This window comes from Doryrhamphus excisus, linkage group LG21 (genome assembly GCF_037039965.1).
Source record: "Doryrhamphus excisus strain RoL-2023G ecotype Guam linkage group LG21, RoL_Dexc_Guam_v1.1, whole genome shotgun sequence".
Classification (NCBI taxonomy): Eukaryota; Metazoa; Chordata; class Actinopteri; order Syngnathiformes; family Syngnathidae; genus Doryrhamphus; species Doryrhamphus excisus.
Window position 1 is genome coordinate 4,202,751 of NC_136377.1, and position 269,705 is coordinate 4,472,455.

A 269,705-nucleotide genomic window follows, 5' to 3' on the forward strand; every position below is an offset into this window, starting at 1 on the left:
GTACTACTGGATGCTACTTAGTACGCCACAGGAGTGTGTATATACTATGTTATATATGCATCTGTGACCAGATGATGCATCTGTGACCTCCTTAAGGAGGTTAAAAACCCTACGGATGAAAATAGAGTACTACAGAATGATATCAAGGTTCCACAGGATGATATCAAGGTTCTACAGATGATATCAAGGTTCTACAGATGATATCAAGGTTCTACAGGATGATATCAAGGTACTACTGGATGCTACTTAGTACGCCGCAGGAGTGTGTATATACTATGTTATATATGCATCTGTGACCTGAGGATGACCTTAAGGAGGTTAAAAACCCTACGGATGAAAATAGAGTACTACAGAATGATATCAAGGTTCTACAGGATGATATCAAGGTTCTACAGGATGATATCAAGGTTCTACAGGATGATATCAAGGTTCTACAGGATGATATCAAGGATCTACGGGGTGATATCAAGGTTCTGCAGGATGATATCAAGGTTCTACAGATGATATCAAGGTTCTACAGGATGATATCAAGGTACTACTGGATGCTACTTAGTACGCCGCAGGAGTGTGTATATACTATGTTATATATGCATCTGTGACCTGAGGATGACCTTAAGGAGGTTAAAAACCCTACGGATGAAAATAGAGTACTACAGAATGATATCAAGGTTCTACAGGATGATATCAAGGTTCTACAGGATGATATCAAGGTTCTACAGGATGATATCAAGGTTCTACAGGATGATATCAAGGTTCTACGGGGTGATATCAAGGTTCTGCAGGATGATATCAAGGTTCTACAGGATGATATCAAGGTTCTACAGGGGGATATCAAGCTTCTACAGGATGATATCAAGCTTCTACAGGATATCAAGGTTCTACAGGATGATATCAAGGTACTACTGGATGCTACTTAGTACGCCACAGGAGTGTGTATATACTATGTTATATATGCATCTGTGACCTGATGATGACCTTAAGGAGGTTAAAAACCCTACGGATGAAAATAGAGTACTACAGAATGATATCAAGGTTCTACAGGATGATATCAAGGTTCTACAGAATGATATCAAGGTTCTACAGGATGATATCAAGGTTCTACAGGATGATACCAAGGTTCTACAGGATGATATTAAGGTACTACTGGATGCTACTTAGTACGCCACAGGAGTGTGTATATACTATGTTATATATGCATCTGTGACCTGATGATGACCTTAAGGAGGTTAAAAACCCTACGGATGAAAATAGAGTACTACAGAATGATATCAAGGTTCTACAGGATGATATCAAGGTTCTACAGGATAATATCAATGTCCTACAGGATGATATCAAGGTTCTACAGAAAGATATCAAGGTTCTACAGGATGATATCAAGGTACTACTGGATGCTACTTAGTACGTCACAGGAGTGTGTATATACTATGTTATAAATGCATCTGTGACCTGATGATGACCTTAAGGAGGTTAAAAACCCTACGGATGAAAATAGAGTACTACAGAATGATATCAAGGTTCTACAGGATGATATCAAGGTTCTACAGAATGATATCAAGGTTCTACAGGATGATATCAAGGTTCTACAGGATGATATCAAGGTTCTGCAGGATGATATCAAGGTTCTACAGGATGATATCAAGGTTCTACAGGGTGATATCAAGCTTCTACAGGATGATATCAAGCTTCTACAGGATATCAAGGTTCTACAGGATGATATCAAGGTACTACTGGATGCTACTTAGTACGCCACAGGAGTGTGTATATACTATGTTATATATGCATCTGTGACCTGATGATGACCTTAAGGAGGTTAAAAACCCTACGGATGAAAATAGAGTACTACAGAATGATATCAAGGTTCTACAGGATGATATCAAGGTTCTACAGAATGATATCAAGGTTCTACAGGATGATATCAAGGTTCTACAGGATGATATCAAGGTTCTACAGGATGATACCAAGGTTCTACAGGATGATATCAAGGTACTACTGGATGCTACTTAGTACGCCACAGGAGTGTGTATATACTATGTTATATATGCATCTGTGACCTGATGATGACCTTAAGGAGGTTAAAAACCCTACGGATGAAAATAGAGTACTACAGAATGATATCAAGGTTCTACAGGATGATATCAAGGTTCTACAGGATAATATCAATGTCCTACAGGATGATATCAAGGTTCTACAGAAAGATATCAAGGTTCTACAGGATGATATCAAGGTACTACTGGATGCTACTTAGTACGCCACAGGAGTGTGTATATACTATGTTATAAATGCATCTGTGACCTGATGATGACCTTAAGGAGGTTAAAAACCCTATGGATGAAAATAGAGTACTACAGAATGATATCAAGGTTCTACAGGATGATATCAAGGTTCTACAGAATGATATCAAGGTTCTACAGGATGATATCAAGGTTCTACAGGATGATGCCAAGGTTCTACAGGATGATATCAAGGTACTACTGGATGCTACTTAGTACGCCACAGGAGTGTGTATATACTATGTTATATATGCATCTGTGACCTGATGATGACCTTAAGGAGGTTAAAAACCCTACGGATGAAAATAGAGTACTACAGAATGATATCAAGGTTCTACAGGATGATATCAAGGTTCTACAGGATAATATCAATGTCCTACAGGATGATATCAAGGTTCTACAGGATGATATCAAGGTACTACTGGATGCTACGCCACAGGAGTGTGTGTATATACTATGTTATAGTATATGCATCTGTGGATTTATGCTATGCTGCTTTTTATACCAGTTCCTCTGAGGTTCCATTTGTTTTTAGAATTAGTTTCACATCCCTGCTTTATGGGACTATCACCTCCTTAGTCAAATCCATTAGGAATGATCACAGATGATGATATTTCAAGCTCATTTATCAGCAGGTGCTCGTCCTGATCACAATGTTCTCTAATAAGCTGCTTTCATACCAGGAAATTACCCTTACTGGGTAAGTGGGTCACCCTCCTCTATCACCCTAATAACACCACTTACATGACTTCCATTTGACCCAGTGAAAACAGCACCTCTCTTAACCCCGTTCCCACCTGCAGCCAACTCTCAAGAGGCTCGTAGGTCACTGTTGAAAGTAACTGAATACAAAGGCTTGGGTGTCCCATCACAGTCGGCATCCATGTTGGACTGTTAATGCTGTGTGTGTGTGTGTTATTACAACTAATTCAAAATAATAATATGGCTTTTCTTAAATAAGGCAAGCATCCTATGGCAGCCCACGCGGTTTGATATGTATGAAATTTCAGGTCACAGAGGGGGGGGTGTGACAGACGATCTCATCGCTAAGAACAATGGATGACCTCCCCTATGCGATGGAACACCAATGTGGTGTCTCTGGTTACTGTCGCCATAGTAACAAACATCAATGCTGCACGTCCTGGACCGTGATAACCGCCTGGTTAGTAGACAGGATAAGACAGTAACAAATATTTTGTCAAATATAGAAATGTGATACTAATATTTTTGCAAGACATTGTGCCACATTTCTAATGTGGTCACATGTAAAATGTATGCTAACAATGTTTACATATTAGCTCAGAGCGTGTTTTAGTTCAGCTCGCTGGTGGGGTGCACCGTGTGGCCCTGACAGGCACAGCTGCTGTTTATGATCTCCTGTTGTTATTCCTGCCCCACTGGGGAAAGCACGAGAGCAGCTGAGGGCAACAACAAAGGCATGCACGCACACACACACACACAATTATATCAACACTGCTCAATAAAGATGGATGGATGACAGTGTACAGTCACCGGCCAGAACATTAGGCACATACGTATGCACAATCATTACATGCTGTAGAACAGGGGTCTCAAACACGCCGAATGTGGCCCACAGGACACTAGTTTGATATGAAAGTTTAATGTTAGTGCGGCCCGCGCAAGTTTGATATGGATGCTGTATGGTATCATGTACCCAGAAAAAAATATTACGTTTGATTAATGTTCATGTTAAAGGTTAAATAACTGTTAATAGTTATCCTCCCTATCCGTGTGGAAGTGGTAAGTTTTTGGCTATTTAAGTTTAAAGGAAATAACTAACTCCAATTTCGTTGTACATCTTGTATAATGACAATAAAGGCCATTCCATTCCATTATTTGCCGTTTTATTATTATTATTATATTATGTTTATTTTATTTTTATTTATTTATTATATTTATTATTATATTTATTTATATTTAATGCATGAAAAAGTGGGGGAAAAACGTAGTAGCTCTCTTGGACATTTATTATCAAATATACTGCACAACAGACGAGTGGTTAGCGTGCAGGCCACACAGCTAGGAGACCGGAGTTCAATTCCACCCTCGGCCATCTCTGTGTGGAGTTTGCATGTTCTCCCCGTGCATGCGTGGGTTTTCTCCGGGTACTCCGGTTTCCTCCCACATTCCAAAAACATGCTAGGTTAATTAGCCACTCCAAATTGTTCATAGGTATGAACGTGAGTGTGAATGGTTGTTTGTCTATAAGTGCCCTGTGATTGGCTGGCGACCAGTCCAGTCCATATCTTAGCTTATCTAACACAGACAGCTGAGAGGGCGTAGCCAGTATTTCAAAGCGCATGTACAGGTAGATAAAGATGCTGGATGCGTGGAGGTTCCCTACAGCCACAGCTGTCAACGTCAGTGTGTTTTGAACCTGCGCTAATTAGAGATCCTAGAGGTTATTTGCTATATTTTGATACCTCTCTTGTGTACTGAATAAATATTCACATAAGTGTTGTGTTTCATTAGAAAGTAGACAACTACTATATATTTTCAAGAGTGGAGAACATTAGTGAAAAATATGAAAAACTATTAAATGTTTGGTATAATACGTATATATTTTGATTATTAAATATCTGCATGGTGGGCCGTTTCCGACCGGGCAGGATCATACATTCATCAACCACACCATGGAATTTTAGTGGCTTGATGCCTTCCTAATGATGCCCCTTTTTTCTTACTTTTTAAAATGAAAATAGGACACAGTGAGAGGATTGTTGTCAAGAGCGTGTATGTCAGACCTCAAGCAGCAGCACATGCTGAGCCCACGTGACCTTATCCATGTCTCTCACTCGCTCTCTGTGGGTCACATCTGCATTAACTTGGAAAGAGATAAGCACCACGGTGAATAGAACACAACACAATACAAATTGTGCCCAGAAATGAGAGAGATAAAGGGACATAACAGTCACACATAGTTGAACGTCTTCGTCCAGATGACCCATGGAGTGGAATCGGTTTCATCCTGCGCCGCGTTAAAAAAACAAGTACAAAAATACTAATAAAATGGCTGAGTGGGTTAACTACAAAATTACAAATGATAATGAGCGCAGTGTTGTCTTGGAAACAAAGCCGCATCTGCAGAGCTGATTGAATAAAGTCATTACTGAAAGCAACAGCAGCATCATGTGCGGTTCAATATCACGCCTGTAAAATTACAAAATACACAAATGCTGCTGTATGTCAAAAATATATTCTACATTATGCTCAAATATTTTATGTAATTCATTTTTTACAGCTGATCTTAAAAAAAAAAAAAATAAATCCCATTTATTGGCAACACTGTTGCTAAAGAACTCATTCAAGTAACAAAATGTGCGGCTTGTTTAAGATGCAGTTACTTTTCTCAAGCCAGATATTTAGTACTTTTTACATATTGGACTATTTCTATATATATTTATTCATATTTTATATTACTTTCATTTATTTTTGGAGATATTATTGCAGTGGAACCTCGGTTAGCATCAGCCTCGGTTTGTGTGTTTTTCAGATAACAGCACTCCCTGTTTCCCCCCCCCCCCCAGAAATTAATTAATTAATTAATTTTAAAAAGTTTTGTTGTTGACTATTAACTATTATTAGTCAAAACAAAACTGAAGGACAAGTTATGTATAGTAATCTAGGCATCAGAACATTAGATATTAGATTAGATTTCACTTTTCACACTGCAATTCTCCTCCATTTTGTGTGGAAGTGGTACATTTTTGGTTTCCGTCTTTGCCTCAAATGAAATGAGATAGAAACAGTGCCTGCGTTGACAATGTGCTTTAATTTTTAAAGGCTGTTAGGAGGAAGGAGAGGCTTTATTGGTCATCCGAGAACCTGAGGGTCTCCTTGTCCAGTGACCCCCTTCTTTCCCCACCCCCTGCTTGGGTGACTAAAGGGAAATGCACCAAGGGCCTGTCCTCTGCCCTGTGATGTACTATGTGTAGTGTAATGCGCCGCATATGCATGTAGATTAGCAGAAGTGGAGAGAGCAATGACTTGCTGTTGGGGGGAAGAAAAAGCGCCAAGGGAGAGGAGGCAAACGGAGTAAATGAAAGATGACAAAATCAAGGGGGTCGTAGGGAGATACAGTATAAAGGAAACAAGGCTTCAGTGATAATTGATAGAGACAGCTAACTTCCAGTAATTTAGCTGATGAAGCTTTTCAGGACTGCAGAGCAGAGAAGGCCAAGAAGGCCGGGTAGCGTGGGGTGGGGGGGGGTGTTTTGTTAACATTTCAGCCCATACACACACACATATACACACACACGTACATCGCCACTAACCTTCCAAACAAGTGAGAGGAGACAAAGTGCTGATAGTGCTGTTCCCATTGCAGGGCTGGCCAAGGCACACATGCATGCATGGCTGGCTGGAACCGTGACACTAACATGACATGCTAGCCGGTAGACAAGCCAACTGGTGATGCAGAGGAATGTTGTCTGACCCTGTTTGGACTATACTATATTTGTAGACCACCAGGCTACTTGGATTTGTAAGCCCCTTTAGCCAATACAAAGCCATCATCTTTCCAGATTGCTGTATGAATAGTACTGAAACGGAACGCAGGGAACCGAGTCAACCCAACTATTTTTTTTTCTGAATGGGTGTAAGGATCTTCCACAATGCCAGGACAGGAATGAGTGGTTTCACACCTGGCACTCACTTCATCTGCCATGTTGTGACGTCATCTAGTACAGATATGCAGCATGGGTACAACAATCCAACATTAGAACAAATAGCGGTTTGTATGTAAAAGTGAATTATCACAGTTTTACAAGGGCCCTCAGAGCTCTAGGTTGTGCAACCAAAGATTTCAGGGCAAAAATTAGGGCAAAAGGTTTACACCAGGGCAGGGGTCTCAAACTCAATTTACCTGGGGGCCACTGGAGCTAGGGTCTGGGCAAGGCTGGGCCGCATCAGGTTTTCTAAAAAAAAAAAAAACAAAAAAAACACATTTATTAAAAACAGAAAAATATACAAACTTTTGCAGTGCTTTGGTTCCGATTTTCTACAATAAAAGAAAACATAAATTTTTATTTTTCTGCACAAAATAAAATGAAAAATAAATAAACAAATCAAGAATAAAGAAAATCAATCAATCAAGTAATCATAAAAATAATAAAAACTTAAGAAACCACATATAGTTGGTGGGTAGACAAATTATTTTTTTAGATTAAAATGAACAAAGCATTATTAGAGCCCTGTAGACATGACAAAACACGACTATAGTCACATTTATACTCTTTTTATTTACAATATATTGCGCAACTGCAGGGTCTTGAGACACATGCTAACTCGCAAACTAGAGAGCTAGCGACCTAAACGGTAGCCTTCAAGTTATTTCCTTTAAACTTAAATAGCCAAAAACTTACCACTTCCACACGGATAGGGAGGATAACTATTAACAGTTATTTAACCTTTAACATGAACATTAATCAAACGTAATAATTTTTTCTGGGTACATGATACCATACAGCATCCATATCAAACTAGCGCGGGCCGCACTAACATTAAACTTTCATATCAAGGCAGGGGCCTCAAACTAGTGTCCTGCGGGCCACATTTGGCCCGCGGGCCGTGGGTTTGAGACCCCTGGTAAACCATGACTTGTGCATTCCTGGAATGGATTATTTCCATTTCCACTATTTCTTATGTAAAATATTAGCTTTCTAGTTTTCTCCTTCTGAGTGTATTTGGAACATGTTGACTGCCCATGTATTTATTTACCAAGCGTCACATTATTATTATATTATTTACGTCATAGGCATCTACAAACATGCTTTTTTCTACTTTGCCTACCTTTCAGATTCATCTTTTGAAAGCGATCCCTGTTAGCTAGCCCACCCTGCTATAGACACCCACCCCCCAGGCCCCCACCCTCAATTCCAGCGTCTTTCTCAGCCACACTGCTGCACGAGCCTGTGCGCCATAAATAGCTTAGCGAGGATGAGGCGAAATCTCTAGCCCAAGATTGCAGGAGTCTGCTGCAGCGTGCTGGCTTAATATGCTCTCGTCGTATGGACCAAGCAAGGAAAGGACAGAAGAAACGAGATTGTATGACAGAAGAGAAGGACAAAATCAGATTAGATGCTTATATATATATATATATATTGCAATTCTGGTGAGATTTCACCAAGTATCAAATAGCTGATATTACACCGATATTTCATCAACTCTACTACTGTAGTAGCTTCCTGCCCTTAAAGCCATTTTTATACTGGGGAAACCACACTGGATAAATGAATGAATGGGAAGAGGAGAAGTAATAGCAGTCACAGCACTGCATCATACAAGGTCGTTTCTGATTGAATCAAACCAAAAGTAAGAATTATTGATATACAGTACATTATTTCCTGGGCCGGACCTCATGGGATTATACAAGTGTACTTAAATGTTACGTGAGAATAATCACTCTTCAGTCTCTCGTTGTCCTATTTCCCTACTGAGATGTTAAATTAGCCGAAAACGGGGTTACAGTCGAGCAGTAAGCACAAAGGCTGGCTGATAATTACACATTCAAGGTGTTTGGTGCAGTGTTGACAGCCCCCGATACCACACACACACACACACACACACAGTTTTGTTCATGAAAATGCATTATTACATTAAAAAACACACAACTACTAGAAAATTCTAGTTCCTACAGAAAATAAAATAAAATGACCTCAGGAGTATGGTGCTGTATATCATATCATGATACAATGCATGATACTGTCAGACAGTAACTAAAGATGGTGCTGGAGCCTATCCCAGCTGTCTTCAAGCGAGAGGCGGGGTACACCCTGGACTGGTGGCCAGCCAATCACAGGGCACATATAGACAAACAACCATTCACACTCACATTCATACCTATGGACAATTTGGAGTCGCTAATTAACCTAGCATGTTTTTGGAATGTGGGAAAAAAACGGAGTACCCGGAGAAAACCCACGCATGCACAGGGAGCAAACTCCACACAGAGTTGGCCGAGGGTGGAATCGAACTCGGGTCTCCTAGCTGTGTGACCTGTGCGCTAACCACTTGTCCACCGTGCAGCCAATCTTAATTATCATTCATTCATTCATTTTCTACCGCTTTTTCCTCACGAGGGTCGCGGGGGTGCTGAAGCCTATCCCAGCTGTCTTTGGGCGAGAGGCGGGGTACACCCTGGACTGGTGGCCAGCCAATCACAGGGCACATATAGACAAACAACCATTCACACTCACATTCATACATATGGAGAATTTGGAGTCGCTAATTAACCTAGCATGTTTTTGGAATGTGGGAAAAAAACGGAGTAACCCGGAGAAAACCCACGCATGCACGGGGAGAACATGCAAACTCCACACAGAGATGGCCGAGGGTGGAATTGAACTCTGGTCTCCGAGCTGTGAGGCCTGCGTGCTAACCACTTGTCCACTGTGTAGCCAGCAAAATGAAACATTTTCTATTTAAATGTATAGCAATTAAAAAAGTAATGGTTGATACTTCCAAAATATGCTTTTATTATTAAAAGGTTTATAAAACTGGGTCGACAGGTGGGTGCTGTTAGTATCACGGTATTGACCCAAATATAAGACACTTTCTTTTTCCAAGACCTGTTTCTTTAAAAAATAAATGACACAAACGAGACTAAATGAAGTAGAATTTGCTTAAGTCATTTGTCGCCAGCAAAAGCTACTATTTGGGTAAATTGGTATGTTTCTGCAGCAAGATGGTTGGTGTGTCGTTTGTGAGCTGGAGAGGTAAGATGAGGTCACATGACAACACACACACACACACACTGGCATGCAAATACTTTCTTTGCTTGCTAGATTTACATATTCAAATTGTTACACTCCCCAGTTTATAAACACATGCTGCTTAATCCCACCTTCTGTGCAGCCAACCGCCTCTAACTCTCAAAATCTCTCAAAACAACGACAAGCAGATGAGTGTAACATTTAAATGCTCAAGACCGGATCATTAATCAAAACGCTACATACAATATTTGTATTTTATCATAAGTAACGCTTTGTAGACTTAAGGATTACGCATAAGTCCAACGCAGTCTAACTTGATCCAGACGCTCACAGGATGCAAAACTAGGAGACAGAAAGGCAGGCGACATATTGCTCCCGACTCATTACACTGTCACTATGAGCGGCCAATCTGGAACGAGTTGGCTTGAATACAGCCTGATCCCACCCCTGACGTTGTGTGTGTGTGCTAAACAAGAGTGAAACCAGGCCATGGTGAGATCTCCTCAGGGAGAAGAGAGCTTGGATTTATAGTAAAACACTGGATTATGCTAATAAAGCCACACAGTCGGTGCATGTTACTGATACTTCCATCTGTGTAAGTGTGTGTGTGTGTGGGGCCATGTATGCTTCATATACATGCATGGATGATTGCTCAAATGAGCATTGGTCCGTGCTGGTACAGTGTGCACAGTACTGTATCATTCTTGCTTGCACACGAGTGCACGACCTGGCCATAGTCTCCAAGCGCACTGGTGCATGTGTGTCGCAGCAGCGTCACACTGAGGGAGGCTGCCATTTGTTTGTGCTTTGGCCCAAAGAAAAACTACGGCTGCCAAGGACCCGCAACACCAAATGGGGGAGTTGGAAAGGGAATGGAAGAATGGTGGAGGAGGAGAGGAATTATTTCATATCATAAATCAGATAATATAGATAAAGAAATATGCTTTCAATTGCTTCTAGCCAAAAAATAAATACAGGATAAACATACAATAAATGCACTAACTATAAACAATGCATTCATTCATTCATTTTTTACTGCTTAGCTTATCCTCACAAGGGGGTGCTGGAGCCTATCACAGGTGTCTTCTGGCACCCTGGCCTGGTCGCCAGCCAATCACAGGGCACATACGTATAGACGAATGTGGGAGGAAACCAGAGTACCCGGAGAAAACCCACACATGCACGGGGGAATCGAACCAGCTGTGTGGCCTGCACGTGAAACACTCATCAGCCATGCAGCTTCCAACTGTACTTGTATGGTTGAATAGTTATAACACTGATTTGCTCAACTAAATAAAACTACAATAAAGTAAAATTGGTCAGCTTTTGAAACATAAATAAATCACATAGAACAGGGGTCTCAAACACGCGGCCCCGGGCCAAATGTGGCCCGCAGGACACTAGTTTGAGGCCCCCGCCTTGATATGAAAGTTTAATGTTAGTGCGGCCCGCGCAAGTTTGATATGGATTCTGTATGGTATCATGTACCCAGAAAAAATTATTACGTTTGATTAATGTTCATGTTAAAGGTTAAATAACTGTTAATAGTTATCCTCCCTATCCGTGTGGAAGTGGTACGTTTTTGGCTATTTAAGTTTAAAGGAAATAACTTGAAGGCTACCGTTTAGGTCGCTAGCTCTCTAGTTTGCAAGTTAGCATATGTCTCAAGACCCTGCAGTTACATGCTAACCACTCATCCACCGTGCCACCCGCCACCACACTAGCATCAGTGCTATTTTTATTTTTATTATTTTTGTCTTCAGTGTTTGCCACAGCGAATTAATCGCATTTGATTTGGCTAACCAAAAATAAAAAAAGCCCTCCCATTTATAAGGACTTGTACCACTACACCAGCAGAGGTAGCATCATTAGCATCTTCTTGGTAAAATTAACTTGCATAGGTAATTGATATAATTGATATAAAAATAATATAATATAATAAGTCATTGTATTGCTCATATTATTACTGTGCCATCACCACATGCCTTTCTATGTTGAAAGGGCCATTTCTGGTTCTGTGGTTATCATCACACTAGTCCTTCCTTTACTGTGATGTTATTATAAAAAGCAAAAGCAAAACACGCATCCTTTAGACGCTCAGTGAGATGACATCTGAAGAGATTTGTTAACATAAATTGTTTGATTTTTGAGTCATATTTTTCCAGAGAAACTTGGTTTCACTCCAAATTGTACCCCTTTGAGGGGGGGCGGGGGGTGGGGGGGGGGTCGACGCCCGCTTTCTTTTATTTTCTGGAGATGGAATAGTCACATGTCCAAACACATATGTGCATTTATTGCAGCTCGCTCTTTAATGTTTGGACTGGCAGGATAAATGCGCATGAAACACCTCATTATAACTCTTCATCTCGCTGGCTGGGTCTGACATTTTCATGGCTGCCATGTGTCCTCCCACCAGAGGAGGGAAACCCTGCATACACACCAACTGTACCGGGTTAGAAAAAAAAAAAGATGGCCTGCTTCTTGGTGCACATATGAGAGAAAGAGGTCGCGAGCGGGCGTTAGAAGATGACAAGAGAAAGACATAGAGAGAAAGGAAGGACAGAGGCAGGAAAAAGGAGGTGAGGTTCAGAGATGTTGCTGCCATGGTAACCAGTGGCACCTCAGAGAGGAACAGAACAGAACCGCTGTGGGGAAAGACCCAGTGCACAGACACACACACATATGTATAACTATAACACATTTACGTATCTAACATTGATGGAGCCCTATTTTAGGACAGATAGATAGAAAGATGCTCCACCCACTTTAATATTTAATTGATACATATGCATCTTCCGCACTTACTAATTCAGATGTTTTGATTCTGTTTAAACTCGTTTTTTTTTTTCGAGTGATATTTCTCGCTACGTGAATATGCACACAGCGTACATCCCCTGCTGCGTCTACGAGGAGGCATTGCCCCTCCCCCAGTATTTTCACATGCAATGCGAATCTGTTCTGCATACGCGTGAGAGATTTCTCCCATTTTGCTCCATCTACTTACTTTTTATGGTTGTCTGTCGAGCCTGTGAGATTCATCCCTATCATTAGATGATCTTAGGTATAAGAAATGTATCATGATATACATATATGTGATGATACCGTTAATGGGCTTATATTATTGGCTATTTATAGATTGCATCACCCTCGTTAACACAGCATTGTAATGTTTGAGCTTAACCAAACATGGAGGTGAAGACAGTGATGCTGCTGGACAGTATTAAAGGGGATCTATTATGCTCATTTTCCAACCCTTTGCACTTAGTTGTGGACTCCTATAGAGCAGATACACACAATAACCCGCACAGAAAACATTTTAGATCTTCCAGAATCTGCACCTATTCAGCTCTATTTCCTTTCATTTGTGCTTCCTGCCAAAACATTCATTCATTTTCTATCACTTTTCCTCACGAGGCTGGCGGGGGTGCTGGAGCCTATCCCAGCTGTCTTCAGGCGGGGATAGGTCCCTGCCAAAACAGTCTGCTTTAATTTATTACCACCCACGGCATGCCCACTCCACTGTGAATGGTCCCACGTCCAAAGTGCTTCCTAACTGTGACCATATAAGGAAGTCCGCCCCTCTGTGACATCACAAAGGGGCAGTTTAACCACGCCTTTTGAAACCGAGCCTTTTGAGCAATCCCAAACAGCTTTCAGAGCTCACTTTCAAATGAGTAAACCTCATTATCTGAAACGTTAGCATCGTTTAACACGATAATATGACATTGTAACTACATTTATAGGTCAGCAAAGTGGAAAAAAGCATAATATGTCCCCTTTAAACATACTAATGAGGAGTCTTTGGTGGTGAACGTCAATTGAGTGTGCTGTTGAGTCTTTCTCGACTAGCTGCCTAGATATCAGCTCGGAGTTGAACTACATTCATTCTGACCTTCTATTACAACTTTTATAAGATACGAGCATGGAAACAGTAGTGAATCAATATAACACTGCACCCCACTCTTCAGTAAACACCCAAAAAACTTTGGTCGTCTTATATTTGAGGATTTATAGCAATTTCTAGATACAACCCAGCAGGTGGCGCCAAATGACATTTCTTCTTGTCACCCACACACCCAGTGACATGTCTACAATGTGGCTTTTAAAGGGTTAAAAAATAAATGATTCACTTTTTCTCTTCTGACCATGCGTCAAGTCACATATAAATGGACAAGAATGAGGGGGAGGAGGTCAACAGAAGGAGAGGCAGATGCTTGTGGCTCAGATGTTTGAATAATTATTATCCTGATGAGATTTGAGGACGAGAGATATACCTCACGACTCAGCTAAGGGACAAAGACAGACAAAGGATGCCCACTTCCATCACGATACATTGTGTGGGTTAGGCATGTCGATGTGTGGGTCCCTCTTTCCTCGTCCTACGAGGCGTGAGAAAGTGGAGCCTCCCTCTCATCTTTAAAGATGCATGAAGCTGCAACCAGAGGGCAGGAGATAAAGAAAGAAATAGCCTCTGCATGTGTTCTTCATGCAACTGTCTCAACCGCTCAGCTAGCTCAGACACAAATGGAGGACATTGGACTTTGCGGTTTTCGTTTGTAGTGTCGCCGATGTTAAGATGATTTTATTCGTTAATGTTATTATTTCTGCCCTATTAAATGCTGCATTAGCAGGACACATCCAGGTTCAAGGAAGACGACAAGATAACCGCACTGTTCCATTTTTTTACACTCCCTTGTGACTGAAACGGCAATAAAAGAAACAAAAATGTATGCTTCTTTCTCGTTTTGCTTGTACTTCAAGGAGGATGACATAGGATGATGGGAGCGTACCATTTTTTTAAAATTCTGAATAGAGTTTCATTATGACTCTGCAAAAAAGAGGAACATACTTCCTGCATCATTCAAGGAGCAGCATACGTACGTTTGTTTGTCCGGCCATAAGTTGGTAGGCTACTCCTGGTTCCTATAGCATTTCTGTGACTGTTTGGGAATGGTTCCATCATTACTCAAACGTCAAAAACAGAAAATGACTTCCTCTAACAAAGTGAAAAAGCGAGGGAGTGCCATGTTTGTTTGTCAGTGTGTTAGCTAGCAGGCTACTTTCTGGTTCAGGGAGAATGTTATGATATAAGGCAGAGGGCTGTACCATTTTTCATTGTGGGAGTAGCAGGACTTCACTGAGACCTAAACAGCAAAAAGACAAATGTGGGAAAAAAATTGTGAAGCAATTATTTTGGTTGTTTAATAGTAACATGATAGGACTCTACCATTTTTTAATTCTTGGGGCAGCAGTAGTGGTTCCATCTTGACACAAATGCTAGTAGGCCATTCCCTGGTTTGTTGAAAATTATATCAGATGACAGGACTGTACCAGTTTTGATTTTGGGGCCAGGTTGAACGGCGTATTTGAGATTCAAACGGGCAAAAATCTCTCAGAAAATTGAAAGAGTTCACACAAAATAATATACACAAGACGACAGGACTCTACCACTTCACTGGGACACAAACAGTAAAAAAATAAATAAATAGGAATAGATCCCTTTTACCAAAAAAATCCTTTAAAACAAAATCATGAAATCATCGTTTTTATCGAGTTAGGAGACTACTTCCTGGTTCGCTTCATATTCATTTGGTCCATCTACGGCAGGGGTCCCCAACCTTTCTTGAACCACAGACCGGTGTGATTTGGGTCTTTTTTTCCACAGACCAGCAATGTGTGTCAGAAAAATACAGCAAATATAAAATAACACGGGGCTAAATTAAATGTTAAGTGCAGGGAAAATAGAACTCACCCGCTGAATCAATGGGAGGCCTGAGCTTGTTTCTTTGAGACGAGATGGTCCCATCTAGATGTGATGGGAGACAGTGAGTCATGAATAAATCCTTTATTATTCCTGTGCGGCCCGGTAGCAAATGCGACACGGACCGGTACTGGTCCCCGGCCCGGCGATTGGGGACCCCTGATCTACGGCCAAAATGGTTACTAAAACAACAAGTTTCAGATTAATCGACTAAGAAAATATCATGATTGCATTTGTGTGTATATATATTGATATATTATATATTATATATTTATATATTATTACTGAAGCTGTGTGACAAACATTTTGATTTTTTTTAAATATGTATTTTTTTATTTTTAACAGAATATTCAGGCAACCTGGTGTTTGTGCACTTATGTGCGCTGTCAGTTCAAATATTCTATTTCAGAATAAAGAGACTAAAGAGATTAATTTGTCATCAATTAATCATCAATTAATCATCAATTAATCATCAATTAATCATCAATTAATCATCAATTAATCATCAATTAATCATCCATTAATCATCCATTAATCATCCATTAATCATCCATTAATCATCAATTATCATCAATCAATCATCGATTAATCATCAATTATCATCGATTAATCATCAATTACTCCAAAAATGCTCGATTTACTAAAATAATCATTAGTTGGTTAGTGAGATGACGGGACTGCAAAAGCTTTGGTTATGGCGTCGGGGGAACAGTTTTATTGTGACCCAAGTGGCAAAAAGTGACAACAATGCCTCTAACAATGGTGAAAAAAATCAGGGAGTGGCAAATTTTTGCTTGTTTGTTATATGCAGGCTACTTTCAGGTTCACATAGACCAGCACAGTGCCTTTCTCCCTCGTATGAAATTTAGCTCTTTATAGTCACACAACCCTACAATGATTAGCGCCACAGAGAGCTGCTCACGCCGGGTGTAAATATATTTATTTTTCTTAACTTATAACACCAATTAACAAAATCAAAGTGTGATTTCTGTCAGTCAAGTGTCAGAAAAAAAACGCTCACCATGCTAGTGGTGATTATTTTCACACATGAAAAAAACACTCACACACTAACACACACACATGCCCCGCAACATATGCTGAATAAAAAATGCTATCTATCAGCGTTTCACAGTTTTCACTGGACCATCTTCCAACACAAAAAGCTGTGACAATTAACTGAGCGTTTGGAGGGTTGTTGTTTTTTTTTTTATATTAAAGAAATAAACTGGGAAATCTCCGGGCCTTTAAACGAATGCGTGGGTGTGAAATAATACAACAGATACATACAAGAAGGGAAAACAAGGGGGATAGAAATAGACAAGGGACGCTTCACATTGTGCCTCAGCAGGGATGACTTCAGAGTCGAAATAAATACAGTTGAATTTCACTGGTGCAAATAAGGCCTCTCACCGATGCAGCATATACTGTAAGTGTGGTTGTTTAGGTGTGAGGTTTAATCTTTCTCTCTTATGGTGCTTATATTCGTTAAGCTTGCATGTGTGTGTATTGTATTGTGTACTCGATTTCATATTCATAGAAGTCCACAAACCATTCTGCATCTATTTGCTTATTTGCTGCAGCTTTACATAAAACATGACAAGATACGCCCTTTCATTCCATGTAAATACTAACATCCACATGAATATCTGAGTACCAAGGCAGATTTGATATTTATTCAGCTGTGCAACAAACATCCAGTCGTGTTAAAAATCATCTTTTTGGATCCCATCTTTTTTAGTTGTTTACATTGTAATGTACAGCAGAGTATTACAGCCACATTGAAACAAAAAAAAGTTGTACATTTATGAGAATAAAGTCGTAATATTATATACGTGTCAGGGGGAAAATAGAGCATAGCTCTTCAGGTAATGTTATGATTTTTTTTCTTGTAAATTTATGACCTTATTCTGGTAATTTTACAACTTTTTTCACCTAAATGTGATTTCTTACTTTATAGGCAAAATCTCAAATGTCTTTTTTTACTGTACTCCACTGTACTATGTAAATATCATGTAAAACGCAGTACTTTGTAATATGTTTCAAAAGATAAGTTGGAATCTTTTATCATTCATTAATTAGTTAAATAAAAATACTCAAATGCAAAATTTGTGTTATCATATTTGTACTAATACATTTATACATTCACCTCATATTCCCTGTCTCTACACATATACCTTACTATGCCTTAGAAGATAATTAAAGTAATGCACTTTGATGGATGTTTCTTTTTACAGAATATATTTAAAGGCCCCAAAGATGGCGCCAGCGGCATACAATCGACTGTAAAGCATTTAGTAAGTTCATTTAACTGCACTGCTAACTTATTTAGTTACTTGAGAGCAATGTGTTCAACAGTGTTCCATCACAAACTATTACAACCACAGTAATACACAATGATTATCGAAAAATAAGACATACTTAGCGGATTTTGTAACAACTTAATCTGCAAACCCATTTCCGTGGTTGAGTAAGGTGCTCTTTGATTGGTCAAAAGGTATCAAATGTTAACACCACACCAATCAGGGAGCAATTTATTCCTTGGTGTATAATTTATGCGTCAATTGATTTGCTACATGAGAGGGACAAAGTTTTGGTAAATGTCAGTCAGCAACTTCGACACCACAGAAAACTAAAACACACAGCAATGGTGCACAATAAAAGTATTCGTATTGCGTATACACTCACCCGCCACAGCACGTATAAGAAGCGCTGAATTCATTTCCTGGTTAAGAGTAAGGTGCTCTCTAGTGGAGACGGCTTGTTACTGCTGAACCAATCAGAAGCTGTTTTAAACTTTGGTTCATAATTCGCTTCCGGTCACTTTTTGTTTTGAGTAAACTGGCGCCATCAGTTACAATTCGACCACATTGACGTCATTCACTGCTCTGTGGTGAGTGTTTATTTGTATATTTATTTATATATTTATATGAATTAGACGCCATGATTATGGGTAGTTGTTTTGTTTATGCTAGGAATGATTGTAAGAAATATAATAATAGCTAGCTAGCTAGTTGTTAGTTATTGACTTTATTTTAGCTTGGCTAGTTTACTAGCAAACAGGGGCATTTAATACCATAGAAATTATAGCTTGTGTTTAATTTTGTAATAGGTGGATAAAGGCATGATGAGTGAAGAAAAACGCAGTCCTACGAGAGGTGCTGCGAGCTTGAACCACAGCAAATGGAACCATAAACGTCCTCAGGTCCACTGGATGGATGACACTTTAAAGTATGGTGGTTTAGCATTCTGTTGCTACAATTGTTTATTCAGACATATTTTTAATATAGCTCGTTTCCATTAAAATGTGCGTATCAACAAAAATATTTGCTTTTGTTAATTTAACCCAAAATTTGTCTGTTTTCAGCGATGATAACAATGTGAGTGAAGAGGGTTGCAAACTGGCAACACAGAGGATGTCCACCCCAAAACATGCAGATGTGCTTGAGCCGAGTACATTCTTGGTTCAAGATGAGGTAAATAAACAATAGATAATGTGTGACATTCGAGACAAAATAGATACAGTTCATAAAACCTAAAATAAAGACTCTCCTGTAATGCTTCTTGAGGAAGAAGACACGAACGAACTGGCTTTCCTTTGTATGTCTGGCATGTCTCTCATTGAAAGCGTGTCGTCAGATGAAGAGAAGACCAAGGACTCTGAGATTGTCGTGGGTGCAGAGAGCGAAGGTGCAAACGTAGCTTTAAAGTTACCTATTTGGTTATTACCTTTGTTAATGTTCTCACTCTCTGTTTACAGCCTGTCCTGATAACCTTGTTAAGAGTTCCACTGAAACGTCAGCCGTACTGGAAACTTCATCTTCCCCTTTGCCGGATTCGAGTTCTGTTTAAAACATCACTATCATTACACCTGTACCTAATTTTGTCGCCATTGAGTTGTTCATTATAATGGACCTTGTCTTTTTAGTTTGGGATACAGACTTCCACAAAAAGCACATGGCGGCAATAAGCAGTGACAAGTTTGACAGCCTCCTGAAGATGTGTCCGAATCTTTACGACTCTAAGAGCCATATGGCAGCATTTGTAATTGTAAGATGTAAGTCAGTTGTCTCACTATGGTTATCTCCAAAGTCGTAAACTACCGTATTTTCCGGACTATAAGTTCATAGGTTGGCTGTTCCTGCGACTTATACTCCAGAGCGACTTATAAATGAAAAAAGTGTTTATGTTACATAAACACTGGACACCTTTTCTGTTCAGCCTGTTCTCTATTCTTTTATTGTTAGAACTTGCCTTGCCCAAGAGGATGTAAGGTCTGTTTTGGTCAAGTAGTTTGTCAAATAAATTACCCGTAAAAATGCGACTTATACTCCAGTGCGACTTATGTATGTTTTTTTTTTTCTACCTAAGTATGCATTTTTGGCATTGTGCGGCTTTTACTCCGGAGCGACTTATAGTCCAGAAAATACAGTAATCGACTGAAAAACAAATCGTAACCGTCCAAATACCGTATTTTCTGGACTATAAGTCGCTCCGGAGTATAAGTCGCACAAGGTCAAAAATGCATAATTCGGTATAAAAAAACATACATAAGTCGCACTGGAGTATAAGTTGCATTTTTTGCAGGTAATTTATACTTATAGTCCAGAAAATACGGTATTTGGACGGTAACGATTTGTTTTTCAGTCGATTACTGTATTTTCTGGACTATAAGTGGCACTTTTTTTCCTAGGTTGGCTGTTCCTGCGACTTATACTCCAGAGCGACTTATAAATGGAAAAAATGTTTATGTTACCAAAACCAAGAGGATGTAATGTCTGTTTTGGTCAAGTAGTTTGTCAAATAAATTACCTGAAACAAATGCAACTTATACTCCAGTGCGACTTATGTATGTTTTTTTTATACCGAATTATGCATTTTTGACCTTGTGCGACTTATACTCCGGAGTGACTTATAGTCCAGAAAATACGGTAGTCAGTGATGCTGGTTGACATCCAATTTCTTGTTGTAAATAATGTAAGGTTAATTAATTAATGTATTCCATGTTTGGACACAGTGGGTCAGACATGTGATCGTTACCAAGTGGTGGCGCTAGGAGCCGGCCGCTTGAGCTGCACAAATTGGCTTTGCTTCAACGGCAACATCGTACACGACTGTCACGCCGTCATCATTGCCAGGCGGGCACTGAGGAGGTACACAACGTGGTAATCATACCTGATACTTGTGTTTTGGAGTGATGACAGTTGTTGTTTTTTGTCTTCAGGTTCCTCTACAAGCAGCTTCTGCTCTTCTTCAGCACCGATCCTGGGGTCAAAGAGCATTGCATATTTGAGAGCAGCACAGACGGACCACAGCTTCAGCTTAAAGCGAAGACCAGTCTGCACCTCTACACCAATCAGTGTCTTGAAGGCGCTGCTAAAAACCTCCACTTGAGGTTTGTTGAGTTTGTTCCTGTGTGTGCAGACAATTTCCACCTTATTTGTATATTGATCAATGGGGTCTGCGTTAGGGGCCCTTACAACAACAACACATCGACCCCTCTGAAGCTGCAGTACCATGCCAAGAATCAGCTCATACCGGCCTCCTACCTTGAACCGAGCTACTTGGGCGCCAAAGTGTGCAGCATGTCGGGCAGTGACAAGCTGTGCATGTGGACCTTTGTGGGGGTACAAGGCGCTTTGCTGAGTCACTTCATCCGGCCAATCTACATCACCAGCATGGTGCTTGGTAACGTCACATAGTAAACATATTCCAATGACATATACTGAGGATTTAAGGTGGACACTGTTACCATGCAGGGGGCCAGAAGATGTACATACACAACATGGCAGAGATAACCAACGAACGTCTGGGCGAAGGCTGGGACAACATCCTGCCGTCATGGTACAAGAAGCAGAAAATCATCTTTCTGCACTGCGATGAGGTGAAAGCCAGAGAGGGGTGGCCGCAGCATGACGTCCTCAGCATCAACTGGTGTCTCGGGGACAAAGACATCGAGGTGTTGGACAGCAGCAAAGGCCTCATTGATGACAGGTAGCGTTCTCATCTGTGTCGAGCACCTGCAGAGACCTGTTTTGAGACAACTAAAACGATAGAAAGTTTTGGTGAGGTCTCAAACCAAAACATTGAAACCTCCCTGGTCACCTTCCAGTTCCCCTTCCATGAGCGGACCCGGCTTCTCCAGTAGGCTGTGCAAGCGAGCTCTTTTCAGTTATTTCTGCCAAGTGGCCCCGCTGGGGGGACATGGCCACTTGCTGCGTCTGCCCACTTACCACAGTGTCAAGGTGAATTTTTTTTTTTTTAAACCTGTGTGCCCAACTCAGCAGACTATCATGTGTACAGGCGGAGGCGTTGGTCTACCAGACGGCCAAAGAACTGGTCAAGCAATACTTCCTCGGCATCCATGCTGGTCCCTGGAACGCCAAGAAGCTGGTGAACTGCTTCAGTGCCTGAAGACACTCCTTGAGGTTTAGTTTGTGTTTAATCTCTTCAAGCTCCGTTGGTAAAAATGTTTGGTTATTTAAAGCTACATTTTAGTGCATTGTTGCCTTCTATTAGTTCGAAAGTATAAGTTTTGCACTGTTGATATTCTATATAAAGCCAGTTCTGCGAAACAGTGCAATTTACAGGTTTGTGTATTGATTCCTTTTATTATACATACGTATACATAGCTGTCAAATATGAATTTAAATTGTTACACAGTTAGCAACAAAGCCAAACATAAGCACAATGGACATATAGTATGTTATAAATGCAGTAAGTGTTATAAATAATATTCCAAAATGATCAGGTTCATCCTAAAAAAAAAGGATCATGAGTCTGACTTGCATCATGTTATGCGTTTTTGTGTGTCTCATAGTCACAATGTCTCCTCACCAGTTGCTTGGCAACAGGCTCCTCCTTGGTCCTGATGTAATGTTTTCATAATTGCATGATGCTTTGTGATAGTTAGCAGAAACAAAGAACAATAGTGTCTCATGATACAATTAGAGAGAATTAATGAAACTTTTCAGTGTCAATGCTGGGTGGAGGGGGTTGTTTTGTCACCCTTGTGGTGGGCTCACACGCAGTGCCACCACCTGAATGGCTCATCTGGGCACGTGGAAAAGTCAGGGGATTCATAAAATGACCTGGAGGATTGATTTAAATATCTCAATAATGGCTGTGTAAATCTCCAATGAGATGTACAGCAGTGGTGGTCCTCACCCAGGTCAGGTCTCTTGCAGGACCAGCCCCTCTGGCTGGACTCTGAGGAGGCCGAGGTGCTGTCGGTGGAACTGGATTTGATGGAGCGGACTGACGGTAACCTTTGTGCGGGTTTGGCAACGGACACAGAGTGGCTCCACTCTGGAAGACAGCAAGTCCAACGTTCACAAAGCCAACAATCTATTGTGGATTGACATTAGAGTGGGGAAAAAGTACCTGAGTGCTCTTCAAGTCGAAATTTCCCAAAACACAGATGGATCCTCCACTGTTTTCTGACATTTTCCTTCATCAGACAGTGGAAGACAAAGATGAACATCCCTAGAAAATGAATAACAGAAACAGAATGACAGCACTATCCTCCACCTAGCAGGTAAGAATGTTTTGTATTCTAAATTAATTTTATGTATAATTACAATCATTTTTAAAATATTCTTAAGTAAAAATCAACAGAAACCTAAAAGCCACCTAAACATAAACACCAAAGTACCTCACCACACTGTCACTGCTTTTTTACCTTGCGTGGTGTTAAGTACAGAGAACATATACAGCAGAACCAGTCGAGCCGGCCCCCATGTAAAAAAACCCACAGTCCATGTGAGTCCCAGTAGTAAGGTGAGAGTTGCGATCCCTTTTAGGTCGTGCATCAGTCCTCCACGTGTCCCAGATGGACCTTTGGTCCGCATGTGGCGAATCTGGATCAGGACCACCACAAAAACCTTGTATGATAGTTAGAGAAGTATATTATTATTATTATTGTAGTAGCAATTTTATAGTTATTATTCTTATTGGGTCAGTCCAATAAAATAATAGATGTAGTTATATTTTGCGTTATTATTTTTACCTATTTTATTACATTACCAGACCTTTACTACGGGGAGTTTGCATTAGAAAAAACATTTATGAATAATAGTAGTAGTAGTATAATAGTATAATAGTAGTATTGATTAATTTTCTACCGCTTATCCTCACTGGGGTCGCAGGGGCGCTGAAGCCTATCTCAGCTGTCTTCGGGCGACTGGACTGGTCGCCAGCCAATCACAGGGCACATATAGACAAACAACCATTCACACTCACACTCATACCTGGACAATTTGGAGTCGCTAATTAACCTAGCATGTTTTTGGAATGTGGGAGGAAACCCATGCATGCACGGGGAGAATATGCAAACTCCACACAGAGATGGCCGAGGATGGAATTGAACTCGGGTCTCCGAGCTGTGAGGCCTGCGTGCTAACCACTTTACACCGTGCAGCCTAAAATAGTAGTAGTGTGTTGCATTTTCAAGAATATGTTATATATCCATCAATGTTTTATGCCGCTTATCCTCACGAGGGTCATGGGTATGCTGGAGCCTATCCCAGCTGTCTTTGGGTGAGAGGCGGGGTACACCCTGGACTGCTCGCCAGCCAACCGCTGGTATTGAGTATGACTTACGGCAATATTAAAGAGGAACATCAACAAGGCGTAGGCGACCACAGACACGTAGAAGGTAACGTCGTCCTGAAGCCAACAGCTAGAGACATAATGGGGGTAAAATCACTTTAAAGGCAAATATGGTTTCTCTCCAAAAGTTGTATCTGTCGGTGCTTAAATGTCAACTTACAAGTTGTCGGAGTTGTCAAGTGACTCCGTTCTGGTAAGAGCATCGTTGTAGAGGTGGCTGCCGTAGGCATCTCTGTTCACCACGAGCACCAGAACACAAATGACCAAGGGGATACCTGGAAGCACCATGACAACCATGTCGAACTCTCCTCAGCATTCAAATGTTACAGCCTTTAACTCACCCCATCCCAGAGCACAAAACTTGAGCATGTAGGACGGCACGTAGACGTTGAAGACCTTGACGAGGGCGAAGTACATATTGACACCCTCCAGTCCCATCCAGGTAAATGATGCCAGTAGGAAGTAGTGGAGCGCTGCTGCGGCGGCCACGCAGAGGCCGTCTATTCCCCAGGAGGAGAGCCAGGAGTCGAGCAAGAATGCCAGGTTCAGACCCAGCAAGGCCAGCGAGAGGTTGATAAGGATCTTGGAGGGGTAGTCTCGACGGAGCTTGCTAAAGGAGAAGAAGAAAAGATTTGACATCTTAAACGGTCCAACCTTTTAATAAGATCTTGGTGTCTTACTGAAAAGCTGTGTACGTGAGGACCGTTATTCCCAAAAACAGTGAGGAGACTCCACATCCGCCGTACGTGATTATCGTCAACATATGCTCATTAGCTTTGTCCACTGGGGCCCTGGTGACATCCTGGACACACATACACAACAAATACACACAAGCTTGTTAATATCTCCAATATCTGGAGACTGGACATAACATTAGGTACACCTGCACAAACGCTCCAATACAAGAGCTGTATCAATAGAATATGCAAACATATGTATTCATAGACATATGTAAATCCTACTAAAACCTTGTGAGAACATTAATGTATACAAAATCTAAAAAAAAAATTAAAGTCTTACAGTGTCTTTCGATATTTTTGGACACCCTGGTACAACCTGGGTACACCCTGGACTGGTCGCCAGCCAATCACAGGGCACATATAGACAAACAATCATTCACACTCACATTCATTCACATTCAAGTCTCATTTTATACAAAATCCGACTAAATCTTTGTGAGAACACGATTAATTGTATACAAAGTGTTACAATTTCTACTGATGTTTTGGACAAAATTGTACTGAAGAATTTTGAAGATATCCACCCATTAATTATGTAAAATTTGGGAGAAAAACTATATTAAAAAAACCTGCTAAATTCTTATAAAACCATTTATCGACTGGAATTTGTTTGTAAAAAAATCCTACAAAAGTCTTATGCAAACATGTATTGATTTTGTACAAAATCCTACAAAAATCTGAGACAATCAGTCAATATATATATGTATGTATATGTGTGTGTGGGGACACATATCCGACTAAATCACATGACAGTTGTAAACACACAAACTATGATGCCTTGTAAGAGCCTTAATCTAATCTTTTGTCTGACATATATGTACTTCTTTTTGGGCAAAATCCTACAAAAGTTTCGTGCAAAATCCTACTAAAGTCTGATAGTCAATATATTTTCTAAAGACTTTCTAAGACCATTTCCTACTTTTACAAACACCTATTAAAGTCATGTGTAAACATCTATAAATACATTTTATACATACTTATACTAAAATCTTAGGAGAACATCTACTTTGTTCAATATTGTACTAGTCTTTGCATTAGATAATGCAGGTGTACCTAATGAAGTGTGCAGCATGTGTGTACTATATGTAATAAATAGAAAGCAGTACCAGAAGAACTCCAAAGTGTGTGAGATGATCACACAAACATGTTGTGAAGTCCAGGCTGCTGTTGTGTTTCCTGCAACCACGAGGGTCCCATCCTCCATGTCCGTCTGTGGGACAACACACACACACACACACACGTTACAAGGTGACAGCAAAGTGATTCTTTTTTTTTTTTTTTAATCAGCTCTTACTGTTTTCATTGAAGTTCCAATACACACACTGTGTGTCCATGTGTTGCTGAGATAGAGATATAAACGTATTAAAGGTGCCCAATAGTGACCTTTAGCGGCGTTCTTACATAAATGGGTTGGAGGTGGTGCAGTATGATTTTAATGTCAACTTCAAGGTCTTGAATTTGAGAGGTGGCGTTGCTCAGGCTGGCTGACACCACAAAGCTGTTCAGAATCTGCTTCTGGTGGTTGTCCTAGAAACAAAAACACTACATTTAGCCATCACTCATAGACGTTTATTGGGAGTTTCGGGTACCCTGAAGAGTTGCGACACGCCGTAGAACTGAAACTGGATCCTCTGCGCGCTCTGGTTGGGCGGGAAGCTGTGTTGCAGAATGGAGGGCAGCGCTATGAAAGCCACCGTGTCTTTAAGAGGAAGCCTGTTTAGAAAAATCTAAAACATAAACAGTAGTTAGACAATCACTAGGTAGTGGTTAGCATTCTGGACTCATCGGTTTTCATCGGCATCCGGGAATATAAAGGGTTCAATCCAAAAATCAGTATGTGGATCTAAAGGATCTGCTGTGGCGACTCCGAAATCCGACACTTTCTACGACAAAAGTCATCCCTCATTTATCACGGTTAATTGGTTCCAGAACCGACTGTGATAAGTAAATATCCACAAAGTAGGAATCCTCATTTATAAACCTGTTTTTTTACATAATTAGAGCCCTCTACACATGAACTAACACCCCTATAATCACCTTTACACTCATACAGAAAAAATAAGCCATGATGAGACATAAAGAAGACCCATACAGTAAATGTGTTCCATCATGTTCTCCCAGGCGTTGGTCCTACCTCAGGTTTGGAGCCCGTCCTGTCCGAAGACACTCCAAAAGTCAAACCAGCAAACTCTCTTGGAACCACGTCCACCATTGAGACCACCACGGCCGGAGCGACAAGATTTGACGAGTTTTCCATTCCCACCATGCGGTCACCTACTGCCTCTGTGATGTTCAGAATCCTGGATGGTACCACAGAGAAGGTAAAATCTCAGTTTCTTCCTCTATGTTAATAAAGTTGTTACATTACGTATTAGTGAAGGGTAAGAGGAAGCTGTGAGACTCCAGTATGTCCGAGACGGTGTTAATGACTGCCGTGCCCAGGACTGGCGTCACCATGCTGACATTCACCACGTCCTTCAGCTTGTTGAGCACAGTGTCCAGCTCCTGGTAGCTGAGGTTGGAGTGGTTCTTCAGTAAACTTTGCATTATCTCCATCACGTCCATGGCATTATCTGCACATCAATCATTTATAGTAATTTTTTAAACCATTCACAAATACATTATTTGACAATATTGAATTGAAAACCACCTGGAGTGACTTCCACTTGGTCAAGATCAAGGATGGTTTCCACCACTATAGGGCACTCTTGGAGGTTTGGGGCCATCCACTGGGTGCTGAAACTCAGTTTACTAGTAGAGGAGTACATTTACAAATGACATTGTTGTTGTCACTTATTTTTTTATTCTAAAAAAGATCTTCATACCATTCTAGTTAAAGGTCGAAAAAGATTGTGTGAATATATCTTGACAAAGCTTCTGATTAATGCTTTTACAGCATCGACTGAGTCAACACATAACACATGTAAATATATACCAGCGGATGTAATCAGAACTCAAATAGACAAATTTATTGAAGCGTTCATGTTGACACACGCTATAAAATGAGCTCCCTGCAGGTCACAGCGGTCTTAAGTACACACTCTGCAGTGTGTTCTCATGGGAAGAAAACAGGACGGAATACTGCAGTAAATAATAAATAGATAAATATGAGAAAGCTTAGCCAGAAATATACTATAAAATAACCATTCAGACTGCTTGTTTTCATTAAAGTTATCTATTGTTATTCATTTTGTAAAAGAAAAATTGTGGTGTGAAAAAGTCCTGATTGCATGTTGGTCAAACTAATTTAAATATTACTAAATATATATTATATTATAAAAAAAATCCATCTACCTGTTCTCAAATTATTTAAGTTATTTGTACAAATTACTGTTTACGCTGTACATTGTTGTTCATATTTGATGTCATCTATTTATTCTCCACTTTATTATTTATTCTCCACTTTATTATTTATTATTTATTATTTATTATTTATTATTTATTATTTATTATTTATTATTTATTATTTATTATTTATTATTTATTATTTATTATTTATTATTTATTATTTATTATTTATTATTATTATTATTATTCTCCACATTATTATTTATTATTATTAATTATTAATTATTATTACACGGGAGGCAGGCAACGACATTTCATTGGCAATTTCATTGCTGTGTTATTGTGCAATGACAATAAAGAATGTCTATGTCAATTAAGAAATCACTTCAATGGGACCTGCCTACAACGATGCAACAGTGGTGAACCATCCCAGGACCTTCCCGAAATTACCCAAAGAGTGCAGCGACGACTCATCCAAGAGGTCACAAAAGACCCCACAACAACAACCAAAGACCCACAGGCCTCACTTGCCTCAGTTAAGGTCAGTGTTCAAGAAAAACGCCGAAAACCAGATTTGTCTCGATTTTGCCAGAAAGCAAATCTTGATGATGTCCAAGAACTTTAGGAAAAATAAAGCCGCATTTCAGAAAAATAACATAATCAACAGTAAAATATGGTGGAGGTAGTGCGATGGTCTGGGGCTGTTTTGCTGCTTCAGGACCTGGAAGACTTTCTGTGTCTTGTCTTTGTATTATTTTTATACTAAATCCTACAGTCTTACTGTAGGATCTATAAAATGATAGTTGTACAAAATATTTCCCAAGAACCTCAATGTACTAATTTTCCTCAAAATACCAATAAGGATTTTAGATACATCAGTAAGTAATTAATCAATAATTAATTAATTAGTTAATCAATAATTTTTTGATTAAAATCCTACCAGGTCGAGTGGTTAGCGAGCAGACCTCACAGCTAGGAGACCAGGGTTCAATTCCACCCTCGGCCATCTCTGTGTGGAGTTTGCATGTTCTCCCCGTGCATGCGTGGGTTTTTTCCGGGTACTCCGGTTTCCTCCCACATTCCAAAAAATGTGGATACGCATTAATTGGTTAATTGGCGACTCCAAATTGTCCATAGGTATGAATGTGAGTGTGAATGGTTGTTTGCCTATATGTGCCCTGTAATTGGCTGGCGACCAGTCCAGGGTGTACCCCAGCTGGGATAGGCTCCAGCACCCCCGCGACCCTCGTGAGGAAAAAGCGGTAGAAAATGAATGAATGAATGAAAATCCTACCAAAGTCTTGTGAGAAAATATATTAATTTTGTAGTCGCCACGGTCTCACCAGTGTCTTGTTCCACTGCGTTGAGGGTTTTTCGGGCAAGGCTGAGAAGCATTTCTCCCTCCTGGAGTGACGGGCCACTCAAAGAGACCTCTTCTTGTTTGCTGACTCTCTGGCTGACAGGTCACGTTCACTGTAGAAGCAAGACACAAGACCAGGTCATGTGACCATCTTGAACAGTCATCCTTTCATCCCGGGCTTACAGATGCGGCATATTTCTATGTCTTCGGTCTCTATGGAGACGGAGCCTTGGTTGTAAGGCACCAGGAGCAGATCTCGTATCTGCTGTTGGACTTGCTGAGGGTCTGTAAGCCGCATCTTCACCTCAACCTGGAAGATGAAGCTCTCTCTGTGATGACGACATGTTTTATGTAAGGTCACTTCATGTTAGTTCAGTGGCATGTGTTGTATGGGACAATATACCTGGACACAGTGTTTGAAGACACCTAGAAAGAAAAAAATATACTGTATTATTTCCTCGTATTAGAGAGTACTGGGTGTGTAATGCAGTGTGTAAATGTATAAAATGAAACTTAATAATAGGAAATAGTGTATACAGTGGCAGGGGGCTCACCTGCAGAGAGCACCAGGTATTTACTGTATTATACTTTTTACAAATATTATTTATTCATTCATTTTCTACTGTTATGCTCACGAGGGTCGCGGGGATGCTGGAGCCTATCCCAGCTGTCTTCAAGAGAGAGGCAGGGTACACCCTGGACAGCCAATCACAGGGCACATATAGACAAACAACCATTCACACTCACATTCGTACCTATGGACAATTTGGAGTCGCCAATTAACCTAGCATCAATTCCACCCTCGGGTATCTCTGTGTGGAGTTTGCATGTTCTCCCCGTGCATGCGTGGGTTTTCTCCGGGTACTCCGGTTTCCTCCCACATTCCAAAAACATGCTAGGTTAATTAGCCACTCCAAATTGTCCATAGGTATGAATGTGAGTGTGAATGGTTGTTTGTCTATATGTGCCCTGTGATTGGCTGGCGACCAGTACAGGGTGTATCCCGCTTCTCGCCCAAAGACAGCTGGGATAGGCTCCAGCACCCCCCGCGACCCTCGTGAGGAAAAAGCGGTAAAAATGAATGAATGAATGACTCCAGTTTCCTCCCACATTCCAAAAAAACATGCTAGGTTAATTAGCGACTCCAAATTGTCCATAGGTATGAATGTGAGTGTGAATGGTTGTTTGTCTATATGTGCCCTGTGATTGGCTGGCGACCAGTCCAGGGTGTACCCCGCCTCTCGCCCAATGACAGCTGGGATAGGCTCCGGCACCCCCCGCAACCGTCATAAGGATAAGTGGTAGAAAATGAATGAATTAACCTAGCATGTTTTGGGAATGTGGGAAGAAACCGGAGTACCCGGAGAAAACCCAAACATTCACTGGGAGAACATGCAAACTCCACACGGAGATGGCCGAGGGTGCGATTGAACTCGGGTCTCCTAGCTGTGAGGCCTGCGTGCTAACCACTCGTCCACCGAATGTTTGTTGTTTGTTTTTTTATTGGACGATGCACGATGTTGGATGAGGCAAAGTGTCTGTTAAAATGGAGGCCATGTTTGAAGTTTTCTTACCCCATCAGAAACCGACAGGTCCCACACGCGGCTGAGTTTACGTCTGTGGGCGACATGACCAAATTGAGCTTAGGTAGAAAAAGTGAAAAACATGAACGTTACCGTTGATGTTTGGGAAGCAGCTGAAGGTCTAGCACCGTCATCATGTGATCAGTTAGCGTGTCGTTGAGCTGTGAAGATAAACAAAGACTCACTCGACCATGAGACTGAATGAGAAAGCGTATCCAAACGTTTGGTACTGTAGATTATATGATGGAGGGATGCTCACCCACGTGGCGAGAATATCCTCCGCTTCACACTCTCCTCTTATCGACACGTTGACCTTGACCTCAAAGTACAGATCACTTGAGAAATTTGAGGATGTCTCAGTGAAGGCGGAAGTAAGCACCGATGTCGTCATAGTGAAGTTTGTGACGGGTGGAGATCTTGTAGTCACGGGAGTGGGAACCGTGTCAGGGGAGAAACTAGCTGGCGGACCATAAGACTATTAGCATGTGTTGTCATGGTAACCCAAAGCATCCCCTTTGATGTTATGAGGAAATGTAGGCTTTCCCTACCAACAGGCGTGGTTTGTATGCTCGCTACGTCAGCCAGCACTTGGATCAGATCAGCGAAACCATGATAGGGGGTACCCAGGTTGGCGTGCATGGTGTCCTGCACCGCTGCCACGTCCACACAGGGTATGACGCTCACGTAGACCAAGCAATCAAACCTACAAAACACAACACAGACGTTAGTGCGGTTCATTTTTAGGCTAAAGTGGCTCATAAGACAAGGAAAATATCTCACCTGTTAATATTAGAGGAGGTCCAGCGTACCTGAGGGATAAAGGACACTCATTCATTCATTTTCTACCGCTTTTTCCTCACGAGGGTCACGGGGGTGCTGGAGCCTATCCCAGCTGTCTTCAGGCGAGAGGCGGGGTACACCCTGGACTGGTCGCCAGCCAATTAACCTAGCATGTTTTTGGAATGTGGGAGGAAACCGGAGTACCCACGGGGAGAACATGCAAACTCCACACAGAGATGGCTGAGGGTGGAATTGAACCCTGGTCTCCTCGCTGTGAGGTCTGCGCGCTAACCACTCGACCGCCGTGCCGCCTTCCAATATTTTCATAATTAGAGCATAGAAAACCTGTTTACAACCTTCTACATACAGCTGTTAGAGCCCTCCATACATACAATAACACCCCTATAGTCACATTTACATTCATATTACCCATTATAGTAGATACAATCAGATAAAATAAGCTATGTTTCAATAAATGTCTTCTGGGCGTGTGATCAGGAAGTGACATCAGGGATTCAGAGGTGCATGTTAAGTGACGTGCCGCCCATAAAGGACACTCATTCATCCATAATTTATACAGAATAAATACATGAAAAATAATATTAATGTATGCTCACCAGTTTGCCTTGACTCAATGTTGTCAGCATGTTTGAGTCTTTGCCGCTGAATCTGTTTAAAACAGAGTTTCGTTAAAGAACCATGAATAAGTATTGATGGTCCAATGAAGTGAGATACCTGACTGCTTGATAGACAGACACTCTGTGTAAATAAATGTTGGACGGGAGCACATCTCGGAGCTGAAAGAGTCAGAAACATGTCGAAAAGCGTCATTCAGCGGTCATATTTTGGTGATGTATTATTGTGTAAAACAGTACCCAGCGATGTGCAATGTCCCTGGCCGTGTAGAGCTCCGTGTTGTTGCCGTCATATCGAATGATGTTGAACTTCAGGTTGACCGTGTAAATGGACCACTCTTATTGCGGTGATGGGCGGATGAAAAACACAAAAGTAGGAACTGGTGGGTTAGAGTTTAGGGAAAACCACGTGGCTCGTTGGTCTAGGGCAGGGGTTTCAAACATGCGGCCCGCGGGCCAAATGTCGCCCGCAGGACACTAGTTTGATATGGATGCTGTATGGTATCATGTACCCGGAAAAAATTATTACGTTTGATTAATGTTCATGTTAAAGGTTAAATAACTGTTAATAGTTATCCTCCCTATCCGTGTGGAAGTGGTAAGTTTTTGGCTATTTAAGTTTAAAGGAAATAACTTGAAGGCCCCTAGGTAAATTGAGTTTGAGACCCCTGGTCTAGAGGTATGATTCTCGCTTCGGGTGTGAGAGGTCCCGGGTTCAAATCCCTGAACCCAAGCCCTGAGGGCTGATTTTGACAACATTGAACACATATATACAAGTCGTCCAATATGACACAGTACATAAAAGCCATGTGATTGATGCCTCGTGTGTACAGTAAACGCCATTGATTGGCAGCCATATTTGTTTAAGTGATCTGAAGACAGGTGGTCAATATTTAAAATGGGAGCTGACGGCATAAGGAAGAGCCACCATGGCGTCTGCTGCTAAAGTGGCTGTAAAAAAAAAAAAACAGAGGAATAAACACTGGAAGGCTGAGGAGCTGACGTAAATGCAGTGTTGCTGGTTGAGAAATAAGTGTTAAGAGAGACGTTTACTTCAATGCCATCATTTCAGTAGATGGTATCGATGTATCGCTGGATGGATGGAAGAAGGGTGGATGTTGAGAGAAAGATGGCTGGATGAATGGAAGGATGGATGGATGGAGGGATGGTAAATGGATGGATAAATATCTCTTACTGTATGATATGTTTCATGTCTAAGCTGTGTCCCAGTGTCCCAGGTATCATCATGTACTGACCACACTTGAGCGTAGGGTCAGGGATGGGGGCACACACCCGTGTGTCCCACAGGTGGCTGTCCCACTGCAGCAGGTCTCCCTCTGTGCACTTGAGTGACGTCACTTCCTGCCTGCTGCGCTCTTGCCCCCACAGTCGAAACAGGGACACGGTGCCCGTCAGGATGGTGGACGGAAGGATTTGGACTTTTCCGTTCACCAGCTCGTGGGCGGCACCCAGGGTGAGCGTACCATTTGGAGCCGGTTTGCAACAAGAGGGTGAAGAGTCTTGTACTACAGGAGAGAAGACGTTGAATAAAGACATTATGTGCATTTTTTACAACGGCCAGCAGGGGTGGCGCCACCTACCCGCCATGAGGTCCATCAGGGTCCCATTGACATAAAGCAGAGGCCTGTCTTTAGTATGAGACCATGTCATACATAGCGAATGCCACTCCTTTACCCCAAGGCTAATTGGGAGGGTGGTCCACTCTGTGCCAAACAACCAGACCACCAAACAATCCCTGCGACCCCCCACGCCGAGACCCACACACTGGGTGTCAGGATAGCGGTACATGAAGGCTGTCCACTGAGTTCCAGCTGGTGCCTGGAAAGATCCATAGATGGATAGATTAGATGGGCGAGAGGCGGGGTACACCCTGGTGGTGGCCAGCCAATCACAGGGCACATGTAGACAAACAACCATTCACACTCACATTCATACCTATGGACAATTTGGAGTCGCTAATTAACCTAGCATGTTTTTGGAATGTGGGAGAACAATTAATTGGCTCCAAATTAACCATCCATAGGTATGAATGTGAGTGTGAATGGTTGTTTGTCTATATGTGCCCTATATGTACCCCGCCCGAAGACAGCTGGGATAGGCTCCAGCACCCCCCGCGACCCTCGTGAGGAAAAGCGGTACAAAATGAATGAATTAATTAGAATGATGGATTATTTTCATAACTCTAAATGTTATTACGAATAAATAAAAATAAAATACACAAAATAAGTTTTTTTCTCTTGACAGGCACCTTAAACTTGAGGTCCAGGCACGCAGTGAGGTGGTTCAAGTTGGGGATGGAGACCCCATCCTCTAGTCTCCAGTGGCTGCAGCCTAAGTTGAACTCCGCCACTTTGCCCCAAAGGCTGAGAAGAGGCGCTGAAGGACGACAAAATCAGAACAACATCAGGTGGGACGTGTGAGAAATATATCATGTTTTTATTATTATTGAAGATAAACATTCTATGACGTGATGGCTAAAGTACACACATCCATTATTTTGACATGTAGCCTGGCTTTATATAAAGCGTGTGAATGGTGATTGAAGTCCTGCACACTGTTTGCTTTACATTGCAATCAAACTCATTTACAAATATGCATACACCCTAACACTCATCTTACAATTAGACATAAATAATAATAAAATAAAGGGTAAAGTAAAATAAGTAAAGTAAAAGTAAATTAAATAAAATATCCTACCTTGCATGCTGGTGGAGAAAGTGCTGCACAGCAGAGCGACAAACAATATTTGTAGATGAAAAACCATCACAAACCTAAACAAAAGGCGAGGATTTTCACCATTATAAAACGTTTATGATTCTAAGAAATTATTCATTCTCAACATGGTGGTTATTGTTAGGATTAAAAGTCATTAAAACTCAATTAGAACATTGCACTTACCTGGTTAAAGGGTCCTAACGTCAGAGTTTAACACCTCTTCCACTCTGACTATAGCGTGTGTGTGTGGGACACACATTTTTAGAGCAAGGCATCATTAAGCAGAAAGAGAGGGGGGGTGGCTTATCATACTTTTTTTTTTTTTTACAGCTGAAGACACACATTGTAAATGAAGTCACTCACCGCATACTACTACAAAATACACAACATTCATAAAAAAGAAAGAAATAAGTGATAAGTGAATTCCTTATTTATGCATGGAAAAGTGAAAAAAATTAAATTTTTAACAAGTTTTAACATTATTAGAGCCCTCCAGACATGAAATAGCACCCCTATACTCAACTTCACACTTGCATTACCCAACAAAGTAAACATAAAAGAAGACATATTGGACATAAATAATAAACCAAACTACATTGAGAGAGATCCATGTTGTTTTTTCCCGCACAGCATAATTCATTTGAAAAATGCTTCATTAAGGCCAGGGGTCTCAAACTCAATTTACCTGGGGGCCACTGGAGCTAGGGTCTGGGCAAGGCTGGGCCGCATCAGGTTTTCAAAAAAAAACAAAAAAACGCATTTATTAAAAACAGAAAAATATACAAACTTTTTCAGTGCTTTGGTTCTGATTTTCTACAATAAAAGCTCTGATAAAACATTCCACTGTTCTCAAATATCTTAATAAAATTTTTTCTGCACAAAATAAGATGAAAAATAAATAAACAAATCAAGAATAAAGAAAATCAATCAATCAGTAATAAATAAATATAATAACAATAATGAAACGGCAAATAATAAAAACTTAAACCACATATAGTTGGTGGGTAGACAAATTATTTTTTTCACATTAAAATGAACAAAGCATTATTAGAGCCCTGTAGACATGACAAAACACGACTATAGTCACATTTATACTCTTTTTATTTACAACATATTGCGCAACTGCAGGGTCTTGAGACACATGCTAACTCGCAAACTAGAGAGCTAGCGACCTAAACGGTAGCCTTCAAGTTATTTCCTTTCAACATAAATAGCCAAAAAATTACCACTTCCACACGGATAGGGAGGATAACTATTAACAGTTATTTAACCTTTAACATGAACATTAATCAAACGTAATAATTTTTTTCTGGGTACATGATACCATACAGCATCCATATCAAACTTGCGCGGGCCGCACTAACATTAAACTTTCATATCAAGGCGGGGGCCTCAAACTAGTGTCCTGCGGGCCAAGAATAGGCAATATTTCTTTAAATATGTATGTTTTTGACTAAAAATGGGCTGTAGTCAAGTCATTTTGAAGACATCTTTTCACATTTTGGAGGGTTTGTTTGCATGTTTTATCCCCCCCAACTACCATTACAGCTCACCTTTACATCAACGTAACAACTGACATAAAATTAGGTAAAAAAAAAAACAAAAAAAAAAACACACTCTGCAATAAAGATATGAGTCTTGAACATTTTTATAAACAAGTTTATTTTGGACTTAATAGCAGCATAACTGTTCAAATCAAAGCCTTACTTTTAGAACAATCCAAGCCGACCGTTTAGCTTTAATGCTAATAACACTTTAGCATCCGTTATGGAATGACACAATGATGTAGCATTAGCATGCGCCGTTAAGATAAGCAACTGTGGGCTAACTGTTTATCAGGTTTACATCATACAATGTAATATTAATCGTAGAAATTATTAAACTATTACATCCAAACCGGACTAGCAGTCTTAAAATATGGAATTTGACAAAAAAAAAAAAAAAAAGAAATGAAAATGTATTACTTTTGTCTTTGGTGGTAGTGGTGTGGATATGCGTGATATTTTTGACTCACATCACAGTACTACTATTATAACGTCTTTTTGCACTGATAAAACTGATAAAATGATAAAGGTTCAACCTTTACAAATTAATTTTTTTTGTTTAATGGGATTTCCCCAAGTTCATTTTTTTTCCATCGATAAAAATGGCCGCCTTGCTAGTTTAAGGCAGCATTGAAATAAAGACATCTTAACACCATCATGTAAGGAACTTTGCAGTTTTATGTTTTTTTTTTTTGTTGTTTTTTAAAACAAGCGAGTTTCTTTTCTAATTGCTGTCGCAGTCTGGACACAGGATGTCCCGCCCCTTGGTCACAAAGGGCTTGTTGGACAGACTGAGGGAGCATCGCTTACAGTTGAAGCAATATTCATGCCATGAGCCTCCCTCATAGGTCACCACGTTCACTCCTTTGCCGAAACCTGAGCGGGAAAAGGAGAGCGAGGTCAGGCAAACAGAACATATTGGAGTATGGACCGTATTGACACTAACGTAAGACGTTTCGCTGGATTATGCGGCCAGATAAACAAGTATAAACAAGTCATATTAAGAAAGCCACATTGTCACATTGAAAGCGATGTATTGTGGTGTTTTGAGTTGCTAAATGAGAGAATGACAGATAGTAATAATCATAGTGCACATTTTTTTCTTGTGCGTGTTTACTATTATGACTTTATTCCCGAAATATTTTTTACTTTATTCCTGCAACAGACATTTTTATTTGAATTTTTGTTTTATTTCTCATAACTTTTGAAAAAGAGTATATTGTTTCTTTAATAACTCAATGCTATGCCACTAAAATGACAATAATTTTATTTTTATTTTCATAAAATGATGACATTTTTCATTTAATATTTTGACTTTATCCTTGTAAAATTCCAGTTTCAACGTTCCTGAAAATTGCCTGTTTTAATTATGACATTCATTCATTCATTTTCTACTTTTCGCTTTTTCCTCACGAGGGTCGCGGGGGATGCTGGAGCCTATCCCAGCTGTCTTCGTGTGAGAGGCGGGGTACACCCTGGACTGGTGGCCGGCCAATCACAGGGCACATATAGACAAACAACCATTCACACTCACATTCATACCTATGGACAATTTGGAGTCGCTAATTAACCTAGCATGTTTTTGGAATGTGGAAGGAAACCGGAGTACCCGGAGAAAACCGAGGGTGGAATTGAACCCTGGTTTCCTAGCTGTGAGGTCTGCGCGCTAACCACTATACCGCAGTGCCGCCCTGAATAAAAAATATTAACTTTAATTAAATATTAACAGAAAAAAATCCAACTCCAACAAGAAAAAGCTGTATTTTTACAAGAATATATATAATATAATATAATAATATAATATTATTTTGGTAGCATACAGTTAAAATGTTAATTTTTAACAATCATCAACAAAACAATGAATAAATATGTAATTTGGGGGGAAATCAGGCTACAGCAAAAGTTGTAGCACTATTAGTATAAAGCCAAAATATTATGGGAATAATGTCATAATTAAGGGCGGCACGGTGGTCGAGTGGTTAGCGCGCAGACCTCACAGCTAGGAAACCAGGGTTCCAGGGTTTTCTCCGGGTACTCCGGTTTCCTCCCACATTCCAAAAACATGCTAGGTTAATTAGCAACTCCAAATTGTCCATAGGTATGAATGTGAGTGTGAATGGTTGTTTGCCTATATGTGCCCTGTGATTGGCTGAATGAATGAATGAATTTTTTATTCATGTTATGTGAGTGACAGGAAGAAAAGATGTAGACTTAAAAGAAACCTGTGATGGCCATTTGGCAGCCGTTGCATTTCTTCGCCACTGTGTTCTTGTAGCAGTCCACACAGAAGACGTGGTCCTGGTGGGTGGTGAAGCTGGACCCGGCCAGCGGTTTGGAGCAGGAGCTGCACACAAAACAATGTCCGTGCCAAGGCTGCTCCTGGTAGTTGACTCCTCCTGACATGATGGGCTAGGAAGCACAAGGCGGAGGAGTCAAACGCGGGAATATATTACTGTTTTGATCTCGTACCTTTTTGCAGGAAACGCAGATTTTAGCAAACTTGTTGTCATAGCAGGGGCTGCAGTAGACGTCGCTGCCTTTGGAGACGAAGCTCTGCGATCCCATTGGTCGTTTGCAGTGGCAACAGGTGAAGCACTCATCGTGAAAGGAGTTGCCTTTGTACTCCACACTCTCTGTGCCTGCAGAAAAGGACACATGGAGGCCATAATAGCCGGCTTTTTTCCACACTATTTTCTCGACACAATATGACATTTTTGGAGAACCTGTACCCCCCTGCAAGGGTGTTTTGCTTAATGCTAGTCAGGTTTTTCCAAGCAATCTTGCAGAAATTTTACACACATACGGTTGTCAGAGTCCGTAAGAATGTACCACTCTCATGAAAAGGTAGATTTAAGTGTATTTTTATCAACGTCCCCACTAAGTAGTGCTTTTATCTCCTGATGTTGCAACGATACAAGTTGATATTAACAATAGATTATTTCACAAAATATCAAAATGGCCTTTGCATCGTTTCATTTTTCCACTAAAATGTAGAGCACTTAATGTCTTAATGGTTCTTACCAGCCAGTATGGGTTTATAGCAGGCGTGGCAACGTGTAGCCTCCTCCCTGGAGCAGCACTTCCCACACAGGATGCGATCATCCTTGGTGGTGAAAGGCTCCCTCGCCAGAGGCTTATAACACTTTCCGCATCGGAAACAGTCCTCATGCCAGTATCGTCCCTTGTGACTCAGCTCCTAAAGCGAGGGGGGGGGGGGGGAGATATGAGACAGGTGTACCATACATAAACGCCACAGGTAACACCTCAATTCAACCGCTAAGTCGCTTAATGTACCTCTGCATGTGCTATAAAGGGATCCCAACAACGTTTACATGAGGTGATGATGCTAAAAATGTATTCTAAAATTACTAAATTACTAAAAATATACTAAAATTTATTCTCATAAAAGTAAGACATTTTTCATTTAATATTTTGACTTTATCCTTGTAAAATTCCAGTTTCAATTCCTGTTCTTGTAAATTTCCTGTTTTAATAGTTCATAGTTCAGTTGCAAATGTGAAAATAGTAAACGTTTATGGTGTTATATTTGTAAATAAATAGTTATTCTGATGTACAATAACCCATTTTTTAAATTATGTTGGCATCGTTTAGATATTTCAGCTGTCACAAAAGCAAAAAGTGTAAAAGTTGGTCTTCTCCCTTTTTTTTTTTTTTAGTCGGGAACAATTATTTTCCTAAAACCTGTGTTCTACTGACTAAATTTCATAAACAGCCTCTCTCCAACCTTTGATTCCACAGAGATGGGTCGATGGCATTCGGCGCAGTTGTTGGCACAGAACTTGGTGTGGCAACGCACACAAACCGGGCGACCCTCGTTGCGGACAAACTTCCTGCCCCCAAGGTCCTCCCGGCAATAGAAACAGTGCACGTTGGCGGCCATCTTTAACCTGAGGACAACAACAAAACAATAAAAAAAAAGTAATCACTACTGAAGTGAAAGGATGTCACGTGCATCACTATAAAGCAGGGGCCTCAAACACGCGGCCCGCAGGCCACATGTGGCCCGCAGGACACTAGTTTGAGGCCCCCGCCTTGATATGAAAGTTTAATGTTAGTGCGGCCCACGCAAGTTTGATATGGATGCTGTATGGTATCATGTACCCAGAAAAAATTATTACGTTTGATTAATGTTCATGTTAAAGGTTAAATAACTGTTAATAGTTATCCTCCCTATCCGTGTGGAAGTGGTAAGTTTTTGGCTATTCAAGTTTAAAGGAAATAACTTGAAGGCTACCGTTTAGGTCGCTAGCTCTCTAGTTTGCGAGTTAGCATGTGTCTCAAGACCCTGCAGTTGCGCAATATGTTGTAAATAAAAAGAGTATAAATGTGACTATAGTCGTGTTTTGTCATGTCTACGGGGCTCTAATAATGCTGATGATTGATTTTCTTTATACTTGATTTGTTTATTTATTTTTCATCTTATTTTGTGTAGAAAAATAAAAAGTAAGATATTTGAGAACAGTGGAATGTTTTACCAGAGCTTTTATTGTAGAAAATTGGGACCAAAGCAAAGTTTAAAAAAAAAAAAAAAAAAAGGTTTTTAATAAATGCGTTTTTTTTCTTTTTTTTGGAAAATCTGACCCGACCCTAGCTCCAGTGGCCCCCAAGTAAATTGAGTTTGAGACCCCTGCTATAAAGCAACAGAATCATGTGACTTCACAAAGGTGATTGTTATACATTACATTTCATTGATAAATTTAGCAATCCCGCAAATTACCACTAGAGGGCTCCAGAGATGTTTGTACAGAACACTAGGTGAGCTCCTGCCTTTGTGTGTGTGTGTGTGTGTGTGTGTGTTAAATACCCTGGATCAATACCGGTCATTGTGGCCCTCAATGTCCTCGTACTGCACTGACAAACGCATGTAATTCTGCTTTACCCCCCCCCCCCCCCCAAACGGCTGAAATCGATCATTACAGGTTACGCATTTTGATGTCGTAAATTAAAACTAAAAGAGTAACATGTACATTTCATTTGTGGCCCCTGTAAACCTCTAATGGCAAGTCCGCCCCGATCATCACTATAAAACGGGGGGGGGGGGGGGGGTGCAATTTGCAGAGTAGTACTTATTTTAAGTTTCTGGCATCCTGACCTGCAATTTACGCACCAAAAGTAAATGATATGTTTCTTATGCAATACCCTGTACAGTCAACAGGGGGCGGTAGAAACCACACCACACCATTAAAAACATTCATTCATTTTTTTACCGCTTATCCATACGAGGGTAATGGGCGTGCTGGAGCCTATCCCAGCTGTCTTCGGGCGAGAGGCGGGGTAACACCCTGGACTGGTGGCCAGCCAATCACAGGACACATATAGACAAACAACCATTCACACTCACATTCATACCTATGGACAAGTTGGAGTCGCTAATTAACCTAGCATGTTTTTGGAATGTGGGAGGAAACCGGAGTACCCATGCAAACTCCACACAGAGATGGCCGAGGGTGGAATTGAACCCGGGTCTCGTAGCTGTGAGGTCTGAGCGCTAACCACTCAACCATCATGCAACATACCACTAAAAACAGAGCCTGAATCTTAATGATAAATTCAGGTATAAAAACAAAAAAGCGGGTTTGATGTCCTGCATCGTTCTTGTACACGGTGTCCGAAAAGTCAGTCTGGGGAGGCAATTGTCCTAAAAATGGTGCCCTGAATCACCACATTTGTGCCCATAAGTCAGAGGAATGCAGCGAGAAAGATTTTTTTTTTTTTTTTTTTTAAGTGCACTCACATATTTGCCACATCAAGTTCCTGTTGGCTGATCGCGAGGAATTCTGTTTCTATCTTCTTAACATCTCACCTTTGCTCTTTGCTGTGAGGACATTTTTATGTCCGTGTGATATTCCGGAAAGAGCTCCTGTAAGTGTATTTCTGTGTGTATTGTAAGCCCACATACAGAATGACTAGTATGACTCATGTGGTCAACATCCAAAGTTAACACAAGGTCTCTCTCTCACACACACACACACACACACACACACACACAAAGGCCACTCCCAAGGAAACAAACATGAAAAACCACAAAATGAACCGTGTACATACCAGCACACTCAAGAAGTTCTACTTTCTAGCAGAATGGTAGCACACGAAAAAAATAATAATAAGCATGCTTTTAGAGCTAATTTAGCTTATACACTTTTAAAAATGCTGGGTTAAAAACAACCCAATATGGGTTTTCCCAACCCAGCGCTGGTTAAATATTGGACCAACCTCGCGTTAGGTTATTTTAACCCAACAAGTTGGGTTGGTTATCTTAACCCAACAATCGGGTTGTTCATATGACCCAACGCTGGGTTCATATTTACTACACTGCTGGGTTATTTCAACCCAGCAAATTGGGTTGCCAATATACCATATATATATTTTATTTTTATTTTTGTTTTATTTTTGTTTTATTTTTGTTTTATTTTGTTTTATTTTTGTTTTATTTTGTTTTATTTTTGTTTTATTTTTTTTCTTTATTTTTATTTGTTTTATGTTATGTTATTTTTTTATTTTATGTTATGTTATTTTTTTATTTTATGTTATGTTATTTTTTATTTTATGTTAATTTTAATTTTAATTTTAATTTTAATTTTAATTTTAATTTTAATTTTAATTTTAATTTTAATTTTAATTTTAATTTTAATTTTAATTTTAATTTTAATTTTAATTTTAATTTTAATTTTAATTTTAATTTTAATTTTTAACATAATGGAAATCCCAACCCAGCAGCAAATAACTTAGCACCCAACAGAGATAACCCAGCGAATTGGGTTCTCAGAATACCCAATTCAATAAAAATTACCCAATTAAATGACCCAACAGGCTCAACCCAGCGGTTGGGTCAAAAAAACAACCCAGCATTTTTAAGAGTGTAAGCTACTCTTGTACTGTATACAGTAAACACTGAAGAGAGTGCATTAAAAAAAAATATGTACAGCTCTTCTAGGGGACTGACAAGCACATTTGTGCAAGATTTAAGCAGGATTGGTGAAAAAAACATGGCCGCCATCAAACAAAATGTCTTTGTAGGACTTGTTGCCGATAGTCATTTAGAAAACAGTAAAAGCACTGAGCTTCTTTTTACACTTTTTTTTTTTTTTTTTTTTTTTTTTACTATGGCCACAGTTTGACCCCGGAACAGATTATTTCTATTATTACACCAGGACTTCTATTCATTCCATTGTAATTGGTGACCTATCACTGTAAAGAAAGCAGTCAAAGACAGCAAATATTTGGATTTGGTCAACAAAGACGCATTAAGATAAAGCATATAATGAGATGCTTATCTCACAGGAAGTACTCGCTGACAGGAAGTGAGATGGATTCTGTGCAGGTTGGAAGAAAATAAATCACATTTGACGTCATTCCTACAAGTCTGAACAGTTTTTTCTTCCTACCATAAAAGTTCTTGTTTTTTATTATCATGCATAAGTGGGAGGCTAGAGCTGTGGGGCGTTTTAAATTGTCCTTGAAATCATCATTAATTAGGATAAAAGGACATATTAAATCCATAAATCCATATTATTTCTGTGGGAAGACATCAGCAAGGAGTAACCATGCACGTATTTGTCACATTTGTGTGCACGTAGCTGACATTTGCGTGTTGTGTTGTGTTGTGTTGGCATGAGCTTATCGCTGAAGAATGTGCTGGAACACTGAAGAAACAGGAAGTCTCCATCAGAATGGTGTTGGCACAATCCAAACACACACACACACACACACACACACACACACACACACAGTATTTATACATCCAAGACAAGACTTTTAACATTACTTTAAAGAAAATGACAATGAAAAATTGTAATTACGCTCTTCTGCACTCTGTGTGTACATGCTAGCGGCCCCGCCTCCACCCACCGCAACTGTACGATTGACAAAAGGGCTCACTACATTCATGCCGTTGTTCTATGCAACACACACGGCAAGGTGCTGAGACCAATACAGGAGTGAACTCCTTTTCCTGAGGAAAACAGACACGCATGCACATGGCCATATACCGAAACCGGCAAAATTATCAAGTTCATTTTTCATTTATCAGATGATTAATAATTTTTTTGTTATTATGCCAGGCCCACAAGACTTTTTATTTTATGAGCAAGAAATCTTGTAACGTTTTAGTCTCACGAGAGCTTGTGACAACCTTAGGACTTGAATCTTTTTTTCCCTTACCTTTATTAACAACAATTAATTAAAAAAAATTTAGAAATACAAATTTTTTAAATTAAAAAAAAAAATTTGAAATACAATTTTTTTTTATTTTATTTAAAGTTTAGTAATTTACCCAAATGTGTTTATTTGTTTTTGTAATTTAAGTAAAATATATATTTAATTTTTTATAGTATATATATATATATATATATATACATAGGCGGCATGGCGGTTGAGTGGTTAGCGCGCAGACCTCACAGCTAGGAGACCAGGGTTCAATTCCACCCTCGGCCATCTCTGTGTGGAGTTTGCATGTTCTCCCCGTGCATGAGAGCAGGGCAAGTCCACACAATAACCAGCACACACAGCTTTCTGGTTCTTCCAGTATCTGCACCTATTCAGCTGCATTTCTTGGCATTTCGAGGTTCCCGCGAAAACTCTTAATGTATTATTATTATGTATTATAATGTACCACCCGTGCATGCATGGGTTTTCTCCGGGTACTCTGGTTTCCTCACACATTCCAAAAACATGCTAGGTTAATTAGCGACTCCAAATTGTCCATAGGTATGAATGTGAGTGTGAATGGTTGTTTGTCTATATGTGGATTGGCTGGCGACCAGTACAGGGTGTACCCCGCCTCTTGCCCGAAGACAGCTGGGGTGGGCTCCAGCACCCCCGCGACTCTTGTGAGGAAAAAGCGGTAGAAAATGAATGAATGAATGAATGTAGCCTAAAAATATAAACAAAATATTAGTTTTATGGAGAGTAATTATATAGTCTTGCAGGAAAATGCTAAATAATTATAAACACTGAATGAAATGGATTAAAAACACACAATTAATGTCCTGTGAAAGTATGGTTCAGATTTTCTTTAACACAGAAATCCTGATTTGTATCATAAAGAAGGAATAGTAAACACTATGTAGCAGATGCCCCAAGTACTACATGACTCTACTAGCTCCTCATACCATTACAACACCAATAAATACGACCATTACACAATATTTGAAACCGAGCCATATGTTTGGTTAAACATTTCTACTCCAGATAAGCTCTAAAAAAAAAAAAAGTTAATTTGTTTTATCTGGCACCACCGAGACACATTCCATTGAGTGGGATACTGTCGAGTCGGACAAAAGCATGATCTCACACACACACACACACACACACACACACACAAATGGCAAATACATGACGACTTTAACAGATGAATGACCAATTTCCTTCAACTATGGATGACATTGCATCACACTGAGAGGAAAACCTCAAAAACATAACAAAACGGTGATTCCATGTGACACAAAGTGTCGCCTTGAGGCGCCAAACTAACTCCTCCGGACGCCTTTTCGCCAAGGAAAACACTCCACATAGAAAAACAATTTTTTTTCAAGCGGTAGCAAATGATTTAGCGTCAGTTTAACGGTTAAAGCAGACGTCTGGATGAGCTTGCAGAGATGGGACACAAATCATAAAAGGAAAAAAAAAAAGGAGTATGGTTTTTTCATAGGATGTTACTCAAGTCTGCAAAACAACTTTAGTATTCCGAGGCATTTGTTTCTTCCTATTATAGTGACCAGGTGCTCAACTACAGAGAGTACCAGGTCAAAAGTGCCTCAGGTTTGAACCTCCTGACAGCTTTGAATTTTTAATACAATGGTTTTGATGCTAAAGCTACAGCTAAAAGATCTCCTAATGCTATGTTTACTGTTGCAAACAATGCCTGCTGTACGCCATTTAATAATAAATTGCTGTACAGGAATGTTAATTGACCTTTGTGTGCATTTTCCTGGCCTGGGTGAGCGAAGAGAGGAAATTCTGGAAGTTAACTGGAAACAGATTGGAAGACTTGAAGTCTCAGTCACTCTCACACACACTTGCAGATTACTTACAGAGACAACGCCCCATGCAACAACTTTTAAGGCTTATTTCCTCTTCAGATACCAAAAAAGCTGGTTTGGCAAGAGTGGATCTGTAAGGAATAAGAAGATGTGTTACATCATCATCAACATGGAGTACCAGCTAATGTACACATGGTGGAACCTTCTGTTTGATATCTAACAACACATAACGTATTAATTTATACAAGTACTGCATATTCCATTGCATGCAAAGAAGCACTAACATTTGTTTTCTGAAAGCACGTCATCAAATTACTAAATTTTTTTTTGTCCTCCATCTTACCGGTTAAAGGTCGAGTCTTGTGTCCGGTTAAGTGCGCCTCTCGCCGGGCATCAATCAGCAACGGTCGTAACTTTGACCCTCCGGCTTCATAAACACGTCTGGGATCGGGAGCGTCTGCTGGAATCAACCAACCAAAGCATAGACCGGAAGTGGCTTCAAAATAAAAGACACAGCGTTATCCCTTATTTAGGGATATCGCTGTGTCTTTTTATGGCGTTTCAAAAAGCTCAGACCGGAATCGACTTCAAAATAAAAGAGGCGAATTTCCATGAGCACGAGGAAGGAAACTTTCAAAATAAAAGTTAAGTGTAGCCAAAAAGACTCAGCAGTCGTTTGTATTTATTTTTGGTACACTTGCAAGAGGTCTGACAAGACAAAAAACAGGAGGGAATGAATCAGTAAAATGTGTTTCCAAAAAATGAAAATCACATACTGTGTAATGATTGTTTTCAGTTTGGTTTCTACAAATAGCTATCTTGTTTTAATAATATACATATTTAGTTCATGAAGCGTTCATTAAATGACATGACAAAAAGTACCATATCAATTATCTTCTTTGCACAATTCATACACACATGATTACAAATCCATACCATATTTCCTTATGGGCAAGCCATTTGTAGAAAAATCATTATTCCGATGAACAACACTACTAAGAAGTCATCAAGACTTACATTTCGAGGGATAAGTTAGTAGTCAGTGTTAAAAGAAAAAAAGACACTCTTCACGGGTTCGAGTCCACCAAACTAGAGAGATGCCTCAGTGCAATGCAAAGCTGGAAACACAGCAGAGGAGACAAAGTAGACCATGTCCTCCATACACCGGAACCACATTGTTATATTTACAAGTCAGTCAGTACACAGTGTCACATATTGGTAACGTTTTTGTCATTTCCACAACTGTAGTGTTCACATTCAACAGCAATCAAGAGTATTACTAAAAAAAAAATGGATGATGGATGACTCCACAAATCAAACTAAATTGTACAAATCTACACAGAGGATTTTCCATTTCCTGTAGGCACTTGAATTCACAACAGTGGAGCCAGCCCTCGTTCCAAACAGCTATGTGACAAGCCCCTTTCACATCGCCTGTAAAAGCTGGCTTTTTTCCCCCCTCCAGCTTTGCTGCTGTTCTGTGTGAATGACACGGACACAGAACAGGGTCCGGCAATTGTCCTGCTTCGCCGGAAGCAATGGTATTTATGCACCTGTGCTTTTTAGACAGAACCCAGAGAAGGTCATGTGACTTAAGACGCAGAGTGACGCCAGTTTATACAAGAATAATTGTGTGTTTTGTCAAATTGCTTGGCTACTAAGCACTACATAAGTACGCAGTCGACATAGTGTACTGAGTGTACAGATGGAAGTATTCCATTTGAGCCTGTCAATCAACCCCCTTCACACACAGATCTGCAAAAACACCTAAAGTTGCGTCTTTGCAGATGAAATGGAATCACTTTTCCGACAACAACAGGTCTTAAACTCCACACCCATGTCCTGTCACTGCGAGACATCATCCTTGCACACAGGCTACATCCCGCCTCTGTTATGGCTGAGAAGCTATTTTTGAGGCCTGGAAAATTGCCGGGACATCTTTGTCTTACTCATTCCATGTGGGTACCGTTTATATAGAAGAGTGACACGCAGCAAAGTGGCTTTTACAGGCTGTGTGAAAGGGGCTAGAGACCTGACACACATCTATTTGACACATTACACCAGATGCTCACATCACCTAATCATTTTGTGGGCGTGAAAACATCCGGTCTTTTCCGGGTTCTGTAAAAAGCCGAGGTGATCTCAGATTTTGCAGGAACTCTGTGTGAAAGAGGCTTTCATGTACGTTTACAAGCTTGTAAAGTATCTTGCTACATTACCCAAAGCATTTTTTTTTGTTTGTTTTTCCCTGCACGGACACAGACACACACACCGCAAAAACCCTACCCATTCGCACAGTGCGACCCTTCATACAGGATGAGTCGCCCGCGGTGCCTTCGAGAAAATAAAAAAGGTGCATAATCCATAAAAGAATAAATAAATACATAAATATGGAGGACGCCACTGTGGGAAGTAATTTAACGTTCAACCAAACCCGTTCGGTTGTCAGTAGAAGGTGCACTTGTTCGACAGTACCTGACCTTGCGTGTAGGGTCTTCACGTTCAAGCTTACAGTAACAAACCGTTCCCTCACCCAGCTGACAGCGAGACGATCCTGGGGACGTGAGATGTTAAGGGACGAGAACAGTGAAAGCAGCGGATTATTCCATTCATAAAATAAAAGAAAAATGGCTATAATTACGTGAGCATGATGTATTTTGCATACACGTTACTTCACTTGCCAAGAGAAGTGATGCTCTAGAGTGTTTATGGACCATAAAATACATTAAGCTCCCGTAAATATAGCCTGAACACGCCCCACCACTTTGAGACAGAAAACAAGAAGCTGTAATCTTACAGCCTGTGCCTACGAGGGTCCGAGCGAGGCGGGGACGGCGGCGGAGGCAGGGTCACGGTGGTCGGGGGATCGGCCTGGTCGTTCATGGGCAGGACCAAGCGGGTTCCCCGGATGGACACTTCATGCTCGGTCGTGGCCAGCTCGTGATCCAAACCCTCGTCAAACGGGCCGCCCGCCGTGCTGCCGGTGGATGAACGGTTACGCCTGACGGCGGCGGAGCCCGAGGCGTCCGTGCTGACAGTGACGTCGGCGTACATGGAGCTGACGCTGGCGTCGTTCAGGATGAAGTCGGAGTCGTCGTCGTGAAGCTGACCCTCATTCTGCCGTGAATTTGCACAAGAAACGTCTATATGTTCTGTACATAGCATTACTATGAGATATAGAATATGTACGCATTTACATAAGGTGGTGGTACAGTTAGCATCACATTGGACATGACAAATTCTGTACATTTCATTATATAATAACAATAAAGGATTCACTTTCCAATGTATTTTGCAAATACATTTCAGATTTGTGATGATTATGTATAATTGCTAAATGCAATATATTTTGATGCTGCATGTTCAAACCTCATAAGCTTGCGGGCTGGTAAGGCATCGCGCCAGAGGTCCACAACAGGCAGGCAGAGTAGCAGTGAGAGGGGGGCCGCTGTGGGTCAGGAGGGGTTTCAGGTAACTGCACAAAAGGGTGTCAAGGACCAGAACATAAAAAACACCTCAGGATATCCCACAGCATGGCTGCCCTTGTTCCATCATGAGGATAGTCTGTTGTTTGTGCTTTCTACTTGTATAGTGCGCCCTCTGGTGTTCAAATCTTGCATTGTTTCAAATGTGTGCCCTCAAAAGTAGGACATAGGAAGGATACTTGTGATCGAAGTTGTACCAAATCCTGAAGGGCCATGCGCTCTCATGCTTGGTGTTCCTCCTCTGCGACCCATCCAACATTCCAAAACTCTGTCAGGCACAAAATTCCAATGCTCTGCTCTTAATTTTACACAGGAAAAGCTAATACTGTTCTCAGTCTGTACTTACAGAGTGTTCCTGATCAGAGTCCACGCCCACGCTGCGGGATTAAAAAAAAAGGAAAGAGAAGGACAGGCTGGTGACTTTTAAGGAATTAAAAAATATCAAAAACAATCACAGAGGGCGGGATAAAGACTGGAACAGGCTTGCGGATGTGAAGCAGGCCCTTACGGAATGCTCATGAAGGACAGCATGGGCATGGTGCCGCCTCCACAGATCCACACGGTGAAAAAGACAATCAGCAAGGTGGTGGAGAACATCATCTGACGGGCGTAGGTGGCCGTGTCTCGGATCGAGAGGGCAAAGGTCATGGCCCCGCGCAGCCCTGGGGGAAAACACAACGGCAGAGAAAATGTCATGTGCCAATATTTTCGTCTATATAGTAGAGTCTGTATATATCACATTAAAAAAAGATTAAAAAATGCATTAAAAAAGGAATATACAGTATAATTACAAACTAAATTAAAAACAGTGAAAAATATAAATGAAAATAAAATTAAGATATATATGATGAATTAATTTTTGTGTTTTTTTAATGTTTATTTAACATTATTAGAGCCGTCAAGACATGAAACAGTCACCTTTAAACTCGTGTTGATTATCTGAGAAAATAAGCCATTTTCGACAGTTTAGCTTGTAAGGGAGAAGAATAAGGAACGACAGGAAGTGACGTAGAGCTGAGTTTTAGCACACTATGGCCGCAATTATTATAATTATTATGATTATTGTGTTGTAATGACTGTGCCTGTTGTGACATCATTTAATCTCATAATAAAAGCCGGTTGTTCAAGTCTGTTGCTTCGGTGGTGTTGTTTAACAATTACTGACACCTAACGACCGACATAGAAAATACTACATTTACAAATTGTGGTCTTAATTGCTTTTACTGTATTTCTATTTTAGTGCATTTAGCCATTTTATGCTTGAAAATACTAAAAAAATTTATACAACTTGCAACTGTATTTGTATACAACATATACAAATATGAATATATTTCGCTAATAATAATAATAATAATAGGTCATAGTCAATATAGTGAGAGTAAACTGCATATTTTCCAACATCCTCCATTTAAAAAAATCAATTCATCAATGTCATAATTCAACTCTGAAGGTGCTCAAAAGTGTGTGCTCGAGCTAACCAGTGCCCCCCCCCGTCATCCTCATCATTACCTGCAAACATCATCACATGCTGAAAGTTAGAGCCGATCTTATTCTTGCGGCCCAGGTTGAGCAGGAAAGACAAGGGGTAGATGTTCGCCGCCCTGCCAAGAAACACCGCCACCTATAGTCGCAATGATGTCAAGGGAAACGATGCACTTAGTGGGAACGTTACCGGCTCTAATAATCAATCCATTGAACATAAATAAGGTCCAATTCTTCTTCTCTCCTTCAGGAGTTAGTTCTTATTTTGGTGTCAATAAGGTGTTTTTGTGCAGTTGAGGGCACAACAATTCAGTCAAATTGAAGCCCACCTTAATTAATGGGAGTGAATCACATTGACTGGTTGGTGATGTAGCTGCTGTGTTAAAGGATACAAAAGCCCCGATGATGAACAAAGGGTTGAAGACATGCGACTGGAAGGAGAAAAGTGTCAAGCCCATGTAGGAGAAGATGAAGTTCTCCGCCAAAAAGTTGAGCAGCTCAAATAACTGTGACGTTGAGAAGGCAGACAATTCATTGAACACATTGGCAGCAAATTACAGCATCAAGTCTTTCTGAATACGATGACAAACGACTCACCTGTTTGGTTCGATCTTGAGAGTCCCGAGAGAGATTGTTGTAGGTGTAGTGAGCCTGGGTGATCCCGCAGAACAGCACGGCGACAACTCCTGGATTCAAACACATTAACCACATGATCAGAGTGTTTACATTGAATCGAAATCATTTATTGCAAATACGTCACCGGTAAAGCCGCACGCCTCGGCCAACAGGAAGGTGCTCCAGGACATGAGGACAAAGAGCGCCGTCTCCAGCAAAGGAAAGTCCCTCAGCTTGGTGAACTTGGTCACGTGATGGGAAGTTAAAGAGAAACACCTGAAGAATCTGTGATACTTTTTTTTCATGACAGAACACGGCTCAGGAAGTGGTGAACCTCTTCGTCTTTTTCTGCTCTTGAGCCAGTTAATAGAAGGCTCAAAGTTTGAGACAGCATTTCTTGGAAGCTCAATGCGGTGGGCCATTGGCCAATAAACTGATCTGCTGGGAAGAAATTCATTATTCTTAGCTAACTTTTTCAGTGTTAGTTGCTGCGTGATGATAGTCTTCCATCTAAGATGACACCGATCATGAGTTTTTCGCATAGCTTCAACAGATCTTTTTGGTTTGCATCTAATGAAATTTGTGCCATTATTTTATGAGTTAAAACCTTATTTCTGAAGTTATTGACTTCGAAGGACTGGTTTCATTTTGCACAGCGATACACAGCAACTGAGAAAACATTCACTGTGGTTCTTGTGCTCCTTGTAAGCTGGTGTTGACTTTAAATATAATCTACACGGTGCAGAAGGAGAGATTAGGCAGCCTGGAAGTGATGAGGCATGACCACCTCTTGCCATGGCATTGAACGCACGTAACGATTTAGAATATATACCTACTAGGGGTGCCAGTCACAAGATCTTGTGAGATTAATATCTCCTGTTTAGACAAGAGTTGTCTCAAGAGAACCACAGGCAGGAAAGTACACACAAACAGCAGCACAGCAATGAAAAAGGAACCTCTGTTGCAAAGATAATAAATTAACCAACAGTACAGTAACACTATCAGAGACCACTGCTCCACACAAGACTGTAGTGTATGATTGCTTACCGCTTCAGTGAAATAGCATAAAGGCTCATGGAGCCAAACTCTTTTCTCAAAAACAAGTCACAACAGCGATGCAGGTCCAAGGATATCAGTGCCGTAACCACTCCGGTGGCCACTCCGAGAGCAAACGAACCGCTGAAGACACCCAGGAAGATGCCAAAGGACTTGAGCAAGGCCATGGCTTCAAAGCTGTGGCTGTTGTCCCCGGCGGGCTGATACGCCACAATGGAGCTGAGGGCCGGACACACAGGATAAACATGCAAACATAATTATAAAAGATGGAAGTGGTCAAATAAAGCCAGCTCCTTTAATGGTGCCCTATTATTCAAATATACCCTATAAGTCACCACAACCAATCACACAGCCCAAACACCCACCGAGGAATTCCTGTTTGGTTCCTTCCTAGCCATGCTGCCTCGCCCTCGGTGGGCCGCACAATTCTAGCTCCCTGTCTACCCTGCTTGTCCAAGTGGAGGAGAACACTGCATACATACGTACGTATGAGTTGGTGATGGCAGATGGATGAATGGATGGCCAGCAATGGAATGACAGGGACTTGTGTTAGTATGATGAGTGAAAGATGAGTAGTAAGATATGTAGCGGTAGCCTGCATGTGTGCCAAATGAGGGGTGAGTGTGTCTGTGTGTGTGTGTATCGAGGAAAACTTACGACGAGAGAACGATAGCCACAGCATCGTTGAGAACGCTCTCACCAAAAAGTAAAGCATACAGGTCCACGTCTACTTTCAGCTCGTTGAAAATAGCCAAGACTGTCACTGCAAGACCAAAGACAAAAAAAGATTCAGAGGACAAGTCCACCATGCTTAAGGGCATTTACATGTGCTATGACTTTATAATACAATATGTCAATAAAGATCGCTGGGTTTTAATAGTAGTGTTGTACTGTACCTGGGTCCGTTGCCGACACGATGGCCCCAAAGAAGAGGCAGTCTGTGAAGTAAAACTCTCCGCTCAGCTGGCCCACCACTTCCATAAAGGACACAAATCCATACATGATGAGCCTGGGTATACAGACAGAAGGCATCAAATGAGGATTTTTACTGATATGACTAAATAAATAGACGCAAGGAAAAGCTAGAAGACCTTACGGTGTCATTTCAAAGAAGACTTACCCAATAATAAAGCAGGATATAACTGTACCCACGAATGCGTAGGCCAGGATAGAGCCGATGTTTCGGAAAAAATGTCTCTGAAACAGATAAGGGATAACGCTTTATTGAATAAGTAAACAAAAAGATCTAAAACAATGTTCATAAAGTCAAATTAAAACAGAAACAATATGTTTATCAAAGATCCTCAATATAAGATGAGTTCCCTGTTGCTTTCAAGCAAGGATATGATTTTTTTGTTTGTTTTTGGAAAGTGACATGCATGTGCATTCAATTTCCGCGCCGATACTGGGTAAATATTTCGGCTGGTATTTGTGATACCAATCTGATATGATGTGCTGCTTTGCTAACGCCTTTTAAAATGATTTTCAGACGTGAAAGGATCCCAGATATACAGTATATATAAACGTCACCTACAAATACTCATAATATAGCATCCATACAATTGTATTATTATTATTATTGTATTGATATTGTGTCTCTACCATGGGTAGGTAAGAGTTTATGAGCGTGTAGGTCTGCTTACCCGTTTTAGACTGTAACCAGCATGGAAGATGATGGGAGGCAGCAAGATGTTGAAAAAGACTTCTGGGTCAAAGGTTACCTGAGGACAACAAAATGGAGCAAATGATCAATGATGCGATATCTAATGTCTCAAGAAGATCTACTCTTCCACTTGCCTTTCTCAGCATCTCGTCATCCTGCACTTGGTGACCTTTGCCCCGGCTGACTTCACCTTTCAGGGTGTACTCGTAGAATCGCCCGCTGACATTGACCAGCAGTGTGGCGGGACTGGCATTCACCGCACAGCCCTGGACCACGTCGCTCATGCTTTGAGGTACATGGACGCCGAACCTCAGGATCACACCCACCAACAGGCCTTTAAGTGGTGAAGGACATTTGAGTACCAATGCAAAAAACATTTTCTTAGTTATCAAAATTGTAAATAATTGTATCTTTCTATTTTTTTGGACCTGAAGAGGAACAAAGCAATGTCAGTTATTTCTGAACATATGTAAACTACAACATATTCTTTGTGTTGTTATGAACGCCGCCCAGTATAAGCTGTCAAATTAGCTTAGTGCTTAGTATACATTAGGCGCTAACGGAGCTAACAAGTTAGCATGTAGCATTTGTGTCAAACGGTGCTCAGCTTGGACGAGCTAGCTTTCTTACCGTAGATCATTGCAAGTCCTGTTTCGTGCAGGAACCTAAAGCGTCTGTGTTTGAACAACCATATAGTGAGAATGGTGAGAGTCAGGAGCATGATGAATATGAGCAGGTTGGCACTGTCTTGTCGGTGGCTCTCTTCAGCCATCCTCTCTGTAGCGCCGTTGTCCATCGCGTTGCCCTCGCCTCTCCCGACGAGGACGAATGCCAAACACAAAAACGGCAGCGACCAATGCGCCTTCGAGACTTTATTGTCAGGAAAGCACCCCATTAGCGGAGATGCCATTGCGGTTATGGGCTAGCGTTTGCAGGTAACTGCGTTACCTGAGTGGCAAATCGGTGAAACCAAAACAAATGTCATCCCTTTCCGATGTGTTAAGAAAATAAAACTACAACTTCCGGTTCTTCGACATAAAAGTCTAAACGTGTGACAAGCACTGTACACATACAGTACTACTGGCTCTACCAGAGTTGCTAGCGTTTGTTTCCTCTCGTCTCTCTCCTTAAATTTACGTAGTTTGTGTATACGTTACATTTTCTGATTAAGTTAATAATTGTATTTTTGCAGCGCTGCTGGAATTTCTCTTGGAAATTAATAAAGCATCTATCTATTATTTCACAGCCATGTTGGTCTATGACTTCCGGACTATTATGGAAATAAATGTCTGGTTCTTCAAAATAAAAGTGTCAAGGGCCCATGCCCTCTGGTTTTAAAGCTAAATATAAATCAAAATACCAATTTCTTTCTCCATTTTGATCAATATTTGCGCCAGCTTGTATGTATTTGATATATTGATTTTTAAAAACTGTATTTGGAAAATATAATATGTGACAAAGCACCACACAATAAGCTTGAGCCTCGCCATTGTTTCACTTTGTTTACAAGCAAGATAAAACAGGAAGTGCATAAAACTGGTTAGACAAATGAAATTGATTAGTTCCTCCTGAAATTACTCTACTCTTTATTACTCATGTCTAAAAATATGAATTTAAATGCAGGTTGATATCATCCAATCCAATATCCTGAGATATTTGAGTTAATAGCTGTATGTTTTAAGCCATTTCCTCTGACAGGAAACAAAAGCCAAAAGAGCAGTCGCATGTGTAGAAAGTGTTATTATTCGTGTTCACCTGAACATTTTGTAATGTTTCAGTGCTAATCAAACAAATATGGAAATCTAAAGAAAGTCTAAACAGGAGGAGTAATGTATTGCAGCCCTGTAGACTTATGAACTATGTTCTATAAATGTTATATTGCAGTATAGCATCTGTTTACATGTCGACCTTTTGACAGTTTCCGCTGACAGGAAGCAAAAGACAATCCCCCCACCCCCACCAGATCATACATGTGACACATTCAGATGTAGATTTCAACCTGAAATGAAAAAAAGCGTCTGTTCTTCTGCTCCACGATGCTGAATACATTGGTTTTAATCATCTGTCTGGCAGGAGCTATTTTTGCCGAAGAAACTCCAGGTAAGAACTTAATTAAGTTAATTTGTTTGGATTTGTCTGAGAAGTTCTAGAATTTCCTTAAAGGTCAATTTAGTTTATGATGTTTCGTATTTTATGAAAAATTATGTTGAGGAAGTATCAAAAGAAGTTAACAATGGTGTTACAAAACTAAAAGACGCAAAACTGCAACCCTTTGAAGACAGATACGTACGTCATGGAGAGGGAAGGTGTGATCATGTTAGCTTGTGGCATTTTATAGGTACTACTGGGATGAATAAGTGCTGTGTAGTACAATCATCTCTCATTACATCACGGTTCGAATACCACGGTTGTTATAAAACAAATATGGTCTGTTATTTAGTGTGGAAGTGGTACTTATTTACCTGTTTATTTTGTCCTTCTTCCTTTAGATAAGTTACGAAAAATACATTGGGGCTAATTAGTTAGCTGGGTATACAGTATTGCTTTTCTGGGTCTATGATTATCATTACATCTGTCCAGATGTCGACTGTATTGTGTTGCATCTCGAGGCTGTTCACTGTTCCTGGAATACGACTGTCAATCACACCTTCAGAAGCTGGTAGGTGAAAAGATCATAATCGAAACTGACTCTACTATTTGTACGAATAACTACTTTCTTTTTTTTTTTAAATACAGGTTCCATTCCGGAAATATCACAGTATGTGAGCACTACCTGACACAGAAAGACAACAATGTAAACAACGGCTGTATTCAGCCATACGGGGACAAAGGAAACAGGTTCTTGACATTTTACACACAACTGGATCACAGTAATTCCGTGAAGGAGCACGATCTTATAAACAAAGGTAAGGCTGGGCTATTGTATAACGCTGCAGCAAATTAAGTGCTAATTAAAGGAATTCTAACGAAGGTGAGTACACCCCTCACATTCCACTAGGCATTTGTATTACTGTATATATTGTAAAGGACAATACTATAGAAATAGTATAGTATAATTATACAAATAGCACACCTGTATAATTATGTTATTGTCTAAATTGTAAATAATATTGTCTAAATAGCTTGCAACACAAATGAGTGGCAAGTCATTGCTCTGAGGCTGCACGAGTGCTGCTGGCAATGGGGGAGCTGTGGGTCATTGAGGGGAAACATGAATTCTAACATGTACAGTGACATTCTGAAGCAGGAACCATGTCAACTCATTTTCCGTTGATAGTAAATCTACTGCTATTAAATGCATAAATACTACTATTAAATACATACTTTTGGCCAGGAGAAGATGTCATCAGTTTGGGTTTAACTTACACAGGGCGCTTGAACCTTCAACCACAATGCTCTCCAGTTAGCGGGTCGGCAGTGGTAGCCAGTCAATGCCCGTCTCCTCAAATTAAATTAAATATAAATATAAAATAATACAAAAAATTTAACATAAGATATAATAAAATGTGGGCGGCACGGCGGATGAGTGATTAGCGCGCAGACCTCACAGCTGGGAGACCAGAGTTCAATTCCACCCTCGGCCATCTCTGTGTGGAGTTTGCATGTTCTCCCCGTGCATGCGTGGGTTTACTCCGGGTACTCCGGTTTCCTCCCACATTCCAAAAACATGCTAGGCTAATTGGCGACTCCAAATTGTCCATAGGTATGAATGTGAGTGTGAATGGTTGTTTGTCTATATGTGCCCTGTGATTGGCTGGCCACCAGTCCAGGGTGTACCGCGCCTCTCGCCCAAAGACAGCTGGGATAGGCTCCAGCGACCCTTGTGAGAAAAAAGCGGTAGAAATGAATGAATAATAAAATGTCTGCTGAAATAGGAGGGGTGTACTCACTTTAAAGCTTAAAAAATGCCCATCCGCCAAATAAAAATGCACTTATATAATATTTAACTGTATGTTACCTACGCAGTTAAGTTAAATCCACCAACCAACCTGACTGTTCAGAATGGAGCCGACACAAATCTGTGGTTTTACTGGAATCAGACTTCTGCATCTTGTGTGGAAAGTGAGGTTCGCTATAGAATCAATGACAAGAAGTGGGCTGTGAGTAACCTAACATATACAGTATATGCTCCTCAGCGTCTTGCTTTGTCATCTATAGATTATCTTTCAATTCATGCAGACTTACTCGGTCATTCCGGGGAAGCAAAATTACTGCATTAACTTGCCCTCCAGCCGCTCCCGGTATGAGCTTCAAGTGAGGAGCAGAATTGAAAAAACTTGTGGGAAGTCTGACTTCTGGAGCGAATGGAGCGAGCCTGTGGTGTGGGGATCCAACAAAGACACAGGTAAGGCTGAACAAAGACATTGAAATATTATCAGTATTTTACACCATTGCATTGTTGGGATCATGTCGTTAGACAGTATTTATTTATTGAACTTTTCCAACCCCTTTCCAACAGAAACCGATCAAGCACAGAGCTCCATGTTTGTGTGGATAATTGTGTACATTTTGCCTCCAGTCGCACTTGTCCTGATGGGCATACTTTTGCTGCAATACGAGCGGTGAGTTGTCATATTAGTGTAGTCGTTTATTAAATATGCATTAATCGATTATCATGCCAATGCTTCATCAAGACAAGCTTATGTGGTCTGGAAATGTACTGCATAAAAGTGGATGCCAATGAACTGTTGTTGACGTAATAAAAGATGAAAGATGGTCCCTTGCAGGTTTAGAATCCACTTCATTCATGTGGTACCCAAGCCACTCCTGATACTGCACGACATTGAGGTAAGTAGCATCCAGAAATACTAACCTTAATCATACGGAATACTGTACAAAGTACAGAAGGTCATGCCAAATTGCTCATATACGTGCATATTCACTTTTTTAAAGACTTGGCATCAATTCTCCAAAGGCTTTCAAGAAGGTTTAAAAACCGAATACCATGAACACGCCTGCCCTGTTCGCGAATGCTGCCAAGAGTCCCAGTTTGACAGCCAGAGCTCCGACGGTTCCACTTCCTCCTTCGACACTGAGCAAACTGACTACTCCTCTTCCAGCACCACTGTCCCCACCGCCTCCACTGAGGAGCATCTGATTTCTGATTAGAAGAAATATTAAAGTCTTGAGTTGAGTTTCGCATATGTTCTTGAGTTAGGATTAGGATTGTGGTGGTCTATCTTGGAAGTGCCTCAGCAGTTTCTATGCAAAACCAGGAAATTAAGGAAGTAAAACCACTGCTTCCCTGTGCTTGCTTCTCAGTTCTTGCACTTCTCCTGAATACAGTATATCACTTTTTAATAAACTCCCAACTGAAGTCACAAAATGCTCCAAATTTTTATCAAGAAGCCTTTTTAGATTCACTGACTCGAGTCAGCGGACTTGTCAGAAACACAGCAGACTCAGATGTAGCGTTTTTGGCAAGTCGGTTGTTAAAAAGAGCAGAGTGGTCCTGTCATATATAGGATCTTTGACTTCTGTTCTGTTCAGTAACATATTAAAACCGTGACATATAGAGGATCTTTGACGAGCGTCTCAAATTTTTGAGAATTGGTTTTGCAGCTTGTGTTTTCAGATATTTTTGTCCAAATTTATCTTGGTATACTGAAGTATGATTACCAGCATTTCATTCATGTCAAAGGTTTTTATTGACATCAGTGTCAATATTTGCAGTGTTGACCCTTCTTTTTCAATTCACTTCTGGGCCAAATCCTTACTTATGGCAGCCCATTCTTGCATAATCTTGGGAGTTTGTCCACATTATAGGTTTTTGTTTGCCCAAACACTTCAGGACGTTTTAAAGTATGTGCAAATTACCATAATAAAAACTGAGGCAGCAGACTTTGTGAAAATTAATATTTGTTTTTCTCAAAACTTTTGGTCAGCAGAGCGTCCAGGTTCTTGTGTTTTACGTTTTTATTTATGTCATTGGTGAAGTAAAAATATGGCGATATGACAAAGCTTTGCATTGACATTATAAACAAAATATGTAATTATGTCCTTAGTTTAGTGTTAAGGTGTGCCACACGGTACGGAGCAAGTATTTTCCTCCTTCGGGAAGGGTGGGGCGCAGGGCGGCTGGCCCCCGCTAGAGGAGAAACTCCAGTCGGCTAGTTCCTGAGCTGAACCCGTCAGCTACAGCAATTAATTAATGTCTTGTCGTGTGATATTTCCACATTGTCGGCTCACCTACTTCACTTTTACGCTTATTCGACTCTGGTAGTCTGAAAAAAAAATGCAGCCCGACAAAATGTCAGAGCCTGCGGTGGCCGACACTCGCCGGCTGAATTCCAAACCCCAGGACTTGACGGACGCTTACGGTCCACCCAGCAATTTTCTGGAGATAGACGTTTTTGATCCACAAGTCGTTGGAATCGGACGGCAACGATACACAATATATAAAGTTAGAATGCGGGTAAGTGTTCAACAAGAAACCTTTAGCCTGGCATGCTAATAGGGGTACAGTGTTTGCTAGCAACGAAGCTACTTTAGCCCCTGTGCTAAAGTGGCTGTGAGGTTGACTCGACCCGCCACATGCGCGTCAAGTCGGGTTGGCAACCGAACTCGAGGGCCGTGGATTGCTAGCGGCCTAGTTCAGCCGGATGTGCGTTGTTGTTGTTTGAACTGTGTGTTAAAGTTTTACACAACACTCTAGGAAACGACTCCACTTGTAACCATGCCACTGGCGTCGAGTATATGAAGGAGCAACTATTATTTTTTTAGATAATTTGAGTAATTACGACTGTAGGAAACACTGCTGTGCTAGGCTAACAGTAATTAATGCAGTTACACTGCGAATGAAAAACATAGCTATGTTATGTCTCGCTACACGAATTCTGAATTCAAATACAAGTTTGCGTTCTGAATTCAAAACATGTACTGCATTACTTTTGCAACACACTTTGTGCGATGTCAACTGTCCGCGGCAATGACTCCCAACAATTTCAGGTAGCTAACTAGCAGAAATTGTAAAAGTGTCAGCTGCTTGTAACGTTACACGTTACCATCATAGTGACGATTTACTAGGGTCACATGTTATCATTTGCTAACCTGCTGTGTCGGCTGTTCTTATCTTTATTCAGACGAACCTTCCTATTTTCAAGCAGAAGGAGTCCTCTGTGACCAGACGATACAGTGACTTTGAGTGGTTAAAGAAAGAGCTGGAAAGAGACAGCAAGGTGAGTACGGTGAGGTTCATGGCTGGTGAGGCACTGACTCATTTGTTAACAAAAAGAGAATAATTATCCACTATTGTTGGAAAAATGTTTTCAGACCCAACTGAAAAAACTTTAGCGGGCCTGACTAGGCATATATGCTGTTTTTCTGCAGGACATAACCACATAATTAGTATTTCAGTCAGCATAGGACAAACACAGGCAACCCAGGCAGACAAAATGCAATTGCGGTTTAAAAAACAAAAGTCCATGAACCAGAAGGTAAGCAGCTAACTGCCACCAGGGAGCATGAAAGCCAGGCAAAATGTGTAAACAACGATGACAGAAAAGTCAAACTACAATGAGATTGAAACGTGACCTGAGAAGTGATGATAGTGTTATTTTTTGTTCACAATTGGACAAATCTAAATATTCATGATTACATTAACGCGCAGTTTGGACTCTTAGGAAAAACAATCAGACTGCACTTCCCGAATAACAAACAAAAAACAGACTGTCTACATATATTTATACTGTTATTCTGTATATTTTGTATTTTTCATTCTTTTTTAATAGATGTGTCTGCACCTACTATACCAAAACAAATTCCTGGTATGTGTTTGATCATACATGGCAATAAACCTTTTCTGATTCTGATTTCTTTCAGATTGTAGTACCACCTCTCCCAGGTAAAGCCCTGAAGAGACAGTTGCCGTTCCGTAGCGATGAGGGGCTTTTTGAGGAGTCTTTCATTGAGGAGCGGCGGTTAGGCTTGGAGCAATTCATCAACAGGTAAAAAGAACTACACTCAACGGACGCAAAATAGATAAAAGATAGTGCCTTAAACTATACAAAATTGTAGCCCTATTTCATTTCATCTGCTAGCTTTATGGTTAAATTCTTGTCATTTTGTGCATCTGTTTCTATAGAATTGCCGGTCACCCTCTGGCTCAGAATGAACGCTGTCTCCACATGTTCCTGCAAGAAGCCGAGATTGACCGTAACTACATTCCTGGAAAAGTACGACACTAGCGGGGGGTAAATGGGTGGGAGGTGGTTGTTTAAGGGTAACATCTTCCGGGATGGATGTCACTCCGATTGTTGGAGTATCTGTCTGTGTATTCCGGTGGCTTCTCTCCTGCTTTTGTTTTATATACTGTACAAACCTTAATGTAGTTTGATTGTACAGTGAACTTCTTGGGGGGTTTTTTAATGCTAAATGCTACATTTTCCCTCCTGAGTGTCATAAATTCATGATTGCAATATAATGTGAATAAAGTAGAATAATGTGTAAATAAGTGCATTGGTGTGTGTATCATATGCATATTTCTGATCCTGTTTTGTTCTCTTTGTGTGTTTGTTTTAGGTATGAGTTGACGTAAGTGTGCTTTATTTTAATCCTTTCCTGGAAGTTGTTTAGTTGCATGGCATTTTTAGCTTTATAAATCGATAACTATTTTTAACCCTGACAAAAAACATTGCAAAGATGAGAGCATAGTCACGATGTGTGAACTATGAAGTAGTTTAAAAAAAAAAAAAAAAAAACAACAACCAACACATTTGCTTCCTAACCAATGCTGATACTTGAATCACAGTCAACTGCACGAATAATCGCCGCCTGCATGGCAAACTTGCACGCTTTTAGTTATAATTTTGCTGCAATTAACTGTTTGTTGTTGGCTAACTTTGATGTCCTTTGCGTATTTTCTGTTGCTATAACTTCCCTTGTGTTTCACTTGAAAACGAGCAACATCATCAGTTGATGTGATGGAAGTCACCGGATAGCATCAATAAATTAGCTTTCTACGATGCATGTCATTACTTTACATCATTAGTGTTCCCAAAAGTGAAAACACAAGTATTTGAGTATATCTTAAGCGACCATACTACTGAAATGAAACCCGGAATAACCTGTGTAGACCTTGTATAGGAGTATCGATTACTACTGGAAATAACTCGACACACAAACATTATTGTCGAAATAGCTGCAACACAAATGAGTGCACCTCACAGTGAATAAGTGTGACTCTTTAGTGTGAGCACAATTGTCAGCACTCATGCAGCCCAAGACCACAACACCATGACTGACTGTAGGCAAGATAAACTTGCTGCTCACTTGTGTTGCCAGCTATATAGAATTTTTTTTCCAGTTCCCAATAGTAAAACCACTTTCCAAGCTGTACACAGACCACTATGAAGTATGTTTCATTTCTATAGCATTGTCTGTTAAGATATACTGTAATAAAAATATGAGTGTATAAGATACTGTATTTATTTATGGTTAGCAAGCCTTGCAGCAGTAAACTGTCAACCACAGCTCTTTTATTCGTGACCTCCAAAATGTGTGTAACCACAAGAGTTGCGTAGTTTTCGAGTCATATATTGCAATCCCCCCTTTTTAGGGGGAGTAAAATACTGTGGAGTGAGTGCATTTGCATGTTCGACCCCCATCAATTATTTTTGCAACATGCAAAGGGACTTTTGTAAAGGATTGACATCTGTAGCAATACACCGTCTACTGACACACAAGCAATCTGCACATTGCAAAATCCTCCCGTTACAAAGACAATAAGGCTGGTCAGGAATGTTTAACATGGTGGTTGTTACAAGGTTAAAATACAACTAAACCTCTAAAGTCGAACACAAGCTGTGATGCTGATTGCTTTTGTAGTTCTCAAAACAGTTGCTATGTTCTATAGGAACGGATGTAAAGGACTAATGTCAAACTGGCCATCATACAACGTTTTAGTTAATATTTTTTGTAAGTAAATAAAACCAAAATACTGTAAAGTAAAATTGTAATGGAAAGAAGCAGCAGGACAGTCTTTTCAGAGCAATACTGTCACCTAGTGGCGTTGTGTAGCTATTGAACGGAGATATGAGATGATCTTGGCTAAATATAAACATAAATACAGTATGATGATGTAAAACCACATTATCTTTGATACAGGGCTTGTATTGGATCTTGTGTTGAAATGACTCCCACGTATTTATGGTGTCTTTTTCTTTTTCCCACTCTCCACACAGATGGCTGCACCTTCTCCGTGTACATTTATTTCTACACCTTTTCCTTTAAAGCTGGTGGAAAAGTGTCAACCGTGTAGGGAAAAAAAAAAACAACTATTGCTCTCATGTATAAGTTGTTGTGTCTTTCTCATCTTTCCTCTTGTGTACATCATACGAGCTTCTCTTTTGCTGCCGAGATGCAATTTTGATGACAACCTCCCCAAAGTGAAGCAGCATGTAGCATGGGGAAAAAGGGCGGTCACATCAGCGTCATTGCTTTCCGTTCAGTCTGTATGTGCTTTTTTAGACGGGATCCTTTGCCCAGTCGTCGCGCTAATGCAAACGATAAGTTCATCAAATCGATAGCACTGTGACAAGAACAGATTCATTTATGGAACACATAAGCATCAGGTTCACTGACCTTCCAGTCGGGATTTTTATGCTTATTTTTCTTTCTTTAAAACAATGATTGTGAAGTGTGTTAACACTGTACGTTATCATTCCAGTTACACTATCATGAGGAATTGTCTTGTTAATTCCGTCCCAACTATTAAATTTCCTGCTGCATGCTGTGTCATGTCTCACAAGTTCTTAAAGGGGGGGGGGGAGTCAGTAAACTCACCAAAGTTCCACGTTGAATGTGATATGGGAGAGGCCCCAGAATAGCAGATGGCCTATCAACAATGAAGGGGAACACAAGCTTGAAAAATTTACTCAACGTTTTTGGGTTAAATGGTTGACATTGCCAAATGTCTATATCTTATTTGTTAAATTATAGTATTTTATTTTAGCAATAGAAACTATCCATCCATCTAGTAGGCCTCTTAGGCTGGGATTAGGCTGGGACTGCCATATTTGATGGTAGTAGCCCTCTTCCTGGTTCATGTAAGGCAGGGGTCTCAAACTCAATTTACCTGGGGGCCACTGGAGCTAGGGTCTGGGTGAGACTGGGCCGCATCAGGTTTTAAAAAAAAAAAACAAAAAAAAACGCATTTATTAAAAACAGAAAAATGAATAAACTTTGCTTTGGTTCCGATTTTCTACAATAAAAGCTCTGATAAAACATTCCACTGTTCTCAAATATCTTAATTTTTATTTTTCTACACAAAATAAGATGAAAAATAAACAAATCAAGAATAATGAAAATCAATCAATCAGTAATACAGTGAAGAAAATAAGTATTTGAACACCCTGCTATTTTGCTATTTCTCCCACTTAGAAATCATGGAGGGGTCTGAAATTTTCATCGTAGGTGCATGTCCACTGTGAGAGAGATAAACTAAAAAGAAAAATCCAGAAATCACAATGCATGATTTTTTAACAATTTATTTGTGTGATACAGCTGCAAATAAGTATTTGAACACCTGTGTATCATCTAGAATTCTGACCCTGAAAGACCTGTTAGTCTGCCCATTAGAAGTCCACCTGCACTCCATGTATCATCCTGAATCAGATGCACCTGTTTGAGGTCGTTAGCTGCATAAAGACACCTGTCCACCCCATACAATCAGTAAGACTTTAACTTGTAACATGGCGAAGACCAAAGAGCTGTCCAAAGACACCAGAGACAAAATTGTACACCTCCACAAGGCTCGAAAGGGCTACGGAGCAATTACCAAGCAGCTTGGTGAAAAAAGGTCCACTGTTGGAGCTATCATTAGAAAATGGAAGAAGCTAAACATGACGGTCAATCTCAATCGGAGTGGAGCCCCATGCAAGATATCACCTCGTGGGGTCTCAATGATTCTAAGAAAGGTGAGGAATCAGCCCAGAACTACACGACAGGACTTGGTCAATGACCTGAAAAGAGCTGGGACCACCGTTTCCAAGGTTACTGTAGGTAATACACTAAGACGTCATGATGTGAAATCATGCATGGCACGAAAGGTTCCCCTGCTTAAACCAGCACATGTCAAGGCCCGTCTTAAGTTTGCATATGACCATTTGGATGATACAGAGGAGTCATGGGAGAAAGTTTTATGGTCAGATGAGACCAAAATAGAACTTTTTGGTCATAATTCCAATAAGCGTGTTTGGAGGAAGAAGAATGAAGAGTACAATCCGAAGAACACCATCCCTACTGTGAAGCATGGGGGTGGTAGCATCATGCTTTGGGGGTGTTTTTCTGCACATGGGACAGGACGAGTGCACTGCATTAAAGAGAGGATGACTGGGGCCGTGTATTGTGAGATTTTGGGGAACAACCTCCTTCCCTCTGTCAGAGCATTGAAGATGGGTCGTGGCTGGGTCTTCCAACACGACAACGACCCGAAGCACACAGCCAGGAAAACCAAGGAGTGGCTCCGTAAGAAGCATATCAAGGTTCTAGCATGGCCCAGCCAGTCTCCAGACCTGAACCCAATCGAAAATCTTTGGAGGGAGCTCAAACTCCGTGTTTCTCAGCGACAGCCCAGAAACCTGACTGATCTAGAGAAGATCTGTGTGGAGGAGTGGGCCAAGATCCCTCCTGCAGTGTGTGCAAACCTGGTGAAAAACTACAGGAAACGTTTGACCTCTGTAATAGCAAACAAAGGCTACTGTACCAAATATTAACATTCATTTTCTCAGGTGTTCAAATACTTATTTGCAGCTGTATCACACAAATAAATTGTTAAAAAATCATGCATTGTGATTTCTGGATTTTTCTTCTTAGTTTATCTCTCTCACAGTGGACATGCACCTACGATGAAAATTTCAGACCCCTCCATGATTTCTAAGTGGGAGAAATAGCAAAATAGCAGGGTGTTCAAATACTTATTTTCTTCACTGTAAATAAATGTAATAATAATAATAAAACGGCAAATAATAAAAACTCAAGAAACCACATGTAGTTGGTGGGTAGACAAATTATTTTTTTTCTGATTAAAATGAACAAAGCATTATTAGAGTCCTGTAGACATGACAAAACACGACTATAGTCACATTTATACTCTTTTTATTTACAACATATTGCGCAACTGCAGGGTCTTGACACACATGCTAACTCGCAAACTAGAGAGCTAGCGACCTAAACGGTAGCCTTCAAGTTATTTCCTTTAAACTTAAATAGCCAAAAAACTTACCACTTCCACACGGATAGGGAGGATAACTATTAACAGTTATTTAACCTTTAACATGAACATTAATCAAACGTAATAATTTTTTCTGGGTACATGATACCATACAGCATCCATATCAAACTTGTGTGGGCCGCACTAACAGTAACTAACTAGTGTCCTGCGGGCCGCGTGTTTGAGACCCCTGATGTAAGGTAATTTACGATGACACGGCGGTACCATTTGTGATTGGTGGTGGCAGAAACAGTTTCCTCTGTGTGTCAAACAGAAAAATTACAACATACATTATCTGGCAAAAGTGGTGAAAAAATACAGAAAAAGTGTGACAGGACCGGTTCATTTTAGATTATGGGAAGTTCTGTTGTGACCCAAAAAAAAAAAAAACAACTCATGGCGTGCCATATGAGTGTTTTTTTGTCAATATATTGGTGCATGAAGTGCATTTGTATCTAGATTTGGAAATCAGTCTCAGTTTATATAATAAGCTGGGGGGGTTACTTTACTTGGAACAGTGGGCCTTTTTGTTTCACTACAGCTCCTTCCTGTTGTTGCTTTCTCACAGTGGGGGATTAAGCAGGAAAAAAAGGGCATTCTGGCCACAGGTGGATTAACCTGAATAGGGATCTTGTGATGTTGAACGGCAGGTGATCCAAAGCAGACGTGACTATAATTGGACACAATTGTGTTCGGAATATATGACCAAATGTATTGAATAAATTATGTTATACCTTTAAATCCAGTCATGTTGGCAACAGAGGCCCAACCTTCCTCTTCGACTAGAAGGGAGACGGATCAAACAAACCAGCTTTGATGTGCTAGGGTCTTGTCCTGAGAAATGAAAGTCGACAAACATGATGGGCATAGCGGTCCAAGGCAGAGATTAGGTTGTGTTTGGTTAGCGGTTCAAGCGCTGGAGCCCTCCCAGGCTCTGCAATGACGTCCGTCTTTGTAGAAACACCTATTGGGGGTTAGCTTGATAAAGTGGAAATAAATCGAAAGAGCAGCAGCCTAAGCAGCGAGGCTGGGCAAGAACAAAAGGTGACATGACTGCCGCCCCCTTACCCAAAAAAAGGTAGGGTTTTCTATCATGGAATCCAATTTTGGTGTTAAGTTAGCGCGGTTAGAGTCCTGAAGGTCAATCAAGTTGCTGTGAAGAAAACAAGAACAAACAACGATTGCATATTCCAGAGTCTGGGTGTGTACATGTTTTGACTCATCATGCGTTGCCACACACTTTGCTTGTTGCACATTTTTCCTGTATCGTCAATGAAAACATCCATCTTTGATTGAACTGGAAGCAGACAATAACTGGAATTAATGCATTAATAGCGATAACAGCCTAGCGTTCCAGTTTCACACCAACAAGCCGAATAGCAACATTTTAAAGTTCACGCAGAGGTCGATGAAGGTCTTCAAGTGCAGTTGTGGAGTTAATTTTAAAAAGTACATCGGGAGGTTGCCTACGGCCACAGCTGTTCATGCCATCAATGACATTATAGCAATTTAAAGCAATTATTTATGACCAAACTCTTGACAGACTTAATATTATTTTAGAACATGTAGGCTGGCAACAATAACGTATATATTTATATAAGGCCTACCTAATACAGCAAAGTAGTACAGTACAGTAGTGTCTGTAAGCTTACACCAAAGATAGCTTCAAAGAAGGAGGGGCCTGACGGGCATTTCCTTATATGGGCATTACTACTATGGCGAAGCGCGTGCATATGCAGTTCATTTCCGTAACGCTTTTATAAAATACTGTACGTGTTTTCTTATTACTTTGTATCCATTCAACCATCGTCCACAAACATCGAAAGGAAACAAGACTCCAAGGCTTTCAACCATGAATGGAAAACCCCGCCCCCTATTGACGTCACTTTGTTTATACGCCCCTCTTTCAAGCGGATCAAAACCACATGCACTATCTACCCAGCGAGATATTTCATCAACTACACGACGCTCACTAAACCTTTCTTCCTGCATCTTCTGTGCGTTTTCGAGCCAAAAGACACTGAAGGTAACGCCATTCTCTGTTCACCGATGTATGCTGTAAAAAAAAAAAACACACAGCGAGAACCGTTTTGGCGGTAGACTGACGCAATCATTCTCCTTTTAAGAATTAGCATTAATTTTAGGAGAACGCGGAAATGTTGTGGTTGTTCTCAGCACGATTTTAACGAAAGGTGTTTTTTCCTCCGATTTTGTAACCGTAAGGACTGCTCAATTTGAGCGGCAATCAGCTGATGTAATAGGACCACTGCTACTTTGGGGGGGGGGGGGGGGGGGACGTCAGGAAAAAAAAAACACGAAACTTGTGAAACTAAATGGTTATACTTTATGGTGTACCCGCTAATTTTGTGTTCTTTTCATTCATTGTTTTGGTACACATCGTCACAGGGTTTATAGTAGTGTTGCTAGGCGTGGGGATTATTGTAGTGCTACTTTCGCAGACTACACAGAATGTGGGATTTTCTACAATCCGTACTAGTGATGCTTATTAACACACGCTTGAGTTTTTGTGTGTGCTTGTTCGAATAATTAAGAGACTTGCTAGCCACCATTACCCGAAGGGTGAATCACTCGCTGTAAGAACAAAGGGTCATCTGAAGCCAAATTATGTTTTGGATCGTTCGACATAAGAGTGACGTATTAACTCTCAATTAACATGAGTGACACTTCAGGTCATGGACCTATTTACCTAACATAGCCTTTATAATAATTAAAAGGGTTGAGTTGGTGCCTGATGTGGTATGTAATAATATATTAGTTATAACTCGTACAACGGCATTGCAAAATTCCTACGTTCTTTTAGTAAACAGTGAAAGCAACATTAGCACCACGCTGGAGCCGAGTGAGCCACGTAGCTAGATGCTATTTCTGTCGCTGACAGTCGCTTTACCAGCCTAATGGATAGCTAAATATCGTAAGTAAACTTAAATTTCACAATTCCAACAAATGTACATTTGTCTTCTTTTCTGGACAAGATAAATGCCATAGAAGTGAGTCATCCTCCGGTTAATGTTCCCCACTAGACTGCCAAGGGCTACCATGCGTGTGTTGCATCAGCCGGTGTTCAGCCATGCTAAAATATAAAATATATTAATTGTAGGATTAAAATGTTCTCAGTTGTTTTTTTATTGTGAATAAAACACTCTTGCCATTCAAATGTATCGATGTAGTAAAGCTTATGGGACTTCCCATGTTATGGTTTAAGCTAAACAATAGTTACTCTAAAGGACACACAACCTGGAATAAATCGGATTGTATTATGTAGTAGCATGGACGTTTTTTTTATTAGTTTTTGGTTACAATGTACATTGTGTACACGTTATTATCAATGCTCGGCAGCATGACCGATTCGGGGTGTTGCAAGGTGCAGGGTTTGTACAAGGTGTGTTTTGTATACAGTATTACAAGGGCTGTAGTTCTGCAATTTCCGTGCCCTCTTGAACCACTGTACACTGCAAATATCACTGCTTGTTTTATAGCAGGAGCAGTTCGTTCGTATAATGTATGTATAGCTTAAGTTTCAGTGATTAACTTTGTATTAACATTGAGGCATGTTTATACTTGGTTTATAAATGTGTGTGTAGATTAGGATTGATATTGAACTCTACAAGAGGAGATTTCAGAATCCGGGAAAATATTTGCCAGCAGCCATTTTACTTTTTAATTTGAACTGATCCATGTTAAAATGGCCATCCTTTGAGTATGTCTTCTCTGTTTTGAACAAACCACATTAATGGGGACGGGGCCCAGTATATCGCACTTTATAATTAGAGATGCCGTTGACTCTTCACACTGATCCGTTTGACTCTTGAGTTAATGGTTAGCGGGAGATGTTGTAGTTGACACAAAATGGTGTAGTATTTTTTCAGATAAGGTGACTTTGCCGCTCATTTGTGGTGCAGGTGAATAATCTTTTACTTTCAGTTGTAAAACTCTCGGTTGCAGTGGCAATGCTTCACTGTTTCCAAGAGCCAGCTATTTTAAGGACTGAATATTAGACCTGATATTGGGGGCTGAAAAAAAAAAGCAGATAACTGATATATCGACTCATATGAAATAAGGCATTGATGTTCATACTGCACATGAACATCGACCAATTCAGGGTGTAAGCTGGGATAGGCTCCAGCATACCCCATGTGACCCTAGTGAAGATAAGCGACATAGAAGATGGATGTCAAACATAAGGGCATGCCCTTATGTGATTGCCCATGTGATTCACTTTAAGGTGTTGCCACAAATTTGTAGTGCATTTTGCTTTGGCTAACTCTGCACTTGTTGAGTCTTTGTGATGTAGCTCCACACCTAACTCTGAATGCGAAATGAAAATATATACATTTAGTGCATTTTGGTAATTAACCTAAAATTTGAAACTATAGTTGACCATTTCAAAATCTAAACAAGTGGCTAAATTGGGCTGAAAGTGCGTTTTTTTGTTTTTAAACTGTTTTTAAACTGGATGATGACATGTTAATTCACAGCTTTGTTTATTGTAAAATTTGCTGATATTGGGGGGGCTGACTGTCTTTGTCCAACAGGTTCTACAAAATATCAATGACTGATTCAGATAATGGAATAATCCAGAATGAAATATAAAAACTTTTGGAATTTTGGTCATAGGAAGACAACACATGAAGCTATAAACATGTAACAAACACTATCAGAATGTATATAGCCAAGAAGATGGAATCTGGAGTGTGTTCCATCTTCAAAAGCAATGGAGCTAGATCCAGAAGAAAACTGCCATTACAGAAAATGCGAATAACTACTGAACTAATATTGGTATCATTATGACTCAACTTGCTTGTGTTTTCAATGAATCTTAACTATGAAATAAAAATATATGCAAGACTAATATTTATGGTATAACTCACAATATGAGGGGAACTAAGGAGGTCTGCATGCTTTCCGTTTCATTTGACTTTCATCTACGGGCGTCAACCGCGTTCATGGGAGAGTGAACGCATTTTTCGTCTGGTTGCATACCATTTCCCACTGAGCAGACATTTTTTTTTTTTGAGTTGGGGGGGCCGTGTTTGTATCCAACCCGGTGGCTTCAAGGGTCGCTCAGTGCAGGCAGGTCGGTGGTTGACCGGTCCGCACGTACTCTAGTTCAAACACTCTTGTGCAAACACGCAGAGCCTTCATGATAAGCTATAGCGGACGTTACACATACAAACATACATTGTGCCTCAAAGGGTAACATGTAAAGTGTGTGTGTGTGTGTGTGTGAGATGAATGTTCTGCATACTTCTGATCCACCTACCAGGGTTACGCAAGGTCACATTAGCCCTTTGCAGTGGATGTTTAGTCTTATGGGCGACTGAACATGATGTTCTTTCTGTTTGGATTAGACCAGTGTTGCTCAAACTCATTACATACAGTTTCCCTGACCATTTAAGGTCGAGTTAATGGTACTTTCTCTATAGCGCCAACAGAAATTGTTACTGTGTGCTTTTAGCAAACAAATAATTAATTTTCGCGTTGTGAAAATTGTCTCTGTCACCATTTGTCCCCCTAATGCTGTTGTCACCGAGTAGAAGTATTGTTACTGGTTTTCCAGAGTTGACAAATTCTACAATGTGGTTGATGGAGGAACAGTTCCAAGCTATAATTAGGTTTGTTGTGGCTTTTCAAGTTAATCCTCCTTCGGAGTCCGTAGCAGCTGTTCAGCATGGTGAAAAGCAGGACGATAGTTGTATTAGTTTAGTGTAATGCATTGGGTTGTTGAGCATGCAGTGTGCTAGCTCCAGATGCTACATTCCTAAAGCCACACCTCCGTACAACCTTACAACACTTACACAAGGTGAGCTGGGAAAGCCCACGTGAAAAGCACAGGGACAAGATTAGCTTCTTGTCAACCAGACGTCCGTGTCTAAAGGTGAGACTGGTTGTGACAAAGTGAGCTCATACAGAAATTTGTGCATTATCATTTTGAACTTATTGACGTTTAGATTTCCTTGTACAGTGTGGGAACATGTACCAGTTTCCCATCTAATGTTTATTGTCTTGTACCTCTGTTGTGCTTTTATTTCATTGTTTGACAGTAGCTACTAGGCAGGATATCGGCTTTGATACCCCGAACAGACTGGCCACGCTTTGATTTGTTGGGTATATTGTTTTAATGTTTTAAATAGCCATGACGACGTACGTCCGGGATGCTGTGTAAGAAAAGAGTGTACCAAAATTACACATTATTTGAAGTGGGATTATTGTTTGATCCTGTGTGACCTGAATCATTTGTCTATTCAAACATTGTGAGAGCTCTTGGAGACTTTTGCACCACGTGACAAGTACATTTGTATAACCAGCGACGAGGCAATTTTGCCATTTAGCCTCCGGTCAATGAAAAATTGTCTGTCTGTAAAATGTGTACTGGATTGACAACAGCTTGTCACATGCTAAGATAATTTATGCCAGCGCATGTGATCGTTCACGTTTGGACCGACTTTCTGGCCTCTTTGTTTACACATTTTGCCTGGCTCTCACTGTCTCTCTGGTGGCAGCTAGGCTAGCTCGTTTTTGTCCCATGGGTGAGCTACAAATGGCTACCATATTGGTTGCTTCACTAAGTATTTTAAGTGTTCTATTCAAACATGATGCCTGTATTTAATGAACAATGAGCACACGGAGTGGAGATGTGATTTTTAATAAAAGTGCAATTTAAATTTTGTCACATTTGTTCAAGACAAATGCCTTTTTGGACTAAATAGGTCAGGTAACAAAAGGAGGTTCGAGTAAGTTCTGCTGGTTATTCCAACTATTCATTTTCTATGCCGCTTATTCTCACTAGAGTCGTGGGAGTAGGCTGGAGCCTATCCCAGCTGTCTTTGGGCGAGTGGCGGCGCACACCCTGGACTGGTCGCCAGCCAATCACAGGGTACATATAGACAAACAACCATTCACACTCACATTCATACCTATGGACAATTTGGAGTCGCCAATTAACCTAGCATGTTTTTGGAATGTGGGAGGAAACCGGAGTACCTGGAGAAAACCCACGCAAGCACGGGTAGAACATGCAAACTCCACACAGAGATTCAAACCCAGATCTCCTGACTGTGTGGCCAACATGCTAACCACTTTGTCTTCCGTGCGGCCCTGCTGGTTGTTGAAAAATTGTGCTTCACAATCCTAGGAGAAACGCTGAATTGTATTCGCTTTGGTTAGAGTACATTCTGATTTGAGTCGGACCTTAAGGAACAACCTAATGACGCTAACCAAGGTCATATTTTTCCTATGCATTAAAATGTGTCCTCTGCGTCCAAAATGACCAGAGCATGACATTACCATGGTGTTGCTAGCCGGAATATACCGCAGGGGTCATTGACCTGCAGTCTAGTACATTTCACGCACTGTGGGTTGGGAGCTCACGTCTGTCCACGTCAAAGCTTGTGTTGACCAAGTCAGGTGATCGGGGGTGCTTACAAACACAAACACAAGGGCGCTGCAATGGGCACAGTCACATGTTGTGTTGTGAGCTGCTCTATTGGGTACACGCACGCATGTTTTTGTCCTCTGTCGTCCTTCACGCTATTCCCTGAGACACTTGATTGCTAAACATCATCCAAGGGCAGCGAATAAAGGTTGAACTGATTTCCAAAAAAGTCAGCAACCACCTCCTCTTGGGTTACACTGTGTTTACAATAGAGAAGGCACCTGTTGTATTACATGCACTTTATTTGTGTATTTATCCAGCTTCTCTGCAGGCTGCTGCCTTGGCTTATCGAACTGCTGTTTTCTTCTCCTCTGTTGATATTAGCTTGCAGATATTAAACCATGTGTTCCCAGCACTGCCTGTGGCGTTCCCAGGCCTCTCCCTGTGCATCTCTATCTACTGAGAAAACACAACTCTAGTAGTAAAAGGGGCCCCTTGACTGCACTGTAGCTGGAAGTCTTTTGGTCTTGTTTTCTGAACACGATATACACGATGCCAGGTTTATTTATTTATCAAAGCCCAATTCAACTTAACGGCTGTGCCGTGTAATGGCCTCAAAGAAGTGGCTCTATGAATTCCTGGAAGTTGCATAACCGCAGCCGAAACAGGTTCTCAAATGGTGCAACGTATTCTGGGTCCTTTCCAAACTGTATGACCGGCTTGTTCGTTGGCTGCTAAAGCCGAGGAGAATTACTTCCTGGAGGGGTTTCAAACCTTCCAACCTTCCTCCTTGGCGACGTTCTGTGTAACTAGGCAAGTAGCTGTGAAGGTGGAAACATTCGAGGGTTTAATTTCACTGCAAGAAGCCAACTTGCAAATAGCCGCGGCAACAGCTTGTCCGGGAGAAAATTGTGCTGCACGTTGCCAAGTGTTGAGAAAATTTGGCAGTTGCTGAATAGTTTTATCTTTTGCTTCTTTCACAGGTCTTAGAAGCCAGTGCTGCAAATACTGCCACCACAGGCCTGCCTGCCTGATCCTGCTCTGAACACACCTACGTGGACAAACAGCTTCACCTACACCATCTGCTCAAAAGTTTGTCCGCGCCGTGTGTGTCCATCACACTCGAGAGAGGGATCAAATCACATCGCACCCACACACAGGCTCGCAGCAAATATGGCCAGAATGCTGTCCCGTTTTGGACAAATGCTCCTTCGTCGCCGTACTTTGGACTTGGCCAGCGAAGAGACACGCTTCGCCCGATGCCTGTCCACCCTGGATCTTATTGCCTTGGGTGTAGGCTCCACGCTAGGCGCCGGTGTGTATGTGCTGGCCGGAGAAGTGGCACGAGATAAAGCCGGGCCCGCCATCGTGCTGTGTTTCCTCATCGCTGCGCTCTCCTCCATGTTGGCCGGCCTGTGCTATGCCGAATTTGGAGCTCGCGTTCCTAAGACGGGTTCTGCGTACCTTTACAGTTATGTGACAGTCGGAGAGATCTGGGCCTTCATCACTGGGTGGAACCTCATTCTCTCGTATGTGATTGGTGAGTGGGGAATCTTTACTTTTATACATTTCTCACTCTACCCTCCGCCTCCATGAACTTCTTGTCCCTTTCTTCCAGGCACTGCAAGTGTGGCCCGCGCATGGAGCTCCACATTCGACAACCTTGTGGAGCAGAAGATCTCTGTTTTCTTTAAAGCCTCCATGACCATGAAAGTGCCTGTGTTGGCACAGTACCCCGACCTGTTTGCCCTCATACTGGTGCTGCTACTTACTGGTAGGTCCACATTGAATCCAGACTAAGGTGCAGATTGAGGAATTAATTGGCTCCCTGTGTGACAGCGATAGCCTCGGGCAGGGGTCTGCAATCTTTAGCATCCAGAGAGTCACATGGGACAATTTCCATCCATTTCCATTAAACCCCTTTCGGAGCCACAAAACCTATTTGACCATGAAACTGAAGGAAATAAATATAGTCCCCGTTCCTGTCTTCCTGTTGGCTTGACCCAGTTATCAGACACACAACGTTGCTACCTGGTAATTAGTTGTGTATTTTAAGCATTATAGTATTATCGCACATTGTTTAGTTCCAGTTCCACCACCCACGTCGCTCACGTTGCCATTGTTGGTTAGCGGCAAAAGGAAGGTAGCAAAGTAATGGTTTCACACCAAGTCAACTCACCATAAAACACTGTCCCAAATACTTCAGGTGGAGAACTGCATTCCAGAACCGTGAAAAGCTCATGTCTGTGTCAGAAGAGATGACATGGTGACTACACAGAAGCCAGTGGGAGGGGTTGCTATTGGACAACATGTCATATCAGTATGCGCAAAGACGAAGTGCGTTGTTACAGATTTAAAATGAAATTATCCGACGAGGAGACCCAAGTTCAATTCCACCCTCTGTCATTTCTGTGTGGAGTTTGCATGTTTTGAGTTTTCTCCGGGTACTCCGGTTTCCTCCCACATTCCAAAAACATTCTAGGTTAATTGGCGACTCCAAATTGTCCATAGGTATGAATGTGAGTGTGAATGGTTGTTTGTCTATATGTGCCCTGTGATTGGCTGGCCACCAGTCCAGGGTGTACCCCGCCTCTCAGACAGCTAGGATAGGCTCCAGCATCCCCTGCAACCCTTGTGAGGATAAGCGGTAGAAAATGAATGAATGAATATAAATAAAAATGTTTGCATAAAAAAAATAGCACAGAAAATTTAAAAAAAATACATTTAAATTAAAGAGGACTGAAAAGGGTCAATACTGGAGGGGACTAACAAAAACAAAAAATACATAAATCAAGTGAAAAAAAACTAAATTGCAGGACGATTCCAAATATAAATATTATGAGTCCCTGCATTGAACACAAAATCATTAATAGTAACTAATAAAAATAACACGGAAAATGTCAATATAGAAAAGCCATTCATCCATCGGCGATAACGCAAGTGTGGGATGCACACAGGAACATTGATGACTGGTGTCGGGAATGGTGACATCTCAGCCCACGCTCCGTGACTGACCTGTTGCTGATGAAATGTGAACCGTCACGTCTTAAAACTTGTGTGCCCTCAGGACTGCTGGCCTTTGGAGTGAGCGAGTCAGCGCTGGTGAACAAAATCTTCACCGGCATCAACTTGGTGGTTCTGGGCTTCGTGATCATCTCGGGCTTTGTGAAGGGAGAAACAGCCAACTGGAACCTGACGTTGGACGACTATAAGAGTTTCCTTAACAACACCAACACAAGCAAGACTCAGTAAACACATTATAATCTGTTTGGTTTGAGAGAGGGGGGGGTGCATTTGATTCCTAACCATCTGTTTTCCATCATCTAGTATTGAGAAAGCATTTGGGACTGGTGGCTTTGCTCCGTTCGGCCTCACCGGCGTCATGTCTGGTGCCGCGACATGCTTCTACGCCTTTGTGGGCTTTGACTGCATCGCCACGACAAGTATGTAAATATTAGCTTCTTAGCTTATTCATGTTTTTTTTATGACTACGAGCCACACCTCGGCAATGAAAAGGCACATACTTAAGTGTTGTGTTCGTGGTCACGTGACACAAAGGGGTGCTTTTGGGCCAGTGGGATTACATAAGTACAGGGGGAGGCCTGGTGCGGCACCTGTTTTCTGCCATTTCTTATGTAACTCGAGTGCCGCAAAAAGCAAGTTTGGTGTCGGGGGCACCTTGCGTGTTGGCAAATAAACACGCCCAATTCCAGCGAGCCGCTGCGTGCCTGGGTGTGAAATCAACATTCCGCTTATTGTCTTCACATTCTACAAATTCAGGTGTTTTTGTTAGGCTTCAATACCTCTTAAGCTTGCACCTCCTACTTCGGTACGTGACAAAAAAAAAACCTTAAACTGTATTATGGAAAGCAGGAAGTGGACAAACAACAGTTACTGATTGTAAAAGTACCAGATGGAGGAGTAGGATTTAATAAGCTTTGCTTCTTCCTACTCCTTTTGGACATGTGGAACTGTGAACTAATTATGTGATGCATTCAATTGTAATCTGATGCATGTTCAAATGAAATTAAACCATTACCATTAATGTCAAAACCTTCATTTTTTTCTCGTCTCTCAACAGGCGAGGAGGCCAAGAATCCGATGCGTTCCATTCCCATCGGAATTGTGGCCTCGCTGCTCATCTGCTTCTTCGCCTATTTCGGCGTGTCCGCCGCCCTGACCCTCATGATGCCGTACTACCAGCTGAACACCCAGAGCCCTCTACCTGAGGCCTTCACATACGTGGGATGGGCCCCGGCCCGCTACATTGTGGCCGTGGGCTCCCTCTGCGCTCTGTCCACCAGGTAAAGGACGACTGGTGGTTGATTTGTGTGGATTTTTGTTTAAAAAAAAAAAAATGTCTTCACCATCTTCTCCTAGCCTGCTTGGCTCCATGTTCCCCATGCCCCGCGTCATCTACGCTATGGCAGAGGACGGGCTGCTGTTCCGTGCTCTATCCAGGATGAACGTTCGCACCAAGACGCCTCTGCTTGCCACTATTGCTTCTGGCATCGTCGCAGGTAAGCTACTATTGTTTTTTTTCCAAGTAGTGTTCCTGCTATTACAATTTCTCTAATCACATTTTTTTCTTTCCCACAGCTCTGATGGCCTTCCTGTTTGACCTTGCAGCGTTAGTTGACCTCATGTCCATCGGAACCCTGCTGGCGTACTCACTGGTGGCCATCTGTGTTCTAATCCTTCGGTAAACCCCTCCAGCTACTTTGTTAGGACTTTCTAGTCACAATAATGTGATTTTTAAATACACGCTTCCTGTTAAAAAAGGTACCAGCCGGGCACCTTGAACTCATCCAGCCAAACGGAGAAGCTGGTGGAGCTGGTGGAAGGCGAGAAGGTGGCAGTGAGCGGCGGGGACAGCGGCGACGAGTACACCGAGAACGAGGAGAAGCCCCTCCAAGAGGTTTTCACTTACAGGCTGCTCTTCTGCCCGAGCGGCAAGACCCCCACGCAGACATCAGGGATGATCGTCTACGCCACCACCGCCATCATTTGTGAGTCCACATCCTGGAAAGAAGCACATGTCGTTATCTTTATTATCTTAACGTAAAAACCAAAACAAACCAACCTTCCTTGTGGCTCTCCGCAGCGGTCTTTATCACAGTGCTGTGTATCATCGTGGCCAACCTTTGGCCGCAGCTGCTCGCCGGACACGCAGTCGTCGTGGTGTCCTGTGTTATTTTGGCTCTGCTGTGCGGCGTCTGCCTTATCATCATCTGGAGGCAGCCCGAGAGCAAGGAGGCCCTGACCTTCAAGGTAACGCTTTGGTAGAAAAATGGCGCTTGTTGTGTTTTTGGAATGCTGCTACACTTCATTTAGCAGATGAGAACATTGTGTCACCGGAACAAACTACTTGTGTTTGACTTCCACGTGTGTATGCGGGTAGCCACCCCCTCCACCCAACCCCCCCACTTCAGGGTCATATAAATCGAGTGACCTAAAATACAGTTTGTGTGTATACAAAAGGTTTCTTCTGTCAGTGTCACCTCCAAAGAGTTGTTGACGCTTGCCATTTTCAGGAGAGAACATAAAGTTAAACCGGTAGTGTTGGGAGCCTTCGTGGCAGGATCACGAAAAAAGCCAAAGAAAAAGCAAAAAAAAAAAAACCAACACGCCATATTTATGTTTCAACTCCAAATGGCAGCACCGCTATGTTTAATCGTATTGTCTCGCTCTTTTTCCCAGGTCCCTCTGCTTCCTTGGTTGCCTCTCTTCAGCGTTTTCGTCAACATCTACCTCATGTTGCAGCTGGACAAGGGCACCTGGTGTCGCTTCACCGTCTGGATGGTCATAGGTACGTTTTGGTCACTTTCACGCTTTCAACTTTTTTTAAAAGGCAAAATATCCAACCTTGGTGGTTGGGTTTATTCCACACATATTTCCAAGTGGTCCATAGCTGATATTGCTGTATTTGCATCCACTTTGCATACTCCCAAAATGCATGCAAACTGTACTAGCGTCAGGATTGGCAATTACAACTATTATTATTAAAGGGGACCTATTTTACTTTTTCCATTTTTCTAAGCCATAAATGTAGTTTAGAATGTTGTAGTCTCGTGTTAAACGATGCCAAAGTTTCAGATAATGAGGTTCTCAAATTCAGAAGTGAGCCCTGAAAGAAGTTCAGGATGGCTCAAAACGCTCGGTTTTAAAAGGCGTGGTAAAATTGCCCCTTTGTGATGTCACAGAGGCGGGCAGGAATACATTAAAATACATTACATTATAATATTCATTAATTTTCTACCGCTTTGGGTAGGGGGGTGCTGGAGCCTATCCCAGCTGTCTTCGGGCGAGAGGCAGGGTACACCCTGGACTGGTGGCCAGCCAATCACAGGGCACATATAGACAAACAACCATTCACACTCACATTCATACCTATGGACAATTTGGAGTCGCTAATTAACCTAGCATGTTTTTGGAATGTGGGAGGAAACCGGAGTACCCGGAAAAAACCCACACATGCACGGGGAGAACATGCAAACTCCACACAGAGATGGCCGAGGGTGGAATTGAACCCTGGTCTGCGCGCTAACCACTCGCTAATGTGGCGCCTAACTCCACACAGAGATGGCCGAGGGTGGTACATTATAATACATAATAATACATTAGAAAGAAATGCAGCTGAATAGGTGCAGATACTGGAAGAACCAGAAAGCTGTGTGTGCTGGTTATTGTGTGGACTTGCCCTGCTCTATAAGAGTCCACCAAAAACACACAGAACCTTGGAAATAAAACCAAGTTGGATTTGACAAACTGTCCTGACATGGACTTCTCAGGTTTCGCCATCTACTTCTTCTACGGCATCAAGAACAGCAGCGCTAACCAGTCGTCCCCGCGCAAATACGAGCCGGCTCTGCAGTCCAAGAGCCCCATTTACAAGGGGGCCCCCGACGACAGCGACATGGAGGGGGGCAGCAGCCCCTGATAACAACCGACGTGGTCCCGGAGAAGGTGGCGAGGGAGCTGGAGCTTGAAGGGAGAGGAGGCCACACATCTTTACCTCGAAACTTGACGGTTAAGACACTGTGTCGTCTTGTGCGTTTGTCGTTAGCCACGTTGCTCTCTACTCTAAAACTCTTTTTTTTTTTTAAAAAAAAAACCTCAGAAAACGAGCGGTTGTGACGTCACTCACTTTTTCCCTTCCTTCTTTTGTCTCACATGAGTTGAGATGACAACTCGATTGCACCAGCCTGTCGCTTTGTGTCCTGCTGTGTGTGTAGTACGTGTGTGTAAAACAGGGTAGCGCTACAGCTAACGGGCTGCAGTCCATAATGAACTCCATAGCACACCATCCACGTTGACGCTAGACGCAACACCTCAAGAAGTTTGTCATATCGGACTCAGTTCAACGTCTTAGGTCAAACGTAGGCGGTTGCTGCATTTCTTACTCAATATCCATACATCACTCTGCCTTTTAACTGGTTGGTCATTTGGGACTTTAAATGCCACATTTCCACTGCACAGTAGCTTAAAACCAAACTGGAAAAACCCAATTGAATACATCAGCTTTATCTGAGAGGATATTTCTATTGCACCCGGCTCGGTTTGGGTTCCGGTTCCCTGGTGTACCCCTTTAACACGCATTTAGAATGTTCCAAACTGCAAAAAAAACAAAAACTAGCCTCATTGCATGCATCAGTAGCAATGCCAACAACAAAGGACCGACAATGCCTTTAAGACTATTATAGGCTATTATTTAAGGTTATTATAGAGGACACTAAGGGCACACTGGGACTAGAAACTGTACTTGTCAAGTGTTTGCAGCAAAATGGAGACTGCGGAGCGTTAATACCGCAGCGTACACCGCTAAGGCACAGCAACTGGCAAATGTTACAGTGGCCACCCACATGGTGTTGGCCCAGCTGACCAGAAATAGTACCTGCTTTTTACCAATGAAAAAAACACTAATAGGTACTGTGCAGTGGAAAAATGGGAAATTAAACCCCCTCGAAATAAAGCCTGGAACTGTGTTGAAATATTTAAATGTTATTTTGTGTTGAGTTGGAGCACTTAAGGAGCTCATTGTCATCCAATGAATGGGTCAAGTGTGGAAAATGAAGGCATTTATAACGACAATTTGCCTCATGGTTCACAACTAACTTGTTTTTGTTGTTGTTGAACTTCTTCGTGGGAGCTTCGTTTCAATTGAAACTTGGCAGCTTTGTCTGTTAAGTACTTCTACTTACTCCAGTAGAGTGGTCCATATTTAAATGTGTATAATAATTTGGGGAAAATTCTTAGCACCATTGCAATCAGTTGCTACTTAGAGACTGTGATGTTTTGTTTTTGGAATTGCCGCATGTACATATTTTCCCCAAAATGGGTCTCAGATTAATTTTATTAGAGTAAAAAAAAAAAAACAATATACTATTTTATTGATCAAGAAACATGGCTTTTTTGATTCATGTTGTGATAAATTAATGTGTAGTTTTCTTAATCTTTTAGTTTTTGTACAGTATTTTTCCTAAATATAATTTTTGACCAAAACAAATGAAATATTTCTGCTTCTGAAAGAGTTGGTCTCTAAATTGTGTCATTTTAACCCGCTGCTGGGAGTCAAAACATATGTGCATTACTGTATTGTACAGTATTTGTATGTGCTTTACTGTATTGTACAGTATTTGTGTAAACATATTTCTATAATGCTGTAAATTAGACAAATGTCTCCCCTGCCCAACTTTACTGTATGCTGCTGAAAAAAAAGTTTGTTTTGTAGATGATTTTAAATCAATAAGTAGTGCCTGAAGAATCATCTACGTAACAGGAAAGCACCAAGGCTGGTTGAGCTTTAAATACAAAAAAAAAAACTGACCATAATCCAAAATGTTACTTGATGCAGCTACAACTCATCTTTGCACCCAGCCTAGTGCCTTTGTCAATTATCATCACCCCCTTTTATTTTGCTTCTTCAAACATTTGTTTCATAAACTGTACATATAGCTGTCACTTTTAAGTGTTTTTGTTTTTTAATAAAATGACTGAATGGCTAACTTTGGCTTAGTTTTGGTCTATATAAGATATCATATGTCCGGCACTAAAAACTTGAGTTATTTTCTAGTACAAGCTGGTTTGAGCTTTACATTGCACATTTGGGTTTAGGTTAAGTCAATGTTTGGAAATGAGTGTGCACACGTTTCATAGCACCGAGTGCGCCACCTGGTGGGATAACGAAGTAACACTGACAAGCCATACCGCGCATGCTCATACCCGGCAGCCATATTTGAAACATTGAGGGCAAGTCTGCGGTGAGAAAATATATACATAAATATACATATATACACACACAGAACAATGCGTTTGTGTTTACGTCATATAAATTGTTCAAATGTAACTTGTCAAATGTGTACAGTTGCGTTCTTTTGACTGAGTTACCTTACAGCACCGACATAGGTAGTGGTCCAGTGCCGGGAAGATCACTTCCGGTTTGTCTACTTGGCAAACTCCTTAATTCTTGGCTTTACAAAGCAAATATAAAATATTTTTTCTATTTGTTTTTTTTATATATACACCGGAAACTCTTAGGTGGGCCGAAAATGTGTTGTGAGCGAAGAAGCTTAAAGATTGGCCGTATGTTATCGCGAGATGTGCGACGTCGCTGTTAGCCAAGAAACGTAATGGTTACCTGTATGTTATCGCGAGATGTGCGACTTAGCTTTACAGGGTTCTATTTTAAATCATATAAAGCAACAATAGTCGATTCCGTGTCTCAATTTCTCAAGAATCATACTTATTAACTTATACAAGAATAAAGGCTCGCTCGTCTCCCCACACCAATTGAAATTTTATGTCGTGGTTCTAATTCATCAAACAGGACACTGTCCAACTTACGATAGTTACTTCATTTAACCACAAGGTGTCGCCTTCCACCTGTATTCAGTAATGGGTGTCCAATTGAAGAGGAGGAACTTGTAATTTACATGACGTTTAATTTGCAGGGAAAGATTGAGGTTTCAACTTTTATTCAAGCATAAATACATTTAACTTACGCTAGCTAAACAAAGTTGACTGTACACAAACGTTTATTTCCTCCACAAGGCACTCAAAAGAGATTCTTTCACCTTAAATAAAATACCGGTAAACCACAAATCGGTCAAAATTCTGCATTATTTCCTGTTCATCACAAACAAACAAATATCATGGCTTTCATTGACTGTTCCAAAAGCCTGTCTGCATGGGAGAAGAATAGCGACTAAAAAATAAAGAAGTAATATTACAAGAAAAAGGGCACATTTTTGCATTTTTTTAAATAATAAATTCATATTTTCATCTCAACTTTATTCTCATTTTTTTCATTTAATATTATGACGTTTTCTCTTGTGTAGTTTTTTGCTATGTAAAAAAAATGCACAACTTTCTCTTTGAATTGAAAGTTTTTAGTTATTTTTTTAGTTTTGTCATTAACATTGACAATGTTTTTTGTGATATTTTGACCTGATTTATGTAAAATGTAGTTGTTTTCACATCACTTTATTGTAAAATTAAGACTTTTTTTTGGTAAAATTCCAAGTTGTTTCTTATAATACACATTTTTCTTGTAATGTTACATTTTTCTCATAATATTATGACTTTAATCATGAAAAACTGACCTCTGCTCATAAAATAGCACTGTGTTTTTCTTGTAATTTCACATTTTTGTCTTTGTAACAATATTCAAATGCTTTTCCTGTCAAATTTTACAGTTATTCTTGTAAAAATGATTTTCTTCTCCTAAAATTTCAACTTTTTCCTCTTGAATATTACCATTTGTACTGTTCCGCCTTTTACTCTTGCAGAATGAAAAGTGTTCTACTTTTTTTCCTAGAATCTTACCACTTTATTTGTATAATTTCACCACTTTTTTGTTGTACTGTACTTTACTGTACTGTACTAATCTTTCATAGTCAAGCCACTTGGATTTATTGTGCAGTTAGTAAAGGTGTTGCCTCATCCTGACTACATATCGTTATATGAAGTGGCTCACTGATTTTATATGACAGTAGTTGTAATAAATAGTCATTCAACATTTGTCCACATTTGGAGTGCATGTGAAGAAAGACCCCAAAAAAGCAGTAAAGCAAATGTGAAGATGAAGGCTTCTTGTGCTTAGAAATGTATTGTGACCAAGCAGCACATGAGAAGTAAAGCGTATTACTGCAAAATGGCATATTTGAAGAAACGGGTGGGGGTCAAACATGTACCGTCAATGGCGAGGCAGCTCTCCCAAAGATGGAGTCCAAAGAAATAAGACATAAGAGTTCAGCAGAGGCATTGCCGTCCACTCTTGGTCACCTCTTCTGAAGAATGGACGATGTTGGGTACGAATCCGCTTTTGACGCCCTCCCAGCCGTCCTGGATCTTGATATCGCCGCTGCGCACCAGGTCAAAAATCTCCCTCGTCAGATCCATGAACGCCTTCAGGAGACAAAATAAACAGACGGTCAAGTCAAGATGGTCAAGCATTGACTTACCCAACAAACCTTCTCCACATTGATAGCGTCTCGCGCCGACGTCTCCACGTAATGCATGCCGTAGGCCCCTGCCAGCTTCTCGGCTTCCTGTCGGGTCACCTGGCGCTGAGCCTCCAGGTCACACTTGTGGCCGACCAGCAAGAAGACGATGCTGTGCGGCTGGACGTGACTCTGCGCCTCCTCGAGCCAGTTGTGTACGTTCTGGAAGGAGCGGCGGTTGGTGATGTCAAAGAGCAGGAGACCACCCACCGAGTTGCGGTAGTACGCTCTGGTGATAGACCTGGAGGAGGCAAAAGAAATTCTCATGTATAAGTCTCATTTATAGTCAACAAAAGTGGGCTTAGAATTGAACCTTGTGGGACTCCCCTTGTTCATTTGCTTCTGAGGCAATATGTCTAGATTAGTTTCTTCCTATTGTCATATACGCACCTGAACCGCTCCTGCCCGGCAGTGTCCCAGATCTGGAGTTTGATCCTTTTGCCCGGCTCGATCTCCAGAAGGCGGGAGAAGAAGTCCACCCCGACGGTGGGGTCCGACACGTGGGCGAAGTGGCCCTCGGTGAACCTGCGAATCAAACACGACTTGCCCACCGTGGAGTCCCCGATGACAATGAGACGAAACTGATAAAGCCATATCGTGTCCATGGCAGTTCTGTCGGGGGGGGGGGGGTAAATCAGTTGAATTGTTTGCCACACTTTAAAAATAGCATAAATGCTACACCACTTTATAGTAAAACGAAAAACCTAGCTCTCATTAAAAAATATAATATATATATATATCCGGAGGTTGCCTACAGCCACAACTGTTAATGCCATTGTTTTTCAACAGGTGATCATTGAAGACCCCAATGGTTATTTGGTTTGTTCGCCGACTATAGGAGACATTTATCTGACGAGAGCTTTAACCGGAGCGTTTACTGTCATGCTCCTGGTTGCTCATATCAGGTACGGGATTGTGGCCCCGCCCACGGACAACCAAACATGAGCAATGCAGGAAGTGACGTGCGTTAGGGCGACTGAAAGGGCCATGACATTTACGATAGCAATACATTACAAATAAAACATTAATATTATTAACGCAAAACATTAACAATGTTATTTTTGTGTGGCACTTTACTTTTAATTCAGACATTTTCTTCGTAAATGTGGTATATAGTATACATATAAAACAGGTGTATGATAAAAAAAAAGTATCTTTTTAATGCCGACATTCACAACACAGATTAGCTACTTCCTTAGCGCCATTTCAACATCCTTGCTAGCATCATACATTTAGGCCTAAACCATCTGACTTAAAGCCCTTTGAAGATAACAAGATATCGTACGAATGCCTACAAATAGTATTCACAGGAATCATTAAGACAAGCCTAAAAAGAGTAACTGATAACATACCTTTGAAATGGATGCTTCAATATGTGTCAAAAGCAAGCCCCATGTCGACGACGATGCCTTTAAAATCTACAAGGAAAACATGTTGTTTATCAGCGGTGCTTGGCATAAAAACGATCATTAGAGCGCCATTAAAACCACGCATTGACCGTCGTCGTTATTAAATGGGATGCTGCGGTGCTTATTTTGTTGTTGTTATTTCCGATGAAATGGCAGCAGAACAAACACAACGGTATCACACAATCAACCCCCCCGCCCCCCTGGCCCTCATCAGCACCATGTTACCGTAATGTACACACAAGACACGCAGCGGGAAAACTCGGCAGCGTGACGCCTTCAAGACAAGTGTGAGATTCCCGTTTCTTTACTCAAATGCTCCTCAACTAGTCCAATCCATAACCCGCCCCCTACAAAATATAATAAAATCAATTAAACTGACATTAAAGGTGCATTCACCACAAAGAGGAACAAAAGTCGTTGAGCGTTTTTTGTGCTTTTCCTGTATTGACAACCCGTCTCTCCGAAATCCCACGCCTTCAACAGAGCATTTGAATGCACCGGCAGCTCCCAGTTGAGAGTCGCGTGGGAGAGGGAGGTCCACAGAGAGGTCAGTCGTTTTTAACTAACAAATAACTTTATCTTTCCCACCACTAAAATGCTGTAACTAAAGTTGTCTTAATTAGATTAGATTAGATACTCCCACCAGCGTCTTCTTGGAGCCATGCAGCAGGAGCTCCTATTCAAAGTGTTGGTCATCGGCGACTTGGGGGTGGGCAAGACGTCCATCATTAAACGCTACGTCCACCACATCTTCTCACAGCACTACCGAGCCACAATCGGCGTGGACTTTGCCCTCAAGGTGCTCCAGTGGGACCGGGACACTGTCATCCGTCTTCAGCTGTGGGACATAGCAGGTGAATGTGTGTGTTCGCCATTTTTTTTCTTCTGGAAACCTCTGGAGTAACTTTTTTTTGTAAACATTAATTTTCTTAAAATGGCCACTAAGGAGAGGTACTTATTTGTAAGGATTATGTGTGTGTGTGTTGTATGGTCCGTCTCAGTCATTTGTAGCCTAGTTGTGGAATGTGGAGGACGCAGGCGGCTCCCATGGTCACATGATGGCTACCATGGAATCAAAACATACAAAGTAACACAGTGGAACTCCTCAAAGTGGAAGACATCCCAAACGACTTAATGGGAAGTGAATTACTGAGTCAAACTGTCATCTTTGTACAGAATTATTATACAAAAGTGACTTTTTAATGATAATACCTGTCAATATTCTCATTGTATTCGTCATTGTATTCTCAGGGAATTGAATCCAATGCAACAAAACAGAAAGACAACACCTCCGCAGCAAATTAACGCATGACATCAATCGACGACTTAGTGTTAAATATAAAATATAACATGAATCTCTTAGTTTAGAGCGCCCGCAAGGCATGCTGGGTAGTCCAGCTGCAACAATTCATTCATTCATTAATTTTCTACCGCTTATCCTCACGAGGGTTGCGGGGGGTGCTGGAGCCTATCCCAGCTGTCTTGTACACCCTGGACTGGTGGCCAGCCAATCACAGGGCACATATAGACAAACAACCATTCACACTCACATTCATACCTATGGACAATTTGGAGTCGCTAATTAACCTAGCATGTTTTTGGAATGTGGGAGGAAAAACCGGAGTACCCGGAGAAAACCCACGCATGGGGAGAACATGCAAACTCCACACAGAGATGGCCGAGGGTGGAATTGAACCCTGGTCTCCTAGCTGTGAGGTCTGAGCGCTAACCACTCGACCGCCGTGCAGGATACAATATTAATAAAATATGTTTGTAGTTAGAGCATCAAAAACCTGCTTCTGACTTTCTAAATACAGATTTCACATTATTAGAGCCCCCACATACATAAAATAGCACCCCTATAATCACTTCTACACTGCTATTATTCTTTGTTTACATCTCGTGGGCAGGCTACAGCGTCACCACAGGGACATAACAGACGGCCGCTGCTAGCATAGCAAGCTAGTGAGCTAATTAGTGCAATGTATCCAATTAGCTCATTCTAAGCTAAATAAAGTGTTTGGAACAGAGAGGGGAACATGCACAGAGAAGCCCGAAATGTACCACTTCCACACAAAATGAGGATACCATTTTTTTTTGCTGTTGGCTCAGTAGCCAAGGTGGCACCCTGCCGTGCAGCCCCAGCTGAGAACCTCCTCGACATATTTTGCAATCTAGCAAAAATGGTACAAACATGCGAACCACTTTATTATAATAATACTACATACTATAATACCAAAATACTATAAGGTGATATTTAACAGTCAATAAGTACTCACCCTAGACCTTGTGTTGTTGTCTTGCATCCTAGGACAGGAGCGCTACGGGAACATGACGCGTGTCTACTACCGCGAGGCCATGGGAGCGCTGGTGGTCTTTGACATCACACGGGCATCGACCTTCGACGCCGTGCTCAAGTGGAAGGACGACCTGGACTCCAAGGTTAGATGTCTACCTGTACCTGCAGCATTGATTCAATTATATTATAAACCATACAACATGTCCACATAAGGAAGGTTTTTTTCCCATTAAAGTTATGCAATGTCCTTTTTTTGCACATCTTAATATAAAACTTGGTACCGCTTTGCAGAAAAAAAAATCACCTGAAATTTGAAAACAGAGGTTTCAAACTTACTTCATGTTCTATTCACTACTATTTGTGTTTGTTACCTTTTGTTTGCCTCTAAGGTGACGCTGAACCACGGCAGGCCCGTTCCAGCCGTCCTCCTCGCCAACAAGGCCGACCAGGCGATGTGCCAGCAACCCAAACTGGACGCCTTCTGCCGAGAGAACGGTTTCGTGGGCTGGTTCGAGACTTCAGCTAAGGTAAAAGTGGAAACGCCTGTTCTTTGAAAAACACATTATGTATAACAACTTTATTTATTTTATTTTTTATTTTTTATTACATTAATAATGATTTGGAGGTCATGAGATAAGGAAAAGTACCTTTCTTTGACCACACGGTGATTTATTAACAAGTATATATTGCGCAAGAGCAACAGGATGTTGGAATAGTGGTAAGAAAACTGCAAACTGCTCAGCCACCATTCATAGTGCAAATGCAGTTACTGCCATCTTGTGGTGTGAATAAAAACCAGGATGTTGCCTCCAGCCACAGCTATTTCTACCGCTTTTTCCTCACAAGGGTCGCGGGGGGTGCTGCAGCCTATCCCAGCTGTACATATAGACAAACAACCATTCACACTCACATTCATACCTATGGACAATTTGGAGTCGCTAATTAACCTAGCATGTTTTTGGAATGTGGGAGGAAACCGGAGTACCCGGAGAAAACCCACGCATGCGCGGGGGAAAACATGCAAACTCCGAGGGTGGAATTGAACACGTGTCTCATAGCTGTGAGGTTTGCGCGCTAACCACTCGACCGCCGTGCAGCCTTCTTGGAAATTTTCTATACTTTTCCAGTCCTGGATTTTTCTAAAATCAAATTCCATACTAGGATGGAACCTAGCATGTTTTTGGAATGTGGGGGGAAACCGGAGTACCCGGAAAAAACCCACACATGCACGGGGAGAACATGCAAACTCCACACAGAGATGGCCGAGGGTGGAATTGAACCCTGGTCTCCTAGCTGTGAGGTCTGCGCGCTAACCACTTGCTAACCTGGCGCCTAATTATTTGCTTTTGGAGACCAGCTATAGTGGACTTGGTGGTTAAATGAATAGAGGTGTTAATTTGAGCATTTAAAATAAAACTGTTTTGTTACCACTAGCGATCTGACACTGTTCCACTCCTGGTCTGTATTTGGCCATTAAAACCAGTCTCCACTAAGTTATCTACTGTAGTACTTTTTTTTTTTTTTTTTTTACTACAGGAAAACACAAACATCGAAGAAGCCGCACACTGTCTGGTGGAGCACATCCTAAGCAACGAGGAGAGCCCGCTCGCCGAGCGAGAGCCCGCCTCCCTCGTCCTGTCCGGGTACGCCAACGCCACCAAGGAGCATTTAAGCTGCTCGTCTTGTTCGAAATGACAACTTGCTGGCCAATCGGAGAAAAGAAAAAAAAACAGCAACTGAATGATGTCTGTTACAGTGGATACAGTTAATTGTGTTTTTAATATTATATTAGGAATATTGGAAGTTAGTGTTCATTTCATTTGTGCAATTTTCTGCCTCACAGTAGCAGGGTACCACCTTGGCTACTGAGCCAACAGCAAAAAAAAATGTTATCCTCATTTTGTGTGGAAGTGGTACGTTTCGGGCTTCTCTGTGCATCTTCCCCTCTCTGTTCCAAACACTTTCTAATTGCTAATTGGATACATGCACTAATTAGCTCACTAGCTTGCTATGCTAGCAGCGTCCGTCTGTTATGTCCCTGTGGTGACACTGTAGCCTGCCCACGAGATGTAAACAAAGAATAATAGCAGTGTAGAAGTGATTATAGGGGTGCTATTTTATGTATGGGGGGCTCTAATAATGTGAAATCTGTATTTAGAAACTCATAAGCGGGTTTTTGATGCTCTAACTACAAAAATATTTTATTAATATTGTATCCTGCATGGCGGTCGAGTGGTTAGCGCTCAGACAGCTAGGAGACCAGGGTTCAATTCCACCCTCGGCCATCTCTGTGTGGAGTTTGCATGTTCTCCATGTGTGGGTTTTCTCCGGGTACTCCGGTTTTTCCTCCCACATTCCAAAAACATGCTAGGTTAATTAGCGACTCCAAATTGTCCATAGGTATGAATGTGAGTGTGAATGGTTGTTTGTCTATATGTGCACTGTGATTGGCTGGCGAACAGTCCGGGGTGTACCCCCGAAAACTCTCGCCCGAAGACAGCTGGGATAGGCTCCAGCATACCCCCTGCGACCCTCGTGAGGAAAAAGCGGTAGAAAATGAATGACTGAATAAACAATAGGATGCTGTGCCTGGTGGGATACAGGGTGGTCATCTACGATTCACAGAACTTTTGTGGTATGTGTTACATTTCAACTCCAAATGAATATACTATAATAAAAAATGAAATGATGAATACTATGCCTTTTGCTTTAAGATGTCCTCCCCTGACTGACTTGAGAAGTGGTCCAATTCGCTCTTTGCTTAGTCACCTGATTCATGTACTGCCATTTTCCACACACACACACACACACACACACACAAAATCAGCATCAGCCTATGGGCGACCTCTATAGAGGAATTCAGCCTTTTGTAAGGAGACTGGCGACACACACAGAGAAGAAGATGGTGACAAAGGGAGGATAAAATGTTCTTGTTATCGCCTTAAGCCGAGAGGACCTGCATCATGGGTGATATTTTGACTATTTGATGATAATTAGTTATGTTAAATGTAATTTATATATTCGCAGTGTAATCTTGCCGGCATCATCTTCGGCTGGCACACGTTTTTTGGCCGAGCTGCGTTCAAGAACACTTGGGACTTTACAGCGTTCGCTCCCCCCTTTTCCCCTCCCCTCAATCTAGCTTTGTTTTATTTCCGCATTGGGAAGCTGAATGTGGGTTTTATGAAACGTATGAAGCGTCGGTGCTTGCTGCTGCTCTCCTCCTCCTTCTCCTCCTGGACTACTAGCGATCCTCACAGAGGGCATTACCCTCCTCCCCGCCGTTAAAGACATTTTGATCGTCCTCTACTACCCCCCCACCCACCACCACCACCACCACTACCCCCACCCCCGTCACTCCTCCAGCCGCCACTACCGCTTTCACCATGTCCGGACCGACGCTGACGGACCGGATCGCCGCCGCGCAGCACAGCATGAGCGGCTCAGCCATCAGCAAAGCCGTCTGCAAGGCCACGACGCACGAAGTGAGCGGACCCAAGAAGAAGCACCTTGACTGTAGGTGAAACATACCATCACTGCTCGCTGTCTGCGTGCATGCATGCATCCGTAGAAAAAAAATAGCACACAAAAGATGCCCCCCCCCTCCTCCCATCCATCCATCTTTATCTCAGTCTCATCTTTAATTAGGCACCGTCCATAAATAACAGCATTGATGTCATCTATGCGTGTCATTCAAGGGGAAATATAGGCCACCCATCCGCTTTACATTGAGGCCTATTTGCATTATTGTCATGATGTCCTGCAACATTCCAAATGTCAAGTTCACTATCGTTTATGCATGTGGTGCTGCATTATTATTACAAGTAGGTTAGGCAGCCCCCCCCCCCCCAATAACAAATGACTTGATCCATGGAGAGCGCAGGTAATCAATGGTGCTGCCAGTCACACCAAGGCAAGGTAGTCACTCCATGAGCCACATATGGGGGGTGGGGGGCTGGAGGGGGGGTGAAATGATATGGAGGGAATCAGCACGGGATGGGTCTGCCGTGTTGGCGACACCGGGGACCCTCCTCATCTTCACGAGGTGTGCCATCCATCCATCCATCCATCCATCCATCCATCCATGCAGGTCAGGTTGGGTGTCTTTATTTGATCACGATCATTCAATCCTAAAACACTGTATTTTGTATATAATGCCAATGTACGGCTATATGTCATGTCTTTACATTTTTATCTTGCTAATTTATCAATTTAGTCATAATAAAGTTGATAAATAAATTAAAACCGAAGCGATAAGTTCACGCAAGTCGAAGATACTCAATATACATGGCAAAAACGCAAGAGTGCAAAAAGCCAAAGATCCTCTACGGCAGGGGTCTCAAACTCAATTTACCTGGGGGCCACTGGAGCTAGGGTCTGGGCCGCATCAGGTTTTCCAAAAAAAAAACCCCAAAAAACGCATTTATTAAAAACAAAAAAATATACAAACTTTTTCAGTGCTTTGGTTCCGATTTTCTACAATAAAAGCTCTGATAAAACATTCCACTGTTCTCAAATATCTTACTTTTTATTTTTCTACACAAAATAAGATGAAAAATAAATAAACAAATCAAGAATAAAGACAATCAGTCAATCAGTAATAAATAAATAAATGTAATCATAATAATAAAACAGCAAATAATCAAAACGTAAGAAACCACATATAGTTGGTGGGTAGACAAATTATTTTTTTCAGATTAAAATGAACAAAGCATTATTAGAGCCCTGTAGACATGACAAAACACGACTATAGTCACATTTATACTCTTTTTATTTACAACATATTGCACAACTGCAGGGTCTTGAGACACATGCTAACTCGCAAACTAGAGAGCTAGCGACCTAAACGGTAGCCTTCGAGTTATTTCCTTTAAACCGAAATAGCCAAAAACGTACCACTTCCACACGGATAGGGAGGATAACTATTAACAGTTATTTAACCTTTAACATGAACATTAATCAAACGTAATAATTTTTTCTGGGTACATGATACCATACAGCATCCATATCAAACTAGCGCGGGCCGCACTAACATTAAACTTTCATAAAGGCGGGGGCCTCAAACTAGTGTCCTACGGGCCACATTTGGCTATTTTTATTGCAAAAAGTCAAAAAATCGTCAATATCAGGGGTGTCGTAATGTTTATGTGGACATTTTTATTGTGTTTAATTTCCGATAATGTGAGGATATACATATACGACTGCCTATTTCGCCTTTTCGTCATTCTCGAAATGTACGTGCCTACAGGCGACAGTATTTTACAAAAACACAAAAACATCCCAATCAGAAAGAGTTTGCAGTTGTGGAATAGGCGGATTACGGCTTTTCCAGCATGCTTTGCGGTAGTCATGTTATTTTAGTAATGTCGTTTTTATTAATGTACAGTTCAATTATTTGAACTTTTGGTCTTAATGGTTTGGATTTTTGTGATATATACAATATTGTTTCCACTAAATTATAATGCCAGAGGAGTAGTTCATGCTTAATTATGCAGATCGCTGGAAGTCCCGTGATAAGGTCTGCGAGGTGGGTCAACTCGATGCTATTTTTCACGCAAACTGCACAAAATTGCAACGAGGTCCAGATTTAGTGTCCGCGCCTCAGTTTGAAGACTTGGTAATGTCAATGCATGGAGTCCTTTATTGTTGTTATGACGCCAACATGGTGTGCCTGCAGTTATTAAACGACAGAAGGTGATCCACCTTCAGAGCAGTAAATGTCACCAGACTGCTGCCGCAATGACTTTATTGAATTTAGAGCACGTTTCATCACTCCGAAGCTTAAAAACATTGAGATTTTCTGACTCAATGATCCAGCTCGCTTACATGAGGTTTTATTGGTTCTTATGCGACCAATTGTGATGTGGTGGTAGAAGCTTAGCGTATTCTCTCTCTAAGCTGCTACGTGTGTGTGTGTGTGTTTTTAATTTGAACTGCAGCAAATATAAAAGTCAGGCAAGGACGCGGGGCAGAGGTGCGTTTGCGCAAAGTGGGTCTGATGCCGCCCACCCACCCCCCGGCAAGGTAGACTTTTGTCGTTTGGTGTGCAACAACTCAGAACTCAAAGTCGCCTCGTAAACAGGATCGTAAAAAAAAAAAGGAGATGCTTACTTGGTTCTGGTAAAGAATTGCTCTCAAAATTGCTCGCTTGCAAATGGAATCAGCAGGTATGCAAAAATAATGAGACAGTAGCACAAAAAACAGCAGTAGCGGAAGCTCAAAATCTATTTTTTTCTGTAGAAATACACCAACTTCCCAGGGGTTACCTTCCAAGAACCGCAGAGAATGGCCAAAAAAACGGAATAATGGATGCACACTTCCGAACACTCACAAATTACACATGAAAAAAACGTATTGTACTCACAAAATATGCAGTTTCACAACATCGCGTATCTTCCTCTGCTGGGATTCTTAGCTGCAATGTTCTTGTTCTCCTGCAGATACTGCCATCACGCCACATTCTACTTCAGTTAAATCTGGAAAAAAATTAAAGCAGATAAAATAATTTCCCGGCTGCACGGCGGGCTAGTGGTTAGCGCGCAGACCTCACAGCTAGGAGACCAGGGTTCAATTCCACCCTCGGCCATCTCTGTGTGGAGTTTGCATGTTCTCCCAGGTGCATGCGTGGGTTTTCTCCGGGTACTCCGGTTTTTCCTCCCACATTCCAAAAACATGCTAGGTTAATTAGCGACTCCAAATTGTCCATAGGTATGAATGTGAGTGTGAATGGTTGTTTGTCTTTATGTGCCCTGTGATTGGCTGGCCACCAGTCCAGGGTGTACCCCGCCTCTCGCCCAAAGACAGCTGGGATAGGCTCCAGCACCCCTGCGACCCTCGTGAGGAAAAAGCGGTAGAAAATGAATGAATGAATGAAAATAATTTCCCGGCTGCACGGCGGTCTAGTGGTTAGCGCGCAGACCTCACAGCTAGGAGACCAGGGTTCAATTCCACCCTCGGCCATCTCTGTGTGGAGTTTGCATGTTCTCCCCGTGCATGCATGGGTTTTTTCCGGGTACTCCGGTTTTTCCTCCCACATTCCAAAAACATGCTAGGTTAATTAGCGACTCCATAGGTATGAATGTGAGTGTGAATGGTTGTTTGTCTATATGTGCCCTGTGATTGGCTGGCGATCAGTCCAGGGTGTACCCCGCCTCTCGCCCAAAGACAGCTGGGATAGGCTCCAGCACCCCTGCGACCCTCGGAAGGAAAAAAATATAAAATGAATGAAAATAATTTCCGAATATGAAGGGGAACCACAAATTGAGGGTCAAACCTGCTGTATAACATTTTAAAAAAGTAAATTTTATAGGTTAACCACAAATATTAAACATATTCAAACATTCCTGTTGCTTATTTTTAAATTTTACTGTAAGTGTAAAAAGAAGCTAACCCATACAGTGATGCAGAGTAAATGAGCTTTCATCAAACTAGCAATCAGCGACAGAAGCGGGATTTAAAGCACGTAATGAGGTAATAACCCACATACAATTTTTTTACATAAATGTTGAAAAAAAGTCCAAGAAATAGCCAAATACACTTTTTGTGCAACCTATTGTCAATAATTGTCAATATTTTTGGCGACAGAAGCGGGATCCGATCCATATAATTAGGCAGAGAGTGACCTCTCAGTGTACATTATGATGATAATCATGTTGAGATTTTTTGAATAAATACTGCCAAAAAGGTAATAAAAGCATGAAGAGTTTTTGTTAATGCTACCTAAACTAAGTGAGGGTAATTTTGCTTTTCTGTGCCACCTTTTGAATTTGGAGGTTCCAGTGTGATTGTATGTTTCCTTCTTTTGTGGCTCATTGAATCCATACACCAGATGCTATCAATCCACCCTGACACGTTGCACTAAAGCCATGATTCATTGTTATCGCTTCTCATTAACCTGGGGCCGAAGCAGGTTCCCGTCATCAGCACCGTCTCGGTGTCATGACCTTGAGAGAGAACGTGGGTGCATGGGGCGGGGGGGACTATTTGACTATTTAAACCACCAACCCCCCCGCCTCACTACTATCTATTTACAAAGCATGGCAAATGATGAGCATGTCACACAGAGTAAATGGGATTTCATTAAGCCGCGCGCCTCAGATACAGTGCAGCCACTTGGCGACAGAAGCGGGATTCAATGCGTGTAATCGGAGCCCACAGTGACCTCTCAGAGCAACATTTCATATCGCACATATGATTTCTGCAGCTGGAGTCTTAAGAACAATCAATTGCGCAACCGCACTTCATTTTGATGACGACGTTCTCTGACATCATACATGTATGACCCAATTGTTGGGTTAAGAGAACCAACCCAACGTGTGTCAATATTTTAAATATTAATATAAAATATTAAAAATATTATAAAATATATAAAATTTTGGTTGGTTCAATATTTAAAATATTAATATTAAAAATATATTTTTTTAAATAAAATATTTTAAAATATATAAAACAACCCAAATTGGGTTGTTTTTGGGTTAGTTCAATATTTAAAATATTAATATTAAATATTAAAAATATTTTTTTTAATTAAAATATTTTAAAAATATATAAAACAACCCAAATTTTGACAATTTTTGGCAACCTGTTTGCCCCATTATAGCAGGGGTCGGGAACCTTTTTGGCTAAGAGAGCCATGAAGGCCAGATATTTTAAAATGTGTATCTGTGAGAGCCATATACATTTTTTTTAAACATTGAATGCAATAAAATGTGTGCATTTTTATGTAAGACCAACAGTTTTAGATAATGGGCTCTAATTGTGTAGACCAGGCACACTACCGCACGCCAATGGGGTGTGGCCAGCACACTTTCGTGAGCAGCGCAGTGTCTAATAATAAATCAAATACTTGTTGCCATTAATACAACTTCTGCTGCTGCATAATTTTGCACCGTATATTTCATTCTTTTGGCCATCTTTGCCAGAAGGCTTGGTTCTGCAGCTTTAGCTAGGTGACTATTTGACTAAAGGAGAAAAGTTTATATTTACATGTTGACATCTCAATGACCGAGGTAGACTACCGCATTACCCAGTAATAATCGAGTTTTGGTGTTTGACCTGGAAAAGATCAGGAAAGATGATTATGGTCGGCCGTATTGCAGTAGAAAATAGATGGACGAATTAAAATGCATAAAAAAGTTGTTGATTTTGAATATTATTTTTAACAGTCATTTCTGTGATGTTTACTTTAAAATGTTAGCAAAAATAAATTTTTATTGTGGTAAGAAATGCTTCAAAAGAGCCCTACCTGGCTCCCGAGCCATAGGTTCCCTACCTCTGCATTATAGAATATGGATGGATGGATTTTGAACCGGATATTAGGATGTATCTCGGAATGTTCTGAACTCCTGGTTCTCCTGTTGTATTGTGCATGTATCGGTAGCACACTAGCTGAGAGTTGACTCAACAGCGCCTCCGCTGGTTACAACTAAGAAATGCTTTCTGTTGTTTGGTTGCTACAAATCTATAAGAGACAACAGAGTTTAAAAATGGGTCTTGTTCTTGCCAGTGTGGTTTAAACAAAGCAGCGGCACACACCCCCAGACGGATGTCTCACAGGGTGAAGAAACAGAGTTGAAGTCGACTCAGGTTTTGTTCCTTTTCATCTCCGCAGGCTGCCGAGACGCCGTGGGAGCCAAAAAAAAAAAAAAAAAAAAAAAAAGGAGGTTAATTATTCATGGTGGCTCTATTCATTTCCTCACATTATGCATCAGCGCGCGTCGATTGTGTGTCAAGCTAGCGCTGGATTGACTTTATAAATGTAACTCTCCATCTTCTGGCTGGATTTGCCGTGGACACGCTAGTGAAAAGAGAGCGCTGTTGAGTTACAACAGTTCAATGGATTTTGGTCACACTGCGGTGATTTATCTTTGCTATCATTAAATAATCATTTGTGCATTGATCTGTGGCGGTCCATATAGACGTATATGGCGCTCCCCAAGGTTGTTTTTTATTTTTTATTTTTAAATGACGACTTTGGCATGTGGCCCGTCCATTTCCTCCACAGTAAGTAAAAAAGCAGGGCTTAAATAAATGCTTCTAGTACTCGTTAATCTCAGTTCTTCCCTACAATGCTTGTTTTTTTTTGTTTTTTTTTAGACCTGATCCACTGCACCAACGAGCTGAACGTCAGCATCCCTCATCTGGCAGACACGCTGCTGGAGCGCACGGCCAGCAACAGCTGGATCGTGGTTTTCAAAGCGCTCATCGCCACGCATCACCTCATGATGTACGGCAACGAGGTACAACAACGTCAAACGTGAATTGCACCATGACGCTCCTGTCTGTGATGACATGGAAGCACAAGAACATATGACTAATAATAACCACTCCCTCCCCCCCCCCCCATCAGAGACTGATGCAGTACATGGCCTCCAGAAACACGCTCTTCAACCTCAACAACTTCCAAGATAAGGCTGCACTACAAGGTGATTTATGACCCCCCCCCCCCCTTCCGACTCGCACTCTTGTCAACTCAGCAGTGCTGTTCATCCGACTGAATGAATTCCTGTCCCGGCTCTTCCCGGCACAGTAACAGTCGATAAGTCTACACCGTACAGGCAGGGCTGTCCAAGCTGATTGTTCCGAGGGACACATTTCATTTCAAACAGAAACACTATGTTCAGGGCGGCACGGCGGACTAGTGGTTAGCGCGCAGACCTCACAGCTAGGAGACCAGGGTTCAATTTCACCCTCGGTCATCTCTGTGTGGAGTTTGCATGTTCTCCCCCTTCATGCATGCGTGGGTTTTCTCCGGGTACTCCGGTTTCCTCCCACATTCCAAAAACATGCTAGGTTAATTAGCGACTCCAAATTGTCCATAGGTATGAATGTGAGTGTGAATGGTTGTTTGTCTATATGTGCCCTGTGATTGGCTGAAGACGGCTCTAATAATGTGAAATCTGTATTTAGAAAGTCATGAGCGGGTTTTTGATGCTCTAACTACAAAAATATTTTATTAATATTGCATCCTGCACGGCGTTCGAGTGGTTAGCGCTCAGACCTCACATATAGGAGACCAGGGTTCAATTCCACCGTCGGCCATCTCTGTGTGGAGTTTGCATGTTCTCCCCGTGCATGCGTGGGTTTTCTCCGGGTACTCCGGTTTCCTCCCACATTCCAAAAACATGCTAGGTTAATTAGCGACTCCAAATTGTCCATAGGTATGAATGTGAGTGTGAATGGTTGTTTGTCTATATGTGCCCTGTGATTGGCTGGCCACCAGTCCAGGGTGTACCCCGCCTCACGCCCGAAGACAGCTGGGATAGGCTCCAGCACCCCTGCGACCCTCGTGAGGAAAAAGCGGTAGAAAATGAATGAATGAATGAATGAATGAATGAACACTATGTTCATGCTAGACAAGAAGAGCACTTGGTTTGATGCTGGGTTTAGTCAGAAATGTAGCGACACAAAAGACCCCCACATATGACTCATAACCGTCACCGCCCGCACAAATATTATCAAGATCCATTAGGGATCTTTATCCAGTCAATCTTTATTTTTGGCCTTTTTAAGCACAGTCTTCAGAAAATTGACATTTGCCCATTATAAGTTCCGTCCTAGACGGGGATGGGATGTGTGTGGGCATCACCTGTCCGCTGAAGCAGCAATAAAACTTGACATTTGGGTGGGCCTTAAAATGGGTTGCAGGAGGATAAGAGTAGAAGGATGGCCTTTCAACATGTCAATCTTCCCAAATGTTTTCTGGGCTGCGTCACCTACTGTTAGCTCTTAGCTGCTCTAGCAAGCTACCTGAATAGATCTATTTCTTTCTTAGTTATTCCCAATTTCATTCATTCATTCATTTTCTACCGCTTATCCTCACGAGAGTCGTGGAGGGTGCTGGAGCCTATCCCAGCTGTCTTTGGGCGAGAGGCGGGGTACACCCTGGACTGGTGACCAGCCAATCACAGGGCACATATAGACAAACAACCATTCACACTCACATTCATACCTATGGACAATTTGGAGTCGCTAATTAACCTAGCATGTTTTTGGAATGTGGGAGGAAACCGGAGTACCCGGAGAAAACCCACGCATGCACGGGGAGAACATGCAAACTCCACACAGAGATGGCCGAGGGTGGAATTGAACCTCCTAGCAAATCCTAGCTGTGAGGCCTGCGCGCTAACCACCCGACCGCTGTGCAGCCGAGATTTTTTTCTTAGTTATTCCTAATTTTATCTTTTAGAAAACAGAACAGTGGTAATGATCTTGAAAACATTCATTCATTCATTTTCTACCGCTTATCCACCCTGGACTGGTGGCCAGCCAATCACAGGGCACATATAGACAAACAACCATTCACACTCACATTCATACCTATGGACAATTTGGAGTTGCCAATTAACCTAGCATGTTTTTGGAATGTGGGAGGAAACCGGAGTACCCGGAGAAAACCCACACATGCACGGGGAGAACATGCAAACTCCGAGGGTGGAATTGAACGTGGGTCTCCTAGCTGTGAGGTCTGCACACTAACCACTCGACCACTGTGCAGCCTTCTTGGAAATTTTCTATACTTTTTCTAAAATCAAATTCCATACTAGGATCACTGTCTATATGACCTATATGTCCTATTTTTTAAGGACCAACTGCATACGCGCTAATAAATGATTTTCTATATGACCCCTGCGTCACTTCCCCTCCCACCAGGGTACAACATGTCGACCTTCATCAGACGCTACAGTCGCTACCTGAATGAAAAAGCTATGTCATATCGGTTAGCGGCAGTGGACTTCACCAAGATGAAGCGAGGGTAACACACACACACACACATTTCTCCCTAGTAAACACAGAATTGGCTCCATCAGCATGTGTGTGTATACGTTGTGTGTTACCAGGGCTGATGGTGTGATGCGCACCATGAACACAGACAAGCTGATTAAGACACTACCTGTTATTCAGAACCAGCTGGATGCTCTGCTGGATTTCCAGGTAAATATAATGAAATAATGGGGGGGGGTCATTAGGTGTGATGTCGCCATGTTACCTCACTATATGTGTATATGTATGAATATATATAGATATATATATTTGTGTATGCTCTCTGACCTGCTGCAGCCCAACTCCAATGAGCTGACCAACGGCGTCATCAACACGGCCTTCATGCTGCTCTTCAAAGACTCCATACGGTTGTTCGCCGCCTACAACGAGGGAGTCATCAACATGCTAGGTACATCTACTTAGCATCACTTTTCCACATTAGGTACACCTGCACAATCTAGTTTGCCCAGTCCATTCATTCATTAATTTTCTACCGCTTTTTCCTCACGAGGGTTGTGGGGGGTGCTGGAGCCTATCCCAGCTGTCTTCGGGCAAGAGGCGGGGTACACCCTGGACTGGTCGCCAGCCAATCACAGGGCACATATAGACAAACAACCATTCACACTCACATTCATACCTATGGACAATTTGGAGTCGCTAATTAACCTAGCATGTTTTTGGAATGTGGGAGGAAACCGGAGTACCCGGAGAAAACCCACACATGCACGGGTAGATCACAAGAGAGATGGCCGAGGGTGGAATTGAACCCTGGTCTCCACGCTGTGAGGTCTTCACGCTAACCACTCGTCCACTGTGCAAAAACAAACATAACGTTTGTAAACTTTGACATCCAGCCCTTGTATTTGAACTCAGACGGTGCAGGTGGACCTACTGTTCTGATGCTTTCGTAATGATGTCATAACATCAGTTCATTTCTGCCCCCCCCTCCCCCCGCACCCCCTCCACACACACACAGAGAAATACTTTGACATGAAGAAGCAGCAATGCAAAGAGGCGCTGGAGATCTACATGGCCTTCCTCAACAGGATGACCAAACTGTCCGAGTTCCTCAAAGTGGCCGAGGTAACCTTTTTGGTGGGGGGCGGGAGCAAAGAAGACAGGAATCTTGAGCGAATCTCAGCAGGTTGCTTCCATTAAAAAAAAAAAAAAATAGAAAAATCCAGTGAAGCCAGTTTAGATTTGCTCCAGATGATTTTCATGGAGAGACGCATACACTGGCGTAGACAGTCCACTGGAGGTCGCTCTTGAGCGCTATACACCTTACACTTTGCATGCTTTTTCTATTCTACCTGTCTCCTACTTTCCACCTCTTTTTCTCTCTTTTTTTTTTTTAGTCAGAATTGCTTTTCTCATTTATTTATTTTTGGAGAAGGTTTGGGGTGCAGTCGCAGCTCGATGCAAAACGGCCGATTGAAGCGCAGACTAACGTTGACTTAACTTCCATGTGCTGTCATGTCACGTTTGTCCCTCCCTCCGTCTTTTTTCAAGTCAACATTAGTTGATGACCTGTTGTCTCGCCTTGCCCGATCACTTTGAACTCTCTCCCTACGTGTGTGTGTGTTATTAGTGTGCCTGCTCATGTATTATTGTGTATATAGCTGTTTGTAGGCGTGTGCATGTGCATTCCCTCCTGTGTTGTCTTTTATTTGTTCCAGCCTCTTGCATGGAGTAATGGATGCTTGGGTTTGATTCTTCTTTCTCCCTCCTCTTCCTTTTTTTCCCACACACCTTTTCCCTCCTATTTTTTTTTCTTGTTAAAAGTGTTTTGCTTTATTGTTTTCTTTTTTTTTTGTTACTACAATTGGTTTATTTCCCTCCCCTACCTCCCCTCCTCCTCCTTCCTTTTTTGTGACAACAGCGAGTTGGGATAGATCAGGGCGGTCAGCCCCGATCTCACACAGGTCAGTCCACATATCTCATCTCAGTCAATCGATGAAATCAAAACAGCGTGTAGAAATCCATCCGGTCGATTCCCATAAACGCTTCCCCCGTTCCCTACTCACCCTACAGACCTGCCCACACTGCAGCTGGCCCGCTCTTCTTTTTGCTCTCCTTCGCTAGTCTTTCTTTACGTCTCAAGTCTAGAGAAAGCACAAAAAAAGGCAGATGATAATTCACACAAGGATGTGCACACTCGATCATTTGAAAACAAATCACATTGTTACATAGAAGGAACATTTTATCAAGGTTCTACATACTGTACACCATGTGGACAAAAGTGTTGGGATATCCACGGCAAGTCAAAATGGAAGGGCGACCATCAATACATCTTCTTCAGCTTATCCGAGGTCGGGTCGACATGTCCTGGGTCTTCCACAAGGCCTCCTACCGGTCGGACATGCCTGGAACAACTCCCCAGGGAGGCATCTTGACCAGAGAAGCGGTTCTACTCTGAGGTTCTCCCAGATGATAGTGCTTCTCACCTTGTCTCTAAGGTAGAAAAAAACTCATTTAGGACCGCTTGTCCTTTCGTTCACTACCCAGAGATCTTGGGTAGAGCTTTGCCTTTCAGCTCAGCTCCCTCTTCACCACAACGGACCGGATGCAGAGTCAGCATCACTCTGCAGGCACCGCACCAATCCGCCCGTCGATCTCAGGTTCCATCCTTCCTTCACTCATTAACACGATCCAAAGTCTTGACCACGAGTCCAACACGAAAGGGCAACCTACGATGGTAAATACAGTATAGCATAATATAAAACAACCTACAGTACATAGTCAACCCATGGTGTGGAAGGTTTTAGTCATGTCGCGTAATATGTAAGCAACACAAATAAGTATTTACGCATAATTATGTTCTTTACTATTGGTCAAAAGAATGATGTGAGTTACTTAAGTTAAAAATATATTTTTTAATTATTGTGTTTCGATACTTTTGCCCACATGGTGTATTTTTCCCTATTATAAATCTCTACTCTAAAGGAGCTTATTAAATGTCGGTATTATTTATTTTTGTGAGTTTTTTTTTTTTATTAAACTGTTGAAAAAATACTTTTATGCCCACTTTTAAAAAGATGCCTTTGCATTAGCTGTGGGGAGAGCAGCGAATGGTTTTAATGAAGTAGGTTTCTGCCAATGACTTGGACAGGCGTACATAATGTCCTCATCAGCACTACATACAGTATCATCCACAAAGACCATTTTGTTTTTTTTTGTTTTTTTTTTACTCAATTGGGATGTGATACAGCCGTTTTGAAAGACACTTGTCATGTTTGTAGTGCTTATGAAGACCTTATATGCGCCCATTCAACCATGTTTTTACTGAGCACTAGTGTCTGTTGTTTTTTTTTTTTATTTTAAACGTGTAGCATATTCTCTGGAGAAAGGATTCCTGTGTTAATTGCTTTTCCTCCCCTTTGTAAAATAAGTATATGATAAATCTTTTCTTTGCCTGTTGTGTGTGTGCATTGTGTTGTAGTGGGGAAAAAAAAAATCTGGATGAAAACGTTGGTATCACATGATGTAGTCGAAAACAAAGAAGGCATCTTTGTTTTTGTTTCGGAGTCAAAACATGCTGAATGTGCATACCTGACTATTCACCAGATGTTTTTATTTTATTGACTTAACTTCCTTGGCTTCCAGTTTTGTCCAAATTCAACTGTTTTGCTTTAAAATTGACAGTGGAATCCATGGGGTTAACTCCCTAATTTGTTTCGGTTGTGATTTATGTAGTGTTTGTGTCGATAGAAGGACCTTCATCTGCATGGAGCCTGTTAGCTGGATTGATTGTTGTGCTCTTGCATGATGGCGCTGATCTGTGCATGCCCGGTCAACCAAACCTGATGAAACCAACAACAAAAAAACAAACATGAGCTGTCGTAGCAGTGAATACATATAGTTGATGGAATTGCGAGGGAATCTTATGTTTTTGTATGTGTAGATGTGATGGGACAATGAGATTAAGGGAGTTTACATGTCACATTTAAAGTGTGAATGCCACCTAACCATTTGTTTTTGACCCCCCCTTGCAAACCCTCCTTCCCAGGCACCCAGCTCGCTCCTGGAAGCTCTGGAGCAGCATTTAGCCTCTCTGGAAGGCAGGAAGCTGAAAGACCTCTCCATTGCCAGCAGGTATGTACATAAAAGTCAAATATTTATGCTACAAGACGCTCAGAGGGAAGATCATAAACAGACAAAATGATGTCACGCTACTATCTACAACAGGGGTCTCAAACTCAATTTACTTGGGGGCCACTGGAGCTAGGGTCTGGGCGAGACCAAAACAAAAAAAACGCATTTATTAAAAACAGAAAAATGAATAAACTTTGCTTTGGTTTCGATTTTCTACAAGAAAAGCTCTGATAAAACATTCCACTGTTCTCAAATATCTTACTTTTTATTTTTCTACACAAAATAAGATGAAAAATAAATAAACAAATCAAGAATAAAGAAAATCAATCAATCAGTAATAAATAAATAAATATAATAATAATAATAATAAAACAGGAAATAATAAAAACTTAAGAAACCACATATAGTTGGTGGGTAGACAAATTATTTTTTTCAGATTAAAATGAACAAAGCATTATTAGAGCCCTGTAGACATGACAAAACACGACTATAGTCACATTTATACTCTTTTTATTTACAACATATTGCGCAACTGCAGGGTCTTGAGACACATGCTAACTCGCAAACTAGAGAGCTAGCGACCTAAACGGCAGCCTCCAGGTTATTTCCTTTAAACTTGAATAGCCAAAAACTTACCACTTCCACACGGATAGGGAGGATAACTATTAAGAGTTATTTAACCTTTAACATGAACATTAATCAAATGTAATAATTTATTCTGGGTACATGATACCATACAGCATCCATATCAAACTTGCACGGGCCGCACTAACATTAGCTTTTCATATCAAGGCGGGGGCCTCAAACTAGTGTCCTGCGGGGGCCACATTTGGCCCGCGGGCCGCGTGTTTGAGACCCCTGATCTACAATAACAAGATGGTTTCCCATAAGAAATAATGTCAAGTGAATTTCTCAGTAACAGAGTTAAACTATTCCCATCATAAAAAAACCTTGGCAATGTTTTAAGTACTGCAGCATTTTTTGAGTTTCAAAATAAAAGTTTTAACATTATTAGAGGACTGTACGTAGACATGAACTATCACCTCTATACTTCTTTACACAACTTTGCTGAAAAGTCAAACCTGTTTACTCACCAGTCATGAGCAATAATTGTGTTTTGTGTGTGTCACCTTAAGATCCAGTGCGGTGTCGTCTCTCTCCAGCACCGAAATCTCCCTAAGCCGAATGGACGACAAGACAGAGACGGATAACAGACTGCAGCAACACAAGGCGAGACATGTTAACATAGTCGCCCTTCCAGCCAATGATATTAATGATATTAATGTTTTGGTTTGTTTTTTCGGCTTTTTCCTTACGGAGTCATAAAACACCCCCCCGATCACTGCTATGTGTGCAGGACGACGGTCATAAGGTGATCGACATCCAGACGCCCAATGTGTCCCCCAGCACCCAGTCAGTGGGAAGCGCTAACAGCAGCGGAGGAGCCACGGACCTCTTCTCCCACTCCCCCCTCGTACCAGTCAACAACTAGTGAGTGCAACACCCAAGAAAAACAGCCCATGTATTTTTTTAATTGTGATCCACTCGTCTTCTTCTACAGTGTGCCAAATCTGACCAGTGAGCTGTTCACCCTGCAGCCTACCTTCACCCCCCTCCAGACCACACACACTGTGCCCAACAACAACGCCTGGGGAGGTACCTGCAAGCAGATCATAAAACCATAAAACAACACCATCTCCATTTCCTCTTGTAACTGTGGTGATTTGTGCATGTCAGGTGATCTCCTCAAGCCAGCCCCGCCCACTCAGATTCTCAGCCCCGGAGCCCCATTACACTCTGGGAAGATGCTTCACAACGATTTGGACTCTTCATTAGCTAACCTCGTCGGGAGTGAGTATTTAAAACAGATTAGCTTAGCGCAGTGGTCACTTCCTTGCAGCTGATTTTACATTGCTGTACTGCTTAGACCTGCAGTTTGGTGGGACGCCAGCTAAAAGGTAAATCCTATTAATCCTGTTTTTTTTTTTTTAATCGTTCATATAATGCCAATGTTTATTTGCATCAGACCTGAGCTTCAGTGGAGTCAGCTGGTGGAGAAGAAGCCGACAGCGGGGAACGGCTGGCAGACCAAGACCATGTGCACCAGCACAAACTGGACTCACTCGGCGCATCCCATGGCCCCCGCGCCCATGCCCGTCCCTCAGATGGTAACACGGTTTTTGTGTTATTATGAGCAGGTGTCAAAGACACCCCACCATGACGGAAAACTGCAGTTTTTTTAATTTTAGCTATTATCCACACTCTGAATGTGAAACATGAGTTACTAACAGCGCACGTAATGGGACACATTTTATATCCATGCTGTGACCATGTACAGTGAAGAAAATAAGTATTTGAACACCCTGCTATTTTGCTATTTCTCCCACTTAGAAATCATGGAGGGGTCTGAAATTTTCATCGTAGGTGCATGTCCACTGTGAGAGAGATAAACTAAAAAGAAAAATCCAGAAATCACAATGCATGATTTTTTAACAATTTATTTGTGTGATACAGCTGCAAATAAGTATTTGAACACCTGTGTATCATCTAGAATTCTGACCCTGAAAGACCTGTTAGTCTGCCCATTAGAAGTCCACCTGCACTCCATGTATCATCCTGAATCAGATGCACCTGTTTGAGGTCGTTAGCTGCATAAAGACACCTGTCCACCCCATACAATCAGTAAGACTTTAACTTGTAACATGGCGAAGACCAAAGAGCTGTCCAAAGACACCAGAGACAAAATTGTACACCTCCACAAGGCTGGAAAGGGCTACGGAGCAATTACCAAGCAGCTTGGTGAAAAAAGGTCCACTGTTGGAGCTATCATTAGAAAATGGAAGAAGCTAAACATGACGGTCAATCTCAATCGGAGTGGAGCCCCATGCAAGATATCACCTCGTGGGGTCTCAATGATTCTAAGAAAGGTGAGGAATCAGCCCAGAACTACACGACAGGACTTGGTCAATGACCTGAAAAGAGCTGGGACCACCGTTTCCAAGGTTACTGTAGGTAATACACTAAGACGTCATGATGTGAAATCATGCATGGCACGAAAGGTTCCCCTGCTTAAACCAGCACATGTCAAGGCCCGTCTTAAGTTTGCATATGACCATTTGGATGATACAGAGGAGTCATGGGAGAAAGTTTTATGGTCAGATGAGACCAAAATAGAACTTTTTGGTCATAATTCCAATAAGCGTGTTTGGAGGAAGAAGAATGAAGAGTACAATCCGAAGAACACCATCCCTACTGTGAAGCATGGGGGTGGTAGCATCATGCTTTGGGGGTGTTTTTCTGCACATGGGACAGGACGAGTGCACTGCATTAAAGAGAGGATGACTGGGGCCGTGTATTGTGAGATTTTGGGGAACAACCTCCTTCCCTCTGTCAGAGCATTGAAGATGGGTCGTGGCTGGGTCTTCCAACACGACAACGACCCGAAGCACACAGCCAGGAAAACCAAGGAGTGGCTCCGTAAGAAGCATATCAAGGTTCTAGCATGGCCCAGCCAGTCTCCAGACCTGAACCCAATCGAAAATCTTTGGAGGGAGCTCAAACTCCGTGTTTCTCAGCGACAGCCCAGAAACCTGACTGATCTAGAGAAGATCTGTGTGGAGGAGTGGGCCAAGATCCCTCCTGCAGTGTGTGCAAACCTGGTGAAAAACTACAGGAAACGTTTGACCTCTGTAATAGCAAACAAAGGCTACTGTACCAAATATTAACATTCATTTTCTCAGGTGTTCAAATACTTATTAGCAGCTGTATCACACAAATAAATTGTTAAAAAATCATGCATTGTGATTTCTGGATTTTTCTTTTTAGTTTATCTCTCTCACAGTGGACATGCACCTACGATGAAAATTTCAGACCCCTCCATGATTTCTAAGTGGGAGAAATAGCAAAATAGCAGGGTGTTCAAATACTTATTTTCTTCACTGTATAACAGGCACATTCATGATAACATGTAATACTTCAAGTATTTTGTCATACTTTTCTCATTTTAAACATTAATGGAACTTCTTTCCTGGGCTCACAAAGCCCATAGATAGGAACTAACGCTATTTCTGTCAACACGAGCAGCACAAAAGCAAGTGTGATGCCTCCTTTCTACATTAAAAAGCCGGAAAATTGCCAGGTTATAGACCGATTCCATGTCGGTTGGAAAAAGCAGACTTTGACACAACGGGACAGTATCAGATATCACCTCTGAAGGAAAATTGACAGGATCGACTTTGCCTACCCGTTCTTCGAAAACAACACCAACATGGGCTTTTGTTCCTTTGTATTTTTTTTTCTTCTTTATTTCGAACATCATCTAAAGCACAACAAACCAAATATAAATCAACACAAATAAAAAATACCTAGGACCGAGACCACTGCCTCTGTGACCCGGAACCAGATAAGTGGAGGAAAATGGATGGAAGCATAAAAATGGCTACACCTAAATTGGCCACTAGTTGTCAGTAATATTACTGTAATGTTCGGTGAGACACACAAGCAGCAGAATAGATCAGGCGGAACAACAGGAACAACACACACACTGAGCTGAAGAATCATAAAATGTGCCGTTGAAGTGTAATTTTCTCAAAAAATGAAGCTCAAACTTCAATCTACCACAAAAAAACAGGCGTATCCCAGGTAATTAATAGTGTTTTGTTTTGGATTACACAAAACAGCGACATGACATAATAACCTGGTATGTCTACACACATAAAAAGGCACTGCAAAACATATTTTTTTTTCCTTCTTTATCATCCAAAGCACAACAAACCAAACATAAATCAACACAAATAAAAATACCTATGTATATATAAACGTACACATGTTCGAAAGGGAATGGGAAGAAGTCATCTAGTCCCCCACTAACCACCCAGATTCCAACCTCATCCCAACAAAACATATATTATTCCTTGTCTACAAGAATGAAAACCCCACATCCGACCACCCTCACCAGCTTGAGGCACCCAACTACGTGCCAAGAGCAACCAGTTCATTACTAGTCATTGTATCGTACATAGTCCAGTACAAAAGAAAAATTTGTGTTTTTTTTTTTTTAATGTGCCACTGAAATTTTTATTCCCGTCGCTTCCATTCCGTTTATTAAATTGACCATTAAGCTAAAAAGTAATTATGGAGCCAACATTGGAATATAGAGGAAAGGTTTATTCAGTTAGTTTCTATAAATTACAAGAATTGATGAGTGAAATTGTCTTTTCTCTCTCTCTCTGTTGCTAAAGAATGGGGTGATCTACACTGGCTATGTGAGCACTTTTCTTGACTTCATTATATACACATATTTTGGACCAGTTTGAAAATTCCAAGAATTGACATTTTGCACTGTTGGATCTTATGGAGGTTCTAAGTAGAGAGCTTCAAAATGTCTGTAAAAACACAAGACGATCTTCACCCCAAATGAAGATTGTTACCGGTGTGGAGCGTAGCCCAGAAACCGTGCATGAGAAGAAAATGTAACCTTGACGGTTCTGACGGCATCCAACATTACTTGCGTCACATGGCACAGTGGAGGGGGCGCTATCATGATCTGGGGTGCTTTTTCCTTCAATGGAATAATGGCGCTTCGGGTAGTGCAGGGGCATCAAACGGCGGTCGACTATGTGGAGATGTTACAGAGGGCTCCATCTGTGTGATTTTTCAACAGGACATGATGCCCACCTCTTATGGACCACCCTGCGTCTTCCCCTGATCTAAATCCAATGATGTATGGCAAAGGAAATTTTTTTTTTTTTTTTTTTTTAGCTATGGTCTTTAACTCTATCAGCTGATGAACAGTCTATTTCAGTTTAATGGTTGTTTGCGATAAATGGCTTACACAAAAATTTGAACCTCCTTAAAATCCAACAGTACCGAATGTAAATTCAATTGCAACTTTTCAACTGGTGTAAAAATTTTGATCACAAGCGTTCCATGTTTGCGAGACCGATTGTGTTTTTAATACAGGCTCCAGCTCCAGTAGCTTTTCCTATGACGACTCCACAAGTGCCTGTCTATGGAATGGTAAAAAGACAAAGTCCTCTCTAAAATGAATCAACTTTTTTATCTCACATTGTCATGCAACGTTCAGTTTCAACCTTCCATTTCTGTCCCAGCTCCCCCCTCAGATGAGCCATCAGATGGGGGGTGTTCCGATGATGCCCCCGCAGCCTGTCATGTATAACCAGCCGGTCCTGAGACCCACCAATCCCTTTGGACCCATACCGGGGACACAGGTAACATCTAACTATTCAACTATGATCTAATGGATGGACCCTTGAGGAACCAAATTGAAATACTTTTGTAATTCCCACATTCAAAACACTCCCCTTAACTTCAGATACTCACTTATAGTAACTTTGATTTAGTGACTAACTTGCTGGTCTATGGTTGCGCAATCATTTTTTGTGCTAAAATAAAACCAACCAATAAAACCAACCCACCGGATGCATACAGATGCCACTAAACAGTTAGAGGTGTTTACATGAATGCACTCACCTTCCACCTTCAGATGCACTTCATGTAAGACAACGCCGTAACCATGGCATCCAAGCCCAGAGCGCCAGAGAAAGAGCTGTGAAGACAACAAAATGGACGGTGGGATGAAGAAGACAGAGACTAAGAAAGAGAGATGAAGCAGAAAAGAACCGGCACTTGGCCCTCCTCGCTTCCCGTCAGTGTCGCCGACTGATCTCTCTCAACGAATCCAAATAGAGGAAGCAGAGGCTCAATCCAACTCAACACCATTGGCCGAAAAACGACCTGTGATGACGCTACGACGACTCCAATGAAGCATAGATGTTTCATCTCCAACCGACCTGACCTTCTCCCTCTTTGTCCCTAGAGTTTAAAAAAAAAAAAAAAACATTGGATCGTTTTGCTGGCACTTTACTCAATGTGATCTTTGCCAAGGGTGTGCGTGTGTGTGTGTGTTTGTGTGTTTGTTGAGCCATTCAACCTGTTGAGTATTTGTATGCATTTTTTTTTTTTAGCTCCATTTAATGTTCTTGTTTGCCAACTTCACTTCATTAGGAGCGCATGCTGTACGTGTGGATAGATTGTGTTTGTTTTTGTTGTCACTGCACTGGAACTACTGACAATAGCACTGAGCCAGACCGAGGAATCCCAAATTTGGATGTAATCAAACACTCTTTGACTACTTTCTACTTTACAATGTTATTTTGTTTTCTGCAGATGTGCAATATCATGCAAAACTAGTCTTTTTTTTCCCATCATGCTGTCATCAGGATTATGTACAGAAACGCTTTTCTGTATCCTCAAATGCACTGAGAGACAGATAGATGGTCTCTTATTAGAAATGATCGCAGTCCCCAAGGGTGTGGATGATGTCCTTTCCTGACCAGTCGACAAAAAAAAAGTATTTTTAACACACCAGACAAGGGTAATTACTGTAGAAGACGCCTTTGTTAATGCAGTGTTAAGATTTATGCATATTACATCTAAAAAAGGTCAGTGAGCAGAGTTAACAAGGACGGATGAGGGTTAACGCCTGTCTATCACGGGCTGATAGATTAGCCGGGACAGCTCGGAGAGGCTTTAATGAGATGTTAACTGTGTGTGGCTTTTCTGGTGACTGATCTGTCTTTATAGCACAAAAATCTTTCGATAAGGGGGCAAAGCTCTGCTGCACAAAAAAAACCCTAAAAATCATTGCTGGGATGTACAGTCGAAAGGGGCAATAATCGATTGGGCTGTTTGTTTTTCTATTTATGGCATCTGTTCTGTGTAAAAGGAGGAAGTCGTGTTTGTCGGTTTAGGAGTGTATGGTTTTTGTGACCATCTCCGGAGTCTATCCAAGGACTCGCTGGAGTTCCCTATCAAGAGTGAGCCAAAGTCAACACCCCCCTGCGGGTTCTGTGACTACCAGCAGTTTTGACGTTGGAAATAGGCTCCAAGGCTGCCTGACATTTGGACATTTTTACTTTCTCATCACTGTGTCCCAGAGGCGTCCCACTGACTGCCTGTTAAGTGTGTCCTCTGTATATAGGTGATGCTGTTCATGTGTGTTTTTAGACGTGTTCCCCGTACTGTGGTGGCCGGAGCCCACCTCCCCCCGACCCTCCGTTGGATGACGTACTGTATGTGAGACAATTTATTGCTGTATCTGTGTTTGAATGGTTGTGTTTTCAAGGTGTCATAGTCCGGGGGATGATGGTGGGTTAGGGGGTTGATGTTAGTCATGTTTGTGTCTGTCTACGGGGGCGGGGGGAGAGGGTGGGGTTCAGGGGGTGTCTAAGTTAAACTGTTGCCCCTTTCACACAGCCTGTAAGAGCCGGCTTTTATCCCCTGTGTTGCTGTTCTGTATAAACAGAATGGGGGGGAATAAAGTCGGCAATTTTCTGCCTTCAGAGGTAGTATCGGAGCCGTAACAGAGGCAGGAGGCCACCTGTGTGTAAGGGTATTTCTGCAATGACGGAACAACTTTGTTAAATTTAACACACAACACTGTTGTGATGAAAGCAACGGTCGCTGTCCGACAAGTACTTTAAAAGTCATGCAAAACGCTGCCATCGTCACACATACAATCATCTGATTGTACGATGCTATGTTTGTGTGTGAAAACGGACGCAGGTGTGTTAATACCCTGCTTCAATGGGTTCTGTGTGAAATACACAGATGAATAAATGTGGCATCCAATGTCATGGTTCTTAAGCGCCACTTGCAGGATCTCTGTATGAAAAGAGTATCATGTTAACTGCAGCCCATTTCACACTGACTGTAAAAGCCGCCTCACCCTGTGTTGCTGTTCTGTTTAAACGGCACCAACATGAGAAGGAGAGGCATATCCGGGCTGTAACAGAGGCGGCATGCCATCTGTGTGTAAGGGTATTTGCAATGCCGATACTAAGGAGTGACATTTAACAACAACCGACACTCCCTTAGCCTACCCTGTTGTCTAAGCAATTGTCTAATAATCCAATGCCGTGCTGACGGCCACATCCTGTGTAAAAGGCACAGGCGAATAAATGCCAGATCTACTGCTGTTACGGCTACTTTGCGGCATCTCTGTGTGAAAGAGGCTCATCACAACTGGTCTACACCAAGAGTGTCTTCATCAAGGAAGAGGACAGGACAGGGTCTGTCCTCTTCGACAAACAGGAACATTTTTTTGCACCAAAGTCATCATCAAAGCGCAGCTTCTTCTAAGTCAAGGTCGTTACTGAGAATCAGAACTCAAAAAAAACTATTTTAGGTTGTTTTCTTTTTCAGTTGTTTTGAAAGTCTTGTTTTGTTTTTTGCATGATTAAGTGTCGTCTTTTTATTGGATTGTGGGCCCGGCAAAAGCATGACCATTGTGGTAACTTTCACTTTTTATCTTGTGTCTTTGAAAACTGCTATGACAATTTCTGCACAAGATTTTTTTTTCTTTCCATGAACATGAATTGACATTCATAAATCATATGGTTTTACAACACAATAGGGGGTCTGTGACCGTTTGAAGGCTGCCTTGCATGCAGAAATGCAACCGTGCAAGAATCCCATGAAGAACTTCAAACCCAGTTACTGTCTTTGTAAAACACCATGAATGTCAATGCCAGTTTTTTCTCATCCTTTTCTCATTGTAGCTAGCTCAACATCGCAGTCTTGTTAAAAATCGCTCTTTATTATTATTAAAAAAAAGCCTTGCTATTTTCCAATATGTGTTTGAATGCTCGCTCCTTTTTCATACAATGCCAGCAGCATCATGGCAGGTTTTGGGAATGAAAGTCAAAAGTACTGTAATAAGTGTTGGTCTGGTCCACATTGTGCAGTGTATCTTAACGTGTTTGCTCAGTCTCGTCCCGTCTGTTGCCATTATAGCTGATATTAAAATGTTCCAAGGCCTCCACTTGGCCCTGGTTAACTAACAGAAAAACAGGGCGAGATCCACTAGAAGCCTCAACTTTTTGATTACACAGTTAACACATAAGCAGGTCATAACAGGTGTACAGTCTGAGAGCACGGGCCTCTATAAACTTTATTTTTGTAACACACAGATTACCTGTCAGGTTTACGCCGTATGTTCCTTTCCTCTATTGAGTTCCTCTCCTGTAAGAGACAACACAAAAAATCTACAGGTTCATTAGTTTGAGCACAGATGTTCATTGGAGTTTTTTTTTTCACACCACAAATGAACTCCCTCAGAAATTGGGTGAAAAGAAATATCGCCTAGATTCAATCTGAAATTAATCGCTCCTTGGTACAACACAGGATACCGCAATCTCCAGATAATATGCAACTGTGTCCATTAGCTTCTTTTTCTATCCACAATCTATAGTTTCTAGTCTGCAGCAGGTTTTCCCAAGGTTTTTATGCTTAAGACCCAAATTAAGACACTTAATCACATATACTGTAACGAAATTACAAACACCACCACATATGTGACAATTATGACAACAAGCATCGTTTTGGTGAAACATAAAGTAGCTTTTGGGTCATGGCATAAAGTCTGGGAATCCCTGGTCTACAGAATCAGCACTCACCATAGTTGAGGAAAAGGGTTATAGTATCAGATGGAAATAAACTTTTCAGTTGTAGCACAATGGATAAAAGTACTGGATCACTACCAAAACCAGCATATACTGTAGTGACATAGGATACTACATATATATATTTAAAAAAACAATCAGAAAGATCAAATTGCATTTTGGCGTCACTCAGAACATGTCTATGCTAACGGTTTCAAAATGTGACAGGGTGCCTCATAAGGCTTCAGGGGAGATGCAGCAGCTTGAGAAAATAAAGCAAACTTGTGTTTAAAAATAACATAATTTAGTTCTTACAGTGAATAAACAAGCTCCTGAAAATCACATTTTTCAGAGGCTTGGCATCTCTTGTTGCATTATATTCTCAGAGGGAAGGCTCACTGTCGCATTTTGAAAAACCCCTGGTCCATTACCTCACTATACCTTTTGTGTAGGCTGCCAAATTGACTGTCTCAATTTATCATTTTTGTTTGCATAAAAAAAAGCAATGATCACCACCACGGAATAAAAGCTGATGTGTTTGGAAGGAAAATAAATTAAACATCATCTGTTGCTTAACTCAAAGTGATTTGATGACTACCCCGCAACACACTAAGCACAAATACAGGATGAAGACCTCAAACATTCCCACAGAAAAGATAACACCTTCACCACTGAATTTGTTTTTTTTATTGATAAACATTTCAAAAGAACATGGACAAAATGTCACTTAAAACAAACTGATTTGGGTTCATTGTCATAATTACAGGTTGGAAGTGGCATTGAAAAACTTTTGTCGTGGAAGGGTAGGGTTTTTTTTTTGTTTGTTTGTTTTGGAAGTGGCAACCGATCCTGAGCCAGCTTTATTGGCCTCTGAAATGGAGGGCCTAGCGATGTTATCTTCAGCAAGGCACTTGAACCCAAAAAGTGTCCACAGCGTTGCTGCGGTTAAAAAAAAAAAAAAAAAAAATGACCATCTTAACTCAATGTGACCTACCCCTGCGACTCTTTCTTGCGGGACAGGATTTACCTGCTTTGTTAACTTGAGATTCACGCTAGAAGGCGCCATCTTCAAAGATCATATACATGGATGATCTTCAGGGCCAGGAATGTATGTAAAGAGGGAGGGAAAAAACATTTCAAAAAAAGAATGTCCAAAAAAAGGTGAAAAGGTCTGCATGTGTGTGTAACTGTGTACGCGTGTTTTTCGGGGAGGGGCAGGAGTGTGTGGTACTGAGTGTTTACCTTGAGCGAGGGGGGGGCCACCCCATCGTCCACAGCAGTTTCAGGCCTAACGCTGCTGTTTCCCCCATCCCGCGCTTACAGCAGCGCGTGGCGTACGTCCAGGGCAAGGGCTCAGAGTTTGGCTCCCTCCCACTCTAGCTGCAATAATCAGCAAGAGGAAGAAGGTGGCTGGAGCAGCAGCAACAACATGGCATACAACTAACAAGTTTACATGGAGAAGCTGGAATATTGTGGCGTGTGATGAGGCTGTGCGACAGAAAGTGTGTGCTACAATCACCAAGGGAACGACTGAAGCTGAATATGTGCATTTAAAGTGACAACTGGGGGTTTTACAAGTGTGATAACGTAATGAGGCCAAATATAAAAATCTATCCAAGTGTGAGTGTGCTTTCACAAGCCAAAAAGTCAAACACAATTCGGTGTGTTCTCACCTTTGCTCAAGTACAGCAACAGCAAACCTCTTGGCATCTGATCGGTCTATTTGTAACACCACCATCTGCACCAGACATCTATAGCCGCTGCCATACAATCTTGTCCATCCACCCTTGTATCCAATGTAATGGCCTGATACTTAACAGTCTCAGTAGAACCAAATGTTGGCTGACAACTTCATCAATTTATAAAGAAGGCTAGATATATTTACACTAGTACTGTCAGGTATGAAACGTCGCTCAGCCTCGCCAGTTAGGACTTCTATCACATTTGAAGAGAATGGCCAAGTCAAGCTTCCGGGCAATTGTAATGTATATACATACAAAAACACACTCATCTGCAGCCTGAGAAAATATCCAAAAATATGCTTCAAACGACTGTTTGCAACTGGCAAAAAAAAATATACCACCACTTGCCATCGTTGGTGTTTGAAAACAGATGGGAAAAATTTTGTATAACAATTACACATTTAATTGAATAGAAATTGTCTTTCTGCTCGGATGGCATTCACGGCTGTCCCGTACACATGCCCATAAGGCGCACAATCCCATAAAAGCGATATTAACTTAAAATGTTTTACAAATGTTGTACTTGTTCTTTGCCTTACATATGAACAATATGAGGATGTTCTGACGCTTGCAGACCGCCAGTGCTTAGCAAAGGCTCCTGCGTAAGTGTGTGTGTGTTACGTGGGGCATGGCCTACGTACTTGGGATCAGAAACCCAGCCTATATAATGCTGGCAGAACGTCAAGTGAGCACCGTCTAGGCAGCTGTTTAGCCATTGCAAACAGTCCCTTGAAAGACAGTATTACTTTTAAAAAGGACGTCTGCCTTTGATTCAAGATGCTCACACCTAACAGTATTGCAAAAAAATAAAAAAGCCGATTTGGAGGAGTGGGATAGAGTTAGATATCAATGTAATTTTTTTTCATCCCGAATGCTATACAGCCACATCCAAACTTGGCAGAAAACATTCACTCAACAGTCAACATTATGTGAATAAAAGACATGTTGAGTGTCCTAAATGTCATCATTGTTGAATTTTGTAATTAAATACGGCACCAAACGGGTTGGCTCTTTTCAGGTTACATTAAGCCAATTGGAAACGCTGCACTGATGGGCCATATTATGACGCAAGTAGGTGCGTATTGATGTCCAAATCATGATCACAAAGAAAAATAGGCGTGTTTAACTGGGATAGAGCTCACAGAGAAACATAACCCAACCCTAACATCTTGGGATTGCCTGCAAAACTCCATAACCGCAAAGTATATAATCAAAAAAAGCCTTCCCTGATACAAGCTCACAATGAGTAACTTCCTGCCTCACAAAAACCAGCTGTGCCTGTGCAACAACTAAAGAGATACCAGTATAAAATATCCCTTGTTTTGCATGTGTCAATAGTCACTAACAAGAGCCAAGATTGATGGAAACGAGATAAGCCAAGATTGAGAAGAATGAGATGCTTCAGATATACCGAACATTCAAATGACAACAGCCTGCCTTATTTGACCCTTCAGCTGTCCCTTGTCTAATGTCTCACACATCTGCAGTGAGTGTGGAAAGACTGTGTGAAGGGGTGGGCCTATCGGTACGGGGGTTCTGGCGTGTTGTAAGGGTAATCATTGCGCTGGGGCGTGGGTTGCCCGTGTGCGGGTGTCTGCTCATACGGTGTGGATGCGGAGTAGCTTCCCGCTGCTGCGTAAGCTCCGGATGTATCGTACGCTCCGTAGCCTCCTGATGCGTCATAGCCAGCCGAGGCGCTGTAGTTTCCGGAGGCGCCGTAGCTCGCCGCCGAGGCATCGTAGCTCTCCGCTGACTGGTCATAACTCGTGGGGGGGTCGTACGTTCCTGGGGGCCCGTAGTCTTGCGTTGCAGAGTAGGCCGGGGGTGCTGTGTATGTCCCTGGGGGTGGAGGGATTGCGCTGGAGGATTCTGTGGTGGCCGGCGGCGGAGGGGGCGGAGGATTGGTGTAGGCATACTGGAGGTAATGGTACTGTTGCTGGTACTGTTGGTATTGTTGGTACTGATGCATTTGCTGGTAATATTCTGTGTAGGACCTGCAGTTACAATTTATAATGTAAGAAAGAGAGGTCATGAGGGGGAAAAGGTGGCATTTCCTTTGACTTAATTCATCACTAACGACTAATGATTGATACACTCGGCTCGAGAGAAGAAACAATACACAACATTGGCTCCATGAGAACGACACGAAAACTACAATGACAAAATATACAACTGAAATGAACTTAATGACAAAACAAAGCAGGTGCATTTAGAAATATTTTAGAATGTTGCATCTCAGTTAACCGTCATCAACTCGGCTTGTTCAGATTTGTCATTTATACCAGTGTAAGCCATTTTCGTATCATTGGAAGAATCCATACCGGTACCTAAAGAAATATCACCCAACCCTAGTAAAAACACATGTAAAACAGACTGCAAATAGCAGTAGATTCTTTTTTGTAAAAGAACTACAGATCCCTATGATGCTTAGGGTGCCGAAACAGAAAGTAGTACATTTAGGAAATAGATAGGCCATTCTGAAGTCTTAGGCTGCAATCGTGTTTTGACTGGACAAATCTTAAGCTTGATCAAATGTGAAATGATGACCGTTTCTGCCTGGACACATTGAATTGAAAAAAAAAGCACCCACAAGTGGCTCTGGGAACACCAAGATAGGTTGGACTGCAAGATTTATAGTGTGTGCAAAGCACTTTATGTGCAGTTCCAATCCTGCTTTGCACACTGCCTCTTTAAATATTGCGTGTATTACCATTCGCAGTAGCGGTGCCATAGATCAGTCTAATAGACTTCTGGCTGCCCTGTTTTTGAGACACATCTTTTCTCTAAACGATAAATATTGTCATATTTTTATCTCATAAGATAGTTTGTCCCGTGACACCCCTATTAATGATTGAAGAAAATGAATGTTTTTGTATACCTTGCAACAGAATCTGCCCCCTCAGCAGTCGTAGTTGCAGGGTCTTCAGGAACTCCAGGTGGCGTTGGCAGCAAAGCACGGCGCTTAGCTCGATTTGTGAAGGAACCTGGACCAGGGTCCGGAAGCAAGGGCGCCTTGTTTCCTCTGATCGGGCTGCGATCCCGCTCTGGTTCTGAAGTTGTTGTATCTGTACTAGCTGTGGTTGTCGTCGTTTTTCTCCCTGCTTGTTGCTCCGCCAGAACCTGCAAAAAAAGCGGGGGGAAAGGCACATGGTTAAACAAAAATAAAAGAAAACCCAAAATTGGATGTTCTGCTGGTAGATTTTAAGACCTTCTGTCCCTCCTGGAAGAACTTGGCTCTTGCAGCCTCGAAAAGCGTTGTCGGGTCTGGTGTGGTTTGAGCCTCGTACTCTTCTGCCGTACTGCTTGGTGCTGCAGTGTGATTGGCCATATCTTGGTACACCTGGTCAGCTACAGATCCATACACCTGGCTGGCGAGAGCGCCATATATAACCCCGTCTGCTCCTTTAGAACTTGTGATGCCTTTCAGAGCAGCATAGGTGGGGTCAAAGGATGTTGTGTTGTAGAACGAGTTATGGACGCTTTGTTGCACCTGCAAAGAGAAACAACATATTTTTGACAATACAACAGAAAGTAAACTTGGATAAAAATGACAGCAGTCGCTGTACAGCTTGGAAAACAGTAGCAATTTACTGACCATGAGTTAACACACAGCCATTATTGTCTAAAAAGCTGGCAGAACAAGTGAGTCCACTTCACAGTGAACATGCATCAAAAGTATATACAGTGGCATTATTTAGTGTGAACAGCATTGTTATCTAGCACACAAATCCTCGTGGGCATTGAATTCACCAGATTTGCACATGCTGTTCCACTCTATGACGACATCACTGGAGGAGCCGGTTCCTTCCGCTTGAAGATACTCCACAGGTGCTCAACCAGGTTCAAGTAGCAATGTCACCGAACATGTCGGAATCTACCTTTCCCTTAATGAACTACAGATCCCCAATGCCGGCAGCACTCATTGCAGAACAATAGCATGATGCAGCCACCATCCATATGCTTCACTACAGAGAAGACAATCATCACTTGTGTTGCCAGATATTTAGACAATAAAGGCAGTGTGTCATTTTCCAGGATCAAGGATCATTAATGTTATACAAGCTGTATATTAAGTACTATATATTTCTATGTATAATTTCAAGAGTAATGATCAGACAACACACAATAAAATGGGTTACTGAAACAGCAGGGATTTATACACTTCAAGTACATTCATATAAATGGCAATTTAAGCAGTTAATTTACTTGTATGGGAAGTCCAGCAGCAGCTGCTGCAGCCGCTGCAAGCACAGCAGCATGACTCTGATGATGCTCCATGGAGCCTGCTGGCCGAGGAAGGAGACCCTCTCTACCACCTGGCAAGAACAGACAGAATGGGAAAACATGTAAAACGAAACTGTTGTATTGTTACCAGCATTGTTTCCACATTTTAAAAACACACCAGCTGAATTCCCGGACGTCATTAGCTGGTTGACCAAAGGTTGAGCTTTGGAGAGCTCTACAGCCAGCTGACGGCCCTTGAAAATGGTTCCATTGAGGGCCTCGATGGCTGCCATTGCCTCCTCTTTTCTTTCCATATGCACGAACGCATACCCGACGTTTGAACATAACCTAGCTGCAGAGGATTAAAAATTCATATATTTTTTTAAATGATCAAAAGAAAAAACAATGCACATATTTAATAGTTTTGCATCTTGTTTACTTTTACCTTACCTTTGACTTTATCACAATCTAAAACCCTCCCAAAAGTCGAGAACAGTCCATGCAGGTCATCGGCAGAACATGTGGCGCTGAGGTTCCCCACAAACACTTTGGTGGAGTTTGGCGGGCGTGCGCGTGATTCCTCCACCACAAGTGGTCTGCCTCTGTACTCCTTGCCGTCGAGATGCCGTATAGCCCTGTAAAAATTGAGGATAAAAATGACTAGACCTTGATTTGTGCATGGTATGTACATGAGGGGGGATATTCCCCAGTACCTGTCGGCCGCCCCATCTCCCTTCAGGGTAACGAAGGCATACTGTCTGAGCAAGGAGCAGGTGTTGATCTCCCCGTAAGGAGCAAAAAGCTTATTGAGCTCGTCTTGGGTTGCATCTAAAGGAAGGTTGCCCACAAACAACTTGACGTTCTCTCCGCTCATCTCTGTAACAACCAGGCATCTGCAGGAGAACGTTTCAGAAGCGTAAACTGCCATGTTACACTCGTCATTGTATCATTTGCTAACAATGATTTAATTCGGCTACTATAATGATGACACTTCAAGTTATTAAAAATAAAAGTTGAATCGGCGCGAGATTTTGCTAGCTAGCTAAGCAAACAAATCCGCTAGCTTCACGTCACCGACTAAGTTTGGCACACATATGTCGGAGTGAGTGAGAATACTATAATACGTAGTCATATTACACAGGGCAACTCCAGTGGTGAGAAATAAAGCCGGCTATAAGACAAGCAGATGAGTGAAAACGACATCGCTAGCCATCTTGTAGCAGGCTGGCTAACCTTAGCTAAACTAGCTAGATAGCTCCCAATAACGTTAGTCAGATGTACCCGTGTATTCTTTGATCTCATTTGTCTTTATAGCGTTAGCTGTCATTTCAACGCAAGATAACCGCGACATATGGCAATTTCACACATACAGATACAGGAATAATAACAACAAATTTAGCATAGCTTTAGCTGGCGGAGTCCCTTACCCAACGCGGTCCTGGGGCTGTATTTCAAATTCCACATCCGGCTCCAGTTCCCTGGCAACAGGGGGCGCACTTTCGCCACAAAATAGTCAAATTGTGATTAATACAAATAATCAGAACTAACATACAGTACAAATTTCTTGTTATTTAACCTGCTATTTTTTTTAAAGTTCACCTTTCCAAGCAAGGGCCATACATAAAGTGTCTAACCTTCCATTTACAGCCATTAATATATGACGTCAGAACTAGTTAGTAGAATGTAATAGTAAAAACATAAAATGGCGTCAAAATGAAGATGTAGTATTCCAGTGAATAAAATCAGTTTAGTCCACTTTACTTTCTTCTACGAATATTTCCAGGTGAGGTCAGGTGAAAGAGGAGGAGCCACACACGAGAGGAACAGGAAAAGAACCGAAGAAGACTTGAACATGAACAGGCGACACCCTTTATAACAGGACAGAAAATAACAATGGAAAGATTGGTTATGTTCTATTCTTATTAAGTTGCTGATTGAATTGGGAGCATGTTGTGTTATTCTAAATAGGGGCTAAATAGAAGGGGGAAGCGAAACAAGGTAAACATTTGAATTGAATTTGAAAATGAATTGTGTATAAGATGTTAGAGATGCTGAACTTGATCCATATGCATGTCCTATTCGTCGTTTTTGTATGGTTTTGTGTTTGGTTTCTGGTTGTATGTGTCCCTAACATTTGTTTCCACAGCTCCTTTTACTGCACTTAAAACCAAGTCTGAACTTGCTGGCACAGACCAGGATTTATCACGCAGGTGTGTGCAAGTCTTCCTAAGCCAAGTGCAGCCACTATTCCTACGTTTTTCATGACAATACAAATGTGAATATGTAGATGGCGCAGCAAGAAGAACCTCTTTATGACTTCCCTGAGCCCACCCAGACATCAGAGTGCAAGTTCTCAGGCCACCAAAGAGCATGTGGATCCCTGAGGAGCATCAGTGTACTGGACCGGCTTTTGTTGACGGTCCCTGTGTGGCTCCAGCTGTCAATCAACCCTGCCACTGCCCTCCATATACTGCAAAGGGAGCCTCCAGGGGTCAGAAATACATGTATATGTAATAGAAAAGTCAATTATGATGGGAGTTTTTTTGTGTAAACAAAACAAAACGCAGCATGTCCCCGAGGATTTCTTAAGGATTAATGATCCGATGTGTTGTTTTGCAGACATTCTTGGTGCGCAAGTCTCGCACATCCAAAAGAAATGTCCTGTGTGTGCGCCTGGTGGATGAAAGCGTGCCATCCTTTGTGCAGCAGTTTGGCATCCGGGACGAACATTCAAGTAAGACCGTTAACAAATAAACGACCATTCCTGTGAAACTCATCGTCCACGTTCTGACATTTTTTTTTCCGGTCCATCTCAGCTCTGTCTCTGGAGACATCGGCCATCAGCTTCCCAGATCTCCCAAGACTAATTTCATTCTATTGTGTCAGCAGGTAAAACCCGTTTCTTACTGCAGCCATTGAATATTAGAACTAATGATAATGTACATTTTGATGCATGTTTTCATATCAGAGATGTATTACCGTTCCCTCTGGAGCTTCCCGAAGCCATCGCCAGGGCAACCTCCCACAAAGAGCTCGAGTCCATCTCTCATATGGGAGTAGGTTGGTATCTCTTGCTTTTATTTGAAAACCAGTTTTTAGACATTCAGAAACATTTACGGAATTGCAGTATGCGATATGGGAAGGACTGTTGATTGGTGATGGTAAAGAGGGGGGGGGGATTGTGATGATAACCATAGAAACAGTAATTACACTCATTGTAGCAAAGCAACTGGGGTGTGAATGGTTTAAATAGAACAGTAATAGTGAAATGTGCTGTATTATTATAAATATGATTTGTATCTATATACAAAATATGGAGAAATGCAATGTTAATAATACTTTTTGAAGTTAAGAATGTTAAAATACTTGAATAGTTCCTGTTTTGGTTGTCACAGTTTGATCTAGGAATGGATTAATTCAATTTCAATTGTTTCTTATTTGAAAATTCTAAGATTGTAGCATGGCAGTCTAGTGGTTAGCGTGCAGACCTCACAGCTAGGTGACCAGGGTTCAATTCCACCCTCGGCCATCTCTGTGTGGAGTTTGCATGTTCTCCCCATGGGGCTTCTCCGGGTAGTCCGGTTTCCTCCCACATTCCAAAAACATGCTAGGTTAATTGGCCACTTCAAATTAGGTATGAATGTGAGTGTGAATGGTTGTTTGTGTATATGTGCCCTGTGATTGGCTGGCGACTCGCCCAAAGACAGCTGGGATAGGCTCCAGCACCCTCACGCGACCCTCGTGAGGAAAAGCGGTAGAAAATGAATGAATGAACTTTGACAATGTTAATAAAATATAATGACTTCATTTAATTTTACAGAATTCTGGAGCTCACACCTGAATGTCCGTGGCCCACGAGAGGCCCCAAAGACCCAGAAGAACAAGGAGATGACCCCAGACTCTCCCGTCTCAGCCCCACCCACTGCTAACTCACAAACAATCCCAACATCCCAACTGGATTCCGCCCCTCAGCCCGACACAGAACTTAAAACCATTCCAGAATCGGACCCCAATTCCGCCCTGTTCCGCGAGTTCTGCCCGATCGAGACGCGTAGCCCCAGAGAGTTGGACTGCGGTTCGGGCCTGGGCGCTCTCTGCTTCATCAACCCTCTCTTCTTGCAGTCTCACAGTACCCTGTCAAAACGGCGCATGATGAAACGCAGCTTCAAGGTCCGGGTGTCCACAGAGACATCCACTCTGCTGTCGCCTCCACTCGCTCCACCACCCCCGCCTCCCTTGATGCCCAAAACTAAAGCAAAATGTAAAGCTTTGAAGCAGACTGGGTCTCAGAACATCATACAGAACTCCCCTGAGGAGGCTCAGGAACAGGGTCAAACACTTATGGAAGCCACACAACTCCCAACAGTGGCGAACCGTCCACCCGACGACACAGACTACATGCAGCCGCCCCCAGCCATCACATCCAGCATTTCTCCGTCTCTCTCTCCTTATCTAGCACCACCCCTTCCTCCCAAAATGTCATCTTCCCTTCAAAACCCTTCCGGCACTTCTTCAGCCACCGACTATCAATTTCCATCACTTTCACCCCAGGCTCCCAGTGCTTCACTTTCTCCCTATCAGTCCCCATCTTCTTCCCCCTTCTCTCTGTCACCGTTCTTTTCTCCAACCTTGTCTCAGCTGGCAGAGACTCAGCAAAAAACACCTGATTCAACAGGAACTCCAAAGCAAAGCCGAGAGATTGTTTCCAAGGTGGAAATAAACGAGTCTGATCAAATGGAGGAGCTACCCAAAGAAATGGAAGCAGCTACAGTGGAGGACACAAGCAGTTGTAGTTCCTTCGATAGCCGCAGGGAGGCAGCAGAAACGCCACAGCAGACAGCAGTCCAACCAAGCAATGACACTAACGTCCAGCAAACTGTAAATGTTACTGGAGGCATTAATTATAATAGTGTAATGTGAATAATTTAAATGCGGAAGCTACAATTTGGGCCTTATACACAGTCATGGTAAATATTAGACCACCATTGTTTCCTTTTCATTTTTAACGCCAGGCACAACTAAAGGTACCTTTGTTTGGACAAATATAATGCCATAGCTATTGATGTAAGAACTTGAACTGATTTTGGTGAACAAAACCACAAAATGGCTGGGTATAATCTCTTAAAACAAGCTATTTTTGTTGTATTTGCAGAAACAAATATACCTTTAGTTGCACCAGGTATTATGTAAGTGAGTAACATAAGCAATATGCACAAAAGTTTTTTTTTTTTATCAAATATTTTATTTTGGAACATATTTTCTGTCTCAAATTCTCAATATTTGAATGCTGTCCAAGTTATTTCTATATACTGAATCAAGTAAAAATGTTTCGATATCCAAAATGAAGAAATGGCAGTATTTTAACTTATGAAATCAACAAAAATAGACAAGTTGTATCAATGCATGTGTTTGAGCTTGTCATGGACAGCAGGAGTATATCGAGGAACTGTTTTTTGTTGTGTCAGCATTGAAATGAATGAAATATTACCCGAGTGACCAAGCGATGTGGTTTTGTCTACAGTAGATTTAATACATGAGGCTTTTAGTGACATGTGAGTTAGTTGAAAGAGGACTAATCTAAGAAGCCGCTGAAATCTAATTGGATTCTCGAAGAAGAAACGGCCATCAACACCAACAGGAACAATCTACTCTGCTCAACTCCAAGAGGTCGGCTTCTAGTTTGTCGTCGTCTTGGAAGCGCTCGGTGAAGGATTGAATCAAGCCTGATGCGCTGCCTTCGTATTCCATCAGCTCTACGCTCTCCTCTGGGGTACACAAAAGACACAGATGCTAATTAATGTCATGTATTTTTGTGTTTGTGGTTAGTGAAGGGCAATAGCGGCGCCCATGTAAAACGGATTGGTGCTAATGTGTGCCTTCCTTCAAGGTCAGAACCTACCATTGATCCTGGTATTGGCTTGGACAAATATCTTGCGATCTTCCTTCCTCAGCAGCACTGTGTCACGAAGGCGCAGGAAGTTATGAGCGCCGCTCTCGCTTACGGTGGAGTAGCTGTCATACAGGGCCCTGCCTTTGTCCACATCGGCTGTTGATTTAAAGACCTAAGACGACATTGTTCCTAATCAATTTAGATGATCATAACCATTCCTATTGGATGGCGTTAGATAAGTCATGTGTGTCCGGTCAAATCTTGGCTGACTGAAGTACCTGCAGTTTCCGAAGGAATCTGTGGATGGCGTTCTTGCCCACGGTGTGGATCTTGCTCCTGTCTATTGTGATTCGAGCGTCAGGCTTGCCGTCAGTTCCTGTGACCTCCTCCAGGCCCACCAGGCCCTCGCCGGCTTCCAGCAGCACACGCAGGATCACAAAACGAGCCTGCATGTGAGCCTGAAAAACAGCATGTGTCATAACATTAGGTACACCTGCACAAATGACTAGATAATGGTATTAAGTATGTTCATTATTGGGATTTAACATTGTACTACATTATAATGACAATATTTAGGCCTCTCATGCAGCTAAATAAGGACTTTGCCAGGTCACCTGTCTCCAGTTCTTATTCTCAGGTGTGTAAAACTCCAGGCCCAGCAGTCCTCCTCGCACCATACTCAGCCAGTTCACATACACCACATCCTCCGCATCCTGGTCCTCGTGACCAAAAATACTGAGACACACAAGAGTAAAAACTAACATTTTAAAACTGCTAAGTACAAACGTGCACAAATATACACGAGATGACCCACCGGAGTACTTCTTTGTTGAGAGACAGATAGAGCCCAACACACTCCGCTCTGCATTCTTCATAGGAGGAGGCAATAGTGGAGAATTTACTGTCCCAAGTCTCACTGTCCTGGTACCAACTGGAAACCTACAAATGGGTGTATTTTGAGGTTAGCAATCACAAAAAAACAGCTCTGAAACTCAACCCAAAATGAAAAATGTGCATTAAAAAAAAAAAAAAAACTCACTTGCTCGCCTGTTTCTGGGTTAATGACTTTGCTCTGGTCAAAGTTGAACTGGCCCTTATCGTCCTGTGGAGGCAAATACACAATTACATATAAAGGCATGGTACCTGTTAATTAAATTCAAATCCGCCTCGTTTGACTGACCTGGACAAACAACTTGCCGCTGCCGTGGCCCAGCAGTTCATGAAGTCCGACTTGCACCTCAAATGATGGACTCTTCCACTTGATGAACAAATCCTAACAAGAACAAACATAAAAAAGGGATGAGTGTGTGTGTGTGTGAGACAGGTAGACTGATCCAATAAATAGCTTGTGTATCTCACCTTGTCCTCTTCCTCCAAGAAGGTAAGCTTTTCTTTCTGGGTAGCGTAAGCCACAGCCAGCACATTTCCTAGCGACACATTTTTAAAACCCTCAGATTGTCTGATGTCATCATCTGTAAATGGGAAAAAAAAACAAAAACACACACCGATGAGTGAGGTGAGCTAAACAAATCATGACCGACGTTGACGTTGCTATGCATACAGTTCGGGATGTTGATGCCAGCCGGAATTCCGCTGCCGGCAAAGGTTAGAACGTCGAGGGAGGTGAAGTCCGGCTTGAGGAAAGTGTCCTTCTCAAACTCCCTCGGCCAGGGAAGCTCAGGAAGCAGCACTTCTGCCGAGCTCACAAGTTTGGCAAAACGCTCGCTCATCGCCTTGTTGACGACCGCCACGAAACCTCAAAAAAGATGACGCCGCAAATAAGTCTTTATGAAAAGACAATGGCAACAGAAACACTGCTTGGGTCAAACCTACCTTCAAACTCTCCTCTGGAGCCAAATGGGTCCCTGTAGCTCTCAATGAAGCCAATGTAGCTGGGAAAAAAGGGAGACATGATTATACACTCCTGAACTCCGGAAAAATAGCATTACAGTGTCTGTCATGAGCTGCTTGTACTAACATGCCTCATAATTAATTTTTCATGTAGACATTAATTTTTTATCGATTTTTCTATGGAAACCAATTAAAAAGGTGCAGTGTTTATGTTGCATTGCGGTCTACCGTCTACATTAAAATCAACTGACCTCTCCACAATTGGTCCCTTGTCTTTGATCCAATAGCGTGAGCCCTCCTTGTGGGCTTCCACAGAACCAAAGGTGAAGCTTTGCCTGTACTCCTCAAGCATCTTTTTCTGGTTGTCATTGGCAGCGTGGGCCTACAAATTCAAAGCCAGGAAAATGATACAATTTGTTTATCAACGTATCAGTCAAAATGAGACGTGCATCCTCACCTGAGCTTTCTTAAGGTAATGGCAGACCCTACCCATGAGGGCAGCATAGTCCCCCCTTTTCACGGAGAACTCTTTGCCCTCAAAGTTGAAGCATCCACAAGAAGATTCACACTCACCATCCACTGTACAGTCTGTGGAGCAATATCCATAATAGGCTCAGAATCACACTTTTTTTCCCCCCAACCAAACTATATAAAAACACCACCAATTACAACTTAAACTGTGTAGGACAGGAAGTGACATCAGCAGTTTAGAGTTGAGTTTTAGCTTGGCGGAAGTTAAAGTCGCAAGGGGAGACCTATCATGATGATTGTACCTATAATTCATTCATTTTCTACCGCTTATCGTCACAAGGGTCGCGGTGGCGCTGGAGCCTATCCCAGCTGTCTTCGAGCGAGAGGCGGGGTACACCCTGCACTGGTTGCCAGCCAATCACAGGGCACATATAGACAAACAACCATTCACACTCACATTCATACCTATGGACAATTTGGAGTCGCCAATTAACATAGCATGTTTTTGGAATGTGGGAGGAAACCGGGGAGAACATGCAAACTCCACACAGAGATGGCCGAGGGTGGATTGAACTCAGGTCTCCTAGCCGTGAGGCCTGCGTGCTAACCACTCAATCGCCGTGCAGCCTGTACCTATAATTAAATCAATATAATTTTTGAAAGAGTGAAGCTGCAAAATTCCAACCGTGACAGTACTTGTAGTTAGCCAGTGGTGTTATACTTATATTTTTGGGTTGAAAAAAAAGCAGGGATAACACTTTGTGTTTATTACAAAGTGAAAAGGTTACTCCAATTTATCGGCAGTGCTGACCTTTGTCGACAGCTGAGGCCAAGCGCACTTCATAACAGGTTTTCTCGCCATTTTCCCTTTTAAAGAGCCGGGTGTTGTACGCAGACAGTTTCTAAAAGGCAAACAAAGAGTACCAGATATCAAATCAGTTAATTTTGTGTTTTCTCTGAACTTTTCACACCGAATCCTTCCGGCTTACCTTTGAGTCCAGGAATTTCTGCGCCAGCTCAGCGTCTTCTAGATTGCAGTTTCCTGAGAAGTATGTGGTGATTCCCTGAGGAAAAGTTCAGAGTGATAAGTTCACAAGCTTATGCAACATGATTCTGGTTAACTCAATCCTGTCCTGAGAGCAGTGTGAAGATCACGTTCATCCAAAACATCTAGAATGTGCATCCTTCCAAAGGCTAATAGGCTCCCACCTTGTCGCCAAGCCCCAGCTGTTTCTGTTTGTCCTTCAGGGAGTCAATGAGACACGAACAACTATCCCAAAGAGCGGCCATCTCAGCAGGCTCATCCTGAAAAGCCTGGCTGGCCCTCACAAGAGCATCCAACTTGTCCTGAGGAGACACAGAAAAGAATGATGCAAATACATGAATCATGTATAATAACAACTACGAATAATCAGTGCATCACAGCAACAGAAAGAACATTAGTCAGCACATGCAATGGTTAAGGACAATAAAAAGTAATGTATAAATGTGTAGAATGCACAAAAATCGTCAGACCTTTGGTAGATTTGGGACAAACTTAGTATCCCCAAAGGATTTGTAGTTTCCCATGTTGGCGTAGAAACCTGCTGCATACACCAAGAAGGCCTGATGAACAAGACAAAAAAACGAATGAATTACAACAGAAACTGTGCAATAAAAGATGGCGTACCTGGTACTGCTCTGAGGTGAGCCCAACTGCTTTCGCCACATGTTCCAGCTGCGCCGGCGTCTGCTTCCGGAAAATCCTCTGCAGCAAGACAAAGATAGCGGGTGACTCCGGGGATGTTTGCAGGAGGACTGCGAGGCCCCCATACCTTAAGAGAGAAGAGAGGGGATTATAGTTGTGTGTATATTTACATCATCTCTATGTGCATGCGGTCTATGTTTGATGACGTACCAGGACGCACGTGACAGGTAGTGAGCATACATCTTCTCCTGAGGGGAGAGCAAGCGAAAGGCCTCGGTGCAGCCAAGAGAGGAGATGCCAATGTCATTTGGTAGGTAGTATTGAGAGTCCACCATCTTTAAACTTGAGGCTTTCACAGGTGATGAGGAATTACAACTGTGGGAGGATGTGGGATTTGGAAAAGTAGAGATTAGACATGTACATTTTACACTTGTGTCTAGTCTTTATCCATTTACAGTGATGTCATTAACTTATCATAATTAGATTGAACAATTTACAGTTAATCTAAGTGATCGGTGTTAGAGTCGGCCGATTGCACTCATGGATGATGGGTATCGGGATCAACAGCAACCAGAGGTGAAGAGTTGATTCAACTGTTAACTCTCCACTTAGCAAGGCAACAACCCGTTAGCAAAGGCTCGACAGTCACAAGCACTCACTAAACCTGGAAACGAAAGTGAAACTATTCCCTCAAAGTACAAACCCGTGTGCTTTCAAAGCATCGAGCATTCAAAGAGGCTACATTATGGGGCTTTCCTGACATAAATCCACGACTCGACCACGAACTTAAATCACCACGTCTACCTCTTTGAATTGTAAACTCAGTCCAACGTTTAATTTATTCTTACTATGACTAAATATAACAGTCGACAGCAACAGCACGTTACCTTAGCAAGCTCGACAGCTACGAATCACGTCAAACTGCAGTCTCATGCTATCCACTTCCTGGGTATATTCAACAAAACCCCGCCTTTGAACCAATCACAGCGTGTGCATTGTGATGGACAATGTGTTTAACCAATCACGCCGTGGTTGTATGTGACTTATGTATATGTCTCACAGCAGACCTTAAGAGTATTATTTTAGCATTATTCGTATTTTAGCATATATATGGACATGCACAGCCACATTAGATGGCTATTAATATTCATAAAACGAGTAACACAGCAATACAATATGGGTTTATGCTGGAATTAATACTTGTGTTGGATAGACACGTCATTGGTGAGGAAATTATATACTTAAATATATTCGGATACTGGAATTTTTTCCAATCTGAATAATTTCACTGTAAAGTGGGGGGAGGGGATTAGGGGTTAAACGTTTTTCTTTGTTTAATTTACATTTCCTTAAACTAAATACGGAACACCTAACCATTATTACAGACTACCGCCCCCTACTGATGTGGAGGAGAACATGTTGAAACACCTTGCTCTATTGAAGAGAACTCCAACAAATTTTACATTAATTATATCATAGAAATATTTACTACAGGTGCCTTTTAGCGTATACATCTGCATTCTGCATAATGAGCAAAAAAAATACTGTCTGCGTTAATCTCACGGAAAGGTTTGCAGGGACGCCATTGTTACATAAAAGTCACTTGTGCATTTGTCTGGATTTTATCCCATGAAAAGTTTTCTTTCATCTTTGCTGCTGTTTCTGCTTCGTCAGGGCGGGTCGGGAAAGAGAGAGAGAGAGAGAGAGAGAGAGAGGAAATGCTTCCACTTGTCTCTTTGTGTGTCTCTACCTCTCTACCTCCCTCCATCTCACCATCCCTCCTCCCTTCCCATCACCCCCTTCCTAGGCTGCGTGCAGTGAATTGAAGTGAAAGAAAGAAACATTAACAGAGAGGGAGGAGACTCTGCGGGAGGGAGGTGGGGGGGAAAGGAGGTGCCGAAAGCGTGTGAAGGACGCCGTCTCTCACGGTATTTATAGCCGGCGGGATGAGGAGATAGGAGGAGAGGAGAGGAGAGGAGAGAGAGGGAGCACCCAGACACAATAAAGAAGAGGACAAAGAGAGACGATGCTGAGGAGGAAGAGGAGTGTGTCGTTCGGTGGCTTTGGGTGGTGAGTTGAGCGTTTTTGGCCTTTTGTTGACAGCGGGGATGCTCACTTCACTGCCTCACACACACACACACACACACACACACACTCCTCTTGTCAGGGTCTTTGAGTTCCTTTCCAGTTGTGTCGCAATGACATCACAGCACCATCACAGTAACATCTGCTTTTGGGATGGGTACGCCACACATGCAGCCCCATAACAGTGACTCCGGTGTTTTATATGACCATTTTCTCTGAACTAAAGTTAGTCAGGACCCAAAATGTGTCCCGGGTTGTTTTGTGAAATAATTGAATCTAGTAGTTGAATCATTGTACCCATAGTAAACAATGGACATCCGGCATCATAGATTGATAGATACATAGATGCCATTTTTTTTTTACAATATGTACATTTTTGCCATCATAAAACCGTTATAACTGTACTGAAATCCCCCTAAAATATTAACTTTAAAGTCAAAGGCATAATGTAGGGGTGATAGAAACTGTCACACAAATAGAAAGAAGTTAATTGCTGCACTGTGTAATGCAGGGGTCTTGAACTCAATTTACCTAGGGGCCACTGGAGCTAGGGTCTGGGCAAGGCTGGGCCGCATCAGGTTTTCCAAAAAAAAAAAAAAGCATTTATTAAAAACCGAATAATATACAAACTTTTTTAGTGGTTTGGTTCCGATTTTCTACAATAAAAGCTCTGATAAAACATTCCACTGTTCTTAATTTGTATTTTTCTGCACAAAATAAGATGAAAATAAATAAACAAATCAAGAATAAAGAAAATCAATCAATCAGTAATAAATAAATAAATATAATAATAATAATAATAATAAAACGGCAAATAATAAAAACTTAAGAAACCACATATAGTTGGTGGGTAGACAATTTTTTTTTTCAGATTAAAATGAACAAAGCATTATTAGAGCCCTGTAGACATGACAAAACACAACTATACTCACATTTATACTCTTTTTATTTACAACATATTGCGCAACTGCAGGGTCTTGAGACACATGCTAACTCGCAAACTAGAGCGCTAGCGACCTAAACGGTAGCCTTCAAGTTATTTCCTTTAAACTTAAACAGCCAAAAACTTACCACTTCCACACGGATAGGGAGGATAACTATTAACAGTTATTTAACCTTTAACATGAACATTAATCAAACGTAATAATTTTTTCTGGGTACATGATACCATACAGCATCCATATCAAACTTGTGCGGGCCGCACTAACATTAAACTTTCATATCAAGGCGGGGGCCTCAAACTAGTGTCCTGCGGCCCACCATCCGTCCATCCATCCACCCATCCATCCATCTTCTACTGTTTATCCGAGGTTGGGTCACGTGGGCAGCAGCCAAAGCAAGGAAGCCCAAACTTCCCAGCTACTTCGTCCAGCTCTTCCCGGTGTTCAGCACAGTTGAGAGACATAGTCTCTCCAATGTGTCCCGGATCTTCCCCGAGGCCGCCTACTGGTCGAATAGGCCCTGAAGGGGGATGACCAGGAGGCATCATGACCAGATGCCCGAGCCACCTCATCTGGGTACTCTCAATGTGCAGTCTTTCCCGGATCTTTCCTGTGCTTTTCACCTTCTCTACAAAGGAGAGCCCAGCAACCATAAAGAGAGGCTTGTACCCGCCATCTTGTCCGTTCAGTCACTACCCAAAGCTCATATTAGAGGTGTAATGTAGAAAAAAACACCTTAAGTGACAGGGGTCTGTTCCAGTGTTGCAGAATACCTTTCCACACAGGTGATGTCCTGTCTCTGTCGGCTCTGATACAACCCCCGAAGCTGGGAAATTGCAATGTTGGGGAAAAAAAAAAGTGGAAAAATGTCAGCTTTTATAGGCAGTGTAAAAAGGACTTCATGCAGGCAGAAAATTACCGTCCCCCTATTCGGATTTGGTGGGGTTTATAAAGAACACAGACATGGAAAAAATAGGTGGAAAAATGCCAGCCTTTCCAAGCAGCGTGAAAGCTAAACTAATCACTAATGATATCTTTGTCACCTCCAGCAACAAGTTAGCAAACAATTAACGGAGGCGGAAATGTTTTTGTTGCTAATAGTCGTTGCAGCTGCTTCGTGGGTGATTTTGTCTTTTCAGCAATAAATGGAACAAAGGTGTAATTTACAGCTGGGGGGAAATAATTGGTGTTTTACCAAATCGATGAGAAGTGATGCTCAAGGGTGGGGAAAAAAAAAGAAAAAAAAAGCTGCTGTAGTTAATAAGCAACATGTAGTGTTCGAGGGATATGGAGCACTAATACAAAGTCCTGCTGTATGTTGTTTAAATGGTAACTAAGAATGTTACTATAGTATACATTGTGTTATTCTTTTCCGCTGCCTGTGCTCCACCTTGTACTAAAGGTTTCAAAATAAATCTAGATTTGTATTTAAATGTACTGTTTTAGTTCAGAAAAAAATGGATCACATTAGCAGCTGTCTGTCACTGTCACTTGACGACATCTCAGAGAGAACAATGTAGAAACTGTTACACAAGCCTTCTCACCAGCCCTCTTCGCCTTCTACACCTCCCTGTTTCCTTCTATATATTTTTTACCTTATCTCTTCCATACCATATGTTCTCTCCCTATACATAATTTCTCCCTGTTCCCTCTCACTGTAGCTTCATTCCTTCGTCGTCCACATCGGTGCAGAGCTAATAGAGTTGCGTTATTGAATAATGCAAGAGCAGCTTCAGGGAAACAGATGAAGTAGTCCATGTGCAGTCTACCCACACCCCGCTATTGGCTCCACTGGTTGTTTGATTGCGATAATGTACCCTGAGGCACACCTGCACCGTGTAATGAGATCCGGTACACAAAGTGTGCAAATGGTTCTGATTGTATCACACTAAGGTTACAATGTGCTGCAACTTCTTGTGTAGCTAAATAAACCAAACTGCATCTCATCCGCGTGTCAATGTCAAACTAAAGTGTTAATGTTTACAGCTGAGTTAAATATCCAACACTGGGAAACATTACAAAGTCGGATGCAGCCGAACGTGGTAGAATTTTTATACTTCAACCGTAATTTCGTGGAAAAATATGCCACACAAGACAAACAAACAAATCAAAACCTTCTCTCAGTTTTTATTTACAGGGTTGTGGTGGAGGTAAAGTGTGATGATAGCCATAGAACTAGGAATAAACAATTCATGTAACAATAACCAAGCAGATGCTGACATAAACAGGTTGTAATTGTAAGAATTGGGGTTAAACATTAGACCAGATTGGATTGCTAACAAATAGTCCATATTTAGTATTCATTACTGTGCGTTGCACCTTTTACTTTCTACACTTGTATGGCAGTTTTAACAAAGTTTCAACATTGCCTGCACAGATAATAAAGGACACAGTTTGACCCTGGAACAGATGTACACTATTTCCCATGGGAGAAACCGATAGTGAACTTTGGAGGTTCCAATGTACTAGAAAGACGTGATGATAATTAGGGATGTCCGATAATTATTGGTGCCGATAATTATCAGCATGAAAATGCGATATCGGTATCAGATATCGGTATGAAAACCGATAATTAAAAAATGCTGTTCACAACACATATGTGTCATGTATTGCTATCAGCTGATATCAGTATCGGAAATTGATAGTTGGACAATATCACCATATTGGTTTTCGTTAAAAAAGCCAAAATCGGACATCCCTAATGATAACCATAGAACCAGAAATGCGACTTACGAAAGTACAGTATAAGCTAGCTAGCAACATTCATTCATTTTCTATCGCCTATCCCAGCTGTCTTCAGGCGAGAGGCGGGGTACACCCTTGACTGATCACCAGCCAATCACAGGACACATATAGACAAACAACCATTCACACTCACATTCATACCTATGGACAATTTGGAGTCGCTAATTAACCTAGCATGTTTTTGGAATGTGGGAGGAAACCGGAGTACCCGGAGAAAACCCACGCATGCACGGGGAGAACATGCAAACTCCACACAGACATGGCCAATGGTGGAATTGAACTCGGGTCTCCTAGGTGTGTGGCCTGTGTGCAAACCACTAGGTCACCATGCAGCCCAATTAGAAACATTCATTCATTCATTCATTTTCTACCGCTTTTCCTCACGAGGGTCGCGGGGGTGCTGAAGCCTATCCCAGCTGTCTAGAGGCGGGGTACACCCTGGACTGGTGGCCAGCCAATCACAGGGCACATATAGACAAACAACCATTCACACTCACATTCATACCTATGGACAATTTGGAGTCGCCAATTAACCTAGCATGTTTTTGGAATGTGGGAGGAAACCGGGGCATGCACCGGGAGAACATGCAAACTCCACACAGACATGGCCAATGGTGGAATTGAACTAAGGTCTCCTAGGTGTGTGGCCTGTGTGCAAACCACTAGGTCACCATGCAGCCCAATTAGAAACAATATAACAATTTTATCAGACAAATGGTAAAGTCAACTTTAATCAATGTCCAGAAGTATTATTAAGAAGTGTTATTAACAATAACATTTATCTACAGGTTTGTTTCCTGTTTGTGTTGTCGTATTGCCATTTTTAGCCTCCAATTCTGTCTGTGATTTAATAGGGAGAGGAGGGGAAGGGGGTGCGCAGCACTTTAACAAATAGTGCTTTTATTGCTTTACACCTCCGCAGTCGCACCTCTCCTCCACTCTGGCTGCTAAGGTTAATCGAGTATGCGGATGTTAATACGTCCTTCACACCTCCAACTTGTCTTAATGCACTTCCATCCCTGCATCATTGAGTGTGTGAGTACATTTTACCTTAACTACATGTCTTTTTCTCCCCGCAGGATTGACAAGTCTTCCGTCAGTGCCCTGAGAGCTCGGTGAGTGACGCAACCTCCATGTTATGTAACATAAAAATAATATTTTATGGTTATTACAAATGTAACATATCATTATGTAAGTTTGAGTGAGAAAAGTGTTTTTTTTTTTGTCCTAAATGAAAAAATAGCACTAGATCCTTGCCTATTCGCTGTTTGGCATTCGCTCCTTCACATATTTGCAGATTTCTTTTTTTTTCAGAACTATAAAGAATTCATTTTTTTGTGGTTGTAATAAATGAAGCTGAGGGCGCTCAATATTTTCCAGCAGGAAGATGATTTGACAAGACGGCATAGGCAATTTTAAGGCTTATATTGGGTGTGTTGGAGAAAGGATGGGGTGGAGGGGTGTATAAAGATCATATTGTAACATCTATAGTACCTGGATGCAGTAAGGATGTAGAGGAGGTAGTCAACATCTTTAGGCAACCGTCATCCGAACCAGACCAGAACAACATCAGTAAAATAACCATCCTCACGAGGGTCACAGGGGGCATGCCGGACCCTATCCCAGCTGTCTTTGGGTGAGAGGCGGGGTACACCAACCAATCACAGGGCACATATAGACAAACAACCATTCACACTCACATTCATACATATGGACAATTTGGAGTCACCAATTAACCTAGCATGTTTTTGGAATGTGGGAGGAAACCGGAGTACCCGGAGAAAACCCACACATGCACGGGGAGAACATGCAAACGAGGGTGGAATTGAACCACGGTCTCCTAGCTGTGAGGTCTGCACGCTTTCTAAAATATATATGGATTCATTGAGTTACTATTTGTTACTATGGTTGTTATTAAGTGCATGCTTTTCTTTTCCTTGCATGATCGTTAGAGATCTAGCGCCCTTTGTGGTTAAATTTGGTACTGCAGCACAGTGGTGCTCTAATGAGATAAAATTAGAAAGTGTGGAAAAATGCTGCAGGGAAGAGATGAAAGTAACAAAAAAAATTACACAGCTATTTGGTCACCTTTACATATACACGATCTTCATGATTTTGGTGTGATAACATAAAAAACACATTTTTATTTTTTTTGTCAATACAATAGAAACATCGGTGATATTGTTTTATATAAAATGTAAACAGTCACTTAGAGTAAGCAATGGAGAGAGAAAGAGAGCAAATGGGTGGTGAGGGTGGGAGAGAGTCGCTGCGTCTCATCAGAGTGGGATGCTCAGTTACCGACGGCAACAGAACAATGCTGCATGATCACTGGTGAGTCTGCCATTAGTCTTATCATATCCCATCTGTGTGTGTTATTTCGGGACAGAAATGGTTATCCTTGTTCAACATTAACAAGAAACATGCACGTTTTTGATGTCGCCTGCGTGAGTGATGAGTTAGTCTTTAAAGGAGTGAGTTAGTCACAAATGCAAATGGCAAATTCTTATCCAGCCACAGCAAAACATTGCAGTGTCAGGTAAAAGTTATGTGTTATTGTATTGCTTTCTTTGTGCGGCACAACCCAATATCGCTTTTATTGTGGGGGGGCATTTTTGACAAGAAAAACACAAGGCTGTGCTCCCGTCACCCCGTTTGACTGTCTCTGTGTGTGTGTGTGTGTGTGTACTGCCGCTATAAAGAGTAGACCGCCTGTTTGTCTAGAAACAGAAACAAGCAGAGTGTTTTTTTCCCCTGCTGCTGCTGCTGCTGTCTAGTATGTTGTTATTTGTTGTTTTCTTCTTCATGGGGGTATTTACTCAAATAAATAATTTACCACCCAATGAAAGCAATAACCATCCCTAAAAATAACCACCAAAGAACAGACAGCATGTCTGCAGAGGATGAATGCCCTTGCAGGTGGGGCAGATTTATATATGTGTGTGTGTTTGTGTGTGCGTGTGCGTGCGCTCGTGCGAGTGTGTAAATGGCGGTGTTCCAAAAGTGACATAAGTATGTGTGCATGTGTGTGTGCGCGTGCGATGATATGCATATTTGATGAAGAAAAAGCATCCAAAAAATATTAACATGAAATAAAAGACATCAGTTCTTAAAAATAAAATAATTCTTAAAAAATATGAAAATTAAAAATCACAACTAAAATGGCATTTTAGCCAAAAAAGTCGACCTAAAATATCTTCTTAGTCTGGACCTTGCTTTGAGCTTAGACCTAGCTTAGATTTCAGATTTTCAATATACACTAGACAGCTCATGATTTATCATATTCTCCTGGGATCAAAAGGAAAAATGTATTTCAATATCATTTTTTTTATAATTGCCTGCCTCTCTGGAGCCTAAATGGTCACCAACAAATGTGGCGTTCCTTTTCGAGGCATTGCTAGCCACGTAAACAGAGAAGCAGAGCTTGGGTGAGAGCACGGAGCTTATCTGGCTTATAGCCACGCCCATATAAGGAAGTCCACTCCTCTGTGACATCACAATGGCGCAGTTCTACTACAGCTTCTGAAACCGAGTGTTTTGAGCCATCCCAAACTTCATTATCTGAAACGTTGGCATGGTTCAACACGAGAATACAACATTCTAACTACATTTATAGGTCAGAAAAGTGGGAAAAGCATATTAGGTCCCCTTTAAAAAAAATCTTTTTAGTTTACATTTCATGTCCACCATGGAGCCTAAATGGTCACCAACAAATGTGGCGTTCCTTTTCGAGGCATTGCTAGCCACCTAAACAGAGAAGCAGAGCTTGGGTGAGAGCACGGAGCTTATCTGGCTTATAGCCACGCCCATATAAGGAAGTCCACTCCTCTGTGACATCACAATGGCGCAGTTCAACTACAGCTTCTGAAACCGAGCGTTTTGAGACATCCCAAACTTCTTTCAGGGCTCACTTCCAAATACAAAAACTTCATTATCTGAAACGTTGGCATGGTTCAACACGAGAATACAACATTCTAACTACATTTATAGGTCAGAAAAGTGGGAAAAACATATTATCTTTTTACCATTAGCTATGGTATGTCAGGAAGCAGTTTCTTTTCTATTTAATGAAAATGAACATCTTGCATGGCTGCAGTCTACCATCTCCGGCATGTTCTTGGCCACATATTTCCTTAACGATGCTTCTGGTTGGCAAATTTTGTTACTCATACTATTCTCTTGCCAGTGTGGTCACGTCCAGATGCGGTATAAAGTCTGGACACTGTTCAGTGTTCTTTGCTGATTGGTTAAACAATATGTCATCAGACAGACATCAGGCATTTGTGGACATCAACCTTAAAGAAATAAGCGATATCACGCAAGGTTCATCCCTTGGTTCTGCTTGTCATGCGTCATGCGGTCGCTGATGCTCACATCTGGACTTGAAATAGTCTTTCTTCAAACATTTTCAGGATCTTCTAACTTGTTGTTGTACCATTTTGTGGTCTCTTTTCAATCGATTGTCATCATCAGGCATTTGGGATATGCTTTTTTTCTTATGGTTCCACTTGAGCCTGACTCAACAGCGCCTCTGCTGGTTGCCACCAAGTATGCCACGTCATCCAAGACTGTCCCAAGGCTTTGGAGCTTGTGTTCCATGTTAGGAATGGCCTTACGGGGACATCGTGTTAACACAACTTAGTCAGACAGGCAGATCAGCTGTGACACACAGCTGTCTGTGGAGATAATGAGCGTGGACTTCAAATAAAAACTGATTTTTGTATTTTTAATTGTAGTTTGCAGTGGTGTAGAAGTGCATTAGTGGTTTTATTTTGTTATTTAAACAGTTTGACAGTTTGCAGTTCCACACCACTGCAATAATAATAAACATGTTTGTGAAGGCAGAATTTGTATTGTATCTCATTAATACATTGTTCCTAATGAAGTGACCTCATTTTAGCCTTCTTCCTAACTGTCCAAATGACCATTTTAGAAAAAATAGCAACCTGTCCTTTCTCTTACATAAAGCCCCTCACCCTGACCTTTTCTCCCTCAGCAGGCCTCGTGTCGCCAGCTTCTCATCTCTGTGACCTTTTTGTTTGTTCATCGTTCCTCATGCTTTTTTTTTTTTTGTCAGCATTGTCACAAAAAAAAACCAAAATATGTTTCTGTCTGGTTGTTTTTGCCAACAAGACAAAAATACGTTTGAAACACATCAGCACATTTCTTTGATATTTTGTTTGTCGTTTATCATCTGGATCATGTTGCTCTCTTGCTTATGGTCTTTAAGGCTTAAAAAAAAAATCCTACATGATTTTCATTGTGTCCTTTGCCTGAACTCATTCAAGGTCTGCTGACCTGCTTTTATCTTTTCCTGGAAATGTCACATTATCAACACCGCAGGGAGCACTGTTACTATTAGGGGCTGCACGGTGACCAAGTGGTTAGCGCGCATGCCTCACAGCTAGGAGACCCGAGTTCAATTCCACCCTCTGCCATCTCTGTGTGGAGTTTGCATGTTCTCCCCGTGTATGCGTGGGTTCTCTTCAGGTACTCCGGTTTCCTCCCACATTCCAAAAACATGCTAGGTTAATTAGCGACTCTAAATTATCCATAGGTATGAATGTGAGTGTGAATGGTTGTTTGTCTATATGGGCCCTGTGATTGGCTGGCAACCAGTCCAGGGTGTATCCTGCTTCTTGCTCGAAGACAGCTGGGATAGGCTCCAGCATACCCCCGCGACCCTCATGAGGACAAGCGTTAGAAAATGAATGAATGAATGAATGAATGATTTAATCTGGAGAACCGTAGCCGATGCAATTATAAGCAGTCCAACCTGCCACAGCCTGAGGAGATGGATGTTTCCTTCTGGCTGGCTGGAGGAATTGATTACATTGTGTGTGTGTGTGTGTGTTGTTAGCTTTCTATGTTTGTGTTTTCTTGACACCTTCCTTTCCGAGACATCTTTCTTTGGGAAAGACATTTTGGCAAGAAAAATGCTAGGGTGTGCTCCTTGCACCCTGCTATGCTCTCTCTCTCGCTCTCTCTGTGTGTGTGTGTGTGTGTGTGTAACATGAAGTCATCCACAGTTGCATCTCAGGAGGCTCTGGGCAGATTGAAGCTCTATCTTTAGAGACACACTCATCGTGCCGCTGTGACAAGTATAATGATGATGATGTGCAATGCTTGGATAAATCAGGGCATATACACACAACACACACACACGCTGTGGGGAAAACATTCCCCATAGTAAAGTTGACTTTCGGTGGTCCTTACCATGTTTGACCATCTTGCAAGTGGACAAAATGACTTATTTCACATTCTAAATGACATTTTTTGGAACACTGAATGCAATATTGTATTATGTATTATATTATGTATTATACTGTATTATACAAAAAAACAGCAGCACTTGATGAAAAAGAAGCAGTTTAGGACCGTGTTTTTGTCCTTCCAGCAAACAGGAGCTCCTGGCTGCCTCCAATGGTCCCGAAGCCGACTGTCCCCCCTCGCCGCCCCGCACCGCACCCCCCACCACCAAGGTAAGCCAACATTATGACTCCCCTATTATAAATGTATGCTATACATTACCCACAGTTAAACAGTTTCAGAGCCATCTGTCTTTCAGTCATTTGTGTACTCAGTTGCCGTGGTGACATGTTGACATGTTGACCATGTGACACCGAAATAGAACAATAGCGGATAATCACAAGAGAACATTTCAAAGCTGACGCTGATCTCTCTTAACAGTCCACCCATTTCTTTGACATGATGGACAAGATGGAGGTAAGGATTTTTTTTTTTTTATCACAGCAGTGAAGGAATAATTAAATGGAAATCCTGTAGAAGCGCCAAAACCCAAACCAAAAAATTCAGTCAATGAATTAACAATAAACTTATCAATCAAAAGATTGCGGAGTTTAACGTGCAGCATCAGATTTTGTGGATGTTTGCAACCCGACCCGCGAGAGCTAAAAAGATCTTTGATTTCATTAAATGGGAAATAATGACGCTTTACCAAGATATCGGCTTTTGTAAACCTCTTGGAGGCACATTTTGTACTTCTCAGCTGCCATTTTGTTAATAATCGTAATATTTGATAGGGTCAAATCTTGTTTGTTTTGCGAACGAACGGGAATGACTCAATTTGGTTTGAGTCATATAGAGCAGCTACACACAATAACCCACACAGAAAACGTTTTAGATCTTCCAGTATCTGCACCTATTCCAGCTGTATTTCCTTTGAGTTGTGCTTCCTGCAAAATTGGCCTGTTTTAATTTATTCCACCCACAGCCCGCCTCCGGGCATGCCCACTCCACTGTGATTGGTCACACGCCCAAAGTGCTTTGTAACAATGAACCATATAAGGAAATCCTCTCCTCTGTGACATCACAAAGGGGCATCTTAACCACGCCTTCTGACACCACGCATTTTGAGCCATCACAAACTTCTTTCCATAAAATAACATATTCATAAAATTATCCGTTTAGGAAATAAAATGTATGCTGGTTTATTTTTATTGTTATGTTTGTGTATTATTATTATTATTATTATTATACTACCGTCCCATATGTGCAATAGCTAACAATGGTTACTCAGATTATAAAAAATGAAATTTATATGTATTATTATCTTTCCTCCTGCAAGAGGATCAGAGATAAGCTCAAACCTCAAATGTTGCAAGGCTGACATGGTATTACCTTACTGCATGCAGGGGGGTTCCTCCAGCTGCCTCCAGGGCTCCAACGTTCAAACGTACTGCTAGCATCATATGTCGCCTGTGCCTGCTTTATGTATGACGACATAACACACGCATGTGCACCAGTTATGTTTGTTAATGATAGCAATTTAGCAGAGTAACGTGAGCTATTATTGACGATTTTACAACTTTTTATCATACATGTGAACCTTTTTTTTGACTATATGGTAAATATCTGTTTTATTTGTCTCAAAAAATGTCCAAAAACTGTCCAATCAGATTGCGCTGATGTAACTCATAAGCCACCAGAGGGCATATTCTCACACTAGCAAGGGACAACTGCACCATGATGCTGTGTTATTAAAGTCAATAAATATATATCCATCCATTTTCCTCCGCTTATCCGGGTCCGGGTCGCGGGGGCAGCAGTCTTAATAGGGAAGCCCAGACTTCTCGATCCCCGGCCACCTCCTCCAGCTCCACCGGGAGGACACCGAGGTGTTCTCAGGCCCGGCTGTGAGACATAATCCCTCCAGCGTGTCCTAGGTCTGCCCCGGGGGATTTTTCCCAGCTGGGCATGCCCAGAACACCTCACCAGGGAGGCGTCCGGGAGGCATCTAGATGGCCAAGCCACCTCAACTGACTCCTCTCGATGTGAAGGAGAAGCCTCCCGGATGACTGAGCTCCTCACCCTATCTCTTAGTATAAATATAATAATGTATAAATATATACATTCTTTATATTTTAGCTCATTGACAGCACTCCGAGCATTCACATACACTTTGGAGTGGATCGATATGTCTTCCATTTCTATTATATAACCAGATCCACGCCGGAGTCTAATGAGCCGTTGTAAAGGCCAAACACAACCTCCTCACTCTCTGGAGACAAACAAACTGTGTCAGTTTTTATTTTTAAACCCTCATTAGCTCCACTGCTAGCGCGGCTTACACGCGCAGATCAGAAAAGCGACAACAACAACTCCCGCCGCCAAGGTGACGGCACCTCGCCAGAGGCCCCGCTTTTGTGAGGTTTGACTAAAGCTGTCATGTGTGATGCAGCAGGTTCCAGAAGCTGCAGAGATGAAGGCCGTCCCTCCGAGGCAGAAGGCACGTCAGTCAGTCAGTCTGTCCGTTCCTCATGCCCACCATCCACTTTAATTTACTCACATGTTATGTTCAGGCTGGACTGGTTTTTTTGAGTTCTTGTGTGTTTTTATTACAACAGCCGTGAGACAAACTGTGCCGTCACGTTTTTCATCTCATTGTTTGACTTGGCGTTTAAGGCGTCAGAGTGGAAACGTTATTTGTGTGACGGCTGTCTCTCTATCCTCAAACAGGACGACTACATTCCCTATCCGAGTATCGAGGAGGTGAGGCTTTTTCTTATGAATATCATTTAAAAAAATAATCTTGCTTTCATTGAAGAGATGATCCACTGTTTTTTTTGTGGATGCAGGTGTTAGAGAAGGGAGGCCCCTACCCTCAGGTCATCCTTCCCCAATTTGGAGGATACTGGATCGAGAACCCAGAGCAACCTCCCCCGCCCGCGCCTCCTCCCACCTCCAAAGAGGAGGAGGAGGAGCGAGGAGCAGAAGCTCGGGATGCAGGCTGTGGGTATCGCTTGGAAGAGACCAACGAGGCCGCACGGGCGTACAGGAAGTACTTCTTGGGCAAGGTGAGATTACGGAATTTAACGTGCAGAATCAGATTTTGTGGATGTTTGCAACCCGACCCGCGAGAACTAAAGGGATCTGTGATTTCATTAAATGGGAAATAATGACGCTTTTACGCTTTTTGGAGGCACATTTTGTACTTCTCAGCTGCCGTTTTGTTAATAATCGTAATATTTGGTAAGGTCAAATCTACAGGTACAGTTTGTTTTGCGAGGGAACGGGAATGACTGAGTCATATAGAGCAGCTACACACAATAACCCACACAGAAAACATTTTAGATCTTCCAGTATCTGCACCTATTCCAGCTGTATTTCCTTTGAGTTGTGCTTCCTGCAAAATTGGCCTGTTTTAATTTATTCCACCCAAAGCCCGCCTCCGGGCATGTCTACTCCACTGTGATTGGTCATACGCTCAAAGTGCTTCGTAACAATGAACCATATAAGGAAGTCCTCTCCTCTGTGACATCACAAAGGGGCAGTTTAACCACGCCTTCTGAAACCGAGCATTTTGAGGCATCACAAACTTCTTTCAGGGCTCACTTAATTTATGACGTTTGACACCCTGAGACTGAGACCGAAAGATGGAAAAAGTAAAAGATGAAAATATTAGCAAATTTTCCAGAAAATTATTCAGTGATTTGTCGAAATATTGACTACTGCTCAGTCAGTCCTGGTTCAAAACCAGTCGTCTTATATGCTGCCAAACGCTCTGCAATTTCATTTCACAACACTACAAAATTGGGTGGCACGGCGGTCTAGTGGTTAGCGCGCAGACCTCACAGCTAGGAGACCAGGGTTCAATTCCCACCCTCGGCCAGCTCTGTGTGGAGTTTGCATGTTCTCCCCGTGCATGCGTGGGTTTTACTCCGGTTTCCTCCCACATTCCAAAAAACATGCTAGGTTAATTGGCGACTCCAAATTGTCCATAGGTATGAATGTGAGTGTGAATGGTTGTTTGTCTATATGTGCCCTGTGATTGGCTGGCTACCAGTCCAGGGTGTACCCCGCCTCTCGCCCGAAGACAGCTGGGATAGGCTCCAGCACCCCCCGCGACCCTCGTGAGGAAAAAGCGGTAGAAAATGAATGAATGAACACTACAAATTAAAACCAACTAGAGTACGAGAAAGTATTTCATAACATGATTGATTAAAATATCATCACTGTCTCTTACAGGAACATTTAAACTTCTCTTGCTCGTCCAGCAGTGTGGGAAACCTTCTCCTGTCCGTAAGACATGAAGAAGACAATCAGCAGGAGCACCTTCACGTCATCATCCGGTACATACATTGTTCCATACATTGAAAGCCTTGATTGACAAGTGTGTCTTAGTGATGGTTATTAGCGAGTGTGCTTTTCTGCTCCATCAGGTCTCGAGTGAAGACAATCTATCAGCACCTGTCAGTGACTGATTTGCCAGATATCCCCAGTGTCCAAGAGCTGGCTAAGGTACACAAACACACACACACACACACATATAGAACGTCCATCTTCTGATGCCTCCTTTTGGTGGTCAAATATGCGTCTTCATGTGTGTCCTTCTTCTTGCAGCTGCTGTGTGACGATGCAGCAGGTCTACGTTTCACTCCTGTCCTCTACCCGAAGGTTTGCTCAAACACTTTTAACAGGATTGACAGGACAAACTGATTGACAAGACAATTTTTTTTTTGTTGTTCATGTCCGTCTCAAGGCATCCCAGCTGATTGTCAATTACGACGAGCATGAGGTGAACAGCACGTTCAAGTTTGGAGTCATTTTTCAATGCTTTGGACAGGTAACTCGTGCAATACTTCATATGTTATGGATAGACAGATTGATATATATATAAAATATTAAGATATATATATATATATATAAGATTTTTGGCTCACACGGTTATTAAACACATTTACAATTCGGTTTAAGACATTACACATGGGGAGGAAAACCCACGCATGCAAACTCCACACAGAGATAGCCAATGGTGGAATTGAACTCGGGTCTCCTAGGTGTGTAGCCTGTGTGCAAACCACTAGGTCCTACCGCTTCCTACCGGTAGGACCTACCGCTTTTCCTCACGAGGGTCGCGTGGGGTGCTGGAGCCTATCCCAGCTGTCTTCGGGCGAGAGGCGGGGTACACCCTGGACTGGTGGCCAGCCAATCACAGGGCACATATAGACAAACAACCATTCACACTCACATTCATACCTATGGACAATTTGGAGTCGCTAATTAACCTAGCATGTTTTTGGAATGTGGGAGGAAACCGGAGTACCCGAAGAAAACTGACGCATGCACGGGGAGAACATACAGTACAAACTCCACACAGTAGATGGTCGAGGGTGGAATTGAACCCCGGTCTCCTAGCTGTGAGGTCTGCGCGCAAACCACTCGACCGCCATGCAGCCCCACCATTAAAAATAAAAACTATTCAATTTAATAAATCAGTAAATATGTCTTGGTTTTTGCTGGGCGGCACGGCGGTCGAGTGGTTAGCACGCAGACCTCACAGCTAAGAGGATCAGTGTTCGATTCCACCCTCGGACATCTTTGTGTGGAGTTTGCATGCGTGGGTTTTCTCCGGGTACTCTGGTTTCTTCCCACATTCCAAAAACCTGCTAGGTTAATTAGCGACTCCAAATTGTCCATAGGTATGAATGTGAGTGTGAATGGTTGTTTGTCTATATGTGCCCTGTGATTGGCTGTCGACCAGTCCAGGGTGTACCCCGCCTCTCGCCTGAAGACAGCTGGGATAGGCTCCAGCACCCCCGCGACCCTTGTGAGGAAAAAGCGGTAGAAAATGAATGAATGTTTTTGTTGTGCAAATAGGTGGGCTACTTCTTCTGTATTGATATTTGACCTCGTGGATGTCTGTCAGGTATCCGAAGAAGAGCTGTTCAGAAACAACGAGGAAACACCGGCGTTCCAGGAGTTTCTTCAGCTTTTAGGAGACACCGTGGAGCTGCAGGACTTTAAAGGGTCAGTAACAGGTTCATCTGCTCTCTTCAGACACTGAATGTTCCCATTTTCAGGTTTCGGGGAGGTCTGGATGTGTCCCACGGCCAGACCGGTTCTCAGTCCGTCTACACGGTCCACAGGCAGCAGGAGATCATGTTCCACGTCTCCACCAAGTTGCCCTTCACCGAAGGAGACACCCAGCAGGTAACAAAGTAGAAATGAAGTACTCATCTGAATCGCAACTGGACAAAGAATGTTGATTGTCTTTCATCTGTTTTCAGCTCCAGAGGAAGCGCCACATAGGGAATGACATTGTAGCTGTGGTGTTCCAGGAGGAGGCCACGCCCTTTGTCCCAGACATGATCGCTTCCAACTTCCTTCACGCCTTTGTCCTTGTGCAGGTGGCGGATCCATGCTCTGAGAACACGAGCTACAAGGTACAGATTAGTACAGAGTATACTCTTTTACACGCTCCTTTGCATATACTTATGGTGTTCCCCAGGGCTCCTTTTTAGATCCTTTGTCATTGTTGTTTTATTGCTGATTATTTTCAAACATTTTCGGATTTTCTGTTTCTGATATGTTTGTCTGAAGCTCATGCTATATTACTGATTATAACTATGATCCTTTGATTGACAGGTGTCTGTTACAGCACGGGAAGATGTACCAGCATTCGGCCCAATGCTACCAAATCCATCTGTTTTTAAGAAGGTGAGAAAATGCTAAATTGTTTAGTCACTACGAAGAAATGTGCTAATATGTCATATTTTCAGGGTCCAGAGTTTAGGGAGTTTCTTCTAACTAAACTCATCAATGCGGAGCTGGCGTGTTACAAGAGTGTTCGCTTTGCCCGACTGGAGGTAATCCTTAATTATTGAGGAAACAGCCATGTACATAAATCTGTTTTTGTACATTTGCGGTGTTCCACTCGGCTCCTTTCTAGATCATTATTATTTCAATTGTTTTATTAGGAGCGGACTCGGGCCGCGCTTTTGGACACCCTTCAGGATGAGCTGCAGAGACGCTCCCAGAGAATGCTGGGATTGACAGCGAGTCTCGATGAGGAGGCTCGAGCTGAAAATGGACACGCCCATGGAGGTCTGCTTGAATCTATCAAGGTATCTAATAAAAAAAAAAAAAAAAAAGGGATTCCTGTCTCCATTGTTTTAACTTTCTTCTGCTTGGTTTCAGAGGGCCATGCGAGGGCGAAGCGTCTCCATGGAGACAATGTCAAGGGGCGGAGCGGGTCTGCCTACAAGCCTGAGCGGAGGGGGGTTGGCACACAGTAGCACTGAGGTGATAAATGTTTTTTTTTTGTGCTGAGTTGTTATATATCTCATTCGATTTTAATTAAAGTGTTAATTGCTTTATGTGTGTTTATCAGTATTATGTGAAATCTCCGGTGAAACGACGCTCAGGTCTATTCCCTCGATTGCTGAGTGTTGACAGTCAAACAGACAAACACAGCCATAGAAGGTAACCTCATTATCTCAGAATGGAATGGAATGGAATGGGAATGGCCTTTATTGTCATTATTCAAGATGTACAACGAGATTGGAGAGCTTCTCCTTTCAGTGCAGTAGTCAAGTTAAAAAAATGTATATAAAAGTAGAGTAAAAAAGACAATTTAAGAATAAGATATCCAAAATATACACATAGTATTGCACAGGAGCATATGCAGGAGCAGACATATTGCAGATATATTAATTTTAGTGCAATTAAAATGGGTCATAGTCACATAAGATCCTTATATATATATATATCCTTATATATCCTTGAAATGATTATTAAATAACCTATAAAACAGCCAGAAAGACAACACTCAATGCTTTCCTGTGTATAATGTGCTTGATTTAGTTTCCTCGGTGACCAGAGGAGCTTCGACAGTTGCCCGCAGACATTGGAGGTCAAGGCGGAGCTGCCATCCAATCCCAGCTCTCCAGAGGCGGGACAACGAGACAGGTGTGTGTATATCAACTATCATTGACTCCGCAAATTGTTGTTTCCCTGGAAAAGTGTCATCATTAATCACCAGTAGGGGGTGCATAGTGGTTGTCTACGACTATACATACATTCTTGCTTACATGAGAATTCACATGTATACATCAAACGTGACTACCTTTCCTTTTTTTTTCAGAATTTGCATGAAAAAAGATAGCGGTAAAATTTCCAGATCGACTTCCAGCACATGCAGCTTCAGCCTCCCTGCTGATGACACCCACCTGGTTAGACACACACCATTAACTCTTAGCTCTTGTATCTAAACCAGGGGTGGGCAAACTTTTTGACTCGCGGGCCGCATTGATATGACAAAATTTACGGGGGTGGGGGGGCAGACTATATATTTTACACGTAACAGTCCACCTGGTATTATTGTATCTGTAAAATTGTCATGCAATCTGCTATTATTATTTATTATTTTATATTTATATTTAAATATTTTAAAAATAATAAAATATTATAATAATTACAATAAAATTAAAATAATAATTATTATATTATTATTATGTAAAATATGCAAATATAACAATAATATTATATATAATTAATATAATAATTATCATTAATATAGTAATTATAATAATCATAATAGTTCTAATAATAATTATAATAATCTAATAATAATCTAATAATAATAATAATCATTATTATTATTATTATGTGCTTGTGTCCCTTTTTTCAGGAGCACTTTGTAAACAACAGACCATGTCAAAAAACGAAATTGATAAAACCATCAAAAGGTTGGCTCAGGCCATGATGCCAGGTTGTATGTTGAGTTTAAATGAAATACTTTGGAAAGATTGGGCGGGCCGTATTCAAACACTTGGCGGGCCGGATGTGGCCCCCGGGCCGTAGTTTGCCCACCCCTGATCTAAACGCATTAATGCATGTTTTATTTATATTTTATTTTATGTGTGTGTAGCTCGTCCATCCCGTTACAGGAGAGGGTCAAAGTTCAAGTCCGCTCACCGTCTGTCGAAGCCCCACAGGTAATTTGAACAGCACACGCTGAGGAATTAGCAAAATGTCAAATATTTACATATTTACATTTGTATGTGTTTTCTTACAGCTGCTTGATATCCTCACCTGTTTTTTTCTCTTTTTTCCCTCCCCACCTTCAGAGATGAAGAACAAAAACTCCCCCCGAGCTAACCTCAAGTTTCGTTTTGACAAGTTGAGCCACTCTGCTGCAGTAAGTCACAGTATTGTACAATATGTATTCAGCCATGTTTATTTTGTTGTTGACTTTGTTGACTTCTCTGCTGTTAGCAGGGACACTAGACATGCACGGACAAGGAAAAGGTATGTTCAGGATTTCTTTGTCAACAGGCCTCAAATTTTTGGAAATGTATTTTTTTTAATTTAATTTTTATTTGTTGAACAAATAATTCACATCTTAATATCTTTCACAGGGGTGTTTTTTATTAAAAAATAAATAAACCAATCCCACATTCTAAGAAATATTATACATGTATGTGATGAATTATTCCAATCATTATTATTATTCCAATGGACAGCAATTGACAGCAGGTGCGTGGGACCAGAAAAGTAAAACAGGAAGTAGCCAGAACAGAGCGAAAACGGAAGCAATATAAAATAACAGCACGCCACCCACAAATAAGACATAAAAAAGGAACAAACATTAAAAACCATGACACTTTTACTTATGCTGTCTCAGTTAACTCCACTGTAAACAGCTTTACAGATGCCATGTCATTTTTTTTGGATGTACTGTACATGTGGCCTGTCCGATTCTATTCTTTCACTTTTCAGAACCTGAGCGTGTTCAGCCACCATCAACTGAAGACGAGGACAACGACACAGCGCACATGCTAAGACTTTTGCTATGTGACTCGAATCATTCCATCACTTTGATCACGTTGTGTTTTGGTCCACGGAAAGGGCAAATTCATGAGTCCATAAGGCGGAAATAACGCTGATGATGTCATAATAGCGCCACCTTCCCCTCAGCAGCTTGAAGACAAGTATATGAACTGTTTACCAAGTTGAGGAGGCTCAAGCAAGAAGGCTGAATCATGCAAGATGTAAGAAGAGGAGGGCGTTTTTTGTGTTACATTTTCAATATCTGGTACAATTACTCAATTACAATTATACAAATGTTGCAGTAAAATGATTGAAAAGTGACATTAAGAGACAGTCACAGCACCTTAGAATCCAAAGCAACGCATTTAAGTGAATACTAAGGGAATACTTTCATCAATAATAGCAGTACAACTGCCACAGATGAATGCATTATATTGAAAAATCAGGGATAATGATGACAAGAACTGAAAGTGGAAAACTATTTTTGTGTAAAATGTAGTAATAAAATATTATGCAGTACTTTCCCACCACAAATGGCCATACTTTTGTCATTTAAAATTCAAATTTACTTCCTTGAGCAAAACTTCTAATTGCACATATAGACAACAATACACATTTTCCTCAATTACCCTAGATTTGCCTTTATTTTGATTCCACTTGTTGGACACTGTGCTGTAAATCATGCAAAAACTACATGTTGAACTGCCGTTTGAAGCAAAAACCAAAAGAAAGGGGATAGAAAAAATACGATTTTGCACTAAAAATGCTTCTATGTGGGCTATTATGTGTACAATAAACATCCATGATGTTAAAAAAATAGCTGTCTTTGCACTGAAAGCACAAAGTCTCTTATGTTCCTGAATGCTGTCCATACATTTGTGTGTCTCAAGGGGATTATAAAATGTAGCATGTTTCTGTCCAGTGTCCCTTCATCCTGACACAACAATATATCAATTCTCCCATGTAGAAACGTTCAATTGTGAATTTTTCTTTCAATAAAGAATGTCCCTGATTGTTTCCATGAATCCAAAATGCACTGTAAAGCAGTAAAATGCAACATAGCTACACTTTAAGGCAACAAAATTCAATAAAATGATTGTCACGTTCAATTGTATTGGAACGAAATGCTTGTGTTGTGCTGTTCAGAATTCCGGTGTTCATGAATGCATCTCTCCTTGAATGTGATTGGTGGATAATGTTGCCATCGCTGGTGTGTGCGGGCTTGGGCCTTTTGGCGTATCGGTGGAGAAGTTAAGGCAGCGTCGGACTATAACAGTCATTTCATGTACAAAGTATTTTATTAAATCTTTGAAAGTAATTTACGATCTGTTTTGTTCGCCACTTTTAATAAAATATGGGAGCTGTCCTTCCTGCCTTATTGCTACGTCCGATTGCCTCGCAGTCCGCAAACGCAACATTGAAAGACCAACGAAGAAGAAGCAAGAGCACAGTAGCCAGCAGTGTCATGGCGGCAGCGCGCAGCTTACGGGTGTCGGTGAAATCGGACAGTGGCTCTGACCGCTCCGAGTCCGAGTCGGACTCCGAGTCCGACAGAGGTACCCGCGGGGCCGAACCCATGGAGGTGGAAGAGGGGGAAGTGGAAGCGGACGACATCTCCGTCAACCGATCCCTGAAGGAGCTGCTGCCGGTGAGTGCCCCGGGTTGGGCCTGATCAGACTCGGCGCTGGCGTCTTCTTCGTCCCGGGGAGCTGTGCGGGGTAGCTGGCTTGGGGTAGAAGCGAACGACGACTCGGAAGCAATAATGGGGAAATGAAAACTTCAGTTTACCGCATCTGAAGTGGATTTAGTCACTTTAACGCGTAATTAACGCGTTCCTGTCACTTGTTGCTGTTAGCATCTTGTGGAGTTGCCACTAAACTACTCGCATTTGGAAGATGATCTATCTTCACATGCCCTTTAGCCCCTGGTCTTTCGTGACCACCGTGGTCAAATCAGTCCTGTCCCCAGTCTACCATTAATACGGCTTGCTTAAAATCGGCTATTTTAGTAGCGTTCAAGAGGTGCATGTAATTTATGTGTTGCTAAAAATCAACTTCCTGTCTACAACTTGTGTTCAGTTCAAACCTTGGGAGTACCGTAATCATATATATATTTTTAAGTTAGGTTTGTAAATAACTCAAATTAATTTATTGTGAATGTGAGTCAATTTTGAAAATAAGGAAAATAACATTTAAATTTCAACCATTTCAACCATGATCATCTTCTCATAGTGAGTCAGTATTCATTTAATGGTTTGAATTTGATGTTGTGTTTTATACATGGGGAAATATATATATTATTATAAGGTCCTCCAGCAGCCAACTTCTCAACCGGTTTGCCAGAGTTTTGTGAGAACGTGAGCCGGTCCATGAGTTCAGAAAGGTTGGGGACCATTGTTATAGAAGATCTTTAACTAGTTTATTCGCTGAATGTTCTTGCTCCTATCTGATCTTTGACTGGAATTTTTGCAATAGGTCCTAAAAAAAATAGCATAGCGCTAATTCTCTTTGTTTGTAGGATACAAGCAGGCGCTATGAGAACAAAGCTGGAGCCTTCATCACCGGCATTGACGTTAATTCGAAGGTAAACAATACTCATCACATGTACACGCAGTGCTTAACAATGATTGACACTTTGGTTGGGTCTCCATCAGGAAGCCATTGAGAGGAAAGAGAAGCGAGCGAGGCGCTTTCACTTTCACGGCGAAGTGAGCGCCACTCAGCGTAACGTTTTCCTGGATAAAGATGCCGTAAAGAAGGGTAAGAGGATGATCTCACCTGACTTCCATATTTTTTTGGGTTTTACTGACTGTTTTGTTGGCTGAACTTGCCTTCAGCTATCCCCAAAGTGCGACTGGAGGCAATTTACATCACAGGCGTCGATGACATGAGCACACAGGAAGTATTTGGGCATTTCATGGAATATCCCCCCGCGCACATTGAGTGGATCGACGACACTTCCTGTGAGTACCCTCCCTGCCCCGCCCCGCCCTTCTCCACACTCTTTACAGTCAAATGAATACCTGTTTGTCTTCTAGGCAATGTGGTTTGGCTGGATGACGACACAGCCATCAGAGCTTTCATCAACACCAGCAGGATGCCTGATCCGGATGCGGTTGCCACGGATACAGAGCGAGCTAACCAGACGGGCAAGCCCAGTAAGTAAGAACGGTAGTAACGGTTCACTAAACCACGTAAAGGGGGAAAATGTCTGACGCCGGGTTCAATCGCAGGTGGTCGGGGTCACAGGTCAGATGAAGAGGAGGATGATGATGAAGAAGAGGGTGAAGTAGATGAAGATGAGGCAAAGAAGAGTACTGAGGAGATTGCGAAAGAGAGCGACGGGGAAGAAAAGACAAAAGTGGAGACCGGTCAGGTAAAAGATTTTTGGTTTTGCATTTTATATCAAGTGTTGGTTAGTTAGGCTGCACGGCGGATGAGTGGTTAGCACACTGGCCTCACAGCAAGGAGACCCGAGTTCAGTTCCACCCTTGGCCATCTCTGTGTGGAGTTTGCATGTTCTCCCCGTGCATGCGTGGGTTTTCTCCGGGTACTCCGGTTTCCTCCCACATTCCAAAAACATGCTAGGTTAATTAGCGACTCCAAATTGTCCATAGGTATGAATGTGAGTGTGAATGGTTGTTTGTCTATATGTGCCCTGTGATTGGCTGTCGACCAGTCCAGGGTGTACCCCGCCTCTCGCCCAAAGACAGCTGGGATAGGCTCCAGCAACCCTCGTGAGGATAAGCGGTAGAAAATGAATGAATGAGTTAATTAGTTCATCTTTTTTTACACTTGTATGGCAGTTAATCATCTAAAGATGTTACTTAAAGCATTATTTGTGTAGTTAATCAAGCTTCGAACACTAATGGTGTCCATTACTTTTTTTTTTTTTTTTGTAAGGGGGATGACCTGTCAGTCGCAGAGAGAGCGTCTCTACTTAGGAACGACCTGCGTCCCGCCATCAAACCTTTCAAAGGAAACAAACTCTTCCTACGCTTTGCCACAGAAGGTCTGTTCTTTTACGAATACATCTTTTCTCTACTAAGAGTAAAGAGGTGCTTCTCAAAGCTAAATGAGTCTTTCTCTCCTTTTCAGATGATAAGAAGGAGCTGGGTGCTGCCCGGCGCAGTCGATACTACATGAAATACGGGAACCCAAATTACGGAGGCATGAAGGGGATCCTGAGCAATTCCTGGTGGGTGAATAGGTTGATGCCTTAGCCTGGCTCAGCAATGTGGACTTAACCACTAATATGTCATACGTAAAGAAGGTTTAAATTAACAGCTTTAATCATGATTGTATCTTTTGTGATTTTTTTTTTTCTTTTTTCTCCCCCCCCCCTCCCAGGAAGAGAAGGTACCACAACAGACGAATCCAGAGAGACGTCATCAAGAGTAAAAAGCCTCTAATCGGAGACAGCATGGGACACACTCCACCGTACACCCACCGTCACTCTGGTAAAAACACACAAAAACCAGCCTGTGTAGCACTGTAGTTTTAATTTGAAGCATCAGGCTAAGCTTTTTTTTGTGGGATTCTTGTTTGAAATCCTAAAGCAAGGGTGGGAAACCTGTGGCCCTGGGCCAAGCCATTGTAAAACCAAACAAAACCTCACATGAACTGGTATAAAAATGTCTAAAATGTGGCATCAAATGAAAAACTGTTCTGTTGTTTTTTGCGTACAAACACATCCAACCAATGTGGATTTATGACTAACTTCTCCCTCACCTTCAGCTGACCTTGTCAACCTACCCGAGGAGCCCATCAAGGAGGAGGAAGAAGAGGAGGAAGACTATGGTGACGAGGACATGGACTCCGACGACCGGGTGGTGGAGTACAAGGAGAAAGGAGACAGAGGGGTTACCACCCCGCGCCCATCTGGCGTAGGACTTCGTAGCAGGGTGGAGCGTTCCCCGTCACCCTGGTCCGAGTCGGATGAGATGGACTACGACCTGGAGCTGAAGATGATCTCCACGCCGTCGCCCAAGAAGAGCAAGAAAATGACCATGTACGCCGATGAATTGGAGGCACAGCTAAAGAGCATTCGGTGAGACATGCATGAGACATATTGTGTTCAAGTTAGTACCGGGATTTATATTTCCTCACCGGTTGTATTCTACCTTATGTAATCTATTTTGATTGACCCCCCCCATCCCCCCATGCAGGAACCGGGTCGGAGAATCAGCATCGCAAAGCAGGCCTAAGTCCCCATCGCCCAGCAAGGTGATGGACGTGCGGCAGCTGCTTGAAGAGAAGAGACAGGGGCTTTCTCAGCAAAGACAGCACCCTCCAGTGGCCACCAGCGGCAGGACAGGTAAACCCACAACTTCAAAAATGTGTGACATCGACATTGTTTACATTTATTCATTTATTATTTGTAGATGTACGACAGCGACTTGGGAAGAGGCGGTACTCTCCTGAAAGGCAGCGCTCTCCCTCCCCCGTCTCCCAGAGAGACACACCCCCCACCAGAGAACCAATCAGAGACGTGCACCGCCGACTTGGTGTGGTTAGCCGGGATGGAGGCCTCTCTTCCAAATCATCCAAAGACAGAAAGACAAGTAAGGACGTCAGTGTGTTGTACTAGTAAATAATTCATACTTTGGTAAGACTTTAAGTTAAAATATTTTATTTGTTGAATGAGTGTCCTTTCGGTAATGACACAATAAAGTAGCAAAATACTATACATCAGGGGTCTCAAACTCAATTTACCTGGGGGCTACCGGAGCTAGGTTCTGGGTGAAGCCGGGCCGCATCAGGTTTTCAAAAAAAACCCAAAACGCATTTATTAAAAACTGGAAAAAAAATCAATAAAAAAAACTATCTTCAATGCTTTTGCTTCTGTTATACCCTACACCTTTTCAGTACTTTGGTTCCGGTTTTCCACACCAAAATATCTAATAAAACATTCTACATTCTAATCAATAATAAAACAGCAAATAAGAAAAACGTAAGAAACCACATACATTTGGTAGAGAAATTATTTTTTTCAGATTGAAATGTACAGTATTAACAGTTATTTAACCTTTAACATGAACATTAATGAAACTTAATCATTTGACCCAATTAGCAAGTTAGCATCGTACTCGGTTCCATCTGGGAGCAGCGTCGTAAACTTTAACAACATGTTTGATGAGATGCTTTATCTTGACGTGTATTTTCCGTTTTATTCCAAATAATTTCCTGCATTTATTTGTACCCTAGCGTCATAAGCCTTTAGCTTCATTGCTAATCCAAAGCAAAACAGGGTAGGGTAACAGTATGGGCGGGGCAAAATCATGTTAATTGTGTCCGGTGTGCACACAGCTTTAAACTGCCATTTCAACATTAAACTTTGGTATCAAGGTGGGGGCCTCAAACTCGCGTCTTGCGGGCCAAATGCGGCCTGTGGGCCGCAAGTTTGAGATCCCTGCTATACATTGTATTTTGTAGCTCCAAAGAGCTATTTATTTATGAAAACAAATAGTCTGGTCTTAAAACTGCTATGCAACAATTGAGTCAATTTCCTGTTTAAGCAGGTAGCCTGTGGAGTCGACTGGGCTCCGCTGACAATAACAACAATGTAGGGAGCAGAAGGCGCAGCGGGTCGTCAGGCCTCTTCTCGTCCTCACAAAGCAGCAGTAGGCAGAGAGGAGACGCAGAGGAGGGAGACGTAGAGGAGGAGGAGGAAGGCGAGGAAGAGGACGACTCGACTCTGCAGAAGATGTGGGGCGCCATGATCAAACAGAAGCAGGAGCGCCTCACTCACAAGATGAAAAAGAGTCGGCTGGACAACCTGCCGTCGCTGCAGATCGAGATCAGCCGAGATAGCAGCGAGGACTCGGACGCTTGAGACAGATGCTGGAATGAAAAAAAAACTTTGGTGTGTGGAAATTCCTGTTCATGGATTACCGAGTGGGCTTTGGACGCCTCCCTCCGGGCACATTGAGGTCCAACCCTGGCCTTTCTGTCACATGTTGTTTTTGTGTTTCTTTTAATACGGAACATCCAATATTTGTTTTGGGTGACATTTCAACCTTCCTTTTTTGTATTTTTAAATCATTTTTCTGTGGAGAACTTTGTTCATGACAGAGAACATGACGTTTGTACCGCAGATACATTCCCATTGCATATGTTTGATGATAACAATCTGTAAACACGTTGATACACGTGAACCATTTACCATGACTGCAGCATCTCAAGTGGGACCTCATGTTTTACTTTGTAATCGTAAAATAATACCAAAACAAGGCGACTTTCCTCAGTTTGTAGTTGTACCCATTCTGATCAAGATTCATTTTCTTTTCTACATCAAAACTGGTTGACAAATCGGCATCAGAAGACATTGGAGTCAGCATGTTTGTCTTTGCCACAAACTGCAGCTATATAGAAGGGAAATCAGTGGGTTGGTTATCTCACAATTGATTGTAGTCAAACCATTAAAACAATGTAGACTCGCCTGAACTACTTTGTGATGTATCAAATTCAAACACGATTTTAGTCACTCGGTAATGGTGGATTTAGTTTATTTACAGTGAACCTTAATCGTGTTTTATTGTCAGATACGTCGTCTTACTCTTTGTTTTAATGAGGGCAGTAAGACGCGAACGTGTTTTGATACTCCTAACCGGCAGGGGGCAGCATATTACAACCAAAGCTGCTTGCTTGATAGGAAACTAGTGAGACCATAGACATTATGTCCGAAATGTTTAGTACCATAAAACCAAAGGAAATGTTGTCCAATGCGCCATAATGTGATAATTTACTCTATTAGTACACAGGTACGAGTTCGACTAATACGTTTCTGAACGTGTACTATGTGAGGACCACGACAGAGTAACACGTGTTCAATAGTCTACAGCGAACAAAGACTAAACAGTATATGCTGGAGGTTTTGAACAGTAAAAAAAAGTTTGACTTATTTTGCTAAATAACTTGCCATTTTTGTTATATTTAAACATTACTATATTTAAGCGTTACTAGAATTAAGTTCAAGATAACATATTTCATGTTGCGTTGAGGAGTCGTTTCGTCATTAGAAAAACTCACACCACTCCCCTCTGATTGGCTTTCTCGTATGTATAACACTGAGCGTAGCCAATGACAATCAAACAAAGACTTCCGTTTGAATGAAAACGAGCCAATGGCGACGCGCCGACGCATTTGGTTTCGGTGACGTATAAAGGCCTTGCGTTTTCAGTCGCCATTTTCTTGTCGGCGTCAACTGTCGTAGAAAGTGAGACGGACGCTGCTCAAAAGTATTGCTCCAAAATTGGAATTTCAAAGGGAGTACTTGATGGAAACCGTTAGCCAAATGAATTAATGGACTGCCTGCTAATCAATGGTCATGGTAGCGACAAAGTTGGTCTAGCTTTCCCTCGCTCCTTCAACTCAAAGATGGACGACAGCAACGCGGCGAGGGACGATGCCTGCCGAGAGTATCAGTCCTCGCTGGAAGACCTGACGTTCAACAGCAAGCCGCATATCAACATGCTGACCATTCTGGCCGAGGAGAACGTCAACTTCGCCAAGGATATCGTCGCAATAATTGAAGCACAAATAAGCAAGGTTTTTATGAATAGAATATTCCTTTTCTGTTTCAACTTGTCGATCTATATAGCTGGTTGCTAGCTAAACATGGCGTCAGGCGTTCAGTTAATTTACCATAGCATGGCGGCTAACACTAGCTTTTGTTACATATAGCTGGCTTGTTACTACAAACCATTCAATTACTATAGTAAAATTGAAATTCAAGTTGCGCATGTTTTACTATTTAGGATTATCGTGCCACGGAAACTCAATTACTCAACGTGTCCTTCAAAGTGAAGTGAAAATCCATCATATTTTTCTTAATAGTTTATACAGTGACGTTTTATGTATATGAATACATTGTCGTTTAACTTGCTCGTTCAGTGATGAGTTGAGGCTTTGTGGTTTGGTAATGTGTAAACCGTAAATTACGTCGACAAACGAAGTTAACTAGGCTAACAAGGAAGTGGAATTACGAAATCATTCTACTTCAAAGTTGTTGGGTTACCACTTTATTACTTGTATACCATTACCGATTCACCATTGGGTTTTTCTATGCAAGCTGTTGATTTCCTCGGTTCATTTTACTTCACTGGATAACTCAATTGAAGTAAATTTATACAGTATTCAAATACAATATACATGATGGATTTCTACTTCGCCTTTTATAGATTTTGTGTAACATTTGGGCCGTTAAGAGGAAATCTGCCCATTCAGACCAGTCATGTTTTCAAGATAAAGAAATTTATTTGAAGAGCAGGACAGACACAATTCTTCCATTTTAAGAGAATTCTAATCAGCAGTTCGCCTCCTTCCGTGGTCACTGTTTGCATTTTGACGCCTGACAAAATTAGAAGTTTCCCCCCCTGCTTTTACATGCGGTAGTGAATTTTGAAATGTTTACTGACTGGTTAAAAGAATGTCCTAATAATAAAAAATATGAAATGTGCTTTTTGTCATTTTTTATTTCGCAGTGTAATTTATTGGTAGGAATCTGATTTCATTTAATGGAAGTTCAGCCTGGCTCGGGCTGCCTGTTGAACAAAAAACCCCAAACACATGCTGCATGATCACTGACTTGAGTCACAATACTTTTAAAATGCAGCTGGTTTAACATGCTTCCCAAATAAACTGATTTGTTTTTACCTGTGTTTTTTTTGGTAAACGACTGTCTGGTAAAGAAAGATGAGTGCATGGGACTCACTGTGTAGAGCTGAAGAGTCACCAAGGTAACGTACAGAGAGTGGTCCAAGGAAAAAACACTCTCTGGAGGTAAACAGGCTCTCAAGGACTTTTTTTTTGTATATGGCGGATATTTTTTCCTCTCTAACCCCTGGGATGACTTAAACTGGACTGTTGGAAGAGGATACCCCTGGGTTTTATTTTTCTGAAGATGACTGAAGGCTTTCACTGTTTATCAAACAAAGTGGTGGACTAACAGACTTTTTTTTGGAGGAATATTTTTGCCCCATTGTCTTTAATAATTACATTTGTGTTTACATTTATTCTGCACTGTTGTTTTAACCCCTGTTGTATTCTAAACTTGTTGAGTTCTCTATCACTCTAGGCGCCAGCTACCGAGAAGCTTCCAGTTTTGTACTTAGTGGATTCCATTGTGAAGAATGTCCGAGGAGAGTACCTTGCAGTGTTTGCTAAAAACCTAATCACGTCATTTATATGTGTCTTTGAAAAGGTACAGTTGTCCTTGCGGCCTTTTTTGTTTCCATGTAAACATTTGTAGCAGTCTTCCACTTTAAAGTCTGTAGTCTAATGCATATTTTGTTAGCATTAAGTAATGGGTGGTTCATCACTTCAATAGAATTCTTAAATGAGTGTTTGTATAAATTGACATATTTGAAAATAATGCTCTGGTAGTAGTTGTGGACCAAGCCATGTCCTTTGTTTGTAGGTGGATGAGAACACTAGAAAGAGTTTGTTCAAGTTGCGGTCAACATGGGACGAAGTGTTTCCTCTAAAGAAACTGTACGCTTTGGATGTACGGGTCAATTCTATTGACCCGGCGTGGCCCATCAAGCCTCTGCCGCCTATAGTCAACGCCAGCATCCACGTCAACCCCAAGTTTTTAAAACAGGTGTGTAGTCACAAGTGGATCAATCATTGTTCAAAGTGGACTTCCCCTCACATGTGTTTCTCCTTCATCCTGTTTCCTGGACTTGGTAGTCTGAAGAGGCTTCCCCGAAACCTACTCCTGTGCAACCGGCAACCCCTGTTACTCCTACGCCTGTGCCGCCACCAGTAAGTCAGTCTAGTCTGACCCAGGAGCAGCTCATCCGGCAGCAGCTGTTGGCCAAACAGAAACAGCTTCTGGAGCTTCAGCAGAAGAAGATCGAACTGGAACTGGAGCAGACAAAAGCACAGCTGGTAGGACAAACCAGTCTCATTTCAAATGAAAAATCTTATTTTGTATGTTCAATGACAATACAGTTCAGTCTCACAATAAGGTCCACAAAAATACAGTAGTTATATTTTTTTAGGGTTGGATGAGTTCCTCATTAGTACTGTCATTTTGTTTTCGAAAGGGAAAAAACATGCTTGAGTTTAATATCTACATGAGGTCATGTTGACAAACTACTCTCTGATCATCAAACCCTTGTGGTGTGGCTACAATTTAATTTTTGACCCCGTAGAGATTAACGTCGGTACCCATCTAGCTACTGTAGTTCTACCAAGTACAATTGGTAAATTTAGCTAGAGCTTTTATGCTCATGCACAAACTGGGTGATTTGTGTGTGGAGTGTTAAACATTTTATGTTTTGACAAGGTAAAAAAATCTATAATGTTAAAGTTAAGTTTTTCCCAAGCTTCTTGTCTTTATCAGTCTGTATTTGTTTCAATAAAATGTTTTCCTGCAGGCGGGGGGCTTTACAATGGTAACGCCAACACCACTTGCAACACCGACCCCTGTGCCGAAGCCAGTCGCTCAGCCCACTCCTGTGGTTCGCCCCTGGGTCGCTCCACAGCCTTCGATCGAACCCAAGTTGACCACCAGAGATCCACGTTTGAACCGCGTTGGCCCCTCTGCCCCTCTTCAAGGCAAAGAGAATTCAGCTGTGAAAAAGGAATCCCCTTCCGCGGTTGTAACTCCCGTTGTGACGCCAGACAAAAAACTGCCGGAGAGGCCAGTCCATTCAGAAAAGGTGCGGACCCCAAGAAAGGAAGAGGAGAAACCCAAGCTTAAGGCTCCATCTCCATTGGCTAAAAACATCCAAAGTAAGACCAAGCATGCTGAGGTTGAGAGCCAGAAGTGTACAGACAATACAAAGAAAGATACACGGCCGAAGAAACGTGGCCTGGAAAAGGGCGCAGAGGCCAAAGATGATGACCAGAAGGAGAAGAAAAAGTGCAACGACAAGCGAGAGGAGTCTGCACGAAGACCTGAAACACCAAGATCCAACAAAGGGAAACTTCAGAACGGTCTGGTGACCAAACACGGCCGCAGCCAATCTGCAGAGAAGACTGGAGGCAACGCTCGGACTCACGCCAGAAAACGTACGCGCTCTCGCTCCAGATCCCGTTCATCCACCGCCTCACCCAAAAGGAAAGACAGGAGGTCGCCCAAGAGCCGGACCAGGAGCAGCTCCATGTCACCTTCGCCATCTCGCAAGGCAGCAAAATCCAGGCGAAGAGGTGATGAGCCACAGCATGGCAAGAGTGGTTGGGATGACCGACTGGCACCCAAGAAGAACCAGACAGAGAGCAGGAGGTCTAAGACGCCTGCAGATGAGCGTCGCTCCAAATCGAGAGACTCTCCACGCAGCCATGACGGCAACAAGGAGAGCAAAGATGTTCCTCATCGCTGGAGGAGTGGCTGGGATGACAACAAACAGTAAGCTTACCTCACATTACCAGTACACATTAACGGCATGTATCGGTTTGTTTTTTGACATTGCGAAATGTATTGTTGGTGACCTTGCTACTCTTTAAATGTTAAGTGCAAAGATGCCGGACTCCCATGCAAAACCTGGACCACAAAGACATAAACTCTATAGCACCCCAACGCGTCCCACCACCCCACGAACCCCGAAACACCGCCTCAGTGTGGATGCCAACCTCCAGATACCTGAAGCTCTCAACTCTGCATCCAAGAAGGACCTTCTCAGAAGGGTATGTCGGTATATACATAACACATTTATACTGTGGTTATTTGATGACTTAACTAATGATTTATGTGTCATTCTGTAGGCAAGCAAGAGCCTGGAAAATGGCGAGATTTCCAAAGATGACTTCCTGAACATGGCCCACAAGATTAAGAACTTCTTCCAATATCAGGAGGAGAAGCAGCAACGCGGCGAAATCTGGGACAACGCTGACGACTTCACTGCCAAGAAACAGCTACTGCCCGCCCCTCAGCAAGGCTTGGACCAGGCTCAGTTGACATACTATGAGCACAAGTCCAAGCTGAAAAAGACACAGGTCACTCACCGTTCCCCTGGAGAAAACTGGGAGGGTGCGGAGGAGTGCGATGAGGTGAACAGAGTTCGGCAAGGTGTGTGTTTCTCTTTAAGGACCTAGCAATTAAATGATAACCTTTGATCTAAAGTTCTTTGTGTTGGTTGACAGAAGAGAGACGAAGCAACGAACAGGAAGAATCCAGACCTCCACTTGCCCCCATGGTAGAGGAGTACAACCACGGCAAACAGTTCCCACCGCTAAAATCTCTCCCTGGCCTTCGCTTCAGGAGGAGGGCTGACCCCCGAGAGTCCAGTGAGTATGCGCCATTCAAGTTCCAAAGAAAAGTGGCTGCTATTAAATATAATAAAAAGTCACTCATATGATTCTTTTTGTTTTCAGGTGAAAGAGAGTGGAACTCTCCCCTAACGGAACGGCAACGCTTTAATGACTGCGAGGACCAGAAGAGTGGTTATGACGCTCCGAGGCGTTACGGCCAATCCGCTGATGTCAGACAGCCCGACCCCAGAAGGCTGGATGGACTCCCTCCATCTGGCGCCACTGTTCACAGAAACTGTCCAAGCCCAGCTGCTCTGGATCCTTCCATCCCCAGGTTTGAGCGTGAACGCTTGTCGCCGCTCCACGGGAATGATGTGGGTGACATGAGCCCCATTCCTCGTTTTGAGAGTCCCAACAGTGAACACTCAGATGATGGACCCCTCAATCCAGATGCTCTCCATGCCCCAAAAGCCGTTCTTAAGGGACCAACTCACGAAGGATTGCTGTCTAATATTCTTCAGCAGAGTGATTCCCCCGGACACACCCCTCCTCATGACGGAAGCCACCCACCGTCTCGGTTTGACATGGGCCCATCTAGACCACACCCAGGCTGGTACGAAGGTGGCGCTCCAGGGCGTTTTGAGGGGCCAGGCAGGTTTGAAGGAGGCGGGCCTCCTCATCACAACATGCCAGAGAGGTTTGACGGACCACACATGTCTCAGGGTCCAATGAGAGGTGGGGACAACATGGGTTGTTTTGATGGTCCGCTTCACCCTCAGGGCCTTGGGAGGTTTGATGGTCCCGTAGGTCCACAGGTTCCTACAAGGTTTGATAGACCGGGACCCGGGCACTTCGAGGGTCCAATGCCTGGCTTTGAAGCACCACAGCACTTTGACAACAGCCTAGGGCCCGGTCATGGACCAATCGGCTTCCAGCAACAGCAGCGACCAATGCACTTTGACAACCCCCTGAATCCGATGCCAGGCCCAATTTGTTTTGAAGACTCCGGCCATATACCCCAACAGGGTGGTCCCCCACGCTTTGATGGCCCCCATGGCCAGCAGGGGCCCCCCAGGTTTGCTTCCCAACTCCCAAACAACTTACAGCCAGCTATGCGACCTATGGCCCCTCCTCTGTACGACAACACCTTCCCGCCTCAGCAGAACTTCAATATGGCTCCACCACCCTTCCCAGAACCAATGAACCCTCAGTTCCACTCGGGTCCAATGGCATTTCCCACACAGCCGAACATGCAGCCTGCTGCAAACTTCAACATTCTTGGTGGTCCACCATTCAGCCAGCCGAGTGCCACTCCCTTCTTCAACCCGTCAGTGCCTGCTGTCAACATGCAGCAGCCGGTGAGCTCCCCATTTCACCTCAGCATTTTTGTTGGCTTTTGACATGTTAATGTCTGTTTTGTGCTTTCAGGTTAACGTGATGAATATGAACCAGCCATTCCTACCTCAGAACCCCGCGACTTTTGGACAGCAAGGTATGATTATGCTGCTGCTTGTGAATAATCAACAAAGCACTGTGATGAGGCAAGTGATGATTTTTCTCTCTCTCCCCCCCCCCCCCCTCTCTCTCTCCCCACAGAGAATCACTTTGGCCAAGTCGACGTCAATGACTTGCTGTCCAAGCTCATCTCTACTGGTATCATCAAAGGGTCGCAGCCGGAGACAACAGCCCCCGACAACGGTCTGTTGACCTGTGTTGTCCACACTCGAATGAAGAATACAGTTGTTAATGTTCTCTGTTCACCCAACCCCCAGAGGTATCTTCTACAGCAGTACCGCCACCACCCGCAGAGGAAGAGGAAGATGATGAGGCGGAGGATGATTTCCCAGATCTGACTAACTTCAAGGTTGACGACATGAAACAGTGAGCTTTGCTTGTTTTTGTTAAACATCTCTAATGGCGGTTTAGTGTTTTTTGTTAAAAGTTAACGTTGACCTGTCATTCCGCCCCCGTTAGGCGTTATGAGAGCGTGGTAACCAAGTTGTACTCAGGGAACCAGTGCTGCCTGTGCAGCATGAGATTCACCACTACTCAGACCGACCTGTACGCTGACCATCTGGACTGGCACTTCAGGCAGAACCATGCCGGCAAAGTCGCCGGCAAAAAGATCACACACCGCCGCTGGTACTACAGCCTCGTGGTAAGAAGGCGCATTGTTGGCTTTTGCAGACTGGTGATAAACAGTCGGCTGTATAAAGGCACGCATGTCTACCACCACTTGCAGGACTGGATTGAGTTTGAGGAGATTGCTGACCTGGAAGAACGAGCCAAGAGTCACTTCTTTGAAAAGGAGAACGAGGAGGAGGTCCAGAAGAACCAGGCGGCGGCTAAAGAAAAGGAGTTCCAAAGCGTCAAGGCCACTAAAGACCAAGTTGGAGAGGTAAAGCTTTTCCATAAAATGCCTTTACAAGACTGAAATGCTGGATCTACATTACATATATGGGATGTCTGAAAAGGAGGCTGGTGGTTTTGAGGCTTGTTGTCATTTTGTCTGCAGTCATGTGAAATCTGCCAGGAGCCATTTGAGACATACTGGGTGGAGGAGGAGGAAGACTGGTTCCTAAAGAACGCCATCAGGGTTGACGAAAAGGTTGGTGCAACCAGTGTCAAGTTCTTCTGCTCTTATTTTAATAGACTGACATGTGACTTCTTACAGGATGACATGTAAAATGGTGATGTCTATATTTTTATATATTTTTTAAAGATAACACAGTATTCATAACCAAATGTAGGGCTAAGTATTGCCTTAGTTGAGTGAATCCATATTTCACCACACCTATATTTGACGCCATGTTTCATATTCTCTCCACACAGAACTTCCATCCTGCGTGTTTTGAAGATTACAAAAACGTGAGTAGCCAAAAACAAGATGGCAGCTAAAACACCGTTTGCTGTTATTGATCATTTGACCTTCTGCTTTATCCCCTAAGACGTCCTCATACCTTGACGTGACGCCGTCTCCTAATAAGGTGCTGACCGACCACCCGCTGAGCGCTTTCATAAAGACTGAGGAAGATGAGACCGATTCTTCATGCTCCATCGCCATGGCAGCCGCTGCAGCCTTAGTCAAACGTGAGGCCACTTCTGAAGCCGGCGAGTGTGAACAAGCAGTGAAGACGGAGGTGGAAGAGCTTTTAACAGATGTGCAATTGGATGAGAAGAGCCTGTGAACAGCAGCTCAGCTGCACTTTTTCTTTGTTTTTGAAGAAAAGAAAAAAGGTTTGTTGGTCGGCAACTTAACTTGAATACGTTTTGGTATTTGTGCCGTCACGCTGCTGCTTGGAGTTTTCAAATGTTTCCTTTTTGGGTAAAAATGTAAATGATTTAATTTATACATTAAAATATTTTTGGAATCTGTGGCGTGATTGAATGCAACAATGGCTGTAAATAATTTGATAATTGATTTAACGACAAGCAGTTGCAGGTGTTGAGTTGTTTGGTGACCATTAAGGTAAGCATCAGTCGGTCGATGGAAGATCGCCTGCCCATCAGGAAGATGCCAGATGCTTTTTTTTTCTTTTTCTTTGGGATTTCAATAAAGACCTGGAAACTTATTTGCATTTGTGTGATTGTTTTGGGTTTCATTGTTCTGCTTCTAAAATTCAAAATAAAGGCTTTGTGGATTAAAAAGCTTCCATTGTCTGTGGATTCTGTCATCCGGGTCTTGGTAATCTGCAAGGGGGGTGAATCGAGTCAGAACGCCACACCCGCATTTAGAAAGTGGAAAAGTCAAGATTTCAGTTACCCTTGATTTTGCCTTGTGTTTTCTTGGCATGTGTGTTAAATGTATGTTGGGAATTAGTAGTTTTATGTACAAACAGTATGTCCATAATCTAGCTATAATGAGATCTGGGAAAAAAAACACTTTGGTTTATGGATTTTAAAACGATGTATTAACTATTCTTCATACTTTGCATACATAACAAGTTTGTCAACAATATTGTGCATGTCATATTTAAAAGCGTGTGTCAGTAATAAAAGGAGCCTTCATTTCAAATAAAAATATTGAGCAACATTTTTTTTCTTGTCTCTCTTGTGAGACGTAATGTAGACATGCACACTTTCGGTGCTTCACCTCCAGAGCCGGTAAACCCCCAGAGCAATGGCCAGGCAGGAGAACACGGTTGCTACGGCGACACAAAACATCAAATTATAATTTCATATTCATATGCTGAATATATGATTTTTTAAAATTCATGACATCTAAGAAAAACCTGCAAGATAACGGATGGTCTCCAACTTGAGTGACTCCAGAACGGTTTTGAGCGAAGCCACCTGCAGGTCCATCTTCTTACTGGTCTCCATGTTGTCGTGATCCAGGCTGGCTTTCTATAATCAATGGCAGACCGGAAGAAAGACCAAAAATGTAAGTGTAAACACAGAAATGCCCATAATGTGACACACATAATGTAACATTTACCTTTTGATGGAAGTCTGTACTCGCCTCCATCAGCTTCTTCTCCTGCTCTGTAAACTGGCACAAGACAAGATGCTCAGACGCAGGTCCATGCATGCACAGATCAGACATTTACACATTCACCATGTCAGAGATGCGGCTTCTCTCCAGATTGATGTCCAGTTTGGTTTCCGCTCGCACCTTCTGACTCTCCTCCTTCAATCGGTTATGTAGTTGCTCCAGTTCCCGCTTCATTTTCTTCACAAAAAACCACCTAGACTCAGTCGATTTCTACATATCTTGTGAATTAAGATACAATGGTACCGTGTTCTCAGATCGCAAATTAGCAAAGTCGCTCTTCTCCAGGATCACCATGTCCTTCCTGATGGAATCCAGGTGGGCCATGATCTGCTGCAGGGCAATTTCCTGAAAATAACAACAACAAAATGTGTTGTTCCTCTGTTCCAGTGGCGTTAATTCAACCTTCCTCAGGTCAAAGGTCGCCACTGGCGCCCCAACATGCTCGATAAAAGCTTGACTACGCTTGGTAAGAAGAATGTAAACGTACCTTTTAAAATTAACTGATTCCACAGTCCCCGTCTGCTGTGGTCATCATAATCAAACCTTTGATAATTATGCACGCAATGTATAATGCCTGTATTTTCTATACCGCATATCCTCATTAGGGTCACAGAGGTATGCTGGAGCCTATCCCAGCTGACTTTGGGCAAGAGGCAGGGTACAGCCTGGACTGGTCGCCAGCCAATTGCAGGGCACATATAGTCAAACAACCATTCACACTCATTTCCTCCCACATTCATACAATGCGGCCCAACCAGTGTATAATGAAAATAAGCGCCACCACGTGTGATGCTCTAAAAGATGACGCCCCACCTGGTGTGACTTGGTCACCATGTCTTTATAAACAATGTCCATGTTGGCTGTTGTCAAAGTCACCAGAGCGGAGACAATGAGCTCAGCCTGGTGTTTGTCGAAACCTGGGGAAAACAAGCATGGCATGGTTATGCATTAGTTTACAACCTATATCAGCCATTAGGTACATGCACAATATAATGAGATCCAATACAGGTAAGTAAATAAAAAAAATTAAATACAATTTTATATATATTGTAGTTTTTTTCATACATATATATTCAACAAAGCATATATACTGTATTGACATATTTTTTGGGTGGTTTTCTCACCGCTACTTGCCAGCTCGGTCACCATGGCCTGCGAGTCAAAAGTTAGCTTCCGCTGTTCCAGAGGCGTTAATTCAACCTTCCTCAGGTCAAAGGTCGCCACTGGCGCCCCAACATGAATATCTGTAAGTACACAAACCAGATTGATGTTACGTCCACCTTTTTAAAGACTTTTAAAAAAACGTTTCAAGAGAATTTAACTTGTAGATTGAGCCAAATGTGAGTACTAGCTAGCTAGTCACTAATGTAAGGTCGTTTTATTCTGCACAACTGTTACCTCTCCAAGTGGCAAGCTGTCGTAGCTTCCATCGCCGTAACAGAGTGGTCATTCGGCCCTGCTTGGCATTAAAAGTACAGTAAAAGTTTGTTAAGTATCGTTACTTAAGTTTATTAAATAACTCCCGTTGGCCCAGTATTACTGTTGACCCTGGCTTGTTGAATCGGAAAACCGGATGCAACGTCAAGTCGTCTTTGTGTTGCCTTCTAGTACTGTGGGATTTAAAAAAAAGCTATAGTCAAACAAAAAACGTCTATATGTCATATTTAATCTCTAAATAAAACTGCAGTATCTACTTCGTGTGTTATATGGGCTTTGTGGTGCATTTTCGGCGAACTGTCCTCCATGTGGAGTGTTTGTCATACCCCATCATTGTCAATAAAGTTTCCGATTCCAATAGCAAAATAAGGAAGTGTCATGGCGGCCGCCATGGTGGAAAGCGGGAGCTGTTTTTTTGCGTTAGCCCTGGGTGTTTCCCTTCTCAAAGCTCTGTTTATCAACGCCTAGTGAGTCAAACATCATTTTTTTATACATTGACTTGTGTCAGTTCATTTCTTTTAGCACAAAGTACCACAATGTAACTGTTAATACCAGTCTGACAGGGTCGCGGCATCTACTAAGTGCTTTTAGAATAAAGCTTGTTTTTTCGTGGTGCTTGGGCTAAACATGGTGAGATTAATGCAAACATCCTGGCACTTTTTGTCGGGATTTCATCGGGATTCTTTGTAATAAATAAGTAGCAGCCATATTGCTTTTGGATTGGCAGAAATGTCACTATAAACAAAAAACAAATATTGTGTTTGTGTTCTCAAAGCCATTCCACAGATTTTGAGGTGCACAGGAATTGGTTGGCCATTACACACAGTCTGCCGGTGTCCAGGTGGTACTATGAGGTCAGTGTCTTCATTCTATCTTGTCATGGAATATTTATTGAAAGTTAACTCTTTTTTTTTTATTTCTATTTTTTGGCCTTCTACAGAACACTTCAGAGTGGACCTTGGACTATCCGCCCCTGTTTGCCTGGTTCGAGTTTAGTCTTTCCAACATAGCTCAGTATTTTGATAAGAACATGTTGGTGGTGGAGAACCTCAACTACGCTAGTCCGACCACCATCCTTTTCCAGAGACTTTCTGTCATCTTCACTGATGTGCTTTTTATCTATGCTGCAAGAGAGTGAGTGTGATTAAACACCAGCCATTATTATTTCTTATATAAATATTTCTGCATTGAGTTGATGCTGATTGTCTTTGTGCAGGTGCTGCAGTTGTGTTCGGGATCAAAAAGGCAATCGAGATATTCTCAGTCGTCCGTCATTTGTCCTTGCTGTGCTGCTGCTCTGGAACTTTGGTCTTCTCATTGTTGATCGTATCCTTTAACCCTTGAAGCCTGGATCTCTCGTCTTTACTGTTAGTTGTTTCCTACAACGCCACCGCTTCAGTTAAACACACACAATTTAAAATGGATTTGGGCTGAAATTAGTTTTACACAAGTGTCTCAGAACTTCACTGCAACATACAATATAGCAATATAATCATAGATTCCCAGCACTACCCACAAAGTCTAGAAAATGTTAAATTTAGTTCCAGGTAGCAGCAAATTTCTTTGTAATGAGTTCGATGGGCTCTTACAAGGATAACATTGTCATGTGACGTCCTTGATGTTGTCCCTCAGATATTCATTTTCAGTATAATGGCTTCCTGTTTGGTTTCCTGCTGCTGTCAGTAGCCAAACACATGCAGGTAACAAATCACAACAAGTTTGAAGGGTTCTTATTTTTTCCAAAATAATGAACATTCTGCAACTTAACTTTGGCTTTCGACAGTCGCGGCACCTGCAGGGAGCGCTGCTGTTCGCCATCCTCCTGAATTTAAAACACATCTACCTGTATGTGGCCCCTGCGTACGGTGTCTTTCTGCTGAGGAGTTACTGTTTCACTCAGGATAACAGCGGTACGCCTAACAAGCTTATAGCACCATAGCATTACAGCAGTCACTTAATGATGTAGGAGCCCCCCGGTAACCACTTAATAACACAGTTGTAGTGTCAATAGATGGTGTAATTCGCAAGCATTCTTCATTGTATCAACCATTGAAACCATGGTGTTTTTTGTGTGTGCAGACGGCTCTATCAGATGGAGGAGCTTCAGTTTGTGCCGTTTGCTTGCTCTTGGCAGCATTGTCGTCACTGTCTGTGCACTTTCCTTTGGCCCGTTTGTTGCCATGGTGATTGCATTTAAGACCACAATAGGGATCGGTGCAGAAAACATGATTTTTAAATGAAATGTCTTTTGTATTTTTTTTTTTTTTTTGCAGGGTCAGGTTCCTCAGGTACTGTCTCGTCTCTTCCCCTTTAAGCGAGGCCTTTGTCATGCCTATTGGGCGCCAAATGTCTGGGCCCTCTACAACATCCTCGATAAAAGCTTGACTACGCTTGGTAAGAAGAATGTAAACGTACCTTTTAAAATTAACTGGTTCCATAGTCCCTGTCTGCTGTGGCCATCATAATCAAACCTTTGATAATTATGCACGCAATGTATAATGCCTGTATTTTCTATACCGCATATCCTCATTAGGGTCACAGAGGTATGCTGGAGCCTATCCCAGCTGACAGGGTACACCCTGGCCTGGTCGCCAGCCAATTGCAGGGCACATATAGACAAACAACCATTCACACTCATTTCCTCCCACATTCATACAATGCGGCCCAACCAGTGTATAATGAAGTTAAAATAAAGTACAGGCATTGCTCATTTATTGGGGTTAATTGGTTCCAGACGGGACCATGATAAGTGAATAAGTGAAAGTATGATTCAATATTAATAAATGGAAAATGTAGTTAGAGAGTAGAAAACCTGTTTATGATTTTTTTGATTTTTATCACTCTTGTAGACATGAAATAACAACCCATAGTCAGCTTTACACTACTATTTTTCTTTGTTTACAACACATTGCTCAACTGCAGGGATGCGAGATGGCCGTCGCTTTAAAGGTAGCATGCTACCGCGCATGCTATTGCGCAACTATTTATTTATTCTAAACTTCAGAAAGTGCAGGACAAAGTAAGAATCCAAAAAACGAAACTGACCACTTCCACACATAGTAGGAGGATAACTTATTTTCACTGTGTATGTGAAGGTAATCTAATCTGTCATTTCTCATCACTGTAACATTACTGACACCTACAGGTGTCTTTCGATATTTTGTCACTAGTAATTTTTTTGGAGGTTTGATATTGAAGGACTCACAATAACAGATCTTTTTTCCCCCCTCAGGTATTGGTCTGAAGCTTCTCGATGAGACAAAGCTCCCTCGGGCCTCCATGACAGGCGGTTTGGTTCAAGAGTTCCAACACTCTGTCCTGCCCTCTGTCTCCCCATCCATCACCCTCGTTTGCACTCTCTTGTCCATCCTGGTGAGCCCTTAAATCATCCAAAGCCTTCACTCAGACATCGGCAAGTCGTCCGTCTGCTTGCGCCATCATGGAATGTGGGATCACATTTCCTGTCTGTGTGGTGTGACTTCATAGCCCGCGGTGGCATCCATCTGGCTGCGTCCACGCGGTGCTCGCGGTTTCCTGCGCTGCCTGCTGCTCTGCGCTCTCGGCTCGTTCATGTTCGGCTGGCACGTCCACGAGAAAGCCATCCTCATCGCCATCCTGCCTCTCAGGTGGCCTTTTTTTTAAAAATTAAATTGATGTAGACCATCGTCATTGTTGTTGTACAGATCAAGTCAACAATTTTAGTGTTTTCCTCAATGTAGTCTGCTGGCGGTCGAGAGCAGAGAGGACGCTGGCATCTTCTTGGTTCTGACCACAACCGGACACTACTCGCTGTTCCCGCTGCTCTTCACCCCAGCAGGTAAAAGAATCGCTTCTCTATGCACATTTATTTACTGTGTAGATTGTTTGATGTTGACATTTATTTTTTTTGCAGAGTTGCCCATCAAATTTGCACTGATGTTGACGTTCACCGTCTTCTCTTTCGCTGCTCTGGGGAGAATACATAGGTTGGGAAGTCTTTTTTTTTTTTTTCCCCCGTGTATTTAGAATCAATAACTATATATTATATTGTTTTACAGGACTCACTTGTAAGATGACACATTAGTCCCCTTTCTTTTTCTTTCTTTCTCATTCTTTTTATTCTGACCTGTACATATAATATGACTATGCAGTTAGCACATCACAATACTTTGTGTACAGCACTTTGTTGAACTGTGTTGTCTCTCCCCAGTGGACAGGGGTCTCTACTGCGCCCCTTTGAGGTCGTCTACCTGTCTGGCCTGGTTGCCGTGGCGGTTACCTGCGAGCTCATCTTCCCCCTGTCGCCCTGGCAACAGAAACTACCATTCCTCCCCCTGCTTGTGACGTCGGTCTACACCTCTGTGGGGGTGTGCTACTCTTTCCTGCGTCTCTATGCCAGTCTCCTGCGACCCCGGCAGCAGGTCCACAAATCCAAACAGCTCTGACCCAGGTTCAATTCCCGCACTGAGCAAGATGTGAACCGTGGACTCAATCAGGTAAAAAGCAGAAACACAAGAACTGATTGACCTCGGGGACCCATGTGGTGTTTGTTTCCAAGTCCAGTTGTTGCAATGATTATGAATTTGCCTTGAGAATAATAACCTGGCCAAAACTGACACACAAGATGGACATAAAATATGTTTTTAAAAAAAAATCTTTTCATGAATAAAAAGCACACATTTTAAAGAATTGCGTTTCATATTGGTTTTGTATATCATCTATATCCACTGTTGCTAGGTGACACAAACATAAAAACAAACATACAGCGCTTTGTTGGAGAAAATGTAAATGAACATAACAAACACAAGTTTGACAACTTTTATTGATAAGGCAACACAAAACGTGATTTGTTACAATGAACCTATAAGGGGAAAGACTCACTGTAAAAATCTATTGCACAAATAACTGATTGTAATATACGCTAACCTGCTCGGCCATCACTTACAAGTTACACGTATAATGCTGGTAATGTATAGCACTATTCCTAGCGAATTGCACAATTAGTTAGCATGCTAACCAGTTCTTTTTTCACCAGTTTATCTCTGATGCTATCACTTAGCAACTTTGCACAGGTGCTTTGCTATCCCTTTTAAGGGGTAGATAAAGTGTCCTCGGTTCCTTGATCTGATCACAAACGTCACCGTATAAAAGTAAAGCCACTCATTTGATCCGGTATCCTCATAAAAGACCATTCGCACAAAAACCATACAAGTACATTGTTTTCACGGAAAGCATGTGCCGGTTTGCTTCGTTAGACAAACTGGGACTAACAGTTCACGGAAGCTATTTTGACATTTCAAGTGTACATCGGAGCTTCAACACTCTCTCCATTAAAGAGCAGCCTGCCTGAAGCTTTCAGACTTTTTAAGAGGATCAGTGTAAACGCCTGCTGACCCAGAACAGACTCCCAGCATGCTCTCATAGGCTGGCTCCGTAAATGTACCTGACATCTAAGGTCATAGGACATGAAACCTACTGAACTTTTACCGAACACTGAAAACGTGAAGTATGCTAACAGAAATTACAAAGGTAGGTATTTTAGGTATGACCAACATTTTTTTTTAAAGTAAATCTGTCAAGTGAACGTTAAATCCTATCACGGAAGCACAACCGTTATTTCACATTTCGTGTAACCTGTTCTATGATTGAACTAGGGTAGTATTTTTTAGTGTGTAAGCATCTTCACCTGGATGAATATTAGAGGCACACCGAAGGAAACAAAATGCTGCTTCAAAAAAAGTTGTAATTACAGAAATAGTGTTATAATTATGTGAATGATGATGTCATTTTACTTGAAAATATTTTGCTACAAAAATGTCATAGTATGAAAATCAAAAGAATGGGAATTAAGTAATTTTCCTTGGGAAAAGTCTCATATGAAATAAATCCCTCATTTTAATATGTTAAGAAAACGTCTTGATTATTAAAATGTTACAGATTTTTTTTAATCTTATGAGGGAAAAGAAATATTCAACATTACAAATGATAATAAAAAATAATTGTCAAAATAATAAAATTATGAGAAATAAATCTGGCTATAAGTTTGTAATGTTACTCGGGAGAGTGGAACTATTGTGAGAATAAATATGAGAATATAGTCAAAGAAAAAATAGGAAAAAAAAGTGTCTTACGAGACAAAAATCTCAATTTTACAAAAATAACATAATTTTACAATTTTCAGTGTGTCCCTACTACTCCTTTGTTTGCTTTGACCTATACATAAAAGCCAACATCATTTAGAATATGAAAAATGGGTATCAAATTTCAAGTGTGTGAGCTCTTGACGTCTAGATTTAAAGCTCTCCTCCAACTTAAATCAAGAAACAGGCACTAAAATCGATGAACTGACTCTGTAAGGAGGTAAAGAGACACGTTCAGTCCAAGTGTGGTAACCTCTGTTCTGATGTTCTGACATCATGTCTTTTTTTGGGGGGGGGCAGGTTGAAGTGGGTCTTTTTCAGAGTTTTCCTTTTGGTTTTCAGGTCAGCTCTCAGCCCCTCCGGCCCTCCACGATGATGACCAGCACGGGCGTCAAATCCATCAGGTTCCTCAACATGTCCATGATGTCTTCGTGGTCTTTAGCGCCCTCGATGAACTCCTCCAAGGTCATCTCACCTGATGAGTGATATTAGGGTAAGTTGCAGTCGTGGGGAGAAGAAAAGCAAGGGGTGTTTTTGTGTGTTTTACCTTCTCCTTTCACGTCGATTCTCTCAAATATGAGAGTGACTATCTCTTCGGGGTCAATGTCTCGGTTTCGTGTGATATCTTGGATGGCCTGCAGAGGGAGACATAAAAATGTTTCTCATATTTATTTTGTGGTTGGAGTAATGATTCCCAGTGAGCAAGAGTGGCAGAACTCTTGCTTGGTCAAACTGGGTCAGAGTCATTTGTCCCAGTTCCTTCCACTTCCTGATGTCAGATACATTGAGCTGATTCAGCAGATTAGCAGTCGTCTGACTTTGCACTTAATCCTGAAAAACCCACTAGGACTGAATGCCATCGCCTTGCTCCATGGCGCATCTTTTATGTTAATTACCGAGAAAATAGTCTCCAGCTCCTCTTTGTCGATCTTTCCGTTTCCATCCTGGTCAAAGAGTTTGAAGTACCACTTCAGCTTCTGGTTGATTTCTCCTTTCAGCAGCAGACTGATGGCGGCGATGTATTCCACAAAGTCGATATAGCCGTCCTGCACAGAGACAACACACAATAACCATCACTGAAATGTCACAATTCTACTAGGAACAAGTTGTAATTACAAGAGTAAAACTGAAATATTATTGAAAAAGCATATTGTTATAAATTTTATCAAGAAATATAGAAAAGAAAACAAATTTTATTAGGCTGTAGTCACTAGGAAAAAGTCCATATAAATATATTTTTCCCTGTTAGGGGTCACCACAGTATAAATGGTTGTGACTTAGTTTTTACACTCAATGCCCTTCCTGACACACACTTGAGTGGGATTTGAACCCATGTTCATAAGTCATAAACAATAGAAATGCTCTGAAAATCCTCAGGGGGGAAAAATACTAATTTTGCAAGAATAACATAGTTCAATTTAGAGATTAAATTATTTAGGACAAGGTTTTTGAGAGTGAAGTTGTAATTTCAGAAGAAATTTTTTTACAAATTTTACAAGAATTAAGTCAAAATTATGGGGGGGGTTATTAGAATAATTAACATTATTCCCTTTATTTCAATCTAACTTTTTTTTATGGACGCATTTTCTTAAATTGTGTTTTCTGCTTACACTGTACTTTTATATTTAGCATTGGGTATTTTTATTCTACCGATCGTACGCTTCAACCTCCATTTTCAAGATCCAGCCAATATGAGGACGGTCCTTTCCCCCGTTGAAATTTACTCTCGGTGTTCTAAATCACTTGACCATGATGGACTTGAATCCAATAATGTGTTCTTAATAAAGTCACTGCTGGGATTGATGGCGGTGCACGCCAACGCTCTAAGCCTATTTGACAGTGAGCCCGTGAACGACCTGATTCTCTTAACAACCATGACTTTTGAGTACTGACGTACGACTTGTTTTGTCTTCCTAAACCACATGGTCATATTCGCTCACCCCGTCCATATCGAAGGTGCAGAAGACCTGGTCCACGTAGCTGTTGGCGTTTTCGGTCATCCCCTTTAGGTTCAGAATGGTCTTCAGCTCGAAAAGCGTAATGAGTCCCGACGGCGACTCCCGCATGAACATGTTGTACCAGTGGTGCATGTCCTCTGCAAGGATGTCATCCAGGTTGGAGCCGTGGTTCCCCATCATTCAAAGCTAACGTCAAGAGTGTTTTTGTTAGGGGGGGATGGGGAGAGGGGATGCTACAAAAACAGGATTTAGAAGGTCTACATCCAAAAGTGTGCAAATGCAAAGCAGGCGACACAAATGTCGGAAAAGATGAAGGAAAAACTGCCAAAGAGGCTACAACTCCATGGCAGCGAGGCCAGCAGCAATCTTGAGGATGCTGAGAGCAGCCCGCATGAGTGACTCTGCAGGCAGAGAGCAAAAGGATGCTCTAACCCTCTTAGGTCCCGCAGGAAGACTAAAAGGGCACTCCTGAAATAACGCTTTAATGAGATCAAGCTGCCATGCCGCTGTGACCTGAGCTGCTACCTCCCCCGCTCAGGTGAGAGGGTACCATTGGTTACATAACACTCTCGGGCTCTATGTCCCGGTTTTCCTGGTGGGCCACCAACTTGGGACTCTCTTGGAATGAGTCGGCACTTTGCTTAGTCATGACCACCCACAAATCCAAAAGGGTGACCGCCCCCTCCGCCCGGTGGATACTCCCGTCAGAGACCTGATCCCCTTTCACATAGTTTGTATAAAAGCCAGGGGGATCACATTTTTCCTATGTTCTATTTGAACAGCATTGACACGGAATGGCTAGACAATTTTTCCGGGTTGTTTTGGCTTTGTCTGAGGTGTAACAAGGCAGGACGGTGTATGTGGTGTTTTGTCATGCCCCCACTGGGGGACAGGAATGTTCACCACTCAACAAATAGTACCCTTGATTGGGAATTACTAGTATATTGTTTCATACTTCCCCACACTTGGCTGCACGGTGGTCGAGTGGTTAGCGCACAGACCTCACAGCTAGGAGACCCGAGTTCAATTCCACCCTCGGCCATCTCTGTGTGGAGTTTGCATGTTCTCCCCGTGCATGCGTGGGTTTTCTTTTCCGGGTACTCCGGTTTCCTCCCACATTCCAAAAACATGCTAGGTTAATTAGCGACTCCAAATTGTCCATAGGTATGAATGTGAGTGTGAATGGTTGTTTGTCTATATGTGCCCTGTGATTGGCTGGCCACCAGTCCAAGGTGTACCCCGCCTCTCGCCCAAAGACAGCTGGGATAGGCTCCAGCACCCCCGCAACCCTCGTGAGGAAAAAGCGGTAGAAAACGAATGAATGAATGAATGAATGAATGAACTTCCCACACTCTGTTGAAAATGACACAAAACCGAGTGGACAGTACGATATGTTTTTTGTGGAAGGGAATTCCACATTCCTGGGACAAGGGCAGGACTCCAGACTATTCATTCATTCATTTTCTACCGCTTATCCTCACAAGGGTCGCTGGAGCCTATCCCAGCTGTCTTTGGACGAGACTGGTGGCCAGCCAATCACAGGGCAAATATAGACAAACAACCATTCACACTCACATTCATACCTATCGACAATTTTGGAGTTGCCAATTAACCTAGCATGTTTTTGGAATGTGGGAGGAAACCGGAGTACCCGGAGAAAACCCACGCATGCACAGGTAGAGAACATGCAAACTCCACACAGAGATGGCCAAAGGTGGGATCGAACCCGGGTCTCCTAGCTGTGAGGTCTGCACGCTAACCACTCATCCGCCGTGCAGCCTGACTCCAGACTAACTTTTTAAGAAGTATTATTTATTTTTACATGACTGAAAATTTTCAGGGCACAAGCAGGGCACTGTTTGTACAAAACATTACGAAAAAGTGTCAATGAGAAAGCTTGCTATTGTTTCTAAGATGTCGGAATTTGATTACATGGAAGGGTAACAGCCAGTCAGGTTCGACGTGTTGTGATCCGGATCTGTCTGTCTGTCTGGATGGTCATGACCAGGGATTACCAATGAAAAGGTTTATCAAAGGACCATTGTATTCACCTTTAAAGAGCTCATCGAGTCCCCGCCCTTAGTTTTTCCCAAAACATCTTCCCAGCATGCCTTCTGTCTCCCAATTTGGAAGGTCACTGTTCCATGTGTGTTTATTTGTGGTTACAGTTTCTCTGAATGGGAGTTCATCACAGGATCAAAGTGTTTAATTTCTCCTCTCGGAATCAGACTGATGGCGGCGATGTAATGGGATTAAACCCAAGCAAAGAACGAGCAAAAGGAACCATGTTACCTTTTGGTCGCTTCCTTAAGTGAACCTCGGTCAGGATTAAGGGTGACCCAATCGTGTGGAGGGGTGCCAACTTTCGGGCATCACTGCTTCTGAATGCCCTTGACTGGAATGTGTCTACAGAGCCATGTTGATGTTGAGCATAAGCGGCGCAGTCATTAGTTGACCTGGCATTTTTCTGGCTTCTGATGTCATATCCACTATGTAAGAGAAGCAACCTCGTGTTGGTTCTGTGTAAAAGTTCGACTGTTGGGAAAGATGTGCCAAATTTCTCCAAATGTTTTTATAAAAGCAGCTAATGACAGCTTCTAAAAACCTCTGGTGAATGGTTGGGAATAACTCCCGGATACTTCTGCTCTTTCTGGAGTATATTCCATTGTTGACTTGTAGCCATGTTGCACAGAACCGCATGTACCATTTCCATTTTCTGTTTGTCTTCTTGGGTTTATTACTCATATTTGAGTTAGCATAAAAAAAAAACTAACGCTACGACCTTACTACTTCTGTTTGAATTCTGAATTTATAGCCTCCCTGAGTTCATAATAAAAACGTGGCGAGTTTGATTCCCAAATCCTTGCGCAATGGTTTTAGGAATGCTGTAAGAAATCAATCACATTGTACAGTAAATGTGGTAGTTTTATACAATAAAAACATTGACGTAGGGAAAAGGATCAACAATCGAGTTTCGTTATTAGCCTGTGAAAACAAACAAATACAGCTGTGTAAAAAGGCAGCACAATCGTAAGAGTTTCCGCCATCTTTGAGACAGCCAGCAGCGATTCTATAAAACACAAAAACAAAAAAAAGTTTGTTTCTGCACTCGTTGAGTGCTTCTTTCCAAACCAGACCCCAATAGATGAATCGAGTCTTGGTCCTGGACTTCAACTCTGACACGCGGAACCCTGCAGGACACAATCAAGTTGTTAATTATCCCATAAATCCGTATCCACGTGACCAAAACACTCACATTGCTTGTTAGGTCTTTTTGGTTGTTGTTTTGATCATCTCCTGAGCTTTTCTCCTTGTCTCCTTCATCCTCGCTGACTCCATCTCCAGTCTTGTGGTCTTCTCCACCCTCCTCCTCATCGTTGTCGTCGTCATCTTCTCTTCGGAGATTGACATCACAATTTGTTTCGGTTTTGCTTTCTTCAACATGGTCTCCTCCATTTTCATTGTTGAAGATTCTTCCTTCTCTATCTCGTTCTGTTGTTTCATGGTCCGGTTGGCTCGAGGGTGGGTCTGTCTGCTCATCACCACTGCTGGACTTTCTATGGCGACGGGATGGAGGGCGTCGCCTGAGGGAGTGGCGAGCTCGACCCTGGAGGAGAACCAAAAAAAAAAAAAAAACTGCAGATGAATCCATTGTGTCGTCATCTGTACCAACTATCTGACCGACCTTGTTGACGCTGCTCAGGAGAGAGCCCTCCGCAGCTGTGGGAGGGGCTTCAAATGAGGTCGGCCCTTCCTCCTCAGTCACCGACGAACACATGGAGACGGGGCTGGAAGGGCTCAGTGTAGACGAAGGGGTGCCCGCCGTGGGGCTAGGGGATGGCGGAGGGCTGAAGGGGGGCATCAGCCTAAATCCAGGACTCTTGGGAGAGGGCAGCAGGGCTGAGGGCGACAGAGCAAGGTTGGCCTAAAGAGAAGGAAGTGCAATGATGTCACATGTCACATGATGGCAGACTGATGACACGGCAGCGTCGACTTACCTGAAGCTTCTCAATCAGAGCGGAGTTCCTCTTGACTTTTACAGGAGAGGTGACACCAGCGGGCCTCTGACACATACAGAGTATAGTCTCGTTTTACATATATCGTTTCCCGTTTTTGCCGCCATTTCTATTGGAGCATCTCTGCGTGGAGTTTGCATGCATGCATAGGTTTTTTTCCAGGCACTCACATCCCAAAATCATGCATGTGAGGCTAATTGGAGTTGTTTGTCTTTGTGTGTCCTGGTATTGACTGGCAACCAATCTAAGGTGCACCCCTAAAGTCAGCTGGAATAGGCTCCAGCGTACCTGTGACCCCAATGGTATAGACAATGGATGGATAGATCAGCATATAGTTCCACTATTTGTATATGGAATTATTTTTGGACTATTTTTAAAAATACTGTATGTCTTATTAAAATATAACAAAACAAACAAAATTAGAAGTATTTTCCAAATTTTTTTTGTATTACTACTATGTTGTATTACCGCTCCGCTTTTAGCCTTGTTTTAGCTCTGAATGAATGTTTGGATATTGTATTTTAATGCATCCTTTACTCTGTTTTTCATTCATTTTCTACCGTTTTTTCCTCACGAGGGTCACGGGGAGTGTCTTTGGGCAAGAGGCGGGGTACACCCTGGACTGGTGGCCAGCCAATCACAGGGCACATATAGACAAACAACCATTCACACTCACGTTCATACCTATGGACAATTTGGAGTCGCCAATTAACCTAGCATGTTTTTTGGAATGTGGGAGGAAACCGGAGTACCTGGAGAAAACCCGCGCATGCACGGGTCTCCACACAGAGATGGCTGAGAGTGGAATTGAACCCTGGTCTCCTAGCTGTGAGGTCTGAGAGCTAACCACTCGACCGCTGTGCCGCTTACTTTGTTTTTACACAATTCTATTTTTATTTTTTTTTCTCGACTGTAAAACATCTTTGAGTACTCTGAATAGCGCTATACAAATAAAATGTATTATTATTATTATTATAAGTAATACAAAATATTTTACATTTTTTTACATGAATATTCAAAATATAACATTTTTTATGGCATAAGTAACTTATTAGAAATAAAACAAATAGTTGCTGTTATATTCTTTGGAAAAGGCTACTGAATGAGTCAATTAATTAAATTCTGGTGCAGATCAAATTGTGTCAACATTGCTGACCTCCTGCTCGTCTCCATGGATTTTGGGCAGTTGCAAGGAGCGAGGAGGTCGACGTCTAACAGGCTTTTCCTGAAAAAGACAAGGGAAATCATTTTTTCTTTCTTTCTCCAAACTATACCTCCCATCTAAAGTAAAGCTGTACTGGGTGTGTGTACAGTACGCCGATGCTATGATGGCGGCTGATTAACTAACTCACTGTTTCTCTGACTGCAGCATCTTGTGGAGGAGGTGAACCTTTGAACCTTCCGGCAAGTTCAGCAACCGAGGGCCGTGACAGAGCCTCCTAAAGAAGGAAACCGGAATGATTCATGGGTGAGTAGTCGTTCTTGTTGTAAATATACCTCCTACATAGCACTGAGATTTACTTATTGAGTGGTTCAAACACACACACACACATACACACACACACATACATCAGACAGCTGTTGATGTGCGGCTGATCCATGTCCATTTCGGCTGAAGGTCTCGCATTGCTCACATTCAACAGATAATGAAATCATGGCACAGCCTGGAGTAGCGACACACATGCATGCGTTCATCTACTCCTAGCCTAGGACACACCAAAATGTCCTCACTTGTCAGTTAGTGAGATTGTGCGAGTGAATTGCATAAATGTACTCCCAATCTGTCAAATTACCACAACCGTTAAACCACTTCCTCTTTCTCTTTTTTTTTTCCTCTTTGAGAGCGTATCTGCTGTTCCTATGAGAACTACAATTGACTACTGCTGCACAATTAATTATGAGTAAAACATATTCCAATTATTTTTTCAATAGTTAAATGTATCTCTCCAAAATCGCATTTCTTAGAGACGCCCCCAAGTGGTTGTAAAGCAGGATTACAATTCAAGTTCATTTCCACATGTCTGAAAACCCTAGTTTCCCAATGTGGCGTGCGGCAATAGCCATAAAGCGATATGATAAACAATTAGCGCCAAATGCTCACAATCACGAGTGGACCTGAACGTCACACAGCTCCGACCACAAAGAAGGAAGGCGGACTCATTACTCTGTGAGTGTTTTTATATGAGCAAATAAGTAAGTTTGATGATTATATTATATAAAATAAACCACCCCACCTCCCACTTCCAAAAGTGCAATTTGTAGTTAGCATAGCTAGCATACATGGTATTGAGTGCCGTCAACGTTTGGGTCAAAGATGAAGTCCCAGCCATGATTTGCATGATGGCGGCCAACCGACCTTGCTCAAATTTGACAGACATGCGCTTGTCAATCAGATGCATACCAAATTATGTGGAAATTTGCTGAAACACTTCCAATGTACGGTGGCTTGTTATGTAGAGCACGTTAAACTTCATGTAAATGCAACAAATGGGGTTTTATAACAGCGCCACCATGTGGTGCGTTTGTTAGGAAAAATAACAGCACAGGCAAACAGAGCAAGGGGGTGCATGTACAGATATATTCCATCCTTCTGGAGTAGTTGGTGTACACAAATAAACACAGTCAGTCTTAACCAAGTTGTTTAAAATCCTTACCTGTGTTTCTTGCACACGTCCGTCCTGCATGTTCCTCTCACAGGCAGGCAGTTGCTCACCGATTGGACTGCTTTAATGTCTGGTTAAATGAATAAATAAATAATAGGAGTTGAAGAAATGTTTGCCGGAACTAAACAAAAGTTGACGCATTCGACTTTTTTTGTTGCTGCAAGCATCAGGATGTGAACTTGTGTGTGTGCGCCACACTTTTTTTGTTGCAGGAAGTATCAGATCCTGCAGCTTGCCGTTTCATCATCGCATCATCATAGTCACATAGTTGAAAAAATGAGCATAATACGTCCCCTTTAAGAACTCAAATTAATCTGCAATAATTTCAACTAAATGGTAGGTTCCCAACTTGGTTAAAAAGGTTAATTTTATGAATAAAATGTTTACCATATTTGGTAATCACTATGTCAAGTCCATTAAATAAGAATGAAAGAGTCCTACTATTTGCAAAGGTTACGTTCCTTACCCTCCCACGAATATCGAAAGAATGCATCAATTCAAAGCACCGAAATGGCTATTTTTCATACGCTAAATCAGGCGTGGGCAAACTATGGCCCGGGGGCCACATGCGGCCCAACAAGCGTTTGAATCGGGCCCCTATTTCAACTTTTAACATACAAACTGGTAACATGACTTGCAAGTCGGATGTCTTATTTAGTAAAAAAAACAAAAAAAACAACAAAACTGTAAAATTAAATTACATAGTTTGATGTGGTCTGATGTTTATTACTACTTTCACTTAAATTAGACAAATAATTAAAGGAAAATTATAAGCATAAAATAGTGTGTGTGTGTTAAATATATGTTCTGGTTCCCCTGGACAATTTTGTTAACTCAATGCAGCCCACGAGCCAAAATATTATATTATACTATAATATGCCTCTCATTGTTATTAGATGCATTTCCGACTCGGTTTTGCACATTAGGAAACAATTCAAGGCATACAGTATTTACAAAATTTGTAATTAGGCAACATCACGTTCACATCTTGTCAAAGCATCATCTTGCTGAAAAATGTTAAGTGACTTGACCTGTGAGACGACACCCTCTGCTGGAATGATAACTGATTTACTCGTTATCCCCTGCAGATCACACCATCAAATCACTTTACTAGTGAAGTTACCATAAACCAATTGGAATTATTTACAATTTAAACCAGCAGAGAAAAGAAATCCGGGAATATGCAGGGTAGCGAATGACGATCTGTTGTGTAGAAAGCGGAACAGAAACTGGCGTTGAGCAGCAGCGGTAGTTTTGTCCGCTCTAATGCGACTTTGCTTTAAAAAAAAAAAAAAAACAAAAAGACACACACACCCAAGCAGACAAGACCTTAGGTAACATTAGTAAGAGTTTTACCTCCATCCTGCTCGTCGTGTCTCAGCTGGTTTATGTCGAGTATGTGCGAGAGAGCCTGCACAGGCCTGCTGGGGGTTAAATATAGAACACTACAGAGATACACATGCAGCTCATGTTCAGTCACATGTTTATCATTTCTCTCCCACGGCCACGGCTCGTTCTGCGGATGCCGGCGGCAGATTCATTGATCAGTTCAAAACCTCTCTTACTTACTTACTGACACATACTTTGAAGTACTTTATAAGACGTTCTTTTCAATAACTTGATCAAATTTATATACAGTTAACATGTTCTACCTGCTTGGTGGACAGTGAACGGGATTTAAAGAGGAACCCACTCCACCATCAAAGGAAATTGAGTCACTGAAACTTTCATTTCTCTTTTTTTGTGTTCCTTCACTTCCGCCGCAAAAGGAGCGAAATGTTTCTAAAGGGTGAATGCTACAATTTTACCGTATCGACTTGAGTTTCAGCAAACAAACTGCAAACCAAAGATAAAGTCAGTTATTTAATAATAAACACTTTAAATACTCTAATCATAAAATAGACACGTGGATGGAATTTCGGGGTACAGGATAAGCAGTTTTTCTTTACAAACAATAAATATATTTCATTTTTTTTGTTACTGTTAAATCAAGTAACATTTCAGCTTCACAACCTCCCTTAGACATGCACACAAAACGGATGATTTGGTGTGTGTGTGTGTGTGTGTGTGTGTGTGTGTCGTCAACATCAAACTGTGGAAAATTAATTTGGATGATTGATCTCACTTCTCTTCTGAGTGGGGGAAAAAAAAAAAACAAAGACAGTCCAAAATACCAAACATGGCCTCCTGGTTTTCAGTCCATTCATCCTATGGAATAAATCAAAGCAGACTACTGGAAACTCCAAAGTCCTGTGATGCTGGTTGCTCAAAATAGAGTACATTCCCATAGGACATAACGTAAAGTGAATTTATCTGTTCCGGGGTCAAACTGTAGCCATCATAAACCTTTAGCTGTACAGATAAGAAACATGCTAACTTCTCACCCTTAAGAACGCCCGACAGACACAGAGTTTGAAAATGCACCCTAAGTAAAATTGATGATAGCATTTCCTGTTTTGCAGTAGGTCTTTTTCTATGGTTATCATTGCACTTTTCCTCTGGTACACCACAAGTACTCTTCTGTGGTGACATCACCGAACCTGAAGTTGAGTGGTTGACTTTTTTTTGTCCAACAAATTTAGGCTGAAGTCCAATGTGTACCTCTTTTTATTGTTCTACTGGGCTGTTGTGTTTTTGTCCATAAGTCAAACAAATGAAGTTATCCCATCGTCCAAAAGGCAAAAATATGAGCGTGTCTTCAGTGATGTCACTTTTTTTTCTTAAAAATCTTATTGAAGGCGTTTCTCCTGCGTCCGCCCGACGACTCGCCCTCGTCGCGCCCATCCTCCTCCTCCACGGGGCTCCACCTAGAGGGAGTTTGGATGCCCGTCCCTGCGCTAGATGAGCCTGGAAGCGAGGAGCAGAGGATGGGGCCGTCGGTGCTGTCGGGCGTGATGCAGAGGGAGCGGGTGGAGCAGGAGGAAGAGAGGAAAGCGGCGGAGGTGCCCCTCAGCTCTCCCAGGCTTGAGCTTTTCTCCAGGCCTCCCCCTCCTCTAAATCTGGGGGTTTGACCCTGCAGGGGGTGGATCCTAGATGGAAGTAGGAAGGGCTTGGAGCCGTACATGCTCCTGGATTCGGTGTGAGAGAGCGGGAGGGCGGAGTCAGAGTCTGAGCGGTCCATTATGTCTCTAAGGGAGAAAGGAGAGGAAGAATTAAAATGAATAGTTTGGCTCATCAACACTTTTTTTTGTTGACATTTTAGTCATGTTAACGTGATATGAAAGTATGTAAAGTGGAACCTCCAAAGTCAAAACATTTGGACTTCGACCACAGAAAATGTGATTTGTTGTTTTCTTTGGCTTTTTTTCGTGATGCCACCAAAGAAGGGTACCAGCGATGGCAAAGATGAAAAGTAAATACTAGCATGAATACATTTGCAGTATTATACACTGCATTGCAGTAATACCCACAACTATATTGCTACTTTAAACACCTTCCTATTCCAGCTTTACTAGGCATCTTCAAAAGGTGAGTAGATTTTACTTTATTTTAGCTTTATTGTATGACAGTTAATACAGTTATTTAACAAATAATTATTTCTATAATTGCCACAGTTTTAGTCAGGAATGTATACATTATTCGTGTCATTATTTTGGAGGGTTTTTTTTCCACGTTTTGAAATTAGAACAACTTTTGAAGTCAACCGGTGTAAGTTTGTTGGCTTGAGTTTGACTTTTGAGGTTCCACTGGACATCAGTCCCTCCAAGATTTTGCTGGGTTTTTAGTTGTTGTGATTGTCGGGACCTTTTCTCAATTTTATATATATTTTTTATCTCTCCTTTATAACTGTGTGGTCACATTAAGTAATGTATTTGTACTTAAGAGCCTTTTAGTTTTATTTAATAGTCATTTATATTGGGAGTTGTATCGGTATTTTACCACCAGGGGGCATTTCCATCTCAGTGAGTCAGTTGGTAAGACAGGCATTCTGCTCTTGGCTGCAGCTAAGCAGGAAGCAAGAGAAAAAAAACAGTATGTGATGTCTGCCTAACTTCTGTGTCCTTTACTGAGCTACACAATCTGTCGGGGCATCTTGGAGGATCCTTACATGCGAATGTGCTGCAACCGTGTTATTTTATTATTACGTGCTGTTACTTTTACATAGTTTTGTCGAAGAGTCCCTTATTGTCAGGCGTCTGCTCTGTCATCCACAAGTTGCAGACATTCTTCCGTGGTTTAAAAATATTTGTTCATGTTCCAACACACTATGTGTTGAGAACACCGGGGAGGTCATTTATTTGATTGGTTCAACGGTGGGCGGCATGGCGGTCTAGTGGTTAGCACGCAGACCTCACAGCTAAGAGACCAGGGTTCAATTCCATCTCTGTGTGGAGTTTGCATGTTTTGGGGTGGGTTTTCTCCGGGTACTCCGGTTTCCTCCCACATTCCAAAAACATGCTAGGTTAATTAGCGACTCCAAATTGTCCATAGGTATGAATGTGAGTGTGAATGGTTGTTTGTCTATATGTGCCCTGTGATTGGCTGGCCACCAGTCCAGGTTGTACCCCGCCTCTCGCCCGAAGACAACTGGGATAGGCTCCAGCACCCCCCGCGACCCTCGTGAGGAAAAAGCGATAGAAAATGAATGAATGAGTGAATGGTTCAGCGGTTGTTTAGTACTGCACAGGAACCAATTTAATTGTCAAAAATGACAACGGTTAGCCAAAGTAGGCCATGTTGAATTTGCATGATCACAACATTGCGAAATCTTGGAGGGTCAGGCTTGGATAACGATCTGACAGAGGCTAAAATGTCTTTAAATGACTACTTTAATGAATGCGCTATGTTAGCACACTAAACTCTATAGTAGTTGAAGATATTTGTCTGTCAACGGAGGGAAAAAAAACACAATACAGTAGGACCCCGCTTTTCGCATGGGTTATGGTCCAGGACCACCCACGAATGGTAAAAAAAAAACATGGGTAATCTATTTTGTTTGTATCAGTTCTGCATGTATTATGCTGTTAATATAATTCATTAGTACATAATTATAAATGATGGCCATGCTAGTGGAAATGAGATGCATCTTCTACCAAATTAAGGAGAAAGGCGAATATGCGGGGATCCACTGTAGTAACTTTTGGCAAAAGCCCGAGCAGTGCACGGTACCCAGAGCTTCCGGATCGACAACGCTGCCTTCGGTTCATCACAGTCCCCCCCGCATGCGCCTCCAGAGAGTAAGAGGACTTGAGGAGCAGAGCAGAAAAGCAAGTGGTTCCCTCAATGTAGGAGGATTTGGAGACAGGAGGACAACAGAGTGAAAGTACGGGGGCGCGAGGAGGAGGAGCGGCAGAGGCCGGGGAGATGCAGGGGTGTGAGAGCGAGGAGGAGAGAGGGGTGCTGGGTACTGGGAGGAATTCCAGGTGGCCAATGGAGCGACTGCGTGTCTGCCGAGGGCCCCTGGGAGGGCAGGTAATTAGGCCGCACCCTTCCTGTTGACGTGGGCCCCTCCCATCTACCAACCTCTGAGAGTTGAACATCATAGCCGGGTCTCCCATCCTTTGCTGCAGGGGCATCAGACTCTGAACTGCAGGGGTCAACAAGACAAGTCTTATTTTTGGAGTGTATACCCTCACAGTGACGAGGATATTAATAGATTAGTAGTGAGGGAGGGGCCAACCAGAGAGTTTCCATGGCGATTGGTTGTCTGCAATGCCGCTCAGAGGCCAAAGGTCACTGACTCGTCGATCCATCTGCCAGGCTGCGTCTGTAGAGACGACCAGTCAGAGAAAAGTGACGTCCAAGCACGCCAATCTGATACAAAATGGGACCGCAAACTCACATTGCAGCGTTCCAGGCGACAGGATGTCCTCGTCCATATCATCGAGGTCATCCGACAGCAAGAGATGCTGCGGGGTCGAGGGTCGCAGGCCCAGGAAGGACGGGTCCAGGTTGAGGGCGGCGGCCAGCGCCCCAAGACCCGGGTTGGTGACTAAACAGAAGCCAGTGAGGGACTCGATCTGCTGCCAGCGATGCAGCTTTTCTCGCAGGGCGGCCGTCACCTCGGCCAGGGCTTGTCTGAATGGTGGAACGAAGCACAGCTAGATGTCGAATTGTGACGGTTGTAAGCGTTTTGAAAACGTATATATCGTAGTCGCTTACTTGGCAGAGAGGATCTTGTGGTCGACATCATCTAAGGAGGAGCTGTGAGCCACATGGAAGGTCCCAAATAGAGAACTCCTCTTCTTTTTGATCTTCTCGGCCTAAAAAAAAAAAAAAAAGTAAAAACATTTATTAAGATGTTAACTTATATTTATTTACAGTACAGTACTTCCAGCTGACAGATTTTGGTTATTGTATGGTTAGCGTGCAGACCTGAGTTCAATTCCACCCTCGGCCATCTCTGTGTGGAGTTTGCATGTTCTCCTCGTGCATGCGTGGGTTTTTTTCCGGGTACTCCGGTTTCCTCCACATTCCAAAAAACATGCTAGGTTAATTAGCGACTCCAAATTGTCCATAGGTATGAATGTGAGTGTGAATGGTTGTTTGTCTATATGTGCCCTGTGATTGGCTGATTCGCCTCTCACCCTAAGACAGCTGGGATAGGCTCCGGCACCACTCCCCCCCCACCCCTGCAACCCCCGTGACAATTAGCGGTAGAAAATGAATGAATGTTTGTTTGCCAAATGAATAAGCATTACGTTTTAGTTTAAACATTCAGTGGAACCTTAAGGAAGGTCAGACTCTAACCAAATACATTTCTCCCATAAGAAATAATGTAATAATAATAATAATAATAATACATTTTATTTGTATAGTGCTTTTCAGAGTACTCAAAGACGCTTTACAGTGAAGAAAAAAGAAATAAAAAATAGAGTTGAGTAAAAAACAGAGTAAAAGATGCATTAAAATGCAACATCCATACAGCTAAAATATAGCTAAAAACAAGGCTAAAAGCGGGGTGGGGCACAGCAGTCAGGTATAAAAAGTTAGACATTAAGGTGGGTTTTGAGTTGTTTTTTGAAGGTGGGAAGGTCGGGGCAATCACGGAGTGAATGGGGCAAAGAGTTCCAGAGGGTGGGGGCAGCATTGGAGAAGGTAAACCAAATTCATCTGTTCCCGAAAGACAAATACTTTGGTTTTGGTTTAAGAATATCATCTGTACGCGGCGGCCCTCGTTGGAAAAAGTTTCCCACTTTTAGTGTAGTATATTCCAGCGCCAACTAGCAGTGTTTTTGGAGAAGAAGAGTACTCATAAGGATTCTCACCCCTTCTCTGGCTTGGAGCAGCTGCCTCTCTGCGCTCTGCTTTTTGATGTTGTAGTACTGCACTTCCACCTCGTGTGTCAGCTGCAGCCACGTCTGCAGAGCTTCCGGTGGCGTCCAGCGAGCCCGCGATTCCAGCTCCCTCTCTGCCTTCTTCAGCGCCGTCCTCACCTTTTTTTTATTTTTTTATAAACAAAACCAAATCCTGTTTGACTCTTTTTCAATTACAACACTATAGACTGCGGTGCGTTCGCTGTCGCCTACTTGCTCTAGTTCCTCCTCGGCGTACTTCTGACGACTCCTCTCGTTCTCAGTGCCCTCCCGCAGCTCTCGGAGACGCTGAGCTTCCTGCTTGGCCGTGTTGATCTCGCTCCTCAGCTCCTCTTCTACTTTAACCTTCTCCACCTGAACGCACCGCTGCTCCTCCTGAGCCTTCTGCAGCCTGAGAAGAAGAATACAAGATTGGATACTTTGGAATATGACAAGACTTTCCACATCCACATTTTTCCTGACCATGCCTAACAGTTGTAACGTTATGTGATGGTCTACCAGTACACCAGTGCTCATGTTTGTTTTAGTTCCTGTTGCATTTTATTCATTCATTCATTTTTGACTGCTTATCCTCACAAGGGTCGCGGGGAGTGCTGGAGCCTATCCCAGCTGTTTTCAGGCGAGAGGCGGGGTACACCCTGGACTGGTCGCCAGCCAATCACAGGGCACATATAGACAAACGACCATTCACACTCACATTCATACCTATGGACAATTTGGAGTCGCTAATTAACCTGGCATGTTTTTGGAATGTGGGAGGAAACCGGAGTACCCGGAGAAAACCCACACATACACGGGGAGAACATGCAAACTCCACACAGAGATGGCCGAGGGTGGAACTGAACTTGGGTCTCCCAGCTCTGAGGCCTGCGGGCTAACCACTCGCCCGCCGTGCTAAAAAAAAACATGCTAACATCTGCAATGCGCCACCTTGTTGTGTCAAAGGTGAAGGGTTTTGGAAGGATGAATACTAGGTAGGACTGTGCATAAGAGTCAGAAATTGTATCCTGGTCTCCTAGCTGTGAGGTCTGCGCGCTAACCACTCGACCGCCGTGCAGCCTGTTGCATTTTTAATGGTGTGATATTTTTGGCTTTGTTTATTAAATGTGATGTCAGCAGGTGGCGCTGTTATCTTCTTGTGTGAGAAATGAAGAAGTAAGTAATGCAAGAGAGAGAAACACACACACACACACACACACTAATGAGAGGAAAGTGTGTCGTGTCCTGTGTACATCACCACCTGTTTGAGTCTAATTTACTGACACTGGATCAGCCCAGCAGCTGAACATACATGAGCAAGACTTCATTGTGACTGAACAACTACAAGGAGTCTGTAGTATTAATCCCATTGTGTGTGTGTGTTCGCACAGGACACACAGTAAAGGCAGCTACTGGTCTCTTTGTCCTTAAAAGGAGTTTCAACAGGAATCTTCTTCAGTGCTCGTCCACACGCACATACACACACACACACACACATACACATACACTCAGGTTTCACTTTGTGACGTTGTGAGAAGCCTTCACTCAACTTACTTCTCCTGCAGGTCCAGCAGACTCTGCTCAGCCTTCTGAAGACCCTCCAGGTCCTTCATCAGCTTGCCCAGATCGTCCCTGGACCTCCTCGTCTGGACGTACGCGAACCAGCATCCGCCGAGTGCCGCCAGGATGGACACGCCCAGAACCAGGTCCTTCCAACGGTTTTGTCGACCTAGTTACACACACACACACACACACAAAGGGGCACAGTGGTTATATAAACAATGGAAGAGTATCTACTAAAAAGAGGATTTGGCTGTTAAGTCGCTGTCTGATGAGTTTAGCGTTGACACCATGAGTCGGACTGTTATATTGTTATACCGTTATATACATAATGATGTCCTGACAAGCTCATTGTGAGTACAGTGATAGCTCGTATGCGGCTATCGTACCCTCACTGACTTTAGAGCTGCGCAGTATTTAAACGATTAATAGTTTAATAGTAAAGGAGACGTGATGAGATTATAATTTAGCCACACCGCTGTATAAGCCGTGGGGTTCAAAGTTTAAGAAAAACACCAGAAATTACGGTATATAGAAAACATCACAAAAGTATTTTATGTTTAGGCTGGAAATGACACGTTATTGTTGTTTTCTTACAAGAAGCTCCTGTTAGCTACATTTAGCAGCTAGCATCTATCCATCACCATCATGTCTTCAGCCGACATTGTCGCTATGACAACTGAAAAGAGGATTTCTAGTTTGAACCCCGAACACACCATCAGGCTCTTCTAAATAGAGAGGGGGGGGGACGCTTTATTTTTATATGCACTATGGTCCTCTGCTTTATTAGTTATTAGTGTCATGGTGTGGTGTCAGGGGGCTAAAAAACAGGAAGGCAGATTTGCAGTTTCCAAATGCGTGCCGTGTTTATTGACAGGAGAGCTCAAACGGATTAAATAAAACGTGTGTTTTTTTTTTGGCAACACGGTTTACCGACAAAAAGCCCTTCAATCTTAACACCTGCTGCATCTTTATAGGGCTCTCAGCGCTATCTGCAACGTGCCATAAAGTGGCCTACACACCACACCTAAAATTATAAATTCTCCAGCCACACAACAGGATCTCAACAGTGCACAGAAATTGCAAAAATACAATAAAATACAGCATATGTTGCCGTGACAACACAGAACACATGCTTCACACTTACATACCTGGTGGTGGTCCAAACAGTACTGTATCTAGAGCCTTCAGTTGCAGTTTCTGGGCATGACTCCGGTCCAAGATCTTCAACAGGGACACGGTCAAGGTGGTGTTTTTCACTGCCAGCCTGACAGGAAGTAGGAGTGAGGTTAAAATTAAATAAATGCATCCTCGCAGCCGGAGTGTACTGTATAGCTGAGTATCACATACTACAGTATTAATTGGCCCTGTACCCTAGAAAGCGCCCATGAATGATACGGGAAAAGGTCGAAATGATACTGTGTCAAAGCCCAGGGCAGTGATACTGATAAAATATAGAGTTTAACCATGTCCAATCAGAGAACAGCGCACGAGTGCTTAATGCCTAGTGCTTCTCCAGTCACCAAAAAACCCAAACTTGATTAGTGGAACTTTAATTGTCAGACATTGATAAGACTCTTGATAAAATATTATTGTTGAAATATTTTTCCAATTATTGTGTTTACACTGTTTAGATATAATACATGTAAAAAACTGAAAATTTTCTGGAAACAAAATGGTATTTTGATTAAATAGTACGTGATAATAACGTTTGTCAGTATCAGCTGATACTGTGATAACTGTGATCTGAAACCATATGATCTATAAGTATTACCTCGGTAACGCTTTGCCATCCAGCCCGTGTTTGCGGAAGGTTTCTGCATATTGAGGAAGCTCGACGCTGAGCTGCAGCCACTCGTCTACCTGCTCGTGTGTCCAGTTGTACACTAAACACATACATTTCAGCGTCATGACAACTGAATGAGAAATGAACCAGTCACACATTAGCTTGACTGCTAAAACTACGATCTCACTTGTACTAAACGTTCATATTATTTAGCCATATTTAGGCTTGAGTATTCTTTACATATTATTATTATTCCTGTCCAAAAACTAATTACTAACATGACTCCATGCAGCATATATGATAAAGCCTTTCGCCAACATTTTTCTGACCATAAGGGTCCAAATGGGTCCATAAACCCAGGACCCATTTTTGGTCAACCCTGACAAAGACAATGAATTCTGCTTAAATAGTAACTGATGAGTTGTAAAAAAAAAAAAAATAACACTTCTCTTTGTGTTTTTACAACATCACAGTGATGAACGGTACTGTAAAGTAAAAATACCGTTACTGTATTTAGCACTTCCCTTTCCTTTTGGAAATGGACTCACCTTCTGAGGTCTTCCACGCGTCCCACATGTCCTCGACGCTAATGTGCAGGTCCACACGGTGGAAACTGCTGTGCTTGGCTTTCGGGTCGTGATACTTGAGATCCTGACGCATAAACTGACAAAGACCACATGGAGTGTTTATTATTATACCTTCTCAATGGACAATATTGTGTGATGATTTACTGTAGCCATTTAGACAATAATGGCTGTGGGTCGTTATCAGTGGGGAATAAAAGTCCGGTGTTTGTGTCTCACCTCGTCCGTCTCGGTCGCGTCCACCGTGCCGTCTGCATCGTCGTCCATCAGTTTGTGGATGCTGCAGATGGCCTCAAAACTCAGCAGGGCGTTTTCATCTTGACAGAGCTGCTGGTCGATGGCGCACAGATCTTAAACACAAAATCGAATCAGCGAAATCATGAACTATGAAAAAAAACTTACAACGAGCTTGTCAACCCAATTGGAAATTGCAGGAGGTCATTACTCTGTTGAACAGTCTGACTCTCAGTTTGTCGTCTTAGAATGAACACTAAACTCATCTCACAGCAACTTAACAGTCAAAAGGTGTACCTAATAAATATACACTATGAGTTTGAGTGGAAAAAAAAATCCCATAATGCATTCGTCTGAACAAAGCATTTCATTGGAGGACAAGCAGTATAGAAAATGGATGGACGGTGCTTCAATGCTGCAACTGTCAAGAGGGAGGCTAACGTCATTGCAGCCCCCAAATGAATGCATTGCTCTGTTTTTTTTCCTTAGAAACTAATATTGTTACATGGTTGTATATTTCTGAGATATACTTTCTGGCTGTTAAGTCGCTGTCTGATGAGTTTAGCGTTGACACCATGAGTCGGACTGTTATATTGTTATACCGTTATATACATAATGACGTCCTGACATTTTTTATGCGTTGTCAAGCTCATTGTGAGTACAATGATAGCTCGTATGTGGCTATCGTACCCTCACTGACTTGAGAGCTGCGCAGTATTTAAACGATTTATTGTTTGTTATTAGTAAAGGAGACGTGATGAGATTATAATTTAGCCACACCGCTGTATAAGCCGTGGGGTTCAAAGTTTAAGAAAAACACCAGAAATTACGGTAAATAGAAAACATCACAAAAGTATTTTATGTTTAGGCTGGAAATGACACGTTATTGTTGTTTTCTTACAAGAAGCCGCTGTTAGCTACAGTTAGCAGCTAGCATCTATCCATCACCATCATGTCTTCATCATGCCGACATGGTCGCTATGACAACTGAGTTATACATATCACAGCAGGAACTTTATGCCTATATGTGGTCATTTCAGCCTCGGGAGAGTCTCTGCATGATTGCGCTGCAGTGTGCGTGTGCGTGTGCGTTGGTGTGAGCTCACAATTCATAATAGAAACTACAAGGCAAAAACACACTCGGTGCAGGTTTAGAGACATTTGGATTCATCGTCTGGGAACAGGGAGACAAGAAACTTAAACAGATTGTAAATCTTCGGATACCTTTTAAAGTTCAGCACGCACACTTTGTGTGTGCACATTGGCTAATCCACATTAGCATGAGTGCATTTATTTATACATTAACTAGTTTCTCTGTTTTACCTTTCTGTGGAATTCCTTCAGTTACATAGCTTTCATAATATTTCATAAAATATGATATGTATGATAAAGTGATTAGTTAAGGATGTTCCAGCAGTAATGCGTCCCTGCGACGTGTTTATGAGCACCAAAACCGGAACATAATCAATCATCTCCCTCATTTGTTTGCTCCGCTTTTCACAAAAATGGCACTCGGATGTTCGCTTTTGAAGTGGCGCCATTTCATGATGTCAACTGCTTCCCCTGAGCACGATACCGCCTCTGTGGGTTGGGTATATTAAACAGACCGTTTATGTCGGAGGCAGGAAGAGGTGCAGAATCTGGAGGATCTAGAAAGCTGCGGTTATTGTGTGTAACTGCTCTATCCGAGTCAACAAATCAATACAAAACCCTGAAAATGAGCATATAATAGATCCCCTTTAACACCGTGGCTCACATTGCTACGCTAGCATTGCTAATATTTACATCCTCCTATCCCACTCAGTAATGTTACACGGTTGTATGTGATACAATATACGGCCTGTATTATGTTGGACCAGTACCAGAGTTCCAGTTTGTATATAAAAAGCCAATCTACATCAACCCCCATCCATCAAGGGAGTCCATCGCATTAAAAAAAAAAAAAAAAAAAATCAACACGGGAACGCGAGGTAAAGAGAGACAGGTGAAGCGACAGCGTTTTGTTAGAGGATTAACATCAGCAGCTGGTCGGATAAAAATAAAGAAACGCAGAAGAAGAAGGTCAAGTCAAAGTCGGTGTTCATGTAACACTGACAAATTATTGTTTGAATTTCATGATATTTTACTCACAGAATCGGCCATTTCTTTAATCATCAAAGGATGTTCATAGTTTTCCAAACCAAAAAAAAAAAAAAAAATGCTTCATACGTCAGTTTGCTAACATTAGATGCTGTGCTCTGATTGGCTGTGAAAGGATGTTTATTCAACATTATTTCAAATCTCCATACTTTTTCAATAATAACAGTGTCTGCTTTAGTTAAAGAGGAGTCTATTTTTGGAACAGTTTCCTTCCTGTGATGCTATCGTGATGTTAGCACGCGGAAGCTGCGGTAAGCTAACTGCTAGCTCGCACTACATACAGTTTTTTTTTTGACACATGTAAAGTGTAAATATCTTCTATCATATGCTTAACCCCCCGCCCCCCCAAAAAAAAATCATATTTATGTTGGTGAAATGTTTTATGGTAGCATTAAATTTAATGAGGGTCACTAAGAAGTGACTGAACAGGGGTGAAAATGTATCAAAACATGCCCCCGACTGGGTTGCCTGTGCTATTATTTTTCTGACAAATACACCACATGGTGGCACTGTTTTTAAACCCCAAATTTGACCCCCGTAAGAAATTCCTCCCATAGCTCAGGGCCTTGTAACTTCAGGATGCTCAGCCGAATCACTTTTAAATTTTGGTACGTGTTTTTCAAGGGCACTGAAAACATGAAAAACATGGCCGCCACCAATCAAACGTATCAAATGTAGCTTTTTCTTGTACCTGAGTTGGCGTTAGCGTTGGAATGGTGATGTTGGTGGTCCAGGTGGTGGGGGTGCTCACCCTTGTCCGGTCCGCCGTGTGCACTGACACTCAGGACATTCAGGACGCACACACACACTAGCCACAAACACACACACTCCATGTCTGGGGTGGGGGGGGTGATAGACAAGGAAGCAGTTAGGCGTCTGTTATGATATGGATTATTTTAGTTTGAAACATCATAAACCGCATCGTTGCTAACAGAGATCCACAACGTGGAACATAAAAGATCAAAAAAAGAGGAACCCCCCCACCCCACCAACATCAACATCCATTTCCTCATGAGAGTAGTTTTTGCTGAAGGTCAGAGGTCAGAATGCTGTTCAGCTTCAACATCCCTTGTAAAAAAAAAAAAAAAAAATGTCCAACTGAAGTGGTCATCACTTACATGGGCAAGCGTGGTCTCCTCTAATCCATCGAGACGATCAGATCAGGTGTGTTTGAGCAGGCGAGAAAAACCACCAGAGTTTGTTCCGCACTTCTTTACCCGCAGACTCCGAGTCAAAGAGAAACAGCTGCTGAGTTAAAAAAAAAAAAAAAAAAAAAACAGGCGGGTCTACATGTGTTTTTACACATGTAGACCCGCCTGTGCTGCCTTCAGGGACCCCCATAAAAAAAGCTTCTACTTGTATAATTTGAATATCTTAAATTACAATAAAACGTAAAGTTCTAATGCAATTGGTGTGAAAATTTTCATACCAAGTACCACCACAAAAATATTACAATACTACAATTTTTTTCAGTTTTCTCCTTGCTGCATCACTTCAATTCTGCTAGTATTGTCATCATTTACAAAATGTTTTATATCATTTTTTTTAATAATGCCTAGTAATACTTTCTAATGTAGGCAAAAATATCCTTTAAGTACAAAAAAGATTTAAGAATGCTACGCGAAATGTCTCCCACTTTTGAGGCTTTTGTAATTTACGACAGAATCAGTGGGCTTGGAAGGCATCACTCAAAATTATAGAGCAGCGAGTTTCTGCCCTCTAGTGGTCAAATACTGGAAATGCAGGTCGGCTCTTCCGGAGAAGTAAACTGTAAAAAAAAAAAAATAGAATAGTAAAGTGATACTCTGCTAAGACTGCAAGTTACTTTGGGTTGTTTTAAAATATGTTTAGCATTTGATGTACTTTTTTTTAAATGCCGAATTGTTAACAAATGTTACAGTAATGAATCTCACTGGAGTTTAATGCCTGTGAGAAGACAATAACATGATGCGTTCATGGAACGTGACAACCAAGTAAACGGCACATAAAACTGCAAGTACACACACAGGCCGACAGTAAACTTCCTCTTCCTTCTCCTGCTGTTTTTTATGCTCCACCCACACACACACACACACACACACACTGAGAAGACCGAAACAGAGTAGTTTTATCAGACAGGACCACTGATGAGCGGTGAGTAGATGTTCTTCATCTCTAATATTAATAATTAATATAAAAACAGTACAAGATGATATGAAATGAAGGCAACAATCGCTGTAATGCCATAGTTAAAATACTATAACACTACTAGTTTGTGGTTCCGATATGAGAGAAATATAAAAACAATATACATTGGTGTGAAAAAAGGATTTTTTTAATGGTTTTTTTTGTATATTATAATAACTGGTTCAGCAGCAACAACTGCAATCAAGCCTTTGGGATAACTTGCAATGAGTCTGTGACAGAATTGTTGTCATTCAGTCACATTGGAGGCTTTCCCAGCATGAATCATGTTTTTAAGGTGATGCCACAGCATCTCAATTGGGTTCAGGTCAGGACTTTGACTCGGTCTACATTTGGTTTTTCTTTAGCCAATCAGAGGTGGACTTGCTGGTGTGTTTTGGGTCATCGTCCTGCTGCTGAACCCAAGTTGGTTTCAGTTTGAGGTCACAAACAGATTGGCCGGATAGGATTTTTTGAAGACCATTACACTACCACCACTATATTTTACTGGAATGCGGTGTTACTTTTACGGCAGAAGTAATGGAAAAAGTTCAATATTTGTTTTGCCAGACCACCGACTAGATCCCCAACGGTCTTGGGGATCATCAAGATGTTTTCTGGCAAAATGAAGACGAGCCTTGATGTTCAATGGCTTTCGTCAGTGGGCTGTTTTGATTCATGGGGGTTAAATATCTCTATGAAGCTTTGCTCCATTGGTCCTCTTACATTGGTTCCCGGTTGGTTCCCGGTTGGTTCCCGGTTGGTTCCCGGTCTGCCAATCCAGAGGCACCCCCCCCCCCTCCCTCCATGTCTATATGATGCTATAGAATAAGTCAACCCAAACAACGCCCTAGCATCTAGGGCCTCTCATCCACACCACAGATAGGACTCACTGATGATGTCTACCAACGGGTTCTGGGATTATTGCTATGACAACCCATAGAACATGGCCCACTCGGAGTGGATGTGGCTCCCTCCCTCGGAACATGGTCTAAGCTCTCCCGGAAATGGGAGTTGAAACTCCTTCTGCCCAGCCGATCATCAACGACCTTCCTACTTCCGTTAGCTGACATATTAGTCCAAAAAAACTGATTTCTTGACTTTAATCAACTTTAAGTCAGCTGACATTTTGTAGAGCGGAAGACTTTCCAGTCAAATTCAACGTTTCTGCTTTTTTTTTTTTTTTTTTGCTAGAAAAGATGACGCCGCTACGTAAATGACAACGTTGCGCTAATATTAGAAATGTTCCTGTCATGTCTTCAACTGTAGAATGATGAAGTTCCTCAACAGGTCAGGAGACTCGTAACCAGCGAGATGAAGTAAAAAATAGCGACCGCAGCTGACCAGAAGGAAGTGGTACTTCCTTATAACGCACATGTGAAGTAACCCGACAAGGTCGTTAATGATGATGATGATGACGGAGAAGTCTCATTAATCGTTCTTTTTTTTCTCCAAAACAATCAACCTACAGTAAATACAATGCTTTCTCGATTATTCATACTTAAATTCAGATGGAATCACCATGGTAACCGAACATTCGTCGTTTTAGACAATGTAGCTGCTGTACTTCACGGCTATTCTTTCTTCTTCCTCTTTTAACAACCCTCCAAATATTTCCTCTTTCATCCGCTGACAATAATTCATCAGTTTTGAAGTTTCGGTTCTCCTAACGTAAATCAACTTTACTCGTCGCAAATGTACATCCAAGCGCTAACATGCATACACGACTTCAAAAACACCGGACCAACGTCTCCTCCGAGTTACCGTCATCATTTCAACACGACACCGCAAGGACTTTTTGCTTCATAAAAGCTTCCTTTTTTTTTTCTTTTCGTTTGACGTTTCAACATTACAAAAGTTTCAACATGGTTCTTTTTCGTCATGATTCAACTTGTGTCCAGCTAAAATAACGCATAAGGCTAAAAATAACCAATTAGCTAAAAATGTCTACCATATCTTACTTATTGTGTGGAAATATGAGGTAATTAAAAACTGTAAAAGCAATCTTCACTCACTAAATGTACTGCAAAAAAAGGTCAGTAAGGATAATTCATAATGCCGCCTACAGAGAACATACTAACTCCTTATTTCTAAAATCACAAATACTTCAACTTGCTGATATAGTTCATCTTCAAACAGCTAAAATAATGCATAAGGCTAAAAAAAATAACCAATTAGCTAAAAATGTCATCCAACACAGGAGAAATATGATCTCAGGGAAGAACTACATTTGAAACACTTATATGCTGGGACTACGTTAAAAAGCCATAGCATTTCAGTATGTGGAATCAAACTATGGGATGGATTGAGTAAGGAAATCAAACAATGCACAACGATGAGCCAATTCAAGAAACAATACAAGCAGTTGATGTTTGCTAAATTTGAATTTTGATGAATTTTTTGTGGAAAAAATAAAATAAAATAAATAAATAACTTAATAATAAATAATTATTATATTATTAATTATTATTATTATTATATATTATTATAATTAGTACTATATAATAAATAATACACTATATTAGGAAAGCAGGAAGTGAACAAATGTAACAGTTACTGATTGTAAAAGTACCAGATGGAGGGGTAGGATTTAATAAGCTTTGCTTCTTCCTACTCCTTTTGGACATGTGGAACTGTGAACTGATTATGGGATGCATTCAATTGTAATGTGATGCATGTTCAAATGAAATTAAACCAATTACCATTACCAAATGTATGAAGCATCGAGATAGTCTATGTAAGTTACTCTGTAGGTGCTGCTGTTTTGGTTAGCAATGTTGTACAAACGGACTGGGTGGATTTACTTTGAGCACATAACTTGTGCATTACTAGATTCTTGGTTGGGGGGGGGGACTTAGCAGCGGGGGCGTGAAGGCATTTTGGCAGCCTCATGGATGAAGCTACTCCAGCAGGGTGGAGTCCTCTTGGAGGTTCTAGTGTCTTCTCTCACAAAGCTGAGGAGGCAGTTACGTACATGTAGGCCTTCAATGTGTGTCACACACACACACACACACACACACAAGTATACTAAATCATGTTTGATCATTGTATATATTTTCATAGTAAAGTGGGACAACATGGGAGTTTAAGTCAGGCTTGCAGCAGGAGTGAGATCCTCAGACCTCCACCCAGAGTGAGAGAAAGCGAGGCGAGGGTGGGGTCACATCCCCGGAGTCTGGGCTGAGCCGCATTCTCACAGTTTGTATTTCATTCTTTGGCACCGAGTCCGCTGGAAGCATATGATCACATTTTTTTCTTCTTTTTATGCAAAGTATTCACACACACACACACAACCAAAAATTCATTCATTCATTCATTTTCTACCGCATTTTCCTCACGAGGGTCGCGGGGGTGCTGGAGCCTATCCTAGCTGTCTTTGGGCGAGAGGCAGGGTACACCCTGGACTGGTGGCCAGCCAATCACAGGACACATATAGACAAACAACCATTCACACTCACATTCATACCTATGGACAATTTGGAGTCGCCAATTAACCTAGCATGTTTTTGGAATGTGGGAGGAAACCGGAGTACCAGGAGAAAACCCACGCATGCACGGGGAGAACATGCAAACTCCACACAGAGATGGCTGAGGGTGGAATTGAACCCTGGTCTCCTAGCTGTGAGGTCTGCGCGCTACAACCAAAAATGATCATTATAATAAAAAGAGTGTGGGTATGATTGGGTGATTATTTTAAGCTTGACTAATTCACTTTAAGGGCGGCACAGCGGGCGAGTGGTTAGCACGCAGACCTCACAGCTAGGAGACCAGGGTTCAATTCCAGCCTCGGCCATCTCTGTGTGGAGTTTGCATGTTCTCCCCGTGCATGCGTGGGTTTTCTCCGGGTACTCCGGTTTCCTCCCACATTCCAAAAACATGCTAGGTTAATTAGCGACTCCAAATTGTCCATAGGTATGAATGTGAGTGTGAATGGTTGTTTGTCTATATGTGCCCTGTGATTGGCTGGCCACCAGTCCAGGGTGTACAGCTGGGATAGGCTCCAGCACCCCTGCGACCCTCGTGAGGAAAAAGCGGTAGAAAATGAATGAATGAATGAATGAATAATTCACTTTAAGCAGCAAATGAAAAGTGACAAGGACCTATTCTCCCTCCTCTCAGGGGCCAGACGATGGGACGTAATAAGTCTCTGAAGAATTAATCCAATCCAATCAGGCGGAAGGTAAACAGACGGAGACGAGTCGTCTTCTTGTGTGAAACCAAAACGACACTCTCATAATTCAAATGAAGCAGGCCATTGAACTACGCTTGTTGGACAAGTCCCCACAGGAAGGTTGTGTGTGTGTTTGTTTGTGTGTGTGTGTTACAGGTTTCTGAAGGAGTCAAAGGTCACCATGCAAACCATAAAGTGTGTGGTTGTAGGCGACGGCGCCGTGGGAAAGACTTGCCTCCTCATTTCCTACACCACCGGAGCCTTTCCCAAAGAGTACATCCCCACCGTGTTCGACAACTACAGCAGCCAGGTGTGTGCATGTCAATACGGAAGACTAAATTAACCTCAATAATGATTTGGAGTGCATGAGAAATTTTTAGCTCCCTTTCACCGAGTATATTTGCACAACACGGCACCTGCAGAACCGATGTTGTAGTGACATAAGGCGCAAACTGCTGGGCTCCGGCATACATTTGGTAATGGTAATGGTTTTAATTTCATTTGAACATGCATCAGATTACAATTGAATGCATCACGTAATCAGTTCACAGTTCCACATGTCCAAAAGGAGTAGGAAGAAGCAAAGCTTATTAAATCCTACCCCTCCATCTGGTACTTTTACAATCAGTAACTGTTACATTTGTTCACTTCCTGCTTTCCATAATAGTTTTTTTTTTTTTTTTTTTGAATTTTTGAATTTTTTGTCCCGTACCGAAGTACGAGATGATATGACCATACAATGACATAATGGGTACCATGGTAACTGTCAATATAGTGATATATATATATAGCACATCATGACTGGTTGAAGACTCTTCATCCTTGTATTTAGCAAACATCAACTGCTTGTATTGTTTCCATAGTTTGATTCCACATACTGAAATGCTATGGCTTTTTAACGTAGTCCTAGCATATAAGTGTTTCAAATGTACTTCTTCCCTGAGATCATATTTCTCCTCTCTTCTAGAGAAGTATTGGATGATATTTTTAGCTAATTGGTTATTTTTTAGCCTTATGCATTATTTTAGTTGTTTGAAGATGAACTATAACAGCAAGTTTAAGTATTTGTGATTTTAGAAATAAGGAGTTCTCTGTAGGCGGCATTATGAATTATCCTTACTGACCTTTTTTGCAGTACATTTAGCGAGTGAAGATTGCTTTTATAGTTATTAATTACCCCATATTTCCACACAATAAGTAAAATATGGTAGAACCAGAGAGCAATAAAGAGTGTGGAGTGATTCTGATTGAGAACAAATTTTGCTTTGTTCAATATTGAAATATTTCTGGCCACGTTATGTTATGTTATGTTATGTTATGTTATGTTATGTTATGTTATATTCCTGTGTGTGTGTTCAGATAACAGTGGACAACAGAATCATCAGTCTAAACCTGTGGGACACGGCAGGCCAGGAGGAGTACGACCGGCTGAGGACGCTGTCATACCCTCAAACCAACGTTTTCATCATCTGCTTCTCCATCTCAAGCCCCGCCTCCTACGAGAATGTCAAACATAAATGGCATCCTGAGGTCAGATTGTGTAGCAAGAAAAGGGACATGTCGATGTTTGATTGACATTTCACGGTTGTGTTTTTCTTACATTATCACGTGCCTCCTCCTCCTCCCCCCCTGCAGGTGTCACATCACTGCCCCGGCATCCCCATCCTTTTGGTGGGCACCAAGAGCGACCTCCGAAACGACGCCGAGATCCAGAGGAAGCTGAAGGAGCAGAATCAGACGCCCATCACTCATCACCAGGGCTCCGCCCTCGCCCGGCAGATCCACGCCGTCCGCTACCTGGAATGCTCCGCCCTCAACCAGGACGGCATTAAGGACGTGTTCACTGAAGCCGTCAGGGCGTTCCTCAACCCCGAGCCTGTCATCAGCAAGAAGCCTTGCGTGCTGCTCTAGGACCCAAACGGGGGCTTTTGGTGCTTGACAGACTTGATTTTAGAAGTTGGAAAAATGGCATCATTTTCTTCACCTGCTTTGATGGGATTAAAACTGAAAGATGAAAGACAATACTCAAGGCTTTTTTTCTTATTTATTACAACAAATGCAGTCTCTCAGAGGTCAAGAAAATATATACCTATTCATGTATTTGTGGAAATAATACATTCATCACTTATAGAATTTTAGTAAATAGTAATATGTCTAAAAATGTATTTAAAAAATTTTATAAAATACAAAAATAGATACAGATTTTATGATACAATTTTAATTACATGTTAGAAATACTAAGAAAATCACAAAGTTTCACTCTAGTCCAAGTTAAGGGATGATTTGTTTTTCATTACCATCAATCATATCAAATTTAAGTTTTATGTATTACATCAGGGGTCTCAAACTCGCGGCCAAATGCAGCCTGCCTTGATATGAAAGTTTAATGTTAGTGGTCATTGTAGTCACCACCTCCGTTATAACATCATGGTGTTCACAAGATGGCTAGCTCAACTGGTAGCACCACAGTTCCTTGGTGCAGGGGATCCTGGTTCAATACCTGCTGAGGCTCAAAGTAGTTGTTGCTTTTAACATTTCTCCAAGTCCAGCAGCTATCGTAGTCATCACCTCCGTTATAACATCATGATGTTTGTGAGCTGGTTAGCTCAACTGGTAGCACCGCAGATTCATGGTGCAGAGGGTCGAGGTTCAATACCTGTGCAGGCTGACTTTAGGTGTTGCTTGTCTTAACATTTCTCCAAGTCCAGCACCTATCGTAGTCATCACGTTCGTTATAACATCATGGTGTTTATGAGCCTGATAGCTCAACTGGTAGCACTGCAGATTATGGTGCAGGAGCTCTTGGTTCAAATCCTGACCGGGGATTTAAGAAAGACAAATTTTGATGAAATTTTTTTAAAAAACACCAGCTGCCTAATCCATCCCTCTATCCGCCAGCCCCTTTTTTCGCCACCACCCCCTCCGCCATCACCTCTACCCCTCCTACTTATTTTATGTTGACCTTTTCCAGCGGGACAGATCTCTGAGGCACATTCTTTCCCTAGCACTGTTATTATGGGGGCGGAGTCTTTCGTCGTCGTCTCCTCCTCTTCGCCATCTCCTCGGTGGCATAATTTCAAGTCGTCCAGGAATCCTCCAGGCCTAGCTTTATTCCCTATTTTTAAGTGCCTCATTGATCGCCAACTGTGAAGGCAACGCAAACATTATTTGTTTTGCGACCTTGACCGGGATTTGAACCCCGGTCCCCTGCACCTTAAACCCCCGGTGCTACCAGTGGAGTTAGCCAGCTGGCAAACATTCATGATGTTATAACGGAGGTGATGACTACGATCGGTGCTGGACTTGGAGAACTGTTAAAAAGAACAACACCTGAGCCTGAGCAGGTATTGAACCTTGTACCTCTGCAACCATGAATCTGCGGTGCTACCAGTAGAGCTAACCAGCTCACAAAGACCACAATGTTATAATGGAGGTGATGATTATGATAGGTGCTAGACCTAGCGAAATAGCGAAATGACCATCAACTACACTTGTCCACACCAGGTATTGAACCCCGATTCCCTGCACCCGGAATCTGCGGTGCTACCAGTTGAGCTAACAAGACCACAAACAGCTATGATGTTGTAACGAACGTGATGATTGCGATACATGATGGCACTGGAGAAATAGTAAAAGAAGAAAGACCAGCAATGGCCCTCACCGGGGATTGAACCCTGATGCCCTGCAACAAGAGGCTGCGGTGCTACCAGTTGAGCCAACCAACCCAAACGCTGCCCCCAGATGGAACAGAGTACAATGCTAACTTGCTAATTAGGTCAAATGATTAAGTTTCATTAATGTTCATGTTAAAGGTTAAATAACTGTTAATAATGTTCATTTGAATCTGAAAAAAAATAATTTCTCTACCCACCAACTATATGTGGTTTGTTAAGTTATTCTTCTTTGCTGATAATAATAATTATTATTGTTGTATTTATTTATTACTGATTTTTATTCTTCTTTTTTTAATCTTATTTTGTATAGAAGAATAAAAATGAAGATATTTGAGAACAGTGGAATGTTTTATCAAAGCTTTTCTTGTGGAAAACCGGAACAAAACAACAAAAAAACATTTATTTTAATTCTGTTTTTAATAAATGCTTTCTTTTTGATTTTGAAATTGAGTTTGAAACCCCTGTTTTGGATGAAAATGACATTAAAATGTTGTCTGACACTGTCTACGATTGTCCAAAGACGGTGTAAACGCTGACAGAATGAATCATTTCCTGCTGAGGCTTTGGGGAGGAAACATCTTTTAGGAGCAGATCAGACTGGAGGATGTCGCCTTTTCCTTCGCAACGTCTCCTCGAGAGGCAGGAGGTGGTTTCCTCTTCCTGTTTGCCGATTCTCCTCCAAGCTTTCTCTCAACTTGCTTACGATGACGATGAGCTGTCACGTGCCCATTCGTGAAAAAAACCAATGGGGGCCACAAGCGGTGCTGCTCGGTAATGCATGACGTCCCCAACCAGCATAACTCATGCTATAAATTTTTTTTTTTTGTATGAGTCAGCATAGGACCTTAAATTCATATTGTGACACATTTATTCACTGCTTGATTTTCACATTCTGTAATATAGAAGTTTTTGTGGTTCTTGTAAGTGGAGGATGTTCATGTAAACAAGAACCTTGAGTGTTTCTGGTTGCCAAATGTGCAAAATATCAGGACTTTTTCACCCTTCAGAGACCGTTCTGGCGCTGCACTTCTCATTTTCAAGGGATCACAGTTCGTGTACGCGTGTTAGAGTGCACTTGTTCTTTCAGTATCGTTTGTCTTCAGGAGGTGTGGCCACCATGACCGTTTGATTTCCAAAGTCCCAGTACACCGTGCCGTGGAACACTATGTTGGAGAAGACCACCAGGTACTCACAGAACGCAAACAGCGTGTAGACTGAGGACGGCAGAGATGCAGTGTCAGTTCAGAGGATGGAAAATCTGAGACTTGACAGACATACCGGTGCTGTGTCGTAGCGTAGTTAAAAGTACTTGAAGTTGAAGTATACTCGAATGTACAGTCATCACCCGTTTATAAAGATAAATGAATTTCCACGATACAGCATTCGGTTGTTTATGACTTTCTAAATATGTTTTTTAATATTATTAAAGTCCTTTAGACATGAAATAAGACGCCTGTTATTCATTGTTTACTTCAGACGTCTCGAGACGGCCGCTAGCTGGTGAGCTAACCGATTTCTTTTAAACTTCAGAAGGCAAAAACTGACCACTTCCACATGGAATGGGAGGAGAACTTTTGTTTTTTTAAATTGAGATTTTGCAAGGGACAACGTTATATCTTTTTGACCTTATTATGAGGAAGATATGTTGTTGGTTTTTTTTTTTTTTCAAATGACGCACATATTTGTGTGGACTTCATCCTATCTTTTAAAGAACAAAACAGAACATTCTCACCTCCGGCTTCGCAGTGCTGGTTGTGGCGTCTGAAGAAGTACGCAGCCGCCACACAGCTGCTCAGGTTGAACAGGAACAGGCGCAGTTTCCACCTGTATGACTTCCCCTCCTGGCATGGAAACAATGTGTTTGATTTGTATCGAAGCAGAATCTGACTGTTATCTCCGAGTGAGACGTCATGCAGTACTAAAATCACAAGAATGGCTACTCAAGAAGCATTTGGATCTGATATTAAAAAAAAACAAAAGTTGACAATACCTCTGGGCTGACATAGTGCCTGTTGATAACATGCCACAGTCGGCATGTAATGAGCATGTGCAGCAGCGAGCTCACGATGAACACGAAGAAGCAGTTTTTGTGAACATCTACAAAGAACCCACAAACTGTTAGTAACATTTTAGTTTCTGTGTGCAAACACTGCTTTTACTCACTGTAGTCCTCCGTGGACGCCACGAATGTGAGCAAGAGTAAGGCGGAGTTTTCAGTGAGGCTGCACAACAACGCCATCCCGCTCAGAACCAGTTCCGGAAGCTTAGCGGCGAAGCGACGGCGGTAGAAGCTAAAATAAGAGGCGGCCATCAGCAATCGGGGCGCCGAGTGCAAACCGATGCAGCAGCGCCAGATGTAGCGCTCCGGCACGCGGCTGATGGCGGCACTGATGGACGGGAGGTAATTGGACACCTGGCGGGAGGAGGAAAGAAGCTTAGGGAGCGCACACACACACACACACACACACACAAAGAGTCTAAACTGGACTTACATGACAGTGTGTGTATATGGCATCTTCAAAGTGGTATATAAGTGCAACAAACAGGGAGACAACAAGTCCGGAAATAGGGAGCACAAGTGTCCCGATGGTGAAGGTGGTGTATGGGATCTGGAAAAGGGGGCGGTCCCCGTCCAGACTCCGATATGGCCCGTGAAGCATCCTGGGTAACTGCAAAGGAAAAGAAAACAGTTCAATTCATTTGTTTACTGTTTACATTGATTTGTCAATCATTGCACAATGACTCATGCTACAATTATCTATAAATACACATTGTTATTGTATAGACCAGCCATTTCTAGTGTTTTTGACACTTAAATGACTTTAAATTCGCCGTTGTTCAACAGAGAAACCCATAATCAACATTGACAGAGAGAGAATAAATATATATACAGGGTGTATATCACGCGGTCACGTGTCACCATCTTCCGTGACGTTAATCTGTTGTACGGCATTATTAATGGTGAATTAAAAGTCTAAAAAAGGAAAATAAATACTCACCTTTACTGCTCTCCTGGCTTGCTATCCCAATGCATTCTTCAGTAGCTCAAGGTGTTGCTATAATCCAGTTAGCTACAGGTTAGCTACATGGTTAGCTACGTGCAGTAGTCCGAGTTTGGAGGGAGCGCTACCTACGACGGTAGTTTAATGTCCATTCAAAAGGCTTAACAGCAATGTTTTTTTTCTTTCTATCGGATTACTTTTTCATTAACAACACGCGAAACAGTCACCATTCACTACCAGACGATAACAATTCACGATAGTTGTCCGTGTTATAGACAAACATTCATAGATGCAGCATTGACCGGGTTGGCCTGTTGCTGCGGTACGTCAGTCATTCCGCCATATTGGTTGTGGCAGCTTTGCTAGTCAACTAATGCAATAAAATGGCCCGACCTCGAGAATCCATGGTATTATGCCCAAAATTAGGTCACAACAGCGAAAAAGTATTATTTCTGTTTTACCTGTGTATAATGAACTGTAAAACAGTAGTTCTAAGTCCATGCAGCACATGAATTAAGCATATTCTACGTTTGTTCTTGCCTCATCTAATATGTCGGCAACGTCGACGTATGTGTCAGCCCTCAATGCGGCGCCTCCGTTGTATATCTATGATCCACGCCAAGCTCACATGGGTGACACATGTAGATTCCGGTAATGAATTTCAAAATAAAGACACAAATGTGATTTATACGACAAAAAGTTAGAGGATTTTCAAAATAACACATTTGCCTGGCGTGAAGAGGAAAGTACTAGTTTTAGTACTTTCTACGTGCTGAAATCTACAATTGTAGAAAATGGCATTGATTTTGGATGAATGAAAATAAAGATGCAGAGTTTTGTGTTGTTGAATCACTCTAAATCTGGGTATTCATATTGCAGCTGTATTTTTAAAGGACCTCAGTACAATCGAAAAATGTAATTAAACAGGGGGAAAAAACAAAAAAAATGGACAAAATATTAGGCGAATAAAGTAATATTAATAAAAGTAGTGCTTTGTAAAAAAAAAAAAAATCAGTAAAGTTTAAATATTAAAGACAAAATTTTTTATTTTTTTTTCTCCATGTCCCCTCTGGGCCTCCATGATTTTGCACAAAAATGTAAAGGCTGAACTATTTCCCAAAACATACAGCCAATTAAAGTCAGGTTCAAATCAAATAGTATAACAATTTTGTCCCTGGCCCTGCCTACTAAGTCTTCTGAGTCTGCCATTTGAAAATGCCTTTCAGAGTACTAAAAGAGAAAAGAAAAAAATGAAGTGAAAGAAGGAACATTTGAGACGAATAATGGAGTAGCTTGTACATCTGCGACGTCGCCACACAGTCGTCCATTGAGTGTGTGTGCATAGCATGTATGCCTGCCGAAACACAAAGTCCTTTTGTAAGTCGGATTTCCTTCCATCACTTTAGTTCATTAACGTTCATGAATATTTCCCTTCAGTTTGTAGACTCGGATTCGAACAAAAAAAGTTGTTCCATTTGCATCCTGTCAGTGGAAGAAACAGAAACAAAACACGTCATAATAGGAAAACACTCACTGCAGTCAAAATTATTGAATACTAAATTTGATCAATATTTTTTTTTTTGCATAGAATCTACGTCAACGTGAAATTCCGAGTATCCTACACTTCACTTGAGCTTAACATAAAGATATTTGCCATTTAAATCATCACATTAAAACCATGAGGGTGAAAAACACACAGCTGACATTCAGAATTGAATCAATGAAGTCTTTATAATTGTCTGTCACACACACACAGACACACACACACACACACTCAGAGCTGCGTCAGTGTGTGTCGGCACGCGTCATTCATGACCACAAACACATCATGATGGCCTCCACGTCGCTTCGCTGCCGTCTTACACCTCAGCTCTTCACCGCCGTGTTCCTCCTGTCAGGTGAGACGCTGAATGATGACATCACAACATGCAACATCAATAATGAAACTAGTTGTCTTGTTGGATATGGGGCACATTATTATTGGTAAACAATGTTTTGGGTCCTTCCTTGGGTCAGGTGGCGGTTTTGTTCCGGCTTTTGGTTATAAAGTGAAAGAAGGGGGCGTGGCATCGCTATCCTGTGAGTACTCGGTGCAGCGTTTCGGATTGAGTCGGGTCTGCTGGGGTCGAGGCTGTGGGACCCTGTGGTGCAGCAACATCCTGATCCAGACGGATGAGAACGGCGTCGTCTCCACGGTGAGTGATTCCGAAACAGAATCATGAGAACATTACAGCTAAAGTTTTTGTTCATTTAGTCATTTTCTACTGCTTTTCCTCACAAGAGTGCTGGAGCCCGGGGTACACCAACCAATCACAGGGCACATATAGACAAACAACCATTCACACTCACATTCATACCTATGGACAATTTGGAGTCGCTAATTAACCTAGCATGTTTTTGGAATGTGGGAGGAAACCGGAGTACCCGGAGAAAACCCACGCATGCACAGGGCAGAACATGCAAACTCCACACAGAGATGGCCGAGGGTGGAATCGGACCCTGGTCCTCCTAGCTGTGAGGTCTAACCACTCGACCGCCGTGCTACCCGAGTTGGTTTGCAGCAACAACAAAAAAATCATTTTACTAATAATAGAGATGGACGAGGGTGGAATTGAACTCGGGTCTCCCAGCTGTGAGGCCTGCGTGCTAACCACTCATCCGCCGTGCTAAAAAACATGCTAACATCTGCAATGCGCCACCTTGTTGTGTCAAAGATGAAGGGTTTTGGAAGGATGAATACTAGGTAGGACTGTGCATAAGAGGCTTGACCGTGTTACGTCCTCTACTGTGTTGCTTCAGGCGGACGACCGCTACCGACTCACAGGAGACGTCCTGGAAGGACAGATGGACCTGGACATCCTGAATGTGAGGCGGACCGACAGCGGGGTGTACTGCTGCAGGGTGGACATCGACGGACTCTTCAATGACAAGAAAGTGATCATGAACCTGCGGGTGGTGAAAGGTGAGTCTTGTGACGTAAACACAGCTAAACTCTTACATTGCGAATACATTTTCTTGTTGTCCATCAGCTTCCATCATCGGCGCTACAACGACATCGCCGACGACAACGTCAACAACTCAAGTCACGGAGGCGTGCACTGACAGAGGTTAAATTGCTACTACTATGGGAATGTGGGGACTTGTTGTTGTTATGTTGTTTACATTTAACATTCATTTATCTTGGGGTTGCTAGAAAACAGCAAAATGCTCCAATCGCCTCAGCTGGACGTTGTAAGGAGGAACTCAACAATGCTGCACTCCACCACCATCACTGTGAGAGACCACCGCCGCTGCTCTATTGAACAAATCCAGCAATCTTAGCCATCTTTTCTGTGTGTTTTTTTTTTTTTCAGTCTGTGAACTCACCAGCGTCGCTCTCCCTTCAAATCAACGTTCCCGTTCTCTCTTTGTCCCTCACTGTGCTCATCATTCTGGCCGTGTTTTTTCTGTCTATGGCCTTCAAGCGTAAGTATGAACTAATATGGCTAAGAATACTGGAAGTCATGCAAAAAGAATGATGATATTGTATACTCTATTTTTCCAATGCAGGGGGGTTACACAGGCCAGGTTTAAGGAGCGGCTGGTGAGCACCCCGTCATTTTTACACTCATTCTGGTGGATTTTGAACGCAAACGAGGTCCTCAAATAATGACATTGCTGGATTTGTTTTTGCTAGCACATGAAAATTATAATATAAATCAACATATTGACATCTCTCGCCATGTAGAATGTCGAATAATAACAATAATTTGAATAATAATATTAATTCATCACTTTTTGTGGATGAATTCAGTCTATTATTAGTAAAATTATTATTATTTTTTTTTTGTTGCTGAAAAAAAAACCTCTCTATTATCCGACTCTCAATTTTTGATGCCGATATCAGCTGATACCGATATGTGTAACATGACATGAACACATATGTGTTGGAAACAGCATTTTTTAAAAATATCGGCTTTCATGATCTGGGAAAAAAATCCTGTACCGATATCAACCAATATTACATTTTTGTGTAATATGGGATAGGCTCCAGCACCCCCGTCACCCTCATGAGGAAAAAGCGGTAGAAAATGAATGAATGAATGAATTACATATCGATTGATATCAGTACATGATTTGCCATTTAAGTCATCACATTACAGTACATGATTTTAGGATATACATATAGGAAGGATATCCCTAAAAATATGTATATCTAAGCACGTTTTATATTTTTCAAGCATAAAAATCGCTAAATGAACTAAAACACAAATATATATAAATATCAAAGGTGTGACATTTAGTTTATTAATTAACTGCGATAAACGAGGGGTTTAACCAAAACTTACTGGAAAAGTCCGCCTCAAAACTCAAACCAAACCCGGGATTCAAACCATTATCATGCATGAAGTCAGAAAAAGTGTATGTCTGCCCTATATTGTCTTTTTTAATGCTGTCCACACAGCAACAGTATATTTTGCCTTTGGATTGTCAAATATGCAATTCAAAATAAACTACTTTAATACTAATATGTTCGTGCAAGACGTCCTGAACGAGCCCAGTTTAACATATCACTGATTGGGGTTTCTACTTTGCACTTTACTTCTCATACGGATGTTTGTGCCACATAGAAATGTGCAGCTTTCTAAATTGTGTCATTGCCAATCTTATTTAATTGTGAATTTATTAAGACTAACCTGACTTACTTGTGATTTTAATGACTATTTTGTTGAGATAAAATATTAAAAATAAATATGGCACTTTTTCTATAACTTATATTGCATTTTTTTTGTCTCATCTTGCACCAACAATATCTATATTTTGTCAAATGCATCCAGTGGTACCACAGTGAATGAAGTATTATTCCAGACGTGACCAGTATGGCAGTAAAACATGTCAAACTCTTACAACCCGGTTCACAGTGACAGTTGAATCGTTCCTCTTTTCCAGTTTCTCCAGTGAGGAACCTCCTCACATCATCTATGAGATAAGGATGAGAAGACCGGTTCAGGAGAACATCTACACGCTAGACTAGACCTATTTCATTGACTTTGAATTACGACTGCATTGAACTGTACGTTTTTGTATTGGGACATGTGAACAGGTACATGTGTGACCTTTAGCTGTGAATAAACTTGCTTTTGAAGCTTTTTCTATGTACATTTGACACAACGCATGTGTGTATGAATAGTTTGTTTAAAGAGAAAGTACATTTGCCTCAAGTAAACACTCAAGAGCAAACTCTTGACTGAGAATTTCCAACGTGGACTAACTGTTCACACACACGAATAATTTTCTACTAATGGAAATCACCGAGCACAAACGCCCTTTTTAAAGTCATTCCACAGCCTCTCAATATTAATTTTGGGTAGAGAGCAAAATTCATGGTTCTATTTATCACAGCAAGTCCTCCAAGTAGCAAAAAAGCCCCAGACCATCACACTACCACCACCATATTTTACTCTTTTCCCAAAGGATCTTGGACTCTTGGAGTCTCTCTGCCACGTAAGCCATTTTTGTTCAGTGTCTTTCTTAAAGTGGAGTCCTGAACACAGTTGCCTTCAGTTCTTTGGATGTTGTTGTTGGATCTTTTGTGACCTCTTAAGGTGAAGGGAAGGTTCCCCCCTGTTCCATGTTATGACCATTAGTGAATAATGGCTCTCTCTGTGTTTTGCTGGAGCTTTAGAAAAGGCTTTATAACCTTTTCCAGACTGATAGATTTCAATTAATCTCAGTTAAATTGTGTTTTAACAGGGACAAACAAGGAAAAAAAATCCTTAATAATAAAAAGTTTCATATAAAAACTGCATTATACGCTTTATTGTATTTATACTTTAACACACCAACAAATTGGGATGATCATGAAGCAAATGAATTGTCCGTGTGTATTCAAGAGGTATACAACAATGACTCATTTACCCCCAAACTCGACTGTTGAAGGCAAACATTTATCTGCACACCAGGTGAAATGCGTCACATCACCAACACGAGAGGGAGAAAGCTGTTAGCCAAATAAAGCGTTGACATTGTCAACGTCTTTAAAGATGTTTAAATTTGTGCACTCTTTGCGGCGGATCCTCATTGACAAGAACAACTCACGCTGACATGACTTCACTCAAGTTGACACTGCTGCTGGCCTGTACGTAAGTTTGTATTGCTTGATATATTTTCAGGGTTTGACGGGTTGTGTGACATTTTGAAATGTGTGTTTGTGTTACAGTGCTGGGCTTCGCTCTCATAACGTCAGGTAAATGCAACCGATACACTATTTATTCATATGTACTGTTTCATTTAATTTCATTTCTTGTCACTTTGTGGGTCAAATTTCACATCTCCACTCTATCACGGTTATTCCAAAGTATGTTTATGAATAAATCATGCTGTTTCATGTTTTTTTTTAGTTATGTTTAAACTAATATTACATATTTTGTAGCTTAAATTAAGCATTTTCATGCATGCAGCTGTCCAAGTGGACTAACATAGAAATATAATCCATTTAAACCACACATTCAAAAGATCACCGGAACATCAGGATTTTATTGTAGGTTTGGATTCTCTCACAACAGGCACAATAATCCCAAATAAAAAATCCCGAATACAAAGTCCCTTCCTGCCCACTACTCACTCTGCTCCCCTAGACTAATTCACTCTTATTATGTCTTCTTTATTGGGTATTATCAGTGTAGAAGTTACTATAGGGGTGTTAGTTCATGCCCAGAGGGCTCTAATTATGTTAAAAAAAAGAGTTCCACTATTCATTTTAAAGTGTGTAGGAAAGTGCCTTCCAAGCAGTTGACCTGGGTTTGATTCCCAGTCAATGCAGCAGTAAGATATCATCCCATTTTAAGAAAAAGACAAAGACCAATGGAAAAACGTAGTGCCAGATGGATTGTACGTAGCATAGCCTGCATTTTTACAAAGCTGGCTTCCGTGAGTTGGTGAGCGGAAACACTCAGCAGGCTAACCTCCACAACGAAATGATCTGCTTGTCTCGTGTGTAAACTGAAGAAATGTTAAAATGAAGCTGTTTGCTTTGTGTACCAAAAAGTTTCCCCTGACTCTTCATCATCTGAGGAAGAAGAAATAGGAATAGGTGAAGAAGAAGAAGAAGAAGAAGAAGAGTCGGAAGGAGGTGAAGAAGAGTCAGAAGGAGGTGAAGAAGAATCTGAAGGAAATGAAGAATCTGAAGGAGAAGAAAATGAAGAGAATGAAAATGAGATGACAGAAAGGTTAGCGTGTAAAATGTTTACATCAACTATGCATTGTTTGCCAGACAAAAGTGTGTTCCGCATCCCTCGTTAACTCGTGTTGAACCACCATAGTGGGAGTGGACAATATTTCAACACAATAAGCCAACACTCCCTCTCCCTGCAGGGACTATTATAACATCTGCAGGAACAGCACCTGCTTCACGACAGTCATCTGTGACGGTCAGACTCAGATGATCAACTGCTGTAAGTTGTCATCCACACATCATGGAGAATCATTTCCCACAATTGCACCCTGTGTAATGTGGTATTCTTTTTCCGGAAACAGCCGGGAATGCAACTGTCGAGGTACTTTTGGCCACTTACGGCCGTTTGGGGAAGGAGTTTTGCTGGAATGCAAATCTAGAATCCACCAATGTAAACCTGAACTGCACGAATTACGTCACAGATCTTTTTAGTGAAAGGTAAGGATCTTGCAAACGCCTAAAAAAGATGACCTTTTAAATTGTATTTATTATTTTGTAGCTGTGAGGACCAGTCCATGTGTAATATCACATCAGCCAACATCACTCTGACTCAAGACCGCTGTAATGGCACAAATAAGTATCTATGGGTTGGATACAGGTGTGTCTGACAGGTGAGGATGGAAACATACAACACTTTCTAACAGTATAGGCCCTAGCGTACTGCCTTGGGGGGACACCATTTACTAGGGTATTTTTTAAAATAAACTAGCATTGGACCTCCAGCACCTATTTGACAGTGGACAACATGTGCATATAAGGGCTCTAACATATAGCCTTGGGGAACACCATTTGATTTCAGAACTAGGCTTTAAACTACCATTTTCATATTAGTGTTACACATATTTAATGATGTAAAATTTTTGTTGAGGTTATATATTGGTTATTTTAATGTGTACCCAGACAAGAGAAAACTGTTTTTCTTACCTTTTCTGTTTCTGTTGTTCCTCTTTTTGTTTTATAGAATCGCTTACCAAGATGAAGAGGTTGGCCATTTCTCTTTGTCCTTGTAACACAAATATGTACGCACTTTTGGCACCTACAGGGTGAAATAAATCAGGTTACTGTGACATGATGTTTTTATTTATATGGACAGCGCATATTAATAGACATTTCATCTGTATTCCCTCGTCGTAATACCATTTACTCAAAGTATATATATAGACTTTGCCCTTGGAACCAAATATATTTCAATGTACAAACTAAAAGCAGTAATGAATGCAGATTTTATACAATTGATGTAAATAAAACGTGTTTCCGCCCGGTTTCGAACCGGGGACCTTTCGCGTGTGAGGCGAACGTGATAACCACTACACTACGGAAACTGACATATTCCCGTAGAAACTTTTAGGTATATAATTACAAGAATAAGACAGGACAGTTACTCGTTTGCATATATTTTCATTGCAACTCGTTTCTGGTCTAAAGTGTGTCAAATTGACGGTTATGTGGACGGAAGCCAGTCAACCTGTTTATAAACGAAGTCCCGCAAATGGGTACTACGCCCTCTGCTGTCCAACAATAACCTAAACCAGCGATTCCACTGATAGAAAACAACTTTAGACCAACAAATAACATAAATACGATGTATGTTTTTTTTGCTTTACCGTTGTGTAAGTAACCGTTTAAGTCGTCGTCAAAGGTCCAGTCCGACCTGCAATTCCAGTTTGTCTGGCATGTGACGTCACTTGACACATGCGCACACGCGCGTGTCGGTGTGTTCTGACAACATTCCATTTAACACGACTTTCCTCGAAATTTAAATTTCCGCAGATAGAATTACATGAAATGAATGTAATCTGGGTACTGTGCTGGGTGCTGTGTGTGAGCATGCGCCCAGCACACTGCGGCCAGACTGCAACCAAGCAGGAAACTCCATATTTGGACATAAGGATATCCGCTGCACCAGGAGGAAGCTCTATATTTGGTTTGGAGCTTTTTTGTTTTTTTTACTGCAGCCGGCTGCGAGGACAAAGTACACACACACACACACACACACACAGTTACATAAATGTAGTGCGATTATTTTATGATGACGTTTTCTTTCATGCGAATTGTCTGCTTCTGTGTTGTCAATGATTATGTGAGTTACGCTAAAACGTTTCATTGATGAAACACTAATATTTCTTGTGCTTATTGTAAGAGTGAACAATCACCACCAGCAACAGATGATGTATTAAAGTGCAACATTTTATTCCTGTTAAGAGGTTTACATTTGATACAAAAATCAAGCCACATACCTGCATGTGAACATACAAACCTACACAGTAGGTAAATATTGCGTAAACATTTTGTACAAAAATATGTATATACATATATATTTACATTAAGTTGAACATCTTTGTTGAATTTGCCAATCGTTCATGAAGTTTAAGACTTTTTAGTCACACTGTTCGTGATGTTCCTCAGTGAGAGGTCAAGATGATTCAACAGATGTTATGAAGAGAGGTGATGCTCGTCGTCCGCTCCGACTGAGGAGGAGAGGAGCAGCTGGAGGAGGAGTACATGTTGGGGTAGCTTTGGAAAGAGGACTGCAGACTCAGTGTTGACTGAGGAAAGATGGCGGATGGTGTGGGGGAGGCGGAACTATGAGCAGGTGAGGAGTAGGCGGAGGAGCACGCAGGTGAGGAAGTGGGAGGAGTCAGGGAGGGAGCAGGAGGAGCGAGATTTCTGTCAGCTTTCCGCTCCCGATGCCTCTGATGGATCTTGGTGTGCCGCTTGCGCTCGTCGCTGCGAGCAAACTTGCGGCCACACTCGGCACAGGCAAAGGGTTTTTCACCGGTGTGAGTGCGGATGTGAGTGGTCAGGTGGTCACTGCGGCTGAAGCTGCGCATGCAGATACGACACTGGAAGGGTTTCTGACCCGTGTGGACACGCACATGGCGAGTTAGCTCGTCTGAGCGGGAGAAACGACGGTCACAGCCGTCTGCGGGACACGTATAAGGACGGTCTTGGGGTGACGTCTTGCACTGGTTATTGATTTTCCTGCCCCGGCACGGCTTAGTAAGGTGGCAGGCAGGTGGGAGTTGTTGGTTCTGGATCTGAGAGGAGAAGGCCTTGATGGTGGAGAGCGGCGTAAGTGGTGGCTGTGGGGGATTCCCACCTTGTGACATCATAGGTTTCTGATCCTGATTCAGGTGAAGCTCATTGTTTTGTGACTGAGGCAGGATGTAGTCCGGGAGCATCGGTACTGCCATTGATGGAGGCTGGAGACCAAGCCTGGAAGTGGAACCAGGATAAGCCGGAGGAGGCCCCTGTGACAGGAAGGGGGCAGGCTGGGAGTCAGGGTTACCGGTCTGTGTTCCAGAGAACACTACGCTGGCATCCGTGGAGCTCAAGCTCGGCTGGGTCAGCCCCGATGAGGTCACCGACAACATCACCGCTGAAGAAGATGAGGGAACTCCTGCAGAGGATGCAGGAGGAGGAGCTGTAACGCTGACCAAACCGCTGAAGAGACTGAGGAGAGGCTCCGGCCACAGGCTTCCACCACCGCCGCTAGATGTAGAGGGTTCAAAAGTGAAGCGTCCACTGTAGGCCAAAGGGGGGATGCGAGGGGTGACAGGGGCGAGACTCTGCAAGTCTGCCAGTTCTGACAGCAAGTCTGAAACACAGAACAAGAAGATCAGTCAGAGGCCACATTGTGTTTGGTTGACCACTCACAAGCAGAAAGAACCACCACTTAAAATCCTTCCTGAATTTAGCAATAAACAGTAATAATTAAAAATATACAAGATCCTCCATAAATACACTTTTTGTGTTTACACACAAACATATAAGTGAGGGAAATATGATTAAAAATATATATTTACTAAAGGAAATCTCGTTTTGCTTTTCCATGCAGTTAAACATAAAATATAATTACAAAAGGCAATAAAGTCAACGCCATCCATGTCAATCAAACTATGCCAAACTCACCTCCATAATCCCCGGGTTCACCGGCTCCCTCTGCAGCGTTCTGCAGCAGCAACTGCAGCTCCTCCAGCTTCGGATATCCGTCCAGCGGCGAGAGAACGGGAGGGAAGCCGGCCAGAGGCTCGGAAATCTGCAGGGTCGAGAGCAAAAGCTCCGCTTTGGTCGCTGCCATCTGCCTGCGGCTTAGCGGCTCCTGGAGCTCCGGGGCAACGGGCTGCTGCTGCTGCTGCTGCCGCCGCCCGGGGAACAATCCGAGTAAAGTAGGGGAGGACTGGACTTGCTGCTTCGGGGGGATCGGACCCTCGAAAGAAGCCAACGCTGGATTGAGTCTGGTCCGGGATCCCAAAGAGAGTCCCGGTGGACGGATTAGGTGATTATTTTGGTGAATGACAGTGACAGTGCTTGTTTCCGGTTGGTGTTTTCACTTGTAGTGGACGCTGGAACATTGGGACAGGCTCACCAACAGGTTCCGTGAATGAGGATTCCTGGACTTTATAAAGACTCCCTCGATGACGTAGATTACCAAATTAGGCAAAGGGAAGCCCATATATGGTCAGAGCGGTGAACTCCCATGTTCGGCTTGCCAGCACACATCCGGGTATGACATTTTGATTGATTGAACCGATCATTCCGTCCAATTCGAACATTATGCAGCAGAACATGCTAAATAACAGTCTAACCGTCGTGGCACGAGTCACTGACAAACGTCAACAACAAGGATTTGTCCTGTATATTATGGAGCGCCTCATTCGACCTCGTCACTTCCTCGAGCCTTATTTGGATATTTTCCGGCCAGAAGGCTGACCTGGGAGGGACTTTCCCCTCCTGCTTGCACGTCAGAGCCATGAAAAACACCACCACACTGGCTTAACTCAGTGGACTAAGTTTAGTTACTTGACTTGGACTAGTCTGTTTTGCTTTAATATGCAATTGTTGAAAATAATTGCAAAGCGTGATTATGTAAAAAAAAAAACATAAAAGCATTTGGAGGATGCGGGCATCGATCCCGCTACCTCTCGCATGCTAAGCGAGCGCTCTACCATTTGAGCTAATCCCCCTTACGTTTATACTCGTCAGTCACTTACATTTTTGTAAGCAGTTGAAAAACAACCTGTGAAATCACACTTAATTTGTGTGGTCTGTGCTCTCTAGCAGCTGTTGTAAGAACCAGTCACATAACAGGGTATTAGATGAGCTGACCCGCAATTGTGGGTCTACAAAGCAAAATGCAGAAGCCCATTCTATTATCCCCGCATACATGTTGCCGTATTATTATTATTGGCGTGGGACCTCAGTTAGCGTCAATTAGCGTCCAGAAGATCCAACTCAAACCAAAATATACTCGAACCAAATAAATTTCTTCTTCTTTAATTTTTTTTTACATTTATAATTTCAGAAATAAACTATTAATATTGCATATAAATGAACAAAATCATATAAAATATGAAAAAAAATAAAATAGAAAAGATAACAAGTGAAATACGGAACATAGAGTAAATAAATATAATCAGTTTTGGTTTGTTTGTGGGGTTTTTTCTGTCCATTCCTATCCTATGGAGGAAATGTGTAGCCTTCTTTGCTTTCCTCTTCAGAAAACCTTATTATTTTTACCAGAACAATTAAAAGTGGATGTCCTGTCATGCTCGGAACATTCTATACTTTATTTATATACTATGACAGAGCCCAGACACCAAAATAGAACAAAGCAGCAATACGTCGGCATGCAGCAGCCGCCAGCACTAATACAGTCTATGCTGCATTTAGATTCTGACACACACACACACCTCACACACAAGCACACACACACACTCAGGAATGCTGATGGAACTTTCTGGTTGGTGTGCATGTGTATATAAGCAGCAGGGAAGTCCAGCATCAGACAGTTCAGACTCCGGACCCCGAGCTGTGATCTGAAGAAAACAGAAGAAGAAGCAGGATGTTGTGCGCCAGCGTCTTCCAGCCGTCTGCCGTCGCCGTGAGGCCTTTTGTGGACATGCACTGGCCCATCCGCAGCCTGTGGCCCGAGACGCGTCCTCTCTTTTACCACATTGAGCAGGAGATGCTCCGCCACATGCAGGAGATGCGACAGAGCATGGAGTACATGGAGCGGCTGCACCAGAGGATCTTTGACGAGATCGACCACACGCCAGCGTCCGCCACCTTCAAACCCATCGCTTTCCAGGAGCTGAGGCCCGACGGCTGTAGCTTCGCACTCAGTCTGGACACCAAAGAGTTCTCCCCTGAGGAGTTGTCGGTCAAACAGGTGGGCAGGAAGCTGAGGGTGAGCGGCAAGACAGAGAAGAAGCAGGACGACGGCAAGGGATCCTATTCCTACAGGTGTCAGGAGTTCAGACAGGAGTTTGACCTCCCGGATGGCGTTGACCCCGAGGCCGTCAGCTGCTCTCTGGTGGGCGGTCAGCTGCAGATCCAGGCACCGCGAGAGAAAGCAGCCAGCGATGGAAAGGAGCGAGTGGTGCCCATCAACGTCACGTCCACCCCGGCGATCACTACATCCTCAACCGTGTCCTCAGAAGGGTCAGAGGTCAACGGCCCTTCTTCGACAGAGAACTGAAAAACAGTGAAACCTCTGGCCACTGGACACATTGCGGATTTTAGATTTTTAAATATTTTGAACAATTTCAATTTGTTTTAGCCAACAATTATGAGGCATGCAGACAATAATAGAAGCACTGAGTCACATTCTAGTTCTAAAAATGATGGATGATGCCTTCAACAACATTCTTTTCTTCACCGCCATGCATGTCACAGGATTTATTTTTATTAAATGTGGTGTGTTACACCATATACAAAATACTTTGCATTACCAAATAATATAAAAGCACAATAATATATTAGTATATACATGGACTATACCATACTATAGTATGGACTCTACAAATTATCATAATTTGAGGTGTTTACCTACTACAGAACTCCATTGTATGTTTGTTTTAATATGATACCAGTATGGTGAAATGTGTCAAGACAATAAAAAAAGTCAAAGTAACAAATTGTGCACTTATAAAACTTCATGAGATGATTTCTATATGAATTTCCATACTAAGATAACCATATATGAATACATTTAAATGCAAGTAATTACATCTTTCCTTTTTTTCCCAACTAAACCCAGAAAATTCATTATAATAATTGGCAATAAAGACAAGACACCAGTGTTCATTCTTTGTAAAATAATTCTCAATAAACTTAATTTATTCACAAACTGTTTTTTTTTCCTCCAAATTGCCATGTTGTCATTTCATTTTTTTTAAACACATAATACAATAATAATAAAAAAATTCTAAAAGATGAGAGATGTTCCCAGGTCTCTCTGTTTGTCTTCTACCTTGTCCATAATTGCTCATTGTTCATTTTGTGGCATTTGTGTCCACAGACGACTCATTCAGACAGCCGATCAGGAATATTAAGGGGAAAAAAAAACTCATCAGAAATGAACGGAAGGACTTCGACTTTTGGACAGCTACAGGACACACTTTCCTTTTGTTTTTAAATAAATTTTAAAAATCACATTTTTGATTTACAGAGTTTTAGTTAAGGCTCATGTTGGGCTTTACCGAGAGGTTGACTGAGGCGAGGGGGTAAGTTTTGTGTGTGTGTGTTATAGACGATTATCATGGTTTTTGCATGTATGTTTGAAATGAATGAGAATGTAAAGATACCCTAAGAGGGCTACAAAGTAACATGAACCTTTATGATTGTCCTCATGGTTTCTAATGTTGCTCTTATTTATCATTTTGCTCCAATGACACAAATCCAGATGAGCACCTCTTCTTAAGTGTAAATTTTTTATGTTAACGTAACACACATACATACATAGTGAATGAGCAGGAAGGTGCATTCACACTCAGGTAAACAACAGCATCAGTGGCTACTTGACCTCAACGCGGCATAAGAGGACGATGCTGACGCAGCACGATGCTACACCTGAACACATTGCTGCAGGTAGGGAATAAACTGATGTATTAAATATGAAAAACGTCATTTGACAACATTCCCTTCATTTATTATGGGGAAATTTTGTTTGATTTGCTTTCTTAACAGGAGAGCACAATATCTTCCGAGAATGTTATTATTCATTCATTCATTCATTTTCTACTGCTTTTTCCTCACAAGGGTCGTGGGGGGTGCTGGAGCCTATCCCAGCTGTCTTTTTGGGCGAGAGGCGGGGTACACCCTGGACTGGTCGCCAGCCAATCACAGGGCACATATAAACAAACAACCATTCACACTCAAATTCACACCTATGGACAATTTGGAGTCGCCAATTAACCTAGCATGCACGGGGAGAACATGCAAACTCCACACATGGATGGCCGAGGGTGGGATTGAACCCTGGTCTCCTAGCTGTGAGGTCTACGCGCTAACCATGTCCTCAATAACCATGTTATTATGTCTATCAAAATATATAACGATTTGTGGCAATGTTTCAGGTGGACGCTGTGTGCTGTGTCACGCAACCGACCTGTTGGGAGACTCGGCAGCTGTACTCTATGTTGGAAGACGCCCCAATCTTGGCGGATTGCAGAGGACACATGACAGAGTCCAGCCATCGTAGTCTTTCAAAGCAAGCAGTCACATCATCACTGTTGTCGTCAATTCAGCGTCGACTTACTCAATCCAGTGTGAGGAGGTGTTCCTGAGAGCCTGGCTGATCGGTGGCATGGGTGCGATCTAAATTTAAAAATGAAACTTCCTTTCTAAAAATAAATAAAAAGGGAGGAGAGGGAAGGAGGGATGGGAAGTAACAGCCTTCCATTTTACAAACACGTCAGTTTTCTTCGATTAAATTCAAGTCCAGTTCTGTACAATCCCTCTCAAAGACCGCCTGCTGGGCCGCTTCTCGCTCGTCCACGTCCTCTTCTCGATCGTCGTCGTCGTCGTCGTCATCATCCTCGCGGCACTCTTCGTCGCTCTCGCTTAGTGGGCCGATGCTCGTCCTGCCCAGACACTCGGCCGGCGAGCAAGAGCCCCGGAAGTCGCCCATGAAGGACTCCATGGCCATGTAGAGATCGCCGCCGCAGGCCAGCCTGCCGCTACGCTCTAAACACTGCGGGTCGATGCTGCGGGTCTGCAAGGAACACAACAAGAAAAATCGTAACACTTTTTCAAAATAAAAGCATCAAAGCAGAATGGCTGTAGTCACGTGATGCCATCTACCTGAGTCATCTTGGTGAAGTCGAGGACAGGCCGGGCACATGGGCGGTCTGGGTCACGACGCCTCTTCAGGCCCGGTTTGAGCAGCAGCAGGTCACAGGGCTGCGAGTGGCAACGTGGTAGCTGTGGTGGCAGGCTGCGGCGCAGGGACGACGGCGTGCTGCAGGCCGAGGAAGGCGAGGCAGGCACTGGCGCCCCCGCCATAGCTCCCCCAGCCGCACAGCAGCCCGGTGGAGGCGCTGCCGCTTGGCTGGGAACGGGCGGCGGAGGCAGGAAGGTGGCAGTCGCTGCCGAGTCTCTAATGAGCACGGGCGAGAGGGAGAAACGCCTCTGAGGGGTTGGTGGCGGGTGGAGGGGTGACGGCGACGAGGAGCAGGAGGACGGGGAGGGGAAGAAACAGCAGCAGGCTCCTCCCCCTGCCGCTGCCTCGATGGGGTCCCAGGGGAAGTTCCAAGGAAGTGGCGAGTCCGGAGAAAGTGCCAAGCTAAAGAAGGTGGGGCTGGACGAGGAGTGCAGGGATGAGTTCAAAGAGGAGCTCGGCGCCCGAAGGGGACAGGCGCCACCCCCCGTGGCACCTGCCACCACACCTGCAACCCCCACGCTACCAACTCCTCCATGGCACTGCTGCCGACTGACAGGAGTCCACACCCGCGAGGCGCTGGGCCGCCATGTGTAACGGCAGCGGGACAGGTCCTCCGGCACTGACAGAGAGCGGCAGTGGCGTTTGGGCGGCGGGGGAGGAGGTGGCGGTGGGGCGGGTCCTGGAGGAGCCGCTGCCGCCCCGGGGAGGGACAGCTCTGACGCCGAGGTGCTAGGTGCCAGAGGCCGGTGATGCTGATGTGGCTGAGAGGGGGGGCCGTCCAGGGGATCCCCCCCTTCCTGCAGGTGAGCATCTGGCGGCACGAGGGGGACTGGACCAGGAGGGAAACTAGAGCTCAGCAACCCCCCCTGCAGGCTGGACTTAGAGGGAGGGCAGAGCTGCCAGTAGCTGCTCTCTGAGGACACACACAATTGCAATGTTATGTCATTCTTGAAATAACCTGCACAACAACTCAATGTCAAACAAATAACGTACTAAATATAAGACGACCCTGAACATAAGATGCCGAATCTAAGTGGCTTGGAGAGAAGACATTTGGCTCCGACTGCAATTAACTTCAAATTGGCATCATAATGCTTCCTATGCTATGTGCTAACTTGCCAAGCAACTTTTGTGTTGAGGTTGCAGCAGGTCAGCTTAAAGAGAGGTCGTTTGGCGCCCCCTCCTGGTGTACATGTATAAATCTTTATAGCCTGAATATGAAACAACTGAAACGCTCCTAACCATCTGCTATTGTTTTCCTGTGCACTTCTAATGAACAGGGAGTTTGAGCAGGGGTCTCAAACTCAATTTACCTGGGGGCCACTGGAGCTAGGTTCTGGGTGAAGCTGGGGCCGCATCAGGTTTAAAAAAACCCAAAACAAAACGCATTTATTAAAAACACTTTTTCAGTACTTTGGTTCCGGTTTCCCACACCAAAATATCTGATAAAACATTCCACTGTTCTCAAATATCTTAATTTTTATTTTTCTATACACAAAATAAGATAAAAAAATTAATTAATTAAGAATAAATACAATAAATCAATCAATCAGTAATAAATAAGTAAAATAATAATAAAACAGCAAATAAGAAAAATGTAAGAAACCACATACAGTTGGTAGATAATTTTTTTTTCAGATTCAAATGTACAGTATTAATAGTTATTTAACCTTTAACATGACCATTAATGAAACTTAATAATTTCACCCAATTAGCAAGTTAGCATCGTACTCAGTTCCATCTGGGAGCAGCGTCGTAACTTTAGCAAAAGATGCTTTATCTTGACGTGTATTTTCCGTTTTATTCCAAATAATTTCCTGCATTTATTTGTACCCTAGCGTCATAAGCCTTTAGCTTCATTGCTAATCCAAAGCAAAACAGGGCGGGGTAACAGGGTAGGGTAACAGTATGGGCGGGGCAAAATCATGTTGTGTCCGGTGTGCACACAGCTTTAAGCTGTCATTTCAACATTAAACTTTAGTATCAAGGTGGGGGCCTCAAACTAGTGTCTCGCAGGCCGTGAGTTTGAGACCCCTGATGTAGAGCATATTTAACTCATGGTCTACACTTTCACTGTGTTGTTTGGGTCTGTTACTGATCAGTGTACAGTATTTTTCATGACTCTTGTACCGTGATACCGTAAGGCCAACACTCACCAGGCATCAAGCCATCAGGGGGCCAGCACTCTGCGAGGGTTTTCGGGTCCAGCAGGGACTAAAGGACAAAAAAAAAATAAAGCAATATAACAAGATGGTGTGTGCAAACAATAGTCATAAAAAATGCTTTTGCATCAACATTGCAACCAGTTCCCCTGAGGACAGCACCTTTGTATTTCAATGCAATATTATTATAAAAGGCTTTGAGAAAGCCGAACAGTGCTATTGAAATGCAATCCATTTATCTTCTTCAAATGCCACAGGGATCAAAGTTCAGTTTCTTTTATGTCAGCTGTCATAAAGACTGATGACAGGAAGTCTTGCAAGGATGAGATGGATTTATTTATTTATTTTTTTTTAAACACACCACTGTGTTAGTTTCAGGTTATGGTCTAAATCCTACGGATGATATGGTTTGACTGTCACGTGGTGGCGGTTTACAGTGACACCCGCACTCACCAGATCCGAGTCCCCCGGCTGAGCAGGGTCGCCTTCCAGACTCCTGCTTCCTCACGCTCTCCACCAGCAACGTGACCACATCATCGTGGCGGTTGACGGGGTTGAGGGGGAGTGACGAAAGAAGGTTGAGAGACGCCTTACTCCCCTTGTGTGTCTTGTCAAGAAAGAGGAGGGTCCGACAGCTTCGGATAGGCTCCTCTTCCTTAGCGCCTCAGGGCCAGGTAGCCCCGCCCACTCTCACAAGGACAACATGGTCAGTCTGGTGGCGGCCTCGGCAATCCTGCCTGCAATGGTGAATAAATGCACAGTTCTGAAGTACTTCTGAATGTTGTCAAAATGGTATTAGTAGTGGAAACTACAGTTGACTGTCCCAGCTACACTATCAAACTTTTTTTTTTTTACCAAGTACCACCTTTTTTAACCACCATTTCCATCATGGTTTAGCTTTGAACATGTGGCTTGCTTGTGAATTTGGTTCATAAATGTGTATCTTGTAAGATATATTCCCCAATATAATTGCGGCGCTCCTGCGTACCTCTACATGAAGCCACTCGTGCCGCCATGCCGTTCAACGCTACACATGCCTGGACTCGATCCTACAACCACACATGCCTATTGACTGCGAGTCGAGCATGCTAAGATACAAGCCACTGGCCAGCGCGGCTCTACAGGGTCGGGGAGTGTGGTTTTACTAGACGTACTCTCACAATAACTGGCATTCGCTGACAATTTGACTTTTAACAGCAAGTGGACTATAAAATAATGGAAAATTTGGGAAATCAATGTATTTACTTTGTAATGAAGTAAACATGTTTGACTTCTTGCAGTAAAAATAATATCAGTCTGACTTTTCTGACAAAAGCTAAAAAATACAGAATGCATATATAGATATATATATATATACACACACACACATATATATTTTTTGTTTGTAACATACTATCTGGAAAATTTCTGGAAAAATTCTGGTCCTTGCACTAATATAATTGAGGACCCCTGGGCTTATGCATACTTCATAGGAGAGGAGGCCGCCTCACTGATGCCCTACTGAGGCCGCTAATGCTAGCTTGATGCTAACGCCTCCCATTGTTTTCAACGGGGGAAGCTTCACCACTCTAAAGGAGAAGCATAAAACGCGAAGATGTCACGTCTAACATCTAATACCCGTTTCGTCAGTGAAGATTGGTCATAGTCAAATATTGGTCATTGACATGTTGGGACATTTAGGCTACGATAAATCCATGTTTATTACGGCTCTGGCTGGTTAGCCGTACAAACGCACGAACACACACCTGACCACTCCGCTAGCTATAAATAAATATGTCATCTCGTAATAACTTCCAAGGTCGACGCCGTGGATCCGCCCGCTGAAGTCTTCGAAAACAAACAGACAACTCGCTCTCCGTGCCCCGGGCTTGACATATGGGTTCCAACTCGGGTTGCGGTTGCTGCTGCTCTGCACTGCGGGGCTAGCAAGGCAACCGCACCGGCCGCTAGCTAACTACCCGAGCCGCTCGCTCGCACAAGCTAGCAGTGTTAGCCAAGCAACTGTAAATATCAAATGGGGTGCTTCCGTTCACAGTCACAGTAAGCCCGGGTGTTTGTTTAAATAAACTTGTGTCACAATCAGCGTTTTCCCTATTACTATTAATATGGTAATAGGAATAAAGCGAGTAGAGCTGGCGTAAGGGAGGGGGGACAACACGGTGGGATGCTGCGGGATGGATGTGTCCGGGCTTGTTAGCTTCCCTCCTCCTCCTCCTCCGCCGCCTCCTCCTCCTCCTCTCTCCCGACAGAACCGCAAAACAAGCCAGCACTCACAGATGTATGGATGGATGGATAGCTAGATACATAAATGGCTTACCTCATCGGACAGCCCCTCTCCGGGTGTTACAACCGCTGGATACAGCACCAGCAGACAGCACCGGTACTCGGGTCTTATTGACCCAGTGTGATTAAAGAGCCGAACGCACCGCTACGCCAGCCGCCACCGCCGCCGCCGCCAGTACCACCACCGCCAGCATCAAAATCCACCTCAATGAATTACTGTTTATATTTAATGGCGAAGTGCAGGAATTGCACAAGCGAAAAGCATATAATCAATATCAGGTGTCCAATTATTTAAAACATAATGATACAAAATTTGTACGTGCACACGAAGGCGAGCGGCAAGCATTCATAAATAACATTTACGGTGGCAGTGGGGAGGGAGGGGGAAAGAGGAGGAGGGCGGGGCTACACATCACCCCCACTTCAGCTATTTATTTACATTTTTAACTATTTTTTTTCAATATTAACAACCGAAGACAAGCCAAATGCATCCCATAATACATTAAATTAATCTACTTAAAAATAGTAAACTGTGTGACGTCATAATTAAAAAAAATCGACGGTAGCAGCTTGTTTACAATCTCATTGGTGTATTTAGGAAGTGAAAGCATATGATTGCTAAAGGAAATTTATACTGTACTAGTTCTATACAGCAGCCTTTTCAAAGTGTGAGGCAGACCTCCCCTGGGTGGCATGGCAGCTTGAGAAAAATAAGGAAAAAAATGTGTTTTTGCTGCTTTTGCCCTGCCTTGCCAATTTCAGTTATGTTTGAAAATGAAGGCATTTTAATTTCTAAACAAGAGCAGACATTTTTATGTTAGAGTATACATCTCATATAGCTGTATTATTCTGAGGGGTGGACAATAAGCCTCTGTGAATGCCTCTTCCTGCTGGAAAGTGTTTGGACCTTCTACTGGATTCATGGCTGCAGCGCACCCATTCCCATACAGATAGCCCCCATAAACTACTTTATAATTAAGATGTACTGTACATCTACCACTACATACAGTCAGAAAAAAATGATTCAAATTTAACACTTTATTTACATCTTTATTAATTCCACTCACATTGTTCTGCTTTGCTTTCAATATTCAAAGCAGCACACATGAAACAAATAAAAAGGAAAGATGGTTGGAAGAAGCCTGATCAGAGCACAAAAGGTGAACGTGGGGAGAAAGAGGGAAAAAAAAAAGAGCAGCCTCTAAAGAGGCCAGAAAGTGACAGAAAAACAAAAGTGTTTAATACTAAATTAGCAGCTTAAGTGCATACGTTAGAAGAACGATAACAGCACAGGTAAAAAGTGCAGTGAACATAGGAGTGCAAATAAACATGCTCGGGTCAGTGCGTCAACTCGACCTCAGCCTGTTAACACCGGGATGTCTGCGAGAGCAGCTGGGAAATCTATCTCCACCAAGGACCAAAATCACATCCCTCCCACCAATCTCATTTTTAAATCCTCAGTGTTCTTAAAAAGACAATAGACTGAAACACACACATGATTAAAGTACAGACGACATATCCAGCATCTTGATTGCATGATGACACCAGTAGACGAGTTACAGCGACGGACAATTAGTAGGGATTCCATAAGAACCGGTCCAAAACGACAGGGACCTGCTGGTCATCAACATCGAAATCTGCATGGAAGCAAGAGAAAAATGAAAGGTAATCTGTGTGAGTGATGCTGTGGTCATCTTACCGCCATCTTGGTCAGCCTCCAGCTGGAGGCGGAGCCAGTCAGTCACATTGTCATTGGTCAGCTGGATCCTGAAGGAGCAGCTGAGGCCAGGGGGAGAGCGAGGAGGTCGGCAGCTCCTCTCAGACTCCTGGAGGTTTAAAAAAAAAAAAAAAAAAAAAAAAAAAAAAAATTGTGAAGTGAAGTTTGAGCCTTTCAGAAAAAGATGTTTCATAGTTTACCGGTGATAGTGGAACATTCCAGCTGCCCGACGACATTTCGCCTGACAAGGGGGACACAGAGGAGGCCACCAAGGTCTCCTCTCTCTCGTTCTCTCCATCGTCACACAAGTCTGAGGTCATCCTTGCCAGCTGGTTTTGCCTGCCAGAAAGGGTTTCACATCCAAAAGCTAGAAGTACATGACTGGAAATGCACAGACAACCACAACGTATACCACTGGACATGTAAGATTTTCCTCGCATATTGATTGCGACCTACAGTTGCTCCACTGGGTCAAGAGCATCGATGGTCTCCGGCGGGGTGTGGCTGGGCGGATCCCACTGGTGCAACGCTCTTCTCCAAAGACGTACTTGCATATCCCAGGAGCGCCTGCTGTACTTCTTGTACTTGTTGGGGGTGGAAGGGTGGAGCTTGGGGTCTCTCAAGTGTCTGGAGGATGGGTTAAAATACTTGGGTTATTTCACAAAAAAAAAGATCTCCTTGGGGGGGGGGTCCTTGAAAAAAGTAATGTTTCCATTTCAGGGCAATAACAATGTTCTATATTTGTGGGCTGTTTAGAGCTTGAGCACATTGATTATATTAAAATCACCACCTGAAATCCTTTGGTGTGTATTTGCATGTATTCATTCAGTCCAATAAACATTGTGTGTAATACAATTGGCACATCTCGTCTTACTTGGGCACTTGCTGCAGGTAGTTCTGGTAGCCGCTGGTGGTCTTGCCGTAGAGGATCTGTTTCTGTCGGCGCTTAAGAACCGCCGTGTTGGTCTCAGTGTTGCTCAGGTCTGGGATCCGAGGGTAGCAGCGACTCAGAGGAGATCTGCTGAGACTAAATATCAAGCTTTTAAAAATGAAAAAAGGAAAAACAGCATTAAAGTGATACCTTTTCTCCAGATCATCGGTTCCTACAGCGATATTGCTTGTAGACGCTTTGAGGATGCAACGCTCCAAGATGGATGGCCTGAACGCAAACCCCACCCCCAAAACCTTATTGTTTGAAAAGTTATGCAGTCATAAAAAAATTATAAAATCAGTTTGACCTGCGTTGTTTGTTGTTGACAACTCTCTCCCCTCGCAAGTCTATTGTCGCAGGAGATGTCGGGATCGGAGAGACGTTACTGTAAATCAAGACAATTTTTTTCAAAACACTACATTTACTAAAAAGAACCTATAATTGAAAGTCATGGCTGACTTGACCAGGCTGTCATAAACAAAGCTGCAACCCGGGAGGAGCCAAGGCTCTGGGGCCAAGCATCCAGCAGACGCCAGGAGAGGTTCGGAGAGACCACTCCACATGGCCGTCGACAAGCCCTTTGCACAAACGCATGGCCGCGGACTGAAACAGAAACTGAGAGCACAATACAAATTAGAGTCTGTCCGTATCAAAGCATGTGAGGGTACAAAACGACAAACCAAACATTGGAAAAACAAGGTAAATGTGTTAGCAACAAGTTTCAGTTTCCAGACAAAAAAAAAAGTCATAAAATTAATTAGCCAACATACAACAATGAATCACTTAACCCAATCAAGCCATGCTCTTATTATAAAGAGACCATAGGCAAATTTTCATCATTATTGTCTTATGCAATGTGCTACATTCCCCACAAGTCATTGCCACAGACGTTTAAAAATATGTGCAACATACACAACAAAACAGGACTAGAATTAAAGCTTTGCATTCATTGGCGTCACTGAGCTTCCTGTTACATTTCATAATAAAATAAAAGTACTTGAGGTTAGCGTCGACATTACATTTTTGTAAAGAAATACCTTGCTATATCATAACTTAATACATAACTTGTAAATAAAATCAAATACATTGTTAACCTGCGATTCGAGTGAAACCGCGCAGAACACTCTCAATTAACAACACAATGGCCGGAAGTTACAGTCGAGGTGAGCTCCGTCCCAAATGATTTCGCTGACGTTTATTACGATCGTGCGGGTAAATATCGGCTCTCACATCAAAATTCATCAAGCATATACGCCTACAAAGTCTTACCTGGAGGAGAGCAGCGGGCTCCGGACTGGAGTTTCCACTCCGCTGCTTGACATCTTGGCAATTTTGAATTTGGCGCCTTCGCTTCAGACGAACAGACGCCATTTTCCATTTTAGCAGGTTATTTAATTAGACACAGCTGTCGGGGCGTGGCCTATCACCCGTTTATCCTAATAATGAAGTGTTATAGTGATCATGTATGGCTTTAGAATATATACTAGACTACAAATGTTATTACCATGAATACATTTTTCTCATGGGCAGTTTTTTCAAATATTAGTTTTTTTTACCCATTCATCCCCCTATTCAAACTGCGATCCATTCAAGACTTTACTGTCAATAGTGCTAATCTTTTTTTTTGTCAGCCTAGTAGTGAACATACTTCTCCGATACAACAGGTGGCGCTGTCATCTTAAGAGTTGACAGAGTCCTCCAAAGCGGAAGTTGTCACAAACATGGCGTCTGGCAGCGGAGTGAGTGTTTTTTTATTCGTATTTAGATGTAACAGTCGTTAGAAAACAGTATTTTCTTTCCAATGACACGGTTTAGCTTTTATATCTGAGGTTGTACATGCTACTATAACGCAGTTTGTAGTTGACTTATATATTTTGCGGAAGGCTATCTGCTAGCCATAGTGTTACCCGTTCAGAACAAAACACACACTCAAACGATGGTTAATGCTAAAATACGAAATAAAATGTAATTTGTCATGTTGTAGCTGTGATTCGTCAGTACTTACTTATAAACGTGGGCCAGTTGGTTACGAACACTGTATTTTGTAAACGGGAATTTCGTTTTTTTAATGCATTGTGCTGTAAAATATCAATACTGTACTTCTTTTAATAAACAGGGAGACAAACATATTTCATGTCAGTGAGGAGATAGTTTTGTGGAAATGTGGATATATAACAATTCCAAGATTAAATAATCTAAAGTGTGCACTGGGTAGAATTTCAGGTTTCATTATTCTCATGTAACTGAAGCTTCTTGTTCTCTTCCAGTCGAGTAAGAGTGACTTCCGTCGGAAGTGGGACAAAGACGAATATGAGAATCTTGCTCAGAAACGTCTCGCTGAGGAGCGAGACAAAGAAGCGAGAGATGGTGAGCTGAGTAATTCTGACATGTCCAAACACTGTTTTTTTTCCATTGTATGATTCTTGTACAAACTGTCTCTTAGGCAAAATTGCGCCACCGGTCAAACGTGAGATGCTACGTCATCGCGACTACAAAGTGGATCTGGAGTCCAAACTGGGGAAGACCATTGTCATCACCAAGACGACCCCACAGGCTGAAATGGGCGGGTAGGAACAGTTAAAGCATCTTTTTATAGCTTAAATACTCGATATGGCGACCTATGCTGAAATGACAGAAATACTGGCTTCATATGACTCCTCATTCACTTTCAGCTACTACTGCAACGTGTGTGACTGTGTGGTGAAAGACTCCATCAACTTCCTAGATCACATCAACGGCAAGAAACGTGAGTTTTGATGCACGCAAATTGGAGTACCATGGGGGGGAAGTGCATGCTTGTGAACGTTTGTGTGTGTGTGTGTGCAGATCAGAGGAACCTTGGTATGTCGATGAGGGTGGAGCGCTCATCCCTGGACCAAGTCAAGAAGCGTTTTGAGGTGAACAAGAAGAAGTTGGAGGAGAAGCAGAAGGAGTATGACTTTGAGGAGCGCTTGAAGGAGCTGCGAGAAGAGGTCAGGAGAGGAACATACAGAACTTTGAATGAGTTGAATGAGAGCTATACTAATGGTGCTACTTTTGGACCTTGTCAGTGAAGCAGGTGTACAGTATGTGATTATCTTAGTAGTTGGATTGCAACAATTGCTTTCAACACAACAGGGCAATATTATAGCTGTATTATAACAGAGGTAGGACACTACCTGTGTGTAATGGTATTCTGAAACGCCGGGACTGTGGTGTAAAGTCAAACTCCACACAGAGACGCCTGGGCCGAGAATCAAATGCAGGTCTCCTAGCTGTGTGGCCTGCCCGCTAACCACTCGGTCATCGTGCAGCCTACCTGCTGAGTTATATGTACAACATACATAAATGTATACCTGTTGATTGATCAAATGTCATCTTCAGGAGGAGAAGGCAAAAGCTTACAAGAAGGAGAAACAGAAAGAGAGGAAGCGTCGGGCTGAGGAGGACGCGGACTTCGAGGAGGATGACGAGATGGCGGCCGTCATGGGCTTCTCTGGGTTTGGTTCATCTAAGAAGAGTCACTGACACGAGGGACCTCATGACTGTAGACCACGGCATAGCTGGTAATAGTTATCAGTTCTTGTTTAGCTCCACCCCCTACTGTAACAGGAGGTTTGAGCCCTAAACGAGATGGGAGACGGAGGACGACTAGTGTCCTGCTGCACAAACAGCAGCGTGAGAATTCTCCCCTTTTGTTGTGACCACATTCGTTGTTTTACGAGTCTGATCCATCACAGCTCAGTTTTTGTTATTTTTAAGAATATCGACTCGTTTGCAGATGAATGGAAATGCAACCAAAATTCAATGGAATCTTTTAACATTACTTTTGATCTTGATAGCGTCATAGCTTTACGTTTGTCATGTTCTCATAATAATGCATAAATTGATTCCTCAACGTTATTTTTTGTCTTCATAGAACAACATTGCTGTATATTGTCAGGTTTTTATCTGTTGGAAGCAATTTTGATTTTAATAAAACAGAATTTTTTTTTAAACGTTTGTTGACCAAATGATCTAAATACACATTGGCAACAGTGTCAACAAAGCAACATCAATATTTTTCCCCCCTTTGCTCTCTAAATGTCAAAAAGTCATCTTTTTCTGTTGATTGAGATCACAGCAAAGTCGAACCCACAACAGTCATAACAGCGAGGTCGAGTGCTGATATAACTAGCGAGCAAATGGAGGCATGTTTCAAGTCAAATGAGGTCGCAAGATTGTATACGGTATGTTCTATTTCCTGTCAATGCTCCTCCTCAAGACGGGGAAAGAATTATTTCAAATTCAATGGGTAAAACTCTTTCAGTTCTTTTGATTTATATTACACAAGTGATCTCAAGGAGCATCAAAGAAAACGAAGTAGTACTTTGGCGAAAGAGGCAAGGAAAAACTACTAAGGAAGATGCTAATAATATAATGGCTAGTTTACGAACAAAATGTGGACTTGTTTTATGTCACCCAGCACCCACTTAGTTGCAGCTCTTCCGCTTTGTGGTAGGAAGGTGGTGGCAGGGGGTGGGGGGTTGAAGATGCTGCCTCCTTCTCCTCCGCTAGTCCTCCCTGCTGCACAGTCACTTCCTCTAGGAGGGGGGGGCGGGTGAGAAAAAGAGAGACGTTGACAAACACACCATAAGTGGAGGAGACAGGAAGAGTGAAGGAAGCCATCTTGGTTCCACTTTGACATATCGGTGTACACGACGACTTGAGAGCCCGAGATAATTTTTTTTTGCGGGGGGGAGCGAGGCAAGTCCGTTTTAGGAGGTAAAACTACTTGTTGACAGTAAAGTTAGGGTGTTGCAGAGGGCGGAGTCTGTATGTCCAGCTTGGAAACAGAACTTACAAGGTCCCCTCAAGAAATATCCTCAAGACTTCCGTCTGCTGAGCCCTGACGAGGACATACGATGAGCGCTGGACGTGTCCCATCCAGGTCAGAGGTCATGGAGTGGAGCCCTCAGCAGCTGGCTGAGTACTTGAGGAAGGTCAGACATGTTTTACATCATCAAGAAACTTCAATTCACCACACTTGAACTGTAAATAACTGGCAATAATTGTTAGTCACAACAGTTGCCCTGAGCTTTGCTTTGCAGGCGGGATTCTAAGCTGCGTTGTGACTGCTGCATCATACCACCAAAATAACATAATTGTCTTGCAGATGAACTTGTCCGACTGCGATCGAACCGTGTTAAAGAACTCCATCAATGGAATTCGATTTGTGGTGAGTTTAAATGGATACACAGAATAGGCAACACAACCTGTTAAAGTCGCACAACCTGAAGAAGACACGAGGAGGTTACACAATTATTGGGACACTTGAATCTGTTTTCTGTCTGTAGAATCTGAGTGAAAATGACTTGCAGAAATTCCCCAAACTTCACACACCGTAAGTTTTTTTTATTTTATTTTTATTTTTATGTTTATTATGCCATAACAGTATAATGGAACCTTGATTTTGTGATAAAACAACAACCTATATAACAAAGCTACAATAAAGTAAAACTACTCAACCTGAGACAACATCTGACAGATGTTGGCATTTTTTATATTGTAATTGCCAATTGCTTTTCTATGGTTATCATCACGCTTTTCCTCTTTGCCATCACTGGTACCCTCATGAGGTGGCGCCACAGAAAATACATCGAAAACAAACAAAAAGAAACACTTGGTGAATCCTTTCAGATGCTTTCTTTTTCTTAAGACTGTTCAGGTTCTAAGAAAAGCATGTGACTTCTTACAAAAATGTATTTATAGTGTGTGACATCACAGGAGTTTTGAATATGTGGTGTCCTGGCAGGATTATTTCGAAGCTCAGCGCTGACATCAGCAAGAAAGAAGAAAGACGAGGCCTGTTTGGTAAAAAGTGGGTTCCTTATTTTGCTCTGTATGAATTGTAAAGAAAAACCTATGAACAGTACTAATATATTATCCTTATTTAATAACAATACTAATTAACTTTGAAATATTTTTCCATCGCAGAACCATCACACCTAAATTTCATGAAGCAGGTGAGTTTTTAGTAACGAATACTAATGCATATTATTGCACACCTGCCAACGTGTATGAATTTGTTGTACTCCGCATACAATTTGACTTTTATGTCTACAATTTTTACTACTTTTTACTACAATTATGCCGGTTTCAAATACTGTTAGAGCTTCTAACAAGTTGGTGTCTCTTTCAGCAGCTCTTGAAGTTCACGGTTTGGGCGACAATAATTCTGTAAGTTTTTATCCCATTCAGTATCCATCTTTCAATAACATTTTTTGCCTCGTGAAGTCCAAGTGAACTATCTTTCAGGACGAGGACAACATTAACGATTACGAGAGTCCAAACAGCGGCGGCGAGGACGACGACGGCAGCAGTCACAGCGATTATGAGATCCCAAACGATGACATGGAGGGGGCCGATCACTACGAACTTCCTCCCTCTGAACCCTCGGAGGACCTTGCCCACAAACTACGTACAGCCCTGCCCCTCGGAGAGGTGGATTACATCGGTAGGGAATTCAATCAAGTCTTAATCATTACATATTATTTTTTGGGGGACATGAACTTGTGACTTTTGCAGATAACAGGGATCAACATGTGCCCCCTAGAGGGCCACCCCCTGCTGTTAGTCCCCGCCTACCTGTTGTGTCACGCCCAACACTGTCGCCTCGCATGGTGAGAAAATTGTACATCATATCTGACTGTGGTGTCAGTACATTTAACTAATTCACTACCAAAGACGTATTTCTATGTTTATATCTAAGATATATCTAAACAAGGTGATGATGGAACTCCACAATAGGAGAGACTGAGTTAACAGTATTGACATAACATGTTGTTATGTTGATTCGATCATTCAATCGCTGATATTGATGACATTTTTGGGGCGTTTGTGCAGCCAGGTAGAGATCCCTCACCGCACTCTAGTAGACGACCATCGGAGAAGTGTGAGTAACAAATGGTACCATATGTATTTGTGTAAGATAACTCTTCTAGGCCTAACAACTCTTCTTGTTAAGATAACCCATTCTAGTCCCCTACCGTGTGGCCTGTGTAATAAAATGTCTGCAAAATCGGTTAAAAAACATGGCAACCATCAGGCCAAATGTCTTTGCAGGTATAATTGTTCATAAGACATTGACCCGACTTTATTGCTCCAGACAGTATGTTGTGGTCATGTGACTAGCTTTGCTGTCTACGGCAGTGTCTCATTATTATTACATGTTATGATTAGTGCTGCCGGGACCACCGCAGATCTTCCGTGGCAACAAACCGGGCCGGAATTCATCTCCCGCTCGAGGTATGGACCTTCATCAACAAATGATGCTTTCAAGGACTCTATGGACTCAAGTTCACTACTTGTGCTGAATATTAATCGCTGTCTGTTTGGATTATTACAATGAATCTGGTCTGTGTTTACAGTTCCCAATGTTGCAGAGAAGGTGAGTTTGTTTCTGTTAAATATATGCACATAAAAATTTAGCGTTGGAGTACTTAATAGAGATACTTTCCTATGGTATCAGAAGTTAAATTTTTTTCTGCATGTATTTGCAGCCAGGCAAACCCTCTCGGAGGTAAGAAAACACATATGGTATCCCAAAAAATAAGAAACACAAGGAAAGCTTGACTGTGTGTTTGTCTTAAGGCCTCAGGTGGATGTCCCAGATCCTCCCAGTAGGTCCAAACCACCTCCTCCTCGTCCCTCTTCTGCCTCGATCGGAAGGAGCAACTCCTCCGTCGGGCCTCCTCCCAACAGGTCAGTGATTTTTACTCTGGTTTTGTTATTTGATAATATAATGTCATACTTTTTTTGTGGTTTGGTGTTTGTAGGTTTGACGGAATGAGGGAGGTAAGGTTTGATTTCTGGCTGTTTATCTGTACGGTACTGGCATCTTATTATTGTCTTATTGTTTTTCTAGCAAGCACACAATGACGGTAAGAGGTCACCGTTGTCATTCAATTCAACCATCTTTTTTTTTTAACTTGAATATAAAGAATGTAGTTTTATTTTCTCTTTCAGCACCAAAGTTTCCCCTCCTTCATAAAAACCTGGCCCCCTGCCCGACACCGCCCGGCCGCCGCGGAGACAGGTAGAAAGTCAAATCCCAACAATAAGGTGCGGATATTCAGTGTGTTGTTTTTGTTTTGCAGCTGTTTGCCCTCTGGTGTCACTTCTGTCGGGTCCCTGCCTCTCAGTGTTCACTCAGGTAAGAATTTAAAGACGATTGGGATGAAACTTACGTAGCATACACACACACACAATGCCTTAAATGGCTTATTTAGTTGTATTTATATTGGGTAATATGCATGTAAATGTGACTATAGGGGTGTTATTCATGTCTGGAGGGCTCTAATTATATTTAAGAAACTTATTCAGAAGGTTGCAAAAAAAGGTTTTCAATGCTCTAATGATGAAAATATTCAATCCCTAAATGAGGAATCTTACTTTGTGGAAATGCACTTATCACAGTCGGGTTTGGAACCAATTCACTGCGATAAATGAGGGACTACTGTAATGAGGAATCCGCAAAACTTTCTGGAAGAATGTACATCAAATAAAGCATGAAAAGGAATAAATCCATAAGTTTGCCTTACTCGTATTGTGGCGGTTGTAAGCAGAGGCAATGTGATGATAACCATAGAACAGTAAATTGAACTTACTGCAACATGGGAAAGTGACAGAAGGTTGTAAACAGGTCTTCTGTGTTGTAACTATGAAAATATTCAATTTATTTTGCGGAAGTTCACTTATCACAGCTATAATTGTTCTCTGGTTGCTTCTCCAACAGCCCCCAACGTTGAAGGTTGGGATGACGACGAATTTGTAAGTACGGTTACGACTTTGATTATTTTTTTACGTCAACACATCATGTTACTACATTATGCTTTCTCTGGGTGTGTTTTTTCAGGATGACGAAGAGTACGCTGATGACTACGAGAATCCAAACAGCGGCGATGAGGGCAACGTTAAGAGCGACAGTGACGACTCGCCGAATGATAACTCGGACTGGGCCGATAATTACGAACCTCCACCCTCTGAACGCTCAGAGGACTTCAATCACAAGCTGTGCCCCGCCCCGCCCCTTGGAGATGGCGATTACATCGGTAGGATTTTAACCGACTTTAGCTTATAGCTAGTGGATGAGTCGGAATTAGCTCTGATGTCTTTGGTATGATGTTACCTGACCATAATTGGGTGAATCCGCATTCACAGTTACAAAATTCAGTGGCAAAATGCACAACTCAATCAGGATATCTAGCGTTCCTGTTATATTGTGCTATTATGCTACATGTTAGCATTTATCAGTTAACACGTTAGCATTGCTAGCATGCCAACATTAGTATAGTAGCATTTTCTGCCATTTTTATAGTCGAGTATTAGCATACGTAGACACTTAGCACTACCATGCTAGGTAGCATATTTGCATGCTAATGCAATGCAATGCAGAATTTGAGCCGTTTTTATGAGTAGAAACCATATAAACAGTTTGTGCTACCGTGTTAGTATGCTAATGTTAGCATCGCTAGCATGCTAACATTTGAGCCATTTTCATGAATAGAACTTGTACAAACACTATCATGTGTTAGCATGTGTTAGCATGTTAGCATAGCATTTGTTGACATTTTCAAATGTATTAACAGTATTAACATATGCAGACACATAGCGCTGCCATGCTATTCAATAATACTTATCGCTTGCTGGTTGCTTCCATTTGGTTTTCTGGGTCCAAAATACGCTCATATTCATTCTGTATTTCGACACTCGGGCCTTTCTTGTGTGTATATTTAGATTTTATTCCCGTCTTCCACACAATGTCTTCAGACGTTGTTTTTTCACGTCTTCAGAGCATTATGCTGACATGCATGTGTGGTCTATTTGGGTGACCTCTGCAGATAATAGGGATAAACGTGTGTCAACAAGAGGCCCACCCCCTGCTGTTAGTCTCCGCCCACCGGCCGCCTCTGTCCCGCCACTGTCACCCCGAATGGTGAGTCTTTTAAAAATACACTGTCACTCTGCACTTTATAATATATGCCATATATCACACGTAACAATTTTTAAAATACTAAGGAGCCGGACAAGGGGACATAAATATTAACAACACTAGAATGGCTAACAGTTATATTTTAACAGCAGAATCATGCCTGATTTGCCCCCTCAGAGGCCTTCATGACCTCATAAAATCCCCAAACTGACCTTTGATTATTGTTATTGTTATCCTTAACATGATACTCCTTGGGTTTGTGCAGCCAGGTGAGTCGTTGGCCAGTAGAGATCACTCCCCGCACTGTGCTAGACAACCACCATCAGGGAAGTGTGAGTACAATCTAGTGTCAGAATACTCACTTTGGTATCATGTGGTAGTGTCTTAATGATGCCCCCCCCTACCGTCCTCGTATTATGTTCAGTGCTTCCAGAACCACCGCAGATTTTCCGTGGCAACAAACCAGGACGAAAATCGTCTCCCATTCGAGGTACTTTGGCATCAGAATATTTAGATTTTATTCATGCAAAATTGTTTTGCTATTTTATTTACATTTAAGAATAACTGAACATGAATGTGTATTTTTTTTTCTCCTCATAGGTCCCAACACTGAGGAGAGGGTGGGTTTGTGGGTTCTACATACTAATTTTTAAAAATAATTATTAATATACATTCACTTTATTTAAAACCTTACTTCACTGATTGGCTGAGTGAAAACAAAGCAGTTACCACGTATGGTTCATTTTTAATTTAGCAAATAAATACTAGCATAGCCAGGAATGCCACATATAATTCACTGTGCAGCAGGAGATTTCTCCCAACTAGTCAGTGACAAAATAATAACGCATAACTTACCTTACCATGATTATAATAAATATAATCACAGTTCATTTTAAAGCCATAATTTTCAAGTATTTCAATGAAGTGTTGTATGCATCTTCCTGACCAAGCTGCTTTTTCCTCTCCCTCTTCCATTTTCATTTCATTTCTTTTTGTTACAGCCAACCGCACACTCCAGAAGGTAACACACACACACACACACAGTTGTACTTATGTGAGTCATAATGTTTACAATAGTGGAACTAGATCAAGGGTGCAGCTCTACCATGTATGTTGCTCTTTGTGGTTGTTAGTTCAATGATGATTGGATGATGGTGTTTGTCTTCAGGCCTCAGGTAGACATCCCAGATGCTCCCTCAAGGTCCAAACCCGCTCCACCTCCTCCCTCTTCTTCCTCTGTGTCCATCGGCAAGAGCAGCTCGTCCTTCAGGCCTCCTCCCAGCAGGTCGGCCTCCCTCTTTAGCGTCGATAAATCCATTTGTCGCAATTGTTGTATAATAGGAGTAATCCAAACTTTTGCTGTTGCAGGTTTGATGGTATGAGAGAGGTAGGTTGGATATTTAATGGTTTATTTTTCTGTCCAGCATCTTATTGTTTTCTCTTCTTCTCTTCTAGCAACCACACGGTGATGGTAAGAGTTGCCGCATGGATAACGATTGTCCTAAAGAATAACACATTTGCTTTATATTCTATTCCAGCACGCAAACACAACACGTTTCCCCTCCTCCAGAAAAATGTGGGCCCCCGCCCTGCACCACACAGCCGCCAGGGAGACAGGTAGAAACCCACCTGTCACCTTACTACAATTTAGACATTCACTGCTAAATAATGTGTGTTCTTTTTGTTACCCACTCAAGTTTACCTCCTGGTGCCACCTCTGTCGGGTCACTGCCTCTCAGTGTTCACGCTGGTAAGAAGATGTACATGTTCATTCATTTCACTTTCAACAGAGCTATTGTTCCCCTCGTTTGCTGCTATGGCCGCTAGAGGTCAGCCTTATCCCTGGATGACAGTTGAGGGGAGCTTATAACAGTTGTCAACAAATTGTAGTGTTTGGAAACCAGTGACCAGGGTCATGTAAGTGTGACATCATTATTCTTGCTAATCAGACAATAAAATACAGTTGGCCCTCATATTCTTCCACGGAGAATGGGATATTTTTGTAGTTAGAGCATATAAAACACGTTTATGACCTTCTAAATACAGTTTTAAACATTATTAGAGCTCTGTAGACATGAAATAACACCCCTATAGTCACCTTAACACTCCTATTACCCAATATCGTAGACATTATAAGAGAAAATAAGACTTAACAACTCACACATTAGCATCGGGAAACTCTCTTCTTGTAATATCTTCTTATAAAACCTCACTGCACGTCACTGCTGGAAAACCTGTTGATGAAAAAGTTGAAATATATTATGGGTATAGTTAAAATTAACCTCCTGTTATGTGTGTGTGCAGGCTATGTGGATGATAGGAACAACTTTGCCGGATCGGACCGCTTTCGTTCCCCTCCACAAAAACCTGCATCAAAACAGGTAACATGTACACACAATGCCAGTTCTTCATATGAACAGCAGGTGGAGCTAATGCATTATATCAGCTTAGTTTACTGTGTGTGTTGATTGTGAAAGTTTGTCCATCAACATATTGATGAATGCATTTACAACAAAGGGACACCGCCATTTTTTGACGACATTAGACTTTGTGTTTGTATAGGGCTTGGATCCTCGCTGGTATGTTGGTAAAGTGACGAGAAGTGAGGCTGAAGGGTACTTTAAACAAGTCAACAAGGTAACTGATGTTGCTGTATATACGAAGCTCATATTTCCCATAATACACCTGAATAAATGAGTGAATCAATGGATGTGTGTGTTTAGGATGGGGCGTACTTGGTGAGGGACAGCTCCCACAAGCAGTCTAATCAGCCCTATACACTGATGGTCCTGCACCAGAACAAAGTGTACAACATCCAGATCCGGCATCAGGACCAGCAGTTTCAACTCGGAACCGGACTCAAGGTTCAAGAGGTAAACCGAGATTACAAAAACAGACATACATTTCATTTTAATTATCGTAATTAATTCAACTTCCACGTGTGTGTGTGTGTTGAGTCTTTCCCGACGGTGTGTGACATCATCAAACATTACTCCCAGTGTCCTCTCCTCCTCATCGACGCCAAAAAGCGCAGCCACGGCCAACAGAACCAGTGTCTACTTTCAGATCCAGCCAAGAATTACATGAGCGGACCGTAATGATCTCAGACTTAACAGTATCGGAACAAACTATTGTAAATTCCGATGTATAAGCCACACCCACTAAATTTAAATTTTTACATGCAGTATATAAGCAGCACATGTCATAAACTGGCATATTGTGGCGTGCCGTGAGCAGCAGGCAGCACTTTATTTGACCGGAGCTAATCATGAAAAACTCACTATGAACTAGTCAAAAGGTATACCGAGCGAATATACAAACATGTACCAATATGAGTTTTAAAAAAACTAGTTTTCTCATATTGTATTACGTCTGAGCAAAGCATTCAATTGGAGGACAAGTGGCATAGAAAATGGCTGGATGGCGCTGCACTGCTGCCTTTGTCTACCAGAGGGAGACTGACATCATTGCAGCACCCTGGCAGGCACCAATGAATGCTTTGTTTGGAAGCAATGCATTATGGGAAAAGACTGTTATTATACTATATTGAGCAATGACCTCCTGCCATTTCCAATGGGTTTACAAGCTGGTTGTGAGTGCTCGTGATTGGCTCCTGTCTTTCCTCACTGACTCGCAAGCGACACAGTACAGTATTTAAACCAGTAAAAGGAGATGTGACAAGATTAGAACTCGACCATAAACTAGCCGCACCGCTGCATAAGCCACAGGGTTTGAATGTTTTCTTTTAAGTAGTGGCTTAAACACTGGAAATGATGGTAGTTATTAATGTGGCCTTTGGATTTGTTGCTTCTTTTGTTCAAATGACCAAGACATATTTCATTTTTTTAACATTGTACTGGAATGTTTTCCTGCTTTTCACTTGAGTAATAAATAAGCAAATACATTAATTAATGCAGTTGTCCATCATAATTTAACACTCCCTATTCAATTTAACAATCTCTATTACCAAAGTCTCCTATAGTTGTCCTCCAAAAGAAAATAACAACAATAGCATTAATGGCTGTGGCTATAGGGAACCTCCTGATGTAGTGTGAAAAAAATAAAATAAAAAAAACTCCAGTACTTCCCATACTGTTGTTTACAATGAACTCAACGCTATTCATGCTGGCTGAGCCATTTGCTCCTTACTGCTATTCCAAAACACTTGGTAACCAAACAAAGCTACATTTTCCCACTTTCTCATGCACTCCAAATCATTACTAAAATTAACATATGAATCTGTTATAAATAATGAGTTTTCAAACCCACTCTCCAATGATCTTTGTATTATTTTTTTTTCTTCTCATGGTTGTTGAACACTTTCTCTGTCTTACACACACACACACACACACACACACACACACACACTTGGTAACGCCCGTATAATCCCAGTCATCAGTTACAGCTCAGACGGTCTTGTTTTGTCTGCGTCGGCTGAAGATTTGATGCCGTCGCCAACTGTCATCACACAGACGCAGACGCGCAATATCAATGTTGGCCTTCAGGCTCCTCGAAAAAGGCGTGAAGCGGAGACAGTTCCGTCAGCCCTCGTGTCGCAGGTGTGAATACTGTGTATGAACTGATAAGAAGGGACGTCCTCAGTGATATAATAGTTTGATTAAATCCATACAATAAAATTGTCCTTTGCTTGTATGTGACAATTTTTTTTGTATTGACATTTTTATATCCGTTTAACAAAAGTTGTATTTTAAAGGGCAGATGGGAATGTGTGGGTGTTTGTGGAGGGGTGGGGTGGGGTATGCAGAATACTGATGTAGATCAGGGGAAATCGATCCTGAGGCTCTTTGGTCACAGGGCACATTCCGAGTTAGAAGGTGTCAACATGCTTGTACTTTTTTTTTTTTTTTTGACAAATTCTTCAATTCAATCCTTTTATAAATGTTACTACATTGTTATTTCCATTATTTTTTCTATTTTACTATTTCTTTAACTGTACCGAGTACTACATTTTTTGTGCTGGAATGAAAATAGTTGTTTAATCTTGGTGCTAATTTGATTAACAAGGAAAATTAACAAGGAAACTGCAGCAAAACTTGAATAAAGTTGAAATGTTGATATTAATAATGATATTATAAACCAAGCCAATGAAGAATAGCTTAAAATAATTTTTTGATTTTTCAATATCGCAAGAAAACACTTATTTTGTAATTGGCAATCAAAAATCATCATGAAAATGTAGATCAGATAAGATGCTGTAACGACTGAAACCGTAAAAAGATTAAATAAGTCATTATCTGATGCTGTTGACATCACCTTTAAATCCTCAGGCTGTCATCTGCCCAAAGGTAGGAATTCAAGCAGCCCTTATTCAAAACAACTATTCTGTGTGTGTGTGTGTGTGTGTGTGTGTGTGTAGTAGCCAATCAGCTTTCTAGTGGGAGGGGCTTTTGAGTATAAGTGCAGGTGTACAGGACATTGCAGGTGCTGTGTATCAGAAACATTGCATCATTATGGCGTCCTTCGTCCCTCAGCTGGGCTTGCCCTCCCCTCCATGCGGACTCCCCCAGCAGGAGCTATCTCTCCTGGGTCTGGATCCTCTAAGCCTGTACAGCCCTCCACCTCCACCTGAGCCCAGCCAGTCATCATCACCGTGGCTCCCATCTCCACACCTCAGCGAGGCATTTTTCAACTACGGTAACCCAGATACAGGCCTCCCCTGCGGGGTTACTGGAGAGCCCGGCCACCCCTCCTGTGGAGCTCCTCTTCAGCACTTCGGCCTTCAGAGAGCTTTTCTCCCGGCTGCGCCCTGGTTCGCCCCAGGAGGTTTGATGGGCCTTGCCCGCCCGCCTTACTCCTACTCCGCTCTCATCGCCATGGCGATTCAGAGCGCACCTGAGCAGCGGCTGACGCTGAGCCAGATCTATAAGTACGTCTCAGAGAACTTTCCCTTCTACAGCCGCAACAAGGTGGGCTGGCAGAACTCCATCCGCCACAACTTGTCGCTCAATGACTGCTTTCAGAAAGTTCCCCGGGACGACGACAACCCTGGTGAGACAAAATTCCCCACTTCATTCCTGTTGTTAGTGGAGCCGATGCTAATGGCATTTGTTTTGGTAATGTTTGCACCCAGCAGGGGGCTACACTCCACCTCTCTAACTCTCCATTCCACCTTACAGGTAAAGGAAACTTCTGGACGCTGGACCCAAACTGTGACAAGATGTTTGACAACGGTAACTTCTGCCGCAAGAGAAAAAGGAAGGCGCACAACATGAGCGGCTCCAAGAAACGTTCCAGCTCCTCGTCGGATTCCTCCTCGTCCTCCTCAGAATCCAGCCCTAAATGTCCCAGCATGCATTGCGGCAGCAGCTTGGAACTTCCTGCTTTCTCAGATGACAGCTTCCTGTCTAACCTGCAAGCCTCCCTATCTCCTCCTCCTCCCCCACAGCCTTCCATGTACATGCACGTACCAGACGTGTCCTCCCTGCTTCCTCCGCCTCCTCTTCCTCAGGGATTTGTCTCCACTTATTCGCCAGGCGCTGTGGTACCGCAGTGGGACACCTGCAGCTCTTCTTCGTCTCCTCCTCCTCCTGCTACTTTCTTCCCTTCTTCACAATCAACTCCTCCTCACTTCTCTCCTTCGTTGATTTACACTGACCTGCACACGGCGTGTTCTCCTCTCCTGGAGCTCCAGGAGGAGCAGCAGCAATCAGCAAGCTCCTTTCAGCATCTCCTCTTGGGGGAGGAGCTGCCCCTCGACTCACTGGCTCTTCAGCAGAGACTCTGATTGTTTAAAGTCAACTCTAATTTGGTTGCGTTGGCACTGACCTCACTGTGTAAATCTTTCTATTTATTATTTTTCTTACATTTTTAACATTATTTTGTGTTTGCAATAAAAAAGAACATAAATTGAATCATGTGTTTTTTTTCTGAAATGGGCTCTATTTTGTGTATATATATAAAAGGAGTGAATATGCTAAATAGATATTAGACAATAGACATTAGAATAACTAATAAAAACAGAATAAACAATTATATAAAACATTCTGCCATATTTTGAATATTGTTCTGTCTCACAGCCACGCAATATCACACAATCACATTCTTACATCAAGTCAGCGCCAGCATCTGGTGCAACGTATACAAAACTTCTTGGGCAGCAACATTTCACGTTGGGGGGGGGGGGGGCGTGAGACCTTAAGGCCGTTTCCTTACTTACTTAGAAGCTGTATGATACAGCTCTGACGCTACCTCACAAGACAGAAAATTGCTACATGTCGGTGCTGCTTATACCGATGATGAAAAGGAATACTTCAAATACCACTGGAAATAACACAACTCGCAACCCCAGTTAGTAAACCTCACAGCGAACACGTCCCAGTTGTAAATATTTATATGGTATATATTGTTATCTAGTACTGCCTTAATCCTCTTGGGTATGTAATTCATCAGAGGAGCACAACTTGGTGGAGCTGGTGGATGTTAAGCCCACTTGAGAATGCACCAAAGGGGCTCAGTTGGGTTCAGGTCTGGAGGAAACTTGGCCCCTCCATCGTGTTTGCAAAGCCTGCGGCCCGTCATGCTGTGTTTCATAATCTCACAGTCGATGTTGGAATTCATTTTTTACCTCAATGAAGCACAGCCCCCCAGTACTGGCAGCACTCGTGCAGCCTCAGAACACCACGCTACCACCACCACGTTCGACTGAGAATTCATAAATTATCTCTCTTTTCGTGGTCGACTATGGACTATTATTTGTCAAAACATTTTGAAATTCACTAAGCGGGGCGGCACGGCACGGCGATCGAGTGGTTAGCGCGCAGACCTCACAGCTAGGAGACCATGGTTCAATTCCACCCTCGGGTATCTCTGTGTGGAGTTTGCATGTTCTCCCGCGTGCATGCGGGTACTCCGGTTTCCTCCCACGTTCCAAAAACATGCTAGGTTAATTAGCGACTCCAAATTGTCCATAGGTATGAATGTGAGTGTGAATGGTTGTTTGTCTATATGTGTCCTATGATTGGCTGGCGACCAGTCCGATGTGGATTCGTAGAGACCCTCATGAGGAAAAAGCGGTATAAAATGAATGAATGAATGAATGAAGTCACTAAGCGGTCAGAAGTCAAAAGTTCTCCTCCCATTTTGTGTGGAAGTGGTAAGTTTAGTTTTCTTACTTTGTCCTTCTTCTGTTTGAAAACGTAGGTTTAGAATATATAAATTCGAGGCTAACTAATCTGGACTCTAAAGTACATCCAGGTTTACTTTTTACAGTATTAATTGCTGAAATGTGAGGCAGAAAGTAGTACTGAATGCCGAATGCTCGTCTCTTAACAACACCAAGATACTGCAGGGCATGGTCAGCGGTCATGAAAGTGATAGTAGCTCTACGAATCCACATCACACTCTTTTTGTGTGTGTTGGTATGGGCCTCCCTTCTGTGTGCATTTGTCTCCGCGCCATGTGTTTAGTCATCACGTCGGCCATTGATGCGCATGTGTCTGTCAACAGCCGGCACACGCAGACGAGCTGATACAATCAGCCGATCAATACCGCCAAGAGACGACCATTGTTTACAACACAGTAGGGGAGAGTGTGCCGTTTGTTTCCACTCCTACGCCGCGCCTAGAGAGACCCTTCAGGGGCTCAGATTTGTGGCCCACATTAAAACTCAGTTAATTTCAGTTCAGTGCTATGTTAGTACTGCTCAGTACTTCAATCTACACTGCTATACAAGCTGGACACCGACTACTCTAAAGCATAGCCTGTGTGGAACATCTTGAAATTATACTTAAGGGCAAGAATCAGTTAAATTCCAATGAACCCTGTAATCTACCCCCATTGTTGTGAGGAATTGGTATCATAAACACATTACACACTTTAATTAGTTTGTGTGTTAGTACTGTATGTATAATTTAAAATATACAGCTTTTTTTCAAAGGAGCAAATTGTTCCTCAAACAGTGAAAGTGACTCGAAATAAATGAGCCAGCGCAGGGCCGATGGAGCACGGCGACACGTGTGGTCGACTCACTAACCGCCAGCCTGACTGCTGGCAGGCTTATTTGTACATTTGCATAATGTCACTAACACACGTTTGAGTTGTCGAGACTTGCAGTAACCTCCCACGATGAAAGCAACACGACTGGTTTAGTTTAATGTATGTTTTTCGGGCTTATTGTACTTCATGAACCAACTTTTGAAGGTTTTTTTTTGGGGGGGGGGGGCTTTGAGGTAAAACGCAAACCATTCTGTGATGCAAAACTATGGCCATCATGAAAATTGTTTTAACGGTACAGGTGATGTTTAAGTGTAAAAATGTTATGTAAGTGTATAAAGAAGCCCTGCATTAGCTTTTATAATGAGTGATGGCCTCTGATTTACAGAGTTTATTTTTTAAGGGCTGATCCTCCTTTGTGGAATAAGCGTTGCAAAAAAAAAGCTAAAGAAAAAGCTAAAGTACTTTAATGTGAGTTAATTATTTGATCCTCGCTGAAAGGAAAAGGGAAACATTTTGGTACCACTTCAGGGACATTTAGAGCAGTTTTTTAGAGCCACATTTGTAGATGAGTTCGATGTACCATAATTTCTGGATTACCTGTATCTATGCTTTCTTCTGAACATTCATTCATTCATTCATTTTCTACCGCTTATCCTCACGAGGGTTGCGGGGGTGCTGGAGCCTATCCCAGCTGTCTTCGAGCGAGAGGCGGGGTACACCCTGGACTGGTGGCCAGCCAATCACAGGGCACATATAGACAAACAACCATTCACACTCACATTCATACCTATGGACAATTTGGAGTCGCTAATTAACCTAGCATGTTTTTGGAATGTTGGAGGAAACCGGAGTACCCGGAGAAAACCCATGCATGCACGCGGAAGAACATGACAGAGATGGCCGAGGGTGGAATTGCATGTATTGTCTAAGTGGGAAGCTAACAGTCATACGGATTTCCAAGACTTTAAGGACTTCTTTTCACGACCAGCAGCCAACGAGGTATATATTTTAATTTGTTAATTAGTTTTATGATATTAAGTTTCATTTGCATATATTTGATATGACGGGATCATTTTGTGACATGTACCGTTTGTATCCGGTTGAATGCAGTTCTCACGGCGTGAAGGCATGGATGTATGAGAAACACGCTCATATATTAAACGCCCGTTTCAAAGAACCGACCTGTGTCTGTCGTCGTGGAGAGAGCTACAGTGTGTGTAATATAATATAGCTAGTTAAACTATAGCTCACCAGAAAAGTTGCCGTCATTGCCGTCCTCATCCTCCTCCTTCTGGACTAAAACCACTAAAGTCATCTTCTTCAGTGTCGAAAACCGAACAGCCCCACACAATTCCCTGGAACGTGACCGTAGACCTCCTGACACTGTTCCACCAGAGAAAAAACAGCTATATCAGTTCAAAGCGCGATAAAAAAAATTAGCAGCAAATAAAGCGGACATTTCAGTGTAAAACATTTTTACAGACATGTTGTAAGACTTTCAGGCCTGCAAGAACTTGAAGGTCAAAGGTTCATTAGTGATGGACTGTGTGAGTGTTGCCATAGTGGGAGTATCATGTCATCATGCTGGTATTCTGACAGCTCTAATGGCAATGACCCCTATGTTTCCTCTGGTGCCCGTTAATATGAAACCCAACCACTAACTGAAGAGCCCCCCCCCCCCCCTCCCCACCCCTCTCTACCTTGCGAGAGCTGTCTCCATTAGTCCTACGTGTACATCAGGGTGCCTCACCTGGAGTTTTTCCACTCAGATAAGACACCTGCTCTGTGTCACACTTCCCTGACGATTAGTTTTACTCGGTCCTAGAGTGATATTGCTTTGTGGTTTAACTCTTTTCACACATCTCTACTCACTAGTTACACTTTTACTACTGACGAAAGCAGGAACTTGTTTCTAATACCTGGTCAGTTGGGCTTCCAAGATACCATATGAATGACGTAACCACTGCCGGTCCCTGATTGGTGGAGCAGATTTGTTGTCAAACCTAGAAATGGAAACAATAAACACACATACTAATGTTAGCTTACTGTAGCTCTGGATGCTCCGTAATCTCTACTTTGCTGCAGCGCTGTGTTCATGCTGCCCTCAGTCTCCTCTTGGATAAAATGTGTTATTTAGAGATTTTGTTGGGATCTTAAAATTTATTAGAAATGTCATTTTCTGCTATGATTATGGCAAAATAGCAACAGTGGAGATAATATTATTGACAACTATGTAGAACAGGGGTCTCAAACACGTGGCCCGCAGGCCAAATGTGCCCCGCAGGACACTAGTTTGAGGCCCCCGCCTTGATATGAAAGTTTAATGTTAGTGCGGCCCCCGCAAGTTTGATATGGATGCTGTATGGTATCATGTATTCAGAAAAAAATATTACGTTTGATTAATGTTCATGTTAAAGGTTAAATAACTGTTAATAGTTATCCTCCCTATCCGTGTGGAAGTGGTAAGTTTTTGGCTATTTAAGTTTAAAGGAAATAACTTGAAGGCTACCGTTTAGGCCGCTAGCTAGTTTGCGAGTTAGCATGTGTCTCAAGACCCTGCAGTTGCGCAATATGTTGTAAATAAAAAGAGTATAAATGTGACTATAGTCGTGTTTTGTCATATCTACAGGGCTCTAATAATGCTTTGTTCATTTTAATCTGAAAAAAATAATTTGTCTACCCACCAACTATATGTGGTTTCTTAATTTTTTTATTATTTGCCATTTTATTATTATTATTATATTTATTTATTTATTACTGATTGATTTTCTTTATTCTTGATTTGTTTATTTATTTTTCATCTGATTTTGTGTAGAAAAATAAAAAAACATATTTAAGCTTTTCTTGTAGAAAATCGAAACCAAAGCAAAGTTTATTCATTTTTTCTGTTTGAGCTCCAGTGGCCCCCAAGTAAATTGAGTTTGAGACCCCTGATGTAGAATATGTAACGTATACTACAGGTACTCAGGCAACCACATTGTCAAACCTGAGAAAGTTACACGCATGCGCAATGATAATTTCTTTCTCCTTTGGTGGAATTCTCCTGATCACAGCATGTGTCAGTATGTGGAAATTTCCTGTCGCCTCCGGGCTGTGAGTTGACAGGAGTTTATGAAGCTCTCAGCCAAGACAGATTATAAGACAACAAGCCCAGACAGGCTCTCGCAGGAGAGGCGGAGCAGCACAATCAGCGGTACCGTTTACGTTTATTTCAATTTAACCTGCCACCATCTGCTGGGAGATGTTAAAAAAACCGAGTCACTCACAAGGTACACGTCTTTCAGTTCCCGAGTAACTACTCAACATGTACGTGCCTTACTTCCTCATTAGTTCTTAATGAGTTCCTCTGTACTTTAAATGTATGTGCCTTAGTCGTTCGTTCCTTATTACTTCATTAGTTAATAAGTACCTACTGTATTTCCGTGTACCTTATTGTAAAATGTTGTGAATATCGCTAGTTCATGGCCGCCTTATAATGTGGTCCCTGGTGGTGACGTCAAAAACAAAATGGCGTCGGGTCAGAAAACTGGCGAGGGTCATGTCAAAATCACTTAATTTTACACTTTTTCGTAATTGTTTATCTGTGACCACAGTACGAAAATGTTTTTTGAGTACTATCATTAAAAACTGTGGATTATTGTTGCTAGGGTAAACCCAACTCATGTATTAATGTTTCTAAATGTATTTTTATTAGAGGTGCTGCGTTACAGTGAGTAACTAATGGTAGATACTCTGCTGCCCTCTTGTGGTGGAAAGCACTAAATGGAGCCACAGTTAGGTATTTCTTTATTCAGCAACAAAAGAAAAGCATTTAAAAAGCTCTATAACTTTTTTTAAGCAAGGATCAAAACTATTCAAAGAAAACCCAGCTCGTTTACTCAATACATTTTGAAAAGAAGTTAAAAAAAACAACATACATATTGCTCCATGTTATATTTGTACTGTACAAAATAGAGAATAAAACAATGAAGCACATGTAAAATTAATTGTCCTTTTGTATTTAAAACCAATTACTCGGATTTGGCCAAACAAGAGCTGCTCCCTGATGAGCTCAGAGTGGTTTGGGCAAGTTGGACACTTCATCCATGCACTCATCGTACGCCTCCTGATAGTCAGCGTGGGGTTTGATCATGATCACGCAGGTGGGCCTCTTAGAGCCTGCAGATGCGCCCAAATCCTGCCAGGACACAACAAGATTAATATTTGTACAAGATTGGCTTAGGATAAGAGAGGCACAGTGTATGTATAATAACTCACCACTTTAGAGGGGATGTACGCGTACGGCAGGTTTCTGTCCTCACACATGACTGGCAAGTGGCAGTAGACCTCAATGGGTAGTGTGTCGCCTGCTAGTATCACAATGCTGCAATACACACACATGTAAACGCACTGAATGACAGTTAACAGCGTTACTCAACTGGGGGCCACCGGTCTAAATCAGAAAGGGCAGTCTGGCCCACAACTTCAATTAAACATTTTTCATAATAGTGGTTCTTTGTCTAGATCCCTACATGAAGCAGAGCTCCTTTGCATATACTGTAAAGGATCTTGGACTAGTGTTTTTATAGTATATTTTTAAAAACTGCAGCAAATTACTGACAGATTTCATATACAGTATATGGTATTTGACAAATTACTTGGAACAATGTGGTTTAGTAGCCCTGAAATAGAACCTCCCATAGACAGTTTGTTATTATTTTGTTGCCATGTGTAATGCATAGCTATTATGTTGGAATATAGAGATAATTAACCTGGAGGACTCACCCGTTCTCTCCTTTGTTGATAAACTTTTGAACTTCCTTCACTCCTCTGCGGATGTTCTTCAATTTGGAAGCTGAAGTGACCGAAAGATCAACTCAGTCATTTGCATGCAATCTTTCAAAAACCGGTTGCAAACGTGATGTAGCCTAGCCACCATTTCACATTCAGATGCTAGCTATTACTCAAGACGGAATCGGGGCGTGTAATCCACAAGGACTAGAGTAAGATGCATCAAATGAACACATGTGCGTGTTAAACGACAATTACGTACCCTTTTTGACACATTTGTAAAGTTTCTTGCTGAGCTTCTTGGAGGCTAGTGGCTGAGCGATGGCGTTCTGGTTAGCCAACAATTCCTGGTAAGACTTCTCGGGTGAGGCTTCCTCCGCGTCACTTTTGGCCTTCTTAACCTTCGTCATTGTCGGATACACAAATAAATAATCGATAGTTTTGTAAAGTTCGCTTAAATTAATTGGCACTTGCTGGAATGTATGCTAACTGTGTCCGCTATAGAACTGGGCAAAACACACGTGGTTGTTGGTTGAGCTTCTTCTGTTGTGTTTCAACGGGGAGCACAACAGCGCCCCCCCGTGGATCGGAGTGTTAGAACACGCAAAAACAAGGAAAACACCAAATTCAAAGACCCCATTGATTATAATAATCATGGGTTGGATTTTGTGGACACTTGACAATTTAAACAACCAGATAAAATCTGAGCATTTTTTAAAATCAAATTTCTTCTCTTAGACCCCAACATGTCTAACATGTCCAAGCATTCACTGCAAATTGTGTTTATTTTAAAACTCTTTAAAACACTACAGCCAGTAAACGAACAAACGACACTTACTAACACAAAAATATCGGTAAGGTGTCGATGCTTATGTTGCTCAAATTAAATAATAGCTTTTTTATACTAATTTATGTTTTGATGATGCCTGTCAGTCAGAATTGGACGCATGGTGCAAAGACGGAGATGATGGGACTGTCAGGGCAAGTAGTCATATTCTCCTCCATCTCCATCCATCTGGTAGATGTTCTCCACCGCTGAAACGTGATTGTGGCGATGCAGAGACGATGTAGAGCTGAGCCGCATGGAATCGGCAACCGGTGGGTGCTGCTGGCGGCTGAAAGACATATTTATATGCCTACTGAGCCAAATTGGTTGTAGTTCCTAACCACATCCAGCAGATTGTGCTGTTTCTCTTACTTTCCAATATGTATAATTTAGTAATGGAATGGAATGGGCTTTATTGTCATTATACAAGATGTACAACGAGATTGGAGAGCTTCTCCTTTCAGTGCAGTAGTCAAGTTTTTTAAAAAAAAGTATATAAAAGTAGAGTAAAAAAGACAATTTAACAAGATATATACAAGATATATACAAGATATCCAAAATATACACATAGTATTGCACAGGAGTAATGCTTCCCGCTTCAATTGTGTGGAGACATGTCTCATAATCCTTATAGTGCTGACTTCCTGGTCTTGCTGAAGTGGGCGTGGTCCCCCTTTTTTTCACAGACCAATTGGACAGTCGTGCTCGAGCACCTTGAAGGGCCCAATTTCAGTTATACTGAGGTGAGCATCTCTTTGCAAACAAAAGTTGAACTTTGTGGTTTTGGGCTTTTTCACCTTTGCATGCCAGTTGCAGCGTTATGGGGGCGTCTGTTGATACTGACGACATGTCCCTACAGAATGTGAGTGTGAAGACGACACACGTCTGAATGAGTCATGATTTGTCGCCAAAGGAAATGCAGAGCTTTAGTTTAAACGTGCATATAAGTGAGTCACCTTGCTGAACAGCATTTAGTCTTGGTTTATGTACGGCATCGCTTTATGATTATTGAAACTTTCCTGACTATGTGGGTTGTTTTGGGTTAGGGCCAGCAAAATGTGAAACTTACATTTTAATGCGCCGTTTCCGACGTTGGCCTGCAGAAGAATATAGAAAAATGAGTTCATCAAAGGAATTAACTTGAAATTCTTTGTAATGAAATGTTAAGGGTTTGTCAAATCACAAATCACAAAGCTCAAAAATGTCAGATTGTCACGTACCTTACTTTTGTCGTTGTTCTAGATTTAACAAAACATGGCACCATGGCGGACTGACCTACCTATGAAGGTGACGACAATGACCGTAGTCAAAAGGATCAGCCCGAAAAGGACACCCATCAGAACCGTAGCCACTCTGACGCCTTTCTGAATGAAAATACAAAAAAAAAGAGCGTGTGGTTGTAACAAAAACACTTAATTTCTGTGGTGGTGTACCTCAGGGCAGTGTTGTTAGCCCACCTGCATTTATGCATTTACATAGATTGCATGAGTAGATACAGACTTTACTATATAAAGGATTTGTGGAAACATACAGTAAATATCTAACCTTGGTTTCTGTTTTTATGTTGTATAAGGAGGAAGTTTGAAGGCTTTCTGTTGAGGTCGTATCAACTGCAGAGAAGGAAGTGAAAACAGACGCTCAGCTGTATCGGTTTTGTCTTGTCAGGCTGGCACATCATATTTATATTTCTCATGCATGTGTTTGACTTACCTGCTGTAATACTGGCTGCCATTTTTGCTGTCGACGCGTCTGTCTTTATAGTGGTGGTGGTCATTTGAGGAGCTGGAAGCACAAGTCATGGACATTGACATGCAAAATACTAGCCCCAATACTCAATACTAGCTTTAAATTTATTTTTCGTATCACTCTGCAAACATATTCCTATTCTTTTGTCATTATTTCTCATTATTCGGTGGTTAAACATCTCGTTATACGTGTACCACCGTGTTCAAGTGACCCAGACTAACAGCACAGATGTTTCGCTGTCCCTTAACACATTATTCATTCAATAAGTTGTGCTGCATTCGAGTGTTTCTCACCTTCCTTTATGGTCAGCATGATGGAATGTGTATCATCATTCCATAAACCAGGGATCTCCACCCTGCAGCCGTACACCCCGCTGTCCAACTTTGTTGCATTCAGGATCGTCAAAGAAACATCTCCAGACTTCAACGGACCAAGTAGCTTATACCTGTTTCTTTTTCCTCTGACCTTTAACCCATCGCTGCTGATGATCAGGTTGCTGCATCCTGAGTACGGTATAGCTCCTCGGCCCCAGCAAGTCGACAAAAGTCCATTTTTATGAATGTTGTACTTGCATGGAAGAGTGATGTTCTCACCAGTTTGGCCCACGATGGATAAACTGCTAATTTCCCTGACTGAAGCACATAAAATGCATCTGCAAAGTATTAGTATAGTCGCAGTACGACGAGTACAACAAAAGTGAGTTTAGTTACCTGTATGGACGCAAATCAGCAGAAGCAACTTCAAGTGGCTCACCATCTTCATGTGGAATTTAACTTGTGAGGGTCATCACCTGCTATGAACTGAACATTCTCAGAACGGATTCTCAGGAAGTTGCTTTTTGCAAATGAGGCGTATATTGTATGTGTTGAGTCCTTAAACTCGACTTTTTGTGGCCCTCGAGGTTTCACTTCCTGTTGGTCGCGAGCAGCTTGTCACCCTTTCTGGTTATCAAAATATTTGGGGGGGTTTCATTGTTGTTCTGTAATGTCATCATTTTGTTACTTTCTGTACTTCCTTTTCTTAATATTTTGGCTTGCAAAATGACTGCAGATTTTCTATTTTTGATGGGGTTTTTTTTCAGTTTCAACGAAAAAAAAAACTGATGGACACGCCTGATTTACATCAAGAACATCCATCCGGCCATTTTCTATGCCACTTATCCTCACTAACGTGCTGACTCACTATCCCAGAATCATTCATACCTATGGACAATTTAGAGTCACCAATTAACCTAGCATGTTTTTGGAATGTGGGAGGAAACCGGAGTACCCGGAGAAAACCCACGCATGCATGGGGAGAACATGCAAACTCCACACAGAGATGGCCGAGGGTGGAATTGAACCCTGGTCTCCTAGCTAACGTGTGTTTTTTGGAATGTGAGAGGAGAAAACCCAAGCACACATGAGAATCGAACCCAGTTCTTCCCAATCTCCTGACTGTGTGGCCTATAAATGCAAACCACTTCTTCACCGTGCGGCCCTCAGGAAACATCATACGGTTATATTTGCTCAATTCCATGCAACATGCAAGTCATTAAAAAATAGCATGTAGCTTGTATACAAATCAAAGTAAAATAAGTATAAATTATTACACCTCATTATTATTACACAGGCGGCACGACGGTCGAGTGGTTAGCGCGCAGACGTCACAGCAAGGAGGACCAGGGTTCGATTCCATTGCGATTGCGTGGGCTTTCTCCGGGTACTCTGGTTTCCTCCCACATTCCAAAAAACATGCTAGGTTAATTGGCGACTCCAAATTGTCCACAGGTGTGAGTGTGAATGGTTGTTTGTCTATATGTGCCCTGTGATTGGCTGGCGACCAGTCCAAGCGGTAGAAAATGAATGAATGAATATTATTACACACACCCTAAATAAAAACACAAATCCATATTTTCCAGTGGAAAATAATGAAAAAGAAGGAAGCACAAGATTGGAAATTGTTTATTCATTTACTTTGGTTCACAGATATACCTCCTCTTCTTCTTTTTCTGATTGGTCCATGCTGCTGTCAGTCCATAGTTTCTGATTAGACCTCCAGATTCCTGTGAATGTAAGACAAACACTTAATAGCGGTGACGTACAAGTAGAGGATTGTGATTGTGTGTGTACCGACTGTAAGCAGCAGTCAGTATGACGGCAGGTATGAAGATGATGAAGGCGATGCGGAGTGTGTGTCCGAGGAACATTTTCAGATCGTTGACATTGTTCTGCTGGACAGACGACTTAGAGAACCGAAAAGGTTTGGTCAAATATGGAAAAACAATGAAATGCTGCAATGAACACCGTACTCGAACTCGTGCCACTAGGGGTGCAGTTGTATCTTCTGTTGAGATGTCACATCCTATCTGCTGCGTCACGCCCTTTGTGACATCACTTCCTGTCAAAAATGAGCCCCGATAAGTGAGTGTTTGATTTCAGGAAGTGACCTTCTGTTTGTAGTCTTACTTTTTGTTGTCTGCGGTGTGTTCAGGTTGCCGGATTCTGAAGGAGCAAAGAGAATATTGAGCGCTAACAGTCAAGATGAGCTACAAATGGCGGGAAAATGAAGTGACGCTGACGTTTAATGACAATGAGGAGGACGGTGAATGTTTTGTCATTGAAGAGTCCCGGCAGCTGGACCCTGCAGTGGTAGTAACCGGAGTCTGAAGGCCGCACGTTAAAGATCCAGAGATAGGGGATGGCGCTCGAAGAAAACGATGACACGGAGTATCTGCAATGCAGGAGGAGGAGCATGGTAACCATGGTAACCACACGCAGAAACGCCGTACAAAGTCATTGTGGGTAATAAATGTTTCTGCAAACATTATTTTAGAGTTCCATCCAGTGCACTCAGTGAAGTGCACTCAGCCCGACACTCAACTGGATTCAAATCAACCGAAACCAGTTCTGGGAACTTGTAGTCCTTTACCTGTACGAGGTCTTGTATTCCACCTGCTGGCCCACTGTGTTGACTAGCATGTTGTGGCAGGAGAACAGCGACGGCTCACCTCTCCCCCAACACACATGCACGTCGTTCTGGTTGGCCGCCTCCACGCGGCATGGCAATGCCACTCTCCTCCCGGCCATGCCCACCACCGCCTCCATGGTACCCGCTGACACACGGACCACGGATGTTGACACAGAAAAGAAGATAACGGTTCACAATGACATATTTTTAGTTACAAGAAATTCATAAAAGTGGGTTCAGCAGTAGTCTGGAAGTTATCTGCAGCTTTTTAGGAGTGTGACCAATCACAGTGGAGTGGGTGTGGCTGGAAGTATGAATTAAAACAGATTGTTGTGGAAATACAGCTGAAATAGGTGCAGATTCTGGAAGCTCTAGAAAGCTTTCCGTGCGGGTTATTGTGTATAGCAGCTCTATAAGAGTCC

General features: G+C 42.1%; 34 protein-coding genes, 4 long non-coding RNA genes, 2 other non-coding genes and 1 pseudogene across 75 annotated transcripts in view; 19 read left to right on the forward strand and 22 right to left on the reverse strand.

Annotated features, from left to right (window-relative positions):
- The first annotated feature begins 18,391 nt into the window (after positions 1 to 18,391).
- LOC144894584 (uncharacterized) lies at positions 18,392 to 19,238 on the forward strand. Its single transcript, XR_013625223.1, has 3 exons — positions 18,392 to 18,654; positions 18,874 to 18,992; positions 19,129 to 19,238. It is a non-coding gene; the product is annotated as an uncharacterized LOC144894584 (long non-coding RNA).
- An 80-nt stretch (positions 19,239 to 19,318) lies between these two features.
- Positions 19,319 to 22,335, forward strand: adad2 (adenosine deaminase domain containing 2). Its single transcript, XM_078787936.1, has 9 exons — positions 19,319 to 19,451; positions 19,522 to 19,602; positions 19,690 to 19,818; positions 20,779 to 20,914; positions 20,986 to 21,156; positions 21,232 to 21,449; positions 21,521 to 21,755; positions 21,874 to 22,006; positions 22,065 to 22,335. Exons 1-9 carry the CDS (start codon positions 19,319 to 19,321, stop codon positions 22,173 to 22,175), a joined length of 1,347 nt encoding a protein of 448 aa, XP_078644062.1. The 3' UTR covers positions 22,176 to 22,335.
- A 28-nt stretch (positions 22,336 to 22,363) lies between these two features.
- Positions 22,364 to 32,141, reverse strand: adgrg4b (adhesion G protein-coupled receptor G4b). Of its 3 annotated transcripts, XR_013625225.1 has the most exons (12): positions 31,891 to 32,141; positions 31,602 to 31,801; positions 31,334 to 31,503; positions 30,163 to 30,185; positions 29,943 to 30,088; positions 29,743 to 29,872; positions 27,762 to 27,862; positions 27,480 to 27,684; positions 27,246 to 27,411; positions 26,701 to 26,838; positions 26,406 to 26,638; positions 26,220 to 26,321 (listed from the first exon to the last, which is right to left on the reverse strand). XR_013625225.1 is itself a non-coding variant. In XM_078787879.1 (10 exons), exons 1-10 carry the CDS (start codon positions 26,443 to 26,445, stop codon positions 22,719 to 22,721), a joined length of 1,308 nt encoding a protein of 435 aa, XP_078644005.1. In that variant the 5' UTR covers positions 26,446 to 26,583; the 3' UTR covers positions 22,364 to 22,718. The 3 variants fall into 3 exon arrangements, 2 of the variants coding, with proteins under 2 accessions (XP_078644005.1, XP_078644007.1); XM_078787879.1 differs by lacking the exons at positions 26,701 to 26,838; positions 27,246 to 27,411; positions 27,480 to 27,684; ... (5 more) ...; positions 31,602 to 31,801; positions 31,891 to 32,141 and adding exons at positions 22,364 to 22,852; positions 22,929 to 23,069; positions 23,145 to 23,246; ... (3 more) ...; positions 24,713 to 24,981; positions 25,052 to 25,173 and having other exon boundaries at positions 26,218 to 26,321; positions 26,406 to 26,583; XM_078787881.1 differs by lacking the exons at positions 26,701 to 26,838; positions 27,246 to 27,411; positions 27,480 to 27,684; ... (5 more) ...; positions 31,602 to 31,801; positions 31,891 to 32,141 and adding exons at positions 22,364 to 22,852; positions 22,929 to 23,069; positions 23,145 to 23,211; ... (2 more) ...; positions 24,713 to 24,981; positions 25,052 to 25,173 and having other exon boundaries at positions 26,218 to 26,321; positions 26,406 to 26,583.
- Positions 32,142 to 34,364: 2,223 nt separating this feature from the next.
- On the reverse strand, positions 34,365 to 35,724 carry LOC144894585 (uncharacterized). The gene is made up of 3 exons (XR_013625226.1): positions 35,476 to 35,724; positions 35,027 to 35,154; positions 34,365 to 34,596 (listed from the first exon to the last, which is right to left on the reverse strand). It is a non-coding gene; the product is annotated as an uncharacterized LOC144894585 (long non-coding RNA).
- Positions 35,725 to 37,122: 1,398 nt separating this feature from the next.
- Positions 37,123 to 47,530, reverse strand: LOC131138258 (four and a half LIM domains protein 1-like). Its single transcript, XM_058087052.2, has 7 exons — positions 47,382 to 47,530; positions 47,090 to 47,169; positions 40,783 to 40,945; positions 40,059 to 40,233; positions 39,507 to 39,676; positions 39,260 to 39,446; positions 37,123 to 37,913 (listed from the first exon to the last, which is right to left on the reverse strand). Exons 3-7 carry the CDS (start codon positions 40,936 to 40,938, stop codon positions 37,762 to 37,764), a joined length of 840 nt encoding a protein of 279 aa, XP_057943035.2. The 5' UTR covers positions 40,939 to 40,945; positions 47,090 to 47,169; positions 47,382 to 47,530; the 3' UTR covers positions 37,123 to 37,761.
- Positions 47,531 to 49,136: 1,606 nt separating this feature from the next.
- Positions 49,137 to 56,433, reverse strand: LOC131138722 (sodium/hydrogen exchanger 6-like). 2 transcript variants are annotated; one of them, XM_058087906.2, is made up of 17 exons: positions 55,970 to 56,433; positions 55,474 to 55,673; positions 55,320 to 55,397; positions 54,797 to 54,873; positions 54,573 to 54,685; positions 54,334 to 54,439; positions 54,042 to 54,146; positions 53,754 to 53,895; positions 52,766 to 52,871; positions 52,603 to 52,691; positions 52,398 to 52,511; positions 52,033 to 52,144; positions 51,032 to 51,185; positions 50,870 to 50,900; positions 50,703 to 50,791; positions 50,408 to 50,513; positions 49,137 to 50,155 (listed from the first exon to the last, which is right to left on the reverse strand). In XM_058087906.2, the coding sequence occupies exons 1-17, from the start codon at positions 56,247 to 56,249 to the stop codon at positions 49,832 to 49,834; spliced, it is 2,226 nt and encodes a 741-aa protein (XP_057943889.2). In that variant the 5' UTR covers positions 56,250 to 56,433; the 3' UTR covers positions 49,137 to 49,831. The 2 variants fall into 2 exon arrangements, with proteins under 2 accessions (XP_057943889.2, XP_057943890.2); XM_058087907.2 differs by lacking the exon at positions 54,042 to 54,146 and having other exon boundaries at positions 55,970 to 56,430.
- An 848-nt stretch (positions 56,434 to 57,281) lies between these two features.
- On the forward strand, positions 57,282 to 61,095 carry LOC131137983 (cytokine receptor common subunit gamma-like). Of its 2 annotated transcripts, none has more exons than XM_078787636.1 (8): positions 57,282 to 57,439; positions 57,920 to 57,998; positions 58,076 to 58,245; positions 59,306 to 59,439; positions 59,519 to 59,684; positions 59,799 to 59,901; positions 60,067 to 60,127; positions 60,255 to 60,424. In XM_078787636.1, exons 1-8 carry the CDS (start codon positions 57,376 to 57,378, stop codon positions 60,270 to 60,272), a joined length of 795 nt encoding a protein of 264 aa, XP_078643762.1. In that variant the 5' UTR covers positions 57,282 to 57,375; the 3' UTR covers positions 60,273 to 60,424. The 2 variants fall into 2 exon arrangements, with proteins under 2 accessions (XP_078643762.1, XP_057942486.2); XM_058086503.2 differs by having other exon boundaries at positions 57,283 to 57,439; positions 60,233 to 61,095.
- A 281-nt stretch (positions 61,096 to 61,376) lies between these two features.
- Positions 61,377 to 63,876, forward strand: snx12 (sorting nexin 12). 2 transcript variants are annotated; one of them, XM_058086506.2, is made up of 5 exons: positions 61,377 to 61,754; positions 62,422 to 62,517; positions 63,161 to 63,285; positions 63,423 to 63,513; positions 63,860 to 63,876. In XM_058086506.2, the coding sequence occupies exons 1-5, from the start codon at positions 61,575 to 61,577 to the stop codon at positions 63,863 to 63,865; spliced, it is 498 nt and encodes a 165-aa protein (XP_057942489.2). In that variant the 5' UTR covers positions 61,377 to 61,574; the 3' UTR covers positions 63,866 to 63,876. The 2 variants fall into 2 exon arrangements, with proteins under 2 accessions (XP_057942489.2, XP_057942488.2); XM_058086505.2 differs by lacking the exon at positions 63,860 to 63,876 and having other exon boundaries at positions 61,378 to 61,754; positions 63,423 to 63,791.
- A 6,550-nt stretch (positions 63,877 to 70,426) lies between these two features.
- Positions 70,427 to 82,980, forward strand: slc7a3a (solute carrier family 7 member 3a). 2 transcript variants are annotated; one of them, XM_078787924.1, is made up of 12 exons: positions 70,427 to 70,575; positions 76,926 to 77,482; positions 77,561 to 77,716; positions 79,010 to 79,190; positions 79,270 to 79,385; positions 80,024 to 80,246; positions 80,323 to 80,462; positions 80,542 to 80,644; positions 80,725 to 80,951; positions 81,047 to 81,213; positions 81,643 to 81,751; positions 82,734 to 82,980. In XM_078787924.1, the coding sequence occupies exons 2-12, from the start codon at positions 77,116 to 77,118 to the stop codon at positions 82,880 to 82,882; spliced, it is 1,938 nt and encodes a 645-aa protein (XP_078644050.1). In that variant the 5' UTR covers positions 70,427 to 70,575; positions 76,926 to 77,115; the 3' UTR covers positions 82,883 to 82,980. The 2 variants fall into 2 exon arrangements, with proteins under 2 accessions (XP_078644050.1, XP_078644051.1); XM_078787925.1 differs by lacking the exon at positions 70,427 to 70,575 and adding an exon at positions 70,934 to 71,481.
- A 2,919-nt stretch (positions 82,981 to 85,899) lies between these two features.
- On the reverse strand, positions 85,900 to 91,655 carry LOC131137984 (ras-related protein Rab-39B-like). The gene is made up of 7 exons (XM_078787928.1): positions 91,523 to 91,655; positions 91,132 to 91,313; positions 89,496 to 89,690; positions 88,796 to 88,861; positions 87,834 to 88,055; positions 87,414 to 87,684; positions 85,900 to 87,348 (listed from the first exon to the last, which is right to left on the reverse strand). Exons 5-7 carry the CDS (start codon positions 88,046 to 88,048, stop codon positions 87,193 to 87,195), a joined length of 642 nt encoding a protein of 213 aa, XP_078644054.1. The 5' UTR covers positions 88,049 to 88,055; positions 88,796 to 88,861; positions 89,496 to 89,690; positions 91,132 to 91,313; positions 91,523 to 91,655; the 3' UTR covers positions 85,900 to 87,192.
- rab38c (RAB38c, member of RAS oncogene family) lies at positions 89,352 to 93,836 on the forward strand. 2 transcript variants are annotated; one of them, XM_058086521.2, is made up of 5 exons: positions 89,352 to 89,399; positions 89,476 to 89,706; positions 91,164 to 91,294; positions 91,541 to 91,678; positions 92,688 to 93,836. In XM_058086521.2, exons 2-5 carry the CDS (start codon positions 89,514 to 89,516, stop codon positions 92,844 to 92,846), a joined length of 621 nt encoding a protein of 206 aa, XP_057942504.1. In that variant the 5' UTR covers positions 89,352 to 89,399; positions 89,476 to 89,513; the 3' UTR covers positions 92,847 to 93,836. The 2 variants fall into 2 exon arrangements, with proteins under 2 accessions (XP_057942504.1, XP_078644055.1); XM_078787929.1 differs by having other exon boundaries at positions 89,365 to 89,706.
- Positions 93,837 to 93,974: 138 nt separating this feature from the next.
- On the forward strand, positions 93,975 to 120,179 carry LOC131137991 (phosphatidylinositol-binding clathrin assembly protein-like; annotated as a pseudogene). Its single transcript, XR_013625230.1, has 19 exons — positions 93,975 to 94,667; positions 101,247 to 101,389; positions 101,500 to 101,575; positions 103,803 to 103,905; positions 103,991 to 104,084; positions 104,211 to 104,322; positions 104,890 to 104,996; positions 105,793 to 105,835; positions 107,920 to 108,005; positions 109,142 to 109,235; positions 109,363 to 109,496; positions 109,567 to 109,661; positions 109,743 to 109,856; positions 109,933 to 109,963; positions 110,032 to 110,173; positions 113,246 to 113,269; positions 113,967 to 114,023; positions 114,116 to 114,235; positions 114,511 to 120,179. The product of XR_013625230.1 is annotated as a phosphatidylinositol-binding clathrin assembly protein-like (transcript).
- Positions 96,847 to 106,235, reverse strand: LOC144894591 (uncharacterized). 2 transcript variants are annotated; one of them, XR_013625237.1, is made up of 5 exons: positions 106,133 to 106,235; positions 105,938 to 106,015; positions 104,202 to 104,293; positions 100,686 to 100,762; positions 96,847 to 97,627 (listed from the first exon to the last, which is right to left on the reverse strand). It is a non-coding gene; the product is annotated as an uncharacterized LOC144894591 (long non-coding RNA). The 2 variants fall into 2 exon arrangements; XR_013625236.1 differs by lacking the exon at positions 100,686 to 100,762.
- On the reverse strand, positions 106,236 to 109,967 carry LOC144894590 (uncharacterized). Its single transcript, XR_013625235.1, has 3 exons — positions 109,136 to 109,967; positions 106,474 to 107,713; positions 106,236 to 106,364 (listed from the first exon to the last, which is right to left on the reverse strand). It is a non-coding gene; the product is annotated as an uncharacterized LOC144894590 (long non-coding RNA).
- Positions 114,503 to 126,074, reverse strand: rbm14a (RNA binding motif protein 14a). 7 transcript variants are annotated; one of them, XR_013625234.1, is made up of 11 exons: positions 125,862 to 126,074; positions 125,148 to 125,327; positions 124,885 to 125,069; positions 124,613 to 124,786; positions 124,417 to 124,526; positions 123,419 to 123,700; positions 123,089 to 123,330; positions 121,815 to 122,204; positions 119,711 to 119,848; positions 118,003 to 118,049; positions 114,503 to 114,839 (listed from the first exon to the last, which is right to left on the reverse strand). XR_013625234.1 is itself a non-coding variant. In XM_058086517.2 (9 exons), the coding sequence occupies exons 2-9, from the start codon at positions 125,306 to 125,308 to the stop codon at positions 119,845 to 119,847; spliced, it is 1,548 nt and encodes a 515-aa protein (XP_057942500.2). In that variant the 5' UTR covers positions 125,309 to 125,327; positions 125,862 to 126,074; the 3' UTR covers positions 118,901 to 119,844. The 7 variants fall into 7 exon arrangements, 3 of the variants coding, with proteins under 3 accessions (XP_057942500.2, XP_057942498.2, XP_057942499.2); XR_013625233.1 differs by lacking the exons at positions 114,503 to 114,839; positions 118,003 to 118,049 and adding exons at positions 118,858 to 119,407; positions 119,496 to 119,560; XR_013625232.1 differs by lacking the exons at positions 114,503 to 114,839; positions 118,003 to 118,049 and adding an exon at positions 118,872 to 119,560.
- Positions 126,075 to 126,141: 67 nt separating this feature from the next.
- Positions 126,142 to 130,230, forward strand: LOC131137994 (uncharacterized). Its single transcript, XM_058086518.2, has 7 exons — positions 126,142 to 126,432; positions 126,581 to 126,644; positions 126,722 to 126,925; positions 127,054 to 127,168; positions 127,251 to 127,323; positions 127,403 to 127,494; positions 128,255 to 130,230. Exons 3-7 carry the CDS (start codon positions 126,722 to 126,724, stop codon positions 129,352 to 129,354), a joined length of 1,584 nt encoding a protein of 527 aa, XP_057942501.2. The 5' UTR covers positions 126,142 to 126,432; positions 126,581 to 126,644; the 3' UTR covers positions 129,355 to 130,230.
- dpp3 (dipeptidyl-peptidase 3) lies at positions 129,653 to 135,356 on the reverse strand. 2 transcript variants are annotated; one of them, XM_058086512.2, is made up of 19 exons: positions 135,221 to 135,356; positions 134,544 to 134,708; positions 134,316 to 134,460; positions 134,162 to 134,251; positions 133,856 to 133,993; positions 133,636 to 133,710; positions 133,458 to 133,548; positions 132,633 to 132,763; positions 132,427 to 132,557; positions 132,158 to 132,216; positions 131,886 to 132,080; positions 131,684 to 131,796; positions 131,505 to 131,597; positions 131,364 to 131,426; positions 131,139 to 131,263; positions 130,939 to 131,059; positions 130,603 to 130,782; positions 130,334 to 130,496; positions 129,653 to 130,199 (listed from the first exon to the last, which is right to left on the reverse strand). In XM_058086512.2, exons 2-19 carry the CDS (start codon positions 134,666 to 134,668, stop codon positions 130,060 to 130,062), a joined length of 2,178 nt encoding a protein of 725 aa, XP_057942495.2. In that variant the 5' UTR covers positions 134,669 to 134,708; positions 135,221 to 135,356; the 3' UTR covers positions 129,653 to 130,059. The 2 variants fall into 2 exon arrangements, with proteins under 2 accessions (XP_057942495.2, XP_057942496.2); XM_058086513.2 differs by lacking the exon at positions 135,221 to 135,356 and adding an exon at positions 134,831 to 134,991.
- An 814-nt stretch (positions 135,357 to 136,170) lies between these two features.
- LOC131138137 (rap1 GTPase-activating protein 2-like) lies at positions 136,171 to 157,287 on the forward strand. Of its 7 annotated transcripts, none has more exons than XM_058086797.2 (25): positions 136,171 to 136,403; positions 141,184 to 141,219; positions 146,502 to 146,586; positions 146,795 to 146,830; positions 148,806 to 148,853; positions 149,084 to 149,116; positions 149,203 to 149,421; positions 150,593 to 150,696; positions 150,787 to 150,865; positions 150,968 to 151,021; positions 151,107 to 151,190; positions 152,274 to 152,374; positions 152,428 to 152,557; positions 152,635 to 152,790; positions 152,993 to 153,064; positions 153,127 to 153,213; positions 153,325 to 153,471; positions 153,545 to 153,649; positions 153,738 to 153,829; positions 154,211 to 154,315; positions 154,491 to 154,578; positions 155,277 to 155,343; positions 155,476 to 155,546; positions 155,627 to 155,656; positions 156,128 to 157,287. In XM_058086797.2, exons 1-24 carry the CDS (start codon positions 136,360 to 136,362, stop codon positions 155,633 to 155,635), a joined length of 2,052 nt encoding a protein of 683 aa, XP_057942780.2. In that variant the 5' UTR covers positions 136,171 to 136,359; the 3' UTR covers positions 155,636 to 155,656; positions 156,128 to 157,287. The 7 variants fall into 7 exon arrangements, with proteins under 7 accessions (XP_057942780.2, XP_057942778.2, XP_057942779.2 ...); XM_058086795.2 differs by having other exon boundaries at positions 136,173 to 136,403; positions 155,624 to 155,656; XM_058086796.2 differs by having other exon boundaries at positions 136,173 to 136,403; positions 148,809 to 148,853; positions 155,624 to 155,656.
- Positions 157,288 to 157,577: 290 nt separating this feature from the next.
- Positions 157,578 to 163,320, forward strand: ncbp3 (nuclear cap binding subunit 3). 2 transcript variants are annotated; one of them, XM_058086791.2, is made up of 13 exons: positions 157,578 to 157,826; positions 158,696 to 158,761; positions 158,832 to 158,937; positions 159,015 to 159,140; positions 159,216 to 159,335; positions 159,411 to 159,553; positions 160,081 to 160,189; positions 160,276 to 160,375; positions 160,528 to 160,637; positions 160,915 to 161,227; positions 161,346 to 161,494; positions 161,562 to 161,741; positions 162,696 to 163,320. In XM_058086791.2, exons 1-13 carry the CDS (start codon positions 157,644 to 157,646, stop codon positions 163,010 to 163,012), a joined length of 2,022 nt encoding a protein of 673 aa, XP_057942774.2. In that variant the 5' UTR covers positions 157,578 to 157,643; the 3' UTR covers positions 163,013 to 163,320. The 2 variants fall into 2 exon arrangements, with proteins under 2 accessions (XP_057942774.2, XP_057942777.2); XM_058086794.2 differs by having other exon boundaries at positions 162,699 to 163,320.
- A 1,025-nt stretch (positions 163,321 to 164,345) lies between these two features.
- Positions 164,346 to 172,949, forward strand: pcf11 (PCF11 cleavage and polyadenylation factor subunit). Its single transcript, XM_058086790.2, has 17 exons — positions 164,346 to 164,727; positions 166,256 to 166,381; positions 166,598 to 166,780; positions 166,870 to 167,070; positions 167,562 to 168,535; positions 168,642 to 168,813; positions 168,892 to 169,195; positions 169,270 to 169,413; positions 169,501 to 170,735; positions 170,806 to 170,869; positions 170,974 to 171,075; positions 171,150 to 171,258; positions 171,352 to 171,535; positions 171,620 to 171,775; positions 171,893 to 171,985; positions 172,210 to 172,245; positions 172,326 to 172,949. The coding sequence occupies exons 1-17, from the start codon at positions 164,482 to 164,484 to the stop codon at positions 172,563 to 172,565; spliced, it is 4,569 nt and encodes a 1,522-aa protein (XP_057942773.2). The 5' UTR covers positions 164,346 to 164,481; the 3' UTR covers positions 172,566 to 172,949.
- Positions 172,950 to 173,280: 331 nt separating this feature from the next.
- Positions 173,281 to 178,523, reverse strand: ccdc90b (coiled-coil domain containing 90B). Of its 4 annotated transcripts, none has more exons than XM_058086099.2 (8): positions 175,271 to 175,639; positions 174,997 to 175,116; positions 174,686 to 174,789; positions 174,116 to 174,217; positions 173,936 to 174,049; positions 173,816 to 173,869; positions 173,610 to 173,724; positions 173,281 to 173,522 (listed from the first exon to the last, which is right to left on the reverse strand). In XM_058086099.2, exons 1-8 carry the CDS (start codon positions 175,320 to 175,322, stop codon positions 173,467 to 173,469), a joined length of 717 nt encoding a protein of 238 aa, XP_057942082.2. In that variant the 5' UTR covers positions 175,323 to 175,639; the 3' UTR covers positions 173,281 to 173,466. The 4 variants fall into 4 exon arrangements, with proteins under 4 accessions (XP_057942082.2, XP_057942085.2, XP_057942084.2 ...); XM_058086102.2 differs by having other exon boundaries at positions 174,116 to 174,199; positions 175,271 to 175,638; XM_058086101.2 differs by having other exon boundaries at positions 174,116 to 174,202; positions 175,271 to 175,638.
- alg8 (ALG8 alpha-1,3-glucosyltransferase) lies at positions 175,037 to 179,984 on the forward strand. Of its 3 annotated transcripts, none has more exons than XM_078787624.1 (13): positions 175,037 to 175,118; positions 176,085 to 176,163; positions 176,250 to 176,443; positions 176,526 to 176,635; positions 176,942 to 177,009; positions 177,093 to 177,219; positions 177,389 to 177,492; positions 177,583 to 177,703; positions 178,542 to 178,681; positions 178,796 to 178,935; positions 179,029 to 179,126; positions 179,202 to 179,274; positions 179,499 to 179,983. In XM_078787624.1, exons 3-13 carry the CDS (start codon positions 176,340 to 176,342, stop codon positions 179,731 to 179,733), a joined length of 1,320 nt encoding a protein of 439 aa, XP_078643750.1. In that variant the 5' UTR covers positions 175,037 to 175,118; positions 176,085 to 176,163; positions 176,250 to 176,339; the 3' UTR covers positions 179,734 to 179,983. The 3 variants fall into 3 exon arrangements, with proteins under 3 accessions (XP_078643750.1, XP_078643751.1, XP_057942078.2); XM_078787625.1 differs by lacking the exon at positions 175,037 to 175,118 and adding an exon at positions 175,533 to 175,776 and having other exon boundaries at positions 178,574 to 178,677; positions 178,826 to 178,935; positions 179,499 to 179,984; XM_058086095.2 differs by lacking the exon at positions 175,037 to 175,118 and adding an exon at positions 175,629 to 175,776.
- Positions 179,985 to 180,092: 108 nt separating this feature from the next.
- Positions 180,093 to 183,836, reverse strand: guca1d (guanylate cyclase activator 1d). The gene is made up of 4 exons (XM_058086108.2): positions 183,369 to 183,836; positions 182,325 to 182,474; positions 181,976 to 182,063; positions 180,093 to 181,903 (listed from the first exon to the last, which is right to left on the reverse strand). Exons 1-4 carry the CDS (start codon positions 183,564 to 183,566, stop codon positions 181,779 to 181,781), a joined length of 561 nt encoding a protein of 186 aa, XP_057942091.1. The 5' UTR covers positions 183,567 to 183,836; the 3' UTR covers positions 180,093 to 181,778.
- rhogb (ras homolog family member Gb) lies at positions 181,777 to 211,952 on the forward strand. Of its 2 annotated transcripts, XM_058086105.2 has the most exons (7): positions 181,777 to 181,921; positions 188,772 to 188,870; positions 198,866 to 199,006; positions 209,886 to 209,946; positions 210,094 to 210,247; positions 211,297 to 211,467; positions 211,573 to 211,952. In XM_058086105.2, exons 5-7 carry the CDS (start codon positions 210,119 to 210,121, stop codon positions 211,846 to 211,848), a joined length of 576 nt encoding a protein of 191 aa, XP_057942088.1. In that variant the 5' UTR covers positions 181,777 to 181,921; positions 188,772 to 188,870; positions 198,866 to 199,006; positions 209,886 to 209,946; positions 210,094 to 210,118; the 3' UTR covers positions 211,849 to 211,952. The 2 variants fall into 2 exon arrangements, with proteins under 2 accessions (XP_057942088.1, XP_057942087.1); XM_058086104.2 differs by lacking the exons at positions 181,777 to 181,921; positions 188,772 to 188,870; positions 198,866 to 199,006 and adding an exon at positions 205,518 to 205,736.
- Positions 185,986 to 191,496, reverse strand: dub (duboraya). Of its 2 annotated transcripts, XM_058086097.2 has the most exons (8): positions 191,422 to 191,496; positions 190,057 to 190,135; positions 188,755 to 188,841; positions 188,559 to 188,627; positions 187,385 to 187,450; positions 187,072 to 187,311; positions 186,643 to 186,993; positions 185,986 to 186,577 (listed from the first exon to the last, which is right to left on the reverse strand). In XM_058086097.2, the coding sequence occupies exons 2-8, from the start codon at positions 190,084 to 190,086 to the stop codon at positions 186,557 to 186,559; spliced, it is 864 nt and encodes a 287-aa protein (XP_057942080.2). In that variant the 5' UTR covers positions 190,087 to 190,135; positions 191,422 to 191,496; the 3' UTR covers positions 185,986 to 186,556. The 2 variants fall into 2 exon arrangements, with proteins under 2 accessions (XP_057942080.2, XP_057942079.2); XM_058086096.2 differs by lacking the exons at positions 190,057 to 190,135; positions 191,422 to 191,496 and adding an exon at positions 188,972 to 189,436.
- LOC131137792 (stromal interaction molecule 1-like) lies at positions 192,657 to 204,868 on the reverse strand. Of its 2 annotated transcripts, none has more exons than XM_058086093.2 (14): positions 204,722 to 204,868; positions 204,295 to 204,438; positions 201,450 to 201,580; positions 201,195 to 201,309; positions 200,635 to 200,746; positions 200,012 to 200,127; positions 198,855 to 199,029; positions 197,535 to 197,712; positions 197,274 to 197,441; positions 196,168 to 196,268; positions 195,848 to 196,083; positions 195,686 to 195,772; positions 195,529 to 195,592; positions 192,657 to 193,193 (listed from the first exon to the last, which is right to left on the reverse strand). In XM_058086093.2, the coding sequence occupies exons 2-14, from the start codon at positions 204,434 to 204,436 to the stop codon at positions 192,773 to 192,775; spliced, it is 2,046 nt and encodes a 681-aa protein (XP_057942076.2). In that variant the 5' UTR covers positions 204,437 to 204,438; positions 204,722 to 204,868; the 3' UTR covers positions 192,657 to 192,772. The 2 variants fall into 2 exon arrangements, with proteins under 2 accessions (XP_057942076.2, XP_057942075.2); XM_058086092.2 differs by having other exon boundaries at positions 195,175 to 195,592.
- A 2,509-nt stretch (positions 211,953 to 214,461) lies between the features above and the next one.
- pgap2 (post-GPI attachment to proteins 2) lies at positions 214,462 to 217,171 on the reverse strand. The gene is made up of 6 exons (XM_058086103.2): positions 216,611 to 217,171; positions 216,104 to 216,280; positions 215,775 to 216,024; positions 215,602 to 215,708; positions 215,344 to 215,452; positions 214,462 to 214,825 (listed from the first exon to the last, which is right to left on the reverse strand). The coding sequence occupies exons 2-6, from the start codon at positions 216,269 to 216,271 to the stop codon at positions 214,695 to 214,697; spliced, it is 765 nt and encodes a 254-aa protein (XP_057942086.2). The 5' UTR covers positions 216,272 to 216,280; positions 216,611 to 217,171; the 3' UTR covers positions 214,462 to 214,694.
- A 1,406-nt stretch (positions 217,172 to 218,577) lies between these two features.
- Positions 218,578 to 221,838, forward strand: timd4 (T cell immunoglobulin and mucin domain containing 4). The gene is made up of 7 exons (XM_058087182.2): positions 218,578 to 218,808; positions 219,413 to 219,575; positions 219,643 to 219,720; positions 219,807 to 219,886; positions 219,967 to 220,078; positions 220,163 to 220,196; positions 221,543 to 221,838. The coding sequence occupies exons 1-7, from the start codon at positions 218,578 to 218,580 to the stop codon at positions 221,625 to 221,627; spliced, it is 783 nt and encodes a 260-aa protein (XP_057943165.2). The 3' UTR covers positions 221,628 to 221,838.
- A 1,801-nt stretch (positions 221,839 to 223,639) lies between these two features.
- On the forward strand, positions 223,640 to 224,893 carry LOC144894565 (L-rhamnose-binding lectin CSL2-like). The gene is made up of 5 exons (XM_078787724.1): positions 223,640 to 223,821; positions 223,967 to 224,046; positions 224,129 to 224,264; positions 224,326 to 224,437; positions 224,788 to 224,893. Exons 1-4 carry the CDS (start codon positions 223,811 to 223,813, stop codon positions 224,432 to 224,434), a joined length of 336 nt encoding a protein of 111 aa, XP_078643850.1. The 5' UTR covers positions 223,640 to 223,810; the 3' UTR covers positions 224,435 to 224,437; positions 224,788 to 224,893.
- Positions 224,894 to 225,075: 182 nt separating this feature from the next.
- Positions 225,076 to 225,148, reverse strand: trnav-cac (transfer RNA valine (anticodon CAC)). Its single transcript has one exon. It is a non-coding gene; the product is annotated as a tRNA-Val (tRNA).
- An 839-nt stretch (positions 225,149 to 225,987) lies between these two features.
- LOC131138770 (early growth response protein 1-like) lies at positions 225,988 to 228,391 on the reverse strand. Its single transcript, XM_058087986.2, has 2 exons — positions 227,739 to 228,391; positions 225,988 to 227,424 (listed from the first exon to the last, which is right to left on the reverse strand). The coding sequence occupies exons 1-2, from the start codon at positions 227,905 to 227,907 to the stop codon at positions 226,250 to 226,252; spliced, it is 1,344 nt and encodes a 447-aa protein (XP_057943969.2). The 5' UTR covers positions 227,908 to 228,391; the 3' UTR covers positions 225,988 to 226,249.
- A 329-nt stretch (positions 228,392 to 228,720) lies between these two features.
- On the reverse strand, positions 228,721 to 228,793 carry trnaa-agc (transfer RNA alanine (anticodon AGC)). Its single transcript has one exon. It is a non-coding gene; the product is annotated as a tRNA-Ala (tRNA).
- An 811-nt stretch (positions 228,794 to 229,604) lies between these two features.
- Positions 229,605 to 231,460, forward strand: hspb9l (heat shock protein, alpha-crystallin-related, b9-like). Its single transcript, XM_058086565.2, has one exon. It carries the CDS (start codon positions 229,672 to 229,674, stop codon positions 230,305 to 230,307), a length of 636 nt encoding a protein of 211 aa, XP_057942548.2. The 5' UTR covers positions 229,605 to 229,671; the 3' UTR covers positions 230,308 to 231,460.
- A 1,024-nt stretch (positions 231,461 to 232,484) lies between these two features.
- fam53c (family with sequence similarity 53 member C) lies at positions 232,485 to 237,819 on the reverse strand. Of its 2 annotated transcripts, none has more exons than XM_058086557.2 (5): positions 237,472 to 237,819; positions 235,608 to 235,891; positions 235,149 to 235,206; positions 232,914 to 233,905; positions 232,485 to 232,824 (listed from the first exon to the last, which is right to left on the reverse strand). In XM_058086557.2, exons 3-5 carry the CDS (start codon positions 235,153 to 235,155, stop codon positions 232,525 to 232,527), a joined length of 1,299 nt encoding a protein of 432 aa, XP_057942540.2. In that variant the 5' UTR covers positions 235,156 to 235,206; positions 235,608 to 235,891; positions 237,472 to 237,819; the 3' UTR covers positions 232,485 to 232,524. The 2 variants fall into 2 exon arrangements, with proteins under 2 accessions (XP_057942540.2, XP_057942543.2); XM_058086560.2 differs by lacking the exon at positions 237,472 to 237,819 and adding an exon at positions 236,900 to 237,271.
- Positions 237,820 to 238,466: 647 nt separating this feature from the next.
- On the reverse strand, positions 238,467 to 241,491 carry slbp2 (stem-loop binding protein 2). 2 transcript variants are annotated; one of them, XM_058086562.2, is made up of 9 exons: positions 241,355 to 241,491; positions 240,545 to 240,700; positions 240,393 to 240,470; positions 240,236 to 240,313; positions 240,029 to 240,172; positions 239,611 to 239,781; positions 239,355 to 239,493; positions 239,137 to 239,263; positions 238,467 to 239,074 (listed from the first exon to the last, which is right to left on the reverse strand). In XM_058086562.2, exons 1-9 carry the CDS (start codon positions 241,405 to 241,407, stop codon positions 239,010 to 239,012), a joined length of 1,011 nt encoding a protein of 336 aa, XP_057942545.2. In that variant the 5' UTR covers positions 241,408 to 241,491; the 3' UTR covers positions 238,467 to 239,009. The 2 variants fall into 2 exon arrangements, with proteins under 2 accessions (XP_057942545.2, XP_057942544.2); XM_058086561.2 differs by having other exon boundaries at positions 240,029 to 240,175.
- Positions 241,492 to 241,664: 173 nt separating this feature from the next.
- Positions 241,665 to 244,062, forward strand: zmat2 (zinc finger, matrin-type 2). Its single transcript, XM_058086566.2, has 6 exons — positions 241,665 to 241,824; positions 242,353 to 242,452; positions 242,529 to 242,652; positions 242,758 to 242,831; positions 242,912 to 243,057; positions 243,449 to 244,062. Exons 1-6 carry the CDS (start codon positions 241,807 to 241,809, stop codon positions 243,590 to 243,592), a joined length of 606 nt encoding a protein of 201 aa, XP_057942549.1. The 5' UTR covers positions 241,665 to 241,806; the 3' UTR covers positions 243,593 to 244,062.
- A 619-nt stretch (positions 244,063 to 244,681) lies between these two features.
- On the forward strand, positions 244,682 to 254,632 carry lcp2a (lymphocyte cytosolic protein 2a). Of its 2 annotated transcripts, none has more exons than XM_058086555.2 (33): positions 244,682 to 245,046; positions 245,220 to 245,282; positions 245,401 to 245,447; positions 245,859 to 245,924; positions 246,041 to 246,069; positions 246,246 to 246,283; positions 246,362 to 246,560; positions 246,632 to 246,726; positions 246,950 to 246,998; positions 247,286 to 247,351; positions 247,474 to 247,493; positions 247,606 to 247,625; positions 247,697 to 247,807; positions 247,882 to 247,900; positions 247,971 to 247,986; positions 248,072 to 248,141; positions 248,203 to 248,258; positions 248,841 to 248,875; positions 248,961 to 249,156; positions 249,946 to 250,040; positions 250,303 to 250,369; positions 250,462 to 250,527; positions 250,638 to 250,657; positions 251,039 to 251,058; positions 251,206 to 251,322; positions 251,406 to 251,424; positions 251,493 to 251,508; positions 251,576 to 251,654; positions 251,735 to 251,787; positions 252,342 to 252,418; positions 252,600 to 252,674; positions 252,761 to 252,910; positions 252,995 to 254,632. In XM_058086555.2, exons 1-33 carry the CDS (start codon positions 244,969 to 244,971, stop codon positions 253,133 to 253,135), a joined length of 2,268 nt encoding a protein of 755 aa, XP_057942538.2. In that variant the 5' UTR covers positions 244,682 to 244,968; the 3' UTR covers positions 253,136 to 254,632. The 2 variants fall into 2 exon arrangements, with proteins under 2 accessions (XP_057942538.2, XP_057942539.2); XM_058086556.2 differs by having other exon boundaries at positions 246,249 to 246,283.
- Positions 254,633 to 255,508: 876 nt separating this feature from the next.
- Positions 255,509 to 256,782, forward strand: LOC131138346 (forkhead box protein I3-A). The gene is made up of 2 exons (XM_058087184.2): positions 255,509 to 256,046; positions 256,175 to 256,782. Exons 1-2 carry the CDS (start codon positions 255,509 to 255,511, stop codon positions 256,780 to 256,782), a joined length of 1,146 nt encoding a protein of 381 aa, XP_057943167.2.
- A 5,979-nt stretch (positions 256,783 to 262,761) lies between these two features.
- On the reverse strand, positions 262,762 to 264,380 carry nhp2 (NHP2 ribonucleoprotein homolog (yeast)). The gene is made up of 4 exons (XM_058086567.2): positions 264,025 to 264,380; positions 263,757 to 263,826; positions 263,250 to 263,355; positions 262,762 to 263,169 (listed from the first exon to the last, which is right to left on the reverse strand). The coding sequence occupies exons 1-4, from the start codon at positions 264,170 to 264,172 to the stop codon at positions 263,044 to 263,046; spliced, it is 450 nt and encodes a 149-aa protein (XP_057942550.2). The 5' UTR covers positions 264,173 to 264,380; the 3' UTR covers positions 262,762 to 263,043.
- Positions 264,381 to 264,431: 51 nt separating this feature from the next.
- On the reverse strand, positions 264,432 to 267,176 carry LOC131138022 (uncharacterized). The gene is made up of 7 exons (XM_058086563.2): positions 267,045 to 267,176; positions 266,628 to 266,966; positions 266,299 to 266,370; positions 266,134 to 266,198; positions 265,868 to 265,952; positions 265,658 to 265,685; positions 264,432 to 264,877 (listed from the first exon to the last, which is right to left on the reverse strand). The coding sequence occupies exons 1-7, from the start codon at positions 267,094 to 267,096 to the stop codon at positions 264,739 to 264,741; spliced, it is 780 nt and encodes a 259-aa protein (XP_057942546.2). The 5' UTR covers positions 267,097 to 267,176; the 3' UTR covers positions 264,432 to 264,738.
- A 1,085-nt stretch (positions 267,177 to 268,261) lies between these two features.
- Positions 268,262 to 269,705, reverse strand: part of LOC131138347 (hepatitis A virus cellular receptor 1 homolog) — a 2,073-nt gene continuing 629 nt past the window's right edge. Inside the window, exons 2-7 of one of the 2 annotated variants that reach the window (XM_078787762.1) lie at positions 269,245 to 269,428; positions 268,895 to 269,046; positions 268,782 to 268,817; positions 268,625 to 268,713; positions 268,450 to 268,558; positions 268,262 to 268,378 (exon numbers count right to left, since the gene is read on the reverse strand). In XM_078787762.1, coding sequence (XP_078643888.1) covers positions 268,296 to 268,378; positions 268,450 to 268,558; positions 268,625 to 268,713; positions 268,782 to 268,817; positions 268,895 to 269,046; positions 269,245 to 269,428 — 653 coding nt within the window. In that variant the 3' untranslated portion in view covers positions 268,262 to 268,295. Of the gene's footprint in view, positions 268,379 to 268,445; positions 268,559 to 268,624; positions 268,714 to 268,781; positions 268,818 to 268,894; positions 269,047 to 269,244; positions 269,429 to 269,705 lie in introns of both variants that reach the window. The other variant, XM_078787763.1, reaches the window with a different exon arrangement.

Excerpts from the sequence above, each read along its gene's own strand:
- LOC131138770 (XM_058087986.2), bottom strand. The coding sequence starts at position 227,907 with ATGGCAGCGACCAAAGCGGAGCTTTTGCTCTCGACCCTGCAGATTTCC. Across the intron at positions 227,425-227,738 it reads TGAACCCGGGGATTATGGAG|ACTTGCTGTCAGAACTGGCA; the intron begins GTGAGTTTGGCA and ends TCTGTGTTTCAG.
- LOC131138346 (XM_058087184.2), top strand. The coding sequence starts at position 255,509 with ATGGCGTCCTTCGTCCCTCAGCTGGGCTTGCCCTCCCCTCCATGCGGA. Across the intron at positions 256,047-256,174 it reads CCGGGACGACGACAACCCTG|GTAAAGGAAACTTCTGGACG; the intron begins GTGAGACAAAAT and ends TCCACCTTACAG.
- timd4 (XM_058087182.2), top strand. The coding sequence starts at position 218,578 with ATGGGGCACATTATTATTGGTAAACAATGTTTTGGGTCCTTCCTTGGG. Across the intron at positions 218,809-219,412 it reads AGAACGGCGTCGTCTCCACG|GCGGACGACCGCTACCGACT; the intron begins GTGAGTGATTCC and ends GTGTTGCTTCAG. Across the intron at positions 220,079-220,162 it reads TCTGTCTATGGCCTTCAAGC|GGGGGTTACACAGGCCAGGT; the intron begins GTAAGTATGAAC and ends TTTCCAATGCAG.
- slc7a3a (XM_078787924.1), top strand. The coding sequence starts at position 77,116 with ATGGCCAGAATGCTGTCCCGTTTTGGACAAATGCTCCTTCGTCGCCGT. Across the intron at positions 77,717-79,009 it reads ACTGGTGCTGCTACTTACTG|GACTGCTGGCCTTTGGAGTG; the intron begins GTAGGTCCACAT and ends GTGTGCCCTCAG. Across the intron at positions 81,752-82,733 it reads CACCGTCTGGATGGTCATAG|GTTTCGCCATCTACTTCTTC; the intron begins GTACGTTTTGGT and ends TGGACTTCTCAG.
- LOC131137984 (XM_078787928.1), bottom strand. The coding sequence starts at position 88,048 with ATGGACACGATATGGCTTTATCAGTTTCGTCTCATTGTCATCGGGGAC. Across the intron at positions 87,685-87,833 it reads GCCGGGCAGGAGCGGTTCAG|GTCTATCACCAGAGCGTACT; the intron begins GTGCGTATATGA and ends TGCCTCCTCCAG. Across the intron at positions 87,349-87,413 it reads ACGCTATCAATGTGGAGAAG|GCGTTCATGGATCTGACGAG; the intron begins GTTTGTTGGGTA and ends TGTCTCCTGAAG.
- slbp2 (XM_058086561.2), bottom strand. The coding sequence starts at position 241,407 with ATGTCAAGCAGCGGAGTGGAAACTCCAGTCCGGAGCCCGCTGCTCTCC. Across the intron at positions 239,494-239,610 it reads CTTGACCCAGTGGAGCAACT|GCAAAACCAGCTGGCAAGGA; the intron begins GTAGGTCGCAAT and ends CCTTTCTGGCAG. Across the intron at positions 239,075-239,136 it reads GGAGGCTGACCAAGATGGCG|ATTTCGATGTTGATGACCAG; the intron begins GTAAGATGACCA and ends GCTTCCATGCAG.
- hspb9l (XM_058086565.2), top strand. The coding sequence starts at position 229,672 with ATGTTGTGCGCCAGCGTCTTCCAGCCGTCTGCCGTCGCCGTGAGGCCT.
- ccdc90b (XM_058086099.2), bottom strand. The coding sequence starts at position 175,322 with ATGACCACTCTGTTACGGCGATGGAAGCTACGACAGCTTGCCACTTGG. Across the intron at positions 174,050-174,115 it reads ATTTGCGATCTGAGAACACG|AAAATGAAGCGGGAACTGGA; the intron begins GTACCATTGTAT and ends TTTTTTGTGAAG. Across the intron at positions 173,870-173,935 it reads GAAGCCGCATCTCTGACATG|TTTACAGAGCAGGAGAAGAA; the intron begins GTGAATGTGTAA and ends GTCTTGTGCCAG.
- alg8 (XM_058086095.2), top strand. The coding sequence starts at position 175,688 with ATGGCGGCCGCCATGGTGGAAAGCGGGAGCTGTTTTTTTGCGTTAGCC. Across the intron at positions 176,164-176,249 it reads TGTCCAGGTGGTACTATGAG|AACACTTCAGAGTGGACCTT; the intron begins GTCAGTGTCTTC and ends GGCCTTCTACAG. Across the intron at positions 179,275-179,498 it reads GCTCTGGGGAGAATACATAG|TGGACAGGGGTCTCTACTGC; the intron begins GTTGGGAAGTCT and ends GTCTCTCCCCAG.
- LOC131137792 (XM_058086092.2), bottom strand. The coding sequence starts at position 204,436 with ATGGAGTGTGTGTGTTTGTGGCTAGTGTGTGTGTGCGTCCTGAATGTC. Across the intron at positions 196,269-197,273 it reads TGCTCCAAGCCAGAGAAGGG|GCCGAGAAGATCAAAAAGAA; the intron begins GTGAGAATCCTT and ends TTTTTTTTTTAG. Across the intron at positions 193,194-195,174 it reads TGTCGATCCGGAAGCTCTGG|AGACATAATGGACCGCTCAG; the intron begins GTACCGTGCACT and ends TTTCTCCCTTAG.
- guca1d (XM_058086108.2), bottom strand. The coding sequence starts at position 183,566 with ATGATGGGGAACCACGGCTCCAACCTGGATGACATCCTTGCAGAGGAC. Across the intron at positions 182,475-183,368 it reads GCACCTTCGATATGGACGGG|GACGGCTATATCGACTTTGT; the intron begins GTGAGCGAATAT and ends GTCTCTGTGCAG. Across the intron at positions 182,064-182,324 it reads AGCTGGAGACTATTTTCTCG|GCCATCCAAGATATCACACG; the intron begins GTAATTAACATA and ends CTCCCTCTGCAG.
- LOC144894565 (XM_078787724.1), top strand. Across the intron at positions 224,047-224,128 it reads GACTCAGATGATCAACTGCT|CCGGGAATGCAACTGTCGAG; the intron begins GTAAGTTGTCAT and ends TTCCGGAAACAG. Across the intron at positions 224,265-224,325 it reads ACAGATCTTTTTAGTGAAAG|CTGTGAGGACCAGTCCATGT; the intron begins GTAAGGATCTTG and ends ATTATTTTGTAG.
- rbm14a (XM_058086515.2), bottom strand. The coding sequence starts at position 125,308 with ATGAGCGGAGAGAACGTCAAGTTGTTTGTGGGCAACCTTCCTTTAGAT. Across the intron at positions 123,331-123,418 it reads TCTTCCAGGAGGGACAGAAG|GTTCTGGCGGAGCAACAAGC; the intron begins GTCTTAAAATCT and ends CTTTTTTTGCAG. Across the intron at positions 122,205-123,088 it reads GGGGCAGATTCTGTTGCAAG|GTCCTACACAGAATATTACC; the intron begins GTATACAAAAAC and ends TTGTAACTGCAG.
- nhp2 (XM_058086567.2), bottom strand. The coding sequence starts at position 264,172 with ATGACGAAGGTTAAGAAGGCCAAAAGTGACGCGGAGGAAGCCTCACCC. Across the intron at positions 263,827-264,024 it reads TTACAAATGTGTCAAAAAGG|CTTCCAAATTGAAGAACATC; the intron begins GTACGTAATTGT and ends CGGTCACTTCAG. Across the intron at positions 263,356-263,756 it reads ATCAACAAAGGAGAGAACGG|CATTGTGATACTAGCAGGCG; the intron begins GTGAGTCCTCCA and ends TGTGTATTGCAG.
- LOC131138258 (XM_058087052.2), bottom strand. The coding sequence starts at position 40,938 with ATGGCCGCCAACGTGCACTGTTTCTATTGCCGGGAGGACCTTGGGGGC. Across the intron at positions 40,234-40,782 it reads CCATCTCTGTGGAATCAAAG|GAGCTGAGTCACAAGGGACG; the intron begins GTTGGAGAGAGG and ends CCCTCGCTTTAG. Across the intron at positions 37,914-39,259 it reads CTGCCAAATGGCCATCACAG|GTTTCGGCAAAGGAGTGAAC; the intron begins GTTTCTTTTAAG and ends TTTCCCGCTCAG.
- snx12 (XM_058086505.2), top strand. The coding sequence starts at position 61,575 with ATGCAGCCCGACAAAATGTCAGAGCCTGCGGTGGCCGACACTCGCCGG. Across the intron at positions 61,755-62,421 it reads TATATAAAGTTAGAATGCGG|ACGAACCTTCCTATTTTCAA; the intron begins GTAAGTGTTCAA and ends ATCTTTATTCAG. Across the intron at positions 62,518-63,160 it reads AGCTGGAAAGAGACAGCAAG|ATTGTAGTACCACCTCTCCC; the intron begins GTGAGTACGGTG and ends GATTTCTTTCAG.
- lcp2a (XM_058086555.2), top strand. The coding sequence starts at position 244,969 with ATGAGCGCTGGACGTGTCCCATCCAGGTCAGAGGTCATGGAGTGGAGC. Across the intron at positions 247,352-247,473 it reads GAATTCATCTCCCGCTCGAG|TTCCCAATGTTGCAGAGAAG; the intron begins GTATGGACCTTC and ends CTGTGTTTACAG. Across the intron at positions 252,419-252,599 it reads AAAAACCTGCATCAAAACAG|GGCTTGGATCCTCGCTGGTA; the intron begins GTAACATGTACA and ends GTGTTTGTATAG.
- LOC131138137 (XM_058086795.2), top strand. The coding sequence starts at position 136,360 with ATGCTGAGGAGGAAGAGGAGTGTGTCGTTCGGTGGCTTTGGGTG. Across the intron at positions 152,791-152,992 it reads CTGAGAACACGAGCTACAAG|GTGTCTGTTACAGCACGGGA; the intron begins GTACAGATTAGT and ends TTTGATTGACAG. Across the intron at positions 153,830-154,210 it reads GACAAACACAGCCATAGAAG|TTTCCTCGGTGACCAGAGGA; the intron begins GTAACCTCATTA and ends TGCTTGATTTAG.
- zmat2 (XM_058086566.2), top strand. Across the intron at positions 242,453-242,528 it reads AGACAAAGAAGCGAGAGATG|GCAAAATTGCGCCACCGGTC; the intron begins GTGAGCTGAGTA and ends ACTGTCTCTTAG. Across the intron at positions 242,832-242,911 it reads TCACATCAACGGCAAGAAAC|ATCAGAGGAACCTTGGTATG; the intron begins GTGAGTTTTGAT and ends GTGTGTGTGCAG.
- fam53c (XM_058086557.2), bottom strand. Across the intron at positions 232,825-232,913 it reads ACTTCACCAAGATGACTCAG|ACCCGCAGCATCGACCCGCA; the intron begins GTAGATGGCATC and ends TGTTCCTTGCAG.
- LOC131138722 (XM_058087906.2), bottom strand. The coding sequence starts at position 56,249 with ATGGCATCTCCGCTAATGGGGTGCTTTCCTGACAATAAAGTCTCGAAG. Across the intron at positions 54,440-54,572 it reads CGTGTCGGCAACGGACCCAG|TGACAGTCTTGGCTATTTTC; the intron begins GTACAGTACAAC and ends TTGGTCTTGCAG. Across the intron at positions 50,792-50,869 it reads ACTCTGATCAGGAACACTCT|AGTTTTGGAATGTTGGATGG; the intron begins GTAAGTACAGAC and ends TGTGCCTGACAG.
- rab38c (XM_058086521.2), top strand. The coding sequence starts at position 89,514 with ATGCAGCAGGAGCTCCTATTCAAAGTGTTGGTCATCGGCGACTTGGGG. Across the intron at positions 89,707-91,163 it reads TCAGCTGTGGGACATAGCAG|GACAGGAGCGCTACGGGAAC; the intron begins GTGAATGTGTGT and ends CTTGCATCCTAG. Across the intron at positions 91,295-91,540 it reads AGGACGACCTGGACTCCAAG|GTGACGCTGAACCACGGCAG; the intron begins GTTAGATGTCTA and ends TTTGCCTCTAAG.
- ncbp3 (XM_058086791.2), top strand. The coding sequence starts at position 157,644 with ATGGCGGCAGCGCGCAGCTTACGGGTGTCGGTGAAATCGGACAGTGGC. Across the intron at positions 161,228-161,345 it reads GCACAGCTAAAGAGCATTCG|GAACCGGGTCGGAGAATCAG; the intron begins GTGAGACATGCA and ends CCCCCCATGCAG. Across the intron at positions 161,742-162,695 it reads ATCCAAAGACAGAAAGACAA|CAGGTAGCCTGTGGAGTCGA; the intron begins GTAAGGACGTCA and ends TTCCTGTTTAAG.
- pgap2 (XM_058086103.2), bottom strand. The coding sequence starts at position 216,271 with ATGCTTCACGGGCCATATCGGAGTCTGGACGGGGACCGCCCCCTTTTC. Across the intron at positions 215,709-215,774 it reads GGCGTCCACGGAGGACTACA|ATGTTCACAAAAACTGCTTC; the intron begins GTGAGTAAAAGC and ends GGTTCTTTGTAG. Across the intron at positions 214,826-215,343 it reads CCAGCACTGCGAAGCCGGAG|TCTACACGCTGTTTGCGTTC; the intron begins GTGAGAATGTTC and ends TGCCGTCCTCAG.
- adgrg4b (XM_078787879.1), bottom strand. The coding sequence starts at position 26,445 with ATGGACACACAGTGTGTGTATTGGAACTTCAATGAAAACA. Across the intron at positions 23,247-23,442 it reads TGTACTTAACACCACGCAAG|GGATGTTCATCTTTGTCTTC; the intron begins GTAAAAAAGCAG and ends TTCATTTTCTAG. Across the intron at positions 22,853-22,928 it reads CTGCAAGAGACCTGACCTGG|GTCATTTTATGAATCCCCTG; the intron begins GTGAGGACCACC and ends TCAATCCTCCAG.
- pcf11 (XM_058086790.2), top strand. The coding sequence starts at position 164,482 with ATGGACTGCCTGCTAATCAATGGTCATGGTAGCGACAAAGTTGGTCTA. Across the intron at positions 170,870-170,973 it reads CGCGACTTTTGGACAGCAAG|AGAATCACTTTGGCCAAGTC; the intron begins GTATGATTATGC and ends CTCTCCCCACAG. Across the intron at positions 172,246-172,325 it reads GTTTTGAAGATTACAAAAAC|ACGTCCTCATACCTTGACGT; the intron begins GTGAGTAGCCAA and ends TTATCCCCTAAG.
- dub (XM_058086096.2), bottom strand. The coding sequence starts at position 189,097 with ATGAACGCATGCATGTGTGTCGCTACTCCAGGCTGTGCCATGATTTCA. Across the intron at positions 187,451-188,558 it reads TCCATGGAGACGAGCAGGAG|AGGCCCGCTGGTGTCACCTC; the intron begins GTCAGCAATGTT and ends TGTATGTGTCAG. Across the intron at positions 186,994-187,071 it reads TCCTGAGCAGCGTCAACAAG|GGTCGAGCTCGCCACTCCCT; the intron begins GTCGGTCAGATA and ends GTTCTCCTCCAG.
- LOC131137994 (XM_058086518.2), top strand. The coding sequence starts at position 126,722 with ATGGCGCAGCAAGAAGAACCTCTTTATGACTTCCCTGAGCCCACCCAG. Across the intron at positions 127,169-127,250 it reads CATCCGGGACGAACATTCAA|CTCTGTCTCTGGAGACATCG; the intron begins GTAAGACCGTTA and ends GGTCCATCTCAG. Across the intron at positions 127,495-128,254 it reads CATCTCTCATATGGGAGTAG|AATTCTGGAGCTCACACCTG; the intron begins GTTGGTATCTCT and ends TTAATTTTACAG.
- LOC131138022 (XM_058086563.2), bottom strand. The coding sequence starts at position 267,096 with ATGAAGATGGTGAGCCACTTGAAGTTGCTTCTGCTGATTTGCGTCCAT. Across the intron at positions 266,967-267,044 it reads GCTGATTTGCGTCCATACAG|TCAGGGAAATTAGCAGTTTA; the intron begins GTAACTAAACTC and ends TATGTGCTTCAG. Across the intron at positions 266,199-266,298 it reads GGCAGCCAGTATTACAGCAG|TTGATACGACCTCAACAGAA; the intron begins GTAAGTCAAACA and ends CCTTCTCTGCAG.
- LOC131137983 (XM_058086503.2), top strand. The coding sequence starts at position 57,376 with ATGCTGAATACATTGGTTTTAATCATCTGTCTGGCAGGAGCTATTTTT. Across the intron at positions 58,246-59,305 it reads GCACGATCTTATAAACAAAG|TTAAGTTAAATCCACCAACC; the intron begins GTAAGGCTGGGC and ends TTACCTACGCAG. Across the intron at positions 59,440-59,518 it reads TCAATGACAAGAAGTGGGCT|ACTTACTCGGTCATTCCGGG; the intron begins GTGAGTAACCTA and ends CAATTCATGCAG.
- adad2 (XM_078787936.1), top strand. The coding sequence starts at position 19,319 with ATGCTTCTTGAGGAAGAAGACACGAACGAACTGGCTTTCCTTTGTATG. Across the intron at positions 21,756-21,873 it reads AAAGGCCTCATTGATGACAG|TTCCCCTTCCATGAGCGGAC; the intron begins GTAGCGTTCTCA and ends GTCACCTTCCAG. Across the intron at positions 22,007-22,064 it reads CCACTTACCACAGTGTCAAG|GCGGAGGCGTTGGTCTACCA; the intron begins GTGAATTTTTTT and ends TCATGTGTACAG.
- rhogb (XM_058086105.2), top strand. The coding sequence starts at position 210,119 with ATGCAAACCATAAAGTGTGTGGTTGTAGGCGACGGCGCCGTGGGAAAG. Across the intron at positions 210,248-211,296 it reads TCGACAACTACAGCAGCCAG|ATAACAGTGGACAACAGAAT; the intron begins GTGTGTGCATGT and ends GTGTGTGTTCAG. Across the intron at positions 211,468-211,572 it reads AACATAAATGGCATCCTGAG|GTGTCACATCACTGCCCCGG; the intron begins GTCAGATTGTGT and ends CCCCCCCTGCAG.
- dpp3 (XM_058086512.2), bottom strand. The coding sequence starts at position 134,668 with ATGGTGGACTCTCAATACTACCTACCAAATGACATTGGCATCTCCTCT. Across the intron at positions 134,252-134,315 it reads TCACCTCAGAGCAGTACCAG|GCCTTCTTGGTGTATGCAGC; the intron begins GTACGCCATCTT and ends CTTGTTCATCAG. Across the intron at positions 132,558-132,632 it reads ATTACCTTAAGAAAGCTCAG|GCCCACGCTGCCAATGACAA; the intron begins GTGAGGATGCAC and ends TTGAATTTGTAG.